The 232,095-nt window shown below is 42.0% G+C and overlaps 4 protein-coding genes and 1 long non-coding RNA gene across 5 annotated transcripts in view; 2 read left to right on the plus strand and 3 right to left on the minus strand.

Moving 5' to 3' along the window:
- Window positions 1-6,556, minus strand: part of RAD51AP2 (RAD51 associated protein 2) — a 7,654-nt gene extending 1,098 nt beyond the window's left edge. Inside the window, 2 exon segments of the mRNA XM_090280719.1 lie at window positions 2,964-3,044; window positions 3,388-6,556. Coding sequence (XP_090136845.1) covers window positions 2,964-3,044; window positions 3,388-6,556 — 3,250 coding nt within the window.
- Window positions 6,557-15,435: 8,879 nt separating this feature from the next.
- On the minus strand, window positions 15,436-21,256 carry LOC150005638 (uncharacterized). The gene is made up of 3 exons (XR_016511887.1): window positions 21,090-21,256; window positions 18,288-18,501; window positions 15,436-15,676 (listed from the first exon to the last, which is right to left on the minus strand). It is a non-coding gene; the product is annotated as an uncharacterized LOC150005638 (long non-coding RNA).
- Window positions 21,257-21,269: 13 nt separating this feature from the next.
- VSNL1 (visinin like 1) lies at window positions 21,270-102,895 on the plus strand. Its single transcript, XM_090280936.1, has 4 exons — window positions 21,270-21,560; window positions 54,962-55,128; window positions 100,226-100,441; window positions 101,898-102,895. Exons 2-4 carry the CDS (start codon window positions 54,967-54,969, stop codon window positions 102,093-102,095), a joined length of 576 nt encoding a protein of 191 aa, XP_090137062.1. The 5' UTR covers window positions 21,270-21,560; window positions 54,962-54,966; the 3' UTR covers window positions 102,096-102,895.
- A 5,960-nt stretch (window positions 102,896-108,855) lies between these two features.
- SMC6 (structural maintenance of chromosomes 6) lies at window positions 108,856-172,335 on the minus strand. The gene is made up of 27 exons (XM_090280937.1): window positions 172,157-172,335; window positions 160,606-160,748; window positions 157,554-157,671; window positions 155,531-155,636; window positions 151,301-151,437; window positions 150,613-150,674; window positions 147,500-147,580; window positions 146,360-146,461; window positions 142,506-142,625; window positions 142,320-142,418; window positions 139,337-139,483; window positions 138,974-139,062; window positions 138,630-138,794; window positions 138,039-138,217; window positions 136,567-136,771; window positions 133,702-133,816; window positions 132,286-132,446; window positions 129,560-129,695; window positions 128,654-128,734; window positions 127,405-127,575; window positions 122,895-123,032; window positions 121,776-121,921; window positions 119,959-120,084; window positions 118,623-118,728; window positions 113,373-113,525; window positions 110,148-110,245; window positions 108,856-109,337 (listed from the first exon to the last, which is right to left on the minus strand). The coding sequence occupies exons 2-27, from the start codon at window positions 160,741-160,743 to the stop codon at window positions 109,223-109,225; spliced, it is 3,294 nt and encodes a 1,097-aa protein (XP_090137063.1). The 5' UTR covers window positions 160,744-160,748; window positions 172,157-172,335; the 3' UTR covers window positions 108,856-109,222.
- Window positions 172,336-179,962: 7,627 nt separating this feature from the next.
- On the plus strand, window positions 179,963-202,564 carry GEN1 (GEN1 structure-specific endonuclease). Its single transcript, XM_090280160.1, has 13 exons — window positions 179,963-180,194; window positions 180,847-181,033; window positions 187,616-187,792; window positions 188,500-188,610; window positions 190,636-190,709; window positions 193,042-193,130; window positions 194,445-194,595; window positions 194,891-194,927; window positions 195,015-195,095; window positions 196,013-196,143; window positions 197,609-197,670; window positions 200,446-200,586; window positions 201,102-202,564. Exons 1-13 carry the CDS (start codon window positions 180,034-180,036, stop codon window positions 202,373-202,375), a joined length of 2,676 nt encoding a protein of 891 aa, XP_090136286.1. The 5' UTR covers window positions 179,963-180,033; the 3' UTR covers window positions 202,376-202,564.
- The last annotated feature ends 29,531 nt before the right edge of the window (window positions 202,565-232,095 follow it).

The raw sequence follows: 232,095 nt of genomic DNA on the forward strand, positions 1-232,095 counted from the left end.
AAATCAGCTTATGATACTTTAGTCAACATTAAAATTATACTTATTTATAAAAATTAAGAAAAAATATTGCCAGTTTTTAATTTTTTAAACAAAAAAGGATTGTCCAAATGAACCAAAGTTGTGGCATGATGTCTAATACAGTAGATTTAGTTATAACTTAAGTAATATCAGCAATTTATGCCAAGTGTACTTCTTCATTGAGATTATTTCAGAATAAAGCTATGATTTGACTATTTGATTACTTTTTCAACATATAGCTTTCCTTTTTTTATATTCTAATATAATAGATACTTCTGGTAATTTTGCAACTAGTAGTAAATCACTAAACCGTCGTCGTCGGCAGCCGTCCGTCTCGAGAGACGATGGTGTAGCTTCTTAAGAGTCTATCTGCACCGCCGAGAATGGCTGTGCAGTCCGACTCGGGAGTGACATGGTAGTATCTGTCTCCTCCGGTGTTGAATCGACATCTTGCGATGACGCTGAAGCTACAGAGCCTGGGCAGGGTAATATGGAGGGTCTGCTGTTGCCCATGCAGCAGACCCCCTCTCTCTTCGCAGCTGAAGGGTCCAAGGGAAAGACGGAGTCAATACAGCTTGGCTTCAGGTGTGCCGCAGGAGTTGCCGGTGTTGACTACAACGTCAAACCGCCTTAGGGACTCCGGCTCCGGATTTTCTGTCGGGGTTTACTCCCTTAGCCTTTCCCCTGAAGAGGTATGCCGCGAGGCAGCGGAGGTTTTTTGGAGTCAGAGTTTTCCTTCTCTGATGTACCCTGACTGGAAGATCGAACCAGCGACACTTAGCTCGCAGGCCGACGCTCAATCCACTGAGCTAAACCAGCCAGGGCGAAAATCACTAAACCAATTTCTATCAATAGTAGGGCATTTGCAAAGCATATGCCCTAAACCAGTCATTAAGTTGTGGTTGTGAGAGTGGGCTTTTTTGTCACCCTGGGTTTCCTACCTTTTTATTAAATAAATCACGAACCCTTTTATTGTTGCTATACCCTGGATTAACATATTGCTTTTATCACTTAACAACTCTAAATATTCAAGCATACTACCAGAAATTATTCATTTTAAAAATCAATGTTTAAAAAAGTTATGAAATTTATTAGTTGTCTTTTAGAAATGATACTAACTCAGTTGCTTTCTAATCCTTGCAACTCCAAGTGTAGGCCACAGGCCAGCAGCAACTACATTTGCTAGGAGCAAATGCAGAATCGGAGGGCCTACCACACGACAGAATCAAAATCCTTTAACAAGACACCCCGGTCATTTGCATGTGCTTTACACTTAGGAGAGGACTGATGCTAAATAATATAGAAGTACACAGCCCACTGGCTGGATGGCTTATAACACAAGCTCAAAATAATTCCAAAATACCTGCCTTCTCCGAACAGAAAAGAGAGAGACACAAAGAGTGACAGGATGTTACTGGAGATTTACGTGGTCAGAAACCCTAACTGAAGGCACCATGATGACAAGCGGGTAAGTATCAAAAACGTTTCAGGACAACCAGGAGTTTCCCAACGCCTTTAACTTCACGCCACATAAGCAGGTCTTTCCCCCACTTCCCAGTGCCTCTCAACTTTTCCTTCACACAAGCCTCAGACAGATTTCCCACTTTTATGCACTTTGAAAGGAAATCCAAGAAACTATCCTAGTTATAATCTTAAATAGTTCTGGCCAACCTCACACATTATTTTTCATATTTTATAATAACGAGGCACTTTTCCTTGAGAAGAGACAATACAGTATCATGGGTTCAATTATTTTCAACAAATGTAACATTTCCAATTTGCACACATAATTTAATCTTCTTTATACATTTCATTATCACAGTTATAATCATGATGACAACTATGAGTGCATGTTTCACTCAGTCTCAAAATTAACCCAAGTTCATCCTTGCTTTCTGTCCTAGAAGGAAGACCTCCTATGTTTTCTGGCTAATTCTGCCACTTCTTTTAGTCTCATAAAGTATTGTTCCCTCACGTAGTCCCTTTATTCAGGGGAGAAGAGGCTACCTGTGGGCTTTTGATCTTCCAGGACTTGGATTAATTTTTAACATTATCTTATTGTAAGCCAAGAAAAAAAGGTAAAAGACACATTTCTGAAGTGTTGACTAAAGTACAAGGGACAGCATTCTACTGATGAGAAGCCAAGAAAATGTGAGAAATGACGAATGACTGAGGGCGTTTTGGTAAATATATTTCACCTACATCATTATTGTTTTTAGATCTGGTCTGGTTGTGTCATATCAGCAGTTTCTAACCAAATCAAAATTGAGTCATTTGGAAAACAGTTCCCTAATGTCAAGCCTACCTGTCTCATGCCATAAATAAAACACTTCCTGTGTTTTATTCTGATATTATAGACCTCTTAAGCAAATGATGAAGTTGGTTGTTTAACTTTTAATTAGTTTTATTTGTGTAACAGTAATCAAAACTTTAAATTCCATAGTGATGTTAATACCTAAATGATACTAAGTTTTTAAATAACTAAATAAAATGTTTATGTAAAGAGCCTCATAATAGTTAAAAAGTAGAGAACACTGATGATAGTTACATTATTTAGGAGTAACATCTCATCAATAGAAATTCAACTTAGATAAACACCTTTTTGATTTTGCCAATTAATATTACATATATTAGATTTGTATATTAGACATCTGTAACACCTATCTTATTACATACTTATTGCAATGCATTCTTGAAAATATTTAAATAGTTTTAAAGAGAACATTTTGCAATAATATTCTAAATCTAATATCCTGAAATGGCATTTTTATTTTTAGCCAGTTTTTAACTATTAGAATTTGCTTCAGTAAATTATTAATGCTTACAAAAGTACTAAATCGTTGTATTTATTTTCTAACATCCTAAGCATAGTCCCCTCATACTAATAATGCAAGAATGAAATAATCATCCTAGAAGGTATTCTAGAAAATAACAAAAAATCTTACCTCCTTTCAGCAAATACATTTTTTCTTCCTTAAATTCATCAGAGAAAAAGGCAGGTCTTTTAGGTGCAGTTTTCTCACAATCTGAAAATAAAGATCAATATGTTAAAGCAAAAAGTAACTTTCATATAAAATGTTAATAATAAGCAAATTATGTCTTCAAAAGTATTCTACCCATTGGTTCCTAATATTTAGATAAATGAAGCAGGATGCTTCAAAGCTCCTTTTGAAACTTTATCACTTGTTCTCTTCAACTTCAGTAAATTATTTAATGTTTGAATAGTTTTTATAGAAAATATTGTGCATTAATAACCATTGTTTTACTTTATCTCCTTTTTGTCAAAATTATATATTTGGCCTACACAGGGGAAAAAAGCAGCAATTTTTTTCTATCATAAGCAAAAACATTTTGAAACTAATTTTATACCTTTCTCAGAAGTAGAAGAGAGTAATTCTTCCTCTGATGTTCTTAAACAGCAGTGTTTATTAGGAACTTCCTGTTTTCTATTTCTGGGTACTGTTTCCCATTTAAACAAACGCTGGTGTCTTTTATGCATATTAGGACCTGCTATAGTATCACAGATCAAAGAAGATGCGCTTATTTTGTTGTCTGTACATTTGTTGTCTGTCATTTCCAAATCTTTTTTCATCTTTGTTTTTACTTCCTCAACATCATTATTTTCTCCAAAGTGATTTTCTTGCCCATTGTTTGTTTCCCCAGCGCTTAGAATTTCATTTTCCTTACTGATTTCATGAAACATACGAAGTTCTTCAAGTACTAAATTGAATTTACTCTTCATCTCAAAGTCTTTGCCTATTGTCCTAGTTTCAGCTGATAAACACTTGGCAGTTAAGTCCTGAAAACATTCATTGTTCCTTACACTCAGATCAGTTTCAAACTGATGTTTAACACATTCTGTAGAGTCATTCCTTGGATGAAAATGCTCTAAATTAGCTAATTCACTTTCTTGCAAAATACTCTCATATTCATTTCTGTCAGCTAGATTATTTTGATTAACATATTTAGTTTCCTCCACATTTACTGTCTTCATTATGGAAACTGGATGCACAAAAAAAATGTCATCCAAACTATTTTTGTCTTCTTTTTCAATCTTAGTATCTTTATGAACTTGGCAATTGTATGTTAAACTTTGTGCTGTGACTTTTTCTTCCTCCTTCAAAATTAAGTCATGTTTTTGTGCTTCAATTTCACTTCTTAGTAAGCTCCCAAAATTTTGCACCTGAGTTATAATCATGTTATGGGTTTGTTCAGTATATTTTGTGTAGCGGCTTGTCAGTATGGCCTGTGGCCTAATGTTGAAGAAATCTTCAAATATGCACTTTAAATCAAAGTTACTGATTTTATTATGCTCCTGTTTCCTTTCAGCATCTAAATTTTGGTTGTACATATTTATTTCATAAAATTTTGTGAACTGAGGAAGAGACTTAATGTGTATTTTCGCACGTGTATTGATATTATAGTGAGCCCAATTTTTCACATCCACGACTTGTTCAGGACAAGTCTTACTCTTGTAACTAATTTCTTTTGCATCCATGTCATCAAAGTCCATTAAAACTGTATTTTTAGTTGTCATATGAAAGGAATTGATGTTTTTTTTCTTAGGTACTTCAAAAAGTTGTTCAGTTTTAAATAGCTTTTTTCCCCCTAACATACATTTCATATTATCTCCTAATGGTCTTAAAACAGTTGAAGTACTTCCTAGGTATACAATATGATTTTTCACTATAATATTTTTTGGGTAATTCATTTTCCATTTGAAAATGCATCCCTCTTTTAATTTAGAATCATTTTCAGTTCCAGTTAAAGAGTCAACGTTACTGAGCAGAGAAGCTTTGTTGCTTTTCAATATGATATTTAGAGGTTTTGAAACACTGGTTTGTAAATATATGCATAAGATGTTATTATTTCTATTGACATTTATATTCCTAATTATTAGATTTTGAACATCGTCAGTTTGCTTTAGACACTTCAAAATTTTATGCCAAGCTAAAATGCTATTATCTTCTTCATCTTCTGAAATACTTTTATGGAAATAAATATTTTCTGTAATGAAATGCTCAAAAATATTGCTTAAATAAAAGTCTTTTGGTGTAGTATATTGCAACTGTAGTATATTATTGTTTTCTCCTTTACCATTTAACCAAAAAAAATTCATTAAAGCTTTTTGGCGACCCAGTGCTCCTATCATGAGAAGCTTTGCTTGTGCTTCATGTGCAGTCATGGCTTTTGTATTACACCAATCTTCTTTGCTTAAAACACCTATTTCTGATAACTGGAGCAAATTCCACTTTTCTCCAGTTATTGTCATATTTTCACATTTAGTTTTGTAATTATGCACAACCCAACTGTTTTCCCTATTTTTTCTCAAAATACGTCTAATGTAATAGTCCCAGCTTTGAGGTTTTTCTAAACTGGTAGACATGTAACTGTCCAGACACGTTTCTGCTTCCTCCCAGTTTGCATTTTGTAGCTTTATAGTCAAATTTTTGTCGGGCTCTCTTACATCAGAGCCGATACCGCTGTGGTTATAGTCCAGCAAACCGGTCACGTGGTTTCCCCTCACACAAATACTTTGGTTGCTGACCGACTGATGGTTACTTTCATAACCTTCAGGAAAAATATTTTCAGCATCAACAATTTTTTTATCACCCAGTAACTTTGGCTTCTTAACAGTCAGCCTATTCTGGGAGCAGCACATGTTTGTGAAACCCGTAACATACGTGTCATTTCTGTCATTCGTGTTCTTTGCCATTTCCTTTAAATGAACAGGGGGCATTTTCCTTTTTAAATCGGCTGGAAACCCGGGGATACGTATTGTGCTGCTATCTTTAAAATGGCTGGGTTTGGCAATTTTCATGCTGGGCTGGCGGTGAGATGCTGGAAAGTTATTTTCTCTTGTATTTGATGGTGTAATGCCGTCAGCTTTACATCTGGTCTTACTGTCATGAAATGCTGGTTTAGTTTCCTCGTAAAAGGTAACGTCCAGCAATAGATTTTCTGTCTGTTTTCTGAAACTGTTGTCTTTCTGACTATGGTCTCTATACGGTTTTCCAGCCTCGGTTTTAACTCTTTGTGTGCCGTCTCCTGAGACGTGGGACGGAAGCTGAGCGACCTCAGCGCGGGGCCTGTCACCGTGGGGCACACTGAAAACCTTGTCGCACAGCCCTGGTTCAGACGACCCTCCGGAAGCCCTCAGACCAGACTCAGATCCTTGTGAGGGGGGAGACTGCGGACAGCCTGTCGTCTGCCATTTGCCCCTTTGGCCTCCCAGATTGCTCCCCCGCTCCCCACTGGCGGATTTCTCCACGCACAAGTCCGTGGGGTCATCGAAAATCACGTCAGCTGCAACGAGCTGCGGCTTGAAGGGTCTGGGCGGCAGTTCCCACTCTTTTTCCGCCTCAGACAAGCGAGGCACCAAAGGCAGCCTCCACCCCACCTCAGGGGCACCGCCAGGCTCCTCAAGACGGAGCCGCTTACTACTCGGGGGCTGGGAATCAGTATCTTCAGGCGGCGGGGAAGGGGAGGCCGGCTCCCTGAGCTCGGCAAGCTGGGGCGTGAGGCGCGCGGACGACATGACTGAGAACTGAGGGATCTGTCCCCGGTTTCTGTCACGTTCTAGCGTTTTTGCGGTGCTAAGCAACTCCGCCTCATCCCAGGGCCACCCCACCCACGCGCCTGACACACCGCGGACACGCCCCTCGAGACCGGCCTCAGCCTCGGCTATATAGCCGGCCTCGCCGACCACGCCCCCTTCGGACCCGCGTTTGACCACGCCCAGACCACGCCCAGACCACACCCCTCCTCAGGGCCGTCTCCCTTAAAGCCCGGAATCCCGTTGGCCGGCCTGCCGTTAGGAGGCTTAATTTTAGCTCCTATTGCTAACACCGAGACTGTAGCTGGTCTAAATGTTTTCTTCCCTCGGTCAGAATTAAGGAGAAAAGTCAGAATCTCTATTATTTTTTCTCATTTGTGAAGGGAAACAGCTTTATTTTTAAAATTCTGAAATTCTATGTTTTCCTCATAAGTGGCTTCCCTACGGTGGCGACCGGCATCCTGTCCGGGAACGTCTGTCTCGCAGTTGTGTGAGCACCAGACCAAATCCGTGACTGGGAAAACCTTTTAAAATGCAGTTAATCGTCTCAGTGGCCCTCGAACTCAGATTCCCACTTTACTAAATGTGTTTTGGGGGAAGAAGGCACTGGTCCTTAACGGTCCTTCCTGAAACAACACTATTTCAGGGTGTGGAGATTCTTACCCAGGAGATCATCCACCTTGGCTTTAAAACTGTAGAAAAAGTTTTCCTGGCTGCTGGGGGGTTTCTTTCCCCGGTATTGTGGGGCAAAGTCACTTAAAAGAGAAAAACGACATGTTTCAACGATTCCGTTTCTTGTAAACAGAAATAATAATATCGTTCTGACCCACACCTAACACATTTTGTAAACGTTATCTTTCTTTTGCTTCCATCATTTCCTAACATAACTTATTGATTATCTCCAGTTCATTCGGATTTCTGTCAGTGCCATCGCCATAAAGGGATTTTCAGAGTCTTTATGACTCTAACACACACGTGTATCAAGGAACGTCATGACTACTCAGGAAACCAAACACCTCAGTCCCCTTGAGGATGGTTTCCAAGTTGGCGAGTTTTATGTCTCCCGGTGAAAACGCGTAAGAACGACGGTCCCGTGCACCCGGGAGCCTGGACGGCGACATGTGACCGTCACAGGATCTCAGGCAGCGCGGCGTTGACCAGCCTCCTGTCTCAGAAACACCCTGAGATAGATTGAGATTCCAGTTCTGGGCATTTGCGATGATATCCCTCCGGCTTTTTAAATTCCTCCCGAGGAATATGAGCTGAAATCTGTAGGAAGCCTGGCCGTCCGAGCGCCCCGCCAACACTCTAAATAAGAATGTGGCCGTGGCTCCGATGGCCCGCCAGGGAGTCCTCAGCTCCTGGACATCTTCAATCTGAGGGCGTTTGTTATCCCAGATTCTCCCCAAGTCTTCATTCCATTCGAACGCGATCTGTTCTCTGCCCGGGACCCGCCCGGAAGGACGGGCCTGCCCAGCTGTGGCCGGTGGGGTCGGTCCCCTAACACGGTATTAGCCACACGCTTTCTATCTGGAACGTAGACGCCGTGGCTTCGAGATTCTAGATGGATTTGTCACTTGGTGCCGGAGGGTGGGGCTGCCACCCAAGTTCTTCCAAGTTCATCGACACAACACGGCTGGCTACCCCGCGGCCCTGAAGTTCTCCCCATGCCTTAAGTATATACACAGCCCTTCCAGAACGTCAGGCCTCCGCCGAGGCTGGCTCATGCAACTGAAGTTGAACCCCAGGATCTAGGCGGCCTCGGGAGCGGGAGGTTTTCAGTAGAAAATCAAATGTGACCTAAGCCCCAGAAAAATCGAGCCCTGCTTTCTCGGAGACTAAGCGAGTGGAGAAAGAGTTCTCGCGTTGGACAGAGAGGCAGACGTCAAGGTGAACTCATCAGAAAAGTCATTGATCCGAGGGATGGGGCTGCAGGAAGAGCGAGCCAGTCGGGATGAACACCACGTAGGGTCCGGAAGAAACTAACGGATTTTTTTTAAAAACACTAAATCGAAATAGAGCTGACAACACAATGAGTAACTCATAATATCAATCCTGAATGTAATATACGCCCCAGAATGTCTCTAGTTGTGAAGAACCAGTCTGGTCCATTCTTCGTAACTGAACTCAGCACGTTCTCTACCTGCTGAGAGGAGAACTGATGATGACGGACGGATGTAACCGATGCCATGACTCCCTCGGGCAGACTTTTGAAGGAGTCTTGCAGGAAGGGAGCCAAGAGCATAGAAAATGGGGAAGGAATGTAGCGGGGGGGTGGGGGGGGGCGAGGACAGGCAGTTAGTTGTTTGCCCCTTGCAGTGCTTTGTCACCCAATTCTATGAGAGAACAATTTTTTCCCTAATTGTTAAAAGTTTCTCACAGATAACTATGCCTCATGAGAAAAAATATAGCATGAGGACACGCTTAGTTTTGCAATGTAATCTGACAAATATTCGTTATATACATAATGTTTGTTATCTTACATACTACACAATGATGAACAGAAAGGGAAGAAAGTTACAAAATGTCACATAACTTTGCAACTTTGTCTGAGGCCAATCAAGCTAATCACCCACTTACTCTAAGTTTCATATCGGCCTCCAAAATTTAAACCTGGATCTCTGGAGACCACCCAGAATATAGAGGCGAAGTTCTTAAACGTTAACTAGTGCAGAGCTTGGCCAATAACCTGAAAAAAAACAGATACAGAGTATGGGCTGCTTGGTTACAGTTACAATGCCATCTATAATAAAATATTGAAACAAGGCAGAGGATAGGGCTTGGAATATAATGTGTAGTTAGGCAGGGACAGAACCACAGGAAGAAGCATGGTTGAGGGAAAGATCCTCCTTCTCTTAGGTGAAAAACTAAAAGGTAACAAGGAGGAGAGACAGAAGCACTGTGATCATACATTTCAAAACTGTGTGAATTAGAATATTTTTTAAATGTATCCTCTTCAATATAAAATAATATAAAAAATAAAATAATAAATCAAAGTATTATAAATAGAATTTTAGTTTAATATGCTCTATAACCATCCAACGTTTGTAATTTTAAAAAACTGTAAAAAGGCACAGAGGTTTTTTTTCTTTTCTTTTTCTTATAAAATCTCTGATAGGTGGAAAAAAACACACAAACAACTTATTTCAGTTCAAATAATATTTAGTACACAATATATTGTGCTCAACACTGTACTAGGTAGCATGCTCTTCTGAAAAGTACAGGCTCTGTAGTCAGGAGTACCTAAATAGGTATGTGTCTTTCTATTGAATAGGAATTAAAGGAATAAAACAAATAAGAATTATATAGTTTAAATTTTTATAGAATGTATTGGGGTGACATTGGTTAATAAAATTATATAGGTTTCAGGTGGACAGTTCTGTAATACATCATCTGCGTATTATATTATGTGTTCACCACCCCAAGTCAAGTCTCATTCTATCACCATTTCCCCCCACTTTACCCTCTTCTACCTCCTCCCAACCCCCTTTCCAGGATTGGAAAAATAGAAATTCTATTGTTAAAGGTGAGATAGTGGAAAAGTTGAACTTTTTTGAGAGTATATCATAAAAATAAAGGTGAGAAGATTGTATTTAGATATATTGCATTCAAGAAATTGCTCGACTTTTTATGGCACTAGACTGTGAGCTGAAAAAACAGATATGAAGTTCAACAGTGGGTAAGGGCTATAAATAGATTTCATCTTAGCATGTGTATTAAAATAATTGGGCCTTGACCGATGTGGCTCAGTGGATTGAGTGCCGACGTAAGAACCAAATGGTCACTGGTTCGATTCTCGGTCAGGGCGCATGCCTGGGTTGCAGGCCAGGTCCCCAGTTGGGGGTGTGCGAGAGGCAACCACACATTGATGTTTCTCTCTCTCCCACCCTTCCACTTTTTCTAAAAATAAGTAAAGAAAATATTTTTAAAAAATAAAATAAAATGAATTGGTATGTTTGTGAAGGACAGAAAGATCAAAACTGCATACTCCCAGCAACTTTTTGTTGCTGTTATTATTGTCGTAAATATACATGGTATGAGCAAAATGATCTAATTTATATTCTGTCCTACTTATTTTACTATCATATGACACCTATCAATTCCACATGGGCATAGAAACCTCTTAATTCTCAATGAAATCAAACTTCATCTCTTCTTATTAGCGTGCTTGGCTTGGCTTTAAAAAATAATTTCAATGTATTATTACTGATTTCATATAGTGTGATTTGGAGCGTATTGCAAGCTGGCAGAATTTTTTCTGGGGAATGTCACCATCAAAATGCTTTTAAGTGGTAACTCCTTGAAGATATTTTATTTATTGTTTATGTGGTAAGTTTTTATTTTCTGATTTCAGAATTAATTTCACAAAAAATTAGTTTGAGTGACTAGGTTTCAGTGTTACCTGAATAGAGACAATCACTCTCAGAGTAAGAAAATATTTGACTTTGCCTTAGAAAATATGAGAAAACTATTTAAACTTTTACAAAGGCCTTAGAAAGCTATGATCAGATCCAGCACAGCTACCAAATGAACAGCTAGAGAAAAAAAATGAAAATGAGGTCTAGCACAAACTTCATTTGTCAGTAGCAAAAAGAAAAAGAAAAAAGGGAAGAAAAGAAAAAGACAACTACACAAAGAAATAAAGAATATAGACATATTTCTTGGCTTGCACATGATTGCACTGGTTGCCAAAAGATGGTTCAGTTCCACTGTCTAATACCAATTGTAAAAACTGTTGCCCAAATAAACCTAGAAACTTCCCTCTGTCAAGTCTAATTTCATTTTTCATTCATAAATCCAATCACATGGTGTTTATGAAAATTAACCCACACACTAAGTTTCTTCTTGTTTAAATACTTTTATGATATATTCCACCCTACCTGGTACAAACCTACGTTGAATAATAAAAATACAATCACTGGCTGGAAAATGTCGAAATTTATCTTTAAAATCAGTATAAGAACACTCTTTGCCACTGTTGGGGGTTTTGTAAATGGAGAATTATCCATCACACCCACTATACCAATTTTGAAACAGTATTGTTATTAAACTATAAAAATAATCTTTCCAATATCAGAACCCCCAACTGAATTTTAATTCTCCTAGATTGTAAAAGCATTGAAAAATAATCCACTGAGAATAAAAACTAAAGAGAAAGAGGGAATTAATCAACCAAATAAATGCTGAGTTCTATTATGAATCAGAAACTTGGCATTTTGAATGATTAAAAATAGAAGTGTAAGACAGATTCTATACTAAGTGGCTTTATAATATAGTTGGATTTAAAATCTAAAAGGAGAACTAAGTGTTGTGGTGATATTTCATTTATTATTCTATTCATCTTAAACATCTTAAGTCTGCTGGCAATTGAAAAGAAGCAAACACCACTCCAAAAAGTAGGAAAAGTTCTAGCTATCCAAATTCTGCAATGCACTGTAATCTGACTCTTGAATAAAAATCTACCAACCCATTGTAAAATTCCTCATTTGGGAGTACAAATTTGGGTGGAATTCTAGGAATACTACAGAACAGAGGTTTTGGAATCACTTTGGTCTGGAGATGCTTGTAGTGAAAGAGGTCTTTGAGAAGATCTTGTCCTGCCTCAGACTCAGTTAAAGAATTCTATTCTACTCTAACTTCAGACCTAGGATCTGGTCAGAAATCACTACCACAGCCTATTACTTGCCCCAGCCCTAGTTCCCTCCACAGAAGAAGAGCTTCACCATGACCATCAAAGAACAATTTTTCCCTCTCTGAAGGAAAAAGATTTTGTCATTTAACAGAAGAGATTTGTGTTTGGCATCTTTTCACTCACTTATACCATTTAAATAAAATCCACCGTCACAAACAAACAAAAACAGTGTTGATCCTTCCTATAGGAAGAACCAAAAAGAAATATTCAGAAGAGGAACTAAAAAGTTTTAACTACTTTAATGTTCCTGGATAAGAACTTTCTTATTTAGTTTTAAAGTGACCCTACAAGTTATTTTAGTAACTGCTAGAGAGATATAGGCTCGTTGGATGAACACAGGTATTTTCTGAAAACATAGAGTTACAGTATTCTTTCCTCTAGACCAAAGTGACAAAGTTTTCACATGGTACCTGTTTTAAATAATATTATTAATGGTCCATTCTTTTAGATTAATAGATTTATTAGCTCCTAAAGAGAAAGAGATTCAATTTTTAAAAAGTCTTAAGAAAGGTCTATTTTTACAAATGCGTGTTGAATCCATAAAGACCAAAGGGTACATTTTAGCTCTTTCAAAACTGACCTTCATCCACTGGATTCAAATTGCTTTCAAAATGTCCAGGATCTCAAGTTTCAATTACTTATTTTCCAAGTAGTACAATGATATATGAAAATTTTAATATTTCCAGGTAGCAAGATCTTAATAGAATGTGGCCTTTATAGATTTAATCTTGGGGCTATACCTATTTGTGAATGACCCTGAAGGCTTATAATGACAGTAATAAGTTATCTTGCTAAAACACAAATGTGAATATTATAATTCTGGTGCTTGTAATTGATAACTAAATTATAGGTAACCCCCATATAACATAGTTGTTAGGTTCCTAACAAATACCATGTTATGTGAATCCATGTTACACAAAACAAAGAACTAGTACAAAAAGGGATGTTAGGTTCCAAAAATTAAAAAAACAACTTATTATATTTTTATAATTAAGAGAAATATCTTTATTAAAGCAATTTTCATCAAAAGTATTACATATTAATATGAGTTAAGTAATGTTTTCTTCGTCATTACCACTAAGCGCCATTAACCAAATGCGTTTTCTTTTTGACAAGATATCCTCATCCTCTGAACTTTCTTCAGCATTATCTTGATTTCTATGCTCTACTTTTTGCAAAAAATCTGTTATTTTTAGGTTGCTTGCTTTCAGCTGAGAGATCTTTATAAATTTTGTTATACGGTGCTAAGCACTTTTGAAGTTCTCTCTTAAACTCTGTGCTCCTGTCAGTGCAAGGATCTTCATTTAAGAAATATGACTAACTGTCCGGCTAAGCCTAGGCCTTTCTTTACGTGTTTTAGAGTAAAGCGTTTAACCTCTTTGTTTTCATCAGTGCTATCGCCCCCAAAGTTATCTTGGCACATTCCAGGTGTCATTTCCACTGAAATTGCTTCATCAGTTTTTTCTTCTACCAGCAATTCATAGATATCCTCTACAGCCATATCATCAAAACCTTCCCCTCCCAAAGACTTAGCAAGTTCTACTATTGCATCCATCCTGTTTTCTGCTGGCTTGATTAGATTTTTACTTTGAATGACTCCAGCCATATGTTTTTCCAACAAGTATTTAATGTTTTTGATTTTATTCCTTTAATGAATGAGTTTATTAGATTAATGCAGTCCAAAATTTTATCACATTCAGTATTATATGGGGATTTCCCTAATTTCATGTTATATAAGAATTTTCCCCAATTCTCTAACTATGTTAGAGCAAAACAGTGTTATAGAAGTACTGTGTTATATGGGGGATACCTGTAGTATAAGTCTAGTCAACTGATCATCTTTGTGTGTGCAGCTCAATGTAGCTTTGTTATTCTTATTTAATTTATTATCTTATTTAGTACACTATAAGTAGGTAATTATAGCCATACCAACTAAGCAATTTTATTCCACCGTGATATTCCTATATTGTAGAATCAGGAAGGTCTTAGGACATATCCCTCAAAGGGTCTACAATCCTTAAAAAAAAAACCAATGCAATGAATATGCTATTTATCCTTATTTTTCATCCAATCCACAATCAGAATCAATAAGGTCTATGGTCAATGAATGTTTTTAAAAACATATGTGCTGTGAACTAAAATTGCTTTAAAAAAAGTCCATTAAAAAAAACAATATATTGACCAAGTGTTATATAAGTCTAATATCAAAATATTGTTCAACATCAGTGCTATTAATACTCACTTTTATTAGAACATCTATAAACTAGTCTGGGAAATCTTAAACAGAATTTATATTACTTCTAGCACTGGCACTGTGATCAATGTAGCTAATCTGATTTTCATAAAAAACAATATGAAAAGTCTCTCAGGAAATTATTTGAAATGAATTCAAAACCAAAACCATGAACTGAATTTGACTTTCAATTGGAAGAAACTGGCTCAATATCATCTTAGATGCAAATTAGCACTATTAACTTACTACCCATAATTTTGTGGATACCTAATATCTTGAATTGTTGAACTACAAAGCTCTACTTTTAGGTAGAGTTTTAATTTTTCTCAGTTTATCAGTGAGGAAATCAAGTCATGAAGGGAATTTAATTTGCCCAAGACCACATCTAAGAAGTAACAGGGTTGGTTCTTGCATCCCATCTCTCTTAATTCAAAGTCTAGTCATTTTCACAGACAAAAAAGGAGGGCTGTATTTGTAAAAAAGAAAACTCTATCTATTATCTCACTACCAGAATATTATTTATTAGAAACCTAATTGCCAAATGCTGTGTTTAAATGCAATTATCCTCTGTGTTAATTTCCTAGGGGTCCTGTAATAAGATACCACAGAATGGGTGGCTTAAAACAACAAAAAAATTTATTCCCCTACAGTTCTGGAGGCCAGAAGTCTGAAATCAAGTTGTCAATGGGATTGGTTCCTTTAGGGCAGCAGTTTTCAACCTATGGGTCGTGACCCCTTTAGGGTCAAATGACCCTTTCACAGGGGTCGCCTAAGACCATCAGAAAACACATATATAATGACATATTGTTTTTGTGATTAATCACTATGTTTTAATTATGTTCAATTTGTAACAATGAAAATACATCCTGCATATCAGATATTTACATTGTGGATCATAACAATAGCAAAATTACAGTTAGAAAGTAGCAACGAAAATAAGTTTATGGTTCGGGGTCACCACAACATGAGGAACTGTATGAAAGGGTTGCAGCATTAGGAAGGTCGAGAACCACTGCTCTAGGGGGCTCTGATGAAGAATCTGCTCCATGTGCCGCAGGTGGTTGCTGAAAGTGCCTGACGCTCTTTGGCTTGTGCATAACTCCGGTCTCTGCTTCTCCCATAGTCACCTGGCGTTCTCTTGTGTGTGTCTCTCTCTGTCACTGGGTCCCTCCTCTTCCTGTAAAAACACCAGTTGCTTTGGGGTCCCTTTCATAGTCTAGGTTCACTCTTCCCCAAATATTCTCCCATATCATTGTGCTTAGAAAAGAATTTAGAATTTATCAAACTGTTTTGTAATTATGTATTTACTCATCCATCTCCTGGAACTGACTGAAAGCCTTTTATAGGCAAGGTTATGTTTTATTAACCTTTGGATCTTCATCCTCTAGGATTAGCTACTTAATAAATATTTGCTGGATTAGGACAGTAGTAACGGCTTGCTATGCTCAGTTCATTTTTTATGGTATATTAATGGAAATTATTTATTGTTAATCTAGGTTTTTTTGAAAGCTCATAGTAGATGGCCTCTTCCAGATTAACACAGAAACAGTAAAGCAATGATTAATAAATTGCCCATCAAAATACTATATTTATTGCATAAATATATTAGGAGGATAAAAATGAAGTAATTTATAGAGGGAAAGTCATAATATTAATTAGAATGAGGTGAGGAAGAGGAGAAATTGAAGTCAACTGAAGGAGGCATCTGGAGATATTACTAATACATACACTGCCTCAATTTCCCCCTCATATGCAAAATGGGTTACACTAGTACCTATTTTACACATAAATAGGATTGTACACTTTTTGGTACAAAGTCATTGCTCAACAGGTATCAAATAAATGAATAATGAATGGGATCAAAAGGAATTAAACCTGCATCCACCACTAAACACCACCACTAATTACTTGAGCAGTTTTTTTCTTTTTAAAAAATCAAATAGAATCCACCTTTGTAGAGACTATGATACAGGTCCTATACCTAAATTCTAAAATCAAAAAATTTTTTAAAGTCAAAGCTCATTAATGGTCACTCTTTATCTTCTTCAACCACCTTAGGATGGTAAAATGAACTTTAAAGGAGGAATATGGTAAGAACACTAAAACATGAAGAAGTCCTCTCTCTCTCTTTCTTCCCTAGGCAGTAAGTAAATACATAAGCTCAGTTATGAAAATCTTTTGGTGAAATATGTGAGTTTTGTTTTTGTTGGTTGTCTCAGAGAGAGTGTAGAATTCATTCTTTTTATTTTCTCCTAAGTTTTATGCTAAGATTCTCTGTTGAGTGTCAGAGTTCCATTAAAAATTCAAAGGAAGAATATTAAGGAAAATAAAAATTGAAGGGAGAAAGAAGTCAGTAAGATCTGCTTTAGGCAAGAAGGGCTTTTGAAGACTCTTGGGGGTCAGATGGTCTCCAAAATAACTACGTTCCAAAATTTGAATCCATGATGGTGTTTGCAATGGCTAATTGCAACGCAACTAAAAAAGGCCACAGCCTAGCACACAGGACTACCTAAAAAGTCATTGAAGAAAGGAAATAGGCTCTTGGATAGACCAATTCTGCTATCATTATTTCTTCTGTGTTGCCACTAAAAACCAATATCAAACATTTCCAACTTCAGAGTGCTGCTATGAATCTGTAGTATAGGCTCAAACGTAGAAGGGAGATCAGAATAAAAGACTTTCTGTTCTTAAGGCTGCAGACCACGCATTTGCTATGGCTGTTTCTGAAGACTCCAAGAAACTTGGACAATAATTCATTCAGCAGGAACTTAAGATACTTTTGTGGTGGATTGTTCAGACTTTAAGGGAAGCTAGTGACACCGTTAAAGTGGTCTTTCAAACTGAATTTAGATAAATTGGGAGTTGGCTGGGAGAAACGATCTACCCAGTCCATGAAAACTGGGACTGAATCCCTCTCCTGTCTAGAGAGGCATGATGCTGTCCCTCTCACTGCATGGGAATTACCCCTTCATGGTCTTACACCTTTTTACTTATTTTAGAAAAACCCATAGAAGGAGCACAAAATTATGCAATGAAACACGTCATGTGTCAGTAAAACCACTATAAGATTTTATTCTAGACAATAACTTCCTGTTTGACCTTAGGAGGTTATTTTGTTGGTCTATCCATATATGTTTGAAACTAGAATTAATAATTAGGATAAACATAATTATCTTACATAATGCATCTCCTCTGTAAGGATTAATATCCTTAGCCTTTTAAAATAAGAGTACTTTACCCATACAAGAAAATTACTATCATTATTCTTTATGAATTTAAATGAGTATAAATCAGTTTTTCCAATTCCTGTCTCTTTTCATTTTAATGATGACTTTCCAACACTTAATTTTTCTTCCAATTTCATAAATGCCCTCATGTCTTAAGTTCCACCCTTCTTGGCTCGTATATTTTATACACAGCATGTCTAATAAATAATACTACCATGAGCTCATAAGACAACAAGCTTAGACCTGTTATACTACAGGCATTTTGTACTTTCACTGTGATTCTGTTTTCAAGGTGGCCATGCCACCATTAACGTGGGTGGCAATACTAAATGACGTTGGATACACCTAGAAAGTCCTTCTTGGTTTTGTTTTTTGAATCTTGGAAGGAATGAGGTAGAAGTAAGGAGACTTCGGGTAAGAATATAATTTGCATCCAGGGAAAGTAAAATGGCTCCTTCGGTTGTTTCTGGGCAAGTGAGGATTCTACATTGTACTCCAGAAACACCAAAACCCCCTACCTATAGACCTGCCATCCCCTCCCTTTCCCATGCCGGGACTTACCCTCTCCCCTCATAAAATCTCCGGAGTGTGAAAGCTGACAATGCAGGTGTCTGCAGTGTTGGGGGCCACGCTTTAACTAATGTGATCCTGCTACAGCTGGTGGCATTCTTCAGTCAACATGGTGCATTATTCCATTCTCTCTACACCAAGGCACCTAGCAGTGCAGCACAGCGCATCTCTGCTCTTCTGTGATCACCCTGATCACCTGTGACATCTGTAAATGCCCGAAGGGAGAAAGGATCACAGGGCTACCACATTCCTCTCTTAAAGTTCATTCTATCATCCTAAAGGGGGCAATTGCTTTCTGTAATTTAAAGGATAGCATTCCTTAGGTATCTTTTAGAATTGGCTTCCTGCATACAAAACTCGACTAAAGGGCATCTCAAAAAAATTTTTTTTTAATGAAAATAAAATATTAGTGGTTAAAAAGGTAAGGTTATACAATAGCTGGAGATTAAAAACTAAGATTAAGATATCACATGACACCAAACAACACTTTCAGGACAAACGGAACAAACATAAAACCCTGCCTGCCCAATTGAGACAAAGCTGCTTTACCAAAGCGAATGCACCTAAATCAGATCTCCCTTACAACAGAACTCGGTTTAAAAGCATCAGTGTTCATTTCTTCCTAAACACGAGTTCGAATTCATCTAAAATCTAACATTGCCACAGGAGACCTCTAGGGTACAATAGGTACAGCTCTTGGAGCAGAGAAATGGCATCGTGACCCCTACAGTCAGTCACTGCAGATTGCAGTGCGGAGACTCTTCTCCAGGAAGAAACCAGAGCGCCCATCGTAAAATGCTTCAGTATGGGAAATCGACAAGAGATGGGAAATTACTTTGAAACCCTTGGAGGTCCCCAACGCCAACCAAAGCAACTCATCAGGACTGACTTTTGCCCCTACTTCCTGCAAAGAAACAGAATGAACCATCTAGGCGAGCCCGCTGGCTGCACAGTGCGCACTGCAGCCACGGAGCGCAGGGCTGTCGCTGTCACATTCCAAACAAGCTCGCCTGCCGCAGAGCGCCGGGGCCGCGCGCCCTGCTCCGCGGGAGTTCGCGGGACTCCGCGCTCCAGGTTTCCGCGGTCACCAGCACAGCGCGGGAGAGCCCGGAGGAAGCCTGGGCTAGCTAAGTCCCGGAGTCCCTCGAGCATTCTTTCCCTCTGAGCTACCTTACCCAGGCGTCTGGCCCAAGGAAGCGCATGCCTGGGCTCTGGGCCGGCCAGGCTAGCATTTTGCAGGCGGCCACTGCATCGCCGCTGGAGGCCCCCACCTAGCTGGAACTTTTGATTGTCACAGACTCACAAAGCAGATTCTCCTGGTCTTCGCTTAAGTAACCTCAAGTTCTTCCAAGCAGGACACTCAAGCTTGCAGCCAGGAGCAGCTCTCTCCTGGTGGCGGTGGTTTGTCAGCCTAGAAAAGCGATTCACAAACAGTGTGCTTCAAGAATTTTTAAAACCTGCAATACCTGACTACTGATTTAGTCAGAGGTACTGACCTCTTTTCCCTTAGATTGTCAATAATAATAATAATTAATTAAAAAAATAAAAGGCAGCCAAAACAACAATAACATTCTGGAGGAAATGAATCAACATTATACCTATTTTGTATCAGATCAGCAAAATCTATATATTTTAATGTGCTGCAGAATTTTAGTAATTAGTTTATGGGGGCCAGGAAGTGAAAAGGTTTGAAAACCGCTGGTCTAGAGCTCATCTGCTCTTGGTGTCTGTCCTCAGAACCGGAAGGTTAACTCAGCAAATTTCCTCGAGGTGATGAGGTACTGGAAGGCTCTTGGCAAAGTGTAAAACTCTGCTTAAGGAGAATGTCAGTCTTCATTGTGCCTTTAGAACTCCCCTCCCTTGAAAATAAAATCCCCACCTGAATGTAAACCTCAGGAGGGGTTTTGTTCACTGCATTACCTCCAAAGCATGGAACAGTGCCTAATAGTAGGTAGCTCGTCAGTGAATAATATTTGAATGAATGAAAGTACAAACATATACACTTAAGGAAAATGATCGGGTTGGAAACATGTGAATTCTTGCTTTTCCCGGTAGGGAAGCGACCAAACATTCACTGGGCACTACTCTTTGCCAAGTCTTCTAGGCTTTGGCAGGCCAGTGGGGAGCAGAGGAGGGCTGGCAGACTAGCATTGTTCAAGTACAAAAAAAGGGGGAGGGTTATAAGATCACTCAGTTCAAGTCCTCAACCCTGGATTCCAAGGATGATCCATTCATTCCCACCCCTTCACCCGCTGCACCACCGCCACCCCTCACCTAGTCCCACTAAAAGCATATTCGATAAGCACTTATTAAGTGCACACGGAAAGCACTTATTAAACGTTTGTTGATGGTCAGGGACCCAGCTGCCTGCAAAGCACATTTCTCCAAACCCTCTCTGGGCCTGGAGCATCCTGGGCACTGGGGTCCTACTACGGGGCCTGGCTCCCTGTACTCCCAGCATCAGACCCTCGGATAAAACGGCCCATGCTGAGTGCCCACCATCAGGGTTCCTTCATGGGCGCCCAGGTGATGGGCTCACAGCTTGCTGGGAATGCTTCCTTCTGAGAAAGAGGTTTCTGCCAGCTTCCCCGTTCACCTGCAGCCTGGCAAAAGCTGGGCTGGGGGCCCTCTCGGGCTGAGCGCTGTGGAGAAAAGCAGGATCCACGTGTCCCACCTCCAGCCTCAGACTTCACCACCAGACTGGACAACCGCTGGGGCACGGTGAGCCCAAGTGTCCCTCCCTCGCGCCTGTCCAGGTGCGGCTGCTTCGGAAGCCAGGCTCCCTTCTCCTACCTACTTTCCTTTTGAGTTTCTGCTAAAATCTGGAGACGTGGACTCCACCGGAGGAAACTCCGGGCCCCTCCATCTGAGCATGCGCCAGTGCCCGGCTGCTTTTGGTCACCAGCTCCAGAGCTCTTCAAGCTGGGGCTGCGGAGCGGGAGGGGCGGGGGAGGCGAACCGGGAGGGGGTGCCCGGCGAGGCGGCGGCTGTCGCGCCTGCGCACCCAGCTCCAGCGACCCCAGGTTTTCTATGGGATTCCCAATCTGCAGCAGAGACTTACCCGAGCGTGTTGCCGCGGCCGCTGGGTTTGGAAGGCGCGATCCAGGAGGGATTTAAGCAGCCTAGAGCTCCAGACGATAAAAAAGAGCGCGAGAGAACGACGCACAGAGACAGACAGCTTAACCGTTTGCCCGAATTAAATATACATAAGGAACTGTTGAGTTTTATCATTTTCGTTAAGTGACCGTGCGCAGCGCTATAACTGTAAGTGGAAAAAACAATATTCGTTGCATTCTGCCTGGGTAGTGCAGCCAATGGTCTGGGAGATGCTTTGGCTATGGTCACATACTTTGCGTTGCCTATAGATGCGGCTACGTGCGTGGTGACAGTTGACTTGGTTAATGCTGTTAGTCCATGGGGGACTTTCTGGAATAACGGGGTGGGGGGAGGGGAGTGTTTATATGCGGTGTGTTGGGGGGGGTGGGGTGTCTTAGGCTAGATTTAAGAAAGGTGAAACAGAGGTGATTTTTTTGTAGTTTAAGCCTATAAATAGGAGGGTTACCTTACAGAGATTTAAGTAACTAATCGACCGATTGTGAAGTTTTCCGGTTGCTGATAAAACTATTGAGTGGTCACAGTCAAGTGGCAGCCCGTCATGCGTGGGGTTGGTGCAGCGTCTTCCTCACCGTGGAAGGTGTTTGCTGGGTAAACCTGAGTGAGCGAGATGGCGTGGACATCAGGGCTGGTTTCCAGGCGGGATGTTAGTGTTTAGAACCACGCAGCTAGACAGACGCAAAATAAGCCCATTTCTCTCCGTTTTCGGAACCGAGTGGATCATGTTTCCTTTTTGATTTTTCGTCACGACGGTGAGTGGGCAGAAAAGGGACAGATGTTCCACCGCACAGGCAGCCGTCTATTTTGAACGAAGTCTGAAACACAGAACGGCTGAATGGGGAGGAAGACCCAAACTAGCTACCTGCCTTTGCACCCCGTGTTCGCGTTCCGGAATGCGGGACTGGGGAATGTGAGCCCAGACGGGTTACCTCTGGTCGTGTTTTTTTAAAGGAGGAAAGGTGGTTTTGTGTTTTTTGTTAAAGATGGGATGTTCCTACCCAGAAACGGGAGAAGGGTCTTTGCAAGGTCAACCCCTCTGTGGAAATCTGAGGTGCTGGTGAATGGGGGAGGGGGCAGCGAGAGGAAATGGGGGATGCTCCATGCAAGTGCTCATCACAGCCCTGCATGGATCAGTGCCCTGTGAGACGCGAGAGTGGGAATCCATTTTTCTAGAGTTACCCTCCTGTCCGTTTTTTGGAGACTGAAGTGAAATGGAAATGCAGTGAGTGTGGAAAACAAGTGTATACTATCTGCGTGTCACATCCCACTTTAAGACAAAGAGGAGGAAAGGAGATGCATTTCTAGATATTATTTTTAATTTTTTAAAAATTCAGGTTAAGACAAATTAAGAAGGAAACTCTTATGAAAACATGTTTTTTCTCCACTACCATCAAAAGTGCCTACATGTGTGAGTGGTGATAGTGTGTGTGTGGAGGGGGGGGGTTCTGCAACACTGAGCACCTCACCCACGAGTGCATGCAGGTTAAGCTTGGGTGTTTAATAACCCCTAGAAAATGCTGCACTGAAGCAGGTTGGCAGAGTGGAATGAGGCACGCAGACAAGGGAAGAGCGTGGTCAGTGTGTGCTGGATTTCCACACACACACACAAAGCAGATCTAATTCCTGGGGTGAAATGAAATAAATTTTTTCCCAAAATAGGGCAGCTCATTAGAGGGCTCTTTGCCCTTTTGCCAGTCCAGCTGTTTAGAACCTACTCAAAGGAATGTATAATTTACTTAAATGGATGAAATTTTAAATAGAAAATGAGAATATCCTCTCCTTGGAAACCCAACGTATAAATTATACTGCCTTCTCTGTTCCATCGTTCCTTAGTTCAGGGCAGAAGGAGCAACCATTTGTCACAACTGAACCATCCTCCTTGTCACCCGTGGGAGCTGAATCAGCTCCATGAGCAGGGCAGGCATGCACAGCACTGAGAAATGGGTGGTGGAGGAAGAAGGGAAATCTGGTGTCAAAGTTCATAGACGTTTGGTCTCAGATACCCTGGTTCACAGGCTGACAGTCACAGAGGGTCACATCCGGCCCAGACCTTCAAAAGCCTCTAGTCCAAATGCCTTGTTTTATAAATGAGGAACCGAGGCCCAGAGCCATGAGTAAGGGAAAAGTCCATGAACTCCTAGTTCGGGGAAGGAGCGGTTAAAAAGTACTGTTGAGTGGAAAGGGGCCTGCCCCTCACACTTTTTAGCATCCTCGGTGACATTGCTGAATTGTCAAATAAGTAATTCTTTGGTCCCCAAACATGTTTCGAGAGGGTCCCAGGGGTTCCTTTCCACACCATCACAGTTCTCTTACTCTCCTTACTCATAAGGCCTCTCTCTTCCTTTCCTGTTGCCCCTCACCTCCGATGGGCCCACCTCTTCAGACGGTTAAGCTGGCCTTCCTGGCCTCTTCTGCACCTCAGTCAGCTTCTTTAGAATCTTTGGAGTTTTTTTGAAAGAGGATGTTCAGCTCCTGTTTGAGGACTGCCCAGCCCTTTCTCCGTCCCCTCCCTGCTGGGTTCCCAGGCTCTCTCAGGGAATCCTGCCTTCAGAGACACTGCAGGCACCCTGCTCTTCCCTCTGCCTCCTCGCCTCCTCCTGAACTGCTGCAGCGACAGGCGTTGGGACACTGTGGAGTGAGGAAGCTGCGGTGTAAACACGCCGTGGGCCCTGCCAGCTCTCCTCTGCCTCCTAGAAGGCAGGATCCAAATCCAAGATGCCTGTCTCTGGCCTTCCTGGAGATCCTCCAGCGGAAGCCACCTTCAGAGGAGGGGATCGGTGGGCGGACACGAAGACTGAGAGGAGCGTGCTTGGCTGGTCCAGCCCGACCAGACCCTAGAGGGGCCGGCAGTGCAGCTTGTTAAATCCTTTCGAGACTGCAAAGGGCTTGTGGGGCTCTTCTTGCCCAGCTCACGTCTCTCTCTTGCTGGACAGGGGCTGCAATGCAGGCAGTAACACCTGCCTGAGTGACCCTTCTTCTCTTTCCTCCTATTTTCCTCATTTTCCCTCACTTGCTTTCTTTATTTTTCCATTTCTTCCGTAAAAATTTCCTGAGTGTCTATACAATAAAGGTCCAGGCATTTTTAAAATAACCCAGGTCTTCCTGTTCCTTCTCCAACAATGTAATCTCTCAGGCACTCAGAAAGATAACCCAAACCAACCACAAATGTCCCCTTGAGGGAAATGCCAGGAATTCTTACCTAAAAAAGCTAAAGCATTAGAGGAGACTGCGGAAGACAGAGTCTGAGTCTCTGTCTCATTGGAGAGAGTATCTAATACCCTTGGAAGGTGTTGAAGAAGCAAGGTGTTCAGTTTCTCAACAAATTTACCATTTGACAAGTTAATTTAACCCCTCCCCTCGTGGTAAACCTTTACTCAATTGGGATGTGCTCTCTCTTACATAGAGTCTGTTCTTAACAAGTGCTCTTGCGTCACATGTCACCTGGTCTTGTTATTCCATTCTGAAAACTGGCATTCCAGGATTATTCTGAACACCTGGTGGCCTCTGGAGACAGCAGAGACTTGTAGCTGTTAAGTGCCCTGCTTTGATTTACAAGGCTATGGATCTCATCCTGTAACAGGCTAGCTTGATTAGAAATGCTGTCCTGGGCCAGCTATAGGTTTTCTCTTTGGGTTGCACATGGTTATGGATTCCATACATTGCTGAGGAGCTCTGTGGGGAGTTTCACAGAATGACAGTATAACTTTAATATCAAATGCACGCTTTCTTAATTCACAAGAGCAATGTATTTTAATGTCATCGCAAAGGTCCTTTTCTTTGTATTGAGTGATTTCTATGCTCCCAAGATTGGTGATTATTTAGGAAGATAGGAAGATTCCTTTTTAGAAGGAATTACATTCAGTTAATCTAAGATTGAAATTGGTAATGTCCATTTTAGTTATATTTAGTATATATAAATATATTAAATTTCCTAAAGTATCAAATGATAGAGATAAATTAATAAATGATTGATATTTCTACTATCTCAGGGGTTAATTCACATAACTAATAGAGTATATGAGCCAGAAGAGATTCATATAAATTACCTAGACCATCCTGCCAGTACAGAAAATAAAATAGTGTATTAAGGAATATTTTTATCTGAAAGACATATTCACCATATGAAAACAAAGTCCACAAGGTCCAAAATTTTAATGACCTTTTTCCATATTTCTACAATATCTGTACAATAGCTTATATAGTAGATACTCTATAATATTTGTCAATTCAATTAAATATTTGTTCTAACAAGAATCAATTGTATGTGCCTTGTTAATTATATCAAGAAATTAAATCTTCTACAAAAAGCATGTGAACAATTAACATTGTTATAAATATTTTTGTTGCTGAAAAGAAAAGCTAGACTGAAGGTTATTTTATAATTTTCAGTAAAGATATAAAGCACTATGTTAATACCTTTAAGGGTTCTTTTTAATCCACTCACACGAACATCCTCCTGTTAATCTCTTAATAAGTAAAACTATAAATTATTCTTACCTATTTTCTAGAGTTGATATTAATAATTCAAAAAAGCAATGCAAACCTAGACTACGGTAGCTATATGTGCCACTCATTTAGATGATGGGTCTCTTGAGGTATGGAATTATTTTAATATGTTCACACTGTGAAGGGACCATAACATTACATTTCTCATTTATGCTTGGTTTCTAAAGACAACTTACGCTCTCTTAAGTGAATCAAAATAGTTTGAGTTGCTCACAGCTTGATTCATTGAGAGAGAACTTCACAAATGGGTCTCTTTGGGGTGCTTTAGAAACTACTTAATGAATGAAACAGAAATGGAATAGCAAATTACTGAAGAATCCTCAAAGAGGTTTGACACTTTAATAATAAGGTGCCTGTGAATACATTAAAGAGATGTTCTATACCTGATCAGCGAACTTAAAGCATGCAAGTCAGATAATTTGTTAGGATTCTTATGCTTTCCCTGTACTCAACTGCCTTACTTCATTGTAGTTCTAACACAGATGACCTGCTCTGTAACCACCAATTTTTGTATTGTTTAGAAGACAATGCACTGTATTTCTAACCATCTGTTGGGTTATTTTCAGGTGAACGGATCTATTTCCTTTTGTTCTAAATTACACTTAAGACTTAGAGTACTCTCATACACCAAGTGCCTTCCAGCTCAGTATATCTAACAATAATTGCTGAACTTTTTATAGAAAGTAGGTCTCTCTTAATTAACAAAGATTTCATTTTTATGAAGTATTGCTCATAAAAGGCAAAGTGTTCACAAATCAGTTAAATTTGCCTACAATTATTATAGATCTATAGAATGAATCCTATTTTTTTTATTCTTGCTCCTGTAGGGACTTCCTGAAAATACAAATGTGTCACTTTAAGTGAACTTTTTTTCTCCTTCCTTTGGATCTTGTTTATTATTTCTTAAGCTCTGAAGATCTGTGAACTTTTGAGGAGCTGAATGTAAATAGATTTTTGCAAATCATTAGCATGTTAAATGTGCTTTGGAGCCTGGATGAATTTTTTCTAATGCAAACAACTAGACCCTAATATTTCTACTGTTTCATATTTCAGAATGTTTATAACAGTTGAAAGTTTCTTAAAATAGTAGATGCTGGTGCTACAGGAATCTCTGGTGTTTTATATTTCACATTGGTTTATTAATTTATGATTAGTGTGCTTATTTCTGACTTGTTGAAATATAATCTTAAATTATCAGTGAAATGTCCTATTGGATGTCCAATAAGCATTATTAATAAAGTTGACATGCTTATTAACATACTATTTACTTTTTAACGCATCAAATAATGCTGCACAAGTCTGACTTAATTAGCGACTTGTTTGTTGGAATTCTTTGACATTTGATGCTATGAGTTAATGGAAGGCTATTAATTTTACTTATTGCAGAAGTTTAAGTGTTTTTGAAATGTCTACGTAAGATGCTTATAGTGCTTGCTTTCTTGCTCATATGGGAAATTTTATGAAAAATAAAAAGGACTGAAATAAATTTAAGTTTTATACAAAATTGTTAGTTTTCTTTTAAATGTTTATAAATATATTCTTTCCTCAGAGTGACTGAAAGCCATCTATTTAATATTTCCTTATTTTTAGTTTGTGAATGGGAAAATTCCTCAGCCCTCACCAGTGTTTCAACTGGCTAGAAAGAAATGAGAGGAAATATAAACAAGAGTTTTCAAGCTAGATACACTTAGATAAAAATCCCCTGTCCCAGTTTATTAGTTCTATGCTCCTGAATAACTTGTCCAACCTCTCAGCCTCAGTGTCCATTTAAAATAGTAGTTCACAGGATTCTTGAACCGAACTTAGAAAACTATATATGTAAAGAATATAACGCCTTGTTATTAAAAAGTGCAGTAAGTGATAGTTATTATCATCCCTTTCATGGAAAATCCATGGTTCATAAACCACCTTAGTCTCTGAACACTAGTAATCCCTTTCATAATGGAACCTCTGAATGACAAATTGAGCGATTAAGAGCACTGAACAGTTAATAGTTCTTAACCTACAAAACAAATACCTGTTGCATAAATGTGCCAAGCACTGTGTAGTCACTGTGGAATCAACATTAAATAAGATACAACACCAGCCGTCAATGAATTTATGCCTAATGAGGAAGACAGATAAACACATTCCAGTGAATCCAAGGAAATGAAAGGCAGTATAGAGGAGAGAATTTCTAGAAGAAATACCTACACTGAGTCCTCAAACTTCCCATTTCTCTCTTTCTTTATTTAAATGACTCCCCTTTCCATCACATCTTTTCTTTACTGTTGTTATTCTGCCATATAAATTGTGCAAAACAGAATATGGAACTAAGAGGATATTTTTATGTTTGTTTCCTTATTAAATACATTTTAAGGTCACCTATTAATTATTTTCAATGTAGCTAAATTACGTGGCCCTTGTGCCCCACCCAAACCTCCAGTAGATTACTAAACTTGAATAAAAAGCATTTTAAGATACAAGTCTTTTGGTTTAAATATAGTACAATACTGCTATCCTTTAATACCTTCCAAAAAAAAAGGAATTACTATCTGATACTCTCCCCCACTTCCCTTATTATTCCAACTAGTTTTATGACTAATCTTTCAATGTCTATCTGTGGGAGGACTCTGATGTGATCTAGTCTTTCATTCTTTTCCCCAGGGCTTTCACAATAAGGAAAAAACCCTCCTTGCACTGCAAATGTGTTTCCAGGTCTCTCTCTCTCTCTCCCTCCCCCCAACCCCTCCAAAAGGCCTTATTCTCTTCAGCTCTTGTAAGAGCCTTTTAGCTTCTCCTAAGCTTTTTCTTCCTTCTCCCCTACTTACTGCCTCATTTACTAAGGAATTTCAAGTGTGTTTCTTATTGATGGTTAATGAGGAACATCCGCTCTCCCTTTGAAGGCTATTAAAAGTTGCACCTAAATTCTGAAGTTCTTTTGTATAGTAGAAGTCTTGGATGATTCACAGAATTGGGTAGGACTTATGGTTCTAATTAATTTGGAAGGCTTATTTTCTCACTTGTGAAATGGGGATAATATATTGACCTTATGAAACGTTGAAGACCTATGTAAATATACCACCTAAAAGTGTGTAGTGGGTAGTAAATAATTCTTCCTCCCATTCCGGATCTCCACCTTCCCTCCTGCATCCTCTTGTGTGCATTTCATCATTTTTCCTAGCCTCACGTTCTAAGTACTCTGCTTTTTCCAAGTATGTTTGCCCTCATTTTCCGGTAGTTAATAGCTAATACACATACATCCCAGGTAGCATGCTGAGTTTGGTCTTAGAAAATGGATACTAACTGAATCAACACCCTAGTTTAGACCAGCGTCCCTGCATCTGTTTGGAAAAGCCCCTCCATTTACTTAAGACATCCCTCCTACGAAAGTCCCCAAAGCTTCTAATGACTAACATCCAGTTGATGAACAATCCTTCCTCACTCCAGTGATGTATAGAGCTCTTCATAAATAATGTCTGGGGACCTCTGCCAGCCTGTAATTGTCTTCTGACCTTTATCTCCTCTCTCCTTTCCCCTTTCCCCCAAGGTGCCTGGAGAGCCTGTGACACAGTCTGATGACACCCTTACTTCACTTCTTCGTGGCCTTAGCACTATCGTTTATGTGTCTCTTGTCCACCATACAAATGCCAATCAAATAACACCAACCAAATGGCACAAAGGGAGAACTTAGTGGTGCACACAATCCACATGAAAGAACGTGTCCAGGTCAGGGCTTCATTTGTTGAGTGTAGGACTGTGCACATTCACAGAGCAGAGAACAGATCTCAAAGCCAGGGTGAGGGAGAAATGCACATACATGCCGATACATATATACGTATATGCATACACGGTATGTACACAATGAGTTCAATGTACTAACAGATTGTTCGACATTTTTAAGCAAAATCTCCAAGAGCAAACAGCTGCATAACATATCAATTGCTTATGAGGCAGCATTAAAAAGAAGACCTATTGAAAGTTTTCTCATTCTAGATGAAGTGGCTGAGTTGAAAGAGACGGTTAAACTTGATGGTAAGGACACTTTAGACTTTTTTTAAAAGAAATATTTCCAAGACATTCAGTTATTTCCCCTCAAAAGTTTTGTAGAAACACTTTTGAGGGAACTAGTATTTCCTACATCCCATTCTTAGATATTCCTTGCACACTTTTATATTAATAATAAATCTGAGTGGTCTGGTTGTAAAGGCCCCAGTATCTATTTAGCTTTGCTTAACCTTACGTTTCCCATGTTTGTTCAGGGAGCTCATGTTTTAAAAAATAGTTATTACCATGTCATAGCTGCTTTAGAAGGACAAAACCTGAACTGGATGTGTATAATGGAAAGTGCATAAATCTAGAAGTCATTACACGTGTTTTAGGCATGACAGCTGTGCTGCAGTCATCACAGGTATGAAGTCCTAGAAAAGTTACTTAACTTTTCTGAGTCTTAGTTTCTTTGTGTGAAAATAACGATGAGATTACCAACCTTCTCTAGTTAGCAGTTATGAAATTGAGATGACTTTGAACATATTCTATGGATATGTAGTGCCTTGTGATGGGACGAAATTTATTTTTATCATGCGACTTTAGAATTGTAATTTATTTTTGATAAAAGATATAATTTAAGAATCAAAGTACTGGTCTTGTGCAAATTATTGCATCAAGGTTGTATCTGCTTCTCCACTGCTTAGTTCTAAACTGAGCTGAGGTAGGGGAGATTGAAGTGTATGTAAGTGGGAATTTATGTTTAAATTAGACTGAACTTTTGCATACCTGGAAACAACCACTTTTCTGATACCTGAAAGTGACCTGAAAAGACATAGATCAGCCCAATAAGTCATCCTGGGATGAGAAAGGAAAACACAGTACAGCATGTTTGAGGCAGTGATGAAAGAATAAAGCTAGAAAGCCAACCCATTCAATAAACTCCTTATAAAAGGAGCAGTACAAAATGGCATATGATTTGTTCATAAAACCAGAGGTCTAGGCAAAGGAGAAAGGTCTAGGAAAAGGATGCCATTCTTCCAGAGAGGTACTCGGAGAGGACCACGGACACAGAAGCTTTGGCTCTTAGCCAATATCAGATTCATCTGAATATTGGAAGTTATTTCTAGGCTGGGTCATGGGAGTGAGGAAATGAAAACAGAGCTCATTTATTTTCTGTAATAACACTAACTAGCAGTGTTGTAAAGAACTCGGCATATATAGTGCACTGCGGTGAATATTTATACACAGTGCTTCACTGAGTCCACATTACAGCTCTACCTGGTAAGTGTCTGCCAGGTATGCTTCATTTTGTGACTAAGTGACTGTGTCTGAGGAAGACATTTATCCAGGGCCACACTGCTACTAAGCGAAAAGATGTTATAAAAACCCAGGACTCTCTCCGCCAATCTACACAGGCTTAAAAAACAAATGAAGCTTTTTAAATACTATGGAAAGCATATACAGTCAAAAAGAATAATGTAGTGAACTTTCATTTACCCATCACTCCGTTTAACTAATATTAAAGTCACTTTTCTTCCCCCTCCAGTAGGTTGGTTTGAACAAATTAAGGCATTATATTATTTCATTTATGAACATTTAAATATATATCTATAAGGACTCTTTAAAATATGTCCTCAATACTGTTACGCACCAAAAAAAATTAATACCATGAAATATGTAGTCAGTGTTCGAATCTCATAAAAATTATAATAATTTATCTGAATTAGCATCCAAATAAGGTCTTACATATCCCAGTTGGCTAATAGACAGCGGCCTGTTTTATATGACATTCATATAAGCCCTGCTTCTCTCTAGAAAAATATGGTGTAGATAAAACAGACATGGCTTCAGAGATGGACACAGTCACTGAAAAAAAGTTACTTAACTTTTGTAAAATGGAAATTATATCCGAGATTTATTCAAGGGTTAATATTATAATGTCCACGGAAGTGCGTAGCAGAGACTCTGGCGTGTAAAAGGCCTTCAGTGAATGTTAATTTCCCTTCCTAAAAAAAGTTAAGAGGAAAAAAAAAAGGAATAATAGGCCAAGAAGCTTGAGGAAGCTTCTTGGAGTGCTTTGGCTACTGATCCCTTGAGATCGCTCCCATTCTGTTTCTGGATGGAAATTTGACCACAATTGTGCCAAAGTGGCTAATGGCTAATAGCTCTGAATCCTCCCCATTGCCTCTTTACAGCTCTGTATGGTTTCCCACATGAAAAGGAAATAAAGTTGTGACTTCAAAATTATCTCAAAACCAGAAAAATAACATTATTGTAAAATATTTTTAATTTCATGGCAATGAAAAATAATACAATAACATATGACATGTTAGCAGAAGTTAATGTGTTGCAGAGGTCACAATGAAAAAATAACAAGTAGGGGCAATTAATCTGATTAGGATTTGAGTTTGTTTTTCATATTAACAAAAAGTTGTTTCACTCCTCGTGCCTCCGTCTCTCGGGGTATAAAAGAGGAGTTCTGAATAAAATAATCTAAAGATTAGATATCAGCAACATGGGAAAATGGAAATAAAACTGGGCTATAGATCAGAACTAAACAAATTCTGACTCCACCATTTCATAGCAGTGTGGCCTTAGGCAAATAATTTCATCTTTCTGAACTTCAGTCTTCTCGTTTGTTAAGTGTGACTTTAACCGATGTCACCAAATAGTGGTAAAAACTAGAGATACCATGTATTAAGGGCCTGGGAGAACCTTGGTATTTAACTGACACTCAGATTTTAGTAATGAAGTAGTATTTGCTGTTCTTAAAGGGCTTTTTATTTAAATTGAGAAAATTAAATAAATTCCTAATGAAGAAATATACAGCTGAGGATCCTGACATGCTATCTCCTGTTTTGGGTACATCTAAAACCATTTGGGAAGGTAATGGATACTTTTCTAGAACATAAATGTTTGAATTCAGAACATTGTGTTTATAAAGGCTCATAGCACAATGACAGTAACATAATGTTCTTGTACTTCTTGTGCCTGCTTCTTTAGTAAATATAAAGTGAGCAGCTTCTTCTATGGTACGTGAGAACCACTTGCTAAAATTCCAGCCAGAGTACTCAGATTTTTGTAATAGGTCTATAAGTTTATACATCTGTGAAGAAAAACTCACTGGGAGATGTTATAATAGAAGAAAGGTTAAAAATGACACAGTATTTTAACTAACTTCTCTGGATGATAGCTGTTGGTTCCTATGGTAGAGAACCAAGAATCCTGTCATTTCTCTGAAATTGGAGCCAGCCTGGACACCACAGATTGCTGCTGACAGGGTGACTGAGTTTATCTCATTATAACTGAAAATTTTCCAGTTGTGTGGTTGTCTAGGAGTAGCTGTAAGGGCAGAATATTTCCTTTTTATTAGGTGAAGGAGACAGAGATTACTTTTTTCTTTCAGACTTTATATCTAGTTGTACAAACTCATCTGATGGAACTCTAAGAACTAGGACTAAAGGACACTGCTGTTGGCATTCCAGGCCGTTCATTGAACAACACCCAGTCCTTCAAGTTCCTGCTCAAATAACAGCTCTTCAACAGCTTGACTGAAAGCTAAGGATTTGCTTTTCTTAAGTGCTTAGTAATACCTTCTTCTGAGTAAAAAGAATAATAGTCATTGTAGAAAATTTGGAAAGCAGAACATAGAGAAAAATTTAAAAATCCTGTATAATCTGTTATTTAGAGGCTGTATTTTCCTTCTTTGCGAATATTGTTTCTAATGGAGACTACTCATTTCTTTAAAATTTATATCCTATGTTTCTTTTCCCCTTAGCATGACCCTTGCAATTAAAACTCTTCACAAATATCATTTTAAGATATTATACTCCACTACATGTATGGGCAAAGTTTACCTCACTATTCTCTTATCATTATACATTTTAACTTTTTAAACACCACTGAGAGGAACATCTTTGTGCACATAACTCACTACCATTTTCAGGGTAGCCTGGACAATGTCCTTGGCATATATTTCTGGGCATCTTTAGTAGAAAAAGTAATTTCTTTGAACCTAGGCTGGCTACTTAGGGACAGGGGGTATGATTCTAGAAAATAGTAGGCCAGAAGAGCCATAACAGGTAGTACTTAGTGGGAAATTTGTCTAAACTAGTTTGCAATTTTCTGGGCTGACTTTAGAAGCAGATGGCTGCATTCCTTTTGGAAGCTCTGAAAAGTCTCTCCTGATCAAAACCTCTCTGCAATTGCCTGAAATCCCATCACTTCTGTCACTTTGTTTTGGAACAGGAAGTAGGAAGGAGAGCCAAATCTAGGCTGAGATCCCAGAACACTGGTTTATACAATTTTAACGGCATGTTTTGCTTTTATAATCATTACTACTACTACTACTACTACTACTACTACTACTACTACTATGACTATTACCACTATCATCATCATCTTCATATCATTCTTTGTAGTATCTTCCTAATTGGTCTGTGAATTTCTAGAAAGCAGACCCAGGGCATTATTAATCTTTGAATCTCTCATAGGTCTAAATGAAGTGGGTCACGTGTTAACTTACTGTTCAAATGATGGTATTTTGACCAAATAGAATGCCTGCCTAATATCTTTGTCTTTCAAAACATGGCACCCAGCCCACTGGCTAATACAAATACATCCATGGTCCTTTGTGGTTCAAGATCATGAATTCAACATTTCTGGTCTAAAACACAGAAACTCTTGGATCCTAACTTGCTTCCATTTTAAGTTTAGTTTTTAAAAGATTTCTGTACCACCTGCAGGCAGTGTCCATGTGCCAGTGAAAATCCAGCATTTATGAACCCATATTTTTACATCAGTTGTTATAGGAACCATATTTATTAAATTGCACAGTCATATATGAATACAACCTAATAAAAAGGAGCAAATTCTAAAACAACGTCAAGTCCTCACTTCTTCAATCAATTACAACATGAAAAGTGATTGGCTGGCAGACATGGAACCAGAAGGAAAATCATAGCTGTAGGGTCATAGCCCTGAATTTAAAATCCAACATAACCCCTCACTAGTTGCAGGGCTGAAGTTTCTTTGCCTTAAATTGGAAACTGTTAGATCTTCCTTGCATAGTCCTTGTAAAGATGAAATAAGATTAGGGATCAGGCATACCTAGGACAGAGCTGGGGATAGAGTGAATGTACAATACCTGATAATTATCGATGTTATTGCTTACAGTGATATGTGACTAACTAAGGCCCCTAAGTCCTTTCAGGACATAAATATAAACAAAGAGTCCTGGCTGACCTGGCTCAGAGGGCTGAGTGCCAGCCTGCAAACCAAAAGGTTTCTCTTGTGGGCCAGGTCCCCAGTGGGGGGCCTGAGAGAGGCAGGCAGCCTTTCAATGTTTCCCTCCCTCTTTTTCTCCCTCCCTTTCCTCTCTCTAAAAAATAAATTTAAAAAAAAATCTTAAATATAAACAAAGCTTGTAGACTGAACATCTATTTAATTGACCAGCGCATTCCCAGAGCCAAGTCCAGTGCATAGATGCTCAATAAATGTGCATTGAATGTACAAAAGAAAACCAAAGGGTTGGAGTAGGAAGATGGACATTTCTGGCCACATGAGGAGATATTTGAAAGGCAAAAAAAGGCCCTTATATCGGCCTGGGTTTCCTCATGTGAGTAATTTGCACTTCTGACAGATATTTACACGTTATGCTGCTCAGGTGTTCCAAAGCACCCCACAGTCAACGAAGCAAGAGAGAAAAGAGGAAGAGAGGCTTTTTGAGGTGTGCCGTGTTTGTAAACACTCATGGCATCTCTCTGTGCTAAGGATGCTAGAGGTGCTTTGCTTTGCATACCTATTATCTCATTCATTTTTACAATTTTTTTGATGAATAAATTGACACCACTAACAGGGGTTGAGTAATCCGCCTAAAGTAATGAAATTTGTAATAGCTCTAAGATCCACTAGAGACCTGGGCTCTTTCTACTTACTTTACCTTTTTGTTTTTATATTCATTATGTTGCGTTCCTATGCAGTATTATCTCTCTGTCTCATCAATTCATTCATTCTTTTAACAAATAGCTATTAAAGATCTATCATTTGTCTTGTACTAGATATATAGGGTGAACTAAGACAGCCATAATGTCTGCCTTCATAGAAATCACAGTCTAGTTAGAGAAACCAATATTAAGCAAATAATCATGATAGAGCATAAAATTATAAATAGGATTAAGTGCCATGGAAGATACTTACTCTATGCTACCAAAAAGCATTAATAGAGAGATCTCTTTTGAGTTGTTTGAAATGAAAAGTCATTAGGAGTGTGACATTTGACTTGAATGATGAGAAGTCCTCTTTGAAAGATCTTGGGAGAAGAGAATTCTAAGGAGAAAGGAAAACTAGTGCAAAGGACCTAACATGAGAATAAACTTGATCTGTTAGAAGAGATAGCCATAAAGTGGGTATGGCAGCAACACAGCAAATAAGAGGTACTGATAGAGGATAAAGTTGGAGAGGCAGGGTGACCATACACCCCAATTTGCTTACGATAGCCCTGAATAATGGCCACTGTCCTTGCATAAACAATAGCACCCTTTTTTACTCTGCAAGTGTGCTCTTTGAACAATCAGTTATATAATCTTCCTATTGAGAGTTAAGTAAGGGCCAGAATATTTGGATATAGCTATCAAATGAATAAAATCTTCAGAAACTAACTAGCAAATAAATTCCTCCTTATGCTATTGACTGTCCCTCTTTTAACCTGAATTGGAACCAAAATGTTTTTATTTTGCATTAGCCTGATGTATGAAGTGGGAAAAGTGAGATATATAGATAAGGCTGGCTGTCCACGGAGAACATCCTGTGGAGAGGTTTTTAGATTTAGGTCTGAAGGAGGACCCTAGTCTTACATAGTGACTGGGGCAGCCAAACTGATCAATTAACACTAAGAAAAAGAAGGAAAATAAGGAAGAGGAGGAGAGCTCCTAGTCTATGCCATGCAGTATTCAATATTCTATATTATCTCATCTTTAATTTTCGCAATCTATTTTAAGATGAGGAAATGAGAACTAAGAGAGGTTTTAATAGCTTCATTGAGGTCATGCAGGGAGTGAGAATTAACTCTGGAATTTGAATCTAACTCTGTCTAACCCTTTCCATTAAGTTATCCTGCCCACCTCAAGTTTTCCAGCTTAGCCTGTTATTCCTCAATCCCTCAACATACCACGCTCTTTTGCACCTCATCGTGTCTATAATTTCTGCCAGGTGATCCTTATTCACTTATTGCAGAAGGTGGCTTCTCGTATGAAACTTTTCTTAATTCCCACAAATGTGGTTGATGGTTTCCTCTGCCTTTTCATGCAGCTGTACAGATCTGTATTGCAAAGTTTTACTCATTCATCCAGCCATTTGTTCATCTACTCAACTGTTAATTATTGATCATAAAACAGTGAACAGGACATAGTATCCAAGTCATGGAGCGTATAGTTAGAGAGGATTAATGAGCCAAGACATCAGTGTCATTAAGAAATGTCTTTATCAGATCTTTATCTCATTTTTTCTTTCATTTGTCCATTCAGCAAGTGCCTACTGTGCTAGCAGAGGCCTGATAAAATATTGAGACTCTTTCAAAAATGAAAACTAAGTGTTAGCATGCATCTGGAAGTATGAGGTATGACTAGTAACAGATGAAACTGAAAGATGAAAAAGGCCAAGGCTAGGTCATGTGGCCCCTAAGGATCTTATGAAGGAATTTAGACTTTTTGTTTGGGCCACAGGAAGGAATCAGATGGTCAGATAATTATTCTAGTAAAATGAGTATAGCAGCAATGTCAAGAATAAATTTGAAAGGCAGAGACTACAAACAGGAAGATTAATTCGGTAGTTGTAGATCTTGCAAAAAAAAAAGGGGCGGGGGTGGGACAGACATAGGGCCAAGATGGAGGCGTAGACAGACACTCTGCGTCTCCCTCCACAACTAAGAAGGAATACAACTACCTCAAAACTAGAGACAAACAGAAGTTCCAGAAAATCGAGCTGCATGGAAGTCCAACAAAGATATAAAGAAGAAATACTCATCCAGACATGTAGGAGGGGTGGAGCTGGGGCGGAGAGGATGCGGTGGGGGGGCAGCAGTGGTGGCAGCGGCAGTGGCAGGCAGGCAGAAAGCGCAGTCACACATTTTAAAAAGTCAGGAGGGACACCTGGGGAGCGTTCCCAGGTCCTCACCAGACCTCGCAGCTCATGGTCCCAACGCCGGGGAAAATCAAGCCTCATTGCTTCTGACTGTGCAAACCAGTGGGGTTTGGGGTGGAGGAAGAAACTGCCAGTCTCTCAGCAGAGTCTGCTTGTTTAAAGGGCCCGCATGGTCCTAGAACATCCGCAGACCCACCCACTCTAGGAACAACAGCCAGGGCAACAGCTACAGCGGTGCCAGTCCCATTCAGAAGTGGGAAAAGTGCCTGGAAAAGGGACAAGTGCTGAGCAAGCGGCATTGTTACCTCTCAGACCCCTCCCCTTCAAAAAGCGCCACAACATGGTGAAAGGGATCGCCCTCTACTGACAAATACCTAAGGCTCTGCCCCTTACAATGTAACAGGTGCAACAACTCTACCTAAGACACAGAGACAAACAAACACAGGAGTCTGTCAAGATGAGGAGACAGAGAAGTATAGCTCAAAAGAGGCAACAGATTAAGGTTCCAGTGAGAGAACTAAGTGATGAGGAGATAGCCAACCTAACAGATGTAGAGTTCAAAATACTGATGACAAAGATGCTCACAGGCTTGACAGATATGCTTAAGTATGGCAAATGCATAAGGGAAGAGGTGAAGGCTATGCTAAATTAAATGAAGGAAAATCCACACAAAACCAATGGTGAAGGGAAGGAAACCAGGGTTCAAATCAATGATTTGGAAGATAAGAAAGAAAAACACAGTCAACTAGTACAGAATGAGGAAACGAGAATTGAAAAAATGAGGAGAGGCTTAGGAACCTCTAGGACAACTTTAAATGTGCCGACATCCAAATCATAGGGGTGCCAGAAGGAGAAGAGGAAGAACAAAAAATTGAAAACTTATGTGAGAAAATAATGAAGGGAAACCGTACAAATTTGGTGAAAGAAATAGACATACAAGTCCAGGAAGCACAGAGAGTCCCAAACAAGCTAGACCCAAGGAGGACCACACCAAGACACATCATAATTAAAATGCCAAAGTTTCAAGATAAAGAGAGAATCTTAAAAGCAGCAAGAGAAAAGCAGAGAGTTTCCTGCAAAAGGGTGCCTGTAAGACTATCAGCTGATTTCTCAAAAGAAACTTTGCAGGCAAGAAGGGACTGGCAAGAAGTATTCAAGGTGCTAAAAAGCAAGGACCTACAACCAAGATTACTCTATCCAGCAAAGCTATCATTTAGAATGGAAGGGCAGATCAAGTGCTTCCTTGACAAGGTAAAGCTAAAGGAGTTCGTCATCACCAAGCTATTATTATATGAAGTGTTAAAGGGACTTACTTAAGAAAAAGATCAAAATTATGAACATTAAAATGACAACAAACTCACGACTATCAACAACTGAATCTAAAAAATTAAAACAAAATCCAACTAAGCAAATCAGAATAGGAACAGAATCATAGGTATGGGGATCATTTGGAGGGTTATCAGCTGGGAGGGGGAAGGGGAAGAAGTGGGGAAATGGTGCAGGGACTAAGAAGCATAATTGGTTGGTACAAAATAGACAGGGGGAAGTTAAGAATAATATAAGAAAGGGTGAAGCCAAATAACTTATATGCCTGACCCATGGACATGAACTAAGGGGGGTGAGATTGCTGGAGGGAAGGGAGATTCTGGGCAGAGTGGAGCAAGGAAGAAAAAATTGGAACTACTGTAACAACATAATCAATAAAATATACTTTTACAAAAAGGGAGAACAAAGAATGAAGTAAGGTAGAGTCAAGGGGATGGGCAGGAGAAGACGATACTGTGATTGACATGACAGGAGTCTGACTAATTGGAACCAGGGAACAAGAAATGGAGGAGTATGTGCTAACTCCTAAATTTCTGACTTGGGCTTGTAAAGTCATGACTCTTCCCTGGGACCAAGATTCCCACTATATCCTCTGTTGCCTTATGCTTTTCTAGAAAGTGAAGGAGCCCATTTCTTCTGCCTCCTTCCCAGTGTTTGTGTTGATGGCCTCTGGGTGAAAACTGCCTTTGAAGAGAACACTAGCCTTGCAATCAGGAGACGAGGCCCTGGATCTAGATCTTCTACAGATATTCTTTACACTCCTAAAAAAGCTGTGTCTTCTGTAGGCCTTTGTTTCTCATCTAGAAAAGGAAAGCATTGACCTAAACTAGGATCTGTTTATTTACTTTTTATTGATTTGTGAGGAAAGCAAGAGGAAAACAACTGACTTCATTTCTGCAGTAAATAGTTGTAATTATAATGAATATTCAATATTGTATTTTGCCATTTTTCCACTTAGAATATCATAAGTAATTTGCAATGTTTCAACATAGTACTCACAATTTTATATTCCATTCAGTTAACATTGCATACTTTATTGTGCATTTCCGTAATGAGGAACGGTTATTTATAGTTCTAGAGCTTTGGCCATTATTAAATGAGGCTGCATTAAATATGTCTTTGTGTATAACTTTTTCCCTTGGATCATCTCTTTAAGGTAGCATCCCCCAGTATCAAAAGTGTTGATATTTAATGCTTTTTGACTTCTGGTATTTTCTAGTGGGTTGCACCAACATATAATTTTAGTGTTTGATTATTTGTAGGATTGAACTTGGCCATCGATATTTCATCTTTTGTTCCTATTCTGTTCATATTTTCCCACAGCTTTCTATAATATCCTCTTCCCCTGTATTTTTAAGCATCTTTAATATTTAAAAAACATTTATGTTGCATATCTCTCCATTTAGTTATTTGCGCTTTTTTTTTTCCTTTTTGGTATTTTTAGACTCCCTAAACTTTGAATTTTTATGTAGTTATACCAATCAATCTTATCCTTTATAGTTTCTGCCACTGCTTTTAATGTGTAGTAAGTTAACAATCTTAATAAGTAGGTTAAACATGTTTTTCTAGGTTTGTTCATTATTTGTGTTTACTCTGGTATGAATTATTCACACTCTAATTATATCTTCTGCTTCTAATTGTTTCCTTAATAAATATATTTTTTTAATATTTAAAGCTATGTGTATACATACGCAATAGCTATTCACATTTGTCTATCATATTTTTAGTTTCTAATTGTTGTTTTGACTTAATTTTTATATTAAACTGTTCCAATGTTAATGTTTTTAAAAAATGGTATGTAGTATAATTCTGACTTACTTTTTTCATGAAATTGCTATCAAGTGATGATGATGACATTCCTTGCAAAATTATATTTGCTCTCCCTCTTTTTCTGAAAAGTTTCCTTGATCACCTGTTAAGTAATTATGTATAGCTGGATCTATTTCTAGACTCTTTGTTCCTTTATGCTGATCTATAAGTCTATTTTTGTGCCAGTAAGTCCTTATTTGAGGAGAGCTCAGGTTTCCTCTCTTCAGTCTTCTCTTCTCTTGGCTAAATAGTCTCAGGTCCTTCAACTGCTGCTTTTGTATTTAGCGTCCAAGCCCCTCCCTTCACTGCTGGGGGTCAGAAGCTAGCAATTGTGAGGTGACTGACCGAGCTGTGGAGTACCCTTAAGTTCCCTTCCTTGGGTGAAGAAATGCATAGGTCGGGGCAGCACGCAGCAAGAAGGAGAACCATGAACCCTTCCACTGATGTAGCAGTTTGGTCCAGGAAAATGCTTTCTTGTTTCTCATCTCCTTTAATAAGGCAGAACAGCTATCAATGAGTAAGAGCACTTTCGGGGTTCAAATCCTAACTCCACCGTTTTCTTGCTATGTGATCTTGAGCAAGTTTCTTAAATTCTCTAAGCTTTACTTTTCTTGACTATAAAATGAAGACGTGCTGGTATTTACTTGATAAAGTTATTGAAAGATGGAGTGCATAATTCATAAACACATAGCAAGTACTTGGTAAGCTAAAATTGTTACTGCTAAAATATCATTTACATGCACGTCTTATTTCATTTAACATTTTGAGGTAGCTATTAATGTGTACAATTTAATGTTGGATAAACAGGGTGAGAAAAGTTCAGTAACTTTCCCAAAGGCAGCATCAAATAGAAGTCTAGAGTTGGGATCTCACCTCATCTAATGTAAGGCCTGTCCTTCTCATAGATGACATTTCTGCACAGCATAATGTAAGGGACTTATACTGGTTCTTTGGTTTCTGCAATGGTTACATAGGTGCCATTGTAAATTCTTAGGCGAAGATAAGTAGAAGGTTCAAATATATAATTGTCTTGAGATTTCCTTTTGGCTTCACTACTAAGTACTTCCTCAACCTGCTGCGCCAAGTGGCCGTGACACAGGCCCAGAAGCATTTGTCATCCCCACAGGGAGGCAGAGGAAGCAATGCTTCATTTCGTTCAGCACGTTACCTGTGCTCTCAGAGAGGCCACAGATGGGGGTGGGGGATGTCACGTAAGCAGCCTGTGCATACCACTGCCAAGTCAAACAGAACCGGAAGGTCTAATTTTAGCTGTCTCAGCCTTGGCATTGTCTCTTTTAGCCAAGATATTTTTCCCGCACCACAATAAAGTGCTTTGTTCCAGCCTTGCTGGATACTTCACAAAGGCCTAGCAAGGACAGGGTGAGCGTAATTCAGAGCTAGAAACACATCAAAGACAGGAACCTCACTGGAGAGGGTCAGCACTCCTCTGCAACCTTTGGTAAATAGGTCCTCTCTACGCACTCACGTCCCTCCCAAAGATCCAAGAAGAGGCGCATGGTTGACGTTTCTTCCTCCAGCTTCTTCGTGAACCTTCTGTTAATTTCTCACCAACAGGCGTCTTCGCGCCTTCATGCCCGGCGTTTGCCATTTACTCCCTCTCTTCATTCCCGCCTGACCAAGCCCACTTCTTCCCAGATCCAAGTCTTGTGTTCTTTCCTACGGTGTCCTGAAAAGCGTTAAATTAAGAGCTAGAAACAATTTTGCATTCACAAACTGCCTCTGCAGTTTGTTCACTACAATGACCTGGTGAATTAGGTGAGGTGGAAACTTCCATAGAACTTTTGAAGGTGAGAAGTCAAAGCTCAAAGAAGAAGCTGACTTTTCCTGAGGTCACCTGGGAAAATGCTGGCAGAGTTGGGACTGAAACCCAGCTCTGATATTTTACAGAAAGGTGTCCCATGAGCCTATCAAAGCCTGGAGAACCCACACAAGCCGTTTAAGAGGGCCCTGGGAAACTGATCTGAGGTACCAGCTGTCTTCATGACCCACAGTTCCAGGTTGAGGACCCAGAATGGTGGCCCTTACCTTCAAGTAAATCACCATGTCCTTATTTACTAAAAAAAGGACAGGGAAGGTTGATTTACAGACACATTCAGAGATACTACTGTTGGCAAAGGAGAAACTATATTTTCCATCTACCCTTATAGGTTTTTGGCTAAGCCCCACCCCTTCTCATAATAAAAGACAGATTAACAGGAGGAAAACAAGCAGAAGTTTAATAACATGTATACCTCCTGTGTACATGGGAGATACCCATGAAAACTGAGTAACTCTTCAAAATGGCCCAAGTCACAACTTTAAATACCATCTCAAGTAAAGACAAAAGATAGCGGTTGGGAAGAAGACCAGCAATCAAGGTCAAGATTGTTTCACAGATTTGAGTCAGATGCCTTCTCCATTAGTAGGAGTTTCTATAGAGATTTAGTGATCTCTCCCTAGTACAAGAAGGAGACAATGTTACGGACAGAGAGTTTTCTTTATAAAGGTGTCTTTCAGAAGGCTAACTTCAACTCAGTTTTCAGAGATTCTCCTATGTTTGCTGTTTCTTAAAAATAATCAGCATAAAATAATTCTTATGCCAACGAGGCATGTTTTGGGGCAGCATGTTTTGCTCTCCTTCACCGTTTTGCCTCTACCTTGACCTTTAAGTAGATTCCTCTTTGGACCTCTTTGAACAATCCTAGATCTGGCCTTAGGCACTCAGACAGAAGGAACCTATGAATCATCTTTTTCTCTTTGAATTTTTTATCTTTCAAATTTGAATTTCAGTCATTATAATGCACATAGGATAGTTCTTTCCTGTTTTGTATCTCATTGAAACTGTGTGGTTACATTATCACAATACTGTGTGTAACATTATCACGCTCTATCTCATAGAAGGCATCCCTGAGCCTCCAAGAAGTCTCCCAACAGGGTTATCCTGAAGGTTAGAGACTCTGGCCCAGGGATTTCCCCCAAACAACACTGTGTCTCCCCATTACTGCTTCTCCAGGGTGCTGAGATGAGTGAGAAGGTGTCAGACTCAGGGTTTTCCTAAGCTGCTCCTCCATATTCCTCACTTAACCTAGAGCTAACCAGGATGGGCCTCAGAACTAAAGGTCTTTGGCCTGCAAGTGAACCCTCAAATATTGCTGTGAATTAATTGTTTGAAAAGGAGTGACTTGAATTGAAAGTACCAAAGATTTGTCTTTCCATGATTCCTGAGATTGATTGCTTTGTGAACAAAAGACATTTTGTTCACTTGTTTGTTTGTTAAAATTATTTATCTACATATTTTCTGATAACAGATGTAATATGTGTTCATTATAAAGAGTTCAGAAAGATGTTGAGGAGTGAAATGTTGTCATTATACTATAGCCTGTATGTTAGGACTTCAGTATAAATTATGCACTGCCCAAACTTCCTGCTCATACAAGCTTGAGCATATGCATACAGAGCAAAAGCAAGGCGATACTACATATACTGTTTTGTGACTTGTTTTCTGTACTTAACAGTGTATTGCAATATCTTTTCCCTTTTTCTTTCCTTTTTCTGGGACCTGAAAACTCAAAATGAGCACACTTATGTTAATCATACTTCGTTCATGGCACACTATCGTCATTGTCTATATAAAGCCCCTCTGTTTTATTATATATATATTTTATCTTGTGTACTCACTTCCATTCCCCTCCTCCCTTCTATTCTATTTAATACACGTCCCCAAGTAAGTGTTTGTACTTGAAAATGTGTGTTTTAATTTGAATACGTGGCATTACATCAATACCAATCTATGTCAATCAACACAGATTTACCACTTTTGATGGCTTCATAATTTCCATTGTGTAGTTCTGCCAAAATCTATTAGTTTCCTATGATGGATATTTAAGTCATTTAAAAATATATATATATATATATATATATATATATATTATAGTTTTAAACAATGTTGAGATAAACATCCTTGTTTAAAAGTCTCTGCAAATTTATGTGATTATCTCCTTGAGATAATTTTGAAGGATAAGTTTGTAAAAAAGTTCTTCACCCAATTTGCTGGTCTCTTCATAAGGGCACCTACCACAGTCATCTTGAGTCTCTGTTTCATAGGTTCTCTCTTATTGTTCAGCTGAAGTTCTATCACTTTGTTGACAGGGATCACAGTGATTTAACAACATTTCCTGGTCACCTGTTCAGTGGTAGGCTTGGAACCTGACAATCACTGTGACCTTGAGAAAGCCCAGGTCTGGTGAGATATCACATTTGTCTTAGGGTGACCGCATGGCACAGGGTGTGGTGACAGCAGTGTGTACAAGAGTCGAGTGGGAAAGAGGAAATCACCAAAGATGAGTTGCCTCATCTATGTCTGGAAATACGGATTACTGCAAGGCCAGAATGGAGCTAGTGGGATAGCCGGTGCACAACCAGAGAGCTTTGAGATGGATGATACAGCAAGTTGGAGCATTGGGTGGGAGCATGGGGAGGGGTGAGACTAAAAATGCCCCAGGTGTGGGGAGGACAGAGCAGGTTCCTGGGTTCAGGAGGGAAGATCATGGGTGGCCACTGAAGGCGTTAAGAAGAGCAGTGACATGATTCACTCTTATGCTTTAGAAAGGCCAGTTTGGCTATAGTGTGGCAGATGGATGTAGGGAGGGCAAGACTGTAGATGGGGAAACCAGTTAGGAGATGTTGATGGCCTGATCTGAGATGGTGGCAACAGAGAGTGGATGGGATTTGAGAGAGCTATGAAGTACCATCTACAGACCACTTAGCTCGATGACTGATTCGATATAGGAACATGAAGGGGAGGGCAGAGTCTTGGATAATCCCAGGCTCTGAACAGGTCCCTGGGAAGGTGCTGGGGCCTTTCCCCCAGAGAGTAACACAGGGAGATAATGTGTGAGGTCTGATGAGGTTATGGGATACAGAAGTTGACATGTCTAGCCGGCAGTGAGAGATTAGGCCTGCACTAGAGATATATTTGAGAACCATACTTACCTTTGTATTGCAATATATGATAATATTGAGTAAAAGTTTGTAGAATAAGTTTAGTATCACACTTTTTTCAAATAGAACATTTATAAAGCCACCTTTATATGAGAATTTCAAAGGTCTCTGTATTTAAGACCCACTCACATGAATTAAAGTGTTTTTTAGATTATTATACAGATAGCGATTTAAGAACATGGTGAGTACCAGCGGCTCTCAGGAGGGCAAAGAGCCATTGTCCATAGACACTTGGACATGTCCCTCATCCCTCAGAATATCCAGGTTCCCACTCTGAGAACAAGGAGAGGGCACACACTACTGATGCTCCAGGCTGCTCCTTGCCCTGTGACTGGGGACGTGTAGGGGACGTGTAGGGGACGTGTAGGTGACGCGCGCGCCCGTGGTGGTCTGCACTTCTGTCTCACCGCTCCCTGCTGCTCTGAGACAAGGGCCATGGTCCTTCCCTGCGGGGACTTGGCAGCACACCCCAGAACGCAATCTGGTGGACAGAAGGCTGTGATTATTAATGAAAGCATTTCCTCTGTCACCTCACAGAACTAAGTGAGGTCCCGACGGTGCCAGAGACGGCCCGTTCCTCTCATGGAAGCTGATTCCCAGAAGCACGTCGGAGAGTTGCAGACAAGACGCACGGGGAAGTAAAAATAAGATGCAGAAAAGTGGGCGGCTGCTTGAAACACTCCCAGATGAAAGGTTACTGGCTATTAATCAGCTCACACTTCTGTTCAGTGCGTGAGCAAGGAACTGGATGGAAACTTCCCTCAGCAGTTGATGCTTTAGTGAGCGCTGTGGGGTCCTCAGATGACTTTCCTCTGTCAGGTCAGAAACGAAGCACTTTTACTTAAAGGAAGGGGAGTAAATAGGATCAGAATAAATTCTCCATGTCTCACAAGTCGCATGTATCTGTTACGTACAAGGCCTGGTGTAGATATCAAGGTTAGAATGACTCCTAGACATCTAGACCTGAATCGTGAAATGCCTACCTGTCTTCTGGAGCTGTCCAGTTTGCGGGGTCCCGTGATCAGGATAGTAATAGCTACTGTTGGTTGAACATCTGCTGCGTGGAAGGCACCGTGGGAAGGAACTTAATGTGTTATCTCATTAATTTTTATAACAACCCAATAAGCAAATGCCATCATTTTCATCTGACAGATGAGGAAACTGAGGCTCCAATGGGCTCTATAACTTATCAAACGTCATACGCATTGCATGTAGCAGCAACACCGTTGAACCCAGATCTGATGCCAGCACACTCTTTTCTTCATCGAACCAAGTTTAAGTGAAAAATAAAAGACATTTTTTCCCAAATGACAGAGAAGGGAACCCACAGCGTGGGATAAAAGGGAAATTGAATCTGAGCTGGAACTTTTCCAATGTTATAGCCTAGCACCTGGGTGCCGTGTGTGGCATTGGCCTAAGCTGTGGTTCCCAGGTGCTTAGGAAAGTTCTCTGTGCCCAGGAAAGGAGAACGAAGATGGCAGTCGAGTCTGATCCCCTCAAGGCTGATCAGGCCCCTCGACCCATTGCAGGTAGTGTCCCTGAGCACTTGACCACCTAGTTACCAGGAGAGTTTAGTCTGGAACCACCTGGTCAGATTCAAGGGCTAAGGTCCACTGGCAGCTCCCATCCTGGGGTCAAGGCTATCGCATTCAGCAAACCTCCAGGGCCCCTTCAGGCTCTCTGCCTCTGAGCTATAGAGGGACAGCCTATAGAGGTAGAGAGACCGCTCTTCACACCCTGGTCACAAGGACATGGATTGGCTCTTCCCAGTCCTACAGAGCCTAGGCCCTTCGGCCCATAGAAGTACCCAACAATCACAAGCCTCTGAGTCTCCTGGCTGAGGCTCAGGGGCCAAGGCACTGCTGGGTTCTGTTACTAACTCCCTACACTCCCTGGCATGAGTCCCCCAGCCTCCCTGGGGCTCCTCTAGGAAACAAATAGTTGGATCAGATGATTGATCCCTGGGGCTCACTTCTCCTTTCACTTTCATGTACTTATTATACTTTCTGGAACGAAACTCTTGTCACTTGCTCTAACACTGCCACTGCTACTGCCATCAAGATGTTTTTCCTCATTTATTACAGATCAAACAAATAATCCCTCATCTTAAGTCGCTGAGAGTGCAGCCTGTGCCCCCTGCCTGTTTCGTGCTTGTGGGCCAGGACCTTGGCTCTAATCTCATGAGGTTCAGAGTTTGAAATAAAGTCACCAGAGAGCACCAGGAGAGAGGATTTCTCCCCTTTCCTGAAGCTGCTCTGGTCCCCAGGGACAACACGAAAGGCCAGCCTGTGATCAACCCGCTCCCTGCTCCCTGGGAAAGGCTGCTGGGGGCTTAGGAGCACTTGGCATCAGAAGGATGACGGAGAACAGAGCAGGAAGAACCAGAGTGTCACACATTTGCCTGTATTAGAAAAGAATACCTGACACCATGTGCGGGGCAACTTTGAGTCTTGGATTTAACAGTCTCTGGAAACTCACAATCGGTTGTCATTTGTTTACAGGACACAAGAGGGGTGGTCATGGGGATCGTCTGAACATCTTGGCACAGGGATAAACATGCCTCCTGGCTTATAGGCTTTGAGTGTTTGGTCAGGAGACAGCTTGCTTAGGGGGCGGGAGAGTGGGAACACCCAGCCAGCTCAAGAGACCAGGGTTCTCATCCAGGCTCGGCCATCAGTTTCCCGTGGCATCTCGGACGACCTCGAACTCTCAAACCTAACACCAAAGGCGTAAAGCAGAAGAGCCCAGAAGGAAATCTTTTCAGGCTCTGCTCATCCTTAGTTGTGTCATTTCTAAATGCTTGCTGCTAGTGTCCCCAGGACAGGGTCTTGAAACCATATGAGGGATGCCGTATGGAGGCAGTGAGGAATCAAAGAGAACTTGGGTTGTGTCTGCTGCTTTGGGTGTTTTCTTCATAGACTTATCTACTTTAATTTTTATTCATGGTTACATCAGTACTTCCCAAACTGACTGAGAATCATACTCACCTGAGTTGCTTATTAAAAGTACAGAATTCCCTCAAAGAATGGGCCTCATGAAGCTGTATTTTTAACACGGCAGCCAAGGGTGATTCCTGTTAAAGTTTGGAAAACACTGTTTCAGAGTTTTTCCCATGGGGACCAGTGGCAGATCTGGTGAGAATCTGTCCCTCTGTTCCTTGTGATCTTTTTAGCTCTGTGCTATGAGCGTTCCTCTCCCCGTGCTCCATGTTCCAGGAGGTGTGAGCAGCTCCTGCAGCCAGCTCAGAGCCCTTCAAGATTGGAACTATGTCTTCTCTGAGTATCCCATGGTGTCCGACACAGGGCCTTTCTCATGGAAAATGCCTAGAAATGTCTGCTGAACTGACTTACCCAGAGTTAAGCATGTCGTGGATCATTATTGATACAAAATCATGCCATCAAGGACAAGATGGCATTGGGGCCGAGTAAGATTCAGAGAGGTGGTAAGGGAAAGAAAGGGCGGTCTGGGCAGGAGTCTAAGCCTGAGCAATGCTGGTCTCTTCCAGTTATTGCCAGGTTCAGGTGAGGAGCCCAGGGCCTAGAGAACACCTGATCTGTTAAAGGCTGGACCCAGGTAACCTGACACTAGACCCAGCTCAAGTTCTAATCAAGGCTCCTTCTGTACCTCGCACTGTCAGGTATTCCATAGGCCTCCAACCTGACCCCTAAAGCCCTTCTTCCCCTGCTCTGAGTCCTATTTCTAGGGCCATTTCCCTGCTGATGTGCTCATCCTGCTGTGTGTGCACCTGTGGCCGGACTGCTCCATCTGAGTCCCCTCATCTTACATGAGCCTTGCCAGGCTGATGGCCAGATTCCCTGGGAGAAGCTGGACCTGCCATTCTGTGTACCACATCACAGGCAGCAGGCCCTGCTGTGCCTGGGGAAGCTGGACTCTATTTGACTTCTTTTAAAGACCAAAACGTTTTATGGAGGAAAGATGGATGCTCTTGGGTGCCTCTCAGCTCCCCAGGTAGGCCCTTTCCCTCTTCCAGGAAGTCTTCCAGTTTTCTCTTACGGGCATTCTTATGTGCTCTGCCTGTTCTGCTCTAGAATCCTGCTACCAAGACAGGGGAGTAAGTGGGTGAAGCCAGTTAGAAGGTGCTTGCAAAATCCAAACAAGAGATGACAGTCTGTATTAGAAGCCAGTGGGGCTCCAGGGCACTTCTTTCACTCTGTACTACGCTTTTGATGAGCTGGTTGAGCTGGGGTAAGTTACTTGATCTCTGTGCTTCAAACTCCTCATCAGTAAAGAAGGGATTATGATTATCTCTTACGGTGCTGTCATGTGGGCAGATGTTGCACTGGGGCCTTTTGTAAAGTGTATACCAATTTACTCTTTCCTGCAGTTAGGGGGGTCTGGTTTTCACTCAAGGGCCCATCACTGGTGGGGTTCTCTTGTGCAAAAGGACCCCTCCACCAGTAACTCAAGCAGTGAGAAATTATTTGGTTTGCAGATGGGCTGGCTTTTACCTTGAAGCCTGGAACTCAAGCTTAAAATTAATGCACTCCAAAAAAACTGTCCCCTCCCTTCTAAGGTAACAAACACTCAAGTACAGGCAGGTTCACAGGTAAAAAAAAAAAAAAAAAAATCCACATGCGCTGACTCTTCGAGACAGCCAATTTGAATTCTGTGGCTCAAATTTTCATATTCACAATGCATGTTGCAAACCAGTGAGTGGGGGTTGGTTTAGGAGGGCCTGAAAGATCATGTGGTTCAATTCATTTATCAAAGAGGGAAATGGAGCAACAGGGAAGGAAAGGATCTGACCCAGGATCACAGAATCAACTAGAAACAGAGCTGGGATAAATCTCCCTCACATTACGTCATGAAATATTTTCACTGGGAACGTGGAGAGCTTTGCTTTCGTTTTTACCCTTTTTTGTATTACTGGCCCCAAGTGAAAGACATGCTTAATCACATCATTGCAGCCCCAGAACAAATAAAGTACAGGTGGGGAGAGTTAACCTACGGATGCTTTCTCATTCATTTATCAAGCAGTACTAAGCACCACCTGTATGCCAAGAACTGGGGGTACTGAGGTAAAAGACGGGGTCCTGCCTTCAAGGTGTTCAAAATTTAATGCCGAAGACAGACAAAGAAATAACCTCCAGGAGGAGAGACTAGTTTCTATACAGTTAAAGGAAACATTTCTACCATATGCTGCTTGCATTTTGTATTTATACTGATGGTTCCATTGATTCTCCTCACATAGATTATTATGAGGCTGGTTTTCTGGGAAGAAAAACACATACCAAATAGCATAACTCGATGAAGATCAATGACAAGGTCCTTGCGCACCTTCATAATGGCTCAGCCCCCCTCATTCATTCATTTCCTCAAAAACTATTGGTGGAGCACTTAGAATGAGGTATCAAGGATGCAGAGATAAACAGACACTCCTCTCTCTCAAGAAGCTGACAACCTACCGTGTTTCCCTGAAAATAAGATGGTGTCTTATATTAATTTTTGCTCCTAAAGACACGCTAGGTCTTATTTTCAGGGGATGTCTTATTTTTCCATGAACAAGAACTCACATTTATTGTTGAACAAAAAATCAACACTAATTAATAGCCTGTAGTCACGTCATCACAAACATCAGCATAACCAGCCAAACCCTGAATTCCATCAAGAATTTGGGGGGAGCTCTAGCAATGACTGCCGATGGGTCTTATTTTCAGGGGAGGCCTTATATTTCTAAGCTTGAGAAAAATTGCACTAGGTCTTATTTCTGGGGAACGACTTATTTTCGGGGAAACAGGGTAATAGAGAAATAAAGAATGATCACGGAAGCTTTTACCGGGTAAGGGGGATGCCTGGGAGAAGAGATGCCTGCGTTGGCCTTGGAAAGTCTGCAAAGGTTTCACAGAGGAGGTGGCGTGTTAGCTGAAGCCACTTCTGGAAGAAACACTTTGCTGAGCAGACAAAGGGCATGCCATTCTAAGAAAAGAGGCCAGCATGTGCAAGGCATGGGCTTGTGGGAGCACGTATGCCCAGGGACCTGTACTAGTTGGGGGTTGCCCGACTGGCATATGAGGTGAAAAGGCAGGTGAGTAGGCGGGACCCGTGCCATGGTAGGGAGACGGGGCTACGTTATGTAGACAATGGAGAACTGTTGAAGGTTTTAGGGAGAGGTTTCTATTTTGGAAATTCATTCAAGCAGAAGAAGGTGGGTTGGAGCCAGAGAGCCCAGTGAGGAGGCTGATCATTAATCCAGGCAGGTCTCGCTGAGGGCATTGTCAGTGCCACTTTGAGCCAGATCAGAACTGGATTTTCTGCATGATTCACCCTTTGCCAGACACACCTGAGTGATGGTGCTGAGCGTGAGGTGGAACCAAGAAGCATGAAGTTATGCATTTGAGTCTTCAGAACTGTGATTCATGGTCCTGACGATGTTCCCTGCGTGGGAGAGAGACCACCCTCTCCCCAGGCCGCTGGGACAGTTTAAGGAATCATAAATGATCCATGCAGAATCCAAGCTTTCTTGCCTAACAGAGAAGCTAACACTTTGACCTTCTAAAGGCATTTGGAGGAGGTGGTTTTAAATAACCCTTAATCCATTTTCGCATTATTAATAAAACTCACTTCTGAGCTTGTGGTTTTGGTGAATCTAACTGTGTTTTCCGAACAAGGCCCTGGCAAAGTGACTAAGCTTTCTCTTGTCTTTTTTTTTCTTTTTTTTTTCCAGTGCCAGGAGAAACTAATTCAGCCACTCACACCTTCCTCTGAGTTGCTTCTCCTGTCCCTTCTCCTAACATGCCTTCCATCCACCTGTCTGTCTGTGATTGTGCATAGGAGTCTTGCAGATCCAGGTTTCAATTTTAGTTCTGCCATGCATCACTTGTCTGATCTTGAGAGAACTGTCCTAATCCCTGTTCCTGAGTTATCACAGAGTCTTAGGCAAGTTCGTGAGGTGCCCAACACACTACCTGCCCCACAGCCACCACCCAGTATTCAGTAGCTCTTATTCCAGTTCAGTTATGGAAATTTGTAATTCTATACTGAAAAGAACCAAGTGAGGCACTGAACGTTTGGGTAATACTCGTACACCTTTTGATCATCAGGATAACCATGAATTACAGTTTTCTTACTCTGACTAATTAAACCTGACATCTGAGTACTTACTTGATTTCCATATCCAGCTGTAGAATCCCACAGTAACTCATAATTAAGAAACAGTCGCTAATAAGATACTTGGAACCTTAAGAGCAAAAATAAGTAGAGAAGCTCCATGAGAAAAGGGCACAGTTGCTGATCCTCGGGTCACTGTTTCAAACAGAAGAGCCTAGAACACGAATGACCATTTTCCTGGCATCTTCTCACAGGGCTGCGAGGTTGGTACCGAGGGGGAGGCTTTCCCTGGAGGTAGTGGCTTGGTTTCATTTCAATAGAATAATTGTTCAGCGTTAGGGCAGGTTACTGACATGGGTGTGGGATCTGTTTGAGAAGAAGGTAAACAAATAATAATAACAAAGTATAGGATGAGATTATCTTTTCTGGGCTATTGCAAGTGTAGACCTGCCTCAAGCCTGGGAGAGAATTTGTCTCAAGCACATTGAATGAAGCACTAGATCCCCTTTTAGGTAAATCCTGCAAAGACTAACTCAGTTGCCTCTAACAGGATTTTAAAGACCTTGAAACGTGTTCCTTGTTCTGGTGGTCCCTTAGCTTTTCAAGCTTACTTTGACTTGTTAAATCAATCCGTAGTTAATTTGTTTTGTTTTCATTCTTTTTAAAATTATGAAACAACACTAAAGGAAAATTTTTTTAAATTTGATCTTCAATTTTCCTGTGCAATTACAACTGTTTTAATTTTGGAATATTTTTAAAACCTTTGTTTACCTACCTGTTTCTTAATTAGCCATGATGGTGAATCTGAAAGAGTTTTTTTATTATATCTTTTTTATTAAGAAAGAAATTGAAGATAAAGCAGTTAATTAATATTGGCATAAGTAACAGACATAGTAAATTGCCAAATCAGGGGTAAAAATCAGAAATGACTTCAAATGTACGCTCTGTTCAGTTACACTCTGCTACGGTAATTGGCCACCCAACCTGGCACATTATCAGTGTAGGTAACATTATTTTATGCACTATTCCTTTTACTTACTAGCAGTAATAATAAAAGAATGGGATCATATCAACTGAAATTAACCAACTAACTTTTTTTTTTAAAGCCACCAAGACTTGGCCAATACTGAAAGCAATGTTGTAGGAAGTCTCTGAAGATAAGAAGAGAACTAGAGACTTGATGTGACTAATAAAAATGAGCTGTTTCCGTCTGAAGCAGAAAAAAAGCTGCGACTTTAGAACTAGGACAGCTGAGACTCTCTACCATGGCTGATAAGATTTTCCAAGCCACTTTTTGATCATTTGGCTCTGAGGCCTTCTTCTTGTTCTTGTCAATCTCAATATCCCCACAGACTAAATGTAGAATTAGACACATGGGCAGAAATGCTAATAAACTTAACTCATAGAAGGAAAATACAAACAGCTTTCGTATACTTTACAGGACTAGCATAAAAAGGGGGAGTTGCCCTCCCGTTTGGTCAGCAGTGCTACGTGAAAGGCGGTGCATGACGGAAGAGAATGGGCTCTGCAGCCCTCTGAGCTGTGAGAGGGGGGCTTTGTGCTCACCTCTCTTCCACGATACCAAATAGAAGGAAGGGGACTTGGGGAGACTTGGCTCAGACGCCACGAAGGGCGTTCCCACCGAGGAACCGCTGGGAAGTCCGGCCTGGCCCCTAACCAAGTCGGAAACAATCCCAGCCGAGGCGCTGACTGCGTTAATGTGCTCTCTTCAGGCAGAATGGGGAAACAGAACAGCAAGCTGGCCCCCGAGGTGATGGAGGACCTGGTGAAGAGCACGGAGTTTAACGAGCATGAGCTCAAGCAGTGGTACAAAGGGTTCCTTAAGGACTGTCCGAGCGGGAGGCTGAACCTCGAGGAATTCCAGCAGCTCTATGTCAAGGTAAGTTGTTCCGTTCACCTTTATTCTTGAGGCCGGAAAACAGTGTCCTCATGACATGTAACTTCACGTGGAAATTAGAGCTCAAAGTAACCAGTTTGTTTCACCTCAAAAGAGAAACTTACTCCCAGACAAAGAGCACAGACTGGCAACGGTCAGCGGGAAGGGGGCTGGGAGACTGGGGGGAATAAGGGGAAAAGATGAAACAAATGAACAAAAGCTCATAGACCAGACGACAGTGTGGTGATGACCGGAGGGACAGGGGGCAGCGGGACGTAGGAGAGGGTAAAGAGGGATAAATGGGGACGGAAGGAGACTTGGTTCGGGGTGGTGAGCACACACAATACAATATACGGGTGATGTGTTAGAGAATGGTACACCTGAAAACTATATCATTTTATTACCCAGTGTCCCCCCAATAAATTTAGTAGAAAATAATAAATAAAAAGAAAAACTGACAATTTTTAAAAATGCAAAGGGGTGTGTTTCGTTCTGGAGATAAGCAATTTCTGAACAAGAAGAGTAATTGTTCAATCAGAACCCTGACTGGAGTCTAGAGGATGGCGGAGACTGGTAAAAGAACGGTAAAATTTCCGACAATTGTGTTTGCCGATGATTATTGACAAGCTGCTAGTTACATTATTGTTTGGCTTAAAAAGGTATCTGTACCTCTCTCGGTTAAAAAGAAAGTAGACAGATTTTCCAACCGAGAAAGGTCCTTCTATTTTCATATGAGAAAAAAAAACAAAAAAAACAAATTCCCACATTTTGAAGGGTTTGGGGAGGTATGGTGTACATCCGGGCATTGATGTCTACACATGGAGTCTTAATATTTTGTACTATTTAGAAGCTAGTCTTTCCTGGAAATTCGATAAAACTGTTCCATGAAAGGTATAATTTCAACTGCAGTGGTATTGTTTGGGTTTGTCTGAGTTTATCAGACATGATTCAAGACATTCCATTTTGCATCTGCTTCTATAATGTTAGGCTTGTGGAAGAAGTGTCTGCTTTTCCTTTTAACTTTTACCGACTAAAGTACCAAATAGAAAATATTAATTTTTATCACTGAAGCGTAGCCACTGACCATGGGAGCAATCTGAAACATTCACATGCATAATGTGTGTGGGATGATTGCATAAAATATTAAACACTGTCAATTGTCTCCTGAAGTTGAACATTTCACGCAGCCGGTGCTGCAGAATTCCATCCTTGCACATGTACAAGAAAGGACATGTATAAGAATGCTCATAGGTGCACTGTTCACAACAGCAAAGCTGGGAAACAACCCAAATGCCCATCAAAGAGAGAGTAGAAAATAAACTGAGGTATATTCCCACAAGCACTCAAAAGAGTGGAACTGTGGCGACACTAAAACTTTCAGTGCAAAAAGGTGACTCTCAGAATATTCTAAATTCAACACAAATAACATAAAAAATATTCTATGAGGCTACAAATAAACGCTATAAAATCATATAAAAAGGAAAGTAAGAGAGTGATGAACACACAATCCAGACTGATAATTATATCTAGTTTTGGGGCAAAAGGCAAGGGATGTGGGTGTAGCCGCGTGGTTAGATATAAATTGTGTCAAAGTCATACCTGTGGTTTGGGGTGGTGAGTCTGCAGGTGTTTGTCATTATTAGAAGTTCATTAACCCTACATGAGTGTCATTACTGCAAAGCTGAGCACCGGAGGGTACTATGTATGTAAGTGTGTGTAGAAAGGTACATATATACTGCCATACATTCATGTAATAAGATTACTGTGACATTTCTAACAAGACCTAAGTAATTCATGTTCAGCATGTGAAGGTCTTTTCTATAGAAATGCTGAGAAAGGTTTTCAATTGATATAAATTGCATTTGTAGAGAAGTGTGATGGTATGCATGTTCCTAGATAATTGTATATACTGCTCTTTATAGTTTTCAAAGTCACATCTTCTACTATTTTATTACCCAGGAGTTAGCCTGAGCCTCTGAACTGTCTTCCCTCTCAGCCCCAAGGAAAGTACAGACAAATGAGGTTTGTCAAAACCACTTTCATATCACTAAAGGACATACAAGCTGTCACTCTGTGTTTAAGAGAGCTCTGTGTGCCACATTCATCACTATTTGTTTAAAACGAGCGGAGTCTTGTCTTTGAAGACATGTTTGAAATGCAGGAAATGAGGTATTTCATGTATATACTGGAAATACTCAGCACTGAAAAGGCACCAGCCTCAAGATGGGGCGAGGGGAGGATGTAGACATTAAACACAGCTCAGCATTTCGAGGTACAACTGACGTAAACGTACCAACAGCATCTCCCACCCACACCTCCCCCACTCCACCGCAGTGGGTTGTTTTGTTCCAGGAAGGGAATACATCACTTTTCGGATGGGGTTTAGACTCTTGGCAGCCACGTTCAAACTCAGCCTGTGCTCTTGTATCAAAAAGCGAGAAAGCAGAAAAAGTCTTCCTCTCCTTCCAGAGTTGTCCAAGGACATAATACAAAGAAGAGTCATGTAAGAAATAGGCCACATGCAAGGGAAAAAAAGGAAGACTCGTCTGATAGGCTAGAAAGGAAAAGCACAGAAAAATGTGAATTATATAATGAGGACCAGGAGAAGGGCTGACGAGAAAAGAAACTTCCTTTAATGCTGCTGAAAAGTGCAGATACTCAGCAAGATGCAGTCCTTCTCCTGGGGATTAGGCCCTTTTCAGTGGTTCCTTCTAGCTCAGCATGGACGTTGAGACATCCTGGAGTACAGCTGAGCGAGCAAAACTGCCGGTGGCCTCTGCCCTCCTGTCTGTGTGGTCAGCCTGGCGCACGTACTGTTGCCACCCTGACCCGTCTCAGGCTCCAGGAGAGTCACGTCGCTGCTGCAAGACAAATTCTGATGAGGTGTGGGGAAGAGCAGGATGATGGGAGAGGCCCTTCTGCAAGGCCAGGAGCCACAAACCCCAACTTTAGAAGCCTTTGTAACCAAAATACGAAGGAACTCTTTTCATTAAGTCTAGGTTTTAAAATGTCTAACACTGAGGGGCAGGAAAACAAGGCATTATTCCCGGTGTGACAAGAAGACTACAAGGAGGGGAAAGGACAGTGAAAACCGGTGTGCTGACTCGCACCGCAGTGCACAGCTCTGGGCATGGTCCTTTCTTGTGTGACACAGATTTCGTTTTTTGGTCATAGTGACCATAGTTACGTCATTTCGATTAATACAAGGCCCAGTGGCTCGCACAGAGCCTGCTGCGGAGCAAGCATCAGTGTTTGCTGAGTGAATTATATTAAATGCTGGCTGTGTGTCTCCTTCCCAGGAAGCCTTGTGGCGGAGACACATAGAAGTAGCCGAAGGTCAGTCCTGGCGGCCCTGAGGCTCTCAAGGCTATCCGGAAAGACACGGTTAACCACAGTGCAAGGCAGAATGAAATCCTTGCTTATGGTGGGGCAAGAGTGGAAAGGAGAGGTTAATTTCAAAACTGGAATAGTAAAATAAAAAGTTAATTAAGGCAGTGGTGAAGGAGAAAGGCCTCAGAAGAAACCAACCTTACCGACACCTTGATCTTGGCCTCTTACCATCCTGAATGGTGAGGAAATACATTATTGTTTTCACCACCCAGTCTGTGGTACTCTATCATGGCAGCTCCCAACACACTAATTCAGTGCCCCTTTATCTGATGTATGGACACCCCAGCACATGTAGGAATGTCTGTGTCTCTGGTCACAAACATTGTAGGAGATGTTTCATTGTCCCACCACAGCACTGCTGTGAGAGGTTTGCAAGGGAGCTGTTGCATTTTGTCACAAAGACCCAAGGGCCTGAGATTTCCCCCCATGAGCATTTCCTATTTCCAGCAATCATAGTGATTGCCAAGTCAAGATCACAAACTGAGATCAAGGGTTGTGATTTTAACTATATTTTCAAAGAAGCAGCCAGTTTCAAAAGTAAACCTACCCCGGGGAAGAGCAAGCAACTGCATGAAGGAGGATTTGTCCCTCTCCAAGGTCCTTTTCCTTGGAAGGTGATGCCAGTCTGTTTTGTTTAGTCACTGTGACATCAAAGCCAAAGAAACCATGTAATAAAGCTGGCAGAGTCCTGAGAAGTCCCAAATAAGTTCTTGTATTTCTTTGGAGAGTGACTGTCAGGATTATTTGCATCAGCACCACTTGGGTGACTTCAGGTCAAGTTGAAAGAGCAATCAGGGGTAGTTAAAAATGATCATGGGATTGGGAATCTGACAGACCTGAGATTCAATCCTAGCTGTGCTACCCTTACCAGACGTCTGTCTCTCTGAATCTTTGTGTCCTCATCTTTAATATGGAACTAATAAGCCTGGACCTATCACCTCAATGGTAGAGTCCCAGAGGAAAGAAGGGAAGTGAAAATGATTTTGCAACCTATAACAAGATGTTTTTCCATCATGAATGATGATCTACTCATTTACGCTCAGAGAGGCAAGGTGAAAAATAGGTTCTATTTTACATGCCAAAGCCAAAGGCAACATAGCCAGTCTACAGAGGAGGAGGTGAGGCTCTGTGGATGTCCACCATGGTTCCAAGGTGGGGCAGCAGCCGTAGCAGGAGCCGCCATGAGATGGATGGCCTTGTTCCTATCATAGATCCTTAAACACCGAGCTCTGTGCCCTCCCCAGCCCAAAGGTGTCCCCCAGCACCCTGCTGCCATAGAGGATGAAGTGTGGCATTCCAGGCCTTCTTTATTCAGTTCCACCAGCCACTCAGTGTCCTGTACCTCACACAGGTTCACCTGCTAAACCCATACTTCTTACCGCTTTGCAGATGAAGAAAGAGATAAATCCGCCGAAGTAACCAAAAGCCAAAGGCTTTCCTTCCTGGCTCTAGTTCAGTTCTCCTAAGCTTCTGCTTTTCCGCCAAGCAAACCCCATTGCACCACTGTTTCTTCGCAAGAGTGTTAGGTGCGAGGCAACTTGGAGATGTACCCGAGGCAGGTGGGATGGCGGGTCTAGAGAACAATTTGACCATTCCTGGTTCAACTGTTTGGATTTTAGTACAGTTTATTTGCGTATAACAAAAGAATGCCTGCCAGGTCATTCTGTGTCCATCCCAGTAACCATTTCCTGAAGAGCTGCTGTAGTTTGATCATTAAAAATGTCCTTCCAGCTTATCCATAGAAAAGTGGGTTTATTTACTAATTCATTTAGGACTCATTTCCCCTGTGTTTCCTGTTGGACAGATGCTGTCCTGGGCAGTGTCATCCGTAAGCTCAGAGCCTGGTGGAGCTCGGATATCATCTCATTTTTGTGCAATGCTTTTCACTCCTCAAAACCCAGGAGAGATTTCCTTGCTCTCCCCATTCTCAAGGCCAGACGTCTCTTCCTCCTTCATGTTCTTCCGACGTTAATCCCCCACCTCCGTTCACAAGGATGTTATGCTTTTGCCACACAACTCTGCAAGCTCTCCTCACGCTCTCACCAGGGAGAGCCCTTCTGCATTCCCCAGAGCCTACACGTCTGTCAGTGTTTTGTCTGAATACACGTAAAATACGTGTGCTTTTAATCAGAAGGCTGATGGCTATGCAGCTCTGCCCATATACTAGCCACGTGAACTTGGGAAAGTCTTATGCTTCAAAGTTTGTTAAATAAATCAACAAAGCACTCCAGACCTCAGTTGCCTCGTCTATCAAATGAGGAGAATACTCTGAATCCCGCTTAGTTCCTGTAAAAGCCAACGAAAGTGCTTCATAAACAGTGAATCGTTTTACCTGAGTTAAGACTGATCAGTGGCTGGATTAAGGCACCTGAGCATGGGGTGTCTTACAGATGCCAAACAGCCCAGTCTCGGGCTGTGGCATTTGTCAGGGAGAGGGAATTCCCCCTTCTGCCCTTCTTGCATTCTTACAGCTAGACTACTGATAAAATTGGCACAAGGCAGAATCATAAGTGAAAACCCCAAATTATTATATGTACATGGGAGAATTAAAAGAATAATTATCTGATAGAGAAGTAGAGCAGGCCGTTTATATATTCTTTACATAAAGATACAATAAATTTTGGGGACTTTGATAGGACAAGAGAATAAACGTTTGGGTAAGTAGTTAGTAAGGAATTTAAGTAGAATATAGGTTTAGGGCAGTCGTTAGTAAAATTGACAAGGGTTTGTTTGTATAAGCTTCCCAACCCTGAATTCTCTATCTCTGGCAATAAGGTTGTCTGATCTTTAGTCTGACTACTCTACATCTTAGCCCTTTTGTAGCAGGGAGGGCACCTCTCCGTGGAGATTTCTTTCCTGCATTTATGCACTTATAGAGACAGAAGAGCAGCAGAGAGCTCCTCCTGCCTTGCTGCCTGCTTCTCAAGTGATTTTAATTCAAAATAATCAGTGTGCCATTGTGGGTATAGCTTGTGGTGGCCTGCCCTGGGACCCAGCAGCATCAGAGCTGTCTCCCCCATCAGATATTTTATCAAAAGAAAATGTGGCAAAGGTGGCTATTACAGCTTTGCAACATCAGGTTCAAATCAAATTTGAAAAGAAAAGTCTTGGCTCAAAAGTGATTTTTGGATGGTCGGTTTCCAAGCATTCAGATTCTGCTTGTTCATAAGGGGTAATTAAGAGGAGGCCTTATTAAAAATTTGTTTGGCAGAGCAATATATAGAATCATGTTAATTCCTTCAGGAAATAGACATTACATAACATACAAAAATGTCATCCAGATTGGGCTGGTGAAGACACTAAGATTTTTAGTAAAAACCTGGGAATTCATTTCAATTTGAGATGTTTCCCAACATGATCAGACCTGCACTTCAGCTTGAATTAATGTAGAAAACAAGAGCTGAGGTCTGACATCTCTAGAAAGAGATGACAATAAAGTTCCTGTCCTGGGAAAACAAGGTCCCATGTGAGGCTCCAAAGGCATTTTATTATTATGGGGAGATTGTCTCAGAGAATAGCTAGCTACCAGCGAGTCTTTATTAGAGTGAGCCTTTATTCCAGAGGGGTTTAAGTGATAACCTTCTCCTGTCTCCAAGGGTGTGAAATTCTTCTGGATGGCTTCCACACCTTGGGATTTGGCTTTCCTGTGATACAATAGGTGTTAGTTAGAGATATCAGTAGTCCTTACAGCCAAGGTATGCAAAGGAATGCTCTTAGATGGTACCTTGGCCTCTCTGGCCTCAGGATAAGGTTGGAAAGAGCCTTTTAGAAGTCTTTTAATCCATCCCATATCCCCCACACCCCCTTCCCCCAGCTCACCTCACCCTGAATTTACAAAGGAAGAAACTGAAGCCCTTGGGACGGGGAGGGACAGTCCAAGATGGAGCAGTTTCTTAATTGCTTTACTTAGCATCCAAAAGGGTGGGTCTCAACTCCACCCTGAGTATGGAGGTTTTAAGCCAGGAAGACCAACTCTCCTCTGAGCTATTATCTACAGCTAATTGTTACAGGCCAATCCATTTCAAACTGGAAATAGAGCCAAAGAAGAAGAAATAGCCCATGCCTATTATAGGATTAGACTTAAAGATCCAAAACCATGTCTGGATCTCTGATTGTAAAGCTGTTTTTACATTACTGGGATTTTACAACCATTTGAAAGGGTGATAAGGACTTGGACCTGCTACCATTGGCCCAACTTGGCGAGAATCACTTCTCTCCCCCCCCTCCTGCAGTTTATCAGGCACCTACCAGAAGTGAGGCTGGAGCTGTGAGTGGGACCCAATCACAGCTGTTCAGTGCCAGGGACGCCCCAAGTCCTGAATGTATATACAGGGCAAGCAGATGGTTTCTTGCCAGGAGGTGTTAGGTGACCACAGAAATTCTGATGACCTGGGGTTGTAGTCTTCTTAAAATAGCATGATGACAGTACCAGGAATGAGAAGGGTTGTTGTTTTTTTTTACTTCCCTTGGAAATGTTCACAGTAACTCAGTGAATGAAGCTGTAAGAGCTCACAGTGTGTCCTCAAGCAAATGACTCAGAGCTAGAGCAGACCGAGATCTTCACCGAACATTTGCTGTCTGTACCTTGTGTGTGCTACCCCAGACTGAACGCAGAGGGGATCACGGGTGGGACACCCATGGAGGTCCTGTGCCATCTAGCGGGCGTTAAGCCTTCCACGCAGACAAATGCAGACACAACACAAGATCCATGAAGTTATGGGTCAGCAGCTTGGGGAAGGGAAAAGGAGACAGCGGGCCATTTGGGGGGCTTTACCTCCTACTTTTTTCTGGAGATATAGAAATGAATATAATAAAGTACCAAGGCAGAGATGGGAGTGAACTCCCATGTTCCACAGACAGAAAGAAGTTTTGTGTGGCTGAGCAGAGGAGATGGGGGCGAAAGATAGGTTAGGATTAGGATAAGTAGGCATGGACTTAGCTTATTCCTCTGTAAAATGAGGGAAAGAAGCATAGACTTCTTGGATTCCCTTCCAATGCCGAGATTCTAAAAAGCAATTGGGCCTGTCACTAGTTATCTGCTACTATGTCCCTGAGCCACAAGTTATCTGGCATCATGGCAGTTTTCCTGTCCAGCTACCTACAGAGTCAGAGACTGTGTCTTATTCATTTCTGTATCCTCAACTCCCAATAATAACAAATTAGTTGGTTGATAGAACATGTTAATAAAGGACTCTGCCTTATAGCTTAACTGAAATTCAATTTGAAGAGCAAATGGAAGGAATGGAACATGTTACAGTGTGTTATCCAGCATAATAAACCTACAGAGAATCATAATGAACAATTCTGATATAGGATGTTTAAATAAGCAGGATGAAACGGAACAGGATAACGTAGCATCCACATGCTCAGAGTCAAGTGGCTAGCTAATTTTCTTAAGAATATGTGATGCACTCACCAGCAAAGAGAGTAGTCAATGAACTTCCTTGAATACTACTTTCCCAAAGAGAAAACGAAAGGATAAAATGTAAAACTAGAGATATCTAATATAAGACAGCTACCTGAATGACTTGAAAATTAGGCTGAATGTGTTAGAGTTTGCAATGAGATTGTCAGAGGAAAATGTGAAAACTGAAAAGAGTTTCTTTTCAAAGAAATGCGAGGGAGACCATAAAAGACAGGGATGGTCTGTCTGCTTTCTGCTTTCTAAGTCAATTTCCCTGCATAGTCAAGGTAGGACTTATTTTTATCCATGTTCTTTTGAAAAAATGTGACATGTCTACCAGCAACACGAGAGGTGATGACATCCTGTTAGAGCTAATATGTTGTGGCTTCGCAGCTCGGCCCAAGTCAAATCTCCTGCAGACTCTGAAGCTTGGGCCTGGAGACGTCTTTCAAGATGACATAGCTGGGTTGCCAGGGTAACTCCCTGGATGAGGATCTGGATGGCTTTGGGAGGGATTACATAAGACAAGACCAACTGCAAAGAGTCAAAGGATGCCCTGGAGTTAAGAGGTGGAATGAGTTGGATGACACATTGCTCAGCTTTTAGGACAAGGACATGGCAAGGACATTTGAAAATTGGTAGCATTAAGCACCTGGATCAACCACCTAAATAGAAAAATCTTAATGGTCAGCCTGATGAAGAAAGCTCTGGGTAACTAAAAATTCCAGTTGATACAGAATTAATGTAATAGTATATATCCAGCAAGGAACTATTTCCCAAAGAATCAATCTATCTTCTTTTAAGATTTCAAATATATTGAAGGTGCTCTGTTATTTTGTTAGGGATATATGTTAGTATGCGTTTATTGTTTAAATGGATGAATGACTCCTTTGAAGAACCAAAACTCTATTGAATTAGTAACTCTCAATAGAAGAGACATGAAGATCGTCCAGGGTGTAATACATACACACACATACACACACACACACACACACACACACACACACATACATATTTTAGTTAGGTTAAAAAGTTCAGCTGAGTGCAACAGAGACATGGTTTCAACATGACTGAAGAATATTTTTCTTTCATGAAAGGTTCAAGCTGACCTGGCAGTTCTGCTCTATAAGCTTGAGGGACTCAGCCCCGTTCTCTCCTGGTAGCCCTGCCTACAGTGTTACTTTGATTCACAAGTGGCTCCCTACAGAGTCACTTCCCAGCTCGTGAGAAGGAGAAGACAGAAGGGATGGGAAAATATGCCCTTACCTTTAAGGACAAGAACTAGAAGTTGCATGCATTGCCTTAGACGATATCCACAGTTTCGTCTCACAATACCTGACTGCAAGGGACACTAGGAAAGCAGCCTTAGTTTGGGGTGGCTATATGCCCAGCTGAAAAGTCCATTACCATGGAAGAAGAGAATACTAGATAATAGGGGATTGCCAGCAGTCTCTGCCCAGAGGAAATGTTTTAGGGGGCTCCTTCCTGTCACCAGCTTATTTTCTCAAGGTCAGGTGCAAGATGTGCAGCTGTCTGAACTTTCCCGGGGATGGGATTTTAGGCCATGAGAGGCAGAAATGGACTCATTCTGTCTGTGATTCTGCTTTACCAAGAGTGGGTGGTGCCCAGATACCCTGTTCTACAGCCTGGGCTGAGCCAGGCAGCCTCTCCAGAAATTCACTCTGTCTAGCACTGGAACTTGATGGAAACTTCATCCAAATAGAGAGTAAAACTGACCATAAAGGTTCCAACATACACATTAAGTCTAATCAGTCATTAATGTGTTGGTATAAATAAGTTGATTAGAAACATTTGGGAGAGCATGTTTGGTGGCGGGGCAAGAATGGAGTGGGTAGGCTTTGTTTGCTGCAATCAGTGTGGTTTATTTTTTGGACACAAGAAGCTGTTGTCCATCATTTGCTTGCATAAGACCCTCCTGTCACCTCTGCCCTCTTCTTGTGCCTGCTCCGACTCTGTTCCCCTCAGGGCACCTCTGCTGGATGTGCTGCTGGGCTGGCGGACTGAAATTAGTGCTTGTGTTGCTTTCCCTGTGCCAGTTTGGCAGAAGAGGCATTTATTTGCCCACCTGACATGAATAACACATAAAGATGAGGACTGTGGTGGCATCAGGCAGATGCAGCATCACGTGAGGGACAAACACCTAACCACAGGTGAGAGGTGCTGAGACGTTATAATCACACTTGTAATAAGATCTACTGATGCGGAACGACTGGCCTTTGTATTTCATCCATCCATCCGTTTATCCATCTCTCCGTATATACACTTATTTACTCATTAAACATTATTGAGCATCTGCTGTCTGAGGACCCTGAAATGAACCAACAGCCTTGGCTCCTTTCCTCAGGGAGCCCAGCCAGTGGAGAAGACCATAAAGTAATCTGGAGCCGATGATACAATGGAGTAATGTTGTGCTAGATGTCATTTAAAAATGAGTAGCGCTGGGAAGTGGCTCGAGGCGGGCTTTCCAGAAAAAAATAATAATTGAGCTACATCTTAAGTGAACCAGGTGGCAATGAAAAGAAGGAGCTCCTAACAGCAGCAAGCATTTGCAATCATTTTTTTTTTTTAACCAAGATTTATTTTTTCCTAGTCCTAGTCCACAAAATCCTCTTGCAAGGCAAGATCCTAGATATTTCTCAGCCACACTAAAAATACCTCCGTAATCTAATGGAAACAAACACATTGGCAAAAGGTTCCCCTTCCAGCCCATTAGTCAGCCCTTTATCAAAACAGCCCTGTCGGGGACCGAGACCATGACGATGGATCACAGCGTGTCAGTGATATGGGACTGGAAGCATCCAGATGACAGGGCCTTGGCTCTCGGTCTCCACTCTGTGTTTCCAAGGAATCTTCCTTTGAACTTGAGCCAGGCGGGGGCTACAGCTCAAGGCCCTGAACTGTGCTTGCTTTGATCCAATAGTGTCAGTGTTGGCTTCTTTTCCCGGGGAACATGAAAGTCTTTGTTCCATAAAACAAGCAGTTGTGACACCTTTTTTTTTTTTTTTTTTTTCTCTTTTTGGTCCTAATGGCAGTTTTCAGAAAGACAAAGGAAAAGGAAAGGGAAAGGAGCTAATATTTACTGAGCCCTTACAATGTGCCTAGTAGATGCAATGAGAGAAACAGAGACGATAAAATTCTTGGGAACAACATTGAGCAGGAACAACAATAAGAATAAGATTAACAGCAAACACGCTGCATTTACCATGTGCCAGGCATTATTCCGTGCATTACAACTGCCTTTTGCACTAGGTACCACTACCGTCTCCATTTTGCAGAGGAGGTAGCTGAGCACAAAGAAAGAGAAGTGGTGTGTCTAAGGTCACGCGACTGATGAGTGGCTGAGTGGTGTATGGGCTTTAACTCTGGAACCCCCAGATCTGACCTTAGTGCATGACCTTGGATGACTTATGTAAACTCTCTGAGCTGCACTTCCTTCATCCAGATGATGGAGACAGCAAAGCCTCCCACACAGCTCCGTTGTGGGGCTTTCGACTGTGCTGAGAGATCAAACCTGCGTGGAGGGGAAATGCAGGGTGACGTGCCATATAACAGATCACGGCGGTACAGTCAGGCATGGCTGCTTTGGGGCAGGCTTCATCGAGGAAGCAGGGCTTGAACTGAGCCTAAAGGTACACTTGCTCCAGGCTAGGAGGAGGTTTGCATGATTGCTCTGATGGGGACAGTGACAGCATGAGGCAACTCTGTCTTCAGCAGGCCCACTTTCATTTCCTTGTGCCCTTTGTCTGCTTCTTAGCTCCCACCCCCCGGCCTACCCACTCCACTCTTGCCCCGCCACCAAACATGCTCTCCCGAATGTTTCTAACCAACTTATTTATACCAACCCATTAATGACTGATTAGACTTAATGCGTATGTCATGCTTGGTGATTTATAGTTTATCAGGAAAACCAAAGTAATAAGCATGGGATTTCAGGGCCTAAGGAGAGAACCTTCTTCTTACGCTGAAATTCACAGCACATCACACCGGTGGACAAAGCAAGGCTTTGTCGGTCATTAAAGGGTGAGAATTTGACAAGCTGTGTCCGTCACTCCAGGTGTGCGTATGTAGGGGGTGAGGTGCTAGGGGTGAGGAAGGGATAGGTGTTCTGAAAGTTTTTTAAAAGTTTTTGCCCTTCTTGACTTTGGGTGCTTTGGCAGAGGACTTTCTGCGAACTGGTCCTTTGCTGGGGCTAAAGCTCTCAGCCCTGAGGAAGGAAGCAGAGAGTGGTCCCAGACAGTGCTTGACACTCATGTGATCCCTGAGACTTGTGCGGCGGACCGACCAGCAAGGAGCTCCCCGCCCAAAGTGTTCCTTAGTATAAAGGCCTCCTTCTCCCACCCCAAACATCGCATCAGTCCTTCATCAGAGAACCTGGTGCCGGGGTAAGGGTTACTGCCGGTGGGAAAACCCAAAGAGATACTCAGCCCCACCATCCTCACTGCATGGATCACCCCAAATATGCCACCAAAGTGATTAATCGACAGCCATTGCAAGGCCATCTCCAAAAGAGGCCAGGAGAGCTAGGTGAATCTAAAGTAGTGGTAGAAGAATGCTTCCCAACCTCAGGGTATGCATTTCTAATTTATACCTGCCTGACAGGGCCCCTCCCTCCCGCCTCTGATTCAGTATAAAGGAAGTGAGATCAATATCTATGCTTTTAAAAGCTCATCGAGGACTGTGAAATGCATTTCCAAGTTACCACTGGGCTTGAATACGACACTAAATAGGGACAGACAACCCTGGGTAACAGCCACTGTTTCATCTCCCAGAAGGTGGATTTGTCCATTCGGCAGTTCATTTATTCACTCAACAAAGAGTTCCCAAAGCTCTTCTCAAAGCCAGGCCCCAGGTTCAGTCCTCAGCACCAGGGACACAGAGAGGATAAGACACCCAACCCTGACGTTGGGGCGCTCATGGTTCCCCACTCCTCCTTCCTTGCCTTTCCTCCCTAGGCCACTCCCTTCTTTATCCTCACCCCCAAATCCACCACCTTCACTGGTCCCCTCTTCCTCTCTCTTCTCTCACTTTCAGGGGCTCAGACTGCACTACAGCATCCTTCTCCCACGATCCATCACGGCCCACGAATGGTCAGGGAGTCCAGTTTAAGTGGAAAAGAGAGAACAAGACTGTCTGTGTGACATTAGCAGCTGCCGGAGAGACCTCTTGAATCTTCAGCAGGGGGTCCTTTAGTGAGTGTATGGAAAAGATTAACCGAAAACAGAAAGTTGGAATTGTAGAAAACAAAGAAATCAGTTGAAAAGTACAGTGAAAGTATAGAAAATATTTGATGAATTATACATGTGTCCACATTCCTGAAATCATTATGACCAAATTTAGATCATGGCCACAGGATGGAAAACAGAAGCAGCCAGGGCAGCGGGCGAGGTCTGGGCTCCTCAGCATTAGCCAGTAGGGTTCTAATCTCAGCCCCCGCTGAGCGCATGAGATCTCACAACCAGCACTTCTCTGGGCCTGCTCTTTCTTCATGGAACGCGTCAGGACTGGGCAACCTGTAAGGACGCTTCTTCCTGGGACAGTACACTCTTCACTCATCACACTGCCGAGGTGTCTTCCCCACGCAGAGAGCAGGGCCCCCTGCAGGAAGCTGCTCGGGTTCCCCTGAGCTGGACAGAGCTCCTGGCCCGGCACTCAGTTACTCCCCTTCTCACTTCCCATCCTGTTGCCCAGAAGCAAAGGATACATCCCTCTCCTACCTGTTGTTTATTCATTTATTCTACAGAAGCGTAAGTAGTGCCTGGCATTCAATGGCTCTTTGTAGAGTGCAATCAAGAACTAGAAATCAATCAGGGAAGAGCCTGCCTCCGAAGAGGTCCCCATCCAGGGGAAGAGAGGTAAACAGTTGACTCTTTATGGCAAAAATGTGCTCAATTCCCTTCAAAAGAGGTCACAAAAGGTTAGGGAGGTGAGGATAGGGAATTGGGGTGGCAGCCGGGACACGATGGGAGGTCTGTCAGAAGAGATTCCCGAAAGAAGTAGAGTGCAGCTGGGCTCTGACCTGGGGTAGTTCCCCCTGGGCTGTGTCGGGGGACGTTGCACCAAGTGGCCCTTCTTTATGGGCAGAGCCCCCCGGGCGTAGCTGAGGACTTGAGAAGACTTGGCGGCCTCTCTCACCACCTTTGCTGTCAGAGCGGCATAGGAGGAGGTATTGAAACTGCACTTCCTGTTGTCAGACTCCGCTGTAGCTGTCGGGCGGAAGCACTGGCTTAACAATGTTCAGCAAATTACATATTCACAATGAATCCTGTTGGCAGATCTCCCCAGCCCTGGGCAGCAGAGGGTGCCTCTGACAACCTGACAGCATAATTACCCCTCACTCTGAGTTTCGCCAGTTGTCATATTCCCAAGAGCTTTGCTTAGCAGTCAGCAGGGCAGCCAGCTTGATGGGCTCCGCACGACAGTCCTTTCTCCTTTGTTGCCCTACCTCCCTTCTCCTCTCAATGATGCCAGTTTGTCCCGGCCTCGCTTTGGCCAACACCAAAGGGGGCGTATACGCCCCATGATCGGGTCCAGAACGTCTTGCCATCCTAGCAGGGCCCAGGAGGAAGAGGATCTCTGGGTGCTCGCGTTGCATTAGGTCTCCCCACCCAGGCAATTCAAATATTTTCATTTGGCAGCTTGAAACATGGGAGCAGTTACGACGGGCCACCCCATGCAAAACTGCGAACCCTTTTGTTGGTGAAACAGAGGAACCGTAGGTTTGGGGATCAGAGAGAACCAGGTTGCAATTCTGAGGGCACCTCCGTTGCCACATTTGTCAAATGAGAATCCTCTCACAGAGGAGCTGGGGTTAAATGAAAACACCAAGCATGATGCCTACACCTAGGAAGTTACCAACACATCCCAGTTTCCCCTCGTTCTTTCCAGAGGCAAGGGAGGTTTTACCTCTTCTGTTTGTGTCCTGTGTATAGATTATTGAATCATATCAACTTTATCCTCTTTAAGTGCAGCTACAGTAATAGCCATGGATGCACATGGATCCATGCTGTATTATTTATTAAATGAAAAAAGCCATGTGCAGAACACTGGATAGCATAATCCTATTTTTGCAAAACATACATCTCTCCTCACACCCCCACATTCTTTATAGTGTTTACGTTCAAGAAGGTTTGATGAGAGGGAGACCTTTACTCCTTACTTTCTACACTTCTTTATTGCCTGACATGTTTACAACACAGATGTATTACTTCTCATTTTAAATTAATCTTTAATGATGACAAAAGCCCTCCTACTCTTCGCCTACAGGAAAAAAAGTACAAATTTCGTGTAGTCCTTTGATTTCCTTATGCTGGACCTGTCTTAGTTACTTGACTACAAGAAACTGAAAAAAAAATCTAACAAACAGTAGCTTAAATAGGGAAGAATTTATTTTTTCTTATGTAAAAAGAAGTTTGGAGACAGAGATTTGTTCAGTATTCAGTCATGACTTCTGAAGCTTTCTTGGCCTTTCCCTCCTGGATGCTGGCTGATCGTTGAAGGTCCGGGCATCACGTCGTTAGGCACGTCTGCCAGAGAAAGGGAAAGGGCACCACCTGCATCAGTCTTTTTTTAATCAGGGGATCAAGATTAAATGATTTCCAGGAAGTGCCTCCTCCCCACTCACCTTCAACAGGCATACTCTTCTCTCTCTTTGGCCTAAACTATATCACATGCCCAAAATACTCATATATACACATATATTTATATATTTAATTATAAATATAATTTAAAAGCGAGCAACAGGATTGTCATTAGTAGTTTTAGTCCAATCATCCGTTACCTAGAGCTGGAAACACCGATGCCTTGAGCCAAGGTCAAGTTAACAAAAAAAATGGGGCAGAAGGGGTAGTAGGGGTTGGCTTAGACCACCTGCCAAAGGGCCTGATAATCTTACCTTCTCCCTGCACTAATCCGTGCACTAGCTAACCTAGGCAGGGTGCAGTCACCAAACATTCCTCATTGTTGCACCGCCAGCCCTGGACTCAAGCCGCTCTCTTGGCCTGTGACATGCTCCCTTGGGACGTCACGATGAAAGGAACAAGGTGCTTACATACTGTGAACATCCCCGAGTGGAGCCCAGTAAGCCACACACTGCTTCTTGACTCTGGGTGGCTCTGTGGTGCCTGTCAGGCTCTCATATTTAATTGATGGACTCCAATGTATTTATCATTCAGTCCTGTGAAAAGGCAAAGAGCAGCCTTGCCCCATCTACCCCGCTAGCTCCCTGAACACTCTCTGCAGCGTTGCAGCAAGTCCCGCAAAGATGGGGAAGGACAGAGCGGACTTGTCCAAATGCCCCGTTGCTGACTGGTAGTGAAGTGGGAGGTGGCAGGAACTGAGGGACCAAAGTGCATCTGCTTTCTAAACAGGTTAGCTTGTCCCAGGTGAGTGTCATGTAGACCCCAGATTGCAGTTACTGTGTGTGTCTCAGCTTCCCTGCTGGGCTACAGCTCGTGGAGGTCAGGAGCTAGTTGAGCACCCTTGGAAAAGCTAACTATTTAATCAGACTGGTTTGAGGAATCCCTCCTGTCTTGTGTTATTTGGGCTCCAGAGTCCATCAGGTCCAGTGGCAGGGCTTAGGAGCTTTGACATGATCCCTGAGGAATAGTATGAGAAGCAAGACCCTCCGAGCTCAGCAGCGGGGGATCCTCTGGTGGACAGGCTGCAGGGGCACGGACTCCTCGCTCACTCTCCTACTGCATCCACTGTAGACTAGGACGCTCTTCTGAGGAGGTTGGGCACTCTGAATAACCCAGGGACCAGCTTGCTCTGGCACTTGGCTGCCCCCAGGGCTTATCCCTCCAGTGGGAAAGGCCGAATTTCAGGAACATGGAGAAATAGCCATCATGCTGACCGTTCTTCAGCTTTCCCTGGTTCCTCAGTCTAAGTTTATCATCTCCTCATGAACTTAATCACACAGTTGTCAGAGGGGCTCTCAGAGGTCATCCTGGCCAACCTCTGTTCATCACACCAAAGAGGAAACTGGGGCTCAGAAGGAGATCTTGGATCCAGTACTCTGCCCAGTGGAGCTTGCAGCTTCTCATCCCAGTTCCCAAGCCAATTTCCTGGCTTCTAGAATCCATGCAGTTAATGTAGACAGATGGAAAATAGCAGACGTGCTCTGGGCTCAAGGCATGCAGACCCTGTCAAGGTGTGGAGCTGCCATACACTGAGTGGTGACTGGATCACGCAGAGGCAGAGCTGTGCTAAGGAGGCAGCCAACAGAACCGAGGGATGCTGTTTCCATGGCAACTGCCGTTCATCCTGGGCTTGCCAGGTTGGGCATTCTGGAGTTGAGCAAGGCTGGATTACTGCCCTTATCATGTGGCATTATTTTCCGTTCTGAAATGCCTTCATCTATGTACACACATTCAGGTACATACACATCTCTGCCATTTTTCTCTCTTCCTTTTTGCCCAGGGCACATTTCAGGCTTGGCAGCACCATTGCAGCCCCAGATAGCATCAGTAACCTGAACAAGGGATATGGAGGAGGGACAAGTGAGGGAGGTTTGGGAGGGACCGCCTGTTGTCATGGTACCTAGAGATCAGAGGAGGAGTTTAGTGGTCATTTTTGTTGTTTGTGTTAAAGGATGTAGTTTCTCGGTGAATCAGTTTCCTAGTGCTGCTATAACAAATTATTACAGAGTAGCTTAAAACAACACAAATTTATAATCTTAGAGGTCTGGAGGTCAGAAGTCTAATATAGATTTGACTGGGCTTAAAATCATGGTGTCGGCAGGGTTCTGTTCCTTCTGGAGGCTCTAGGGGAGAATCTATCCTTTTTCCCACCTCCCAGAGGCTGACTGTATCCTTGGCTCATGGCCCTTCCTCCATCTTCCAATCCAACACTGTAGACTCTACAAATCTCAGTCTGCGTTGGGTCCACTGGCATAATCCAGAAATAATTTTTTTTCATCTCAATCTTCTTGACTTAATCAATTCCATTTTACAGATTTCAGGAATTAGAAGGTAGATACCTTTGGGGGCATAATTCTGCCTACTGTATTCGGGTTCTGTGAATGTGGTTCCTCAATAGCCCATTATTGTGAGAATTATAATGTTTGCCACTCGAATAGCTAATGTGATAAGCACTCTGATAAATGTTCACACATATTAGCTCATGTAATCCTCACTGAAGGCCTACACAGATGGTATAATTATCCCAATTTACACATGAGGGTTATAGACATAAGAAGCTCAGTGAAATGGCCCAGTAAGTTTAGGTGAGGGAGGAGAGGACGGAATGACCCCACGTGACTGCTTTCCATTATGTCACCCCAAACTCTCCCATCTACTGCTTGCAGTCATTCTCCCATGACGAAATGAGTTGGGGGCACTACATTGGTGCAAAACTTGGCATTAGGCTTCAATATGTTCAGTCTGGTAGATTTTCAGGTAGAAAAGGCCCCTTCTAGCCAGGGAAGTAGAATAGCCATGTCCTGACTCCTATCCAGTGCTCCTTTTACTGTCTCCCTCCCTAAAAAATGAGGGTAATTCATTCATTCACTGACTGGGGATTTATTGGACACCTACTATGACCAGGAACTATACTGCAAATGAGATTCAAAGACGAGTTAGTGTCACTCTTAAACACCCCCCCCCAAGACCTCCTGGGGATGTCACAAGGCTATTCTAAGTGATTACAATAGTGTGATTAGTGCCACTTTGGAATCCTGTTTAGGGTGTTAGGGTGTTAAGAGTCATGGAGGAAGAGCACTCAACCTAGCTCTGAGTTCAAGCTCCCTTTATGAGCTGCATCATAGAGGATGTGTAGGACTTTTCAGGACAGAGGACTGTCACTCTGGCCTAGGATCCCTCACGCATGGATCAAGTTCCTAATTAAAACCAGGGGGCCACCACAAAATGCAGTATCTCTGCTTCCCTGGAAAAGTGGGCAGGTAAGTGAGCAATATGCTAGTCATGTTATTACCTTCTGAGAAAAAAGGTTCACACACACCATTGTCTTTTGTTTGGTGACATTACAAATAGATTCCAAGTCTCGGAAATCAAAGAGGGTGTATAATTAAAAAAAAAAAAAAAAAAAAAAAGATCACACAATCTTCAGTTGCTTGTATGAAAAAACACAGAAACTAACCCCTGATAAATTCAGAAAATAAAAAAATACAGTGAAACTTCTTAATTTAAACTCACCAGGGAAGGCTTATTTGAATTTTGCATTGTTTCTAAGGAATGCAATTATAATTCTCTCACATCTAAGCATAATAAAACCATAAGAGAATATTTGTGTAATCAAATGCTAATAAGTAGAATAAGGCAAGCTAACATGAAAATAATAGGCTTATGTTACGTAATTGTGAGTCATGAGCAGTCTTGTCTTTTTTATATACAAGAACGAACATAATGAGGGATAGAGATCTAGCCATCATCTCAGTTAGGGAATCTCACTTAATAGCCAGCCCATTAAAAACCAACCATTTTGGGGGAAGCTTGTGATGTTTAGATTGGATTCTTCTGGACAGCTAGGAAGACTTGAACAAGTCACAATGGGAGAAGGTGACCTGAGTAGGAGAGGTCTGTCTCCTGTCCTCACTCATTCTCCCCAATGCCTCTAGGTCCCTTTCTTGCCTCCCTTTTCCCCCATTCACCACAGAAGCCATTCCCAGAGGCATCCCCAGGCAGTCAACATTCTTTCAGCTCACTTCATCTCACACCATTCTTGCCTCTAAACATAGAAAGACCTTTAATGAATCCTAGTAACCCACATTCAAAGCATATTAAAACAATCATTCACCACAATCAAGCAAGAATCTCCCGTCCCTCCCTAGGAATTTAAGATTGTTTAGCATTAGGAAAACTACAAATACTTTATAATATAATTACACCAATATTTTTTTAAAACATAATAATTTGTATAGATGCATTTAAAAATGATAGCATCCTCTAAAAGAGAAAAATAATTTAATATCTAACAATGGAGGGAAATTTTTTAATGTGAGGTAGGCATCATAAATCTGCATTGGCATCACCGTCCTTAACAATAAACATCTGTTAAAATCAAGACTGAAGAAATACCCTTGACCTTTGACCCATGTTATTTAATTTTGTTATAGAAATTCTCCTCCATACAGTAAGATAGGAAATCAGCATTAGTATCAGAAATTAAGACATATGAGGTATATCTGGAAAAAGTCCAGCCATTGTTAATATAATGAGAATGGGTTGCATGACATTGATGTAACCTGGCCGCCAAGAAGAATGGACTGAAATGCACATGCGTGAACAATGACAACTTCACTGTACTAGTCAATGGGGGCAGTAGACTCACATTGAGTGAGCATGTGTACTGTGTGGCCATCACATTCAAAATAACTGAGTGAGGAGAACAATGAATCTGCATCAAATTTTGCATTAAGCTTGAACATTCCTCTGTGGAAACTATTTTAATGATTCAGAGGCCACAGCTGTGGGCAGCTGGTGATTGGCAGCTTCACCTTCACAACGCTTCTGCTCATACATCATGTCTCGTGCAGAGTTTTTTGGCAAAATATTAAATCACCCAGGTGACTCAGGACTCCTACCACCCAAATTTGGTGCCCTGTGACTTCTGGTTTTTCCAAAACTAAAACCGCCTTTGAAAGGGAAGAGATTTCAGACCATCGATGAGATTCAGGAAAATATGATGGGGCAGCTGATGGCAGTTGGGAGAATTGTGTGAGGTCCCAAGGTCCCTACTTTGAAGGGGACTGTGGCGTCACTGTCCTGTGTACAGTGTTTCTTGTGTCTTGTATCTTCTTCCATAAATGTCTCTATGTTTTATATTATGTGGCTGGATACCTTCTAAACAGACCCTGTATGCTAATCATTATTGAGGGACCATGTACCGCCCATGATGCCATGAGAATCAACAGAAAAAAATAGGTCAATAATTATTAATTTTAAATGATTATATATAAGTTAAACATATAACAGTCAATAATTAATCAAAAAACATTAGAAAAAGATAACACAACAGCAATAAAAAAGAAGTGCGGGACTTATATGAAGAAAACCTCAATGCAGGACAGGAAAGAAAATTTAAGTAAATGAAGGGAAATAGCATTTTCCTGGATAACTAAATGGCATATTATAAAGATACCAGTTATTCTGTAATTAGTTTTAGGTGTCATTTGGTGTCAATTTTAGATTACTCTGACGTCCATTTGGAAGAATAAACATCTGAGAGCCGCGGACTTTTAAGTAAATGAGATCGTTGTTCTGTTGGATATTGAAACATGTTTTACAACTTCATTAACTAAACCAGTAGAGCATTGATGCCACAACGACAACAGTAATAAAAGAGTCACTGTCGGGTCGGAAACAAGCCCTGACGTGAGTGTGTAAGGTGTAGTGTACGCTCAGATGCCATCCTAGACAGATGGCGGATGGGGCATCTGGTTGAGTTTTCATGGGGAGAAAGTGGAAAATAAATCCAGATCCTCTCCCTCCAACAGACATTAAATAAATCCCAGAGATATTAAAGAGTTGACTGTTTAAATAAAATAGCAGAGGAACGCTAAGGAAAGAGAAGCGACTATTAATCGATTGTCAGCTTGAGGCGCCTGGCGGTTGGGTGCAGGACTGGTCCTTGAATTAGCCCCTTTTAATAGACCCGTCTGCCCATGGCTGACTCCGGCTGCCAGCAGCTCTCTGAAGTTAGAAGGAGGGGTGCTCAGCCCTTCTGGTTCCCAGTTGTGGGCACTGGCCACAGTCCCAGGACACCAGGAAAAATCTGTCACTGGCTAAAAGCTTCACTATGATTCTCAGAAGAGGCACTGGGAGGATTCATTCATTTATTCACACACTGAGGAATTACAGCCACTTCGCCCTGGGTCTGACCACTACCAAGGCCTGCTGGCCCCACATGCCTGCCACAGAGACTGAAGCTGGGCTCAGCCCCAAGGTTTTGTAGCGGCAATAAAGGGCTATTTTGTCTCAGGCCTGCTCCTCCTGGCCTATCCCAGGAGCTTCACCCTCATTTCAAGAACTCTGCACCCAAATGGCATCCTAGCTAGAATGCCAACCCAGGCCCATGTGACTCCACACTCGGCCCCTTCCAATATACCACTGCTGTGTGGCTGCCTCAGCGTGGCACAGGAGGGAAGATAAGGATACCCCAAACACTCGGATAGCTATACATGCACGCAAGCCTGCAATTGCTTCCAGGATTTATTTGGTTATTCATTCTTTCAATGAGGTACCTGTCTGTGCCCTGCTCTGTGCTTTGAAGGATGTACCCGAGTCTCATAGAGCAGACACATAACTATGAAACAAGACACAGTAAGACAAGGCCCCCCTAGAGAAGTATGTGTAAAGGGTTAAAAAAAAAGCCCAAATCCGGGTTAGAGCTTCCAGCCTGCGTGAGCAAAGGCGTAACAGAGTGTGAGCAGTTGAAGGCAGCAGCTGTACCTCCTCTGGCCTCCTCTCAGTCTGGCACCATGGCTGACACGTACAGGATATCAACGTTCGTTCCATTCACCTAGCATCAGAGGCGTGTGGAGAACTGGAACAAAAACCAGTAATTCTCCGCGTCTGGCATCTCGTGTAGGGGAGGGAGATGTGAGGGGTGCTCCGTGCCCCATTTGGAAGGACCAGAGTCTCCCCTCTTTCCTCTGGGCAAGAAGGGACAGGGAAGTTCTTAAAGAGAGAAGTGATGTTGTGGAATCTGTGTTTTAGAAAAATCGCCCCCCATGTCCTGGAGGGTGATGAAAGGCTGGAGGTGCAGGAAGTTGTTTCTTCCAGAGAGAGACGAGACTGTGAGGACTGCAGGAACCTGAGTGTTAGGACGTGGGTTCCCGTTGGCAGCAACATGTCCTTTTAAATGGCGTTAAAGAAAAAAGTCCAAGTCCAGAGCACCTCAAGCAGGCTGCCCATCACTGGGGTGCCAGGGGATCTTGTTCTCTACTTCTAAGGCCCTTGAACTTGGAAGGGTTAGCTGAGAAGGCACTGGACGCTGGCAGGCTGGACCTTGACCCGAGCAGGAGCTCTGCCTCCTGCCTGCTCTGAGGTCCCGCCAGTGTCTTTGAGGAGCCGGGCTCGGGAACTGGCTCTCTCTGTCACCTGCTCCCAGCTGCCGGAGGACACGGCCCTTCTCTCTTGGGGCCTTCATTCTCTCCCCTGCCGCCCCTGTTTCCACCCTGCCTCTCCCACAGCCACAGGGCCTCAGCTCCTTCTTGTCCGAACTTCTGCCTGGCTCCCCCTGGGCAAAGGGCGTGTCTGCCTTCAGTGCAGGGCTCAGAGCCAGGGGAGGCTGCGGGGCCCCTGCCCATGTCCCGCCTCTGCATTTGCCCTGGGGATCTGCCCCTCCTGGATCCCTCCTGGGCTCCCAGCCTGTGGCTCCTGAGCTGTCTCCCCTCCTTCTCCACCCACCGCAGGCTGGCTTTTCAGGCTGATATTAGGTCCTTCGCTGCTCTGGGCACTTTGGTGAAAGGCCCGGAGACAGGCAGGTCTAGGGTTCAGTCCGAGAGCATTAGCTACCTGTTCTTGCGCAGGTGCATGAACTCTCAGCTCCTCCCCTGCTACATGGGCAACACCACCCACCTCCCGGGTTGGTGCGGAGATGCGAGGAGAAGCTCACATACAGCAGCTGCCCTCGGAGGTGCACCCAGAAAGGACTCTCGGGCCGCCCTTACAGAGAGCTAGGCTGTGGCAATTTCCCCGGAGAAATAGACATTTACTCCCGTGGCAGGATTATCCTAAACCCCTTCTCTGTATGAGCCCCTGAGTGCATCAGACTAGATTAACCCAGTAGTGGGTTACCGCCACCACCAGGAATGCCGACCAGAATCCCTCTGGGTCATTCTAAAGGCGCAAAGCCTCCCCCCAGAGCCCTATGGGTGGGGAGGGGGGCGGTAGCTGCTCACCCTCCAGATGCCTGGGCAGCTGAGCGGACATAAATGAGCAGACAGACATTGCCGGTTCTTGGACAGGACGACTCAGTATTCCAGAGATGTCTGCTCTCCCTAAATGAACAACAGAGCAGCTCAAGCAATCCCTGTCAACACCTCCTTCAAGCTTGCTTTGTTTGGTTGTTTTGTGACTTGACCTGATTATTTGGAAGTTTCTCTGGGAGAATAGATTTTCAATAATAATCAAAAGAAGAGGAGTGGAAGGGATGCTTGCCACATATTTGAATATATTATAAGCTTGCAGTAATTAAGGCACGATGCCATTGACAGAGGAATAGACTGACTGACAGCAACAGAAAAAGAATAACAGATTTAAACCCAGGCCCCCAGGACACGGCGTAGATGTGGCAATTTGAGCCAGTCGGGAAAAAATGGAGTCTTCATTAAATCCGTAACAGTTTTCTAGCTGTTATATTTACAAAACGCACATGAATATTCACAGGTAAGTGTGTGTGTGTGTGTGTGTGTGTGTGTGAAAGAGGGGGGAGGGGAACAGAGGGGAATATTTTGAATCTCAGTGGAGGAAAGGCCTTTTAAATTATGACACCAAAACCAGAAGCCATTTAGAAAAACACTGATGGACTTTCCTTGCAAATTTAAACCTCTGCACAGAAAAGAAAAACAACTTAATAATCAAGTTCACTTATGATCTCCCCCACTCCTCCAAAAATACAAAAGATATTTAACCTCACTAGAAACCAGAGACATGCAAAACTGCTTAGATAATAACATGGTATCATCTTTCTTCTGCGAGAGCAGAGATTAGACACCGTCAGGGGTGCAGGGCAGACGAGCACCCACTGGTGAATGCCGTCTGGCACTCTGCACCAAAACTGAAATGTGTACTCTCTTCCACCAGCAATCCGTTATAGTGGATAACAGGAACCAATTTATGAATAAAAAAATTTCACAGGAGTACTGGTAACAATGAAGTTTTAAACAATTGTATAAGAGTTAATAATTGGGTTAAATAAATTTTGAAACATATCAGCCATAACAAAAAAGAGGGTCATATGTTTAAAGCCAGTGGCATGAAAAGATTTTCATGACCTATCACTAAATGATTACATCTACTTAGAAATTGCAAACATATGTGCTTGAATGTGGGCATGTGTGTGCAGAACTGTACATATGCACATGCATAATCAATGACTAGAATAAAGAAAAGGCTTTCTGTGGGTATGAATCACAGCTGTACCCCCAGTGCACGAAATATAGTCAATTTCAATAAATTCTTGTTGAATCAATGAATGAACAATATTGCTGTTAATGTCTCTCTTAAAGTATAGGTTTTTGGGTTATTATTCCTTCATTGCTATGTTTTAGATTTTTTCTTTATAAATGGGTTTTACCCTTCTAGTCAGCAAAAGAACATTGCTATTTTCATTAAATGAAAGTAAAAGTACTTTTTAAAAATTATCAACACTGAATTCCCTTCAGTTATACATCAAAGAGTTCACGCCTCAGAGGACAATTAGGAAAGACATGTAGACATCAGCATGTAAAAAAATCTTTCTTGATTAAGTTAATCTAAAATAAGAAAATCACTGTATATGACCTGTCTGGTGGAGAGCTGCCTTCACCCCTGAAGTTGATCAGGAGCTGTTGAGTTACCCCCTGTACTCCAGGCACTCAGGTTACATAGATGAGCCAGGCGTGACCCTCCTTTGAGGATCTCATAGCACAGCAGAGTTGGGGGCAGGCGTATAAACAAATCCATCCCATGATGAGAGGTAAGTGTCCCAAACACATCCATACAGGCAGGGCTCTGCCATAACTCATAGGAGAGTGTGGGCTCTGGGGTTGAAAGGAAAGAGCAGTCTGGGAAGACAGCTCAGAGGAGGTGAACCTTGAGCTGAGTGACAAAGGCCTAATGGGAAGCAGCAAGGGATGAGAGAGAAAAGAGATACAGGTAACCCCCATATAACACGGTTGTTAGGTTCCTAACAAATGCTGTGTTATACAAATCCATGTTATACAAAACAAAGAACTAGGACAAAAAGAGGGATTAGTTTCCAAAAATTAAAAAAACATACTATTATATTTTTATGATTAAGAGAAATATCTTCATTAAAGCAATTTTCATTAAAAGTATTACATATTAGTATGACTTACGTAATGTTTTCTTCATCATCAGTACTAACCTCCATTAACCACATGCGTTTTCTTTTCGACAAGATATCCTCATCCTCTGATCTTTCTTCAGCATTATCTTGATTTCTATGCTCTACTTTTTGCAAAAAATCTGCTATTTTACGTTGCTTGCTTTCAGCTGAGAGATCTTTATAAATTTCTTTGTAAGGTGCTAAGCACTTCTGAAGTTTTCTCTTAAACTCTGTGCTCCTGTCAGTGCAAGGATCTTCATTTAAGAAGTACGACTAACTGTTCGGCTAAGTCTAGGCCTTTCTTTATGCATTTTGGAGTAAACTGTTTAACTTCGTTTTCATTAGCGCTATCGTCCCCGAAGTTACCTTGGCACATTCCAGCTGTCGTTTCCACTGAAATTGCTTCATCAGTTCCTTCTTCTACGAGCAATTCTTGGATACCTTCTACAGTCATATCGTGTTAGAGCGAAACCGTGTAATAGAAGTACCGTGTTATACGGGAGGGTCCCCCAATTCTCTAAGCATGTTAGAGCGAAACCATGTTATAGACGTACCGTGTTATATTCCTGGCGAAGAGAACAGTGTGGGCAAAGCACGGCAGAGGGCTTAGGAAGGATTTGCAGCAGATCGGTGCAGGCGTGGGGTGCCTGACCCGTGGGCTGGGAGAAGAAGCTGGGGAGGTTTGCAGGACTCGGGCCCAGAAGGGCCTGTGTGACTGGGATAAGCAGGGTGGCTTTCACCCGAAGGTTGTAGGAGGCCTGGTGGGGAGGACCTCAGAGAGCTTCCAGTGGAGAAGTGAAGGACTTGAGCATTTGATCTGCACGTGGACTAGTTCATTCTGACGTCAGGGTAGAGACAGGTTGCCGGGCCGGCTACATGCACAGGCTGCTGCCTGAAGGACGCTGCACTTGGTTTAACGCTCTGACAGTGCCATCTTCAAATTCTTGATCGTTTTTTACCAAGGAGCCCATATCTTCATTTCTCCTTGGGCCTGGCAAATTCTCTAAAGAAGCAGCAAGACTCGAGGCTGGCTTCGTATTGTAGATGACCAGAGAGAGGGCAGCTAGAACCCCCTTCTCTCCATCTTTCCCTCTCCCATCCTTTGCATTTGGCAGCTTCTCAACACACTGTCCAAGGAGGGAGTGACAAAGGCAGTGCGTGGCATTGCCCAGGCCAGGGTGGGTGCCTACAGGGCACATGTGGGAAAAGTGAGTCCTTAGCCAAGGCCCGCTGGGTCCTCCTTCACCTAGCCCCATACTTCCATTTCCCCTCTGCGTGGAAATTTGGGTCAGCCAGCGAGAATGGGGTTCTCAGGGAGGGGCTGGGGAGGAGGAAGACAGGTGTTTTGCATATCTGTTTCTGTTTTCTGGGAGCACAACTACCGCAGAAGAGAAAATGGTTACCTCCCTGCCTTGAGTCATGTAGCTTCATGCCACCCCGTCTGTGCTTTGGTCTATTCCTCTGTAGTCCTGCTGCAGGGCAAAGCCAGCACCATCTCATATCTCACAAACACACACACACACACACACGCACACACGAGCAGCTCTGGGCACAGGAGCATTTGTTTTTGTAACCATGAGGGTTTCCTTCCACACATCCCTGCGTGCACCAGCTGCTTAGCAACTAGCTCTGGGGCAGAGCTGGGGATTCAATGCCCCTCTGGCTGCCGCAGCCAAAAGGGCCCCACGGGGGGGGCGGGGGGGCCCACACCAGGAGCTCCAGCTGAAGAGCCTGGGTGCGCGACTGGCAGAAGGACACCCCAGAGATCAGAGTCAGGCCTCTGGAGCCTGGCCGGGAATCCCCAAGGTCTGCTGGGAAGGATGCTCCAGAAAATAGAATCCCGACAGAAAGCCTTGCGTGGCGGGAAGCTGCGGGGATGGCTGATGACAGGTGGCAGGCAAAATGTGAACGTTCACAAATGTCTGCTGAGAGGCGGTGCCGTGGCAGGATCTGGGTTCAGGCCATCATTATGGCTGCCCTCAAAGCTCCGCCCTGGTTTACGTTCTTGTCTCTGGAGCTTCGGGTCAAAAGTTCCCTCCTCAGGGGTCCTCTGCTCTAACAGCGAGATAAAACAGATCAGCGCCAGGGCTCTACGGGTAGACTTCCTAGGTTCACATCTCAGCTCTGCCATTTAATAGCTGACCTTACCTCTCTGTGCCCCGGTTCCTCACCGATGAGCCCTACTGCATAGGACTGCTGTAAAGAATTAAGTTAAAACTCATAAAAGGACTTAAAACAGTGTCTGGCGCATGGGTACGAATCTATGTGCGATGAATTACGCTTCAACGGGACAGAGGCGCCCTGTGGTCAGAGATGGCACACGTTGTACTGCAGGTGCCAAAACAGACATCCGCAGGCCTAGGGCGAGAGGAGGAGAGAAGCTCCGTTTTGTTTTGTTTTGTCTTAGTGTCTCCTGGCAGTGTACAAAAATGCTTACACAATCAATTGCATGAACCACCCGTGGGACTGTTTTTTTCACACCCAGTGGAAACAGACGCAGAAGCAAAGTGCCCCGCCCGAGGCCACGTGGCCACTTTAGAAGGGGAGTCGGTGTGACGTGGTCACCACGGCTCCAGAGCCCTTGTTCATCCCCCTAGGCCACGCTGCCTCCCTTATTGCTTCTAGAGAAGGAATAAAAATACCGATTTCTTTCGGAGGGGTCTGGGTTTGCTGGAGAGAACGACTCGGAGTAACATTTCGGAAATACTGTTTAACACGTTCAGCACGCAGCCCGTTTTGTCTTGCTTTCCGTTTAGCCCCCATATCTGATTTCACCGATAGCTGGCGGCCGGAGATCTGTGTAAGGTCGCGATAAGACCGCATGTATATCTTCAGATATATTTCTTGTATATATTTATGGCCATCTTTACCCTGTATTCTTTTAGAAATGCTTTCTAAAGACTTCAGAAAAGTATACTGTCAGTCACCGGGGACTGTCGCGGTCCGAACGGAAAGTACAGCGCCAGTCACCGGGGACTGACATGGCGCTTAACCTGTTAAAGCTGGTGCCTGGGAAGGGGACACACAGGCCAGGGTTTGGGGAAATGGAGGGTGCCGCCAAGGAGTGAGGGCAGCAGACACCTGGGCTCGGGGTGGAAGCTTGGATCCACGCCACCATCCCACGCTGCACGCACAAGCAGGAGGCCCAGGCTGCCTGGCCGCTCACTGGCCTAGAGTCCGCTGTGTCCCCAAGTGTGGGAAAAAAACTGGTGTCCGGGCCCGAGATGTTATAGTCTTTCTCGGAGGCTCACAGCTGTCCTGGTCAACACACAGACCCCTGCTTCCTTGACCAAGCAGACAGCTGTCACGTGTACATATCCCTGAAGTTCATTTATAGCACTAGCCTATACTTCTAGAATTTGGGTAATTAAAACACATTCTTTAGTGCTGGACACACTGTCCAGAGCTACAAGTTTCCCCACATATGAGCCACAAGAACTCAGAATGACGTAAGTATGACATCGTACCGATTTCAAAGACTTAGTCTAAAAAGTTATAAAATATTTCATTGGTAACTTTAATGTTGATTACATGGTAAAATAATGTAATTTGATGTGCTTTGAATATAGTGTGTGAAATATTATACGTCATGCAGGAAAATAAGGGTGAGCTTTGTGGTCAGAAGAGTCTGGGACTGAATTTCCGTTCTGCAGTTTCCTAAGTGTGGGAACATGGGCAAAGGGGTTTTCATCTTTTTCAAAGCCTTATATTGTTTATATAAAAAATCTGCGGGGGCAGAATTGGCTGCCGGCTGGGATCTTTGGGATTTAGTGGGAGGATGAAGACATCAAGTCAGGAAGCCTGGGGCCGGGCACCAGTTCCTCCCGCCAGGGGAGCTGCGTGACTAGCGGCAGTGAGGTTTCCTTGCCTGCGTGGACTGGCTGGGAGGGCTAAGATGGTGCACGCAAGGACTCTCGCACAGCCCTTGGCTCCTGATAGGTGCTCAGCAGGTGAAAGATGCTATTTTATTATCGTTATTATTTTGTGTTTGCACAAGGCTCTATTCTAGCTGTGCCAGGAATATAAAAACTGAGGAACACTAAAAAAAAAAACAGAAAAATGATTTTCTTTTATTTTTTTATGGAAAAAAAAATATAGGGTGATCAGTTAATACTCACCTCCTATGTGCACCTACTATGTGCCAGGTGCTGGGCTAGGTGCTGAGTGGGATGCAGAAAAGCAAACCGTGGGCCAGGATTCCAGTCTGGTTGGGGGCAGAAGAGAGGCACTCCCGAAGCCAGTGAGCAATGCAAGGCCGCCAGGGTGGGTGTGTCTCACCTTGCAGGGTGTGTGGGGTGCATCCTGGTGTATCTAAATCTTCCTCTTATCATCTTCAAGCTCATATAGAGCCCAGGTCAAACAGAGTCCAAGACCACTGAGGCAAGGAATTTTGCAACATGAGGAAAGCTGAGGGGTTAGGGACCTCCCTCACCCAACCAGGGCAGTAAAAGAAGTTTATCCACCCCTGCCCCCCAGCCGTGCCCCTTCTCTGGCCCTTTAGCAGAAGAACAGAAAGACCAGACCAGGCCTCTGGAGCAGATCCCTGCAGAAAACTCCCAGCTATCTATTTGCTAGATAGGCTGGGTTCCAGAGGCCCGATTCCGGAAGGGAGTCCTGTTTACTGCAACCCAGAGTCCAGACCTGCTGGGGCAAAGTGGAGAATTATGTGGGAAGGGCCACGAGGTGCCCCAAGAGTCAGAACTCAAGAGCACAGAGAGCAGGAGCATAAAACCCACACAGAAGGGCAGCTGATCCTGGGATTCAGACCCCCCGCTCTCTCTTATCCTCTCCACGGAGCTTCAGACAGAAGTGATGGACCTTTCCAGTAGTTCCCTCCACTTCAGTCTCTCCTCCCAAACTCAAGACTCCTTGGTTTTCCTTTCCCTGAGGATTGACCCCAGCAAGAACCAATTTAGGGATTAGACCTTGGGGCGCAGGGCGCGGGGGAAGTCTATGGGGAGTTGGCGGGCCGGGGCCACGGCTGGAATCCTCTCACCTGAAGGGCAGCGAGGGCAGGAGGTGCAGCAGGTGGGCAACTCAGGCTCTGCAGCCCCCCTGTTTTCTGATCACTCCCTGCACACAAGGGTCAGAGTAAAAGTCCCGACATCGGGAGAGGAATTTAGCCATCGGGGTCTTTATTCTCACTGTAGAATGGGCCCCAGGTTATATCGATGCCTATGCTTCTAAATCTGTGTCACTGCCAGCACGACAGACACTTGACAAGAGCATCTGATTTCATTAAACTTTTAGAGACTCTCCATGCGCCAGGCGTGGTTTCAGCACCTTGCCGATCACTGTCGCACATGAAATCTCTAACAGCCCTCTGACCTGGCTTCCACGGCTAGCTCCATTCAGACTTGACTTGTCCAAGATCACATACTAATTAATCAGTGGCAGAATTTAAACTCGCTTGGCTCTACAGGCTACACTCTCAGCCAACAAGCTCCACACCCCTGATCTAACAAATTCAGGAACAGAGACACCAAAAGGGGGCAACATCCCAATTCTGCCTCGAACCCTCACCACATACGAACAGTGGGTCACCTGCATCCATTCTAGTCTGACAGCGTTCGGCATCTCTGAAGCCCCCGCTGGCCCAAGGATCTGAGAGGTCCCTTAGGGGCTGTGGGCTTTGGCTCAGCATCCTTCAGGACAGCGGGCGGTTATCTGAGACCGCACCTGTCAAAGCGCTGCTCTGACCGCGGGATAATAAAGGGCGTTCCTGCTGAGCTGAGAGTTTCCGCCTGGAGCTCAGCACACCGGGTCCTGCTCTCCCTCCTGGGAGCCAGAGCTCAGCTTCTGTGCAAGTGAATCTCCCGGGAGGAGGCGGGGCTTGTGAAAGGGCAGATCTGAGTCAGCAGGTTTGCCATGTGGCTGTGGGGTCTCTACACCGCTCCCCCAGGATTCAGAAGCTGCTGGTGGTCCAGGGAGCACACTTCAGAAAGCAGCCCTGTAGGTCCTGGGCATCCGGGCCTGGAAGGGGGAAGGCCAGGCAGAGAGATCAGGGGTGTGTGTGCTGGAGGCAGTGGGCTGGAGCGGGGGTCTGAAGGGAGCGGGAGGTAAGAAGGCAGTCTCTTTGTGGGGGGTTGGGGGGACAGCCTGCACAAGGTGGTGTGGATGGCAGAAACCAGCTGGAGAGATGCCCTGCGGGTCTGCTGAGCCTGCCTCGGGGGATGCTGCGTGGGGGATGGGGAGCAAGGACCAGAGGCTGGATGAGGGCTGAGCTGGGGCTGGGGAGACTCAGCCTGGGAGCTGATGCTGTAGATGAGGTGGCAGTCCTGACTCCTGACAGAGAGACTGTCCTCTCACATTTCCATATTTATCTCTGCAGGAAAAACAGAGAACAGCCTTGCGGGACAGGCTCGGGGTGCGGGTGGGGGGAGGGTTGTTGGTAGCAGTGATGGGGAGCCGGGAGGCTGGAGGCAGGCTCCCTCCACCAAGCTCATGCATAAAGATGCTGAGCCTCCCCTAGGAGAGCCCTTCCGGTTTCCCCAGAGCAGAGGGGAGGGGTGGCCCTGGCTGGACAGGGCACCTGATAAACAGCAGCCGGGCAGCCCTAGGTGGTGGGTGGTGTGGGAAGGGCCACCCAGGCCAGAGAGGGCGGTCTGCAGGTGACACGTGGCGCACCAGAGTCATTTCTCCTCTCAATTCCTCCGTTTCTCTGGCTGCAAATCAGGAGATTGAACAGAATGGCTTAAGGTTCCTCACTGCAGGTTTAAATTGCTGTGACCCTGCCATAAAGAAGGGCAGATGCTTCGTGACAAAGGCGTGTTATGAACTTTTTCGAGAAGAGCCCTGTCCAATCCAATGGAAAACCTTGTGAGCCATATTCCTCTGAAATTTTCTAACTACTGTATTTAAAAGGGTAGGAAAAACCAAGTGGAATTAATTAGAATAACACTTGATTGCATGTCCTCTGTTCATGTCTCTCTCTGCAGCCAACCCTTCCGACGCCTCTTGGGGCAGACGGGAGACGGTGGGAGTGCAGCAGTCAGGGCAGACGTTACAGTAGTGGTGGACGGCGATCCGCCGGCAGGGAACATTCTAGAGTTGGTAGGAGGGTTCTCCCTGTCCGGGAACGGGGGGGGGGGGGGGGGGGGGCACATCTTCTCGGGCAGCGGCCCTGCACATGTCCGTTTCTCACAAAGGCATTCCGCTTCGGCAGGTAGAACACCCTGGCTCAGGCTGTCACCGTCATCACTGTCCCCAGTTGTGCTGTACAGTGGTCTCTCACCAGGGTTGGCAGACTTGGTGGCCTGGGGCACTGCAGCAGGATTCTCACTGAGAAGCAGCCAGGCTGCACATTCTTCTTGTCCCCGTGATGTTGTAAGAGACGAGTTGGGCACAGGGCGTCGATCTTGAATAGACCGCTTCATTCTAGGAGGCGCTGGGGAGAAGAAACAAGTAACCAGTTTTAGAACCGGTTGCAAAAGCTGCTGCTCTGTGCACTGTAGTGGAAGCAAATGAAGAGAATAGCACGTGAGGAGTCCTTTTCCGGTTTCTCCCCAAGGGCCCAGCCTTCCGCCAGGCATCAAATATCCTCACCCCTTCCCTCGGATCAAAAGTGAGTTCCTTTTCATGTTGATAAAACAATCTTCTTTCTAATCTGGCAGATTAGCTTTCATTGGCAACTCATGACAACATTCAGAGCGTAACTTGCTAGTGCTGACCTCCTATTTCGTAAGAAGTGCTAACAGTGGACTGATCTGCGCTGGCGGCTCACAGTCAGCAAGAGAAGTACGGAGGGAGCCCCCTGTCCCACATCAAGATGACGTTGATCCCATTTGTAATGTGAATTGGGTTCAGCAACAGAAAGAAAGAGAGAGTTCCTCTGATTGCGTAGTCTGAGTAACCAAGGAGTATCCTTCAGGGTCTGTGTCATGACTGACAGAGATGAGACAGAGATAGAGACATTACAGAGAGAGAGATAAAGATACACAGATACGGGGATGGAGTCACCCTTCAAGGTTTATCCTGTCGTTAGGACATCCTAGCACAAGGGCACGGTAGGTGCTTTCCTTAAGGATGAATCCAAAATCAGGAAAGTAGCGCACACACTTGCCACATTCATTTTTTATTTCTTTATTTTGGAAATTTCACTTCCAGGATCAAATAAAAAAATAAATAAAACATTATAACTAAAAGGGATTTTGAAGCTGACCTGATTTATCCGCTCATTTTATATCCAAAGAAATGGATGCCCTAAGAGTCAAAACGGCTTAACATTCACACCCGGATACCCCATCGCTCCCTGCAGCATCCTTTCCTCTCCGACAGGCTGCTTCCTTTATCCATCCTAAGGATGCGTAAAGCGCCTACAGCTAACCACATCCTGTTCCAAGGGCAGTGAGGATACAACCAAGAACAAAGCATAGTATTTCCTCTAAGGCAGAGGTGCTTTTGGCTTTTCTCATGGCGAGAACTTTAAAGGGTAGGTTGCCACCCCACCTCTGCCTCTCATTAGCCTTGGGTGGCTCCTGCTTTCTTACCAGGACACCACACGCCTGCAGCCCTGGGGGAAAAGGACCAAGGATCCGAGCTGGAAATGAGTGAGGAGTCTGGATTTCTACTGAAGATATGTAGTTTTCTATAAAAATACAACAGAACGTCTCTGGGGGTTTATGACCTTCTGGGGACATGAAGCAAGGGTCAAAAAATGCAATAGGGACTTGGTCTAGGACATAAATAAAAACTGCTTCTCCTGTCCCAAAAGGCAAAAGCCCCTTTTCTAGAAACTTATTCAGGACTAAGTTTCTTCTCAGAGAGATGGAGTTATACAAGGACCGTGAATTAACAGTGCTTGCCTTGTAATAAAGACTGAGGTCCTGAGGAAGTCATGACTGTAGAAAATAGGTATTGTTCCCCAGAGGACAAGTGAAGGGACAGCTCTGAGAAGTGACCTTGGGATCTGGGGGCGGGGGGAGGATAGGTGTGTCTTAGGCTCCTCCCAGAGAGTCCCCGCGTGGCAGCTTCCGCGGAAGCTCCGGTGTTCAGCGGAAGCTCCGGTGTTCAGCGGCATTTACCTCTGATTTGTTCCATTCGCTGGAGGACAAGGACCAGGTGGCACATTTACTGTCACTCTCTGTTGCCTCTCCTCACCCTCCCTCCTGCCCATGCAGAGCTCAGCAAAGAGCCTGGTCGCAACTAGGCTTCTGTGACTATCTGTTGAATGAACACTTTGGCAAGAAACAGTTTGGGGGCTCACTATTCCTAATTAAGGGGAGATGTTTGTCTCCTCTTTCTAGCCACGTGGCCAAGTGCATGTACTGCTCTGGGGATGATTCATACCCTCGTGATGGTAGTGATGGGAATGACAAGTCTTCAGGCCAAATGGTGAGCCTTCCTTAGCATAGGAGTTGTGACAACTGTCAGAACACATTTCAACCCTTTCGCTGGTCATCGGTTGAAGGTGCTGCCGTCTCTTCGGGCTTGAGAAAGACCCGTGCTGCTGAGTTAGTTTACGGACAGATGCTTCCTTACTGAGCACCTGTGTGATCTGGCCCTGTACTGGGCCCCAGGGAATACAGTGGGGCTGGGGGGGCGGGACCCTGGCCATTCCCTGCCTCCATTTAGCTTACAGTCCCCTGGGGGAGAAAGGCATTGGTCAGACAACCCTACAAGCATTTTTTCCCAATTATGATCGATGTTGCCAAGGGCGGGATGCACTGATGTGCATGTATGTGACCAGGGCTCAGAGAAGGATTTCCTGAGAAAACGAAGACTAAATCAAGGTCTGAGGAATGACTGAGGGTTCACTGGTTTGGGGCAGAAAAGGAGTATTCCAGACAAAGGGAACAACGTGACTGTGACCAAGAGCTCAATAAAGTTGCCATGAAGGAAGCCTGAGGCACAGGGAAGGCAGGACGGGCCTGGGATCCTTTTGTTCCTTCTGAGAGCAACCCAGCGGGAAGTGGACATGAGCATACTTGGGTGTGAAAAGGTCCCTCTGGAGCTGTGCGGGGAGTCGGATTGGAGAGGCCCCAGACTGAGCGTAGGGAGAGCGGTTAGGAGGCAGAGAATGTGTGAAATCTGTGGGGCTGGAGACAGCGCAGTGAACGGGGACCCTGCTCCCAGCAAGGCCTCATGGGGAGAGCCTGAAACCAAACTGAATACCAAGTTAATCCTCAAGGGCACCAGCTTGGCCAGAAGCCCAGGATGTGCTCTCCCAGGGGCCATCTGTAAGCCTCAGGGTATAGGATGTAGCAGGGCAGACTTGATGGGTCAGGGGGAGAGGAGGAGGGCCTGCAACACCCAGGGGCACAGGTCCTTGGAGCCTCAGAGGGCCTCCGCATCTGTCATCTCCGGTTAATCTCACAATTCTATGCCACAGGTATTCATTATTATTGTCCCATTTTGTGGATAAGGAAACTAAGGCTCAGATGGGCTACCTGACTTAGCCAACATCACACAGTGAAATGGAACTGGGTTCCCATCCCACCTCTGCCTCTCATCAGCCTTGGGTGGGTCCTGATTTCTTTTAAGGACAGACACCACACTCCAACAGCTCTGGCGCGCGCGCGCGTGTGTGTGTGTGTGTGTAATGGGAGGATACCAACTATCTGTGCTGTGCTGGGTCACAACTGAGGTCCAGCAATGAAATCCTCGGCCTTGGTCTTGATTAGCACATCGTCATAGCAGTGGCGACCACAGACGGAGCTGGGAGCCATAGCCCCCCTTCACCTGCCCTGGGCACAGCCTGCAGCTGGGAGAGGAGGGGTGAGCCTGGACTGGCGTGAGGGGCGGTATGTATGCCCCTTTTGTCCCTAGAGGGTATGCCCTGCTCCCCACGTGCCTGCTGCATGGCTCAACCCTGATGACAACGACGGAGATAGGGAGTGAGCGCAGGATGAGTGCTGTGTGCGGAGGAGGAAGCGGACTGATGGGCAAACAGAGGCAGAACCTTGCAGACCGTGCCATGGATGAGTTGGATTGCAGCTCAGAGTTGAAGCCTGGGCAGGACTGCGAGGAGCGGGAGAGGCACCATCCTATACTCTGAGCTGAGTTTGAACTCCAGCCTGCCCCACATCCTTAGTGGTACCACCTTATGCCAGTTACTTAACCCATAAGAACAGCCCTCAAGGCCTCAACTTCTTGAAGAGCCAGCGGAGGAAGCCTGTGATCCTCCAGAGGGCCTTGCTCCCTGATAGGCTTTGGGAACGGCAACTCCTGCCTTCGTAGCGGGGCCTGAGGACATGCGCACTGAGCCAGGTTGTCCACAAGAGGCTTCTGAAGCCTCTGATCAATCCCAGCAGAGGTGAGGGCAAATGAGCTCAGAGGCATGGGAGCCATGTTTTGGGGGTGCAAGAAAGAAGATCCTGCCCTTGGGGAGGGGATTGTATTTGTGAGTTCATCAGCCTGAGAGGATAGGCTTCTGACCTTTGAGAACAAAGGACGCGGAGGTGACCTGAGCACTGATGGCATTCCCCAAGGCTCGCAGTCGTCCAGGAGTCCTCTTGTGTTCTTTGATCCCATTGCAGACTCTCTGTCAGGCTGATTAATGGGCAGAAATCTATTGTGAGGTCTTAGGGCCACCCCACATCAGCCAGGAGCGGGGCAGGGGACCGAGGCCCGGAGAGACTGTCCTCCTCTGGGCCTCGAGGCCACCCGCTCTGACACAGCACGTCGGCCGTCACAGTGGGCCACAGCTGGGCCTGTGCACCCCTCCCTGCCTCTGAGGGCCAGGCCACGGAACTTCTAGGGGACCTGCATCCTCCGTCAAGAGTGAGGCAGGCTCGGGGAGATGGAGAGAGTCTAAATGTTGGAACCGCAAGGTAGAACCATTTCTGGAAAGATGAGGCCTATGGGCAGCAGGATGGTGCAGAGGGAAGACTTTGAGGGATGGAGCACAGGGTTCTGAGGCTGTTTCTTAATGCGGCCACCGAACAGCCTCTGGGCCACCCTGCGTGGGATCCAGCATTTGGGGACAATGACTGCATATTCAGCACAGGAAGGCTGGGGCACATTCACTACCCCTCTTAATATTCACAGCTGGATAGATTGTCCCAAAGAAATACAGGGCTTGGGTCCACTGTCTTTAGGGAAGTGTCCTCTGAGGGAGCTGGTTAATTCCTGCAAAATCTCCTACTGGGAGAGACAGAGCGCAAGGATTTCCTCCGGTTTTCTTCTGCACGTTGGTTGGTTCCGAACGAGGGCGTGGTCCAGACTTGTGTGAGCCCAGAAAGCTTCGGACTCGAACCCATTCCTGATCAGGGGTGAAAAATAGCCTGCATAGTAGGAGTACCGTGGTGGGAGCAAACTGTACACTAATCTTTGTCTTTTTCTATTCTGTTCAGCACCTAACGCCGTGCTAACACACAGTTGCTGCTTAATAGGTGTTTGTTATGTTAATGTGTCATGAAAAAAAAAAAAAAGTACCCCTCGGGGGCATTTTAGTAATTTTTTGTAGTACACATGCAATGCCAGAAGGGGGCGATAAATACCGACTGAGGATTTTAAGCTTTAGGGACGAGAGAAGTTAACAATGACATAATGCAACAATTTTTTTTTTCTTCATCAAATGTGGAATTAGGTTTATTTCCTCAGCTAATACTCGATTAAGAGAAACAACAAGACGTGGCAGAAATGCTCAGACCTATCTGCGTTCAGTTCCTGCCTCTGCCGCGGGGCAGACGGGAACGTCTCCCCGCCATGCCCTGAGCCTCGTTTCCTCGCCCACGGCACGCAGGGCACAGCGGGAGGTTGCGCTCCAAGGACTCCAGGAAATAACACGCATTGGAAGTTTTAGAACGAGCCCACTCCAGCGCCCTGTGGGAATCATGAAAGCTTGCCAACAAATGATGAGGCGGAGAAAAACCTCTCCCTAACTTCCCCCCTTTACCTGCTGTGTGCGTTCCTACTCTCAGCAGGCCGTTGCCACAGACGGACACAGTGGGAGGAGAATTAAGAGTCTGCTGGGCCTTTCTGGGTGCTGTTTCCTGGTCCGTGAGATGGAGCTGAGGATAACCGTTTGACAGGAGTGTTGTGAGAGCTAATGACATAGCACAGATCACACTGGTCAATACAGAACCCAGGAGCCGCATGTGGTTATCTACACTGATGTGTAAATTAAGTAATATTAAAACATTCAGTTCTTATGTCACACATGTAACATCTCAAGAGGTACGACCCTTATTGTCCTCATTACTCTATGTGGGTTTTTTTATTTTTTTTATTTTCTCTTTTATTCCCCATACCTAATCCGTGGTTAACACATGACTTGCTGGCTATTATTCTGAACTGTGTGGTTTATAGGATACTCCATCATCACACGAAGTTCTGCTGGACAGAGCTGGCTAGACTCTAATAGATGCTCAATAAGTGGTAGCTGTGCTCAGCAGCAGCGTTTGTTACCCTCAAGTTGGCCCTGCAAACAGTCCTTCCACGTGATCGTTCAACCAGATCGTATTCAGCACCTTTGGTCTGCAGAACCTGTGCTATAGGCTATGGATACATAAGTGAGCAGATGGACTTTGCACTTTGGGAATTTTAGTTCAGTAATAGATATTAAATGCATAATCCACTAAATAAGTAGGAATGACAGATGGTCTAAACCTCTGTCCTAAACACTTGCCTCTCTGTTACTAAGTAAGAGCTAAGAACCAAACCATCCCCTTGGGTCATCTTGAGGATTCTAGGAGATGCTGAATGTGCGATTGGTTGCAACTACAAAATACAATTATTTAGGAAGAACAGCTCAAAAAGAAATTAGTTCACTCATTTATTCACTAAGTGATTACTGAGCACCTACTATGTAGCAATTAGGCACTGAACAAAATAGCATAGCAGCCAAGACTCTCTGCACTTCTGGAATTGACATTTCTAATGGAGAAAGAAAGACAATGAGTAAGTAATGAAAATATGTTGTATGGTGGTCAGCTTTTTGGAGAAAAATAGAGCAGTGAAGCCATATAGGGAATTCTAGGAATACAAGAGTTGACATTTTAATAATGAGTATTTTAATATTCCTCAATACCATTCAGTTGTAGTGAAAACCCTTCTCTTGCCTCGTAGGCACATGAATGCATTCAGTTACTGCAACATTCCCACTTCACAGATGAAAGCGAGCTGCTCACAGAAGCGACACACAGACAAATCGAGACCCTGCCTCACCAGGAGTTCATGGAGCTTCTCCTTGAGAGGCCCTAAGGGAAGGGCTGGGGTGAGGGTGGGGCGCAGAGATGAGCAGACTGTCACACAGGCCAGAGGAGCAGAGATAAGGGTAGGACTTACCACAGTCTAAGGCAGAGGGTTTGAAAAGATTCATCTAAATAAGTGAAGCACCGACCAAGCAGAAGGGGAGATTTGCTCCAATCTGGAAGCTTCATGGTGGTGGAGCATTTGAGCTGGACGTAAAGAAAAGATGGGATTTCTTGGTTGGCCAAGATGACATGGGGTGACAGAGGGGAGGCATGTGAAGCATGAAAGCAAGGGGCATGTTTGGTGACACCTAGGGACACAATCAGGACACAGGGGCATAAAGCAGAGGAACGAGAGAGACGTGAGTTGTCTGTAACCCAGGAGAGGACGCTCACTGGAACCTGACCATGCTGACACCCTCATCTTGGACTTCCAGCCTCGAGAACTATGAGAACTAATTTTTGTTGTTCCTAAGCCACCCGGTCTGTGAGTTTGTTTTAGCAACCTGAACTAGAACACTAAGACATTAGTAAAGTATGTATAATTACATATATGTAATTTTCCAACCTCCAGATTCTCTTATCTATTATATTAAAAGATTTGTTGACTACTAATATCACCAAAAATTATTTTCGCAGCAACATTTAATACAGGTGTGGAAGCAAAGTGCATTGACTTTATAGAAAAAAACAAAAACAAAAATAAACACATTTTAAGCAACAACATGCAAAAAAGAAAAAAGAAAAACTTTTACTTCTAGGTACTGTTTTCCCCCAAGAGAAGTGAATATGATCACTTCCTGCAGAGGCCGAAGGGAGCGTGGCTTCATTTTTCTGTGGTGATCCAGCCAAAGCTAAATTATTTCATCAAAAAAAGGAGCATTCCCCTGATGGGGAAAGCTCAGAGCACTCAGATCATGAAGGATGACTCTTCTAAAGGAAGCAGCCCCCCCAGACGTTTGAGGGCTCTCGTGCACTCAGTTCTTCCGACACAAACACACTGGCTATACAAGTCAGTAATTAGACCTTCTGAAAGGCGTATGTAACTTTTATAGCTCAACATTTACCATTGATTTCTTTCTCAAGGATTTCCAGACTAGATTAATTTTTAATCTACTGACCTAAAGTACCCGGCTATTTTTAGATAAAGCTGTCAGATATCCCTTAGCTTAAAAACATACTGTGAGAGATAAGAGAGGTAAAGCCTTACGGGGCCAGAAACCCTCACGGATGGAGAAAAAGAACAGCCAACGGTCTCACAGCAGTGCCAGGGGAAAGGCTGGCAGGAAAACAGCCCCAAGGAGACCCAGGATCAGCAGAGGGGCCTGATCCGCCCTGCTCTTCCACACGTACCAGCTCCACCCAAGATCCCTGGCCCCATGGGCACAGCGGCAAACACCACCTGCCCAGCAGGAGATGGAGACCACACATGCACTATTCACAGATGACACTGTGCTATACTAAGTTCCTATTTGGCCTTGGTCCCAGATCCTGCCACTAAAGCTTCTCAGATTCTTGGAATCTCTGGAGTGATAACAGTGTCTTTTGTATGTTAACGAGATGATCCATGGCTGGGGGCCCCTAGATAACCCCCTGATGGGGGCTGGTCAGGGAAAGACCAAAGCTGGATTAGAGGGTGGGAACTCTCAAGCCCACCCCAGACCCCCAGGGAGGGAAGAGGCACTGGAGATTGAAGGCCATCCCCATGGCCAGTGTTTGACTCCACCATGCGTATGTAATGCAATTCCATAGAACCCCGTAAACTCTAGGATCCTGGAGCTGCCGGGAGGGTGGGGTGCCCAGAGAGGACGTGGAAGCTCCACACACCATCCCCCATACCTGTCGTGTGCATTGCTCCTGTCGGACTGTTCTTGAGTCGCCTCCTTCATACCTTTACGACACACTGGTAATAGTAAATAAGTGCTTTTCCGAATTCTGTGAGTCATTCTAGCACATTGTCAAAGGAGGGGGTTGACAGGTCCCCCATCTTTACAGCAGGTCTATCAGAGGTCGAGGTGGCAACCTGGCACTTGTGACTGACACTTCAAGTGGGGGCAGTCTTGTGGGGCCATGCCCTTGACCTGGGGGGTCTGTGGCCTCAGCAGTTGGTGTCAGAATTGAATCAAATTATTGGGCAACTAGTTGGTGTCCAGAGAGTTGGAGAGTAGGTGGTTGTGACAGGGAAAAGAAACTCCACACATTTGTTGTCAGAAATGTGAGTGAAATAGAGTCCAGACCACATGAGGCTCAAATTTACCTATTTAGAAATTTTCAAGTTGAAATTGCTTTGTTTAAAACTCAGCCTCTGGCAACATGTGGTCAGGTGCCTAAGCTCCTGAGGGTTATGAGGAGGGGGCACCTGTTGAGCAGGTGGAAGAAGCAGCCTCTTCCCTTCATAATGCCCCTCCTTGAAACCACGCCTGAGCTTCAGGAAGACTTTGGCCACTTCTGGGTTCTAGCTCTTACCCAATAATATGACTGTTGTTCATTTCACGTTGGGCTCCCCCATTAAACGTGAGGTCCTGATCTCTGTACTCCCAGCACTGAAGACAGGGCCTGCAAAGATAATGGTCCCAATGGACTTTGATGGATAAGGCAAAATGAAGGATAGCAGAAATATGATATGTTTAGGGAATGAGGGACCAAGGGAGAAAATTACCCATCACAACCATAGAAAGAGAAGTTGTTTGGTGGAGGAAAAAAAAAAAAAGATTCTCAACTTTTTGTTTTGTGACATTAATACAATGATTGTTGTTGTCTTTGCCACTAAATTGTGGGGTGTTTTGTGGCACAGTGGCAGTAACCAGAGCGGACCTTGGTGTCTGGAAGAGGCTGCTACTGAAGTTCCAGCCTAAACTGGATTCCCCCCTCCCACCCCCCCCCACCCCCCCGCAATGTTGGTTCCTTCTCTGGGCCCCATGCATGGGGTCCTGACCTGGAAAAGCACATTGTGTCTCTGGAGGGAAATCTTCTACCTTCCGGTGTGCTTCCGGGTGTGGAAGGAGTGGGCAGCGGGTCCCAGGTCAGGACATACAGCGAGAAAGAGAAACAGGGACCCGAAGGGAGACAGCCCCGAGTTGGGAGGGCTGGCCTGTCCCACTAGCAGGTGGCAAAACTCACAAAGGAACAAGAATACCAGTGACATCCTCAGGAATATGCTTTGAACTTCGTATTTGCTGGATCTACTCATCCAGAAACACATACACACCTGCTCTGCTTTAAAATAACGTGGTTACTGGGGCGAGGGGGATGGTGTTTTGAGGTTTATCTGCTTCTTTTCTATCCTCCACCTGGAAAATGTCCTTTAGCTTTGCTGGGGCAGACAGAGAATCGGGCATCAGAGTCCTGCCATTTGCAACTGCCTGAGACACGCAGGGGGCGAAGGCCGCCGCCTCATTCTGCACGGCCTGGCTTCTCGAGGTCTGTGCTGTTTTCTCCTTCTGCATCTATTTTCTCCCCGACACCCTTGCCCACTCATGGCTCCGAGAAGAAACCTCTTTATATCTCTCAAAAGGGAGCCCAGTCAAGTTCTATTTTTAATGGCTTTTAAATGTCTGCTCTACAAAAGAAAAGCCCCTGTAAAAAGAAGTCGGATGCTGAGCCTCACCCCGAGATGACAGCAGGCTGGGGACAGGCAGCTGGTGGCAGAAGGAACCAGGTCCGGGCAATCTCGCTCTGGCTCCTCGGGGGCAGTGGACCCAGATTTTCTCATCGAGAGAAATGTGGGGGTTCCTGGAGCACCACCCCACATAGGGAGAGAGGTCTGCTCCCTGCCCTGGTCTTTGTCCTTGTGGGAGTGAGCGGAGAGGCCACGGACGAGGGATGCCAGCTGGCTACCTGCACCCAGGCCCCACCCACTCGAAAGCTGTGTGTCACCATCTTGCCCACAGGAAGCAGCAAGGATGCTTGTGAGCGAGGTCACATGGAGAGGCGGACTGACTCCCTGTGCCTGCCCTTGGCCTTGAGCGCTGGGCCAAACGGCAGTCACGCAGGAGAGCCTGTCACGGCCCCTCTGACGTTGCCTTGAGCCCACCCACGTGCTGTGGCCTTTCCTTCTGTCCTGGCTCAGACCTCAGCGCAGACCGGGGCCTGTGATTCTTTCCCTGCCCACACCTGAACGTGTGTGTGTTCTGCTTTGTAGTTCTTCCCCTACGGCGACGCCTCCAAGTTTGCCCAGCACGCCTTCCGCACCTTCGACAAGAACGGGGACGGCACCATCGACTTCCGAGAGTTCATCTGCGCCCTGTCCATCACCTCCAGGGGCAGCTTCGAGCAGAAGCTGAACTGGGCCTTCAACATGTACGACCTGGACGGCGACGGCAAGATCACCCGCGTGGAGATGCTGGAGATCATTGAGGTGGGTGAGCGGCGGCGCTCGGGGGGGCCGTTGGGACCTGGGCCGTGGGCCGCAGAAGGCAGACCCCCGCGGCTGCGGCCAGCTTCCTGGGCGTAGGCCTACGGCGGCTTGTCTTCTTCCCTCGGGATCCCTGCTAGTGACACGCCAGCCCTTGACTTCTCCTAGCCCCGCCCCCCCCCCCCCCCACGGGCGCCATCAGCAGAAAATCAGCGTGTTAACCAGCCACTGGCACCCTGTAAGGTCTGCCACAAACGTAAGCGTACTAGGCGTGAGGGATGTTCTCGGGACTCAGTTTCTTCCCCCGCGGCTGAGCTCTGCTCTGCCGGAAATCGCCCGCCTGCTCCAACTGCGCCCCCACCCCCCGTGGGCATAAGATGCTGTCAATGTGGCCCCTCCGACTTGCATTTTTAAAAAATACTCTAGAGTCAAAATTTACAGCCCATAAATCCACCCGCTTGGACTGCACAATGAAATAATTTTTGGCAAACTTAGCACAGTGCGCGACCATCACCACAATCCAGTTTTAGAACATTTTCCTTCCTCCGGAAGATCCCCTTGCCCACCTGCCCGTCCCCACCCCCAGACTCAGTAAACTGCTGGTCTGCCTGGTCTCTGTGGGTTTGTCTTCCTGGACGTGTCATGTAAATGGAATCCAACCATAGAAGTGTGTGGCCTCTTGTGTCTGGCTCCCTTTTTTTATCGATGCTGCAGGATTCATTACACTCCTTGTTATCGCTAACATAGTATTCAGGTGTATACGTATGTCATATTTGTTCATCGGTTCACCAGTTGGTTCCAGTTCTTTGCTATGAATCACGTTGCTATGAATGTTTACCTGCAAGTCTTTGCTCGGTGGGCATTTATTTCTAAGGCACTTTCCTGGGGGGGCCGGTGGGGGGGTTGTTTCTCCCCAGGAAGTTCCCACATCGAGAACTGTGTATGATTAATGGGACGGTTGGAATCTTCTTGCTCTGGTCTTTAGTTTATGAACATAGTACCTAATCCATAGCTCTCCTTACACAAACTTTTTCAGGGCTAAATTTTAGTGGTCCCTCTTGCTTGATCATCTATACAGATTGTAAGTTCCTGAGCAGGGGAGACCACACTCCATCTTTTCCTAAATCCTCGAGGGCTGGCTGGAACTTGCTGACTTATCATCTGCACCTCAAACTCAGAGTGTTTAAAGCGGAAGCCATCATTTTCCTCCGAAGCAGGAATCACGTTCCTAACCCATGATTCTTGATCTCACCGCTAAGCTACTCTTTCTACCCACTCCCTTCAGCCAGAAACCTGGCAATCATCCAAAATCCTGCTCTACCCAATTGGTCGTGAGACTCACACATATATGATTATGTCATTCTCTTATTTAAAACCACTTCAGGAGTCCTTTGACATAAACTGAAATTCCTTATCCCATCCCAGGAGAACTTTATGGTCTGCTTCTTGTTTTCCTCAGGCCATCTACAAAATGGTGGGTACTGTGATCATGATGAAAATGAATGAAGACGGCCTCACGCCCGAGCAGCGAGTCGACAAGATTTTCAGCAAGATGGATAAGAACAAAGATGACCAGATTACACTGGATGAATTCAAAGAAGCTGCCAAGAGCGACCCTTCCATTGTATTACTTCTGCAGTGTGACATTCAGAAATGAACGGAGGTCAACGCTATGGACCGCACAGAAGTCTCAATGTTCCATTCAGTCTGCAGCTATTCACACACACACACACACACACACACACACACACACACACACACACAAAGATATTGCTTGGACTTCCTATACATGGACTTGCTTCTTGTGTTTGAAACACTTGTGTGCATGAGAATGTCATTTGCTAATGAATTTTCAAAAGCGTATATTATAAAACCAACAAACAACCTGCCACAATGTGATACGTGTAACATTATTTCATAATCAGCCCTCCTTCTCCAAAGCCAGTAATGTGCTGCAAAGAGTTATATGATTTCTTGTTCCTGTTTTGCTAATGCTTGTGTCTCCTTGATTCCACAATGTTGGTGGCACTGAGACCCCCCCCCCATGGCACCGTAACAATTAATTATAAGTGTGTCACCATTCTCCTGTAAAATAGTACTGGACAGACACAGAGGGGTCAAGGCTCCTCCGTGTGGTCCACACCCAAGAGCTTGTATTACCAGTGACTAAATGTACGACATTTGCATGCCGTCTAGGTTTGCCTTAACGTACCTCATCTGCATCCTCCCAATCTGGAAAGAGCTGTTTTGGAATTAATGCAATATAAAACTTAAAAGTCCTGCTAGATGACTCATTAATTAAGTAGATCTATCTATATATACATACACACGAAGATATTATTTATTGAAAGTAAAAAAAAAAAAAAAAAAGATGAAAGTGTATTGATTTCTGCTTGAATTTTCAAAGGCTTCCGAAGAGGTGGCAAAAGATGTCCCAAATAAATTTATAACATTTGACTTTTTCCCTCAATTCTTATTTCTTAATTCTGAATTTGAAACAGATGTTCATAGTTATCACCGGCCAGCTAACAATAACTTACCAAATCTACCGTTACACCAACAACTCGAAGAACGAATGACAACAACGGGGAAAATGTGACCTTGCAATGTCACCCTGGTCCTCGAAAGAGGGACAATTCATATGGCATGTTAAGTTTACAGAAAACATACACCTTTTCGCATTCTCAAAACGTGCTGTGACGTGAAAATAAATTGTATCTCAGTGTCACTGCAGAGCTAAGGACACGTCATGTTCTGCACGACCAGGCTGAGGACACATTCAGTGGGCTGGGGAGTGTCCTCCAGAAAAAGCCTGAAGGACAAATCCAAAGCACACTAGTGGTTCTTTTTCGTGAGGGAGCAACACTCGGACCTTTTTAACTTGGAGGAAGGAAGAAGAGATGCCACCCAAAACTCTAAAGGTAGGTCTCCCTTTTCTGAGCATGCCTAGAGCAGCTGTTTCTTTGCACAGTACTGTCCACCAGGGCTTTTGATGGTGAAGGAAACGTGAGTGTCTGCACCAGCTACGTGTGGTCAGTGTGACTGAGGGACTGTTTCTCGTTTTAATTAATTCACTTTAATCTGGCACAGGTAGCTATTATATATCAGACAGCACGGTGCTATATGATTCATTTTTTATTGAGCACTTTTTTCTAAATACTCTTGTTTTGTCTGCCTCGGGATCATTAACTAAGACCAGAGATCAAGGTCTAAAAATTCCATTTGTCCGCTCAACAGAAACTGAGCAAGCAAACTGCTCACAGACAGGACCCCAGCAAACTTCTGCCCTGGAGAGAACAGTCCCAAGGGTTACCAGAATGTCCTGGCACCCTGAACCCCTGAGCTAGGTGAGTCCTAAGTGGGAGCACAGAGAGCTGGAAAGGCCCACTGTCCCCCAGCACCCTGTCCCCTAAGTGAGGGTGGACCGAAGCGAGGAGCTGAGTGAGCTCCTGGGAACAGCCCTCAGCTAAGTCAGGCTCCGGGCAATGCAGTCACAGAAATCCTCATGGACCTACTATGGGCCCAGCATTACTGACAGACAATAAGTACACACACACACGTGTGCAATTGTAAGAACAGAAAGAAAGAGCTCCGCAAGCTAGGAGGGATGGGGAGCAGTGGTGCTGCCTGCCACTGGGTGGTTAGGTGGCATTTGAAGGAAGACCTGAATATGAAGGAAGTGGGCCTTGCAGGTATTTCAGACACTTAAGGGAAAAAACCCTCCAGCAAACAAACCAGTTCTTTTTATAACTAAAATGTAGAAATCGGGCCAGCAAGTGAGCACATTGGTCTTTGCTTGTTCCGGTCCTCATGGCTCCGGAATGAGGACTGGCACAGTGATGCTAGAGAGCGGTCAGGCAGAACGTGGTCCCAACAAGTGAACTTACGCTCTCTCGCCCTCTGCCCCAGCACCCCCACTCCTGGTACACTGCCCCAAGAAGGTCTCGCAGAGGGCCACGGGGGGACGACGTGTCCCAGGATGTCCGTGACCGCTCTGTGGTGTGGGAACTGCAGGCATACTACATCTCAGCGAGGGACAACACACTGTTGTACACACAGCAACATGGATATACTTTGAAAATACTGAACGGCAAGAAAAACAATAAAATCTATTGCCCAGTATCTTATAAATGAAAGTGAAAAATACACTCTCACGGAAGAACATCACAGTCATGTAAAATTAAAAAAAGCAAATACCGCATCATAACGGTTTCCTGGGACAGGGTGGTAACGGGGATCATTTAGTTATTACTGCTTCACAACAATTCATCCCCAAAACTTAAGTGACTTAAAACAGATACAATCATTTTATTACTTCCCATGACTTCTGTGAATTAGGAAATTGAGAGGGATTCATGTGACGGCTTCTGGCTTGCGGCCTCTCAGGCAGCTGCAGTCATATAGCAGTAGCCTGAGCTGAGGTGGGGAACTGGAGCAGCTGGGGGCTCGTTGGGTCTCCCTTCTTCTGTATTCTCAGGGCTCCGCGGCGTGGGCTAGTGTGTGCTTCCTCACAGCGTGGCGGCCCTCCTGTCTGTCTGAAAAGGTCCTTTCTGAGGTCCTAGTGAAGGATCTCAGTCCTACCCTGATTTGATTTGTTTGCACAGAAGCCACTTCGTAATTTGAAAATCAGTTGTCATCCGAAAGAGTCTGCAAATAAGGCACAGTCCTGGCTCTTATATGTAACGGCTTCTTCTTTCGTTCGTCTCTCCCCTCTCACGTTGTGTCATAGCAGCAAGAGGCCAGGAGGCACCGCTCATATTCTGTCAATTTCTTCAGAGATCACCAGCGTATTAAGTCCATTTCCTATTTTCACATGGCCATGATATCGTTTACCAAACTTTCCACCCCTCCATAACAAGGGGCCCATTTCTCCCACGTCCAGTTGCGTTTCCTTCCTTCCTTTTAGCCCTCACCAAAAGCATCCTTGGGATCCATTACCTTTTGGCTAACACTCTCCTGAAGGTTCTTAAGATTCATGTGTTCACGAATCTAACCCTCTTCAAGGTCCTTCCAGCCAGTGTCACGTGGTTTGGATTTACTTTTCTCTTGGTACTTCTACTTCTTGAGTAGCAGAGATGTAGTAACCAACAGAGCTCCGCACCAAGTACCAGTGCGTTCGCCCCTCCGCACCTTCCCTGTCCCTATGAAGGGCACTCTCTTCCATCCAGGTTTTTAGGCGCCGAGCCAATTATCCTTGAGTCCTCTCCCAACTCCACTGTGCTCTCATCAGAAAGTCCCACTGCGTCCACATTTCAAATCTGAATGCCTCTGTCTGCAGTGCTTTAGCCCAGGTCACCACGGCCTCTTCCCTGGACCACTGCAGAAGCCTCCCCGTCGCTGGCTCTTCCCGTGTTGGCCACCCACTCCTTGCCTATTCGCACACCAGCCAGAGGAGTCTTGTAAACGCTTACTCGGGCCAGGTCGGAGAATGTGCTTAGGGCTCCAACGACCTCGCTCCTTCCTGCCGACCTCTGAAACGCAGCCTCCAACCCAGCATCCCCTTCGCTCTCGAGGTCAGGACTGGCCTTGATTCCTGAACAGGAAGCTCATTCTCACCCTAAGGCCTCTGCCCGGAGCGCTTTCTCTCTCTCATTTTAGACCTATGCTTAAATCACCTTCTGCAAAGACTAACAAAATACCACTTCTCTCAACTTTCAACTCCTTACCGTGTATTACTCTTCACAGCAATTACCATTATCTGAAATTATATCTGGTGTTGATTCCCTAACTAGACTGTAAGCCCCTTGAGGGCAGGTGTAGTATATTACTCACTGTAGTATTCCCAGTGCTTAAAAGAGTTGCCAGCAAATGGCAGGAACTTAACTGTTTTTTAACGAATTAATCTCTACATTCTTAAACTAGAGAAAAGGTAGGCAACAAAAGCCCTTGTAAGCTTGCCAGGTGGTAAGTAGTTTCAGGCCTCCTTCGTTCCTATGGACTCTATCCAGACGCCTAGCGAAATTTAATAGGTTAGGTATAAACATTATATATAATTAGGAAAAAAATGCATTCACTGACTCAAACAGCTAATTTATATCCACATTGGTACCTCCCTAAAGAACAAAACCTATTCCTATAATATTTTTATCTCTTCAAGTCCACGGTCATTTACTCAAGTTATGATATATCAGTTAACTGTTTAAACTTTTAGAACTGTTGAATTTCAAACCAATTTTCCTGAAAACATGAGTTGGTCAAAGCATAGGCACCTGTGTGGACATAAACGAGTCATGAATATAACCGGAAAGTTATTGACGCAGGACATAAACAATTGTACTAATTTGTACCACACCTGATTTGTACTCAGACTTTCTTCCATCAGACACTCTGGGTCACTGGGTTTTCAGCGTAGTCGGAAGCATTTCTGTTCCAGTTCCTGAGGCCCAGCCAATAGTTTCTGACCCAGAATGGAAGCCTTTTGGTTTCCACATAGAGTCCAGGCATTATGAAGACACAAAAAGAGGTCTACAGAACGGAAGGAAGGCAAAAGTGAAATTTGGGAAATATTTAGGAAAGCATCAATGCCTGAATTTTCAGTGTTATCAGTCTAACTGTACTGTCTACACATCTTGGTTTACTAAAACTCATCACATTTGTCATTTTAAGAATGATTTTAATCATGTCCACCCCAAAGGTTTGAGAAGGTAGGATTTAAGAGGCTAAAGAAGTATTTCTTCCTCATCTTTGGGACTTTGTTACTGAGTTCAGTCACAGCTGTGCTCATGATGAACTATGGGGTGAGGAGTCAACTGTCTTATGTACTGAAGTCACTCAACACATAAAAAACTGTATTTTTAGAAGTTACACATTTTAAAAGAACAATTTCCTTTTTTCTTTAATTTTAATGTTACTATTAGGTTAGCTAAAGATAATTTCCATTATGATAGGTAAAACCAAAACTTTGTGAGGTGAAAGCAATGAATAATCTTTGCCTTAGTAAGAGATGCATGGATTCCTGAAGATTGTATTTCCCATTCTATATTAAGAACATTCAGCCCCGGCAGGTGTGGCTCAGTGGATTGAGCACTGGCCTGCAAACAAAAAGTCGCTAGTTCAATTCTCGGTCAGGGCACATGCCTGGGCTGCTGGCCAGCTCCCTTGTTGGGGAACGTGAGCGGCAACCACACATTTATGTTTCTTTCCCTGTCTTTCTCCCTCCTTTTCCCTCTAAAAACAAATAAAATATAAAAAATAATAATAAAAAAATTAAAACCCAACACAAAAACTCAGACATTGGATTAATATAACTAATATAGGTTTATGCACTATATTCTAATTTTTATTTGAAAAAGCACATGCATATTAAAAGTTTTGATAGAAATGGTTTATAAATGTGACTTTAAAAAAATCAAACTTTGTATGGTTAGTGAAGGATGTTTAAAATATGCATTTATCTTTCTTTAAATTCTTAGATTAGAAGAGCACAAGTTTTGGCCTTCTCATTTGCCAACTGATCTCAATTTAAGACTAAATTAAACTCCCACCAAAATAAAAGACAAAATCCAGTTTTCCTCAGTAACTACAGAAGTGCTGCTGCTTTTAAAATACTGCCCTTTTTCTTAAAATACCTCCTTTCCAATTCCATAAATATTTATGGCTAGCAATACAGAGAATGCTTCTTGTTGTACATCCATGTCTTTTTAAAAAGTTCAGCACTAATTCTAGTATCAAACAGAGAGAATAAAGGCAGGAGTCCTAGCCATGTTTTTTTTAAGTTCATAAATACCATTTCTTACAATAGACTGTATTTTATCATTCTAAGAAGCACCTCTTTGAACAACTCTCTGATCAGGATGTGCCTTCTAAGTGATGTCAGCTCACCATCAACAAGATGGCCTTTGGCTCCTGGCTACTTTCCTTCTCCAGCGGGGGCCACTGTCCCCACAGTTTCCCCAGCCCTTCTCCCCAGCCTGGTCTGCAGCCCCTTTGGCCTGTGTCCTTTCTTAGCTGATCCAGGCCTTGCTCACCCCTGGACTGAAAACTGAAGGATTTTAAACCAGGCAAGCACACGGCACATCGGGGTGCAGGAATCTGTCGTGATCCAGTTCTGACACAGGCCAAGTGGACGACAGCTAAGGGCTGAGGGACAGACACTGTGTCAGAACTGGGGATGCTTCATGCCCCACAGAAGGGTTGCAGAAACAGACAGCATCTTAAATCTGGTGAAATACAGGAATTGTAAGTACAGTCCAAACCTGGGGTTTTACGTCCAGTGTTAAAAATGACCTGTGCAGGGATTCAGACCAAAGTTTTTAGAGTTTTGTGTAAGTCCCTCCTAAATAGCAAGCGGAGATCAGATAATGAATCCACTAAAAACTGGTCCCCGTCCATGGATGGACTGTGCACCCCACCTGCTATGACTCTGCTGTGACGAAAATGTCATATCCATGAAAAGCAGACTAAGTAAAATCAGGGGATCAAAACATTTATTTTGCTTCTTACAAATTCTATAGAAATGAACCCAAACAAAACAAATATGTACACGTACATATGTACAAAACTTTACTTCTGAAAAATAATCTATAAAAGTAGATGGTTAAAAATAAAACAGGAGTAAGCAAACTGAAGACTTAAAACCAGTGCTATGAAACTGATTTTCTCAGAGTGAAGTAATAGTAATCTTAAACTGCTGGCTGTAGCTGGTTTGCTAGGCATATTTACATGTTTTACTGTGGCCAGCTATATCAAGGAATCTTTTATCTTAGAATATCTTCAGTTTCATTTTATTACATCAGATAGTCCTGAATTCATCTCCCTTTACAAAGCTTTCAACATGAGGACCCATCAGCTTTGATTTTCTTCTTCCTCTTGAGTCACAGGTCGGAAAGGCAGTGTCATCTGTCCTCGTTCAGGATCAGACATTCGAAGGATTCTGATCAGTCTACTTGACGGAAGTGAGCTAGAGGAAGGAAAATTCATTACTCAAATCCCCAAGAAAAATTTTCACAGTATAAGAAAATTCTAATACTCCTCATGAAAATATAAATCTAAATGGCTGCTATCGGTCCTAGGGGGATATGTCTAATATCTGAAGTTCCAGAAGAAATATAGCTTGCAATAATGAAATAATTTTGTTTTCATTAAAAAAAAAAATTAACTGCCTGCTAAATGCTATGAATTTTCAGTTTGGAGGGCAAACAGAATGAAGGGGATTTATAGATCAACTTTTTCTTACTCCTGTTCTTCTTGTCTAGCCAGAAAGGAGCTACCTGATATTTCTAATAACAAATTTAAATCCCCATATGATCAAAGTGACTGCTTTAGAGAGAGAATGTCAACTCCCAGTGGCGCTGTGCCTGCCACCTTTGAGGTGCCCGCTAAGTGCTGCCCAACCGCAGAGTAATCTTTATTCAGAAGGACTGGTACTTGTAACCTAGCAGGAAAAGAGCCAAGACTATGGAAATCATGAATTGTTTCTTTAGTCTAAATGGAATTACTATAATTATTTTATATTAGTTGACCATGATAACCATAGAAGAGGAGATTCAAAATAGAAATACTAACAAGTCAATAATCACATTCAAATCAACTTGCTTCTGTTACAGAGGAGAGAGGACACAAACAAAAATTTAAATACCTACAAAGGGAAATTTACCTTAAATCTCCGTGACCAGTATTTGTGCATTTGCACTTTAAAAATTAAAATTATAAAATATTTTCCCCCCATTTTACATACTTGACATATGTGTTCAGAGCAGTTTTACGTTACCTCATGCTTTGAGGAGTAAGCAGGATGAACTGTCTGAAACGCTGGGAGTCCGCCATCTTGAGTATCATGTCCATTGCGATCCTCCGGTTGACCATGTCCTGGGGAACAAAGGCAAAAGTTGGCCGCCACTGTACCAGCCAAGTTCCTGGGAAACAGGATCCTGCTGGTATCGTCAACCCCTGGGTTTTTATCCACGATCACCCACACTACCTTATCTCTGATGCCAAGCACAGAAAATATCTGGAATTATGTGGGGAAAACCACCACATACATCTGTCTTCCAGGTAATTTCTGCAGTGGAAGTATTTATAAGTATGGTTGCCTCCCTAAAACGTACTTAGCAATTCAAATAATGAAAAAGTGTTCAAAAAACACAACTATAACATAATGAATCTACTCTGTGCAATAACTGCCACTCAGGAGAACAGTATCAAACGTGACTAGCTGCAAACTTAAGTCTCTCAAATTTTCTCTCAGTGATTAAGGTGTTTTAAAAACTCTGCCTGCCTCCTTCACCTTCTGTAAGATGCGCAGCGTGGGCCAATTTGAAGTTACTGACCAATTTCTCAATTAAATCTTTCAAGTAAATTAAACAGCACATCAATGTATAGAAAAAAAATGTTTACTTTTAACAGGTTTTGAAATGAAATGAATTGTATGCTTACATTTTCTGAGTTAAATAATTGAAAAAAGAAAAAAATCAAGGTGCCCCCTCCACTCTCAAAAGCTCCTGGACATTGAAAACACAAACAAATGAACACAGACATTTTAAAGGACTTTTGGAAACCCGTGTGGAGGCGCAGCGTGCTGCCCCAGAACGTGGGCTGCGGAGGCGGACGGGGACCCACGTCCTGCTTACACTGCTCAGTGGCTGGCGTGACATAAATTCTTCCAGCAGGCTTATCTGTTAAGTACTCTGATATAGAGTCAACAAAAATATCCAGAGCTTGCACACATGGAATACTGCACTTTCAAAACACTGCCCTGGGAGGCCTATCATTTACTAACAGAGCTGTCAATGCACCAAAAAAATACTGACTCTCAGAACTTGGGTACATTCTTCTGAATAATTCCGATGGGGCAAAATGCCATTCTGATTAAGACCCTCTAAGTTTCTGAAAGAGAAAGTCGTTCTGAATTAAACATGACAAATAAGATGGGTGATAAGGCTGCATAAAGGTACTTTGGACAAAAAACAATGCAGGAAAAGAACAATCACCTTCTAAGATCTGTGAAGTAGCTTAGAAGCCAATTCCCAGAGGAATTTCTAACTAATCATCAGCAATGATATCACTGTGGGGTGGGGGGTGGGGGGAAACACTTGAAAGATTAGCACTGACAACTATAAATTCAGATTCAAGAATAAGCTTTTCCTAAATGCTTATTATGTATGGGCTAGGCATTAGGAGGTAGAAATATGAAGACATAGTTTATAACCTCAAAAAGATTACTCTTTGGCGAAATTCAGACATGGTAAGAGGCACTACCACAAAATTAAAAAATAGAGAAAATATAATAGTATAATATATAATATTATATAAGAACATGCTTTATAACATAAAATATAAAAGTAATAGTATTGCGTTAACGTGAGGTAATGCTGAGGGCGCTCTGAAAAGGTCCTCATCAATTCTGCCTGGCCGGTGGAAGTCCTGAAGGCCACATGATGGTGACATCTAAACCAAGTCTTGAAAAATGAGCAGGGGTGTGACACACCATGAAGAAGGTTGCCACAAGCAGAGGCACAGGGTTCAGAAAATGACAAACATCAAGGGTCTCGATGTCACCCTTGATGTTTGTGAACTGACATTTTCCCCAGATGGCACAAGTAACCAAGGGGGAGTTTTAAACAACTGAGTGACCAAAATCCAATTAATTTTAGGAATCCATGCGGGCAAAATGGTGAAGGAGAAACTGAAGGAGCAGCAAGACTAAATCTGGGAGTGCGGACAGGAGGTGGCTGTAACGGGCAAAAGCGGGAGGCGGCGATGAGCGGTAACAGGGAGGAGGCGGCAGAGGTCAGGGCGGCACTTTAATAAAGAGGAGGAACACGGAGCGGCTGGACTTCATGTGCGAGTGGAATGGGAGAATCATAGATAAACCCAAGTTTCGCAGTTAGGTGATTGGACTGGCAATGGCAATTTGCCCCTCATCGAAGTAGGAAACTGACGAAGAGGCGGCGGCTTCGGTGGGGAAGAGAAATTCAGTCTCAGACACGTGAGTTTGAGACGCAGGTCGTTGACTAGATTATGCCAGACAGGTGCTAGCTGGGCATGCGGGCCAGGGGGACATCGGAGCGAGACACTCAGACCTGGCAGGTCTCCAAACGCACGTGGTCGTTTGGGGAATGCTATGTATGTTGGGGGAGGGCAAGGTAGGCTTTGGTATCCAGAAAAATCAGTAACAGTGTAAAAATAAACAAGAAAGAAAGAAAGAAAACCTCAAACATTTAAGGGATGGCAGACAGAATACAAAGTAGAAACAGCAGGACCAGCGAGGAGGAGCGTGGAAACCAGCAAGAAGGGACAGTTTAAGAGACAGAGGGTAGGTAGGTCTGTGGTGGCAGCTACCCCAGTATTAAAGTAAGATTTAAAGTTCATTTACGATTTGTGCTGGAGTAGTCCGAACCCCGATTACAGGGGATTCGGGGAAGAACAGGCGCGAAGCAGAGACTGACTAGCAGCTCATTTGGGAGGATGACTGCACTTGCCGGACCTCACCGGAGCCTCACGAAAACCCTACGAGGCAGGCGATGGACAGCTTTACTTTACAGGTGCTGAAACTGAGGCCCAGTCGTCTGGGGAATTGGTGGCAGAGGTCGGCCTCAAGTTTCAGAGTTTAAACTTCAAACGCCAATGTTCCTACTCCCCGGGTTATGCACGCTGCTCTCTGAAAAGTGGCTGTGAAGGGGAGGGAGGGGACGCACAGGCACGGAGGCAGTCCCAGAGGGCGGTGGCCGGCTTACAGCTGCCGGTTAGAATGGAAGATGGAAACACACACACACACACGGGTGGACGGCAAGGACACCCAAAGGGAGAGAGAAGCGGAGGCCACAGCGACACAGCACCACTGCTCTTCAGCTCTTCGTGGCCGCCAATCACGGCCTCAAGTGCCCGGGCAGTGTCTTTCGTATTTCGGGTAAAGCCTCAGAGATCATTGCTTCCATTCAAAACAAATGTCCGCCCCCACCCCCCCAAAATGAGAGAATTTAACATTTCACACTACCATGTAGACATCAAACTCATCCAGGCATCTGAAAGGCGACTCAGCAATGGACCATAGGGAAAGGATGAAGCAGACGGTGGAAAAAGAGCGCTCCCCTCCAGACAAGGCTCTCATGTCATTGAAAGCAGTTCTGTTTCCCTCTCCAGGCTGCACCTTGAATGAGTTAACCAAAGAAAAAAAGGTATAGAAAAGGCATTACTACATTCTTTACAAAAAGGCTGCCTAGCATTAGAAAGAATGGGCTTATAGCTTAAAATAAAAACCAGTCATGTGACAATAACATCTATTCCATTTAAAATATTTTACAGTAAAACAATGAGCTATAGAACAGGTTTTTGTTTTACTGTGAGAAAATAAAATTGAAAAGATTTTCTCAGTGTAACTGAATTAACATACCAACATTCCAAAGATTTAATAATAAAAATGCCAATGTTAGTGATTAAAATAATATAAACTAGTCTTCCTGGTGCTTTCAGTGTTTTTCTCCCCTCTAGCTTTACTGAGCTAAACTGACATTAACGTTGTATAAGTTTAAGGTGTACAATATGATGATCTGAAATATGTATATATTGCAAAATGATTACTACAATGTTTAGTTAGTTAACACATCCATTAATTCACAGTTACCTTTTCTGGTGGTGAGAGTTATTGAGATCTACTCTCTGAACAACTTTCAAAAGTGACAATGCAGTATGGTTAATTACAGTCATCATTTTATACAAGCATAAAAATAGGCACACAGACCAATGGAACAGAACCAGGAGTTCAGAAATAAACCGATGCAGGTATGGTAAACTAATATTTCTGACAAAGGAGTCAAGAATACGCAATGGAGAAAGCGTATTCTCTTTAATAAATGGTGCAGGGAAAACTGGATACCCACATGCAAAAGAATGAAACTGGACCCATATCTTACCACCACTCACCAAAACCAACTCAAAATGGGTTAAAGACCGGCAACCATAAAACTTGCAGAAGAAAACAAGGAAAGAAGCTCTTCTTCTGACAGAGTTTGTGCCCTCCCACTGCCTATACCTGTTTGCCTCACGCCCTGCACCTGGCACCCACCATTCTACCGCTGCCACAAGTTTGGCTCTTCTAGGTGCTACGTAAATTACACCATCGAGTACTTGTCTTTCTCTGTGTGACTTATTTCAGTTACCATACTGCTCTCCAGTTCATCCATGTTGTTACGTGGATGTCAAGTCCCTTTCCTTTTCATGGCCGAATTACAGTATATCCCTATGTGTGTTTGAGTGTGTATCACATTTTCTTTACCCATTCATCTGTCAATGGCCACTTAGACTGCTTCCATGTCTAGGGCACTTCAGATGCTGCTGCAGTGAACATAGGGGTGCAGATGTGATTTCATCTCCTTTGGGTGTATACCCAGAGCTTGTACTTTGGGTGTCAAATCCAAACAGTCTTTGCCGAGATCAATGTCAAGGAGCTTCTTCCCTAGGTTTTCTTCTGGAAGATTTCAAACTATGCTAAAAGCTATAGTAATCAACAAGTGTGATTGCTTCCAGATTTGTTCTTTTTTCTCAAGATTGCTTTGGCTCTTCAGGGTCTTCTATGGTTTCACACAAATTTTAGGATTGTTTTTTCTAATTCTGGGATCAATGCCACTGGAATCTTGATAGGGACTGAACTGAATCTACTCAGGCTTTGGAAAGTATGGACATTTTGCCAATATTAATTCTCCTGATCCATCAACATGGATCTTCCCATTAACCTGTGTCGTTTTCAGTTTCTTCCACCGATGTGTTAGTTTCTGGTGTACAGGTCTTTCACCTCTTCGATTAAATTCACTCTTAAGTATTTTATTGTTTTTGATGCTATTGTAAAGGGATTGTTTTGTTTGTTTCTTCTTTCAAACTCTTCTAACGGCCAAGATAATATTTTGTTACTTGAATTCCAGTGACATCTAGTGGTTATGCTGCTTTAAAAGTAATTACTGAATGTCAAAAAGCATGGGACCAACTTAAACATTAAATAGGCTCACAGTGGCCAAAGAATGCAACAGTAATAAGCTAAAATTCATAAAACCTCTTAGAAATATAGCCCCTTTAATAAATAAATGTTAATGAGAATAAAATAGCAATTAATAAAACTGATAGCATACTGTCATATAATTTCCTGAGAAGATGGTACCGTGTTTCCCCGAAAATAAGACGGTGTCTTATATTAATTTTTGCTCCTAAAGATGCGCTAGGTCTTATTTTCAGGGGATGTCTTATTTTTCCATGAACAAGAACTCACATTTATTGTTGAACAAAAAATCAACACTAATTAATAGACTGTAGTCATGTCATCACAAACATCAGTGCAGAACCAGCCAGACTCTGAATTCCATCAAGAATTTGGGGGGAGCTGTAGCCATGACTGCCGCTGGGTCTTATTTTCAGGGGAGGCCTTGTATTTCTAAACTTGAAAAATATTGCACTAGGTCTTATTTCCAGCGGATGTCTTATTTTCGGGGAAACGGTATAAATGAACATTAGAAGGCATTTTATTTCCTTCTGACAAAATTCCACATGCACACATATGCTACACAAGGTGAACAGCAGAGCACTAGCCAGTTTTACGTCACAATGTTTTATCATATAAGTTTTGGCAGACACTAAAATGTTACATTTATCATTTGCAAGTCTGAATCCTCCACAAAAATCCACTAACATAAGCAGAAAAAGCCAAACCAAATAAACAACAAAAAAACACAGATATAAAAATAAAAGTAAGAACTAAGTGACAGCCTCGGTTCCCATGCCCCCCGCCCCCCGCCCCCGTGATAGCTGAGTGTCAAGCCGAGCTCCGTTCAGACTCCATCAGCCCCTGGACTCACAGCCGCAGATAAACGACTGAATTCAGTAGTTTCTCTTTCCTTCCCTACGAGTCCGGGGTCGGGCCACTGGCGCACGGCTTCCTCTGCGCTTCCTCATTCCCCCAGTAAACTTCCTTTCTTCTGCTCGCTGCCTCCCTCACGGTTCTCTGAGCGACTCCGTTCCTACATGATGGCGCCGAAACCCGGGACTGGGACGCCGGCTCAGTCAGGACTCCGGAGTCGGACTCGGGCCTCAGCCGGCCCCAATTCTTGGACCCAGCCGCTCAGACCTCGACACGTGGGTGGCTCCAGCTTCCCCTCTGGCTCGCTAACCCCGTCTGCCGCCTCCTTCCTCCGACCCGTCCCCTGACTGCCATCGACCCCGTCAACACCGGCCCTCGGACTTACAGGTGAGTCTCCACCTCCGTTTTCTCCGGTGGTCCTTTTTCCTGGTCTAATCCGAGACCACTCCGGGCAGTCCGGCCCTAAACCTGGGCGCTCAGTTGGAGCCGCTCCCGGGGTCAATCTGGACCTCTCTCCCAGGCCTGGTGAAACCCAGGACCGCCTGGGACGAGTCAGCACTCCTCCTCTCCGCCTTTGGCCCTCCACCCTCTGGTCGAACCGGGGGACGCTCCTCTGGACAGAGCGCGGAGGCGGAAATGTTGGCTTGGACTCGCCCTTCCCCTCCTTCTCGGATCCACACTAACCGTAACCGTTGCCATGGGAATCAGCCAGTCCCCCCCACCCAAAAATAGCCCTCTTGGGTGTTTAGCCGTAACCTCAGACCTCTCCACCTAAATGGAGAAGTCAAGGCACTGTCACGTAGTCCCAATATCCTCCGAATAACCGTCAGTAGCCAGAAAACGGCCCGCTTAGCTTAGGGGCTCCCACAGACCTCCGTAAGGCTCCGGGTCAGAACTTCCCTGTGCTCAGGCTTCCTGGACTCTTCAGACCACTCCCTCTGTACACAGCTCATTATCCGCCCAATTCTCCTTATCCGAGAAAAACCCCACCTTCCTCTCGACCTTCTGCACCCCCTTTAACCCCTTCTCCTTCCTGACACACACACACACATTAGTCACAATGAAACGCCGAGACACAAAATTTCAGAAATAACCAAAACAGTTATTTATTCGCAGGCCTGCAGCTTTAGGTGCCGCCCTGCCCGGCGCTCCTGCCTCCGAGGCCGGGCCGCCAAGGGAGAGCAGAGGCGCACGGTTTCCCCGCCCCTGCCTCCCGTGCCGCCGGTACCGGATCTCCCTGGTCGCACGACAGCCAGGCCGGCGAACGGTTGGCGCACCGGGATCCCTCGGTCAGGGCCGCGACGCCCGCCGTTGCTAGGGTGATTCACCGGAAGGGCCCAGCTGGCGTCCAGATTCGCCGTAGCCGCGGACCCCTGGGTGTCCGGGCCCCGCCCCTCCCCCACTCAAAATCTCCGTCACCTAACTCCTCACAGCTTCCGCCCTCCCCGCTGTGCGCCGGCACGCACGCACGCACACAGGACGCACGCGCGGGAGCCAGGCTGCGGCCCAGGCGGGGTGCCCGCGCTGCCGCAGAGGCCGCTGGAAGGCGCTCATTGGGACCCAGCCCCACCGGCACGTCCATTCACCTCTAGTAAAAGATACCCCTGCAGCGGCCCCCTTGGGGGCACGTCTTCCCTCTCCCAACCCTGCGGCAGCACCGGACACGCCCACCTCTTTTGCCGGCTCCTCCATCCGCCCCGGCTGCTGCCCCGGCCACTGCCAGGTGGGACCCGCTGGGCCAGCGGAGGTCAAGGTCAGGCCCCACCACCAGAGGTCCGGGCCCGGACTCCGACCCCACGGGCAGCCAGGCCGCCCTCCGTGCCACCCGGCCACCCGGCTGCTCCTCATCCCCCCCCCCCACCCCTCGCCACCTTCCCCAATCCCAGAGGCCCATCCCAACTCCCCTTCCCTGAGTCATTCCCATCAGCCTCGCCCCTCTAGTCTCCACACGCCCCTCCCCGAGGTTGCTGATAAGAGACGGTGTCATACAAATACATGTCCCACTTCGCCTGAGGGACGCCTCTTCTTACCCACCCACTTCATTAATCAGTCGGCCCAAACATTCAAAAAGGCTCCAAAAATTACAGACAGGACCCCCCAATTACGTGGGGTAGAATACACTTTGAGAAGCCCAGAGAAAGCAGACCTTCTATAATGTCGCACATAATTTAAAAGAGAGGCCGACAGAGAAGGTAAACGCTTCTCACTGAAATCCAATTCCTAATTTTCATCATAAGACAGTAATATAGTTGTCTGGAGGGAAAAATATTTTTAAAAGTTAAAGGAAAACAAAAAACAAAACAAAAAACTACAACGGCAGCTTCAGTCAATAAGGTCAATTTAATTTTCAACACTTTGACAAAGCATCTCCTAATAATTAACCTGCAAAGTTAAGATACTTACTGATATAGTAAGAGTTTCATTCTTGTGGTCAAAATTCATTCTCCCACAGTAGGCCCGCTGAGATAGTAAGTTGTCAAAGTACAATTTGCACCGTAAAGTCAAACACCTTGAAATTTAAAAAATTGGGCAGATTAAAAAGAATATAGATACAGAAGTGTATAACCAGCACGATCTTTAAACTGGCATGTAAGACCAGAGAGAAATAATCCAAAATGTTAACACTGATTGGCAATTTTATAGGTGGAATTTTAGGTGACTTTTCCCTCCTTCTCATTATTTCAGTTGTGTCTCCACATTTTTACCACAAATATCTATAAAATGAATAAAGATGTAATCTCACATTTAATATATCCCATCATTTCAGCCAGTCCATATGGCTCATATGGATGTATCAACCCATCACCCTGATACAGAAGATGCAGATCTCGTCCACGAGGGGACTGAACTCTAGTAGTGCTGCTAAGGGATAAAAGACCCATTCGCCTGTCTGTCTGTCTCCTCTCAACCTAAGAGCAGCGCAGAGAAAGGGGAAGAGTGACCTCCTTCTCACTATGTATCCACAACACCCTACACACGGCCTGGCCCAATGCAAACGCCCCCGTCCTGTCTCTGTTTATCGGATGACATTCTACTGTCAGAAGAACCTTCTGCAGTTATTCCCTCACTGACCCACCTTTCTATTTATCGGAACGGAACCACAGGCTCTTACTTTATTCAGTGGGTTCCCATCCATGACTGACCTCATTCATTCTGGTCCTCAAATTGTCCCAGATTGCGCCAGTAGGAGCCCCTTCCACCTGCCCCCTACATCCTCATCACGACTCCACGTTTTTTGCGCACCTGCTTACTTGCTGGCACCGGGAGAGGCTCACCTACACCTTCCCTGGTACTGGAGACACAGCAGTGAACGGAGCACAGACTGTGCACCCACCAAGATGCCCCATTCTCGTTCATGACAGTAAGTCAGCTGAGATGCTGCTTCAGTGGGTCCCATCACACACCTGTACGCCCTAAGAACATACGACCTTCAAGAGGGAAAGGCTGTTTCAGAACCAATGAGCTCCCAACGAGCAGCCAATGGCCGGGCGTCTAGTAAAGGAAAGCTAATGGGGTAGAAAAGTGGGACAAGCTTGCTATAAAGATCCTCTCAAATCCAGAGCTCCCTGAGTAAACTACAAGATCGCGAGTACCAGCAGACAACGCAGGCAGTGGCCGCTCTTCGCTAACCGAACCATGCAAAGTTCTTTTCATTTAATTTTAATATTTACAAGAGACAAGGAAAAACAAAGGTAAACCAAAAAAATATATGTGGTAATATTTTTTTTAATGCACTTACCTTCTAAATTGTTGGTATGTTTTATATCTATGGGTCATTATTTCTTCCAGTAATTTAATAAACTTTTTTAAAGTTCTTACTTTAGTATCCAGATCAAGATAGGTTTCTTTTGCTTCTTGGTACTGCCTATTTTATGAACAAATATTAAGTAAATAAATGCCATTCAAAGAAACATTAAAAAAAAAAAAAAGAAAGTAACATCTCAAATGTATATTTCACGGGGAAGAACAGGGTGTAGGAGCGCTGAGGGCCCAGCAGCAGGAGACTTCGGAAAGCTCCCAAGTCCGCCACCAGGGTGGGCGCGGGCCGCCCGGCCTGGGCAGCCTTTAGCAGGGCTGCGCAGGAACCAAGTCCCGCCGTCGGCAAGGCAGGGAGAGCGCAGGAGGAAGTGCCCAGGCGGGGCCCAGGGGAGGCCGACCTTAGAGAATGCCGGCAAATATACACCTTCTAAAGCGAGGATCACACTGGAAGGCAAGAAATGTTTCTCTCAGCAACAGATGTCAACGTGGGAACAGAGAAATAGAGAAATTAGGGCTCCTCCCACCCCCCAACCCTGGCTGAAGAAGACAACGTCAGAGGCAGAGAGGGCACGGCTCCTCAGAAGTGGTATTACGGGGGGCAACAGCTGTTGCCGTAGAAGGGAGAGAAAGTTCCTGACAAAGCACGAAGGGCAGCCCTGGCCAAGACTCCCGCAGCAACCGCCCCCTCCTCCTTCAAGTGCCCAGGCCGGGAAAACCCAACTCCTGAAAAAGTGCGGAACGAGGCACAAGCATAGCATCCATACAAAGGTATCTAGGGGGGTAAGAGCAGCAAACTCCCCCTACAGGCCAAGAAAACTAATTAGAGCAATGATGGCACAAAGCAGAATAAAACGGACTGAACACTATGAATTAAAACAAAACAAATGCTACCAGGAAGGAAGCCCTCAAAACAGCAATGAAAAAACGGAAATAGAGAGAGAAACAACAGAAGGTGATAACCAGACAAGAGGAGGTGAAGTGAGACCTTGAAGGTAGTGGGGCAGGCTGGACAAAGAGACCAAAAAAAAAAAAAAGATAAGACAAAGGAGAAGGTGATACAAAGGGGCAAACACACAACGCTAAAGCAGAAATGAGAAAACAAAATGGGGAGAAAGCAGATGAAATGCAGACAAAATACATGGAGAAGACAAAGGACATACAACATATGTACAAATGAAGGCCTCAAAAAGAAAATTAAACAGAATAGAAAATATTTATAAGTAAAATACAAGAACCTTTTAAGAAATAAGACAAATCTACATACTGAAAAAGAACACCATGTACCATGGGAAAGGATCACAGATTCTGAAATTCTGGGCAAGTTATAGGACTTGAGAGGTGATGAGTACTATCACAAACGGATACTCAAGACAAAAGATTTTCTATTAGGCTAAACTATTCTTCAAAATTAAAGACAAATAGTTTTGAACACGCAAAAACACACAAAAAATTATTCGTGCAGCCATTCAGGAGACAATTAGAGGACAACTTCTCAAATGCTGCACAGACATTTGGAAAAAGATAAAAAACATTCCTCATATCCAAAAAATTCACAGGACAATGAAAAAGCACATAAGAAATTCACACAAAAAAATATTCTGTAGCAAGTTTTGCAGTAATTCAGAAGAAAAAAGTTACTTTGTTATTAACAATAAACATGTGAAAGACTAGTTTGGCTATAAACTATATGCCATAGCAACATTTGATCCAAATTTAAAATTTACATGTCAACACTTTTTTTATCTTGATAACATATATGGATAACATAATGAAGTAGGAAAACTACCAACTACTTACCTCATTATTTCCTCCCGATCTCCATGACTAGCATGTTCTGCCTGTATCTTTTGTCTTAATCTATTAATTTCTTTGTCTAGAATTGATGCAGACTTTTTTACTTCTATCCGCTCTGGGCAGATTTGTCTTGCTTGTGACATTTTCTCCTAAGATAACAGATGTTTAATATCTTTAAAACTCTTCTTTGAGATAATTCATTGTACTACTAGTGCCAAGACAGGCAAAGTAAAATTCTAAACTTATATCTACAAAATGTACTTTAATTACACTGAGTATCCATGTTATTTCTGTAAGCTTTATATGAGAATATAGTCCAGAGTCATAATACATCTTCAAGAGAAGATCACATTACTGTGCACATCTTTAATAATTTGTAAGATCTCCACAACTTCCTAATGAAATAAATTTCAAGTAGCATCTATGAAGTTTGGCACCCTGGGTACTTGAGGTCAGAGGTAGCTTTCTGTGTGTTTTAGGATGGACTGAACACTAAATACTGTTGAAAACTCAAACAGTCTCATGTATGTAAAATATTAACAAACTCAAAGCACTGTAACGTATACTACTTATTTTATATTCACAACATTCTGTATGGTAAGTTTTGAATAAGTAAGGCATTAGATTACAGTTTCAATCATTTCCTAAGGTAAATAAAGGCAAAGCTGGAATCCATCTCTTCTAGTTAGACCAAGGCTGCCTTCAACTTAATCTCAAAAACGGGAACACGCTTACAGCTGTCGAGGATGTACAGTGAGGAGGAGCCGAACTGCAGCCCAGCCCACTCCCAGCCACTCAGAGGCCAGGTGACTTTTCTGACAGAAGGCTGCCACCCACTCGCCCAACGGGGCACGTGAGGAGCCATGATGGCGGTGAGGGCATGCCATTCCCTGATCACTCACAGATGCGATGTCCGACTGGGGCAGTCCTGCCGAAAGTCCTCACCCCCTGAGAGTCCCTAAGTCTCTTTCTCTCTTGATTTGCCAAAACAGCTGTTACTTTATGCAAAACAGATATTCATTAGCCAATCTATGTTTGGAGACATAACATTAAGGAAAACGCACTTTAAAAATCAGGACTAAGGTTGTAAGTAAAAACATAAAACCAAAAATGATGGATAACCTCTAGTTCTTTTTCTTTCATATCCAGTTCTCGTTTCTTTTTATTTAAAGTATTCAAGTGTTCTTTTTGTTTTTCTTCATAATGCCGTTTCCCCCGTTTTTGGGTATCTACTTCAGAATCAGCAAGGTTTAATTCATCCTGTTTGAAGAAAGCCAAAATAATCTCTAAAGGAAACATTGTTTTAAAAAAATGACCAGCACAGCTATAACACTAACTGACCCCTCCATAAAGCGGATAGGACTATGCTGCTTCAGGACAGAAGTGTTAGGAGTTCATATCCAGATGTGTCTGAATAGAAGTGAGGCGTTTCTCAAAATAAGAAGTCACATTACTCTATTCAAACTCATATATGAGGTCTCCATGTACCATGGTGCTTTCGGCTTCATTGTGGTAAGCGCAGTAGTGCGTGTGAGGCCACATTAGCCCGAGAAGACTCCGAGGAGGTGTGGCGGGGTGAGCATTTACACGATACACGCACACGGCCATTCATCACAGCAGCTTTCTCAAACAATGATCTACAAGGTGACTCCATTATAGAGGTTTTGGACATTTTACAAAGTATATAGACTGCCCAACTCCACCTGTGGAGATTTAATTTTAGGTCTGGAATCCCCAAATCTCAGCTTTTAACATGGCTCTTGTTTCAAGACCATGAAAATAAGTTTAGACTCCCAGTTTGTTCATTTGGTTTGATATATGAACATAAATGGGTAGAGCAATTTATTGCAATAGCCCCAGAATGGAAACCCATGCCCATCAATAGGTAAATGTATAAACAAACTGTGATATATCACACACAATGGAACACTATTTGGCAATAAAAAGGAATGAATTACTGATTCAGGTAAAAATGTGGATGATTAACATAACCAAAAAGAACCTTTTATTGTACTCACTTTTTCTTTCAAAATATACAGTATACAATCTGTGCTACAGTGTGTGGTAGGTTCTGAAAAGAGTCAAACCCCCCCAAAAGTAAGAATACATAATGTGTGATTCCATTATATATAATTCTAAAAAATGTGCAGACTATAGCAACAGAAAGCAGATTAATGGTTGTCTGGGGATACAGGGGTAGGGAGGGACAGATTACAAAGGGGCATGAGGAAACCTTTGTGCAGGAAGAATATGTTCTTTTTCTAATTGTGAAGTTTTACAGGTCTATATACATTATCAAAATTTATGAAATCATACACCTAGTTGTGTATTTACTGTCACTGGTATCGTAATAAAACTTCTAAAAAGGCTCCCCATTTAAGAACCACCAAATTAAATTTTAGTTAGTTTGTTCCTTGAGCCCAGCACTGGTTATATATACTACAATTACTATGTTCAGCCTCAAGAGTCGCAGTTATAAAGAGAGAAAGAAACATATACAAACCAAAATAGTAATAATAGCATCATGGAAGACAGAATATAGAGAGATATCCCAAAAAGGAAAACGGATATCTAAATATGAAAAGTACTTATCTCACATAACAAGAGGATTTAGGCTATTTCCTAACCTAAGAATACAACTTATTGCATCTTGTTCATACTGATAAAAATACCACTCACGTAGACATTTGATTTTATATAGCTTTTATAAAAACTTTATTAAGAATAAAAACACTACTACGTGAAGGGGGAAGATAGGCCGTTCCTTTACTTCAAACAGGATAAAAGAAAACGGGTGATTTGTGTAGCAAGAGAGATTAAAGTTACAAATTGGAACAGCTTATGAAATAAAATGGTTGTTCTCTGAAAACAGAACTTGTTTTCTAATCATTTTTGGAAGCTGTCGAAGTAAATAGGCCCACATTTGCTTAGGGAACTGAAGGGGTAAACCACGTTAGGGCACATCTGTGCTGGTTAACCCTCCCTCCTGGCAACTTTGGAAAGGGCAAGACTTAACTGGTTAAGAGAAAAAGAAAAGAACTACGGACGTTAATAATCCCTTTCTCCACATTTACCAAGGATGTCTGATTTGTCCTTGTATATTTAATTAATTTATGTCCTAGGTACCATTACATTTAAAATTACAAGAGAGTATTTCATCTAATTTCATGTTATTGATGGTGAAACAAAGAACTAGAGATGTTAAAAGCAAATTAATGACAGTCATCCTGGTTTTGGGGTGAGGATTAGGGTGGGTTAGGTGTGAAATGAAACTCTGGTGCAGCCCTAAACCTGGAGAGTTTCTAACCTGTAAGAAGGTACAGTCTTTAAAAAATAAGCTCAGAAGCTAGAAGGGATAGGATCATTGAAAATTTTTATTCTCTTGGATGCCGAAACAACCAAATTGTTACTGAGCACCAATGGATAAACTGCTACTTGTTTCATATAAACCTACATTAATTATGAGGTACTGAAAATTCTAAAATTATAAAACATGAAATCTTGGAATCTGCAGAAGCACAGTTACCCTCCATAGAAATAAATGTTCATTATCTACATCAGAAACAGAAGCCCTCGACTCCGATAATGCTCAACATGGGTCACACTCCCTGTCCAACAGATCTGGTTTGTTAGTCTGCAGGGTCATGAAAAACAAACCGTTCAGGCCTGGCCGGGTAGCTCAGGTGGTTAGAGCGCTGTCCCGCTGCACCAAGGCTGCAGTTTCAGTCCCTGGGCAGGATACGTACAAGTCAGCCAACACATAAATGCATCATTAAGTGAAACAACAAACTGATGTTTCTCTCTCTCCTTCCTCTCTCTCTGAAATCAATAAATAAAAATTAACTGTTCAAAGTGAGAAAAATATCCCCTATGCCAAGATTTCAATGACTGACTATAAATTTAAACTATCCTCACCACCCATCACAAAATGAACAAACGCCTGACAGCAGACACTCTGTCTACAGGCTGCTAATGTATAACGACTGCAATTTCTCAGCCACTGTTTCGCTAGCCAGACCCTCCCTGGTCCTCCGGTTACTGGTGGCTGTGTGATGAGCTGCTAAGGAAGGAAAAGCTCTCGGCTACTTGCTGAGTGCATGCAGGTTAACCAAAGGACTCACCTCCTAGCTCTCAGTTATTTGCGGCCAAGGCAAAGAGCTAAGGGCAAGAATTCTTACTGCCTTCTGCCCATATTTTCTGCGCTTGAACTTATTTACGGACTCCCAGTTCCAGGAGTTGCTTTAGCTTAGAGGTCCCTAAAAGAACAGAACACAGCTTACTCTTCATCATTTCTTGTTTATAATTTAAAACTGTTTGGGATAAGTGATTTAGGCACTAATCTTTCTTTTTCTATGTCATTTTAGAGTATTCCGCCATTTTGATTTTGCCACTCTGTTCAATCCTTTACCCATTAAAAAAAAGTTTTAATCTTACCTTTGTTGTAACTTTACTGATTCCTGAGTTCTGAATTCTACTTTGTCTATTCTTAAGATTTTTCAGATTTATCTTATTCTCTTATTCTAGTTTCTTCTAGAAACTAATTTTGCCTTCTTTTACCCTAGACGTTGTCTTTTAAATTCTTATTTCCTATAACAACTACTCACTTAATTTGTCTTTCTTGGTATTTATACATTTTCCTTCCTCCCAACTTTAATATCTTCTTAATCAGTTAGGCTATTTTCCTATGTTTTATTCTTATATGAAATAGAAAAAAATTAATCCACCTTAGGTTATAATAGCAGGCAGGAATCCCAGCTCCACAGACGGCTACTACAGAGAAATCTACCACAGAGAGCGAGTCCTCTAACTTCCTCTAATATTCTCTAAACTCTTTATTAAATAAAAAAAATTTTCAATAAACACAATTACTAAAATATTTTATGCATGCAAATTATTTTAAACTTTAAAAATCTCTAAATATATTTTGATTCACAGGGAGTAATTAATTTTGCTGCAAGGAAAAAAAAGGGATACATTAGAGTGGTATCATCAATTACCTCACTCTTAAAATATATAATTCATTCTTCTCAGTGTTTTATAAATAAAATTTGAAGTCCTGAGAATGAGCTATTCACAAAAATGATAATGACAATAAAATATTGATAACTAAGCTAAATAGATAACTTGAGGACAGCTATACAATTTACTATTGAATAATTTTACTTCCCTAAATTTCGTTTCAAAAACCATGTGTTAAAAAAATCATCTGAATCCAAACTGGAACGCAGCTGAGACAGGCGCATACGCAGGAACTGGGCAGCACTCTACTTCAGGCTGGCCCCAGTTAGTGAGGGGGAGGCGGGAAAACAGAGCAGGTGAGCACAGAAGCAGGGCAGGCAGACAAGACGTCCCTGGCTATAGCTCCAAAAGGAGAAGGAAAAAAAACCAGAAGATCAAGAGGGGACAAAAGCTGTAATCTTCCAGGAGAAATAGAAAGTTGACAATTTATTCTCGTAAAGGCATGAGCAGAGCATTTCATTCTAAGGCCTAAGGGTACAAATTGGGCTTACGTCCTACGTTCACGCGGCTATATTTACATCTAAGCATCCATTCTGACTGGGCAACATTTAGTGAGGCACCGCAGACAGAAAACGGAAACGTAAGCTGCACACAGAGTAACAACCACACATACCTTCAGCGGGTCTGCCAGCTCTGAGAGCTGGTTCACTTTCAGTTTAATGGCGTCATACTTGTTTTCTGCTTCCACTTTCAGACTCCTAAGATACTCCATATTTTCTTTTTGTTGTTCCACATTCTTCTCAGCTGTTTTCATTTTGCTTTTATTGTCTTGAGCTTCATCTTCCTGGTTACATTGACGAAGCATAAACAGTTCATTAAAATACTTTTGTTATCAGATAGAAAAACAGTACAAACAATTCTGAGAAGAGAAACTACAGGCTAAAGGCAAATCAGATCAAAGACAAATTCAAAGGTTACTAGGACATTTTTATACTCCTAAATGGTAAAGTTGGAAGTAGAAAAAGACAGGTTCAGAAATAATAAGCGATAACATTTAGGACACAAGTTAAAACTATATTGTACTTGAGGTCATAATCAAAAGTAATAACCTTTATTCTATCTACTCACTCTTCTTTCAAAATGTAGTGTATATAAATACCTACCTTAATAAGACAATGTGTTAGATACTGAGAAAACAAAAATAAACAAATAAACAAGATATGGTCCATTCCTTTAAGATATGTAAGTCTATTAATGAAAGGAATTAAAGCAGAAAATAAGTGGAAAACAAGATTACTAATAAAAAATGAAGACAAATTCTCATGAGAGTAAAGCTCCACTGGTCTGTCTTGTTCATTATATCCCTTAGCAGTTAGTACCTTACAGCACAGACACTAATTAATATTTCTTCATTTTAACAAGACTCTGCAATCTATCTAATCTATTGTGTACTAAGTTTAGAAGCTAAGCTGAATATCCTAAATAGTTGTGGGGGGAAAAACAGAGTAACAAATATGTGGGCTGTTAAGTAAAAGCCATTCACTTGGGAAAAAAGAAACAATGCCAAGGAGACCAACTATAACTAAGACATCCATTACTATTGATACCCATTAATTCTAAAAATATCATGCTAAGCAGTGTGGTTTAAAATGCCACTGCTTAATTTTAAGAGCACAATTAAGCTTTGATAAGTTTTGTTTCATGTAGTAAAAGTCAATTATTACGCATGTAAGTTACGTAGACAAAACATTAAGGAATCTGAAAGCTATCTACCAGGTAGTTCCCACCTTATCTGTAAACGGAGATAGCAATCACAGAAAGTAGCCCCCAAAGGATTAAAGAAAAAGAGCAGGGAGTACATGCTATTAAACTTAAGGACCATTTTGTCGTTTATAACATTAAATTGAGGAAAGGCGTCTTACCAAGGTTGCAATATCTACAGACTGGTGTTCTTCTATATTCTCGAGTTCCTGAACTTCAGAAATATTTTTTCTTATTTTCACCTGAAAGAAAGTATTTAGATTTTAATAATATAAAAAGAAATAAAAAATAAAAATAAACACCCTGGGAAGGATGCACACACACACACTTTGTTACAGAAGGATTCTGTATTTAATGAAAAAAGACACATTAGTACTAAATGACCCAAAGTAAGTTATGTATCAAGTCTGCCATGATAACCTCATTGGTAATCCAGTCCCACCCCAAAAAAGATGTAAGCACTCCATCTTCGTATTTCAAACAATGACAATGTTGAATCCATAGACTCAAGTAATGAAAAGATTACTCTAATCCAGCGGTTCTCAAAGTACAATTCAAGTACCCCTGGGTGCCGCTGAGACTCGTTCAGGCATTCACGAGGTCAAAACTAGTCTCATAAAAACATGACGACGTTAGTCACCATTTTTGCTATCACTTTCTCACGAGTGCACAGAAGGTATAAAATTCGATGATGTGTATGTAATATTGCCACAGACCGACTGAAGAAGGTGACATAACTCAGCTGAGTTTTTATTAAGCCAGACAATAGATATTTACTTACAAAATCATAAAAATGTCAAACTTCTTATAAATAGTTTTGGTTTTGGAAGAGTTATCTTTCATAAGAATGTTAGTTATGTTAACAAATAATGAGTTCATCATTCTTTTAAATTAATAAACACTCCCAAACTCTGTTTTAATCTTTAACAATGTAAATACTGATAGATAAAACCCACGTGGCCTGAGGCCAAAAAGTTTGCAAACTCCTCTAAGTAAATGCCAGAATTAAAAAAAAATAGCTTGTAAGTGATCTGTTGAAAAAACAAAATGATGTATAGTTTTTGTACCTTTAACTCTTTATAATGTAGTTGGTACCTTCTAAGAAATTCTTCATTTTGCTTAATATCCTTTTCAAGGGCAGTCAAATGGTGCTGAAGATTTACTATCTGGGCCTTTTTATTTTCCACTTCATTCTCCAAGTCACTTGATAGAGGAGAGGATAAAAAATACTTTAAGTCTATTTCTAAATGTTACAAATTCTTTAGATCTTCACAAAGAAAAGCGTATTTTTAATAGCTTATTTGCAAAACCCTACTCAGTTAAACCAGTTCTATACTCCTACCAAGTTATTAATAACATGAAATACAGATTTCAAAAAGCATCTAAACTGGAGTCAAATTTTACTTATTTCATTAGTAAGTATGATATGACTTTTGTGTGACAGACATTGTGCCCATGGACAGGGAGAGACAGAAACAGAATTAAGACATGCAGGACTCAGACAAAAAGAAAAAAATCAGGAAACAAACTATAACATTAAAATATGAAAGTGCACTGCATTTCCACAGTACCATGGGGCATAAGAGTGGCAGAAATGACGACTGAAGTGTAGTCTGAAGTTTCCAACAGCTGGACCGAGCACGGGGCAGGATGGAAAGAAACTCACCAAGGCGCAGAGAGATAAAAACGTAAAATTGGCAGCTCAGCATTTACTGCTGGTCAATAAATGCCATCAAAGTTTGGGGAGTAAAAGCGAAGGAGAGGAGGGCAATGAGAAGGGATGGAAAACAGAGCACCGAGAAGCTAAGGCCGCACAGGCCTCTTGCTGCAGTCCCTGTCTCCAGAAATAATCTTCTCCTGCCCCCCGACCCGAACACCTGTCTCCCGGAGTTGTGTGCTTGGTGGAAGAGAACCACCTCAGCAGTCATGCCATATTTGAATAAGATGCATACTTTCCCACATTTTAAGATCTCTGAAATCATCTTTCAGTCCATGGTTCAATTAGCAGCATTTTTTTACTGATACATAAAATAACACAGCACTTTAAATTTGATGAAATGTAACTATGCTACCTTGCTGACATTCTAAATTTAAAAAAAAATTAATAATTGTTAGCTGATAAATAAATGATAAAGAAATTATAAAAATGAGGAAAGGAGAATAATAGTGGTATTTCTGGTAAAAATGGGAGCCAGATGCCAAAAATTTACAATGGCTCCTCGGGATTTAATAAGAAATGTTTATCATACATAAATCTATACATTTATTAACAAAGTCATTTTGTTAAACCTGACAAAAAATTTACCAAGTAAACAAACTTTGAAACTTAGAGCCTAAAGTAAAAACCAACAAACAATATTGCTAATTAAACATTTTTCTGACTATTAAGAATAAATTTAAAGAATCAACATAACTTACATAAACAAAATGGCTCGATTTTACAACTTCCTTTCTTCTGGGTTGGACAAATTCTGTTGCATATTTGCATATACTGTTTCTCCTGAGTTTTAATTACTTTTTACACTGAGAAGGACCACGTGCTGCCTAATTAAATGTGGATGAAAACTCAGCTCAGCATGAGCTGCTGGTATGGGATGGACACACGCTCTGGGCGCTGCCTCTCTAAACAGCACACTCTGACCCTCTAGCCCTTACTCTGCTGTATTTGTCTCCTTATCACTCGACCTTGACCTGGTTAGTATTTGTTTATAGTCTATCTCCTCCTTTTTAGTAAAAGCTCTAGGAGAGATAAATTATTTTGCACTTTGTATCTTGTGGCATTTTGTGCCTAGATCAGGGCCTGGCACATTAGGTACTCATTCAGAATCTGTTTTAAAGAACATAAAAAAAAATTTTTTTTAAACATACTCTAGAAAATTATATTAAAGCGTTACAGTAGTTTGAAAGTCCAAAAGTCCACAAGTAATTTTCTTTTAAAGATAGTTATTGATTTTAGAGAGAGGAAGGGAGGAAGGGGGGGGGGGGAGAGAGAGAGAGAGAGAGAGAGAGAGAGAGAGAGAGAGAGAGAGAGAGAGAGAGAGAGAGAGAGAGAGAGAGAGAGAGAGAGAAACATCGACTGGTTGCCTCCCATATGCGCCCCGACTGGGGAGCAAACCTGCAGGAATGTGCCCTGACCAGGAATCAATCCCCGACCTGTTAAGTGTACCAGATGATGCTCCAACCAACTGAGCCACAATGGCCAGGACCACAGGTAATTTTTTTAAGTGATGTTACATAAAGCAAGAACCATGCTGATTATTAGTCTGAGAGTTTACTCCCACACTTCTTTTGCACCTTATGCATATTTTTGTTAAGTACATATAATAATTGTGGAGTAACAGATCGATGCTTCTCTCTCACTCCCATTCCTCTCTCTAAAATCAATTTTTTAAAAACTAATAAAAATACAGAACTTGAGTCAGAATGTAAACCAGCACACTTGTACCCTCACTGTGAAAAATCACAGCACAAAATAATGGACACGTTTACCGTGGGTATCAACAGTCATGTAGCTGATTTATATTCTGACTTCTGCTTGTCATCTCCTGGCAGACAGGTAGCAAGTTGGCCAAGGAAACACACTTTATGCTCTTAGTCCAGAACACTGTTATCAAAGTAATGATGGAAAAATAGCCATCAACCTAGAATTCTACACCTAGCTAAATAATCTTTTAAGACCAAACAGATTACTCAAAATTCTTCATAAAGTAACTAGTAATATAGTAATATAAAAGGAACTGAACTCCAAAGGAAGCAGTAGAAATAATATAGCAAAGCTGTACTGGACACCAACCTTATTTCAGAATCCACATCTCTGCTCAGGAATTTAGGTCTTGTATATTCAGATGAATAGTAACGTCCTGCAAAAACTTGGTCACCGTCAGCAGTAAAAGCTTCTCTACAATTCTTGGGTGGCTTTTGGGATTGCATTACTGCACGAGCTACAGAATTATTCTAAAAACAACAGGGGAAAAATACACTCTTTAGGTTATGCCAAAGCATTTCTGATACACACAATTTCAAAATGTTATCTGTCATTGTTTTAAGATTCAAGAATTTTTACTTAAACATTCAAGTAAAATAACTCCATAAAATTAAATAAAAACGTTTAAAAAACCACCTTGAAGATGCAAAGAGTTAAAATGATTCTTTAAAACACAGTAAATAATTCTTTATGATAAACTGATAATTTTATTTTTAAATAAATTCTATCTATTTAACTATTTAACTACTGCTAACTATTTAAAATTAAAAAGTATTTGAAGTAACTCTTCACGTGAAAATATTAACTTTAAACTAGCTCATACAAATATTATTTTTTCTAAATGATTTTTACACCTTAGAAATGATGGAACTGAATGGGAAATTCCAATAAATATTAAGATACATTAAAATACTAAAATATGTTGGAAAAACTTAGAAATATTTAAGCCCTGGAGGAAGTAAAAGGGGGAATTAGGCTTAACAGAGGTCTTGTCAACCTGTCTGGGCACAGACCTTTACAACAGAACTCCGTTATTTTCTTTCACATGTCATTCTAAAATATGATAGAGCTAAGCCCACAAATAATTACAACATGAACTTGCAATACACACACATGTGTGCGCACACACACACACGGATTACTAATACCATTACTTCTCAGTTTCCATTAATGAGAAAAACAGACACTATTCTGTTTGTCTTAATTACAGAGTTGTTTTAAATCTCCTTATTCCTTCCCAGCAAATTTATGCCAACACAACATGGTGATTGAATCCAACAAGTATATGAAAATGCACATACAGGTAAAGAGTAAATATTGACTTTAGAGCACTTAAATTTTTAAGAAAATAGATTCTTAAAATATCAAGTACTTGTTTAAAAAGTAGAAGGATAATATTACATAATTCTGTAAGGGTAAATAAAAAATGAATCTGGAAAGCAATCAACAAAGAATGAATCAAAATTTTTTATAGCACCATGCATCAAATGAACATATATTTGTGAAATTATTTTTGAAGAATAGCTGAAAGTAATAAAATCCCCTGTGGCCGAAAACGCACAAACCACCAGCTCTATATTATTCTATAGACTTTCCTGAGAGGCTAAAAGCACAATGAGGAAACACCGATGACCCAGTGGTATGGGATGGGCCATGAATTTGCATAACCACTTCAGTGCTGAGAGTGTTTAAACAACATAGAACAGAGCAAGCCTCGGGTCTTACTTTGATTAGAAGTATTGTCTCTATGCCTCTCATGTCAATCAGGCTATTTGCAACGACTGCGTTATCTATCTCTAAAGCTGTCAGAACCGTCGGGAAATCTGGATGATAAGCGGCTCTAGGAGACAAAAGTATATAAGGAGTAACATTAAACTTTAATTATAAGCATACCTGTATATATTAATGGGTGAGTAGATGATATTCTGATAAGACAATGAAAAATATCTGATAACATCTGAAAACATCTGATTAAGTTAATTTTATTTATTTAGCAAACATTTCTAGAATATGTGATAGGCACTGTTATCCAAATAGTATATGCTCACCTAATCCTTACGGCAACCATGACGTAGACAGTACTATTTTCTCCATTTTTTTTTTCCCCCAGATGAGAAAGCTTCAGAGCTTAATAAATTCCCTGATGTCACAGAACTAGTCAAATGCTAGGGCTAAGATTTAAACCAGGCAATTCAGCTCTAGAGCCCAGATTCTTCTGCTTTCAAGTTAGGGTAGAGCTGGCATATATTAATTAGCCTCCTGTGCACAACACCCCGACTCAACATTTATGGAGCCCAGATAAACTTGTCCTACCACATATTATAACTACAGCATCTTTAAATCTTATATGCTATCATAAATATAAAATTCAATTAGTTAAAACACATTTTTAAAAGCTAAATAATTTTCCTTCTGAGACAAGAAAAACTAAAGTGCAGATTATTATGAAGACAGAGGAAATATGAGAAAATAGATAGTCTTATAGATAGTAATTTGGGTTCCCTGAAGAGACATTCAATCTTTCAACTAAAATTTTAAACGTCTGTGCTATTAACAGCACTGAAGAGTAGCTGTACCAAGACCAGTAGGTACAGGAGCAGTGAACATCTAAGGGGAAAATGGTCACGGTATCCTTAGTGCTTTCCTCCTCCTAGAATTCTAAAACAATGAAAGTACTTTTTTATATACAGAGTGGGGCAAAGTAGTTTTACAGTTGTAAGTAAGCAAAACCATTTATTCTTGTATTATTATTTATTATTGTATTATTTTCCATACGTACAACTGTAAACCTACTTTTTCCCTGCTCCATTCATTCATTTGACATGCATTTAGTGAGCACCTACTATGTCCACAGGCTGAGACAGGAATAAAGAAAACAGACTACGTCCTTCTCACCACGGAGCCGACATCCTACTGAAGGGAGACAGAGAACAAAGAGAAAAGTGATATTGGGCCTTTCCGTACAGAAACGATTGGGCAAGCCTCACAAGTGACACTAGGCAGATGCCCAAGGAAATGGGAGCGTCACACTGGCATCCTGAAGAGCATTTTGGGCCAAGGGAACAGCACTTGCAAAGGCCCTGAAAGGTATGTCAGGGAAGCCCGGAGGCCAGCGCGCTCTCGTGGACTGAGCAGCGGGGAGAGGGCTGGGGCAGGAACAGGAGAGCTGGTGAGATCAAAGATCCTGGAGGTCGCAGCGAGGCCTAAGCAGGATGGGTGCTTTGAGCAAAGACATGACCCGACTTCACTCTGGCTTCAGTACTGAGTGTGGGGGTGGCAGGGATCAGACGCAAGAAAATGAGCCTATTGCAATGCTCAGGTGAGGCTTGACTGATACTGGCTGGGACCGGGGTGGTCCCTGCAGAAGCGTTTAGAACATACATGTATATGTGTATATTTTTACACGGAGCCATTAGGATGTGCGGTGGCAGAGAAGAGTCAAATATGACTGGAGTTTGCCTTTTAAAACTGAAAACCGAAGATGCAGAAGATGCTTGGAAGAGCAGGTTTTGGGGCAGAACCCAGGAGACCAGCGTTCCCACACGAGTGTGCAGGACGTTCTCCCCCTGCAGATGCAGCCACCTTGCCAGGGCGCGCTGTTACTACGGCGATGCTGTCTGTAGCACAGCCGAGAGGTCACTTTTATGAGGTTTTAGATACCAGAGGTCAAACTAGAAATTAACATAAGGTCAAATTCTCACTGACTCTTGGTTCCCAATCCTTATTTCTAGTATAAAAGCTCAAAATCAACAATTCCAAAGAGGACGTTAACTACTCTTCGACAAATCCACTTTTCCCTGTACTCCTGCTAAACAGCAGTTGTGGGCACACCTGTTGGGTAGTCACTCCAGCCAGAGACCTAGCAGTCAACCTCAATGCTTCCTTCTCTCACATGCAAGCGACGAGCATTATTGATTTTGCCCTAAATCTCTTTTAATCTATTCCGTACTATCTATAACGTAAATGCTTTTTTTCATAGAATATTCATGATGCCGTGCCGCCATGCATTTTGCACCTAAAATTCTATCTGCCTAGAAGGCATTTAACAAACTCATCAGTTTAGAAGACTCATCAGTTTTCTACAACTACACACTCGAAGCCAACTTTGTCAAAGCTGACAAAGAATAAATGAGAAAATAGGTACATACTTACCAGGGAAGTGGCGAGGCAGCCAGCAGCTACTCAGGAGGCCCGCTTGGGTGCTGTGCCCCGGCGAAGTTTGTTAGGGCCGTCAAAGGACACAATCCCAGGCGGCTCTTTATGGAACCTCCGAGGCACCAGGAACAATGGCGCCCAAGTTCTCCCTGAACGCCGCCCTCTTCCTGCGGCTGCGTGTGCCCCAGCCCCCTCATCGGCACAAGTTCTGTGCCCCTCTACATCTACTTCTCTGCACTCCCGCCCGCGAGAGACCTCATGTCCGGGCCTCAAGGGCAGGGAGTACTTTTCTTGCTTATCCCCCTGAAATTAAAGGGGCCTGATAGAATGTTACAAGTCAGTAGTGTACATATGGCTAACATAAAAACATTTTCTTTGTGATCTTGCATGTGACTTAACAAAATCAGAACTAGTGCTTAATTCCTGACGCCTTACCTGTGTCTTACGTCATACATGTCATTCCGAAACTCAGACACTATGATCTGCGGCCGTGAGGTCCCTGGTGAGTAAAACTTTCTCATCAGTGCCTGAAGTACTCTTTCATCAGAATGGTTATGGCAACAATAGGCTTGCAGAAGTCCTTTTAAGCAAGATTCAATAGCCAAAGCATGTTCAGGGTCCCGAAGATGAATACAAGCTCCTAGAAGTGAGAGAAAATTATTAAAAGGCCCATAAATACTTACTTTGAAATATTAATGTAACTATCTCTCTATAATAGTTCATAGTGATTTTACAAGTTTCATATAAAGCAGCTGAAATAATACTGCACACTTTAAATGAATGGGAAATCCCACATACCCACTGAATGCACTGGGGAGAGACCTCCCTAAACTCTGTGAAAAAAGCTGTCCCACTCCACTGTAAATCAACAGTGCTTTTTCCAGGTAAGTTTATACTATTGTAGCCTTTCAATGGTGTTCTGAAAATCAATCAAAAGATTTATAGATTCTTTATCATTTTCTATAAAAATGATTAAATATTGAAACTGTAGACTAGCAGCAGGAAAAAAATGCCTCATTTATTGAAATGAGTCCTGGCACAGAGGTACATATTTAAAAAGGCATTATACCCTAGCTCGTGTGGCGCAGTGGACTGTGTGCCAGCTTGCAAACCAAAGGGTTGCTGGTTTGATTCCCAGTCAGGGCACGTACCTGGGTTGTGGGCCAGGCCCCCAGCTGGGGGTGTGGCAGAGGCAACCACACATTACTGCTTCTCTCTTTCTCCCTCCCTCCCTCTCTCTCTAAAAATAAATAAAATCTTTTTAAAAAAATTAAGAGACATTACTACAAGATACAGTAATACAGTACTTTACTAAGAAAACATGTTTTATATTTACAGCATCACTGTCACCTAATGTACAGAATTAGAGATAACTCCTTAGGAGAATGCAACTGATCATTAAAAATCTCATGTATATATAGAGATAATTATATAACCCCAGATTATACAGTTGGTAGAGGACTTAAAAATGATGTTGTCCATCCTTAATAGAAACTAAGAAAAGGACAAGTCATTTCATAGAGGTTACACAAAACTCAGGTGGTGAGTGTCCTTCCAAACATATCTTGATGTCACTGGATTTTCCTACTCATCAGTTACACTCAAGTTAGTTCATTTATTTATTCATTCAGGAAAAAAAAAAATCAGAATCAGATTATTCAACTCTATAATTACTTTTTCTTTTCCTAAGTTCTCTTTGACTATTTTATGCTTTAAAGATACAAAAGAAAAGTTACAAAGTTTAAGCTGACTCAACACTATTTCTTAAAATATGTACAATGAAATTCTACACATAATTATATAGCTCTTGGATAACAGTCTTTAGAGCTAGACTCAACAGACCCTCTCCTGAAAAGAAAAACTTATTTCTAGTGTTCATTACATCCTGATCAAATGGTGACAAATACCTAAGGGGCCTACAGGCTTATAGGTAAACTGCCCGCGTTTATAGGCTTCATCTACTGCTTCAAGGAGAGCTGGAACATGAGGGCCGAATCGTTTCAGCCGGTCAGTTTTGCTGTCTCTCAGATCCTTCAGCTGCCTCTGATTATAGCTCAGTGCATGCTTCACGTCTAGCTCTTCTCTCCTGCAGAACGAGAGGGGAAGAACAGAGGGGATACGTGACACAGACAGAAATAGTCAACCTTTCCCCGTAACATCTGCACACCAGGGAATGACCCAGCTACCCTAAAAACTAAAAGTAGGTATCTTTATTTGAAAATAATTATGTAGGGAAAAACAGAAATCCTCAAAACTTAGCATGAAAAAAAAGATGCATTAATGATGAGGACTAGAAATCCCAGAAGCTGTCCAACTCTACAAGTATAAAAAAAGTCTCAAAACAAAAAAAGTAAAATAAAAAAATTAAAAGATCCCTATATAGACAAAACAAACAAAAAAACCCCAAAATCCCCATGTTTTTTCTCTTCCTATAAAGAGCAAAACTATATGATCCTCAAGTAACTAAAAATTGTCATGGTAAGCATGTTGAAACTCACTTAATTCTAGTATGTTCTTCTTTATCCTTTTCTATGGCTTGCTGAAACTGTTCAATTTCTTGAACGGTGGAGCTTTCTTGATCCTGTAAGGCCTTTAATCTGTCTTTTAACCAAGATATTGTTTTTTGTCTTTCCAAACGCTCAGGTTCCAAAGACTGGTCGGCACTAACAGTAAATAATCCAAAGTGGAAAATGTTAAATGAAAAACTTAACATTTAAAAAACATAAAGAAATGTGATAAAAACCCCTTTAGCAATAACACAGGAAATATAGTACTGCATTTTACCTAGAATACTTCGTTAGAAAATGAGGTAACCATGAACATTGCAAAGTAACTATCTTACCTTTTTTTTAGTTCTTCAATTTTTTTGCAAAGCTGCTCATCATCTTTCCTTAATGCTCTATATTCATTTAGGGAACGGTTATATAAAACCTAACAGAAAATTTGACATACTTTAGTGAAATAAAAAAATAAATATTCCATTCAAGTCCACTTTTCCAAGTCTTCAAATCAGAGGCAAATATAAGCAGGAATATATCTTTTTAAATAAAGTACATAAAAGGCCAAATGAAACCTCTGCATTTTTTAAAGTCTTAAAACAGCATAAATGTCTATACAATTATAAAACCTCTATTTAAAAATGAACAAACAGTGTTTATATTTGACATGCAGTTTTTAATATTCCAGGTTGGACAATTTCTCTCACCTCCGCTTCGTTATAGGCCCTTTTCTTGGCAGTAACGTCTGCTTTCAAAGCCATACATTCTGGGGCTCGTGCATTTGTCTCTTGACTAATCTTTTCCAGTTTATCTTGAATATCCTTGTATTTATTTTCTGCTTCATCAAGTCTGCCCTTTAAGAAAATAACGTATTTTATTTTTCTTCAATAAACAAAAATTTTTTAAATTATATATAGCTCACATCCCAGTAATAAACTTAATTTCACTCTGACTTAAATAAACTCAAGACATCAGGCAAGCAAACATAATTATATAAAATACTGAAATGTAATTAAATTTTAATTCCACATTTTAAACAAATGTGCTTATCTTCTGGGGTTACAAAGATGCCACAACAACTGTATTCTAAGTAACACAAAAAGAGACACAATTTAACAGAGAATAGGTGTGCAAATTGATCCTAGAGTTTGAATACAATAATGCTGAAGTCAAGTATATCTATTTATAATTGTGGAAGCACAGAGGAAAAAACCCACAGGTTTGCCAGAAAGAGGAAAGCATGCTTTCAAAGCAGGAGTAGCATTTGAGCTGAAGCTTGAGAGATTAATCAAAATGCACCGGGAGAAAAGTTGGGGAAATGTGAGAGAGGAAGATGGAAAAGCACACAGGAAGGGATTAATACCCACTGTAAGAATTAAAAATATTCTGGAGATTAAACTGAGCAGGTAGTGCTGAGAGATGAGGGACGGAGCACAAGGACCTTGAATTCAACAATGATCAGCTTACAACTTAACCCTCTCAAAAACAGGGAGACAAGATATGACCAAATCTGTACATAAATCACTCTGGAAGCACATGGAAGGCAGAGTGGAGGGAAAAATTAAAGGAAATGATTCCAGGAAGAAGTAATATATATTCTGAAGCAAACTTAATTAGGGGACAGAATGGGGCACTGATAGTAGGAATAGATTAGAAGGGACAAATAGGAGAACAATTTAGGTCAGGGGTCAGCAAACTTTTTCTAGAGAGAGCCAGACAGTGTATAGCTCAGGATCTGTGAGCCACGCTGTCTCTGTCACAGCTATTCAACTAGGCACGCCAAGTTCAAGGTGTCTGGAAAAGGCATGTAAAGCTGTGAAAACAGGTATTCAAATCAAGCGCTCAGGATAAACAGTTGAATAGAAGACAGAGACTAGGGAATTGTAAATACATAGGATATTTAGGAAGCATTACATAAAATGATTAACAAAGTTCTATTATTGATAATATAATCTGTATGTTTCTTATAAAAATTGGAAGTTGGTCTATGTGTTACATGAACTAAACATAACTCATATATTTTCAGTTTTAAATTAGGTTAACATAAGTTTAAAGTCTGTTTTAGACTCTATTATTCAGAAACCTTCTATTCAATAATCATTCTATAATCAATAACCAAGCATATACTATGGGAAAGGTTTTACGTAAGACAAGAGTAAGAAGGACATAAATATAAAATCAGATAGTCTTTATTGTCCAGAAATTGACCACTTACTCCATAGAATGCTCAAATAATAAAGGGGCGCAAACACCAACAGAATGAACTATCACCCAGCCTCAAGATTCTCCCTTTCACATTAAAAAAAATAATAAGTAAAACATAAGCATCTATTGTTCCGACTGGACTCCGTTTTTAGATAATGGTGAATACCCAGAGAGGTATGTACCTTAAGGCTTTTCCCTATGACAAGCTAGGAAATGAGGCTGAGAAGAATATAGTGAAAGTTTCAGAGTATTCTCTCAGAAATAAAAACGTGAGGTGAGAGCAGTAGGTGGGGTTGGACTTCCACTTACTACCTGCAGAGGGAGTAGGAAACTCAGCCCAGAGATCGCTAAGTAAATGTACTACCTTTAGCATTTGTTATTTTTACATACTCATCTGTTACCTTTGCTGGATTAATGTCACAACGCTTAAAAGAAAAAGACATACCTGCTTAACTTGCAGGCATACAGAAAGAAGGCAAGGTGGGAAAGATTACGTCCTATACTACACCCAAGCTTGGGGGCCAACAACTCCTAAGTAAAACGAAATACTAAGAGGTAAGTCAGCCACACTAAGTTCTGGGGTCGGGGTGGGGGCAGGGGCGTGTCCTGTACAAAAAGAAAGGGCCAGTAGCCCTATCTGTGGCATGACAGTGTGAGGGATTCCCCAGGGCTGGCAGCACACCCTTGTGAACATATTAAGAAAACCGCTGACCTGTAAATTTGGCATGGGTGAATTGTATGGTATACAAACTCTATCTCAATAAAGTTGTTTAAAAATGATTGAAAAGGTGAATATAAAGAGTGGATCTGCTATCTGGTCAAAAGGTCCACGAGGAAGAACCCAATGGATAATGATTGCCTTTATTTACTGCTCAACCAACTTCTGCTTCTAGGCCCAGTGGGAGACTCTGGGCTTTCTGGACTCTCAGATAAATTATGTAGTTTCTACCTGGGCTCTTAGATCTCGGGTGGAAATTAACGCTAACAGATCTAAGAACTCATCTCACCTGTGTTCTGCCATATGCAATCCTCTGACCGTTCTGGGCCCTGAAACTCAATTCCCTACAATTCCACACTCAGTTCTGAAGTCTTACACAACATGACACTTAACTTGAATGCTCTTCTAATTGAGTATTATCCCAGCGCTCTTATTCCTCAAGTGTTTCTGTTCCTTAGAGAACCTAAGAGCAAAAGCTTCCAGCTCTAGCATTTCCAGCTGACAACAAAGTACCACTGTCCACTCGCCTGAATGTGGAGTTCTACTGTGTTCTCCTCAACAGGCTGACCACATCCCAATACCGTACTCTGCCTAAGAGTTCCACAGCAGCCCTTGACCAAAAGTTTAGTCAGCTTCACCTGAATAATAAGTTCAAATCAGATAAATATATAGGTTGAAAGTGCTACCTTCATAGGTCATAAACAGTCTAAGATCGACAGTCTCATGATTCAACCTACCAAACCGGTAAAAGAAAAAACTATAGTTACCTGCTGTTCTTCCAGTTTCCTCTGAAGTCTAGCAGCACGATCTTCTCCAATTTTGATATTATCTCTGATAGCATTCAACTGCTTTTCAATTTCATTGACCTAACAAGAAATTATATAGCAAATCATTCTGTAATCAAATGTACTCTGTATAATACAAATATATATGAATAATTAAGTAAAAATTACCACTGCCCAAGCCATTTCATGTTTCAGCTCTTCTAACGTGGTCTTCATTGTACTTAGTCCGGCGATATTTTGAAAACGTTCTTCCTTCTCTAAGCACTGGCGCTTCAGTTCAGTAAGTCGCTTTAGAAAAAAGAGGATATATTTCTGAAAAGATAAGATTTTCTACAAATGCATTTCTTTTGAATACACTGCCCCAACAAGTACTAAAAAAGATTTGCTAGGAAATGATTTCTTTAAGGTGAAAAGAAAAATATTTCTGTTTCTTTGGTATATTTTACTAGGTGCAATAATTTTCAATTCTGCACTAAAAAAATGTTCCAACACCCTTCAGATGAAGAACAGCAAAGGAATAAAAGGGTTAAGAAAACACCAGTATAAACAAACCTCAAAACAGTTTACCATTTTCTCTCTAGTCCATATCTGATACACAGACTGATAGTTTTTCTGTGCAAAATACACCCCATGCCCAGTGAAACATAGTGGACCCTGTACTCACTCCAAATATAGTGGAAAGCTCAGAGGGAATTTATTTCCAAAAATCAAACAAGGTGTAGTTTTTCCTCACCCAGGCTCTCTCTTAATGATTAACAAATAAAATAATCAAACAAATACTAAATATGACATCAAAGCAGCCCCTAACGTGGCTTCTAAACTTCATACTCTGCACACCTGGGTAGACAGCCTCTCCCCTTCATCCATGTTTACATGTCCCACAGGACCTTGCACTGTTCACCTTACTGTGTCCCCCCATCCAAGTCACTTCTCGTTCTCCAGGATTATTTCACCCCACCAGTGCTCTCTTCAAACCTCATACACCAGCCACACTAATCCCTCATTCATTCGCCCTGCCTCCTACTTCAGAACAGTTAGTAACCATGACAGAAGTATGTGCTCCAACTCCCACCAACCTTAGCTATAAACCTAATGCAGTCACTCCCCCTGCGGCTACAAAAGGTGGCTTCGGCATCCGTAAGCCCAGCCCCCTCGCCGTCCTACAGCTGGGATATTGCCATCCCCTTCAGCCTTCTCAGATCTCCATTAGTTGAACTGTTACCTCATCTTTCCATCTTCCACCTCATCCTCTTCGCCAGCTGCCTCCCTTTATCATATTTCAATCTTCACTTGCTCATCTTTCCCACTTACAAACAAAACCACCACCGCCCATTCCTGTGCACCGCCTCGTCCTCTAAAGGCCTCCTCCTTCCATCCACGGGTCACGAAAACTCTCTCTCTTCCACATACTCACATTTTCAGCCCCACAAATCTGCCCTCCGTTTTCACCACTACCGAAACTTGTCTTACTGCGGACATCTATGGATATCGTGCCACTAAATACAGGTGCGTATTTGTCAGTCCTTGTGGTGTCCGCCCACTCAGTACAGTCGGGACTGCTTCCTTTCCACATCCTCCCTTCTCTCAGCTTCTACAACTTCCACGGCCTTTCTAAGGGCTCCCGCCTGGCCCGGGCCCACTTGCTTCCCCTCCTCAGTCTCAGACATTACCTGCAGCTTAGGTACCAACAATACAGGGACGACTCTCCCAACCTGTTACTGAGGCCAGGCTTGACTTCTGTGTGCCCAACTCAAATATCCAGCTTCCCACTCTACATTTCTATTTGGAGGCTTTATAAGCACCCCAAAATTAATTTGTTCAAAGCGGAATTCATCTTTCTTAAAAGAAAAAAAGAAATAAAAGAAAAACTGGTTCTTCTTTCCAAGCTTCCCATCTTAAAAAACTTACTCTGCTGATGGGGTCATTAACGTAGTTGTCATTCTGTCGCCCTTTATGTCTCTCCTGGCTCAACTTGACTCCTTAGCGTACTATTCAACACCTGCCCAAGTCACTTTAAAACTCTTCTCCCCATTACTGCTGTCTCTACCCTAATTTACATCATCGTCGTCATCTCTTTAGACAAAGATAACACCTTTTTCATTGATCTCGCTACATTTACTCTTCCTGTACAGCAACAGAGGACGCTTAATTAACTGGAAAAGGAAGTTCTTATTAAGTGCATATTTTGCATAAGAAACTCTGCTACAGGATATAGGGAAGTACTTCTTAAACTAAATAATCAAAATACCTAGACGGCTGATGACAAAGTATACCATGAAGAAAGTGGGTATTTAATCCCAGTCTGTCTAAAGCCAAGTTTTTCAAAGTCCTGATTTATTATTTTTTAAATAATGAATGTAACATATACCAAGTACATTTGATTCAATATGCAAGTATTTCCTTTCCCTAATATTGGGCTGGCCAAAAAGTTTGTTTGTTGTTTTCCCTAAGATGGCTCTAGTAGCGCTTGGTTGTCTTTAACTTCATTCAAAACAATTTTGTTAGACTGCGTTGTGACAGCTGTTGTATCAGCGCGCATTTAAAGAATACTTATCAAAATCCATGAATTTTTGTGTAGCCATTTTAATATTGAAGGTGGAAGAAAATACTCAACATTTTCAGCATTTTATGCTTTTTATTTCAAGAAAGCTAAAAACACAACTGAAATGTATAAAAAGATTTGTGCAATGTATGGAGAAGGTGCTATGACTGATCGAATGTGCCAGAAGTGGTTTGCAAAGTTTCGTGCTGGAGATTTCTCATTGGACAATGATGCTCTACAGTTGGATAGACCAGTTGAAGTTGACAGCGATCAAATCAAGATATTAACTGAGAACAATCAATGTTCTACCACACGGGAGGATAGATGACATACTCAAAATATCCAAATCAATAGTTATTCATGAAAATGAAAAATGTGTCTTTTATTTTACAGAAAAAAAACGTATGGACTTTTTGGCCAACCCAATAACAGCACTGATACCTCAGAAAAGTGTGCTACAAATTAGTCCTGTGGGTTATAGTGCCTCCTTGCCCACTGCCACGCAGTCCGAGTTTGAAGGGTTGAGGTGGGGAATAAAGACAAATACGCTCATCTTTGCTTTCCGAGTTGCCGCTTAATGAAGCACACAACTATAGGTTTAATTTTAAATAGACACTCCTCAAAAACTGGAAGTAAAAAGGTCAAAGTGACAACTAATAACTTTGACCTGAGTCAATCATTAGTCAATTCTGTCTCAAAAGGACAGGCTAAGAAGTTGCTAAAAGCTCAAGTGGCTGCACAGAAGTGACTCACAGAAGAACAAAACACAGCATCACACAAACACTGGTGGGACTCAATTTCCTGAGTGAGCGGCTAACAGGTAAGCCTTATGACTTGGAGACCTCTGACTGCCTAACAGACGGGCGGGCCTTCGGAACATGAAGAAGGTGTAGGAACAAAATACAGCCCATGTAAAACAGATGTAAGTCAGTCTCACTGGCTTCCGTGACTTCTAATTCGATCAAACGTGCACAGCTGCCGGGCTGGGAGCACTGACGTGACAGTTGCTACCGAGCACTCAGAGCTTAATAAATGTTAACATTTTGCTCATGTAGCGAAAGTCAGCTACCATATAAAACAGTAAATGCACATTGTGTTTAATATCAGCTTAAAGCCTGTGCTTATTTTCCCATCAAAAGAAATATTACAGATTTTAAGCCACTTATAGTGGGAATTAGTGATATGTTATTGTAGAACCAGTCAGTCATATACCAAGAGATAAATATGTAAGATACCGCCCCACCCTTTAATTTACAATCTAATAGAGGAAGACGTGCACATCTGCATTATTTCAAAACAAAAATGAAGGTTAATAAATACTCTGAATATAAAAATCACACTTCATATATTTCAGAGTGCTTTAAAACATCATTGTTTTTCTATAGATGGATTTCTACATCTAGGCCTACAATTTTACAGTACCATTTTAAGACCTTATGGGCATTGGACTGATCTCAAAGTTAACTGCATTAAGTGTTACCTCTTCTCCTTGACTTATCTGCTCCTTTGTTCTTTCTTTTGTTTCCATAATGTAGGAATAATCTTCCTTCATCTGTTCCAGTTGGGTTGCTTTCATGAAAAACTATATCAACAAGGAAAACACAATTAAGGGTTTGCAAAGTTCCATGGAACTATGTAAAAAAAAAAAAAAAAATTTGGTCTCCAAAACTTTTAGACCAATTATGTAAATAAGACCTGGGAAACATACATAAATACACATAATACACATAAACACAGAAGAATATGTCTTATTTTAGGCTCCAAATCTATTTAACCTGTATGTTTACAACTACATGTTCATTTGCAAAAGGTGTTTTTTGTTTTGTCTTTTGAATCTTCACCCAAGGACATTTTTTTCATTGCTTTTTCTTTTTTTTTAAGAGAGAGAAGACGGGAGAGAAACAATAATGTGAGAGAGAAACATATTGGCTGCCTCCTGTACACACCCAGACTGGGGAACAAACCCGCAAATTAGGTATGTCCCTGACAGGGAATTGAACCCATGACCCTTCGGTTATAGGACTACGCCCCAACAAACTGAGCCATACCAGCCAGGGCTCTAGAAGCCCATGAAAAGAAAACACTTTTGCTGCGACAGTAATACCACTGTGAAAGCTTATTTTCACTAATTCCCCCATTCTTTAGACAATTATGAAAACAGAAAGCATTTGTATGTTTGATCTTGGTGCATTGTACATTTTTAGAAAAGGAAATAATTAAAACAATTCAAAAGTTACACTGTAAGTTTTAGTAGCAGTCACAATTTTGTTAGCTTTTTGAGTTTTAAATAATTTAAGGTATAAAAGTTATTATGTATGTGTGGTTGATTTATGGCTTTGCATTTCCTTAAAGATTAATTTCAGAAAATAATACTCCATTTTCCCTCAGAATTAAAAGCTGAAAAGTGGATGCAAGGATTTATCAAAAAATTAACATTTTTTGTAATACTAATTTATCATCTTAACAATTTCCTAAACTAGTCCTACAATATTATTTCAAATATGTGGCTTAATAAAAAAAACCTCAATATTTATTGTATGAACAAAAATTATGTTAAGAATATATGCTTAACCTATGAATGTGTCCTTTCACTAAGTTACATTTACTTGGTTCTCCTTACTTTGTATTTGTCTCCCTCATTTTTAGACTGTAAAAACTGTTTGCTCATCTCTTGTGTTAAAACAGAAACTGGATTATCCACCTGAAACAAACAAACAAACAAAAGGTTATTTTTGAGTATGTCACTTTAACGCCTTAAAGATAACTGTACTGAAATATACAATACAACTGACCTATGGTGCCATCAAGCAGGCTAAGTAGTAGCCAACGGTTAGAGCATTAGGATAAATATACAAAGAAAAATGTTAAAATGCAGAGAAAATGTTTTAATATTTCATGATACTAAAATAAATACTATAGTCAAAATTAAATATTCTCCTGTTGCATGAGAGCATAAGAATTCTCTGAACAAGTGTTTTCATCGGAAAGTTTTCATTTCTTCTGTTTTATAGAGCATCACACTCCTAGCTACTAGTGTGCTATCGGACCAGCGTGGGAGCAGCCCCAGCGTGGGAGCAGCCCCAGCGTGGGAGCCAGCTGACTTGAGATCTCCTTTGGGCTCTGTCTGTACCCTCGTATGTAGCCTTGGGCAAGGGAGTGAGTTTCTCCAAATACAAAAAGTCCAATTCAGATTCTTTTTAACCAGAATTATGATAAATATTGTTTATTTTTCTTACAACAGTTTTTCAGATTTCCCACTTGTTATTTTTTCATGAAGACATCATGAAAAAAATGGAGATATTGGAGCCAGTTTTCTATCTTTTGGAGGGGAGTCATTTTAAGCCACTGCTTGGATTAAATCACCTTTGGCCAACAAGTACAGTACAGTTACGATAACAGTAAAGTACAGTAACAGGTGAAATTAGACCTGAAAAAGCTTTTTAAAAAATATTACTTGTTTCAAAAAGATTCAGGGTCTTCTATCTTTGGTGTTAGTAACAAAGCAACCGGTATGTTAGAAAATAACCCTGTTCCTAAATTATAGGATGTGTAGGGTCAGTATAAATGAAAAGTTTTAAACGCCTTCATTTTACCATCTGTAAAATACTGACTGTACTTTGTTAGTATGTCAGTGCCTAAAACCTTTCTTTTAAGTAAAACTTCAGGTCCTATAATTTTTTAAAAAATCTATGAAATTATAAAGACACTTATACATATCACATTTTCTTTTTGTTATTATATAGGCAGACCAGGCTGACTGCTACATATTTTTTGCAAGGTCTGCTCTGTATCTTAATTTCACACTGCATCTGACTTCTTAAAAAGTAAGACCTAAGGCACCAGCTTTAATGACAGACATCTCACCACCAACTTCTGGTTGAGATCCCTGAAGTTTGTGTTCTTTCTCCACGTCCTTGTCACTGTTTCTGAAATGGGGCTCCTAGTCCCTACACTACTCTAGGAATTACTTAAGAATCTTGCAGCTTTACCTACTGAGACCCTGGAGCAACCAGAGACAGGTAATCTTAAGAGAAAATGCAAGAAGGGGAGGCAAGGGGACAAATATAATCAGATAGTTAAACACATTAAATATTTTCCTCCCTCCTGGTTATTCTAGACCAGTACTATCCAATGGAAATATGATGCAAATCACTCATATAATTTAAAAAATTTTAGTATCTACATTAAATATGATTAAAAATACAAATTAATTCTGTTAATATATTTTTAATCTTATATAACCAAATATTATCATTTAACCATGTAATCAATATAAAAATTGAGTTATTTCCTTGCTTTGCGTTTCGAGGTCTGGTATTTCACACACACATCTCAATGTGGACCGCCCGCATTTCAAGATCCGCGCAGGGCTGGTGGTTACTGGCACGGTAAGCACAGCTCTGCACCTTCCGTATTTCGATCAATGAACTTGAACCTTTAGAATAATATGCGAAGAGGACTGAAGGACTTACGGTAACAATCTTCAAATATTCCAAGAGAATAAACGTATCCCCCAGAAAGTGGGAGCTTAGAAAAACAAGCTTTATCCAACTTTTCACATAAGAACTTTCTGACAAGCACAGCTGTCCCCAGGGGGAAGCAGAGATCTCAGGCAGACATGGTGTCCCCGTGAGGTAAGGACAGAGTGTGATAACTGTGCTGGATGCCCTTCAAGATCCTCCCAACACCTATGATTCTATAAACTCTTAACTTCTAGTTTTCCTGATTTTGTTTGAGAAATCGTTCCTATTTATTTGCATCTGCTTTTATCCAGATTTTAATAATTATTTTTCTAAACCTGTGTTGTCTGACACACAGGCTGCTAGCCGCGTGTGGCTTTTTACATTTGAATTAAGTAAAATTAAATTTTAAAAAATTTAATTTCTCAGTCACACCGTACAGGCACTCAAGAGCCAGGTATGGCTGGTGGCTACCCCCCCGGACGGCCAAATACAGAATATGTCTATCATCACGGAGTTTTCTGGACAGCTTTGTTCTAAAGCAACCTGGGAAAGAGACCCAGACTTGGAATTGTCCTTTTTCCTTGGTGACTCGTCTTGGTGTTGTTAATCCTGGGATAAGGAGGGCGGCACCATGGAGACAGCATCAGAATGCACGGGGAGGCCGGGGCCCCGATGCCGGGGCCGCCAGTAACCACGCCCACACAACCGTAAGTGCACAGTTACTTTTTCTGGCTCCCAATTTCTCACCTACAACATAAAGGGCGTGGATTAGGTGACCGCCAAAGATAATTCCAGTGTTAATGTCGTAGGGCTGTATGGGCCCTACTTCCAATTATTCAAAATATCTTAGCAGAAAGGACCCAAGTCTTGTCTGCTACAGGCATGATCAATATCTCCAAAGTACAGAAAGAAAGGCTTTATCCTTCTAGAGTAGATCTGCTCTCTATGAGAATTTAGCAACTGAACTTAAGAAACTATGATGCCATTCTGACAAGGAGAGCAGAAAGCAAAGGAACTTTCAGCCTTTAGGAACATAAATTTAGCACACATCGGTATAGACTCGATGTTCTTGACTGCTCTACCGAATTAAAGGTGTTATAATATTATGCATCGAAAATTCCTGTTGAGTTAGTAAATTTTAAGGAACTTCCCTAACAATAGTTATTGAAATTCTTCCTGTGATCAATCTTAATTCTTTCTACACCACAAATGAAATTTTAAAAAGTAACCGGGTGCATTGATTAATCTGAAACACAAATTTAGCAATTACCTGTATGTTAAAATGATCAAGAATTGCAATCAGCTCTTCTTTCCTAGCAGAAACCACAGCACCTAGTTATGAGAAAGACAAAATGACCAGACTGTTTCTAGCAGAATAATACAGAAAAAACTGAGCAACGAGTTGTAACTATAAGATGAACTGCTTTTGGTTGCCATCAGGAAAGGTACCACTGACTGCACATACGCCTGAATGAACTGGGGGGGACACACTAGTCGGGACGAGTTCACACAGGGGGAAGCAGCCCAGATGCAGTAACCGTGCTTCTCCCCACAGCTAAACATTTGCTGCTCCTTCTCATCTGTCCCGTCAGCAACTCCTACCACTCACCTCCTCTTCCTTTATGTCCCCTCCCACCCTTGGCTAACAATCTCTTTCCACATGTGACAGAAACTATGGGGGTGAAGGGAGGTCTGCAGATGACAGCAGAATGGCAGAGCCTGTTTCAGGGAATCCCAGGTTCTGCTGGATTACAACCATGTGTACATATGTGTGAAAACATGCACGTATGTAGAACGTATGTAGACATATATGCAACCAACGAACCATCTTACAAGAAAGAGGTCTCAAGAGATAAGCAGGGCCCTTTCCATGGATACCAGCACAATCACGGAACTCTTTCAAACCAGGTATTTCCTGATCTTGTCTATGAAATGGAAGGAAAGGAGACACGACAAACCTGACTGGCTTTTCAGTTTGTAGGACCGACTCCCGTCCATGGTGATGTGCTGCTGCACCACTATGGAGTCGCCGTACACGTGCGCCCTGTACGCGTCGTCCCCTCTGTTCCTCAGTGTGATGGAGATGTCTGCTGAGCTAGAGCAACACGGTTAAGGCACATGAAGGGACCGTGCATCACAGCACTGCGTCCCCAACTTCCAAGTAATGGGGCTCACTCGTTTGAAAAGTCACTTGTACACCAGAGGCTGACGGTTGACGGGCTACTACAGAATAATCTTAAAGACACCACACCTAACAAAAAAATTAAAGCTGAGAATAAGGGAAGCTTTATTAAAAAAAACAACAGAGTATTCTACCAATAACATACATTTGTGACATAATCAGAGCACACATACTTCAGAGACAAGGAGAGACAAACACTCCCCACACCCTTGTTGTCATTAGTCACGTGAGGAGGACGGGGAGGTGGCCACGTGGAGGCGGCAGCAGGGCCTGAAGGGGGGGGAGGGGCACCAGACGCCCAGAGACAAACAGAGACAGAAGACACCTGGTTCCAAGCTCTCTTTCTGGTCACTCAGGAGACCCAACTGCGCCTTTACAATAAATCTCCTTTTCAAAAGCTCCTCTGAGTAAATTAGCATATGTGTTTGCTCTTATTCAGAAATACCTAACAAAAACAGATATGCTCCCACCAAGCTGTAATTAACAGCACGTTTATGTGCTCCCCGAGTTGATTCTAATGGAGACTCCAGGATGAAAACCATTAACTAACGTGTGACAGAGGAAGGACATCTGACCTACAATATAGAGCAAAAAGTATTTATTTCATTAACTAGTATGATTACCTACTATTAAGTGAATTACCTCAGGAAAACATTTTAAAATAAAGTAACCACATATGCTCTCTGAATTATCAAACATCTCTCTTGATTAGCTAACGTCCACTTCGTTAGTTTCATTCCTAGCTATGGCTTGCATTTTAAAGCTACCTTCAGTATTTTGAGAACTTTAGTATTCTGAGAACTGTCTTCTAATAAACATAGGAAAGTCACATTATTCAAAAAAGTAAGGCTAAGAAGAAGCCTCAGTGATAAAAAAACAACAACAGAAAACCTGTGTGAGGAGGAAGACACCCGAGCGGGGCACTAACGGCTACTCCCGACCACAGTGATGTGGCTGACGCTGAATCTGGGTCACGGGCCAGAGCCCAGCGTCTATAAACACAGGAGATGCTTAAGAGAAGAGAGAGATGCCCGTCAATGAGCTCTTTCAGAATGACAACACCAACAGGCAGCGGCTGCTCTCTCCACTCAGGAGGCTCCTGCCCACACAAAGGTACCTGGCAGCACACACCGATGGGACGCAGGAGCAGGGAAAAGGCCATGTAAAAATACGACGTCTGTGTCCCTTCTCTGGGTAGCCGGCTCATCTGCAGTCAGTTCTGTCACCTCGAGTTTTCATCCCCTCATACCCCACTCTCAATGCCACAGCTGATGGCAAAACAGGACTCGTGCAAAGACCCCCATGCCACTGGGGCTGGATCAGGGAGGCCGGGGCAAGAAATGGTACAGGAGACCCAAGGCCACTGTGAGAGCTTTCCACGGAGGAGATATATTAACGGAACGTAGGTTCCCTGTCCTCATGTCACTGAGAAAGGGCTGGTGTGTGGTCAGAGGGCTGAGCCCCAGGTCAAAGGTCTCAGGGACAGTTCCCTGGCGTCTACCAGCATGCGGGGCAAGCATCCTGATGGCAGCGCAAGGCCCTGGTGCCACAGGTGGAGAGTGGAATGCTTGACATGGGGGAGCAGAGTCCCAAGGCCACCTCACACCGGTGCCAGACTGACAGCAGCCCCCAGGCGGGGGGGGGGCCTCAGCGACTGCAGACGCAGAGCAGACCACAGACAGGGCTGAAAAGCTCAGTGAGCTGACCCCATAAAAACGTGGTGACAGAATCAGACACGATAAAATAAGGGGAATTTTATAGGCACCAAATGTTTCAAATGAGGAAGGGAATAGTAAGGGGTCTGGAAAAGCTGTTTATAGCTACTTCTTCAGACAAGGTCAGTAAAAAGGAGACTGAGCTCACATTAAAGCTTTTAACTGTTATTAACTCTGTTTAAAATATATTGATGTTCCTGTCTACAGGCAGCTGTGTTCTCCAAAGCTGATGATTTGTGTGAGCTAGTACTTTTCTTTCTTCCTTCCTTTTAATGGTATTCTAAGGGCAAGTCTCAGATGTTTCTGCTTTGGTCCAGGTACTTCCCAGATGGGAAAAAATAATTTAGGTGAGTCATAAAATGTTCGATGATACGAAAATAAAATGTCTTCCCAAAGCTTCTGTTTGAAAGATCAATGTGTTATCTGGGTAGGGAGACGAGGTGATTGTCTGGACTACTAAGAAATGTAGTTAAATACAATGAATTAAAACTGAGTGGGGACAATTAAAAGTGTTAAAATAACTAATTTTTTACTTCAGACCTAATTGTATTTGGTGACTGTGGGGGAGAAAACCTTGCTGGGCTGAGGCCCAAATAAGATAAGCAGAGACAAAAAATATGCTGGCGAATTCTTACCAAATATCTCTTTGCCAAGGCCACACAGCATGGGAAATGATTTTCTGTATATCTGCTTCTCCTGAGTCAACTTGGAGCCCTGGCTCGGGGTTAACATTCTTAACGTTTCTGAGAGATCCATAAGAAACCTGCAATCCTGATTCACACCCCTCCTTGTTCTACTTTTTAGCAATAAAATGAAGAAGTTAAATGGATGCAACACTGAGCAAAGTCTGCTGCATTGAGAAAAAAGGCAGCGCTGTTAATGATCCAAGTTCTGGATGTTCTGGGCACGGGGCATGGGAGAGGAAGGAGCAGTGGAAGCAGCCTTCCGCGGGAACTACAAGTCTAAAACGTCTGGTCGTCAGGAGAAACAAGGTCCCTGCAGAGCTCTCTGAGGCAGTATTGAAAGATAAGGACATCATCGTGAAGACAGCTCCTAACGGGTAAAAGGCCATGAGTCTGTGATGACGTCAACTGGGTATACAGTTACGTGAAGGCAAGCTATAGCACAAAGAAATATGAACTTGAAGCCAAAGTGGGTAGTTATATTGGACTGGCCAAAATGTTCCTTTGGTATTTTCCTTAAGATGGCTTTAGTAGTGCTTATTTGTCTTTAACTTCATTCGAAACAATTTTGTTAAGATTGTTTTGTGACAGCTGTCATATCAGCGTGCATTAAAAAACAAACTTAAAACTGGTGAATTTTTGCGTAGCCATTGTAATATTGAAGATGAAAGAAAATATGGAACATTTTCAGCATATTATGCTTTGTTATTTCAAGAAAGGTAAAAAAGCAAGTGAAACGCGCAAAAAAAAAAAAAAAAAAAAAAGATTTGTGCAGAGTATGAAGAAGGTGCCGTGACTGATAGAACGTGTCAAAAGTGGTTTGTGAAGTTTCTTTCGTGCTGGAGCTTTCTCGCTGGACGCTGCTCCACGGTCAGGGAGACCAGCTGAAGTTGACAGTGATCAAATCAAGACATTAACCGAGAACGACCAACATTCTACCATGCAGGAGACAGCCGACATACTCAAAATACCCAACTCAATAAAGTTATTGGTGAAAATGAAAAATGTGTCCTTATTTTATGGAAAATACCACACTGACTTTCTGACCAACCCAATAGGAACATTCACCAAGGGTCAAAACAGATCACAAATAAACTTATGACGGTGTTCCTCCTATCAAACTCTTTGGCAAACCACCTGGGTAAAAGCTAGACTGTAAAATCAGAGACGAGAGAGTGGAATGTTCTTTTGAAATTCTTAAAGAGCTGGGGACACCTGGTTGGTCATGGATTCTGCTTTTGCCTGTGTCATAGCAGCATGGACTCGCTGAAGCTGGGTTTGGAACAAGAGTCAGGAAAGTCTAGTGTTTAAAAATACTGCTTTAAACACAAGAACACAGATTTATCACTGCTCATTCTTCTAGAACAGTAACAGAAACAAAAGTGTAGGTGGGCAGGCACGTGACAATAATGTGCACAAGCTTTCTGTCCGGAGAGGACAACATGCAATGGTGGGCCACGCGGGGAACAGGGGCAGGGAAAGGGATGAACAGATATGGTTCCTCTGCTCCAGTTCCAGGAAGCCCACTCATTTCCCCTAGTTGTCTGCATGAATTGGGGATCTGAACTAGGCATTTCTTACAAAGAAATGTGGAAAGCAAGCACTTACTTCTGTCCATCTTTCACAAAACCTTTTAAAGAAGATCCTCTGTTAGTAGCGATTGCTTTTCCACCAAGACCAACTATGAGAGCCGTGAGGACTGCACTCTTCCCACCTAAAGAAATAGGCATTGAAGAAGTCACATTCGTTAGAGAGAAAAGGAAAGGCCAACTCCTCCTACAATATAATGTAAATATTTTCAGAATGAAAATGTGAATTAGCCTAACCCTCTAAGTGCTATACTTCAATTATATTTTTCTTCCAGTATCAAAGGAACAAACTTAAAAAAAAAGTTGTATGTAAGATATCTAGCTAAAGCTATTAGGAATAAAATAGAATATTTCAGGAATTAAATTTTTGCCACTAATAAGGAAATGGAAAAAATGATTGATACCTATCCAACTGAAAAATACCATTGTTTCTTGGCTCATCAGCCTATGAAACGAACTATTGAACTATACAAACATAATTAACTCATCTCATTTTTATTACATTCTCATTTAATTACAATTTACTTTTTCCATAAATTCTTAGAAGTCAGAAACTATTTTTAACATCCCTTGAATTCAAGTTCCACAGGGACAGGAACGTTGCCTACTGTACTCAATGCTGCATCGCCACTGTCTGCCCATAACAGGCACTCATAAACGTTTTATGCAGTATTCGGACAGTTATTACTCCTAATTTGAATATTGCTCATTTGTTAGCTCTTTGAAAGTGCACTTCTTTTTACCCTAGCAGACTTACCATTTCATGGACCAGTGCAATCAGCTCTGGTCAGCCCATCATCTTCCGCAGCACAGTTCAAGTTAACCAAGTTACCCCCCGATTAACTCACTTAGTCCCCGGAATGCCTTTTAAGTCCCTACCTAAGTCCCTCCTTTTCCTCTCATTCCAAATTCACTGCCTCCGCTACCTGTACTCTTCTTAACTCTTATTAATAAAATCACTTTCGAAAGTTTAAAATAAGGAAGGATCTAACTGCAGAACCCACCAGTCTTTCTTCACTTATTGTCCCATGTGAGACCCGTGCGTCACTGACCCCTCTGTCCAGTCTCTCCTTCTGAAAACACTTCCCTCTGGACCGAATGCAGAGTGCGGGGAACCAAGAACCAACCAGGCTGCGCAAGTCCACACACCTGGTTTCCCGTCCTGGCAGTGTTACCAGCTGTGGGTCGGGCAGGCCTCCTCTCCCCGGGCACTGGCTCAGCCAAGCTGGTGACACCTCACGCCTGGCTGGTCTCTCCCAAGTTATCTTATTGATCTTTCAAACTCCTGTGTCTTCCCCTTCTCATCTACTCTCCACAGTGCGGCCAGTAAGGTTTTACAAATCTCGATCAAGTCATCACTTTACTCAAAAGTTTTAATTGCTTCCCCACTGACTTCTGAATGAAACTCCAAAATCTTTATCATGGCATTCAAGACCCTCAACAGCATCACTTCCAACAGGCCCCTCCAGGGTCAACTTCTATCCCTCCCTCCCTTGTACGAGACGATGAAGCCATATTCTCCACACGCATCTGCTTCTACCCCCTGAACCTTCCCCAACAAGCAGTCTTTGCCTGGAACAACTCAGCTTATTCTTCCCCAGTGAGACCTGGTACCAGCAAATACTACCTCCTATTAATGCTTTCATTGGTCACAACAGTGAGAATTTGTTTCTTTTATGTTGGGATGCCCATGACACTTCACTTACGCTCTGGTACAACACGTAATAGATGCAGACACGGGGCTGCTCAATTACAATAAGGGTAGCTTGTCCTCTCTCCTATGGTGTGAATTCCCAGGTAAGTCGAGTGAAAAGAATAAGCAGGAAACGTTTATGTCTACTGCATAAATAATGAACCTAGAGTTGACTCCTATTTTCTTAATGTGTAGAACGGCAGCAAATGCTGAAAATATTCATGAATACGAGTTACAGACCTAAAGCTTAGATTTTCAGTACTAACAGCCACCCGTTTAAAGAAGTTAATGCATTCTAATCTCAACACAGTTCTCAAAGTCAAGGACGAAGGAGCGTGAAAGCACTTACTTCCATTGTTGCCAACTATGAAGTTGACATTAGAGCCAAATTTAAAGGGTCCAAGCATTGAATGACACATGAAATTTCTTAGCTGAATACTCTCAATTATTCCAACTTCCGCTGCAGTCTGTTAATAAAAGACAATGGGAGAAGACACTTAATCTGTCTAATGCACTCACAATAATCATCCAAACGTCTGATGGCAGGAGAAAGACCAGCGGTGTTACCAAAGAAAAGTTACAGAAAGTGAATGAAGTTAACGTCACATAATGCATAAAATGAAACTAAATGGGAAGCTTTTATGAGTAACTACTCACCCTAAAGTTCTTAAAGAAACTAATAAGTATATCAAAGGTTTCTTAGTATAAATAATACTAATATTCTGAGTAATTTTTTGTTGGAGTGGATATATCATTTTACATCCCCACCAGCGATATATGAACGATCCAGTTTCTCTGCATCCTTGTCAGTTTTTAGTGTTGTCATTCTTTTTTTTTTGTTAATTTTAGCCATTTTAATGGGTGTGCAGTGACATCTCATTGTTGTCTGAATTTGTATTTACCCGACGACAAATGATGTTGGATATCATGTCCTGTGCTTATTTGCCATCTATACATCCTACTCTTCAGTGAAATGTCTATGTGTTCTGCCCATTCTCAAATTGAGTTTTTGCTTTTAACTGTGGAATTTTGAGATTTTTATGTATACAAGAGACTGTAACTTTATAGATATGTGGTTTATAAATATTTTTTCCTTGCCTGTGGTTTGACTTTCATCCTCTTAACAGGGTCTTTTGCAGAAGAAAAGTTTTAGTCTTCCTGAGGTCCAATTTATCTTTTTTTTTTTTCCATATTATGGTTTTGGGATTTGATGTCAAGTCCAAGAATTCTCTGGTTAGTCCTAGATCCCCAAAACCTGTCCTCTATTTGTTCCTACAAGTTTTATAGTCTTATGTTTTACAGCTGAGTCTGAGACCCAATTGTGAGTTAATTTCCACAGAAGGTGTGAGACAGGCTCAGACTCACTTTCTCGCCTATGGAAATCTAACTGCTCCAGGACATTTGTTAAAAAGGCTGTCTTTCCTCCCCGGAACTGCCTTTAGGGACCTTCGTCAAAAATAAGCTCATCACAGTTTGTGTGGGTCTGTTTTGGGCATCTGTTTTGTCCCACTGACCTCTGTTTACTGTGGGCACATCACTAGTCTTGAAATAAGGTAAACTGAGTCCTCCGATTTTATTCTTCCTTTTCCAAACTGTTTTATCCATACTAGTTTCTTTGCCTTTTCATATAAATTATAAAATAAATGATCAATATCTATAAAAAATCTTGCTAGAATTTTGATAGAAATCGCATTAAACCTGCTATCATTTTTAGGAAAAACTGACATCTTTTCTATGGTGAGTTTTCTAGTCCGTGAACACAATATGTCTCTCCATTTATTTAGGTTTTCTTTGATTCATTTCATCAGTATTCTATGCTTTTTCAGCAAAAAAGTCGTACACGTATTTCGTTAGACTTATACCTAAGCATTTCATTTTTGAGCAACTGTAAATGGTATTATTTTGAATTTCAATACTGCTATATTCAATGTTACTATGTGAAAATTGACTTTTTAAAGAAAATGTTTATCTTGTATCCTACAACCTTGCTAAACACACTGATTAGTTCTAGAAGAGTTTTTCTAGAGATTCCTTGAGACTTTCCATGTAGACAGTCAGGTCATCTGTAAATTGTGAGGTTTTTTTTCCTTTCCAACCTGTATACCTGTTGTTTGTTTGTTCCTTAATACACTGGCTAGACCTCCAAGCGCTATGTTTAATAAGAGTGATGACCAGACACTGCTGCCTTGTTCCTGAGCTTAGGAGAAAAACAGCTCCGTGTTTCACCACTGAGGGTGGTATTAGACGCGTTTTTTTTGTCCATGCTCCTTAGCACATGGAGGAAGTTCCCTCTGTTCATATTTCTTGAGAATTTTAATCATGAATAAGTGCTGAATTTTGTCAACTTCTTTTTCTGCCCTGAGTGATATGATCACGTGATTTTTCTTCTATAGCCTGTTAAAATGGTGAATGACACTGACTGATTTCCAGATACTGAATCAAGCTTGTATGCCTAGAATAAACCACACTTGATCATGCTATAGAATTCTTTTTATATATTGCAGAATTCTATTTGCTAATAATGTGTTAGGGAGTTATACGTCCATACCCATGAGTTACATTGGTCTGTTGTTTTCTTTTTTTAGTACTGTTTGTCTGGTTTTGGTATCAAGATAATGAATTGAGAAGTGTTCCTTCCTCTTCTATTTTCTGCAAACGACTGTGTAGAAGTCATATTAATTCTTCCTTAAACATTTGGTGTAATTCTCCAGTCAAAACAACTGAGCCTGAAAATTTATTAGAAGTTTTTAAACAATGAATTAAATTTCATTCATAGTTGTAGATTGATTCAAACTATCTATTTCATATTGGGTAAATTGTGGCAGTTTGTGTTTTCAGGAATTGGTCCGTTCCATCTAAGTTGTCAGACAGAAATACAGAAGGAAATCACAGCTCTATACACACTTCTATACACAGACGTGTATCCAGCAGTGAACGGTATTCCCTTATTATCCTCTGGATATCTGCAGGACCCGTGGTCATAGCTACCATTTCATTCCTGCTATTGATCATTTGTATCTCCTAATAAGCATATCACAAAGTTTCTTAATATAAACAATACCAAATTGTGAGTCAGATAATTGTCCTTTGGAGGAGGGTCATCTTGTGCATTGTGGGAAACTATTTCTGAGAGTGGCTGTATCAATTTACATTCCTTTTTCCAGTCTTACCAGAGGCTTGTCAATTCTAATTGATCTTTCCAAAGAACCAGTTCTTTGTATCATTGGTTTCTCTACTAACTTTATCTAATTAGCAAAAACTTTAAAATTAGCCAGGTTGTTTTACCTCAGCTTTTTAAAAAGTCATATTGCTTTTCTTGATATTGAGTTATCAGGAGTACGACATATAAACCACCATGAGAGACATGACAATCAAAAACCATAATGTAATTTTGTACCTACCAAAGTAGAGGTACCATTCGTGAAAGAAACTGTACTTTCATCTTCGTCACCATTATTATCAAGATCCTCCATCTCTTCTAGTCTCAGTCTTTTGGCGTTTTCAGGAGAGCAGAAATTATCTTCCTTTCTTTTGGCCATCAGGTCTGAAAAGACATTAAATTATTATAGTAACAGTGAGGTAAATCAAGCATGGCATCCACAGGATCATTAAACGAACAAAACAAACCAGACGAAGTGAAGTTTTAAGTACGGTGTTCATTCATTTTTACTTTAAAGGGGTAAAAGTATCACCTGCGCGGAGAGAGAGGTCCGTGAGCTAAAGAATGCAGGTGGCCGCCAGGGGGTGGAAAGGCAAGGGAACACACACTGCCCTCGAGCCCCCACAAAGGACATGACCCGCTGCTGCCTGGATTTCAGCCCCGCAAGACGTGCCAACTTCTAACCTACAGAAGTATTAGGTAATAAATGTGTGTGTGTGCGTTTAAGTCATCTACATGTGTTAGACTAGTTGATTTTACTTCCATTATTCACAGCCAAGTTTTTTTTTTAACTATATTTTATTGGTTATGTTGTTACAGTAGTTCCAATTTTTTTCCCCTTTGCTCCCTTCCACTGAGTACCCCCCTTCCCTCCAGCAATCCCACCCTGCTTATCTCATGTCCATGGGTCGTGCATGTAAGTTCTTTGGCTTCACCCTTTCCTATATTATTCTTAACATCCCCATCTATTTTGAACCAACCGATTATGCTTCATAGTCTCTGCACCATTTCCCCATTTCTCCCCCTCCCCACTCCCAGCTGATAACCCTCCAAATGATTCCCATACCTATGACTCTGTTCCTATTTTGCTTAGCTGGATTTTGTTTTTATTTTTTACATTCGGTTGTTGATAGTTGTGAGCTTCTTGTCATTTTAGTGTTCACAGTTTTGATCTTTTTCTTAAGTAAGTCCCTTTGACATTTCATATAACAATGGCTTGGTGATGATGAACTCCTTTAGCTTTACCTTGTCTGGGAAGGACTTGATCTGCCCTTCCATCTAAATGATAGCCTTGCTGGATAGAGTAATCTTGGTTGTGGGTTGTCTTTCATCACATTGAATACTGCTTGCCAGTCCCTTCCTGCCTGCAAAGTGTCCTCTGAGAAATCAACTGACAGTCCTATAGGCACCCCCCTGTAAGTAACTCTCAGCCTCTCTCTTGCTGCCACCAGGACGCTCTTTATCTTTCACCTTTGGCATCTCAGTCATGAGGCGTCCTGGTGTGGTCCCCTCAGTCCAGCTCGCCCAGGACCCTCAGTGCTTCCCGGACCTGTATGTTCATCTCCTTCACAAAATTTGGGAGGTTTTCCTCATTTTTTTCAATTCTTACTTCCTCATTCTGCACTGGTTGCCTGTTTTTTTGTTCCTTATGTTCCGAATCATTGATTTGAACCCCGGTTTCCTTCCCTTCACTGTTGGTTTTGTGTGGGTTTTCCTTCGTTTCACTTAGCATAGCCTTCATTCTCCCCTTATGCGTTTGCCATACTCAAGCATATCTGTCAAGCCTGTGAGCACCTTTATCACCAGTCTTTTGCATTCTGTGTCTTTTAGGTTGGCTATCTCCTCATCTGTGAGGCTGGCTATCCCCTCGTCACTTAGTTCTTCCACTGGAACCTTGATCCATTCCCCCGTTTGGGCCATACTTCTCTGTTTCCTCATTCTGACAGGCTGCTGTGTCTGTTTGCCTCCGCGTCCCAAGAAGAGCTGTAGCTCCTGTTACATTGTGAGGGGCGGAGCCTTAGGGATCCATCAGTGCAGGGCGACCAGTTCTACCACATTGTGGCGCTGTGTGGGGGGAGGGGTCTGAGCGGGAACAATGCCGCCTGCCCAGCACCCACTCCTTTTCCAGGCACTTTTCCCACTTCCGTATGGGACTGGCGCCCTCTAGCTGCTGCCCTGGCCACAGTCCCCGAGTGGGAGGGTCTGCGGACGTTCTAGGACCGTGGGGGCCCTTTAAACAAGCGGACTCTGCTGAGAGACCGACAGTTTCTTCCTCCGCCCCAACCCCCGCTGGTCTGCACAGTCAGAAGCAATGAGGCTTGATTTTCCCTCAACCATGATTTGCGGGATCTGGTCAGGAGCTGGGAACGTTCCCCAGGTGTCCCTCCTGACTTTTTAAAACGCGTGACTGTGCTTTCCACCGGCCGGCTGCTGCCCCCCCCCCCCACGTCCTCCCCATCCGGGCTCTGCCCCTCCTACCTGTCTGGATGAGTATTTCTTCTTTATATCTTTGTTTGATGGACTTTCACGCAGCTTGATTTTCTGGAACTTCTGGTTGTTTCTAGTTTTCAGGTAGTTGTATTCCTTCTTAGTTGTGGAGGGAGACGCAGCGTGTCTGTCTACGCCTCCATCTTGGCCGGAAGTCACCTCCACCTTGGCCGGAAGTTCTCATGGCCAAGATTTTATTGATAGGGGCCAACCTAAATGTTTTGACGCCTAAACTCACAAAAGGTAAAAGATTTTGTGTAACTGTGGTTTCTAGTTTCCTAGATCTATTAGGGATAGCATAATGCCTTCTGAAATTATTCCAGAGCAATCATCCAACTTTTACAAGTTATAGCACCAATAGTTTCCCTGAACTGTTCCTTAAAAAAGTCCATGCTGACTTCCGGCCAAGATGGAGGAGGAGACAGACAAGCTGGGTCTCCCTCCACAACTAAGAAGGAACACAACTACCTCAAAACTAGAAACAACCAAAAGTCCCAGAAAATCAAGCTGCATGGAAGTCCAACAAACAAGGATATAAAGAAAAAATACTCATCCAGACAGGTAGGAGGGGCGGAGCCAGGCAGAGAGGACGGGGTGTGATGCCGGCAGGAGCGGTGGCAGTAGCATCACGCCAGCGGAAAGCGCAGTTACACATTTTTTAAAATTGAGAGGGACACCTGGGGAGCGCTCCCAGCTCCTCACCAGACCACCCAGCTCATGGTCCCAGCGCCTAGGAAAGTCAAGCCTCATTGCTTCTGACTGTGCAAACCAACAGGGGTTGGGGTGGAGGCAGAAACTGTCACTCTCTCAGCAGAGTCCGCTTGTTTAAAGGGCCCCCACGGTCCTAGCATGTCCGCAGACCCACCCACCCTTTGAACAACAGGCAGGGCAACAGCTTGAGAGGCACCAGTCCCATACGGAAGCGGGAGCAGTGCCTGGTAAAGGGGTGGGTGCTGAGCAAGCGCCATTGCTCCCTCTCTGACCCCTGCCCCACATACAGCGCCACAACATGCTGAAACGGGTCACCCTGTACTGACTAATACCTACGACTCCACCACCTATAACGTAAGAGGTGAGACAGCCCTTGCCCAAATCACAGAGGCAAACACAGAAAGATCAGGAGACAGAGAAGTACGACCCAGAAGCGGGGGCAGATCGAGGTCCCAGCGGCACAGCTAAGCAACGAGCAGACGGCACGCCTAAGGGACGAGGAGGTGGACAACCTAAACGAAGCGCAGTTTAAGGCACTGCTGAGTAGGATGCTCACAACTCTGACAACAAAGATTACACAGGACAGGAAAGAATGAAGGCCGTCCTGGCTGAAATGAAGGAAAATCCATATGAAACAAGTGGTGAAGGAAAGGAAACCGGGGTTCAGATCAACAAACTGGAACACAAGGAAGAAACAGACAGCCGACCAGTACGGGAGGAGGGAATGAGAGTCAGAAAAGATGAGGAAAGGCTTAGGAACCTCTGGGACAGCTATAATCGTGCCAACATCCGAATCATAGGGGCGCCAGAAGGTGAAGAGGGAGAGCAAGGAATTGAAAACTTATGGGAGAAAATAATGAAGGAAAACTTTCCTAATTTGGGGGTGGAAATGGACATATGGATCCAGGAAGCACAGAGAGTCCCAAACAAACTAGACCCAGGGAGGACCACACCAAGGCACATCATAATCAAAATGCCAAAGGTTAAGAATAAAGAGAGAATCTTAAAAGCAGTAAGACAGAAGAGGAGAATTATGTACAAAGGGGTGCCTATAAGACTGTCAGCTGATTTCTCCAAAGAAACTTTGCAGGCAAGAAGGGACTGGCAGGAAATATTCAAAGTGATGAAAAGCAAGGCCCTACAACCAAGGTCACTCTATCCAGCAAAGCTGTCATTCCGAATAGAAGGGCAGATAAAGTGCTTCCCAGACAAAGTAAAGCTGAAGGAGTTCATCACCACGAAGCCATTATTATATGAAATGTTAAAGGGACTTATTTAAGGAAAAGGATATCAAAATGATGAACATTAAAATGAAAACAGTATCACAACTACCAACAACAGAAGCTGGGGAATGAAAACAAAGGTAAACTAAGCAGACAACTAGAGTGGGAATAGAATCGTAGGTGTGGGAAGCATGTGGGGGGAGGGCTGCTGGGAGGGGGAAGGGGAGAGGGAGGGAAAGGGTGCAGGGATTAAGAAGCAAGGTAGGAGGGTGGGGAATGGACAGGGGGATGCTGGGAAGAGCTTTATGCACAACCCATGGGCATGGACTAAGGGTGGGGGGCTGCTGGAGGGAGGGGGTTGCTGAGTGGAGGGGAGCAAAGGGAAAAGAAATTGGGGCAACTGTAACAGCATAATAAAACATACAAACAAAAAACAAACAAACAAAAAATCCATCCTGATAGACTATTTTTTTTACCCAGAGACTAAAATGTGTACCTGGAAAATTAGTATATTTAAAGTTACACAAGATTTTCTAAACATATGAATGCTGCACCTCAAGTCAAAGTTCATAGTCTGTGATTGAAATGAAATGTTTTCATTACTAATTGCTGCTTCCATTTTTCTCTTTAAAATACATATAAGTCCTCAAAAGATAGGTACCTAATAACAGTTTGCTGAACAGAGAAAAATCCTTGACACAGGTAATCAAAAATTTCTAAGACAGAAGAAAAGAATATGAGACTTCTAATCTCAGTCCTTTTCAGCCCCTCAGGTACTTCACCATAGCAGCCTGGTTTGTACCAGGTACCTGGGCAGCGATACATTCTATGAGCTTCTCTCTTTCATGAATTTGGACTGAAAGATTCTAGTCAGTCCTCCCTAGCAGAGATGACGAGAGAAGACAAGAGCACAGGTCAGGAATGCCAGTCCTAAGTGTATTCGTGTGCCGGGAGGGCGGGGACTAGTGGAGGGGTGTTTGAGAGCATAAAGTAGCTGTGCAGAAGCAGGACAAGGACTCTAGGGGACAAATGCAGGAGAGGAAAGGAGGGCGAGGGGATGACATTCACAGAGTGATTCCTTTTACAATTTTTGTTTTTAACCACTGCTTTCCAAACTTACCCTGACAGGGCCAATTTCAGAAATACCTAATACCTATACATATTTTAGAAGAACTATTTTGGAGAACAATCTTTGTCAACTCTGTTATTATGACAGTTCATTAAGAGAAATGAGCAGTTCTCCCACCTTTTTAATGCTCTGAAATCACCTCTACAACATGACATTTACATGTTTTCTGAAAACAAGAAATTGAACTAGGCTTAAAGCTTTAGATAGTGAAGACAGGGTTAAAGCTCACTTTATGAAATCATTTAAATTTCTATCTTGTATATTGATTTTTACAGGTTCACTATATCCTCCTAAATCAATTTTTTCATTTTATTTTTTTAAATATTGATAACTTAAAGTCCCAAATTTACTACACAAATCACTTTGTTTTATAAAATCTTCAACTACAGTCATGACTCTTTCATGCAAATTTGTTTCATTAAATTTTAAACATTTTCTTCAAAACTAGCTCTTTGCTCTATCACGTCTAGTTTTTCCTCAGTAGGAATATTTTAAATATTTATTTCTATCTTTATACACCAAATATAGGGAATATGCAGTGGGACTAGAATTCTCCCACAGTGCAAGTTTAAAAAAGCAAACAGAGACTTCCACTTCCATGAGGATGGAATACGTGGTTCCCCGCCCCCTCCAATTCCTTCTGCTTAGCACAACTAAAAACCTTGAAAAGTATATATACAGCAAACACGAGAAAGCTACAAACGGAGGCAGTCTGGCTAGCGGCGCAGACCCCAGTGAGGTCCCCGAGTTTCTGTTTTGCTTCAGGCTCCCCAGCCTCAGAGACAGCGACTGGGGAAACACCAGCAGGTGCAGGGGCCGGGCCGGGCTAGTGAAAGCTGCTCTCACGCGGAAGGATCGGGAAGAGGGCCCCCTACCCAGACAGGGAACTTGCAGGGAAGAACTGTTCTACTCCAGCCAAATACCACTGACAGCACTGTGCCCACTCCTCCCCACCCTCCTGCCAGCCAGCCTAGGCCAAGTGTGGGCAACCCGGGCCTCCACCCTGCTGAGGCTGTAAAGCCTTCTCAACCGCCCAGCTGGCCTGCTGTCAGACAAGGCTGCGCAGGCCAGGCAGGGAGCCCACCTAACAGCCCAAACGCCCACCCACCAGGCAGCAACAGGGTGCCTGCCCCTTTCCCCCGCTCCCCCTCGCACGGTGCCACAGGAGGCCTCTCACCAGGCCCCAGAGAGGTGCGGAGGCCGCCCCACTGCAGGTCTACCGTGACCATGGGGGAGCAGGAACTCCCACTCTGGCTCAGCAGTCCCCGTGGCTAAGGAAGAGCTCTGGTGCGTTCTAGACCAGAGTCGTGTGTCCGTGGCCCAGTACCGCAGGGCGGCAGTTCTCAGAGGCTGTGGTCTCTCAGAAGGTACCACGGTGTTCAGAGAGCTTTTGTTTATATCTATCAGTATTTACCACATGACAAATTAAAACTGTTAAACTTTTAAACGCCACACAAGCACACATTATATTGATTGTCAGAGCAGTGACGTCATTACGTGTCTCATAACCTCTGGAAACCTCCACTACACAGTCACAAGCGAAAGCCCGTGAAAGGGGGAACCAACCAACACCTGACTGCTGCTGTGAACCAGTGTGGGCCTGGGAGACCCTGCGAAGAGTCTCACAGGTGCCGGGACCACACTCGGCAAACTGCTGCTGTCGGGGGGACTGGAAGCGAGTCCACGACGCAGGGGCCACACGTCACAAGATACAGCCAGTGAACAAGAAAGTCAGAGCAGCAGAGGCTGACCACAGAATGACCTGCAGACTTTATATTCAAAGTGTAGTCCTAGGACCTGCAAGCAGCATCTGCATCTCCTGGGAACGTGTTCCAGGTAGCCAGACTCTCAGGCCCCGTCCTGAACCGAGTGAATCAGAATCTTCATTTTAAGGCGATCTCAGATGATTCATAAGCATATTAAAGTCTGAGGAGAACTGTTATAAACAACATTAAAGAACTTAGACTTTATCCTATCCTGAAGGCAATGAAGAAACTAATTTACCATGACTAATTATATATCATGCAAAGGGTGTATTAAGTAACATCCAGAGGGCATTTAACCTGAACAAATGCCTTTAGAAACAATATTAGCATTACACTCACAATTACACAATAGTCAACACTTTTTTTTTTTTACAAAAACTTAATGTTTACTTTGAATCTCTTACACAACTCAAAACCTGAAAATCAAATAGATTCCCCAAATTATTTACTAACTAGAATCAATGCGTAGGACTTTCAGCTTATTGCTAATTTAAATTCCCTAGAATACCAAGACATTTTCCCCCAACACTTGCTTCTCTCCCATCCATCAGCTATTTCCCTTCTCAATTACTGAGCAGTAATTCATTTGTTATAGAAAAGCAAAGAAGAGACATTACTTTTTGGTTTTCACAACATTAAATGCCCCTTTTAGACAATGTTTTAATTAATGCCTAATACATGATCTCAGTTAGCAGGCACTCAGATATCAGCTGACTGATTTTAATATTTAACCACTCGTAGAAAATAGCAGTTTTTCAAGTAAAACTTGGGGGGAGGAAAGTGCACAAAGGTAAGTGTGCTAAGCGTCTTACAATAAGTGTGAGACTCTGCACTACACAGAAGCTAGTGCGCTACATGACGACAATGTTTTTACTTGCTGTGTGCTTGTCTGGGATTTGCAGTTTGCTATTAGGTTGCCACGGAAACTTGTGCCTAACAGACACGGAAGGATCCTGCCTTTCAAAATAGGAATCACTTTGTAATTTAACGATAATGGTTATAGGTGTCTTGAGAGTTAGATACAGATTAAAACAGTAGAACTGTGTCCTATAGGCTAAAGAGACATACAAACAGACTCCCCCTCCCCAAAATACTTCTTAAAATTCTAGAATACACAAAAAGGGGAAGAAGAGCCCCTCTGAAATTTTCAATACATCCACAAAGATTTTCATAGTTTTGAATATTTATTTACAATAAAAATACCAGAATTAAGGAACATATCATGTCTCCTTCACAGGAACCGAACTCCATCAGAGCAGGAACAGTAACATGTGGGTTTCAATAAAAATAAGTTCAAGAAGAAAAATCAATAACAAAGGATTCATTACAGCAGGTCTGTGCATAGGAAATTTGATAAATATCAAATACATTTTAGCAGGATTATAAATCTCTAGATTTTTAACTTTATTGTATCTAATAATTCATACTTCCCATTTATCAAAGCTGGAACTAACAGCAGGGAAAAAAGACATAACAGAATTAGAATTCTCATTTAAAATTTGTGGTTATAAGCCCTGGCTGCTGTGGCTCAGTGGATTGAGCGTCGGCCTGCGAGCCAAGGGTCGCTGGTTCGATTCCCAGTCAGGGCATATGACTAGGTTGCACGTCAGGTCCCCAGTTAGGGGTGCGAGTGAGAGGCAACCACACAGTGATGTTTCTCTCCCTCTCTTTCTCCTGTCCCCTCTCTCTAAAAATTAAAAAAATTTAAAAAATCAAATAAATAATTTTTAAAAATTTGTGGTTATAAAAAGGCAAATTGCTGCTACTGTTAAATCTGCTGTGGACTGTTTACTTCATCCCCAATTCCATTCCTTCCAACCACCATGGACACATTCATTCTGCATTAAATAACCTTAATTTTAATGTACTCAATTAATTAAGTACATTGGACGATATCATGAAATCATATGAGATGCAATAGATAATATTATAAATATTTAAGTTAAAAATCCCGTAAGTCCATCCATCACACAATTCCAGATCAGCAAAACTGGGAAGGACTAAGTACAGAATTGCCAGTAATAAATTTGAACACTCAGATTTATGTTTTAAAAACATCTCTGTGGCCTCAATGCAGAGGAGCGATGATACAGAATATGGGCAAGAGACCAGTCTCTACAACACAAGGGGCACTGAACAAAAAAGCACCGGGCAATGTCAGAGATGACAGGAAGAGATGAAACCAAGAGATTTAAAAGGCTGGGTGGGTAATGTGGGGGAAGAGAAATCACGTTATTGAATAACCACTTACTACATGCTTAGCTTTGGAGAGAAGCACTTTACGTATTCCTTTTACGCCTCAACATCCTTATCAATTGTCCTTATTTAACAAAAGGGGGTACCGAGGCTCAAGAGGACACCTGGCCAGGCTTATATGCCTATAACTTAGCAGAGCCCAGGTCCAAACCCAGGTCTGTCAAAACCCAAAGTGAAAGCTCTTTAATGCCCAGGTTCTTTCGGGCATGAACAACTGAGTTTAACTAACAGTTTGATTGTTTATAGGCTGTGAAGCTGGCTATTGATCTGTTCATCTTCTTGTCTGTCCTTTGTTAATGTACAAAACTACAAAAACGATTCTATGTGATGTGTCCCCTCCAATGTTACTATGCTTTATGAGGTTTTATTTTATGTTTAATTTTCAGAAATAAATGTCACAGTTAATGCTAAATGCCATTATACGTAGACTAAGCAGGTCTGGCAGGGAGGGGGGATAAATAATAATTTATTTTGTTTGAAAACACTGAGTTTGAGGCGCTCCTAGGATACTGAGATGGACAGGCCAACAAGCAATAAAACACACTCTGCAGGAAGCTAAGAAAGCCGCAGAAATTATTCTGAATGTGGTCACCACAGACAGTATGTTGAGTCAAAAAAGATGTATTTCATTAACTAGTGAATCAAGAATGCTAACATTAACCATAAGTGACTATACCTGACCCTCAGTCATCGGGACTTCTGAGTATGTATATAGAACTGCAGTCCTTAAACATGCCTTAAATATAATGCATACTGTTACGGTAAGTTTTGTTATGAATTAATTCCTGAAAGTAAGCCAAGTACAGCTTTGATTAATCTTCCAACTTAGGTCTACAGGTGATGGTCAAGGCTTAGGCAGGTTGTATATAAAATTCTACATCTAAGCACTCAAGAAAAGGAACCCCTGGAGAATAAAACCTGTTCTTCGCTGTAACAACTTTAATATGTCAATTGCACTGACTTTTTTCCAGGATCAATAAACGCCTTACACGAATTATAAATAAATATAAAAATATAACTATATCTCTTTCACTCTATCCTCTCCCCAATATATTTAAGCATCCTGGGAGTTAGGTATCGTGTTGTTTTCTCCAATTACAGAAAAGAAACTGAAAACTTAAAAGAGGTGGTACCCACTCGCTCAGGGTCACACATGTGTTTTTAAACACATGTTTAAAAACATGTTCTTAACCGTCTAGTGAGCACCAAACTTTTTTGAACTCACACCCATTCAGGAAAAGAAATTCTGAATACACATTTCCACGTAAAATTAGTACTCTGTGTATTTCACACAGTAATAGAGAGGAAGTAAACATAAGTAGGTCCAACATGCTCCCTCCCCAGCTTCCCACTCGGAACTGCCTGCAGGCCACTGTCTATGCTATCGAATATTTGAAAAGACTGCACAAGAGCCTTCAAAAGTAAGGGAGTTTGGACTTTTTTTCTTCTGAATATACATTCCAGAAGAGCTAGTCTTTAAAACACTCGCTTTTAATCTCCTCCTCATGAAATATACTCAGAGGAACAAGCACTCGCATAACTTGTCTTCACAAATGGTTGCTTTTCCTAGGAATTGTCACAAGTACAGCCCTTTCTCTACCCGAAGAGTCTCGTGTTCCGTAATTCTCAATTGGGATTCTGCTCCAGTTCATTTCCGTAAGAAAACAGGGGAAAGAAAGGCTATCATACAAGCTCCGAACATTACAATCGAATGTTTCTACATAATACAGTTCGCGTTTTCATGAAACCGAGATTTAACCGCAAATCCACTTTAAGTGATAGTTGCAGACATCTCTGAAACAAACACGCTTGAGTTGCTTCTTTCTGGGGAGGTGATCATCAGATTCGTGGGAAGAGACCGATTCCCGACCGCTGTGCCCCTCCAGCTACTTCTCAAAGCCGAAGGGCCTTCTGGGGCGGGGAAAAGGGTCCCACAGCCCGAGCCGGGACTGCACGGCTGGCCGCCACGGCCGCCCGCAGCAGGGGCCCAGCGCACACGCGCAAGTTTCCCGCGGCAGAGGGGACCCGTGCCGCCCGCAGAGAGGGCGCGGAGCTCCCTGCCGGCCAGCCCGCCCGGGCCCACGGAGACCACGCTGGACGCCGCGGCAGCTCGGGTGACCCGGCCGCCGCCAGACACGTTCGGGGTTGCCCCCTAAGGTGTCAGTGACAGGGGGATGGACCCAGCGCAACGGAGAGCGAAGGCGCGCACACTCACCCTACCTCGAACAAGTCGAAGTCTCCCCAAGGAACCCAATCGGCGGGGCTGTCGCGATGCAACAGAACGCGAAGGCCACCCGGGGGGCGTCTCCGCCTCGGCTGGCCGCCGTTGGCCCGCCGGGAGCCGCGCGCCCGCAGCAGGAGAAGGCAAGAGCCCGGCCGCCCCGGCGCCCACCCCGGGACGCTCCGCGCCTGCGCCCCGCCCCCCCTCTCGCCGGGACTCCGCCCGCGCGTGCGTGTTCTGCAGTTTTCGCGCCACTGTAGTCGAAAGGAGGGGCCGGAAGTGCCCCTGGGCGGCCGGTAAACTGGTTGGAGCTTGGGCTCGACCACCATGGGGCGCTGGGTGGTGTGTCGGGGGGTGTTGATTTGCCTAAGTGAAAGGGAAGATTATTCGGAGGCCCCAGCAACAGCTCCACGCATGCGTACAGCGGACTGGCTGGGAGCCTGCGGCCGGGTCGGGGCAGGGCACTGTCACTTCCCGGAAGGGGCGGAACCGTGTGTGAGAGGCGCCGGATTTGAAGTGCTCCTCCCAGGAGCTTTCCGGGTCACGGTCATGGGGCTTAGGCCCCATACATCATTGCTTAGGGAAAGAAAGAAGGTTTCCTTTACTTTTTATTTTATTTTATTTTTTTAAGAGAGGATTAAATTCAGAAACTTGGAAGCAGCAATAGTAAGGATTCAGGCCAAGCCGGTACGTGACCGAGGGGCGTCTTCCAAAACCGAGGAGAAAGGGTTGTCTGGGTAAGTCCCACCAATCGTGGAGAGGCGAGACCGCCCGATCCTCCCACTGGGTCCCTAAAAATGTAGATTAGGGACGAGCCTTGTGTCTGCGTCCCCGTCGCGTCCGCCCCTTCTCTGAGAACAGCGTCGGCGGCTCCCGTGTGCGTGCGGCGGGGAAGCCGCCCGCCGCCTCCCGGGGCCCTGCGCTGAGCCGCGCTGGCGGGGACTGTCGCCGGCTGCTCCGAGCTCAGCCATCTCTGCCATGGCCGCCGCGTCCTGAAAGTCCTTCCCGCGGGCACACCGTGGGGCAACTCCCACGCCTGTGCTAGGCCCTCCGGGGTGAGCCTTTGCCGGTCCCCGTAGGCAGACTTGGGTGCTCCTCTTTTTCGGTGTTAACGTGGTTTGAAAGTAACTTCCATTATGGCAACTGCCTTACGGCATTGCGGTCGTTTATTTACAGTCATTCTTCCCCCGCGGGGCCCTATGTTGTCAAACCGGTCAGTAAATATCGGGACTACTATAACTTAAGTGTGCCTTGACTTCGCTTTCAGAGCTCTTCTCTGCCCGACCTTAACGTAATGTCTTGGCTCAACTCTTAACGTGACAGTGACATGCTGATCTAGACAAGTAATCTTTCTATTTTCCTTTCCAGATGGGAAAAAGTGGCATTTAGCGCTACCCCAGTCCATGCCCACAAATAGATGTAAGACGGCTGCTAATGAAATTCCTTTCATCAAAGTCACGCTTCTGCCTCTAAAGATAATCAAATATATATTATATTCTTATAATGGCCCTTACCATTATAAGAATAAGTATGACATAGTCTAAATAAGTATGACATAGTCTAAAAAGGCTAAAAAGACTGCAACATCTGGTAAACAAGGGGGAACGGTGGGAGGTGCCTGCTTAGATGTTGCTTCCTTTAGGAAGCCTGCCTTGATGCCCTAGAGTTGATAAGGCACATCTTTTTTGATATACTTCTATAATTCATTCTTCTTACCTCTGTACCTGTACTCGTTCCATTGTTATAATTGTTTTTATTTTTAGTTTCACTTATTCTACTGAGGTCTTTAAATGCAATGCTTGATCTTGCATTATTGTATCTCCAGCATTTAGAAGAATTTCTGGATAGTAGGCATTTAATAAATATTAACCGGTAACAAAGTTAGGCCTGGGTTATGTTATGATTCAGAATTTAAGCTAAATTCACATGAAAGTAAAACTGATCAAATAATTTTAAAACCCAGCATTAATTAGTAAAATTATGTGGGAAATCCCATACAGTACACTTCCGTACTGAAGTAAACGTTACATCATTTACCAGTCTTTATCATCTAAATGGGAATAAGGTAATTTAAAGTATTTCCTACCTTATTATTAAAATAAACTTTCTAATGTTTTTGCTTAAAACTGAAATAAAATTGCCAAACTGTTTAATAAAATGTATTTCTGCATAAATCAAACCACTGACCTCTTTTTATGTTTTTTAAATTTGATTCATTAGTGGAATTAGCAAGGTTCTGTGCTTTTCTCACCTCATTCAGTTTTATAATTAACCAATAAAAGCTTATTAGCTTTTAAGGAAGTTTTAGGAGCATAAATTGATTTATGGGCACCATATGGTTACATCAAAGGATTTCTTTCTGTTTTAACTTAAAGTGAAATTTTAAGTCCTTTCTTTAAACTAGAAATTCATGTTCTTTCTACCAAGCAATAATACCTGACATAGAGTAATTGGTGATTTTTTGTTTTTGTTTGTTTTTTTTTAGTTCCAAGCTACCAAAATTGATCATGAGATTCAAAGGATGTCAGAATCTTATAATCTTGTAACTTATCTGGTTAACACTCCTCATTTTGGAGATCAGTTAAGTCTTCCCAAGGTTATACAGTTAGTCAGTGTTATAATCCAAGACCAAAATCCTAGACTTCTTATCCCAAGTCCAGTGCTCTTTTTACTAAACTAAATAAATTGAACCCACTAATAGGTAATCAAGTTATTTGTTATGGGTTATTCTGACTTTGTTGATTCACGTAAGTAATTCAGAATTCTGAGTGTTAGGAAACTATGTAATATACATTGATTGCATAATCATACTGACATCCATAAAATTATTACATTATGAGTAAAAACCAAATCTCACACCACAAAAATTTCAAATTCTACCCCATTAAAAAAATCAAAAGCATGGCAAAATTAGCCATAGTTTGCGGCATGTGTAACATTTAAAAATTTTATTTAATGCTGAGCTATTTTCAAGTAATCTCATCAGGTTGACCATGACCTCATACAAGAACCATCTGTTCTAAGTTTGAGTGTGGTTGTACTTGAATATCTTAAAAGCTGTGGCATTCAGTCCCTTTCTGGAACTTTATTTGCTTTTCTTGCTACTTAATGTCACTTCAGAGGCTGGTGCAAAGAAAGGGACAAGGTGTACAATAGGTCATGAAAATAAACGTTTTGTATTAGCTGCCTTCTTAAAATATGCTAGGGTGTTATTTTTCATAAAATATAGATTTCACATAATTTTATCCTTTCAGAACTATTGAGGTATTTTTTTAATAATCTGCTTTTATGAATGATTTTCATAAGGAACATAAGTGGTTTTCAAAAGGAAATTAGACAACTTAGGTTGCAGATCTTTGAAGATAATCTTAAATAGTATTTTAAAAGAATATTCTAAATTACATTGTAATTACAGTCTAAATTACATTGAGCGTTTATTCTAAATTACATTTAGAACACTTAGAAATTTTACAATGGACTATAAGGTAGCACCATATTTGAAGAAGTAAATTAATTTGTGACAGAGGTTATGGCACCTTTAAGGAAATTCACTATCCATTACCAGAGAGATGGTGATTTTAATGTTTCAGGTTATTAAACAATATCACTCTGGCTTCTATAGGACAATAGTTATGTGGGTGGAGAACAGTAAGAAGTAGAAGCAGGGGGACAGTTCGGAGACTGTTACAGTCATATACAGGCAACACTGGGGGAGTGTCATTATTGAAAGGGGAATTTAAGCCCTGGTTGCTGTGGCTCAGTGGATTGAGTGCTGGCCTGTGAACCAAAGGGTCACTGGTTCAATTCCCAGTCAAGGTACTTGCCTAGATTGCGGGCCAGGTTCCCAGTTGGGGGCACCAGAGGCAACCACTTCTGTCCCTCTTTCTCCCTCCCTCCCCCTCTCTCTAAAAATAAATAAAATCTTTTTAAAAAAAGAAAATGGAAATTTAAAAAGAAATGGGGATTTAGCATAGATTTTGGAGACAGAGAACTAAAAATGACTAGGCTTTTGGCCTAAGCACCTGGGTATTCTGGGAAAGACTAGGTGTAGAATAGTTTCAAAGAGATGAATTAGAACCAAAAGTTAGATGCGTATTATGCATTCCTGTGAAGGTAAAATAGGGATTGAATGTTCTAGTCCAGAGCTGAGAGGATGATGTGGGATAAATTAAGTTAGAGGGGGTGCGTGAAGGGAAGTCCCTTCATTATAGACTCTCCAAAGGGGGCTCCACAGCAGTGTCTTCTGCATAGTTTGCCTCTGACTCTAAAAATACTCCTCTTGTGAGTCTCTCTGCTCACTTTGCAATTCCCATGTTTACCCCGTCATTTAAATATTGTTGCTTGGCGTAGTTCTGATCCCATATTTTCTGTTAAAAGTTGTGAAGTCTATAAAAATTCTTGCAGTATCCAGGAAGACCTAATAGAAATTCATTGATGGCAAGTTACTAGGAGAAAAAAGTATTCACTGGGGCATGTCAGAGAGAGAGACTAGCTTCTATAAAAATGTCCTCTGATTCCCATCTTTTAGGGAAAAAAATGGGGGAAAAAAGTTTTTCACGAGAGCAGCGATTCATTCACACTTACGAAGAAACGGCAGAGCATTCCTGCTGCATAGGCGTGTGGTTGGGGAGCACGAAAGAGACTCCGTTTTCTCAAATCCATTTCGGTAGATATATGGGAACTGTAGGTTTAAAAGGCTTTGAGGTAGATGTAAAAATATGGTGCCCAAACGGATTAGCAATGAAAGAGACATTTTTCTAGCATGGCCACTTAACAAAGGAAAAGTGGACAGGAGTTAACAGCTCAAATTTTACTTTCTGAGAACTAACAGGTAATTCCATGACAGCCTTTTTTTCTTTTTGCTTTTCAAGTAGCTGGTGTTACAGCTTTGTGATCTTTTGTTCATCTTATAATAAAAGAGTAGCCCAAATAGATGTGCTAGGTAGACCTTGCTGATACCTGTGCAGTTACCCATGCTAGTTCTGCAACGTAACCATGGATGCCTATTCTTTAAACGGGGTTTATTTCTGACAAAAGGAACTAAAGTTAATATGAAGAATTAAGTTTTAAGTGTAGTGATAATAATAAGGTATTATTTTGGGGTTTAGTTAAAAGCGCTGGTTAAAAAGAATTCTTTATCTTGCTTAAGGAATCCAACCTTTTTGGTATACAGGATGACGCTCCCTCCTACCAACTGAGTCACCAGGCTGGGGCTAAACTTTTCTTTTATTTAACTTTTTAAATTTGAAAAGTAATACATGCATATGGTTATTTAAAACGAAAAAAGACACAAAGGAATATACTTTGACGAGTAATTCTTTTCATCCTTCATCTTCAGTCATCCCTAATATATAATCTGTTTTGTACCTGTTTTCATTTTTAAAACTTAGAGACCTTTTTGTCAATATATATAAAAATCATTTTTTTAAAAAATTGATCTGAGAGAGAGGGAGGAAATGATGGGGGTGGGGAGAAACAGAGAAACATCTATTTGTTTTTCCACTTATACATTCATTCGTTGATTCATGTATATGTCCTGACTGGGGATTGAACCTGGGACCATTGGCATATTGGGATGATGTTCTAACCAACTGAGCTACCCAGCCAGGGCCAATACATATAAACTTACACCATTTTTATTTGCTGCATCATCTATTCCATTGTTTGAATATACCATAGTTTACTTAAAGATGGATCCTTTATTGATGGACATTTGGTTTTTCCCAGTGTCTTACTACTATAAACATGCTGCAGTGAATATCCTTATACATAAATCTGCACATATCTAAGAGCATATCTTAAAATAAATTCCTAGGATAGTTATTGCGCAATCAGATATACTGGCATTTAAAATTTTGGCAGCTAGACTCAGGGTCACATTTAAAGAAAATAAGATCAGTTATGATAATTGCCCTCCGGTGAAGAACTGCATAATCTCCTTCAATGACAACCCATTTCGGTATCCAGCTTGCTTCACAAATACAAGAATAGCAAAACTATTAATAAGAACTTCCCCCTCAAACTTCCTGTTTTTAATTTTATGTGTTGTGATGGTTAATACTTCAAAAGTCTTGTTACCCTTTGTATTTATAGTAATGCCTTAGAAAATATATGTGTCTCCCCTTATTTTCCAGAATTAAGTACAATTTTTCCCAGTAACAAACAGCTGAAACCTTAACTCTGACTCTTGCTACAATATGCATTCAGCCAGTGGGACTTTTTGATGTGAAATAGACAAATTAGCACTGAGCCACCATTAGCTACCTAATTCTTCTTTGTATTCAAATCTGTATGTTTTCTTTGTATGTTGAAGTATCAGCAAATATTTATGGAGTTCTTTGTAAAAAATGAATGCACTAAATAATACTTAGGTGGCACTGGCCACATTATAAAATTAAGATTTAGAAAAGCTCAGAGAAAATGACATAACGACACTGCCAGCATTTATTTTCTTTGCAGCCATGTGCTATTTGAGAAAATTTGCTTTTAGTATGAACTCTTCAAGGAACAGACAACATAGAACTTTTTATTTAGAATGATTTTGCATTATGATGATAGCCTTTTGACTTAATTGTTTTTAATAGTACCTTGTATTTTCGGAATGAAGTAAGGTCATAATTCAGAGGATGATAATCTGGATTGTATTTGTGTAGTCAGACTGAATCTGCAAATGCTGCATAATACCTTTATCAGATAATAACAAAGAAAAAGAAAAACAGGGCCTATGGAAAACTGCAAAGAGGTTACAGTAGCAGAGTATAAGCCAATTTTGTTTTTTAAATGTCATGCACGCAGGAAATAGTTTAACATTAGTTTTCTTTGGCTAGTGGAACAATAGGTGGTTAACAACGTTTTTTCTTTTAAAAGATCTTTTATTTTTCCACAACCATGTGGAACCTTGCAATTAAAAAGCCAGTCAATGCTCTTTTTAAAAAGATAATTCCAGCTTTGGCTGGTGTCGCTCAGTGGATTGGGTGCTGGTCTACAAACCAAAGGGTCGCTGGTTCGATTCCCAGTCAGGCGCAAGCCTGGGTTGCTGGCCAGGTCCCCAGTTATGGGCACACGAGAGGCAACCACACACTGATGTTTCTCTCCCTTTTTTTTTTTCCCTCTCTTTCTCCCTCCTTTCCCCTCTCTTAAGAAGTAAATAAATAAAATATTAAAAAAAAATAAAGATAATTCCATATTTCTCCAACTCTGCATTTTCTGTCGTCATCAGAGTTTTTCTTCATTAAGCTCTTGTTTTTTTCTTTGGCTTGTTTGCTTGTTTGTATGAGTCCTTTTGCTTTTTTGTTTTTCCTGATCATGATAGAGGCTGGTCCTGGTCCCTCTTCAGGTGTGAAAATCAAGAAGTAGAGAAGGTAAATATGTTTTACAGAATCCCTGTCTTTCTACCCATCTTGCATTTATTAGCTGAAACAAAATCAATTATCACCATTATTTTTTAATTTTTTCTTTTATTTGTTAAATTTCTTGCAGTGTTAAGGTAACCATGTAAAAAATTTTATTCTCAGCCACTGCTAAAGAGGACTTAGGAAGAGGAAGGAATGAGGGACAAGGGGACCATTGACATTTGAGTTACATTTAATTTAAAAATAACTTCTTCAGTACTGCAGAGAAACCCATATTTCATAACACAGAAATTACTTTTAATTTGTTAGTTGCATCAGCATTTTGTAGCCAGTTTGTCATTTACCCCCATTTTAAATAATTTAGGTGTGCTTGGTTCCTTCCAAAAAGCTAGTGAAAGAAGAAGAATCCTCTCTTCATGAATTATTCCTAACGAGCTTGTAACTATTGTTTGAATTCCTCTTCTGAGCTTCTGTTTCCTTTAACAATTTCTGAAAAGCGTGTCAAGGGACAGCCGATAACCAGGATGGGGGTGAACGACCTGTGGCGGATTCTGGAGCCTGTGAAGCAGCCCGTCCACCTTAACAGCCTTGCGGGGAAAACCATTGCGGTGGATCTCAGCCTCTGGGTGTGTGAGGCACAGACGGTCAGAAAGATGATGGGAACCGTGACAAAGCCCCACCTCAGGTACAGTGGGAGTTCCTAGAATGTAAATGTCTGACTGCACAACTAGCTGCCATCTTGGTTTTGAGATTTTAAAATATATTAATTAATATGTCTAGATCTGCCATCTCTACATTGCTGACTCACAAGTTTGTGCCTCTTCCCTTCTGAGGTCCAGGCTCACGTACCTGGCTGCCTGTTTAACGTAGCCCTTGGATGTTTTGGTGACTGGAAGCCAGGAATGTGGGGGCCGGTCTCTCCCTGTTTTACTTTGCCTCATGTCTAATCCATCAGGAAGTCTTGCCAGTTCTCCTTCCGAAATATACTTTTGTGTTTGTTCACAAACTCCTCTTGATGTGCAGAGGTACCACCTCCGTGTATGCCGTCATCTGTCATCTGTCCTGCTGATATGACAAATGGCTTCCCTCCCTCGGCTCTTAGCCTCCTCCTCCTCCAAACCGTTTTCCAGCTCACAGTGAAAACAATCATAAATCTCCCGTGCTTAAAAGCATTCGGTGGTTTCTCAGTCCGGTGAAAATAAAATCATAAATAAAATGATACTGCATATAACCATTTAGGTCCTAGTCTAATGTTCTGGCCATTAATGGCATACTGCTATGCTGACTTTTGCTATCAACATATGATGATTAATATATCACTGATTTTTACATTTCAGGAACTTATTTTTTCGTATCTCACATTTAACACTAATGGATGTAAAATTAGTATTTGTTATGGAAGGGGAACCCCCAAAGCTGAAAGCTGATGTCATAAACAAGAGGAATCAGACTCGATATGGGCATTCTGGAAAAACGTGTTATCAGAAGACAGGGAGATCACATTTTAAATCAGTGTTAAGAGAGGTGAGCATTTGAATCTGATTTAATAATTCTGATCTGAATTGGAGAGAACATTTTACTTTGGTAAAAATTATTATTCATTTATCTTCAATATTCACTAGCCTTATTGTACATAGAAGGCCAGTGTGGACGGAGAAGAGTTTATATTTTGGAGTGAAACTGACCCAAGTTCAAATCTACCTCATTTCCTATTCTATGAAATGAGGATAGTAGTACTTCTCAGGGATGTGGTGGGAATTAGAGAAAATATCTATATATCTAATATCTAAAGCAGCTAGTACGTAGTCAGGACTTGATACCTGTTACCTTTTTTGACATCTTTACCATTTAAAGAATTCCTAGAACAGAGATCTCATTAATTCACACTTCACTCATTCAGGATTGATGATTGTCGTATATTGAATACATAGTTGGCTTTGTAATTTTTTAAAGTACTGATTGTTATGTTTTAATATACATTACTTATAAAAATGCTATATATTTTTATAAAAGTTAAGAAATTATCCATACAATAAAATATATTATTAAAACAATAAGAAGCTACTATTATTTTGTCTCTTCTCAAATGTATGTATTTTTAAAACTTGCCATGATAGTGGCATAAACAAATTTTATCTTGGATTTTTCAATTAACGGATCATATCCAAGCTTCCCTGTTGCCTCATTGTGTTGTAACGCTTGTACAACATGTATGGAGCTATGAAACCATTCTCTAGGATGGTATGTATTATTTATTTTTCAGTTCTCCTATTATATGTGAAATTATGATGAACATTTTTTGTGTACGGAGCTTTTTCTTACGATTTAGGATTTTAAAGCAAAATTACCAAAAGTGGGATGTATAGACCAAAGCTTAGGAATGATTTTATAGCTACAGTCAATTACTTTCCACCAATATAGCTACGAGATAAGCAATTCCAGTTCACCTTCAAGCACATTGAATGATGGGAGCTTTGTCTTTGTATTATTTAGTATTCAAAATTGAAGATATTTCTTATATATCTTATATGTATTTCTTATATAAATACATAATACATATTTAATATGTATTGGCCTTTTAATGGTGAGCTTAACCATTTAACAGCAGCGGAGTAAAGCAGGGCTGCGTCCTCGCGCCTACGCTGTTCGGAATCTTCTTCTCCATGCTCCTCCAATATGCCTTTAAGGACTGCAGCGAGGGTGTCTTCATTCACACCAGATCCGATGGCAAGCTCTACAACCTGGCCCGTCTACGAGCCAAGAACAAAGTCAAAGAGGTGCTCATCCGTGAGATGCTCTTCGCCGACGACGCAGCTTTGACATCACACTCCGAAGAGGGACTCCAGCAGCTAGTCACTTGCCTTTCCCACGCATGCAAGGAGTTCGGACTAGCCATCAGCCTGACGAAGACGAATGTTATGGCTCAAGGCACGGGGACTCCCCCATGCATCACCATCGACAGATACACCCTGGAGGTTGTCAACGACTTCACTTACCTCGGGTCCACCATCTCGAGCTCTCTGTCAGTCGACTTGGAGGTCAACCGGAGAATCGCCAGGGCAGCCACAGTTATGGCCAGACTGAACCGGCGAGCGTGGAACAATTCCAGCCTCACTGAGAAAACCAGACTGCGCATCTACCAAGCCTGCGTACTCAGCACTCTCCTCTATGGCAGCGAGACGTGGACCACCTATGCAAGGCACGAAAGGAAACTCAACAGCTTCCACATGAGGTGCCTGCGACGCGTCCTGCATGTCGCCTGGCAGGATAAGGTCCCCAACACCGAGGTGCTGAAGCGAGCCAATATGAGCAGTTTGCATGCAGTTCTTAGCGAGAGACGCCTCAGGTGGCTCGGCCATGTCAAAAGAATGGATGCAGGCCGTATCCCCAAAGACCTCCTCTACGGCGAGCTAGCAGAAGGCAAGAGGATGACAGGGCGCCCAAAACTGCGGTTCAAAGACATCTGCAAAAAGGACATGACACAATGCTCCATAAATCTCAACACATGGGAAGTTCAAGCAGACGACCGCCTAGCCTGGAGGCTCGCGGTCAGGCAAGGTACGTCACGCGCGGAGGCTGCGCGTAACGAGGAGGCGGCCCAGAAAAGATCGAGGCGGAAGCAGCGTCAACAGCAGCAACAACGGCCATCTGCCTTCACCTGTAACAAGTGTGGCAGGGATTGTCACTCCCGAGTCGGACTGCACAGCCATTCTCGGCGGTGCAGATAGACTCTCAAGAAGCTACGCCATCGTCTCTGGAGACGGACGGCTGCCGACGACGACGACGACGACGAGTCCCTTAGTGGATAGTGGCCATCGCGTCTTTGCCCCAGTTATCTCTTGAGGATTTAATTTTTGTTGTTGTTCAAGTTCTTTATATATAGAAGAAATAAATTTTTTTGTATGTTTTATTGATTATGCTGTTACAGTTGTCCAAGTTTCTTTCCCTTTGCTCCCCTCCACCCAGCAACCCCCTTTCCTCCAGCAGCCCCCCACCCTTAGTCCATGCCCATGGGTTGTGCATAAAGCTCTTCCCAGCATCCCCCTGTCCATTCCCCACCCTCCTACCTTGCTTCTTAATCCCTGCACCCTTTCCCTCCCTCTCCTCTTCCCCCTCCCCGCAGCCCTCCCCCCACATGCTTCCCACACCTACGATTCTATTCCCACTCTAGTTGTCTGCTTAGTTTACCTTTGTTTTCATCCCCCAGCTTCTGTTGTTGATAGTTGTGATCCTGTTTTCATTTTAATGTTCATAGTTTTGATATCCTTTTCCTTAAGTAACTCTCTTTAACATTTCACATAATAATGGCTTGGTGGTGATGAACTCCTTCAGCTTTACTTTGTCTGGGAAGAACTTTATCTACCCTTCCATTCTGAATGACAGCTTTGCTGGATAGAGTCATCTAGGTTGTAGGTCCTTGCTTTTCATCACCTTGAATACTTGTTGCCAGTCCCTTCTTGCTGGCAAAGTTTCTTTGGAGAAATCAGCTGATAGTCTTATAGGTGCTCCTTTGTAAGTAATTCTCCTCTTCTCTCTTGCTGCTTTTAAGATTCTCTCTTTATTCTTAACCTTTGGCATTTTGATTATGATGTGTCTTGGTGTGGTCCTCCCTGGGTTTAGTTTGTTTGGGACTCTCTGTGCTTCCTGGATGCATATGTCCATTTCCTTCCCCAAATTAAGGAAGTTTTCCTTCATTATTTTCTCCCATAAGTTTTCAATTCCTTGCTCTCCCTCTTCACCTTCTGGCGCCCCTATGATTCGGATGTTGGCACGATTATAGCTGTCCCAGAGGTTCCTAAGCCTTTCCTCATCTTTTCTGACTCTCATTCCCTCCTTCCGTACTGGTTGGCTGTCTGTTTCTTCCTTGTGTTCCAGTTTGTTGATCTGAACCCCGGTTTCCTTCCCTTCACCACTTGTTTCATATGGATTTTCCTTCATTTCAGCCAGGACGGCCTTCATTCTTTCCCGGCCTGTGTAATCTTTGTTGTCAGAGTTGTGAGCATCCTACTCAGCAGTGCCTTAAACTGCGCTTCGTTTAGGTTGTCCACCTCCTCGTCCCTTAGGCGTGCCGTCTGCTCGTTGCTTAGCTGTGCCGCTGGGACCTCGATCTGCCCCCGCTTCTGGGTCGTACTTCTCTGTCTCCTGATCTTTCTGTGTTTGCCTCTGTGATTTGGGCAAGGGCTGTCGCACCTCTTACATTATAGGGGCAGAGCCTTAGGGACTCCTCAGTACAGGGTGACCTGTTTCACCACGTTGTGGCGCTGTATGTGGGGCAGGGGTCAGAGAGGGAACAATGGCGCTTGCTCAGCACTCACCCCTTTTCCAGTCACTTCTCCCACTTTACTGGCGCCCCTCTAGCTATTGCCCTGGCCGTCGTTCCCAGGGTGGGTGGGTCTGCGGACGTTCTAGGACCATGGGGGCTCCTCTGAGAGACTGACAGTTTCTGCCTCCACCCCAACCCCCACTGGTCTGCACAGTCAGAAGCAATGAGGCTTGATTTTCCCTGGCACTGTGACTGTGATTTGTGGGGTCTGCTGAGGAACTGGGAGCATTCCCCAGGTGTCCCTCCCAACTTTTTAAAATATGTGACTGTGCTTTCCGCCCGCCTGCTGCTGCCACCACCACACTGCATCCTCTCCGCCCCAGCTCTGCCCCTCTTACCTGTCTGGATGAGTATTTCTTCTTTATATCTTTGTTTGTTGGACTTCGATGCAGCTCGATTTTCTGGAACTTCTGGTTGTCTCTAGTTATGAGGTAGTTGTGTTCCTTCTTAGTTGTGGAGGGAGACGCAGCATGTCTGTCTAGGCCTCCATCTTGGCCAGAAGTCCTATAAACATTTTTTTATCATATTTGTTTTTAATTCCTATCCCTGTTTTTCTTCTTACTTTTGGCTAAAATTTTATTTCTTTTAAAAAGAAATAGGTGGTTTTTAATCAGTGATTATTTCACCTTAATAACTATCGATAATTGAAGAGAATATCTGTACTGGATTCTTTTTTTTTTAATTGTTTATTTATTTGTTTGTTTATTTATTTTTAGAGAGAGGGGAAAGGAGAAAGAGAGGGAGGGGAACATCACTGTGTGGTTGCCTCTCACACCCCCAACTGGGGACCTGATGTGCAACCTAGTCATGTGCCCTGACTGGGAATCGGACCTGCAACACTTGGTTCACAGGCCAACACTCAGTCCACTGAGCCACAGCAGCCAGGTCATTGTTTTTATGTAATCAGTTACTGGAAATGACCATGGTCCACATACTTAGAGCATTAAATACTCAGTATAAAGCAAAAAGATGCTTATCTCTTTTTGAGAAAATTGCTCCATTCCTATTTCTTTATTGTAGTAGTCGGGATTTTCTTAGGCATTTTGTTCGGTGTTACTTGCCCATTATTCATTTTTCTATTTTCATGCCCTCCGTTACTAGGCTCTGCTTCCTCCTAATCCACTGGCAACTTTTAGGTAAAAACGCGAAAAGCACAAGTTAGTCTTTTTCCAATACTGTGTCCCTCCTAGTGACAGAGACTTAGGGTACAGAAATTTACAGCCAGCTTCGTCACAAATTCTGTGCTGGTTTTTGAAGAGAGTTGGAATGACAAATGGCACAGGAATCTGAAATAACTTTCAAACTCTTGTTTATTATAAAGAATACTTCCTGTCTACAGGAAGGTCAAAGCAACTGTGATGTTGCAATGAAACAGTACCTGTAATAGAACTGTTTCCTGAAAAGTACCCTTCCTGTCCACATAGTACTTTGTCTTTTTGAACCTTGTCCATGTTGGGCAACACATCTGACAGAGATTTTTCTTTTGTAATACAGCATGCAAGCAATTGATCAGTTAAAGCAAAAGAAAGATTTATTTTGTCAGTCTACAAACTAGTGGCCTCGTTTCTTCACCATGCCCAGTATTCCCCACTGACAGAATTTGAGAATTATACGTGACAAGAAAGAATGCGCCAGGCTGTAAGGCTACACTATACACTGCTACGCTGCTCAGTTGGCTGAAGTTCATAACCCAGAGGAAACTCAGAGAGGATTATTTATGCATCAGCAAATCAGGGGAACATCCTGCACAGACATGTGACTCCCCTGAGCATGTCAACAACTGACCCCTCTGGTTTCCCACAATCTGAGAGTTTCATTATACAGAAGAGATGACAGGGGGAAAGGAAGAGGACTTTTAAGACCTCAAAGTTGTATAATAGCATCTTTGGAAGACTTCATATTAGGTTGACCATCATGTGAGAAGAATTTTTGTAGTTTTACAGAGGTAAACCTTAATGAGATTAATTATTGATCAATTAAAGGTATTTCCAGAATCTTGAGATACCACTGAGTGAAAACAATGAACATTGAATATTCATTACTTTCTTAAAGCAGTTTTTAAATGAATTTTCAAAATTGAATATGGATTACTTCTTAACATTAAAAGTGTTTAACAGTTTTAAAACAACACCATAATAATCCCCCATGAATCTTCTACAGTTCCTAGCCCTTGGCCAATCTCGTTTCATCTGTTCCCCCCTCTACTCCCCTATGTACACATTTTCTTGAAGCAAATCCCAGCCATAATATTGTCTCACTTTCAATATTTCAGTACCTTTGTCTAAAAGATAAGGGCTCTTAAAAAATAAATTACAAAGTAACCACAATAAATTCAGCAGTTGTTCTTTTAATGCCATAAAGCATTCAGTGTTCAAGTTTCCAGTTGTTTCTTAATTTGTAAATTAAGTATCATAATCTGTAAAATACCTAAATAACTACTCTTAATATTTGTAATATAGATAAGTAAATTAAACACTGAAAAAAATTAGCAATAAAAATGTTCTTAGAATCCTGACCAGATGGCTCAACTGATCGGAGCATCCTCCCATGCCCCAAAGGGTTGCATGTTCAGTCCTGGGTTGGGGTTATGGGTCGGGGCACGTAAGGGAACAACCAGTCAAGATCAGTCTCTCTCTCTCTCTCTCTCTCTCTCTGTCTCCCCCACCCCCACCCCTTCTTTCTCCCTCTCTTTCTAAAATCAATAAATGTATCCCCGAGTGAGGATTTGACTTAAAAAAAATTAAAATGTCCTTCGATTTTCTGCATCTGCTCTTCCTTTTCAGTGTCTCGAATTGCTGAATTGCTTGGGTGTCCCCTGGGTCCAGGCTGCGGGGGAAGCGGAAGCCATGTGCGCGCACCTCAATGCCCGTGGTTATGTGGACGGCTGCCTCACCAACGACGGGGATGCTTTCCTCTACGGGGCCCAGACCGTTTACAGGAATTTCACTATGAATACCAAGGTGTTTTTCCTTTCTCTGTGAACTTTTGTTTTACAAACTAATTTTAAAAGGGATTATTTAAAAGGGAGCCAGGAAGCAAATCCCCTGGCCAGACTATTCTGTTATCTCTTCAAAAATGCTGATTGTGTCCCTGTTGAGAAACCTTGCCTCAGAGCCCATGTATGTAAGAATAAACAGTTATTAAAGTGGTATATATTTTTGACATTAAAGATATCCAGATATATTAGTTGGTAAGAAATGTTGCCAAATAGTTCTTTTATATAATCCTGTTTTTACTTAACACATAGTTAATAACGAATATTTGTATATGTTTGGTAAAAAAAAGGTTTTCTGGAAAAATATGCTCCACACTGTTAATGATATCAACTTGAGATGAGGCAATTACAGGGAATGTTTACTTTCAGTAATAGATATTTTGCAGTGTTTAATTTTGTAAGATGAAAATTTACTTTTGTATATATCAAAAAGCAATAAAGAGGGGGAAAATGGATACTACAATTTTTAAGTCATTTTTGAAACTATGACTTTATTTCCAGATATTGAAGTGTTGGATTCTATGAAGATTCTGGTGATCAGGATAATTTCCCTATTTAAACTTTTAGGAATAATTAAACATTTAGAGACACCTTTGACGCATTTTTTGCAATGCTGCTTAATGTATAAATATTTGCTTTTTGAAGATTAAACAAATCTGTACTTTCTTCTAGGACCCTCATGTTGACTGTTACACAATATCATCTATTAAGGACCAGCTAGGTTTGGATAGAGAAGCTCTGGTTGGACTAGCAATACTACTTGGCTGTGATTATCTTCCAAAGGTACACTGAAATTGTATTTATTTACTATTCATAGTGTGGGATTTTTTGATACATTATAATCTACATAATTATAAATATAATATGGTTCTATGATTAAAAATTTAATTTATAATTTTAGACATTATTAACTATTCAATAGCGAAAATAATCAGCATTTCAAGTGGCATTAAAAAGCCGGCCCATTGTGGCACTGAATGTTATAAACGGGAATAGAATAATAACTGTTTTCACAGCTTGAATCTCAGTAAACCATTGCTCTAGATTCAGATTCAAGTTCAGCTACCTTTTTAAAAAAAATAAAGGAGTTGCTCTTTTCTTGTATCGTGCCAATGTCAGTTTCTGTCGCTGTTTTATCTCTTTTTTGGTCTTCATTCTTTAGCTTTCCAGCTGTGCACATGCTCAGTGTTATTACTGTTGCTAGGCTACATGATTATTGGGGTAAGCCATTCATCCTTCCATGCATTTTTGCGTTTCACTCAGTTTTGTTCATGGAAATCTTTTATTTATATCTTAAGATGCACAATATAGTAATCTGTAACAAATCAGTATAATAAGCGAGTGATGAATTAAGAATTACAAGGATAACCCCATTTTTAAATACTCTATCTAAAAATATAAAGTGACTTGTATTGTAGTTCTTTTTATATAGTGCCATTATTATGTCCCTACTCCCTTCTGATCAGCTCTGTATTCTTACTGGAGCCTTCATTATGCCATACTGTATACTCTATTCCCAAGAAGGAGGACATATAATTTTTTTTTTTTTTTTTTTTTTAGCTAGATCCTAGGACAGAGGAAAAAATAGCAGGGAAGTCATTATTAACCCTAAGTTCTAATTTATGTCATCAGTGACCAGATGTTTTTTTAAACTAGTAAGTAATGGATGCAGGAGAAAAGAAACTTTTAAATAACACACAAAAATATTATTTTATTATTATTGTAATTCTGAGATAGAAATTTTCTATTTTCTTTATGTAATTATATCTTAAAGACTAGAAGCAGCCCAGCGCTGAGTGTAAGAAAAATGGCACACTCACAGAAACCAGCTCTAGCCCCAGTGGTCTTACGTTACGCATTAGCCTTGACTGTTTAAAACATTTTTATCTTTTGTGACCAAAACTGCCATCTATTTACATTGTTCTACTTAAGGATGGCTAAACTCTGTACTAACATGACTTGTCTTCAAAAATTTTTAAGATGTAGCTAAATGCTAATGAAAGAAAGGTGATATCCAAAATATTCAGCAACTCGTACGCCAAGACACGGGCGTGTGGCTGCCCTCTCTTGTGCCCTGTGCTGCCATTTTGTAGCGGAAGCCTGGTAGGCTGGGAAGGGGATTTAGGTTGGAGGGGAGAGAGACCCTTTTGCCAGCAGGCACTCAAGACGCTTGGGGAATATGTTTAAACTGACATGCCTGTTACAGTGCATATTGGCTCTATAGCAGCCCTGTTTGTAAGGACATACTCAAACTTATAGGAACTGAAAGACTTAAACCAGAAATTGTCCTCTGAATACACGTTTACTGGGTTGGAGCTTGTTTAAGTTCTCCTAAGTTATTAATTTCAAGGGTTAACTTGGGACTCTCCTTTGTTCTTTTTTGACATCTGGGTCTTTAAATATTAAATTGTTCATAATAAATGAACATGCTTTTTCCTGATTACCAATAAAACATAAAGTTAGGTCAAATTAAAATATTATCCAAATAATTAACAAAGAAAAATGTCCTCTAAAATTCTGTTCCTCCTTCCTCTAAAATAAACAGTGTCAGTGGTTTCGTGTATAACCCTCTGACTTTTTTCTTTGCATAGATTAACAATATAATTGTTACTTAATTTATAGATCTAGATCACACCCTGGGCTCTTCCGTGGTTTTCCCTTGTACACAGCAAGGTGTCTTACACATCTTTTCCTGTTATTAGATAGTTACCTCATTCTTCCAGCTACCCATTTTATTGAATGGACTTACTGTACTTTATTCATTTCCTAGTGATTAACATTTGAATTTCTTTTCTCACTTTCTGAAAGGGGGTCCCTGGAGTTGGAAAAGAGCAAGCATTAAAACTTATACAGATTTTGAAAGGACAAAGTTTACTTCAGAGGTAACTAAAAATTAATTTTCTTGTGACATTCTTATTGAATTTAATAGTGAATATTACATAAAGTATTATGCTTTCCAAAACAAGGTTTCGTATTTTTAAACCGATTTATATTTTCATTTGAAATTACTTATTTTTATTTATTCTGAAGTTTTCTAAAGAAAGGATGAGGGTATATATTCTAAGCCATACTATATTTTTTTTCATTATTAGCTCACTATAAACACAAGTAGTAAAATGTCAAATGCATTTACTTATAACCATCAGCATTTGCCATGGGCTATTTTAGACTATATATTTTATCACTAAGTAAAGATAATATGGCATTAAAATAATTTTACATTTAAAATACTTTGATATTGAATTTAGTTTTATAAGTGAAATGCCTCACATGTTACATATATTTAATAAGTAACGCTTGATCAAAATTTTTACCTCTCTACCCTTTCTTCTATAACCATATATTTAGTAATACATTAATTTAGATTAATTTAGACTGTACAATTTAAGGATGAGAGACAGTTAAATACAGAATATATTGACATTTACAAACTGTGGTATTTACTTTTGAAAGCATGTGAATACATTGACTTGATGAAAGCAGTGGCTTATAAATTAATATTAATGATGATAAAATAGAGTGAGCAGAGGAAAGAATGAGGACAGTGAAGACGTACGGCAGTCCTGGCCTTTACCTGCGTCTGAGGTGGAGAGTGCATGAAAGGAGACATTAGTTGTAGAAATCAAGAAGCCAGGACCATGGAAACAATTTCAAATCACTGTGCTCTTTCCTATGATACTTCTCTTTCAGCTGTAAAGCTATTGATAGAGCCAAGACTTCAATAAATTCTTTATTGCTAGCAGTGACCACTGCCAAAGCAGGAAAACAGGGTATACTTTGGCATGGAGTTGAGTTCAGGAATTATGTGAAAAATAAGACAAAGAAGGAAAAACAAGCCAATATGGTCCTTGGCTAGCTACAAATCGATCTTGTTGAAACAAGTTTAGCAAATTTGTAATTTTGGCAACATTTTATTAAATGCTGATCTTAACATTTGAAAATAATGAAATTATATTTCTTGTTATAATTATATTGTTTTAATATTGATTAATTTTGACTGACTTTCCCGCTATTTATTAACTTTTGAAGCTCTATTATTTATCTAACAGTCAGCAGCAATTAATGCTAATTTTTAGCAAGCTTGTACTCAGTCTTGGTAGTATATGAGTTAGAAATTCCAAAAGCTAAATACTAACTCTTGGTGCCAGTTACCACACAGTAAACTGAAGAGATAATTTAACTTTATAAGCTTTATAAACATACATACATACATTCATTCATTTATTTATTTATTTATTTATTTATTTATTTATTTAGAGGGTGCAAGGGAGAAGGGGAGGGAGAGAAACATTGATGTTTGAGAGAAAAATCCATCGGTTGTCCCTCGCATGTCCCCAACTGGGGACCTGGCCTGCAGTCCAGGCATGTGCCCTGACTGGGAATTGAACCAGCAACCTTTTGGTTCACAGGCCGGCACTCAATCCACTGAGCCACACCAGCCAGTGCTAATTTAGCTTTTTATTAGAACTTTAAATTCTGTAAGTAGAGGAATAATTCAGAACTTATGTTATATGATAATGTTTAACTGTCCTCTTGGTGATGTTATGTTGACATGGAACTTCAGCCAAAAATTAACTTTTATTTAGTAGACATTTTAGCAGCAATATACATTTTCTTAAAATTTTTCCTTAAACAGGTAAAGTTTTTGCAGTTTGCATAAGAGATTAAGAAAATGACGATTTCAAATGATTTGGGTTTTTAAACAGTTCTTACCCAGAAGCTTAATGTTTTATTTAGTTTTATACTTTGCCCTTCACTCTTGTTTTGATACACAGTAGTGTTCCTGTACATGATTCTGTTTGTTTTATACTCTGGCACATAGAAAAGATATCAAAAATAGATGTATATGAGTGATTCTCCCTACGCGTATGCCTAAGTGAAGATTGTTTTTTAAAAAAGGTTGAATGAATACCTGAGCACACACACATATACTCCTTCCCTCCCGCCTCCCTCACCCCCTCTCTGACACTTTCTCCTCCCCTGTTGCACTTCTTCTGATCTTGGGGCACATTTAAAAATTAAAGTGCGTAGATTGAGGATTTTCCCAGGCTAGGCCAGCGAGCAACTTTATCTACCACAAAAGGGAAAATAAGTTGGCAGGTGGAAGGGAACAGAATAACCTGATACTGAGAACATGACATCTTGGTGACCTTGGCTTTTTCGTTTATTTGTTTGTTTTTTCTTTTTAAAACCTAAAACCAATTTCTTTTAAAGGTTTACTCAGTGGAGTGAAAAATCTTGTTACTCTAATCAACCGCTAGTTATTCAAAAGCTGGCGCATTGCTCTGTGTGTTCCCACCCAGGTAAGCAGACACAGGGAGTGATGTCTTGGAGTATTGGTGATGGATACCCACTTTTTCGTCCCTGTTGTTATGGTTACATTTCACAGGATCTTCCGCACTCGACTGGGAGTCCTCGGAGTCAGGAGCTGTGACACACACATAGTAGGCACTCAGTAAATGTTAGTTGAAAGTAATGTGATGTAAATGATAGATAGAGGGTAAATGCAGTTTCAAACTACGAGTCCAAATTACTTAGATCTTAAAATTATGTTTTTAACATAGAAATCCATTATAAGGGAAAATTATGCTAATGGTCTTAGGGGAAAATGGAATTGAAACTATTTGTGTCTGTATCAGTGATTTACCTTTATATATTTAAATGGTTCTTAATTTTCCCATAGTGCATTTATATTGTGTAAAGATAGTGCCTTGAAACGAATTTCTAAAATATATTCATTATTATTGAAAATAGTTTGGTTTCTCTTCATTTATCTTGGTAAATATAGATGTCGCTGATAAATACTAGATTAGGATGGTCTTTCACTCTCAGGAGAGGTTGAGAGGTCATGCTAACTTTTAAAAGAAATCCTGCTTTATCTATTTGTCTTAATATGCTTTCATTAACATTGTTACATTGTAGATGAAATCATGGAAGAAATAATTTTTTATAGATAAGATTCCATTCTGTAGTTTCTTAATACCTTATAAATGACAATTTTAGGTCATATCAATTATGTATGCTCTTCTGTATTCTTAAAACGACGTTGAAGGGGATCATGCTTTCCTTTTAGAGGGAATGAGGACCCCACACCTGTGACGCAGTCATAATTTATTCATGTTCCAACAATAGTTTTAAAATATTTATACAGTGAGAGCTAGACATTAGAAGAGGTCATTAACTGTCATATTCTGTTATATTCTCATTAAGGAAACGATTTCATGAATTATTCTAGCAAGTAAATCTTTTTCAGTGCTAATAATTATAACCTACTTTTCTTGCATTTAGCTATCAAAATAATCACCAAGGTTTCCATTGTTGATTATTATGAATGTATAATTTCAAGTTACAAATTAATACTTTCAAATAGAAGGAGTCACAGAAACAAAGAAATGTCATGTGAGAGTAAGCTCAGGATCTACTTCACACTGAGAATTAACTATTGAGACTGTCTGTTAGTCTCTTCCACCCACCCAAATGTATTGAAACCCTTCTGTAAGCAAGGCACTGTGCCAGGCAGTATTTTTAAAAATTTGGACCAAGGCAAGAATAAAAGAGTATGTAGAAGATAATTCTAACAAGCAGTGAAAATCATACTTTTTTCTATCTCCATAAAGGTTCACCTAAGGATCATGAGCGTAATGGATGCAAATTATGTCAAACTGATCTATACTGTGAGCCACATGACTACCAATACTGTTGTCCTTGTGAGTGGCACCAAACAGAGTATGACAGGCAGCTGGCTGCAGTGGAGAACAGTGTTAAGAAGTATGTTTGGTTTGAGCTCATTCTCTTCTGGCATGACCTATTTTATAAACCTGTGGTTTCATTATTTCCATCTAACTTCCCTCCATGTCTAAATTAGTAACATTTTACAAAATCTTTTTCTCAGTTCTGTTAAAAAATTTGGATATCTCAGAAGATAGTAATTTAATAGTTATTCAAAGTGAAACTTGATGACTGGGATACTATACAAGAACATTTTTCATCCAATAAGAGGAGACTGGATGAGATGGTTTCAGAGTCTGATTGTATTAATAACATGTATATAATTTATTTTCAGAAAAGCTTGCAGTTGTGAAGGATTCCCATTCCATGAGGTAATAACAAATAACTCAAGTGAGTTTCTCTCAGAAGCTTTTTAAAAAGTTTGAAGTCTCAATTCCTATTTTCTTTTCTCTTGCTAGGTTATTCAAGAATTTCTTTTAAACAAGGACAAATTGTCGAAAGTAATCAGGTACCGAAGACCTGATTTGTTACTGTTTCAGGTATCTGAAAATAAATTATTTACATATGACGTTGGATACTAGGAAGATAAGAAGGGATAATCACTTTGCGTGGTCTGAGACGAGATTTGAAACAGCCCGCTGTTGCCTGCCCATGTATTTTTCAGCCTTTATTTGTAATCTTCATTTCTTTGCTACATAGTAACCATACTTTGCAGACCATAAGACAAATTACAGTTATGCTGTTTATTAGAAAACACCTTGAATACCTTGTACAGATACATTGTATGCAGGGATATGTTAGGAGAGAGGGGCTAATGGCCAGAGAATGTCAGGATAAAGGACGCATATTGTCATGAAAGGTCGTGTAGTTTACGAGGGCATCGTGATTTGTAATCGGTTACCTAAATTTGAATTTGAATAGTCTGTAACTCACTGCGTGACACTGGATATGTGTTATCCTCAAAATAGAAATAATATTGCTCATCTCATGAAGTTGCTATGAGGATTAAACAATCATTTATTTTAACCCCTAATATAGTGGCCAGGGAAACAGAGTGACTCGGTAAATTACAACTACTTGTTGCTTACTCCTACCAACAACAGAAATAATAATGGTAACCAATATTGAACATTTGAATTTTTTTGTTTAACACATTACATGAAATATCAACCTTCATAATCTATGAGCTAAGTTATATTTTACAGATGGAAATCCTGAGGCTAAGAGAGATTAAGCAATTTACTCAACATCTAGGAAATACTGTTCTGGCCTTCAAACCAGGAACTGTCACACTGAATTATGCAAAATTGCCTCCTTGGGAAGCTCATTGCTTTTTCTGCGAATATTCTCAATGATATTACACCTTAATGTTAATTCTGAAGGAAAAAACATCGCCTGAGTGTTGTTTATCTCTAAAAGATAAGAAAACCTTGTTTTATTTTTATTATTTTTACAGAGATTTACTCTTGAAAAAATGGAGTGGCCCAATCATTATGCATGTGAGAAATTGTTGGTGCTTTTGGCCCACTATGACATGATAGAAAGGAAACTTGGTAGAAAGAACTCCAATCAACTACAGCCAATTAGGTATAAATTGTATGAAGAAATTTCCGTGTTTCCATTTGAGTATCTTATGATCTAAAATTTTCTTCTTAATATCTTGGTAAACATGGAAGAAAGGTCTACAGGAATAATAAATGCTTATTCAGGGTTTACAGTCAAGATCACATAGTAGGTTCAGGCTTTGACACACTTTTATGTTTCAAACATGCAGTAATAATAGATTTTTAAAAGAAATAAATACTATGAAAAGATATAGCCAGGCTTACCTAGATAACTTTCACTGGGTCAGAAAAGAAACAAACATGTAAAGTGAAGAGAACTGAAACTGAGAATTGGTGAATCTCAATGAAGGGCGTGGGAGTGATCTTTGTACTATTCTTGCAACTCTTTTATAGGTTTGAAACTTTCAAAATAAGTGTCTGGGGGAAAGTAGCAAAGAAAAAAGATAAACTACAAAGAAAGACAATCAGGACACATCTTTCATAACAGTAATAGATGCCAGAAAATGATGGAATAATATTTCCAAGATTTGAGTAGAAATAATTGGCAACCTAGACATTAAAATGTTATTCACTCATTGGTAAGGCATTTTCAGACATATGAAGACTAAGAGTTTACCACTCACAGATCCTCATTAAAAGCACTCTTAAGGGATGTAGTTCATGCAACAAGAAGACAACTGAACGCAGAAGGAAGAAAAAGAAATAGTGATCACTATAAAAATTGATAAAACATATTTAGCTAATTTAATAAAATGACTGGAAAAGCCACCTAAATACTGCATAATGCTTGATGATTATAATTTGATCATAAACTAAACTTCAAAGTATGCATATAGACATATAAGGGTAAACACTAAAACGTTAGAAATACAACCTCTCTCTTCCAAACTAATAGGAAAATAAAACTATCAAACCAAAAGAATATAAGAGGAAGGGAGAAATAGCAAAGAAAAAGCGTGATAACAGAAAACACAAAGCAAGAAATGTGAATGAGTCCTACTATGTTAGTAATCACAATAAATGTACGTGGACTAAATTAATGTATTAAAAATATTATATTGAATGAATAAATAAATTTCAGAAATCTGCTTATAAGACATGTGCATAATAAAACTACGCGAAGTTTGAAAATAAAGAGATTTAAGAGGTTTACTGGGCAAATATTTGCCAAAGTGATGGTAGTAAAATTAACAGAAACAAAATAGACTTAAACCAAAAATGATTATGGAAAAGTGGTATACTGAATAGTAATGAAAGGAACAATCTACTCATATGATCTAATAGTTATAAGCTCTATCTACTTGACAGTAACATTATGTTTTGAATAAATTAGTTGAAGAATAACTATATGATAATTCCTTATAGTATTTTTAAAATATTATAAAGATAGAATAAAAATCGATGGAAGTTGAATTATTCAACCTATAAATTGAATACTGCCAAATAACTCATGCACCATAACCTTATTACATGAATTTATGTTTCAGAATTGTTAAAAACCGGATCAGAAATGGAGTTCATTGCTTTGAAATAGAGTGGGAAAAGCCTGGTATGTATTCAATTTAAGCAAAAGTTATACCATTTAACAAATATTATACAAATATGTAAAACATATGTATGTTTATAAAAAATAAAGAAGAAACATGTACCCAGGATTAATTTCATAGTTTACTTATGCTATTTAAATAGGCTTTGACTAATAGTAACGATGAAATTCTTTGTCCTGGCTGGGCGGCTTGGTTGGTTGGAGTGTCTTCTCATACACTGAGAAGGTTGCGGGTTCGATCCCCGATCAGGGCGCATATGGGAGGCAGCTCGTCCTTGTTTCTCATATCGATGTCTCTGTCTCTGTCTCTGTCTCTGTCTCTGTCTCTGTCTCTCTCTCTCTCTCTCTCTCTCTCTCTGTCCCTCCCACCTCCCTCCCGTCTCCTCTCTAAAATCAATGGGCATATCCTCAGGTAAGGATTAAAGAAAAAAAGATGAAAAACTTTTAATGTTTTGGTTTATATTTCTCAAGAAAATGCTGCTACAAATGGTCTGCTCATTGGACTTCATTGTGTAGCCGGGTCTACAGAAATCAAGGTTGCTGAATGGCACCTGGGGTCCTCGTCCTCTCCTTTTCGTACTCTTTCGTTTTCATGGGAATTTATAGTTGTCAGATTATTCTTATTTTGCTACAGACGGAAATACAATGAACTCTTTGAATTAGCACCAAAACCGAAGGCAAGAGAAGGACAAAATATTTAAATGGAAAACTAAGCCCAAAATCATTTCTATTTGGCTTTGAGATGAGATTGCTCTCTCCTTCATTCACCCATAATCACACAGAGTTGTCAGTGACGGTTTAAGTTCTAGGTAACGTTGAAAAAGGACGTTAATAAACAATTGCATAAACCGTCCTAAGCAGTGAAAGGAAAATGGAAACTGAAAGAAGTTTTGAAAACTGTTTAGGTCCACTTCCCCCAGTGGTAGTGTGTTTTCGTTCGCCTAGTGTGGCCCTGCAGACCTCTGTCTAGAACTGAGGACAGGCGGCCTGCCTCCACCTTTCCCTGTGGGAGCTCGCCTTTCAGGGAGACGATGTATCTTAAATTCACCTGTTCCATTGTTTCTACTCTAGTGTTTTTAAGATTTCGTTTGTTCTTAGAGAGATGGGAAGGGAGGCAGAAAGAGAGGGAGAGAAACATCGACGAGTGAGAGAAACATGTATCAGTTGCCTCTCACAACCCAGGCGTGTGCCCTGACTAGGAACCAAACTGGAGACCTTCCACTTGGGACGATGCCCACCCAGCCCAGTCAGGGCAGTTGTTTCTACTTTAAACTCATCAACTAATATTTTCATTAGTTTGGCTTCTCAAGCAATTTTGCCCTCAAGTAGGATAAATGCAAAAAGCCGGTCTGCTACTTAGAGATCTTATTGTCGGTACATATAAGCATTCTCCTTTTCCTTTATCAGCTGCTTGGGAGCCCACGAAGCCTGGGGATACCTTCGGGAGATTGATAACCTCTGGAAAATAGTACAGTAGAAATGCCTTATCCGTGGTTGCACTTTCTGTGGTTTCAGTTACCAGCAATCAGTCGTGGTTCAAAAATATTAAATGGGAAATTCCAGAAATATACAGCTCACAAGTTTTAAATTACGTGCCTTTCTGAGGAAATATCCTGCTTTCCCTCTCTGTTCTGCCTGGATATGAACCATCCCTTTGTCCCCTGTCCAACGTATCCATGCTGTACATACCACCCAGCCATTAGTCACTTAGTAGCCATCTCGGTCATCAGATTCATTGTCACAGTATTGCAGTGGTGGTGTTCAAGTCACCTTATCTTACTTAATAATGACCCCAAAGTGCAGGCGCAGTGATGCTGACAGTTTGGATATACCAAAGAGAAGCTTTAGCGTACTTCCTCTAAGTGAAAAACACTACAATATGATATTTTGAGAGAGCCCTGGCTGGTGTGGCTCAGTGGACTGAGTACCAACCAGCCTGAGAACCAAAGGGTCTCTGGTTCAATTCCCAGTCAGGGCACACACCTAGGTTTCGGACCAGGTCCCCAGTTGGGGGCGTGCAAGAGGCAACCACACATTGATGTTTCTCTCCCTCTTTTCCTCCTCCCTTCTCCTCTTTCTAAAAATAAAATATTTTTTTAAATATATTTTGAGAGAGAAAAAGGCCACATTCACATAACTTTAAACATAGTGTATTTTTATAATTGTTCTATTTTATTATTAGTTATTGTGTTAATCTCTTACTGTGCCTATTTATAAATTAAACTATCATAAGTATGTATGTATAGGATAAAACATAGTATCTCTGGGGTTCATTGCTATTCGTGATTTCAGGGATTCCCCTGAGAGTCTGGGATTGTATCCCCTGTGGGTAGAGGGAACTACTGTGATATTTTCAATGACCTTATCAATTCTATTCTTTTCAGAAGCCACCACCACCACTAAAGAAAGTTCATATTGAAGTTTTAGGCAATCGTCTATTCCCATTCTTTATCTGGAAACTTAACACTTGTTATACTAAACTGAAACCAACTGACCTTATCTAAACAAAAGTTTTTATCCTCTAAGCTGCTTCTACTCTCTCTGAAGCAAGAGAATTTAAAATTCTAATCTAAAACTAATCTCCTTGCAGCTCTTATCAGGCAGAAGAAAATAAATTCTGTAGTAGAATCAACAGATTATTAGAACCGAGATGTTGGAAAGCAAGATTTGCAATGAATTGTCCGTTGACTTAGTTTACCTGGTAAGCTTAGTTACTGGGAAAACCGAATTTTTAAAATCTGTAATTAAGGCTGGTTTACTGTATTTTTAATCTTTTAGAACATTATGCTGTGGAAGATAAAACTGGAGAATTAGTTCTCCAGACAATTGAAGAAGAATCATTATTCGAAGCAGCTTTTCCTGAGATTGTTGCTGTTTACCAAAAACAAAAGTTAGAAATTAAAGGGAAGAAAAAGGAAAGTAAGTATCTCATTTGATAGCTATTTATGCCACACATAGATGTTGTAGAAGATCTGTCTGTTCTATTTGAATCTATATTGTCTTAGGTTTTCCTGAAATTTCTACATGAGAGTAAGATTGTACACTCAATTCTTTGTCTTGACATACTTTTAAAGCTGAAAAGCCAGAGTAAGCCCTTCTGATCTGTGTCTGATAACTTAAGTGTTAGTAGTAGTAATTACATTAACCACTTAGTGAGCAGCCAGTATACGTAATGTATTTTGGATTATAAATACATTTTCTTTATTTTCCAGAACTTGGTGAGGTAAAGAATTTGATTATAATTGTTTCCAAAAGAAAATATTTTGTTAGTAATTATTTTATTTAATTACTTATAGTTTCCAGGAATGCACTGACACAAAACGGAGAAATTGCTTATATAGATTTCAATCTGAACTCTTTAGTTTATTTGTTTACTGAAGTTAAGTAAAATAAAACTGACTTTACTTATTGCTGTATATATTTTTTCTTTTCAGACATGAAAACTAAGCCTAAAGAAAACAGTTTGCCAGAAGCAGATGATATGAGTTTTCAGCCACTCATAACGTTAAAACCCACACGTGAAATCTTTTCTGAACCAAATTCCCAGTTAAATTTGGATATTTTCCCTGGTTCTACATTACCCCAGGAATCTATCTCTGCGTTATCAGATATCTTGCCTTTACCTGAAGATGCTCTCTGTTTGGATACCCAAGAACATTTCCTATCTTCTTCAAGACCTTTGGCTATACAGCACAATAAAGCTGTCAGGAAGTCTCTGATTACAGAATCTAGTCAACAGAATAGCTCCTTCCAAAATGTGTCGGCACTTGCTGATCTACACTTGAGTGCCATCGATTGGGAAGGAACTTCTTTTAGTGATTCTCCAGTTATTCCAAGGAACTCTTGCTCTCATGGTTTAAAGTCAGAACTTGAAACAGCCATCCCTGATAGCTTTAAAACTGTCCCAGGACAATTGTCACGCGGTAAAGTGTTGGACTGGGATCTTCAAAAGACGAATCCGGAAGAGCACCTGCTTTCTGGCATTACTGATTTACGTCTTCAGGATTTGCCTTTAAAGGAACGAATACTCACAAAATCATCACATCCTCAGAATGATGTACGACCAGATATGGACCCAAAAACTTTGTCTCTATTCACAGTAAAAGAATCCTGTATTGCTAACAGTAGTGCTGATTATCCATCACATCTCTCAAAGGATATTCTAGGAATTTATTTGCAAGATGAATCGAACTCTAAAGTTCTAAAAGGAGACCAACTGTTTCAAGAAAACTATAGTGTGAATACTTCTATACCTTATTCTGTCAAAAACATGACAGTAAAGACCTCTAATGTTGGAGTCAAACCACCATATACTTCCAATCATAGTAGAAAACTTGATTTGAAAACCACTCAGAAAATTGTAGTGAAAAAAAGTGTTTGCCTTGACAGAGACTCCTCTGATGAAGAAAGTATCCCAGCGTTTGGGAAAGCCAAGTGTGCGGCTCAAAAAATGAAGCAGAGCGCTCAGAAGCATCAGCCAGCCCAGTTCCAGAAAAACGATGCCAACAAATTGGTACAGGTTAGAGAAACCAAACAGTGTGTCCAGGCTTATACAACAGCTGGAAAGGAAGAAAGCTATTTCCTAGAGGCAGCAAAAGGTTCTCTGAGTTTTCTACAGTGTCCTAAGGAAAAAGGCGACGCCAGTACTTGCTTGGATAGCCCTCTTCCTTTGTGTCAGAGGTTAAAACTGAGGTTCCAAAACACTTGAAATGAAATTTAAAATGTTTAACTGTAACTTAGTGTTCTGATGCCATCAGCATCAGCAGGAGCAGAGGGAAGGTACCTAGTTAATGTTTGGCCGAAAATGTAATGTGGTTCTGTATGTCAGGAGATACTTTTGTCATTTTAATCAAGATTATAATTTTTAAAAGTTGCCTCAAATTCCCATTTCGAAAGATGATCCTTATGGTGAAAACTATAGATAATGTATATTTTTTAAATGTATTTTTGCCATTTTATATATCTTTATTGACTATTCTTTAGGCATAGCTTTAAAGTGTTAATATACAACTAGACAGTGTAAATGCTTTATTTGCTCATTTTTACTCATTTCTTGCACACGCCTTTGAAGTATTTATATTTCAGCTTGTTCCCAAGAGGATAACTCTTTATAATTGCTTATAATCTTGCAATGTCTTCTCATAGGACGTTTACGAGAATTACATTTTCTCTCCATTTGAAGATGCGTGTAGTAGGCCCTTTCAGTTTTGTAGCTTTATTCCCTTTTGTGAGGGGAAAAGGAACAGGAGGAAGATGATCAATATATATAGCAAAAATCATGGTTGTAGTGCTGAATAACCGTAGGGAAGCTGCTCTCTACATCTGTCCCTAAGTTAATAGGTACGCCATATAGAAAATGATTTGAAAAATAGAATGTGTAATCAGAAAAGAATTAGAAATTTGTTCAGAATCACACAGCTAATTAATAATGATGTGTGGATCGGATTTCTTGCCCCCTAATTTGTTTGTTTTTTCTGCTTTTATTTCTATAACACTTTTTTCTTTCCCTTTTGTTTTGAAAATAAATCTATATAATGAGTTCAACATCTCCAAATATTAAGTTATGCATTAGTTCATTTATCACTCAAAAAATCTAGAGGCGATCTGATTAGAAAGGAAAAAGTAAAAAGGCCACTATTTGCAGATGACAAGATTTTGCATATAAAAAGTTCTAAGGAATCCACTACTCTAACTGATAATGAGTTCACCAAGTTTGCAGAATAGGTCAATATACAAACATCAATTGTAGTTCTGTACGTCCTCAGTGAATAATACTAAGTGAAGTTAAGAAAATTCTGTTTACAACAACACTAAAAGTAATAAAATACTTTGAAATATATTTAACAAAAGAAGTACAAAATTTATACTCTGAAACCTACAAAAGTATTGTTGAATGAAAAATTTTTAAAACTTGAATAAATGGAAAGACATATCATGTTCATGGGTCTGGAGACCTGATGTTAAGATGGCAAGCTAATTTATAGATTCAATAGAATCCCCATCAATTCCACCTGACTTTGCAGAAACAGACAAGTTGATTTTAAAATTCATATTGAAATTTACGAATACAGGATAGGCAAAGCAATCTTAAAGAAATAGGATTTGCCCCCTTTTTAAAAAGTATATTTTATTGATTATGCTATTATAGTTGTCCCAAACTTTCCTCCTTATCCCTCCTCCACCTGGTACCCGCCTTCCCTCCAGCAATCCTTCCACCTTAATTCATGTCCATGGGTCATGGATATAAGTTCTTTGGGTTCTCCACTTCCTATCCTGTTCTTAACTTCCCCTTGTCTATTTTGTACCAACTGATTATGCTTCTTAATCCCTGCACCTTTTCCTGCATCCTGCCCCTTCCCCCTCCCAGCTGATAACCCTCCAAATGATCTCCATGTTTATGATTCTGTTCCTGCTATGGTTGTTTGCTTAGGATTTTTATTTTTATTTTTTTATTCAGTTGTCGATAAATGTGAGTTTGTTATTTTAATGGTCATAGTTTTGATCTTTCTCTTAAGTCTAACATTTCATATAACAATGCCTTGGTGATGATGAACTCCTTTAGCTTTATTTTGTCTGGGAAGCACTTTATGTGCCCTTCCATTCTAAATGATAGCTTTGCTGGATAGAGTACTCTAGGTTGTAAGTCCTTGCTTTTTCTCACCTTGGTTACTTTTTGTCAGTCCCTTCTTGCCTGCAAAGTTTCTTTTGAGAAATCGGCTGATAGTCTTATGGGTACTCCTTTGTAGGTAACTCTCTGCTTTTCTCTTTCTGCTTTGAAGATTCTCTGTTTATATTTTACCTTTGGGTATTTAATTATGATGTGTCTTGCTGTGTTCCTCTTTGGGTCCAATTTGGGATTCGCTGTGTTTCCTGGACTTGTATGTCTATTTCCTTCATCAGATTAGAGATGTTTTCTTCCTTTTTTTTTTCAGATAAGTTTTCAGTTTCTTGCTCGTCCTCTTCTCCTTCTGGCATCCGTATGATTCAGATGTTGGCACTTTAGGAGATGTCCTAGAGTCTTTATTTTTATACTCTTCTCATTTTTTTGAATTCTTGTTTCTTCTTTCTGTTCTGGTGGAATGTTTATTTCTTCCTCATATTCCAAATTGTTGATTTGAGTCCTGGCTTCCCTTTGCTGTTGGTTCCCTGTGGATGTTTCTTTATTTCACTTAGCGTAACCTTAATTTTTCCTTTGTTGTTGCCAAACTCACTGAGTTCTCTGAACATCCTGATTATCAGTGTTTTGAACTCTGCATCTGATAGATTGGCTCTAGCCATTTCATTTAGTTCTTTTATTGAGGTTTTGTTCTGTTCTTTCATTTGGGCCAAAATTCTTTGTCTCCTCAATTTGGCAGTCTCCCTGTGTCTGTCTTTTCTTTTCTTTTTTTTTTTTTCCGTGAATTTGGTAGAGTTGCTTTGACTCCCTGTCTTAGTGCACCTGTTAAGTTGTATAGGGAAGAGTCTTAGGTATTCGCCAGGGTGGGGCAACCTGCTTCACTGCTTTCTGGCTCTGGGGGTCAGGGGGGAGGGCTCGGAGAGGAGACAGTGATGCTGCCTGGCTTCTGGAGGTTTTCCCAGCACTCACCCTGTTTCCAGTCACTCCACCCACTTCCCGTATGTGACTGGCACCCTTCCAGATGCTGCCCTGGTAAATGCCAGCGTGGATGGGTTTGTGTACGTTTTAAGTCCATGTGGGCCCTTTAAACGGACTCTCCTGAGAAGCCAGCAATTTCTTCCACCATCTTAACACCCCCTGGTTTTTACAGCCAGAAGCTATGGGGATTTATCTTCCCAGCGCTGGAACCCTGATCTGTGTTCTGGCCTGGGGCTGGGATCACTGGCTCCCAAGGGATCCCTCCCTATTTTTATCCACCACGTGTGAATGGGGAACGGCCTGTTCCGCCACTGCTACCTTTTGCCTCTCAGCTCCACACCGCATCCTCTTGCCTCTCTACCCCAGGACTCCGCATCTCCACCCCTCCTGCCCGTCTGGATGAGTTTGGCTTCTTTAAATCCTTGGTTGTCGGACTTTCATACAGTTCAATTTTCAGGCAGTTCTGGGTGTTATTTGCTTTGTGGTTAGTTGTAATTCTTGTTGCACATGAAGGCGAAGTGTGTCTACTTACGCCTCCATCTTGACTGGAATTCAGGACTTGTCCTTCTTAGTTCTGATTTTAAAACTTACTACAAAGTTATAGTAATGAAGAATGTGTTTTCATGGCATAAAGGTAGACCTCTATATATTCATCAGTGAGATAGAATTGAGGGTCACATTTATGTTCAACTGATTTTTCAACCAGAGTGCCAAGACAACTTATGGAGAAACAATAATTTTTCAGCAAACACTACTGCTACAACTGGGTATCCACACACAAAAGAATGAAGTTTGATCCCTACCTCATAAATATACAAAAAAAAAAAAAAAAAAAAAAAAAAACCCAAATGGATCAAAGACCCAAGTATGAGAGCTAAAGTCGTAAAACTCTTAGATGAAAATATAGACATAAATCTTTGTCACTGGATTAGAAAATGATTTCTTTGATATGGCACCACAAACTCGGACAAGAAAAAAATGATTTCATAAAAACTGAAAACTTTAACACTGAAGAAAGAAATTAAAGAAGATACAAATAAATGGAAGCATATACCATGCTCATGGATGGGAAGAATCAACATCATTAAAATGTCCATACTACCCAAAGCAATTTATAGATTCAATGCAATCCCTATTAAAATACCAGCAACATATTTCACAGACCTAGAACAAATACTTCAAAAATTTATATGGAACCAAAAAAGAGCCCGAATAGCCACAGCAATTTTGAGGAAGAACACAGTAGGAGGAATCACAATACCTCATATCAAACTATATTACAAGGCCACGGTAATCAAAACAGTCTGGTACTGGCATAAAAACAGACATATAGATCAATGGAACAGAATAGAGAGCCCAGAAATAAACCCAGGTTCATATGGTCAACTAATATTTGACAAAGGGGGAAAGAACATCAAATGGAGTGAAAAGAGCCTCTTCAACAAATGGTGTTGGGAGAACTGGACAGAGACATGCAAAAAAATGAAACTAGACCACCAACTTACACCATACACCAGAATAAACTCAAAATGGATCAAAGACTTAAATGTAAGCCATGATACCATAAAAGTCCTAGAGGAAAAAATAGGCAGGAAAATTTCAGATATCCCACGTAGCAACATTTTCACTGATATATCTCCTAAGGCAAGGGAAATAAAGGAAAGAATAAACAAATGGGACTACATCAAACTAAAAAGTTTCTGCTCAGCTAAAGAAAACATCAGCAAGATGCAAAGGAAACCAACCATATGGGAAAATATATTCGCCAATGACATCTCAGACAAGGGATTGATCTCCAAAATATATAAAGAACTCATACGACTCAACACCAAGAAGACAGACAACCCAATTAAAAAATGGGCAAAGGACCTGAACAAACACTTCTCCAAAGAAGACATACAGAGGGCCCATAGACATATGAAAGTATGCTCAACATCACTAGCCATCAGAGAGATGCAAATAAAAACCACAATCAGATACCACCTCACTCCAGTCAGAATGGCCATCATCAACAAATCAACAAACAACTTGTGCTGGAGAGGATGCGGAGAAACGGGAACCCTGGTGCATTGCTGGTGGGAATGCAGACTGGTGCAGCCACTATGGAAAACAGTTTGGAATTTCCTCAAAAAACTAAAAATGGAACTGCCTTTTGAACCAGCAATTCCATTGCTAGGATTATATCCGAAAAATCCTGAAACACCAATTCAAAAGAACTATGTACCCCTATGTTCACAACAACACTATTTACAATAGCTATGTGCTGGAAACAACCTAAATGCCCATCTGTAGATGAGTGGATCAAAAAAACTGTGGTACATTTACACAATGGAGTTCTATGTAGCAGAAAGAAAGAAGGAACTTCTACCATTTGCAACAACATGGATGGAACTAGAGAGAATTATGCTTAGCGAAATAAGCCAGGCAACAAAAGAAAAATACCTTGTGCTGTCACCTATTACAGGAAACTAATGAACAACACAAACAAATGAGCAAAATTGAACCAGAGCTATGTAAACAAGTAGACTAACAGTAACAAGGGGGAAGGGGGGAGGGAGAGAAGGGGGTAAGAAGGGGAAGTGTCAAGTCAAAGAACATGTATAAATGACACACAGACATGGACAATTGAGTGGGGACTAAACGTGGGGGAAGGGAGGGGCAGGGTGCAGGGAAGCAAGAGGGGGAAAAAAGACAACTGTAATGGAAAAACAAACAAATTTTTTTAGTGGGGGAAAAATGAAAATATGAAGAATGGAAATGCCACTTCCGTGAATATTATGACAAAGATTTTTCCTTCATGTTGTATATTTTTCTCCCTATTTGATCTCTCCAGAGTTTGGCATTCTAAACAAGTAAGTAATGACTTAAGTTTCTTTGCATAGAACTAATAAGACCAGTTGTTAATAGAGGTTCCTTTTTTTTGACCAAGTCTTTGACTGGAATGTCATGCCTAAAGGAGACATACTTGGGCTCAGGTTGTTACCAAAAAGCCCTGAGGAACTGGGAATGACTTTCAAAGGTAATAAAAGCCCGTGAGATAAAAGACCTGGTACCATGGTTGGTTGTGCGGTCAGCAGCAATCTCTCCAGGGAAGGAACGAAGGTTGTTTTCCTGAAAGATGGCTAGAAGGGACCTTAACGCACAAGGAAAGACCAGAAAGACTTGGAAAGGACAGGTGTGTACAGGCAAGGAAGAATGCCAGGAATGTGGCCCAGCTTCTGTGCCCTGAAGAGCAGACTGAGGGTCACCCTAAATGTTCCTTGGGTAAGTTCCAGCAAAGCAGAACTAAAGATCATAAGTGATCATTTGCTGCTCTTGTTATGTTTATGCAAATGAACAGGATAAATTAAAAATGGACTTAATGTAATCCCTTTAAAGACAAGGAGGGTAATCTTAGGGAGAAAAATCACTATTCAAGGAAAATCACAATGACCAGTAGTAGACTGTAAAGTAGGGCAGCTAACCGTCTTAAAAGTTTCTTCTCATTTAAAATATGGTTTCACTTGAAAATTAAACCATGTCTGTGATATCACCAAAGAGATTCAAGTTGCAGGCAAGTAGAATGTCAAGTGCCTTGCAACTGGATGTCTTCCCAATAAGACAGTCTTACAGATTTAAAGACTTGTTTGTTGGTTATGTTACATAAATTAACATGTGTTTTCTGTTTTCAAAGGGCATAAGCCTATGACTGCATTACCTGAGTGATTGTCTGTATGCATAAGCCTCACTTAATCCTCTCTGCAGCGCTGCCTCCTGAGACTCAACAGTTTGGCTGAACTAAATGGCTGGGTTGGTGAAGAATGGGGTGGTCTGTGGGCTTCACTTTAAAACTGGTTTCTCTTTTCTATCCTAATGGCTTGGACAGAAAGGGCCCAGAGGTCTGAGAGGGGGGAAACATAAACTATTTCCCTCAGCCCAAACTAAATATAATGGGCAAAAGGGTTTTGGACAGGCGAGATGTGCCTAGCACACCTTCCTCCAAAGAAGCCCCCCCCCCTTTTTTTTTCCTAATGTGGAACATTGAAAAATTAATCCCTGCCTTTTGTCATCTAGTAGTTATGGACTGAATGATGTATTTTAACCCTTTTCACCAAATCTGTTGCCCCCAGAACACAACAAGGATGCCAGCCTGTTGAACCAAGCACGCCGTTGTCCGGAGACCGCCAACTGACATGGAGCCTGCACGATCCTTCCCCATGTGGGAAGGCCACCCTCCCCTCCACACCCCCACTCTTATTAGGGATTTCTGGACCCAAGGGTAGGTAGGACGACGACCATGTCCAGCTTGAAGCAGCTAGAGGAGCTTGAGACCTTCACCCATTGTCCTTTACAAGATTACAAAGGGTCTTAACATCTGAGAGGGAGGGATAGTTATTTTTTATGAACCATGGGTATGGACTTGGGGGAGGGGATTGCTGGGGGAGGGAGTTGCTGGGTGGAGGGGAGTAAAGGGGAGAAAAATTGGAACTATTGTAACAATATAATCAATAAAGAAAAGCTGGAAAAAAAGTTAAAAAAAAAAACTGAAAACTTTGTGTTTCAGAGGACACCATCAAGAAAAATTAAGTAACCCACAAGATAGGAGAAAACGTTTGCAAATCATAAATATAAAGAACTCTTAAAGCTCAATAATAAGACAACTCAAAAGTTGGTAAAATATCTGAATGGACATTTCTCCAAAGAATATATACAAATGGCCAGGAAACACATGAAAAAATTCTCATTAGTTATCAGAACATTGCAAACCAAAACCACAATGAGATACCGTTTCACACTTAATAGGATGGCTGGAATCAAAGACAGATAATAAGTGTTGGTGAGGATGTGGAAGAATTGGAATCCTCATAATCTGATGGTAGCAATATAAAAAGGGGGAGCCACTTTGGAAAAAGTTTGGTGGTTCCTCAAGTGGTTAAACATAGTTAGCACACAGTGCATCAAATCCACCCCCAGGTATATACCCGAGAGAAAGGAAGACACATCCACAGAAAAACTTGTATACAGATGTCCATAGCAGCATTACTCCTAATAACCAGAAGTGGAAGCAACCAAAATGCCCACCAACTGATGAGTGGATAAACAAAATGTCCATGCAATTGGCAATAAAAATAAATGAAGTACTGATGAATATTACAACATGCTAAGTGAAAGAGGCCAGTCACGAAAAATCACATGTATGATTCATTTTTTATGAAATGTTCCAAATACAAACCTATAAAAACAAAGTAAGCCCATGGTTGCCAAGGGCTGGGGGAAAGGGAGAGAAAATGAAGTAGGGAGAAGGGAGATGACTGCTAATGGGTGGGTTTGGGGATGAGTGGGTGGATGATAAAAATAAAATGATTGTGGGGATGGTTGCAAAACAATATACTAAAACCTCTGCATTGTGCGATTTAAATAGGTACATTCTATGAGTAGATTATATCACAATAAAGCTGGTTTAAAAAAACTTGAAGAGAATCTTGCCTGTCCAAACTTGTTTGAATATCCAAAATGTATATAGCCTAACCTCACTGCTAAACATGGACAGTCGTCATCATTTTATAGATTAGGAAACAAGTCCAGAGAATTGAAGAGATTTTCCTAACACTGGAGATGAAGTTTTGGTTTATTAATCCAGTAGTTACATTATGCCGTGTTGTAAAATTTGGGACGCTTTTGGATTTTTGTGCTTCTTCTGAAGTTGTAATTTTACTCGTTTTCTTTTTTAATTCCACTAAAGATATACAAAGTGCTTTGAAACAAGTTTCACTTTGTTTTAGAAAAATGTCATCTTTGCAGAGCACTTCCTGTGTGCAAAGTACTTCTGAAGAAGCAGAATCCTAAATGAAGGCAATCAGTCCTCTTCTCAAGGAACCCACCTGTCTTTACTGAACTGATAAGTTTTTTTAAATCGGGTTATTTGCATAGGCCATATTTATCTTTTTTTTTTAAGTATATTTTGTTGGTCATGTTGTTACAGTAGTTTCAATTTTTTTCCCCTTTGTTCCACTCTGCCCAGTAACCTCCTTCCCTCCAGCAATCCCACCCCCCCTTAGTTCCTGTCCATGGGTCGTGCATATAAGTTCTTTGGCTTCACCCTTTCCTATATTATTCTTAACTCCCCCCTGTCTATTTTGTACTAACCAATTATGCTTCTTAATCCATGCACCATTTCCTCATTTCTCCCCCTGCCCCTCCCAGCTGATAACCCTCCAAATGATCCCCATACCTATGATTCTGTTCCTATTCTGGTTTGCTTAGTTGGATTTTGTTTTTACTTCTTAGATTCAGTTGATAATTGTGACTTTGTTGTCATTTTAGGGTTCATAGTTTTTATCTTTTTCTTAAATAAGTCCCTTTGACATTTCATATAATAATCGCTTAGTGATGATGAACTCTTAGCTTTACCTTGTCTGGGAAGCACTTTATCTGCCCTTCCATTCTAAATGATAGCTTTGCTAGATTGAGTAATCTTGGTTGTAGATTCTTGCTTTTCATCACATTGAATACTTCTTGCTAGTCCCTTCCTGCCTACAAAATTTCTTTTGAGAAACCAGCTGATAGTCTTATAGGCACCCCTTTGTAGGTAACTCTGCTTTTCTCTTGCTGCTTTTAAGATTCTCTTTATTTTTCACCTTTGGCATTTTAATGATGATGTGTCTTGTGGTGGTCATCTTTGGGTCTAGCTTGTTTGGGACTGTGCTTCCTGGACGTGTTTGTCTACCTTCTTCGCCAAATTTGGGAAGATTTCCTCCATTTTTCCACATAAGTTTTCAATTTCTTGCTCTTCCTCTTCTCCTTCTGGCACCCCTATGATTCAGATGTTGGTACGTTTAAAGTTGTCCCAGAGGTTCCTAAGCCTTTCCTCATTTTTTTTCAATTTTTGTTGCCTCATTTTGTACTGGTTGATTTTTTTTCTTCCTTATGTTCCAAATCATTGATTTGAACCCCGGTTTCCTTCCCTTCACCATTAGTTTTGTGTGAATTTTCCTTCGTTTCACTTAGCATAGCCTTCTCTTATGCGTTTGCCATACTCAAGCATATCTGTCAAGCCTGTGAGCATCTTTATCACCAGTGTTTTGAACTCTATCTGTTAGGTTGGCTATCTCCTCATCTGTTAGGTTAGCTGTCTTCTTGTCTCTTAGTTCTCCCACTGGAACCTTAATCCATTCCCCCTTTTTGCCCATACTTCTCTGTCTCCTCATCTTGACAGTCTCCTGTGTTTGTTTGCCTCTGTGTCTTAGGTAGAGCTGTCACTCCTGTTAGGTTGTAGGGGGGCGAAGCCTTAGGGATTTGTCAGTACAGGGTGACCTGTTTAACCATGCTGTGGCGCTGTATGTGGGGGAGGGGTCTGAGAGGGAACAATGCCACTCACTCAGCACTCGCCCCCCTTTCAGGCACTTCCCCCACTTTCATATGGGACTGGTGCCCCTCTATCTGTTGCCCTGCCTGTTATTCCCAGAGTGGGTGGGCCTTCGGCCATTCTAGGACCGTGGGGGCCCTTTAAACAAGCAGACTCTGCTGAGAGACCGGCAGTTTCTTCCTTCACCCCAACCCCCACTGGTTTGCACAGTCAGAAGTGATGAGGCTTGATTTTCCCTGGCACTGGGATCGTGAGCTGTGCGGTCTGGTGAGGAGCTGGGAACGCTACCCAGGTGTTCCAACTTTTTAAAACGTCTAACCGCTTTCCACTGGCCTGCCGCTGCTGCCACCACCACACCACATCCTCTCTGCCTTGGCTCCGCCCCTCCTACCTGTCTGGGTGAGTATTTCTTCTCTATATCTTTGTTTGCTGGATTTCCATGCAGCTTGATTTTCTGGGACTTCTGGTTATCTCTAGTTCTGAGGTAGTTGTATTCCTTCTTTGTGGAGGGAGACCCAGTGTGTCTGTCTAGGCCTCCATCTTGGCCAGAAGTCTTAGTATTTACCTTTTAAGATAATACTTCCATGTGGTTAATTAAAAGCATGAAATAGTACAAAAAAATAGAGTGAAAAAATTTATTTCCTTTCTATTCTTAATGCCCAGACTCCATGCATCTAAGAGGCAAGCAGTTTCTAATCTCTTATATTCAATAGATTCTTCCAGGGGTGTTCTGTACCAATATATTAATATATCTGAGAAAGTATTCCATATCAATAAGTAGGCCTGTCACATCTGTGCGTGTTTGTACAGATACCGAGATATATATGATAACCATGACTGTCACATTTAATTTTTACTGTTGGCAAATATACATTAGTTGAAGCATTTTTGATTCTCTAAGGCCAAATAAACTATTGAAAGTCAAATATATTTAATATGTGTAATTTTTTAAAGATACTTCCACACTTTTCTAGAGGGCAGAGCCATTTTGTGTCCCTGCAAGCAGTATAGTGGGCGTTTCAATTATGATGAAATATAACCACCAAAACTTAACCAATCTTTTTCATTTTAGCCATTCTTGTATTTTTATTTTCTTTATTACTTGTGACATTGAGTATCTTATGTGCATATTAGCCATTAATATATCTTCTTTTGTGAAATTCCCTTTTTTTCCCCACTACTTTTTCAGTTGGGTTGTTTGTCTTCTTGTTTCAAAATTGTGTTCTTTATTTTTTTCTAGATACCAGCCTTTGTCAGATATGTGTTTTGCAAGTATTTTTCCCCAAAGCTGGCTCATCTTTTCATTTTAACTGTCTTTCAAAAAGCAAAACATTTTTAGTGTTTAAGTCTATTTTATTAATTTTTGTTTGCAGTGGCCTATTTAAGACATTTTTGTCTAACCCAGTGTCCTATCTATTTTTTTTTTCTCTTTTGTTCTACAGGTTTAGTGGTTTTTCACTCTAATATTTGGGTCTGTGAGCCATTTCAAGTCAATTTTTTGTATACGATGTAATGATTGAGGAACATTTTTTCCCCCTGTGCAGATATCCAGTTATGCCACCACAATTTGTTGAAAAGACATATCTTTTCCCTCATTGAATGTCTTCGGCTCCGTCACTGAAAATCAAATGCCCATGTAAGTGTGGGTCTGTTGCTGAACTCTGTTCCTTCTACTGAGCTGTATGTTGATTCAATTCCACACTGTCTTGATTACTAGAGCTCTATAGTAAGTCCTGGTATCAGGTAGTTTATCTTTGTTCATTGTCTATATTTTTCTGTCAAGGTCAACAAGCTGCCTTTGAGTTACTAAGACTACTAAATAATTTACAACCTTAAATTTACCTTTCTATAGAATTTGGGACTGTTGAACTTCCCTCTTTCTTGAAAGTCTGTTCTCTTGTGTTCCAAGTCAGCACTGCTCCTTGGTTTATCTCCTACCTCCTTGGCTATAACTTTACACTCCTCGTAGACTTAAATACTCCTGCTCCTTTAATACTTTTGTTCCTCCAGTTCTCTCCTCATACTCGAGGCACTGCTTCTACCTGCTTTTCTACTCTTCGTGCCTCAGATATGGATCTTCAGCCAAAGCTTCTCCTGATTTATGGATCTGCTTATTCAGCTAATTCCTGACATCACTGGAGATTAAAGGTATAATAATAGAGATGGTAGAAACTCTGAGTTGCCAGATACATCTGGCCCTGGAAGTAATTCCAAGCCTTGCTGTAACTGGTTCCCAGTTCTAAGTGAAGTCATTGGGTTGTGGGCATTCATTCACCCTAGAGATATTTACTTAGGGTCAACTGAATAAGTGTGCACCTCAAGTGCGAAGGGTCACCAGGAAACACAACGTACATGAAACCCAGTTCTTATTTTAAGGGAATTGACAAGAGCAAGGTAGGGAAATGTGGCATGTTTACATACAAGAATAAATTATATTGGCTAGCACAGAATTAGTAAATGAATGGAATAGGTAGTGAATGCTACCTGAGTCTCAGAGGAAGGAATATTCTTTTGGCAAACAGATTTGACTGGGCTTTGAAATATTGGCAGTCATCTGGCAGAAGTGTTACAGCATCATGAACAGAACATCTCAGTGGGTGGTCTGGAAGTGGTGGCATGGGGTAAAGAGAGCCGACGTGCTTAGGGATGGCGAAAATCCATTTCAATTCTGAGGATTGGAACTCTAGTCTCCTGGGAACACATTGCCTTGCCGTGCTAGCAAGGAATGACCAGGGATGAGAAGTAACAAGGAATCGAGCAGAAAGCAAGCTACAGTCTTAGGGCAAAGGGAGAAAGACATAGGACAAAGTGTAGCAAAGCTGACCAGGATGCTAAAGGGCTCTGGCCATCTAAGCCACATATAAAGGTTTATGTATGAGTTCATCAATTCACACAGTTAGCGCCCAACCTGGTAGTGGAGGAGGAAGGAGGGAGCCGCACAAATTTAAAATTGCTGGGCAAGGGAGAAAAATAACATCACTTGAGCACCTACTCCATGCAGACTCAGTTCTTCACAAGCTTTTATCCTCTCGACAACTCTGTGAGGACTATTGCAATGTTTCGAATATTCGGAAGGAAAAAAATAATTCTTATTAAAACACTTCTCTGGGGATCTGCTAATCATGAACATTCACTGTGGGTACCACAGTCGGCTGTGATAGTTTAGGACCATTCAGCCCCCATAAATAAATACTTACAAAATCTAGAGGTGTTCTTGGGATTTTACAAGGTGAAAACAAGGTGCTTAGTCAAAAATAAGTGGTAACTAGTATATTGCTCAGTCACCTAACATACTTATTGAACAACTACTTTGTGTAAGACTCCTATGCTTTTCTGTGTATAACAGCCAGCTGGAGGTCCATGGAATTTTAAGTAATTTTTTCAAACCAGCCAGCTGGAAAAAGCTTGAGCGGGGCTAGAACTCAGGTCTCCTAAATCCTTTAGCGAAGGAATTTCCCTATATTTATGTTTCCATACTTCTTTCAGTTCTTTACTCAAATATGAGACCAGAGAGCCTTTCCTGGCCTCACTTAAAATAACTCCCCATTACTCACTAGCACTCCTACCCTGCGATATCTGTGTTTTTCTTCACACTTAGCAGTACCTGATATTACACTGTACATATTTTTCATTGTTTCTTCCCCAAACTTGAATGCAAACTGGATGCAGGCAGGGATGTGTCCTTTTTGTTCACAGAAGACTGCAACTGTGCTCAGTGCAATAACTTGTAAATGTTTGGATAACGCCCCCCACCCCCACCCCGCCTCTGCCACCACCCCACTGCAGAGCCTACACTAACGGTGGCTGCACATTCCTTGCAAATGGGACTCCAGGACTTCAGCACGGCCCACAGGGCTGGCGCATCCTGGCCCCAAACATCTCTTTAGCTTCAGCTTCAGTCGCAGCCATGAGCCTTGACTCTAGCTCCCTAAGGTCACCTGCGGGTCCCTGCACAGATGTTTATGCCTTTGTTCATACCCTTCTTTCTGCCTGAAATGCCTGCTCCTCCCTTGTTAGCTGGACAACCTCCTCTTCCTCTGCCAGGAATCAACTGAAACGCCCTAACTTCTCTTTAATTCCAAGCAGCATTTGTTGCCCTCTGTGCTCCCGGAGAAACTGTGCAAACCCCCGTGGTAGTGATTGGCCACATTTCATTCATACACTCAAAACATTAGTTGAGTGCCTACTATGTGGTAGGTACAATATCCTTTTTAAAAAGTGTGTGCAAACTTTCTCTAGGACAAGGCTGAGAACTCTGAACACAGGGATGGAATCTTACTTATCTTTACAGTCCCCACAGCTTTGCACAGTTTAATTCTCTGCTTCTCCGACTCTTATTTATCCATCAAAACTCAGCGTAAACATAGTCTTCTCAAAGAAAGGTTTATACAGCTTCTCCTGGATCCCTGCCCTTTCCTTTAGTCTTCTGAAATAGTCTCTCTGCATAGTTTTGTGTGGACTGATTTGCATTTTGTCTCAGACACCAGGCTGTGAGCATCTCGTATTTCTGAATCTGTAGCCCCTGGAAGAGGCGCTGACACAGAAGCCCCGTTGGTGAATGGGCGCCGATTGCCTGGCGGTGAGCCGGGGCCTTAGTTCTTCCATTCTCTGTGGAGAAAGATCAAATCCAGTTGGATGGCTCCCTCCATCAGTTTGATCACTAGTCCCCTTTTGTCACTTGAAGATGCCATGTGAGATGCCTTGCTTCCTGAAGGTGAAGAGGCTAAATCAACTGCAGACCGGTTCCTATTATGCTAGTAGCACTTAGGCTAAAACAGCTTAAATCATATCACTGGAGGCAGCCTCCTTTTATCTGCAGATTAACGTGGCAACAGTCTATCACCTTCTTAGCCAGGAAAACCTTTTATCAGCCTCAGCTAACAGCTTGCATTAGCACCTTAAAGGACTTGCCACGTTGCCTTTAGAATGGCATGCTGCAGACAGAGTCAGCCCCTGCAGTCCAGAAAAGTGAAACCTTTTCTGAGGATGGCCACCATGGGTAATTTCTTTATCCCCAGACCACACAAATTCAATAAATTGCCTGGGGAAGGGAAGGTCATCAGCAAAGAAAGTTGACTATCCTCTGGTGAGAATGACTAAATATTCTGCTAAGATTGGGGGAAAAATTTTTTTGTAAGCACAAAAACAGAACTTCTTTGGTAGGGATTAAGCATCTGAGTTTCTCAGCATTATTCTGTGCCAAGATGCGAAGAAGGAAATGTTGACCTCCCCACAGTGGCAAAATTGGCCTCTGTATTTAGGCTTCTCTGATCAAAAACATAATGAAAGAATTCTATACTGTTTGTATCATCATAACTTAAATCTCTTCGTTGAACTCAACATATACTGCCTTTCTGCTGTGAGTGAGGTCTGAAAGCACTGTCCTTTGAATCTGGAAATGAGAATGAGTGAGTTAGTCAACATCCATATGGTAGATTGTAGATTCTTTGCCTTTTTGTTTTGTTTGAAAACAGTGCCGGTTGTAGTAACTGCCCCAAAGTAATTATTATTGCTAAAATCATTTACTTTTCTATTAAACTGAAAATGCTGACTCTGTAAGGGCCCGATGCTGGAAGACTTATTTTATAGGGTTGTTCAAAGAGACCTCTCTAGTCCAGGCCCTGTGACGGCCCCACGACTTCACAGCTGGGATGGTTCTAGGGGGGCCGTCAAAGGACTCCTTACAACCAGGTCTGCGTCCTGTGAAACAGACCAAAGGATACTTTCTTCAACTTGGGAGGCCATGGTCTGCATAATTGTCCACGTTCTGATAGAGACTGGCCACCTTGGGCAAACATGCCCTGCTTCCGCGTGCTTCTCCTTATTCACGGGGGGGGGGGGGGGGGGGGGGATGACACTTCCTTCTTCTTTCGCTCCCATTTATATGTTAAGCAAGAACAGTCTCTTGGAGAGACACACCTTAATGTATACATTTAGCATTACTGGTTGTGTTTGCCAAATCCACTCTGATGAACCACAAGTGATGCCTTTTAAATGTATTGTATGCTAACCTGTATAATTTTTTGAGAAGGCAGTTGTCTCTCGTTTGATATGAAGAGAGACAAAGGATATTGAGTAGGTTCAGTTACGGATGTCTGGCCGTGCAAAGCATTAGTGAATCTTGGGAGAAGAAAAAGGACACATATTGAATATGTACTATTACATCCACCCACTTGCCTAGTTTTTTAAATGCCTCACATTTGCTCCACGGAAACTCTGAAAGGCAGCCTTTTAAGTCCCTATTTATTATATGAGGCTAAGAGAAGTTAAGGAACTTATCCAAGGTCAACACACCTGGTAAACAGCAGGGCCAGGGCCAGGATTGGAAGCTAGAGCTACTAGTCTTGGTCCACAGCTTCTTTGGCAAGAATTAAGGCTTCTGTGTATTCCACATCTATCTTAAGTTTATAGCACTTTTATTTGCTTCTTATTGTTTTAAAATCCTCACCTGAGGACATGCTTTTTTATTTTAGAGAGAGGGGAAGGGAGGGAGAGAAAGAGTGATGTGAGAGAGAAACATTGATTGGTTGCCTTTCGTAGGTGCCCCAGCCAGGGGACTGAACCCATAACCTTTCGGTTTGCGGGATGACACCCAGCCAGTTGAGCCACACCAAAGGCTGTGGCACATTTAAGGAAACCACCTGTCAGAGTGATGCAATGACCTCTGCTGCTCCGGTTTCTGGAAACTGACCGCTAGATCAGAGGAGTTCAGAGTCCCAGAAAAGCTGTATTGTGAACATTCAAGAAACGATCACAGAAGTTACCTTGGGAAGGTTGGGTGTGTGAGGAAGGCGTTGGAGGTCAGGGACAGCCAGGGCACCTAATCTCCCAGAAGTTTCATCCCCTTTCTTCAAAGCTCTAACCAGCAGGGACAGATGTCCCCAGGATGAGGTCATCTGCAAGTTCTCAGTTAAGAGTGTCTTCCTCATGGCATTCATTTCGGACCTGAATCACCTTTGCACAGGGTTTACCAGGGGCCAGAGCCCATAATAATCAGTTAAGTACTTTTTTACTGATCTTGGAAGCAACGTGGAGAAGTAACGCCACATGCTTGTGACCACACAGCTGATGCACGTCTCCTCCTGGTTGTATTGCTACCTTCAAAGGACAAGTACCATCATCCTTTGCAGTAACTGCTAAAGCCAGCGGTTCTCAACCTGTGGGTCGTGACCCCTTTGGGGGTCGAATGACCCTTTCACAGGGGTCGCCTAAGTCCATCAGAAAACACATACACTCATGGACATGGACAACGGGGAGGGATATGATTGAAAAGGGGACAACTGTAATTGAAAAACCAAAATAAAAAAATTAAAAAAAAAAAAAAAAAGAAAACACATACATAATTACATATTGTTTTTGTGATTAATCACTATGCTTTAATTATGTTCAATTTGTAACGATGAAAATACATCCCGCCTATCAGATATTTACATGACGATTCATAACAGCAGCAAAATTACAGTTATGAAGTAGCAACAAAAATAATTTTATGTTTGGGGGCCCCCACAACATGAGGAACTGTATGAAAGGGCCGCGGCATGAGGAAGGTTGAGAACCACTGACTAAAGCACCTTCTAATCTCTCTGCGCCAAAGCATTCGTGCCCTTTGTAGCACACCCAGAAGCTAGATAAACCTATAGATGATGCAAACCACATCCTGGCACCACGCCCTCCCTCCCTCGCTTGCTCCCTGCAGGAGCTTCCCAGCATACTCAGTGCAGATTCCCAAGATCTTGACGGGGTCTGTCAGGACCCCTGGGGCTGAACCCTGCCGGTCTCCCTCATCTCTGGACTCGACCCCCTCGCTCCCCTTGTTCCCGTGCTGCTGTCTTTATTTCATTTCCTTAAACACGCCAAGCTCACTGCACGTCCTGGCTCTTTGAACTTCCTGTTCCATCTGCCTGATCTTCTCACAGATTGCTGGATAGTAAGCTCCTTATCACCAGCCACTCCAGCTCCTGCTCCTTCACTCTTGCCTCTTACCCTGAGTTATTTTCTTCACCAGTTGTTAGATGTTTTTGTTTGTCTCCCATACTGCAGTAACAACACAAGAAGAAACTTCGTCCTGTTCTTTGACCATTCGCTGTAGCGTCTAACTGTGGATGACATGTAGCACACACCTAATACATCTGTATTGGACGAACAAATGAATGAAGTTAAGCTTTGAACCCAAACCGGCCTAAAGCCAAAACCCACGTGTTGAGCACCAATATGCTGCAATTTTTTTTTTTTTTTTAGTGAATTCTTAAGATGGGTCCAGTCCTGGTCTAGAATGGCACAGAGTACAAGAGAGTAACATATAGTCTCTCCCTTTAAGATCTCTATAACTTAGCAGTGACATCAGACTCATCGGTACTTGAGATAATAAATGATACAGCCAAGTGCCGGGCTAAGAGGGTGGCACCAGAATGCAGAGGGGAGTGTCAGCAGCACCCAGGTGGTCCTCGGAGATTTCCTACAGGTGAGCTGATAGGAGGCTTCAGTGGTGGACGCAGTTTAGAGAGAGTGACTGAAAACTATCAGGCTCCTTGGGTAAGACAAAGTCTGATGAATTCACCCCAGAAAGAGTAATAACTGACAAGTATTTCAGGGCATTCCATGCTGGCAACATTTGTTAGATCCTTTTATGTAGAAAGTAACCCACTCACTCTTTACATACAAGTATAAATTTTACAGAAAACAAGGCCAATAAAGGAAGAAGAAAGGAGGAAAGGGATGAGATTTCCAGTTTTGGATGCATGGTTGGGGGTGGTGGTGAGGGTAGACCAGGACCCGGCACGCGGGGAGTGTCAGATATTGGGTGTTACATATGCTCAGGTGTGGAACTGCACAGAGCCCTGGCCACTGGCAGACACCATCTAAGAGTTTCTCAGAGGGCCGCAGCTGCCCCTCAGGGGGGACCCCCACCTCCAGTTATGGCTCCCAATGAAGTGCAGAGAAGGAGATCCCTGAGAACCTGGCCACCAGCTAGTGAAGATGACTTACTGTGCTCAGAATTAACAAGCATCCATCCATCCATCCATTTATGCAACAAGCAGTTTCTATGTGCCAAATATTTAATGTCATGCAAATTTCAGGGGCTGTAGTAAGGGCTAGACAGTTTCCTTGAGGAACTTATGTCCTATCCACCAAGAAAACCACATGCTGTGAAAAACTTGTGACAGGATAGGCCATCAGTGCCTCCACGTCTGGGTGGAATGAAGACATTTATCACATATGCCAGGCTGGGCCACAAAATCGCACCAAACCAAACCAAAACGCTCCCGGAAGGGAACGACTATGCTAATCTTTCTTTCTTTCAAGCTTTTCCCAGAAAGGTGATAACAGAAGATTTGGTCCCAACAGGGACACAGGCAAGGGATTTGCATTTTAAAGTTTGACAGATATTTATAGGCCTTTTGATCTCCCTTCTCCCCTCTACCCACCCGCCCCCAGCCTCGCGGCCTCTGCCTCCCCCAGCCATCAGTTCTCTACATTGTACCAGGTGTAATTTTGAACAATGGCTGTTCCAGGGCCGGAGGACGCAGGCGCCCTGGTGTTTTGTGCTCACAGTCACGCAGTTCCAAGATATATCAGGTAATTTTCTTAATTCCCAGTCACTGCGATCACCCCGACTGTTCCCTTTATTAGTTACCTTTCTCGTTTTGCTGCTGTTGTTGTTAAGGGAGGAGGAAGACGAGGCTCAGAGAGGTTCAATAACCTGCCCAGAAACACTGAGAAGCAGTGGAGACAGAATGAAAGCCCGGGACTGCGTGCCCCCAAGCCTATGACCTTTCCATTAAGCCCCGCTGACTCCAGCCAACAAGGCTGGTTATGACAGGCAGCTTAGCCGAGATCCTTCCTGGAAAAGGCTGTCTGTCCTGCATTCCAGTTTTCTCACTGGTGTTATGCTGGAAATAGCCCAATAAACGTCACCCTTTGATTTACTCAGGGCTGACTTGCAGCTGTCTTTTCCTTTGCACCCTTCCTGGGCTCTGAGTTCTTCCTCTCCTTGTCCCTAGTATTCCACGCAGGCTGCCACAGCCCACAGCTGCGGGCCTCGGTTCGGAACAGCCCTCTGCAGCCCCGTGGGATTTGCTGAACAGAGCTCCTCTCTGCCTCCAAGAAAGCTGGTTGGAAACAAGCTCAGAATCTCAGACCCTTACATTTTTGCAACTGGGAGGGATCCCAAAAACCATCTAGGAAACAGAGGTTCAGAGAATGTCTCATGCAAAGTAGATGGCATGAGATTTATTAGAATTCTACCTATTTGCTATGTTAAAAGTATAAGATAAAGGACACAAATCACATTAACACCCCCATGTGCTGGGTGCTTTGATCTTGTTTCCCCTTCACTACAAGCCAGTGAGGTACAATTAGTTGTTATCCTCGAGCTGGAGATGAACAGGCTCCGAGAAGTAACCCACTTAAGGTTTTACAGTAACTGAACTTGTCTGAGACTGTAGATTACTCGACCCTTCCTTTCCCATGAAGACTGTGAAGACGCCCTGGCGGAAGTGACTGGCCCGTGAAATTTGCTCCTGTGCCAAAAAGCAAGGAGCCCACACAATGCAGAGATGAATACGATCGTTCTGGGGACTTACTGAGGTCAGGTCTACGCTGGCATTCACCAACGAACCGAGTGGTATTTTCACCAAGATGGCTTCCCCTGGGAAACTACGTGCCTACCTGCAGTGTCTCCCCAAACGTTCTAAGACTATCTATTACAAAGTAGAAGAGTCTGCAAGTTCCCTTCATCCTTGGAAAATTCACCGCCCACCCTCAAGGAGGGGGCCTCCGAAGTGCCAAATTGGGGGCCATAAGAAAGTCGTTGCTGGTGCGAGTCTTCCTGTTGAGGTGGAGAGATCAGGTTCAAAGCTCCAGCTGCAGCTCCCCCACCTCCACTCCCCACCTTGTCTCCAGTCCTGAGAGGAAATGCTCCTTCTCTGCCCCCTGCTGAGGTTCCCTGTAAAAGCCTCTGGATCCTGCTGAGCTGGGGGGCAAATCGAGAGTTCGAGGAGTTCTGCTCTCTCAGGATACACTTCAAAATCATGGCAGAGGCTTCTGGGAAGGTGCCTCTCCAGAAAGAATGCCTATGGCAGCAGACATGTCCTCTGCTGAGCATGCGGGGTAGATTCCGGTGTGGATTGGGCTGCTCCTAAGAAAGTTTTTTTCTTAATGATTCCCTGTCAGCCATGCAGCTTGTGGGTCCCAGTGTTCGGAATAACGGGGGTAAGAGATGATCCTGCTCCAATGGCTTCAATCTTACCCAGCAAGCCCCAGCCCAACCTTAATCTCTTGTGAGGTGCAGCTCACAACCTATTTCTATCAAAACATCTTCCTTGGCCATCTGGCCATACTAACTTCATTCCCTCAGAAATGAGATATGCCCACACAGAACTATCAGAAGGATAGACTGTCACTGGTGGCATTTAGTTGTGCCTGGAGGGACACCTTTGATCTCAATACCTATGAGAACTTTTCTGCTTCTTGATATTATCCACCCTGGAGCAAATAGTTGACCAGCTGATGATAGTGTTACCAAAGATCCCAACATGGCATCATTCTGCTAGCTTGCCAGTAACGACATGTTGTCCTTTTAGAAAGCACTCATGATTGTTAGCGATCCATCCAGTATCTCTTAGCCCTTCTCTGAGTGATGAAAACCTTTAAAATTTTATGACATCTATACATTTCCTTACCGGTAAAATACACACAGGCACCTACACGGTGTTGTCACACACTGTATGAGACACGCAAAGCCCTTCCTGACCTCTCACAGGCTGCAGACCGCGGGTCTAGAGTGAGCACCCTAGTCCAGGGACATCACCTGGTCCCCTGTACCGCCCCCCCCCCCAGAAGGCAGTGGAGCTTCTGGTTAGGTAATAGATACAGTACTTAGGAAATGAGTGTTGCAAGTGGAATGAATTAATCAATCTAAAAGCAAGTTAGTGAGAGCAAAACTGGCTTGGTGATAGCCTGGCCCGGCAATAATGGTATTGAGTGGCAATGTGCACAGTCAGGTGGGCTTTGGATCCCACTTAGAGAAACTCTGCTGTAGATCAGGGAGGGATGTGCGGGGCTGGAGAAAGACAAGAAAAGAATAGAAAAGAAAAGAGAAAAGAAAAAGAAAAGGAGGAGAATAATGGTATTTGGAGTGCACAAATCTATTAACCGTAGCACAGGCAGAAGAGCATTTCTCTCTCCCTCCGTCACCCCTCCCCTAGCTCCCTAACTCCCCTCTCTCCCCAACTCTTTTATTCTATCTTCCTCCTTTTAATCTACTGTGGCTATCAAGAACTTCTGATAGAGCTTCAGATCACTGTCCAGAGTGATCAAAGATTAGCCTACAGATATATATCTATATCTATATATCTATATATATAGATATAGATATATATATTTTAAATTTTGTTTGCTGGAGTCACTTCAGTGGCAGAGGCTAGTCAGGCAGGAGCTGCCGAACAAGTACCTTAGATGGTCACCAAAGTGAGCAGAAGCTCCCAGAGCCCTTTTGCTCTACGTTACAGGTGCTTCTCCCCACAGGACATAGAACAGAAGATGCCAAGGCTGCCTCTTGCCCTGGATTATGGAGAACCCACTGAGGCTGCCTTTCAGAGGCACAAGGATGACCATTTACACCTGGCATTTCCAAACGCAGTTTCCTGGGCTGGGATCCATGAGTGGAGGGACCACCGCCCATGTGGCAACATGGAGGTCTAGACCTGACACCCATGGATCCTGACTCAGAAGGTCTGGGGTGAGCCCAGGAACCTGTATTCTTTTAAAATTACCAGGAAATTCTGATGGGAACTCTGATCTGGAAACCCCAGGAGGACTCTAGCACCACATTATCTGTTTCAGTCCTCCAATGGGCTGATGTAAAAATTTCCATCTGAGATCTGGGTGTGGATGCCTCCAGGCCTTCTCCCAGTTTGCTGTCACTTTTTCCAGGAAGTCTTCCTGGGTTATCCAACAGAAATCTATCTATCCATTCTCTCTCCTCCCACGACACATTTTCAGTGTCTTTATAACAGTTTATAACACGATCCCCTCTACTCACAACATCTATCCACCAGCACTATGCAATGGTAGAAGTAGCATGCCAGCCACATAGATAGTCTTTAATTTCCTACTAGCCATATTTTCTTCAGTTACAGTTCCCATCCGATCTTATTTTGTGTTAGTTTCAGATGTACAGCATAGCGGTTAGACGGTCATGTACTTTATAGAGTGGTGCCCCCAATATGTCAAGTACCCACCCAGCCCCATTACATGGTTATTACAATATTACTGACTATATTTCCTATGCTGTACTTTCTATCTTTGTGACTGTTCTGTAATTACCGACTGGTACTTCTTAATCCCTTCACCTATTCCACGCAGTCCCCTCTGTCAACCATCAGTCTATGACTGTTTCTATTTTGTTTGTTTATTTTGTTCGTTAGATTCCACATATAAGTGAGATCGTATGGTGGTTGTCTTCCTCTGTCTGACTTACTTCACTTAGCATAATAACCTCTAGGCACGCTCTTGCCAAAGATAAGATTTCATTCTTTCTTTTGGCCAAATAGTACTCCATTGTGTAAATGCACCACAGCTGTTTTATCCTCTCATCTACTGATGGGCACTTCGGTTGCTTCCAGATCTTGGCTATTATAGATAACACTGCAGTGAACATAGAGAAGCAGATAGTCTTTCAAATTAGTGTTTAGGGTTTCTTTGAATATATTCCCAGAAGTAGAATCGCTGGGTCATATTTTTTAAATGAGGCCAGGTAAAAAATTAAGTACTAAAAAAATCTTAATTTTACTAACATTTGTGTTAATGTTTGACTTGTAAACATAAAATAGTGTTTTATTTAACTCATTATATCCAAAATGTTACTTCAACATGTAATCACTATAAAAATCATCAGTGAGACAGTTTACATTTTTAAACCACACCAAGTCCTTGAAATCTGATGTGTAGTTTACACCGACAGCACCGCTCAGCTTCCAGTGGCCACATTTCAGGGGGGACAGCCACACGTGGCCAGTGGAGGCCATCCCGGGCGAGCGTGGCTCCGGTTCTTTGAGAGCCACTCTGTGATGCTGGGCTCATGTCCTTCAGATGAAGAGGTCCATCATTGCCTGGGTCCCAGATGGTGCTTAGAAAGTGTTTGAGTCGATTCCAACCCAAGTTTCTCCTAAAGAGTATCTTTGATGTTTTTTGTTTGGCTGGTTGTCTGTTTGAAGGCAGAGTGTCTTTGGAGATAAGGCATAGTATCTTTTTTTTTTTTTTTTTTAAGGAAGGGAGAAGCAAGACAGAACTGGTTTCATTTGAGAAAAGTGGGGCTTAGAAGAACCCCAGGGGCGCAGAACACTCATTAAGAGTCAGAAAGAGGCAGTGCAGCCCAAGGCACAGATGCCGGGCAACTTCGGGCACAGTACTCATGTGGCCGTGGTGGCTCTGACCTGAGTATCCACCCTCATTTGTGCAGGTCACCTTGTGCTGCCTGGAACACACTGTCCGCCAAAGGATTTGTTTGGAATGTAATGTGATCAGGTAAGTCCTCCCAAAAGAGCTACAGCAAGAATACGTTCTCAGCAAAGATGGTTTCTGAAAACAGGTCAAGCCAGTTCATACCAGGACCACAGGCCTTTCAAGAGAGTTGATTGGCTTACCTCATAATTCACTTATACTTGAGTCTGTCAGAAAAGAATTCTCTCCAAGCCAGTGCCCACAGATATACGATCGTGGCTTTCCAGGAAAGAGATATCTCCTAAGCAGTCAGAGTTCAAGGTTCTTTCTCTAGGTCCTAGGAGGTCAAATAACCCATGCATATATAGAAGTGTAAGGATGGCAGTTGGAACACCCTAGGCTGATTGTCACTAACAGTGTAATAAGTTTCAACTAGGTACCTAAGGAGGGTCAGACTCAGACTCTGGACTGGATCATATTCCCAAGTGAAGCTCAGGATATGGTGGTAAAGAGCCAGTCTTTGGAGATAACACCCGTTTCTTCAAATGCCAGTTCACCCATCTATTTGGAACATTCGTTATATTAGAAATCTTAATTCGTACAGTTCCTAAAAGGGACTTTCAGTGGTTTGTGCAAAGCGCTGTAACTAGCGGTGGAGGCTTTAGACCACTAGCATGTGACCTCAAGCAAGTTACTTGACCTCCTTTAGCCCCAGGTCCTTCACTGTGAAATGTGGGTAGTAACAGTCCCTGCCTCTTCAGCTCGTGTGCCGATCAGACCGTGAGCTAAAGTGCCACTCCATGTATGGAAAGTGCTCCGTAAGAGTTCATAACAACTTGAAAATTAAACCCAACACAATACAGGATCATTTAAAGTAGAAAGTGAGTTTAAAAGGGAGAGAAATAGATATTACCAAGTAAGTGGATGCTGAACACACATCGTGGCACGGTCAATGTCGGGCTGCAGAGGGTAATTGGAAGAAAGGATGCTGTCCTCTCAGTCCCCAGCTCCTAGTCTAGTTGAGGGGACTGTACCACTGGAGGAGAACCTTGTGCTGGCCTGGGTAGCACCAACCATAAGCATGACAGAGGCCACCAGGAAGTTGGACGGTAGTCAGAATAGACCAGAAAGAACGATTAGGATTGGGGTAGGCAATGGGATGGCAGCACTCACCGTGGGCGGAAAACCTATGCTCGTGAAGGCACAGCCAGGGGAGGAGCAGCCTGACTTACCAGGGAGAGTGGCTAGGGACAGTCCGGACCGGAGAAAGGGGGAGGAGAGGAAGAGATAGGAAGCCTTAGTGCCAAGAAAGACGGGCAATAAGGGTTTCAAAAGAGAAAATAGAACAAGGACTCCTCAGCAGGCCTGACCCCTACAACCTTGGGAAAAAGATGCCGAGATGCATAAAATGGCAACAGCTTACGTTGCGGACAAGAGATGGGAGGGGAGGAGAAGGGAGGGAATGGAGGGGAGCAGGGATTTTTATCTCTGATCCCATGGGCTGTTCGTTGACACTGCGTTCCTAGGGCTTGCCAGCTCTGCCAAGAACACTCTTCTGTAGTGTCTGTCACTCATGCCGGGGACTGAAAAGGTGGTGCAGCCCTCAAAGACTGTGGTCCATTCTTAAGAACATCTAGGACAGGCTCGTTGAGGACACTTACCTTCTCTCTGCCTGGCTGTCTCACTCATACTCGCCCAACCTCATCTTCCTATAAAGGAGAATTAGATGACATCTTCAGACTGTTTCGAGCTACAGGAAGCGAGAACACTGCGCACATACGTACGGGCTCAGTTATTTTTGCAGGATTCCATTTCCTCTGTTCGCTTTGAATCCATCTCCTGGTAACAGCTGTCTGGCTCCCTAAAGCCAGCACCAGCTGCAATAATGAGCCCGCCATTTGAGCCTGGGGATGATACATACTCAGCCCCGAGGTGCAGCTGTTCTTTAAAGCCTGAGGTCTCGGCCCTCCCCCTGGTCTGGACAACAAAGAGAGCCATTCATTAACCCCCCACATTTTCAGTTTTTGCAAGGGGGATCCCCTATTCCTTTTACCAAGGGCACAGTCTCTTAATTCTGCCATGTACTGGTAGTTTCACCATAAGGAAGCACAAGATGGACGTGATACCATTATCCACATCAGGAGGGTGTTGTGAAGTTCCTAAGATATAATAGATATGAAAATCTTCTACGAACTATAAGGTGCTGCTCCTGTTGTGGTTTTATTAAGGTCCCTTTTCCTGAGTTTAACAAGTGAAAAAATTACTGAGCAATCCAGGACAGTGAAATAAATGTTCTGAATTGGACTGTCCCTGTGAGAGGTCGCTGAAACACAGAGGATTTCTGGAAAAGGCAAGTTACTTGGCCAGGCATGAGGGACTGGTGGAATCTTGAGAGGTTAAGTGAGAGGGAGGGACGTTTGGGGGAGGGACACAGCCCAGGCAAAGGCCGGAAAAGAAAATGTGTTCAAGGCACAGTGTAGAGGCTTCCTGGAATGGGGCGGAGAATGGGCCTAGGGGCAGGGGGACGCAGAGTTGGAAGGGTCATAATGGGCCGGACCACAGACGGCCTGAAATGATGGGCAGAGACGCTATCAGGAGAGGTTCTGAAAGCACGGGGAAGTCGAGGAGCTGCAGGGGCCATCAGTCCTGCTCCCTGTTTTCTCTGGCTTGTGTCTGTTTAACAGGCAAAGGGGCCTGTACTGGACGTGCCCTGGGCTTCCAGGGCCGGGCTCAGGAGGTCTCTATCTCTCCAAGTCAGCGTTCCCCAACTTCCCTGCTTATTAAAGAAAAGATGACCTGGATTTACCAAATCCGAGTTCTGGGAGAGCGGCCTAGGAATCCTCCTTTTGAAAACCATCACTCCTCTCTCCCCGGGGTGTTCTTGTCCTCATGAATTGAGGAAATGCTGTCAGATGACCTGGGTGATTCCCCACACTGCTGCCTCTCCGGTGGGGTGGGCTTCCTATCTGCTGGGGTGGGGCGGCGGGAGGATGACTCTGCTCCTTCCTCGAAGAGCTGGGAAGGTCCCTTGGTGCTCTGCGCCTTCCCCCGATGGGACGGAGAAGACCGAAACGTTTCCTTCAGGACAACTTTTCCTTTCTTCTTTCTTGTTGCCCTGCCTTAAACTGCCTTCCTGTTCCTTCCCACCCCATGCAAGCTCCATGCAGAGCTCCAGCAAGGACTCAGCAGTCCTGACCCCCGACCTGTCAGCGGTGTCCTGTTGTCTGTACAAGGAGCCTCCTCCAACACAGTCCTTCGTGCTCCGTCCCTCCCTCCCTTTTTCTTCCCATCTTTGTCCGTCTTTATTTTTAAATAAGTGTGCTACTCAGATGCTTTGATGCAAATCAAGGGCAACTGTTCTTTTGGGTCTTTCTCCTCTGTGCATGGACCTGCTCGGTCAGCCTTGCCTAGGCACTGCTCTTAAAACTTTAAATTTTCAGTTAATATCTTTTTAAATTTTAGGAAGTACTGACAACTATAAAGAATAAGAGCATCTACCAATGATTGAATGCTTACTGTGTCTGAGGACAGTTATGAACTTTCCTTACATGTATGAATCATCACAAGAATCCTGTGAAGCAGGCACTACCGTTATCCCCATATTACATATAGAGAAACAGACAGAGAAATCAAGTTACCTGCTTAAGGTTACATAGTTAACAGAAGTAGAAGGGCCCAGGTTTAGAAGCTCCAGGGTCTGTGCTTCTAACCATGACACAGACAATCTCTCAAGAATAAAGTCAGATGAATGAAGAAAAAATGTCCTTCAATTCCCATCACCAGAAATAACCCCTCTTAAACACTTCATCACTGTCCATTGAAAAAATGTAATTAGATCAAAGTATTTTGCAATCCAGCTTATGGATTCTCCTTAGATTATATTTCTTATATTCTGTGTTCTTCATAAATATGATTTTTATCGACTATGTAGTATTCTGTCACATGGAGAGGACATAATTTACATCATCGTTCTTCTGTTGTGAAATCTTGAGGTGGTTTCTAATTTTTCATTATGACAAACATTCTTGTTCATAAATGTTGACTCTGTTTAGTTCTAAAGAATAAAAGTCGTGTGCCAAAACCATTTTTAAACCTAAAACGCATCCTAGAGACTTCAAAATATTTAAGAAATCGTACCAGCTGACTCACAAGCAGTGTGCGTGAGGGACCATCTCCTCACCTTCTGGCCCACGTTGCCAATTTGGGAGGCAAAAAATGGCCTCTCCGTGTAGTTTCCATTTACATGCCTTTGATTACTAGTGAGATGGGCATTTTCTTCCATGTTCATTACCACTCGTACTTCTTCTTTTGTGCACTGTTTATTTATGCCCTTGTTCATTTCCCCAGTGGTGGGCTGGTGTTTTTCTGATCTGTGTGAGTTCTTCACGGCCATAACTATTTGGGAGAACTCTTTTCCCAAGATTGTTCTTTGCCTTGTGTCTGCTTTGTTAGGCGCTAATTAACTTACAAATATGGAGCTCTGAATGAAAAATGATCCAATGTAGAGGCCAGGGTTTCTGAAAATAAGCAGGCTAATTATGCAGATATCTGAGCGAAACATTTTAATATTCATTTTACTACCAGGAGTTCATGCATCTTAAGCACTGGCCTTGGAGAGGGCTAACGTAACTGCGCTTTTCTGCTTTTCAGGCCGGTAGAAACAGAGGGGAAGGCTTTCCGAACAGCCTCAGTACAAGTTGCTTTCAACTTTCTTGACATGGGCATTAAAATGCCACCCCAAATACCCGTGGTAATAAAGAATCCAACTTAAAAGGGGAAGTAGGTGTAAATGTAACACATGAGTTTTTTTTTTTTTGACTCTTGCTAGCCAGTTGCTGAAGAATCCGTGTTGAAGCCGGCCAAGCTGCTTCCCCTCCCTCGTCTGTCGGGGAAAACCAGGCTATTTGCGGCTAAATGTTCACACAAGATTTTTTTTTGAACCAAGAGGAACTGCTCATATTCTCTTGCAATAAGAATCACCCAGACATCCTGCCCTGCTCTCCAGGGAGAATTAACTCTCACTTCCTCTGTTTATTGCCCTGGTTCC

The sequence above is a fragment of the Furipterus horrens genome, unplaced genomic scaffold (assembly GCF_987537825.1).
Source record: "Furipterus horrens unplaced genomic scaffold, mFurHor1.1.pri manual_scaffold_6, whole genome shotgun sequence".
NCBI classification, from domain to species: Eukaryota; Metazoa; Chordata; class Mammalia; order Chiroptera; family Furipteridae; genus Furipterus; species Furipterus horrens.

Coding starts and splice junctions, on each gene's coding strand:
- VSNL1 (XM_090280936.1), top strand. CDS start 54,967: ATGGGGAAACAGAACAGCAAGCTGGCCCCCGAGGTGATGGAGGACCTG. Junction 55,129..100,225: donor TCCAGCAGCTCTATGTCAAG/GTAAGTTGTTCC, acceptor TCTGCTTTGTAG/TTCTTCCCCTACGGCGACGC. Junction 100,442..101,897: donor AGATGCTGGAGATCATTGAG/GTGGGTGAGCGG, acceptor TGTTTTCCTCAG/GCCATCTACAAAATGGTGGG.
- SMC6 (XM_090280937.1), bottom strand. CDS start 160,743: ATGGCCAAAAGAAAGGAAGATAATTTCTGCTCTCCTGAAAACGCCAAA. Junction 138,218..138,629: donor GAAGAACATACTAGAATTAA/GTGAGTTTCAAC, acceptor CTCGTTCTGCAG/GAGAGAAGAGCTAGACGTGA. Junction 136,772..138,038: donor TAAGCCTGTAGGCCCCTTAG/GTATTTGTCACC, acceptor TCTCACTTCTAG/GAGCTTGTATTCATCTTCGG.
- GEN1 (XM_090280160.1), top strand. CDS start 180,034: ATGGGGGTGAACGACCTGTGGCGGATTCTGGAGCCTGTGAAGCAGCCC. Junction 181,034..187,615: donor TTAAATCAGTGTTAAGAGAG/GTGAGCATTTGA, acceptor CTTCCTTTTCAG/TGTCTCGAATTGCTGAATTG. Junction 188,611..190,635: donor GCTGTGATTATCTTCCAAAG/GTACACTGAAAT, acceptor ACTTTCTGAAAG/GGGGTCCCTGGAGTTGGAAA.